The 288,358-nt window shown below is 45.3% G+C and overlaps 4 protein-coding genes and 1 non-coding gene across 16 annotated transcripts in view; 2 read left to right on the top strand and 3 right to left on the bottom strand.

Moving 5' to 3' along the window:
• Positions 1–462, bottom strand: part of LOC145535262 (claudin-34-like) — a 4,041-nt gene extending 3,579 nt beyond the window's left edge. For both annotated transcript variants that reach the window (XM_081563621.1, XM_081563622.1), the window contains exon 1: positions 247–462. In XM_081563621.1, the coding sequence (XP_081419747.1) occupies positions 247–389 (143 nt within the window). In that variant the 5' untranslated portion in view covers positions 390–462. The remainder of the gene's footprint in view (positions 1–246) is intronic.
• Positions 463–20,260: 19,798 nt separating this feature from the next.
• Positions 20,261–24,301, bottom strand: LOC145535261 (claudin-34-like). 2 transcript variants are annotated; one of them, XM_081563619.1, is made up of 3 exons: positions 24,086–24,301; positions 23,500–23,538; positions 20,261–21,128 (listed from the first exon to the last, which is right to left on the bottom strand). In XM_081563619.1, the coding sequence occupies exons 1-3, from the start codon at positions 24,226–24,228 to the stop codon at positions 20,441–20,443; spliced, it is 870 nt and encodes a 289-aa protein (XP_081419745.1). In that variant the 5' UTR covers positions 24,229–24,301; the 3' UTR covers positions 20,261–20,440. The 2 variants fall into 2 exon arrangements, with proteins under 2 accessions (XP_081419745.1, XP_081419746.1); XM_081563620.1 differs by lacking the exon at positions 23,500–23,538.
• Positions 24,302–67,735: 43,434 nt separating this feature from the next.
• On the top strand, positions 67,736–175,831 carry WWC3 (WWC family member 3). 5 transcript variants are annotated; one of them, XM_081566145.1, is made up of 25 exons: positions 67,736–67,919; positions 68,145–68,356; positions 107,964–108,073; positions 111,748–111,951; positions 112,910–112,972; positions 122,513–122,589; positions 123,684–123,763; positions 132,546–132,675; positions 135,504–135,650; positions 137,953–138,026; positions 150,206–150,448; positions 151,449–151,538; positions 152,315–152,880; positions 157,461–157,581; positions 158,348–158,422; positions 158,999–159,085; positions 160,071–160,263; positions 161,396–161,557; positions 162,510–162,661; positions 164,000–164,165; positions 168,398–168,562; positions 169,408–169,500; positions 171,392–171,619; positions 171,770–171,897; positions 173,120–175,831. In XM_081566145.1, the coding sequence occupies exons 3-25, from the start codon at positions 108,058–108,060 to the stop codon at positions 173,184–173,186; spliced, it is 3,327 nt and encodes a 1,108-aa protein (XP_081422271.1). In that variant the 5' UTR covers positions 67,736–67,919; positions 68,145–68,356; positions 107,964–108,057; the 3' UTR covers positions 173,187–175,831. The 5 variants fall into 5 exon arrangements, with proteins under 5 accessions (XP_081422271.1, XP_081422270.1, XP_081422269.1 ...); XM_081566144.1 differs by having other exon boundaries at positions 67,736–67,927; positions 68,157–68,356; XM_081566143.1 differs by lacking the exons at positions 67,736–67,919; positions 112,910–112,972 and having other exon boundaries at positions 68,064–68,356.
• Positions 175,832–187,536: 11,705 nt separating this feature from the next.
• On the top strand, positions 187,537–258,737 carry CLCN4 (Cl-/H+ antiporter 4). Of its 6 annotated transcripts, none has more exons than XM_081566138.1 (13): positions 187,537–187,648; positions 188,916–189,043; positions 218,371–218,525; positions 221,790–221,889; positions 226,331–226,518; positions 229,296–229,418; positions 234,814–235,020; positions 235,122–235,202; positions 236,290–236,835; positions 238,261–238,447; positions 239,346–239,744; positions 246,456–246,672; positions 255,516–258,737. In XM_081566138.1, the coding sequence occupies exons 3-13, from the start codon at positions 218,382–218,384 to the stop codon at positions 255,604–255,606; spliced, it is 2,283 nt and encodes a 760-aa protein (XP_081422264.1). In that variant the 5' UTR covers positions 187,537–187,648; positions 188,916–189,043; positions 218,371–218,381; the 3' UTR covers positions 255,607–258,737. The 6 variants fall into 6 exon arrangements, with proteins under 6 accessions (XP_081422264.1, XP_081422266.1, XP_081422263.1 ...); XM_081566140.1 differs by having other exon boundaries at positions 246,456–246,676; XM_081566137.1 differs by having other exon boundaries at positions 188,791–189,043.
• TRNAG-UCC (transfer RNA glycine (anticodon UCC)) lies at positions 254,352–254,424 on the bottom strand. The gene has a single exon. It is a non-coding gene; the product is annotated as a tRNA-Gly (tRNA).
• Positions 258,738–288,358: the final 29,621 nt, after the last annotated feature.

Genomic DNA, 288,358 nt, shown 5'->3' with positions numbered 1-288,358 from the left:
TAGTCCAATTCACAGACACAGAAAATAAAAGAGCGGTTACCAGGGGCTGGGTGAGGCAGGAAGGGGTAGGTAGTGCTCGACGGTGACAAAAGCTGTAGCCTGGGGAGAGGGATGGTGGTAACAGTTGCTCAACACTGTGAATATCCTTAATGCCGCTGAGCTGTACGCTTAAAAACAGTGACACCATAACCCGTGTCTGTTTAACCACAAGACGCACACAGCAAGAAAACCAGAGCATCTACTAACCGGACTCTTCCCGAAGTGTCTGGGATCGAGGACAGTGAGCTCAGAGGCACAGAACTGCCAACGGAAAACCAGTCCCACTCCACCATCTTCTGCTCAGCGTGGCAGGCTCCTTTCTCCAGGGGGAGAGGGGCTCTCGCCGCCATAGTCAGTGGGGCTGGCCCGGGAGGCCAAGGCCCTCTCCTGGGACTCGCAGTCACCGCATTCCACACCCAGTGTGCGCATCTCCAGCATTCTCAGTTGCTAGGTCACGGACGCCATGGCGGCCTCTCTGTTGCTGACGGTGGCATGCCCTCTTCACCTGCTCTCCTCTGTGTCTCCCGGCCCTATGCCAGAGGGCAGTATGTTTACTCCAAGGACCTAAGAGTGCACTTTTAAGACCTGTGTGCCTGCTTCAGGCATTGCCCCCTCATCCCTTTCTCTTGTCCCCCAGACATGGTACCTACCCCATCTCACCTGGAGTTAATGACATTTTTTCTTAAGGCGATGGCAACCTATACACACAGGCGTTAGCAGCAGTCGTGCCCACATTGGGGAGACGGAGTCGGGACAGACCAACGACAAGAAACACATTAGGAAACATACCCTTAGTTCATGGGAAACACCCCCTTCCTGTTGAGTCTTGGATCACAGATGGTCCACGGGAGTATGGCGGTACGGACTAGATAAGGTAGCTGCTAAGATAGGGGAGAGCTTCAGATGGGACTTCTGTAAGAAATGAGACATCGTGTCAGTGAGCGAGCAGTGAGGACTACATTTCACATAGAAGCCAAAACTCCTCTGGAATCCTCTGTGTACAATGTTTCTGTAACAAATTCATCCCAAGGAAATGAGCAGAGAAATTACAAACATGTCAGTGAAACACACATACCCAATGAGCTTTATAACTGAACTTACAATGGGGACAAATAGGGAGAAGAAAACCCAGGCAGAGAATATGTACAATAAACTATTTTATAACCTTACAATGGGACAAAACACAACAACTCCACCTTAGGAAGAATAAAGAAGGAAAAACTTGCTAGTACTGCTAAATAAAAAGCTGATTTCAAAAATACGTAGTTAAAAATGCTGGAGAGGATGTGGAGAAAAGGGTATCCTCCAACCCTGTTGGAGGAAGTGTAAATTTGTGCAGCCACTATGGAGAAGAGTAAAGAGGTTTCTCAAAAAACTAAATACAGAATTACTATTCGATCTAGCATCCCACTGCTGGGAATATACCCAGACAAAACTGAAATTCAGAAAGATGCATGCACCCCTATGTTCACAGCAGCGCTACACACAATAGCCAAGACATGGAAACAACCTAAAGTCCAGAGAGAGATGAATGGGCAAACATGACGTGGTGCCTATTTAATGGAATACTATCGAGCCGTAAAAAAAAGAATGAAACATTGCAGCAATGTGGATGGACCAAGAGGTTATCATGGGCTTCCCAGGTGACTCAGTGGTAAAGAATCCACCTGCAATGCAGGAGAGCCAGGTTTGATCCCTGGGTTGGGAAGATCCCCTGGAGAAGGGACTGGCTACCTACTCCAGGATTCTTGCCTGGGAAAGCCCATGGACAGAGAAGCCCAGTGGGCTACAGGGCATGGGGCTGCAAAAGAGTCGGGCATGACTCAGTGACTACGCAACAACAAAGAGACTATCATACTAAGTGAAATAAGTCAGACAGAAAAAGACAAATACCATACGCTATCGCTTCTACGTGGAAGCCAGTTCAGTTCAGTCACTAGTTGTGTCCGACTTTTTGTGACCCCATGGACTGCAGCATGCCAGGCTTCCCTTTCCATCACCACCCCCTGGAGCTTGCTCAAACGCATGTTCATTGAGTCAGTGATGCCATCCAACCATCTCATCCTCTGTCATCCCCTTCTCCTCCTGCCTTGCTCTCCTGATTTGATGTCCTTGCAAGCCAAGGGACTCTCAAGAGTCTTCTCCAACACCATAGTTTAAAAAGCATCAGTTCTTTGGCACTCAGATTTCTTTATAGTCCAACTCTCACCTCCAAACATGACTACTGGAAGAACCATAGCTTTGACTAGACCTTTGTTGGCAGAGTAACTTCTCTTTGATCTTTTTAATTTGCTGTCTAGGTTGGTCATCGCTTTTCTTTCAAGGAGCAAGTGTCTTTTGATTTCATGGCTGCAGTCACCATCTGCAGTGATTTTGGAGCCCAAGAAAATAAAGTCTCCCACTGTTTCCATTGTTTACCCAACTATTTGCCATGAAGTGATGGGACCAGATGCCATGCTCTTAGGATTTTGAATGTTTTTTCACTCTCCTCTTTCACTTTCACCAAGAGGCTCCTTAGTTCCTCTTCGCTTTTGCCATAAGAGTGGTATCATCTGCATATCTGGGGTAGGAGCCAGGATATGGCACAAATGAAGCTATCTGTAAAACATACAAGACTCATAGAGAACAGACTTGCGGTTGCCAAGGTGGAGGGAGGATGGATTGACGGCAGTAGGGGATCGGTAGATACAAACTCCTGCATTTAGAATAGATGAAAAACAAGGTACTACTGCAGAATGCAGGGAGCTATATTCAGTATCCTTTAGAACAGCAGCCTCTGCAGTTATCCCAGGCCTGCTTGTAAATGAGAGCAAAATGAGGCACAGGGAGTCACCGAAAGCTTTTGTCTCTTGAGGCTTTGAGGTTTTTCTTTAAGTGAAACTTTATTTTTAATTTAAGACTATTGACACCACTTTAGTTGTTGCAGGGAAACAGTTTCTCGTTCCCTTCCACAGATACCTGGAGGTGTTCAGCTGCAGTTATTGTCACAGCTATGTTTTTGGAATCTGTTGAGCACATGTCTCTTGATACAGGAGGTCCATGTGGATTATGAATTGCATAGGTATTTGTGGGTATCAGTTTATTCCAGCCTTCACCTTTCAGCCACTGACCCAACAATACCCTTTGCTAACCGTAATTTCCTTAGCAGGAGTGTCAGTCAATTTCACTTTTCTTTGGGTACTCATCACCATCAATATTTTTTAATCCCCTCCGGAAGGTATATGATGTGATATCTCTTTAATCTGCCCTTCTTTACTTCCTGTGATCTGCTCTAGATTTCTGTGTATCCCTGAAAATGACATTTTTTTTTTTGCATTTTCCTAATGTCGGAGTCATATTTTGTTGTGAACGTCTGTCACATTTCTGTCTCTTTTCTTCTGCACCCAACTCTTTCCTTTCATCTCTTGGGCCTTGTGAATGCTGCTGCAGTGCATGTTTGTGGGGGTGGGGGTGTTGGCGTGTGTTTTCCACGATCGGTTGGTTTCTCAAATCCTCTGGGAGTGGAACTGCCCCATGACATCATCTGTCTCATTTTGTGATTCCAAGGCCCTTTGACAGTCATGCCCATGAAGGCTCTGGCTGCTTACCTCCCACCGCTGGCACATAAGGGTCCCCTTTACTGACATCACTCTGCTTTTTCTTGTCTGTAGACTTTTGGATAGTGGCCTTTTCGGTTTCTCAGTAGTGATATCGCGTTGCAGTTTAATGTTTTGTATCACTGATAATAGAGCAAATGAAGCACATTTCCAGAGGCTTCTTTCATAGCATTGACTTGTATTAACTGTTGAAGTTACCTTCCTGATCGTGTGGTTTGTTCTTGTTTTTATTTCGGTGTGCCACCCCTGGCCATTTTGTGAGGATACCTATCATTGAGAGCCCAGCCGCCTTGTGAGTAGTCCGTGTCCGTCAGGGCAAGCTTGAAGGTTGCTGTTCCCAAAAGCGGTCACAAGGTGGCAGCATTTCTTCGTGTTCGGCTCTTGTTACTATGGTAACTGCATCTTTAGAGGCACGCGCAATTTCTGCTTGTAAATGAGAGCAGGATGAGTGTAGAGGAAGCCCCCCTCCTCCCCCCGAAAGCTTGTGTCTCCATCCTTCTCGGCTTTATTGCAGTGCATATTTCATGTTTGACGAAGCTGATGTACAGAGTTGCCTTTGTTGTGGCTGTACTGATTGTTGCTCCCTTACACCCATACACAGAGGCATTCAGCAGTGTTTATTTCCTCTGACCTGCTCTCTGAAGGTGTGTGGTACATCACTCTTGCTAATCTGGTCCCTGTGGATTATGTATTTGACAGGTATTTGTGGGAATGCGTGAATTTCAGCCGTCCTCTCACCCATCCCCTTTGCTGAGCATCATGGAGTTCCCATCCCTGGGTGCCCACTTTACCTCGGTCGGGGTGCTCACTGCCAGCAATATTGTCTGTCCCGTTTGAAAGCAAAATATTACGACACAGCTCTCATCTGCCCTTCTTCGCTGACTCTGATTATCACCACACTTATCTGTACCTCTGAGAATGATGTTCTTTCCTTGTTTCAATGCCTGAGTCATAGTCCATTGTGACCCTGTATCACATTGCTTGATCCATTCATCTCTCCGTCCCTGTGTGCTTTCTTTACTTTCATCTCTTCGATGTTCTGAATGGTGCGGCAGGACCCGGTTTGGGGTCTGTGGTGTTCGAAATCTGTGCGTTTCTGAAGTATTCCAGGAGAGGATCTGATTTATCATACTGTCTCTACTTCTTTATTTATTGATTTAGTTTTCTCTCATGGGAGTGCACTTTTCCAGTCATGCTCATAGTGGCTCTTACCAAGTCCATCCCACCAGTACCCTAAAGCGTCCACTGTACTAACGATACTCTGCCACTGATGCCATGTCCAGCTTTTGACAGTGGCCTTTTTCCATGCTCAGGCATAGGTGATAATGTCCTCGCAGCTTAGACGTTTGTATCTGTTAGAATTCACCCTAGGTACAAATTGTCATGTGCTTTTCCTTCTCTTGTTGCTATGGTAACAGCAGCCTGGGTGGTTATTCCAGGCCTGCTTGTAAGTGAGAGTAAAATGAGACACAGGAAGTCACCAAAAGCTTTTGTCTCTTGAGGCTTTGAGGTTTTTCTTTAAGTGAAACTTTGTATCTTATTTAAGACTTTTGACACCTTTGTAGTTGTTGCAGGGGAATAGTTTCTCCTTCCCTTCCACAGATACCTGGAGGTGATTAGCTGTGGTTACTGTCACAGCTATGTTTTTAGAACCTGTTGAGCACATGACTGTTGATATAGGAGGTCCATGTGGATTATGAATTGCATAAGTATTTGTTGGTATGTTTATTCCAGCCTTCACCTTTCGGCCTCTCACTGACACCCTTTGCTAACCGTGATTTTCTTTCCAGGAGTGTAAGTCCATTTCCCTTTTTTGGGGTACTCATTGCCATCAATATGTTTTTTAATCCCCTCTGGAAGGTATATGATGTGATACCTGTTTAATCAGCCCTTCTTTAATTATTCTGATTCCCTCTAGATTTCTGCGTATCCCTGAAAATGGCAATTTTTGCATTTCCATAATGTTGCCGTCATATTTTTTTGTGTATCTCTGTCACATTTCTGTCTCTTCTCATCTGCACCCAGCGATTCTCTTTCCTTTCATCTCTTGGGCCTTGTGAATGCTGCTGCAGTGCATGTTTGTGGGGCTGGGGGTGCTGGCGTGTGTTTTCCACAATCTGTCTGTTTCGCAGGTACTCTGAGAGTGGAACCGCCACATGACATCATCTGTCTCATTTTGTGATTCCAAGGCCCTTTGACAGTCATGCTCATAAAGGCTCCGATGGCTTACCTCCCACCAGTGGCATCCAGGGGTCCCCTTTACTAATTTTGCTCTACTCTTTCTTGTCTGCAGAGTTTTGGATAGTGACCTTTTTGGTTTCTCAGTAGTGATATCGCATTGCAGTTTAATGTTTCGTATCACTGATAATAGAGCAATTGAGGCACAATTCCAGAGGCTTCTTTCAAAGCATTGACTCAGTATTTACCTGTTGATGTTTCCTTCCTGATCGTGTGGTTTGTTCTTGTTTTTATTCCGGTGTGCCATCCCTGGCCATTTTGTAAGTGTAGGTGTCGTTTAGAGCCTGGCCGCCTTGTGAATAGTCTGCTCATCAGCCCAAGGTTTAAGGTTGCTGTTCCTGAACGTGGCCACAAGGCGGCAGCATTTCTTCGGGTTCTCCTCTAATGGTAACTGCACCTCTCCGTTGCTTCCCAGGATGTTTCTTGATTCGACCCTCCTTCACTCAGTGTGATGATCTCTGCATTTATCTCCATCCAAGTGAAATTGACACCCAGTGCTGGGGACACACCGATGCTTAGCAAATGGGATGGGTGAGGGGAAGGCTTTCATTGGAAGGCTGAAATTCACAGATTCCCACAAATGCCTGTCGAGTACATAATCCATAGGGACTGACACAGCAAGCGTGAGGTACTACACGTTTTCTGAGAGCAGGTCGGAGGAAATAACCACTGCTGAATGCCTCTGTGTTTCGGTGTAAGGGAGCAAGAATCGGTACAGCTAAAACAAAGGCAAGTCTGTACATCAGCTTCATCAAACATGAAACATGAACTACAATAAAACAGAGAATGAAGGAGACACAAGCTTTCCGTGGGCTTCCCCTAGCTCATTCTACTCTCATCTGCAAGCAGAAGTGGCTTATACCTCTAAAGATGCAGTTATCATAGTAAGAGCAGGAGACCCCAAAGAAATGCTGCCACCTTGTAGCCGCTTTTGGGAACAGGAACATTAAACCTTGGGCTGATGGACACTGACTATTCACAAGGCTGCAGGGCTCTAAATGATAGCTACCCTTACAAAATGGCCAGGGATGGCACACCGGAATAAAAACAAGAACAAACCACATGATCAGGAAGGAAACATCAACAGGTAAATGGAATTCAATGAAGAAAAACGCCTCTGGAAATGTGCCTCATTTGCTTTATTATCAGTGGTACGAAAAGTTAAACTGCATCACGATATCACTACTGAGAAATCAAAAAGGCCACAATTAATATCTTCTACTTCTGTTAGGTGCATACCATTTCTGTTCTTTATTGTGCCCATCTTTGCATGAAATGGTCCCTTGGTATCTCTACTTTTTTTCTTGAAGAGATCTCTAGTCTTTCCCATTCTAGTGTTTTCCTCTATTTCTTTGCATTGATCACTGAGGAAGGCTTTCTTTTCTCCCCTTGCTATTCTTTGGAATTCTGCATTCAAATGTGTGTATCTTTCCTTTTCTCCATCGCCTTTCACTTCTCGTCTTTTCACAGCTGTTTATAAGGCCTCCTCAGACAACCATTTTGCCTTTTTGCAGTTCTCTTTCTTGGGGAAGGTCTTGATCCCTGCCTCCTATACAATGTCACAAACCTCCATCCATAGTTCTTCAGGCACTCTGTCTATCAGATCTAATCCCTTGAATCTATTTCTCACTTCCACTGTATAATCGTAAGGGATTTGATTTAGGTCACATCTGAATGGTCTAGTGGTTTTCCCCACTTTCTTCCATTTCAGTCTGAAGTTGGCAATAAGCAGTTCATGATCTGAGCCACAGTCTGCTCCCGGTCTTGTTTCTGCTGACTGTATAGAGCTTCTCCATCTTTGGCTGCAAAGAATAGAATCAATCTGATTTCGGTGTTGACCATCTGGTGATGTCCACGTGTAGCGTCTTCTCTTGTGTTGTTGCAAAAGGGTGTTTGCTATGACGAGTGTGTTCTCTTGGCAAAACTATATTAGTCTTTGCTCTGCTTCATTCTGTATTCCAAGGCCAAATTTGCCTGTTACTCCAGGTATTTCTTGACTTCCTACTTTTGCATTCCAGTCCCCTATAATGAAAAGGACATCTTTTTTGGGTGTTAGTTCTAGAAGGTCTTCTAGGCCTTCATAGAACCATTCAGCTTCAGCTTCTTCAGTGTTACTGGTCAGGGCATAGACTTGGATTACCGTGGTATTGAATGGTTTGCCTTGGAAACGAACAGAGATCATTCTGTCATTTTTGAGACTGCATCCAAGTACTGCATGTCAGACTCTTTCGATGACTATGATGGCTACTCCATTTCTTCTAAAGGATTCTTACCCACAGTAGTAGATATAATGGTCATCTGATTCAAATTCACCCATTCCAGTCCATCTTAGCTCGCTGATCCCTAGAATGTCAACGTTCACTCTTGTCATCTCCTGTTTGACCACTTCCAGTTTGCCTTGATTCGTGGACCTAACATTCCAGGTTCCTATGCAGTATTGCTCTTTACGGCATCAGACTTGACTTCCATCACCAGTCACATCCACAGCTGGGTGTTGTTTTTGTTTTGGCTCCATCTCTTCATTCTTTCTGGAGTTATTTCTCCACTGATCTCCAGTAGCATATTGGGCACCTACCGACCTGGGGAGTTTCCGTGTCCTATCGTTTGGCCTTTTCATACTGTTCATGGGGTTTTCCAGGCGAGAATACTGAAGTGGTTTGCCATTCCCTTCTCCAGTGGACCACATTCTGTCAGACCTCTCCACCATGACCCGTCCGTCTTGGGCAGCCCTGCGTGGCATGGCTCATAGTTTCGTTGAGTTAGACAAGGCTGTGGTCCGTGTGATCAGATTGGCTAGTTTTCTGTGATTGTGGTTTTCAGTCTGCCTGCCCTCTCATGGAGAAGGATAAGAGGCTTGTGGAAGCTTCCTGATGGGAGAGACTGACTGAGGGGGAAAGGGGCTTGTTCTGATGGGTGGAGCCATGATCAGTAAATCTTTAATCCAATTTTCTGTTGAGGGGTGGGGCTGTGTTCCCTCCCTGTTATTTGACCTGAGGCCAAACTATGGTGGAGGTAATGAGAAAAAGGCAACCTACTTCAAAAGGTCCCATGCACTCACAGCTAAACTCAGTGCCCCCAACCCTGCACCAGGCAACCGCTGACCCATGCCTCCACCAGAGACTCCTGAACACGCACGGGCAAGTCAGGTCAGTCTCTTGTGGGGTCACTGCTCCTTTCTCCTGGGTCCTGGTGCCCACAGGTTCTGTTTGTGCCCTCCAAGAGTCTGTTTCCCAATCTTATGTAAGTTCTGGCAGCTCTATGGTGAGGTTAATGGTGACCTCCTCCAAGAGGGCTTATGCCATACTCAGGTCTGCTGCAGCCAGAGTCCCTTTCCCGCAGCAGTCCACTGCTGACCCTTACCTCAGCAGTAGACACTCAAACACAGTTGTGTCTCAGCCTCTGTGGGGTCTCTGGGTCATGATGCGCACAAGGTTTGTTTGATCCCTCTGAGAGTCTCTGGCGGGTAGGGAGTTTGATTCTAAATGTGATTCCGCCCGTCCTACACAGAAGAACTGTACAAAAAAGATCTTCACGACCCAGATAACCACGATGGTGCAATCACTCACCTAGAGCCAGACATCCTGGAATGTGAAATCAAGTGGGCCTTAGGAAGCATCACTACGAACAAAGCTAGTGGAGGTGATGGAATTCCAGTTGAGCTATTTCAAGTCCTAAAAGATGAAGCTGTGAAAGTGCTGCACTCAATATGCCAGCAGATCTGGAAAACTCAGCAGTGGCTACAGGACTGGAAAAGGTCAGTTTTCATTCCGATCCCAAAGAAAGGCAGTGCCAAAGAATGCTCAAACTACCACACAATTGCACTCATCTCACAAGCTAGTAAAGTAATGCTCAAAATTCTCCAAGCCAGGCTTCAGCAATACGTGAACCGTGAACCTCCAGATGTTCAAGCTGCATTTCGAAAAGGCAGAGGAACCAGAGATCAAATTACCAACATTCCCTGGATCATCGAAACAGCAAGAGAGTTCCAGAAAAACATCTATTTCTGCTTTATTGACTCTGCCAAAGCCTTTGACTGTGTGGATCACAATAAACTGTGGAAAATTCTTCAAGAGATGGGAATACCAGACTACCTGACCTGCCTCTTGAGAAACCTGCATGCAGGTCAGGAAGCGACAGTTAGAACTGGACATGGAACAACAGACTGGTTCCAAATAGGAAAAGGAGTACGTCAAGGCTGTATATTGTCACCCTGCTCATTTAACTTATATGCAGAGTGCGTCACGCAAAATGCCAGGCTGAATAAAGCACAAGCTGGAAGCAAGATTGCCGGGAGAAATATCGATAACCTCAGATATGCAGATGACACCACCCTTATGGCAGAAAGCGAAGAAGAACTAAAGAGCCTCTTGATGAAAGTGAAAGAGGAGAGTGAAAAAGTTGGCTTAAAGCTCAACATTCAGAAAACTAAGATCATGGCATCCAGACCCATCACTTCATGGCAAATAGATGGGGAAACAGTGGAAACAGTGGCTGACTTTATTTTTTAGGGCTTCAGAATCACTGCAGGTGGTGATTGCAGCTATGAAATTAAAAGACACTTACTCCTTGGAAGGAAAGTTATGACCAACCTAAATGGCATATTTAAAAGCAGAGACATTACTTTGTCATCAAAGGTCCGTCTAGTCAAGGCTATGGTTTTTCCAGTAGTCATGTATGGATGTGAGAGTCGGACTATAAAGAAAGCTGAGCGCCGAAGAATGGATGCTTTTGAACTGTGGTTTTGGAGAAGACTCTTGAGAGTCCCTTGGACTGCAGGGAGATCCAACCAGTCCATCCTAAAGGAGATCAGTCCTGAGTGTTCATTGGAAGGACTGATGTTGAAGCTGAAACTCCAATCCTTTGGCCATCTGATGCGAAGAGCTGACTCATTTGAAAAGACCCTGATTCTGGGAAAGATTGAGGGAAGGAAGAGAAGGGGACGACAGAGGACGAGATGGTTGGATGGCATCACTGACTCAATGGACATGAATTTGGGTAAACTCCGGGTGTTGGTGATGGACAGGGAGGCCTGGCGTGCTGCGGTTCATGCAAAGAGTCAGAGAAGACTGAGTGACTCAACTGAACTGTACAGTCTTGCTGGGGCTTCTCTGCCCTTGGAAGTGGGGTATTCAGGAATATTCAGGACAGATTTCCTTTAGGATTGACTGGTTGCATCTCCTTGCAGTCCAAGGGAATCTCCAGAGTATATGTTGGTATGAATAAATATTTATTGTGCTTATGCTGCCGTCTTGTGGAAAAACAGAAGAATGCTTATGAAAGTAATTTATAAAATCCAGATGTGTTCTCTCATATGTACATGTGTGTATGAATATTTACTGTGCTTTTGCTGCCCTCTCGTGGGGAAAGAAAAGAATGCTGATGAAGGTAATTTATAATACGCAGATATATTCTTTACATGTTGAAAAAGATACTGTATAACTCAATTAAAAATTAATACATGCTCATAACAGAAAACATAAATTTGCCTGAAAAATAGAAAGAAAAAAATCACCCATGATCTCACTGTACCTTTGGCTCAGAATTCTTACTTCCTGGGACTGGGAGATAAAACGATGAGGGTGTGCTAGTACTTTTAGTGTTAAATCATCTTTTCTGTTGTTAGAATGCTAGCATAGAACTTGATTTTGGTATTTGGTTCTTGCTTTGTTTACTTATCTTTAAGCCTCTACTTTTACACAAAGCAAGTGATTTGACCCCCCTGTTTAGAGACTGTTTGCTTCAAGGATTTTTTTGTATTTGCTTCGTTTTGGGTTTTTTTCCGTTTTTGGTGTGATTAAAAACTGTTGCATGTCTTGGCTGTGGAAAATAGTGCTGCAATGAACATTGGGGTGCATGTGTCTTTTGGAACTAAGGTTTTCTCCAGGAATATACCCAGGGGTGAGATTGCTGGGTCATATGGCAATTCTCTTTTTAGTTTTCGAAGGAGCTGCCGTACTGTTCACCATAGTGGCTGTACCAATGTACATGTCCCCCGACAGTGCGAGAGGGCTCCCGTTTCTCCACACCTTCGCCAGGAATTACTGTTTATAGAATTTTTGATCATGGCTATTCGGACTGGTGTGAAGTGATACCTCATTGTCGTTTTGATTTGCGTTTCTCTAATAATTAGTGATGTTGAGCTCCTTTTCATGTGCTTGTTGCTCATCTGTATGTCTTCTTTAGAGAAATGTCTGTTTAGATCTGCCCGTTTTTTTAATTGATTTTTCTTTTGACACTGTGATACATGAGCTGTTTATATATTTTGGAGAATAGTGCCTTGATAAGTAATGAGAACCATCTGTGTAGCACAGGGAACCGTCCTCAATGCTCTGTGGTGACCTAAATGGGAAGGAAATTCAAAAAAGTGGGTGTATGTGTAAACATACATATACATATATACACACACACACAGCCGATTTACTTTGCTGTACAGCAGAAAGTAACACACCATTGTAAAGCCACTGTACACGTACATGCTGTAGGCTCCATCTATAGGAAGTCCTAGATGAGGCAGAACTAATCTATTCTGACAGAACTGAGAACAGGCGTTGCTGGGGGAAGGGCAGTGTAGGGAAAGGGCCCAAAGAGATTTTCTAGGATGATGGGAAAAAAACATATTGCACTGAGTATCATATATATAATCTTGGCGAAATTGCATAAATATTTCTGCAATATAAATTCAAAACAGTGTCTTGCTAAATGGCTCCATACATTTATAAGTTTACTGCTGCTGCTGCTACTAAGTCGCTTCAGTCGTGTCCGACTCTGTGCGACCCCACAGACGGCAGCCCACCAGGCTCCCCCGTCCCTGGGATTCTCCAGGCAAGAACACTGGAGTGGGTTGCCATTTCCTTCTCCAATGCATGAAAGGAAAAGTGAAAGTGAAGTCGCTCAGTTGTGTCCGACTCTTAGCGACCCCATGGACTGCAGCCTACCAGGCTCCTCCGTCCATGGGATTTTCCGGGCAAGAGTACTGGAGTGGGTCGCCATAAGTTTACTGGATATTGTCAAATTGTTCTTCAGAAAGTTGCATGATTTATGCTTTCACAGCAATCCATGAGCACTCATTTTCCAATCCCTCATCCTCAATTTGGAGGAAAAATTCGGTATATTTCAACTTTCTCTTTGCAGTTTTGGCAATTTGCATGGTAAAAAATCATTTTCCATGATTGTTTTGGTTTGCATTTCTTTCATTACAAGTTAGGTTCAACATTTTCCCTGTTTTTTGAAATTTGTGTCTCTTTTCCCTTTTGCTGGGTAATTTGTGCTTCTTTGTTCCCTATACATACTTCATCTTTGTCTTCTACTGGGCTTTTCATCTTTTCTTTAAGTTTTGAATTTGAACTATGAATAAATTAGGTAAATGAACCCTTTGTCAGGTGTCTCCAAATATTTCTTAATTATCATTTTGTCACTTTTGACCTGTGTGTTTTTGCCATGTAAGAATTTTGCATTACTGCGTAGAAAATTTTGTAAATTTCCCATTTTTGACTTCTGAACAAAGATCACTTCAAATAAGAAATGTAAATTTGGAGAAAAACTCCAGGAAGCTAGAAGGTGTGGTTGAAAGAAGTGGGGGCAGTTCTCTCTGTGTTGACCTGTGTGCCTTTCCACATGTACGTTTCAATAAGCTTTTTACTTTCCCTCAAATATGTATACATATAAAGAGGAAAAAAAAAAAAAAGAAGTGGGGAGGGGTTGCACCATGATGGGCAAAGATGAAGCCAGGACAGATGGGGCTGCATCTGGGAGTCCAAACAGATGAGTCAGCCATAGGCTTGGTCAGCTCTGTGAAGCCAATGGGGACACGTCTCTAGAGCTGTGATTGCAGGAATCTGGGAGCCCCAGCAGGTGCTCAAAGCCAAGATCACAAGGTGGGGAACAAGATCACAAGCAGGGTGATGCTGCTGCTTGGCAGGTCTGTCTCCCTTGGGTCAGAGGGAAGGTGATGCTACTTTTATTATGGAAAATGTAGTCTGTGGATATTGGGAAAAGAACTTGGTCAGTGCATGGAGTATGAGAAAGTAAATAAAAGCCATGTTTTATTTCACTACAGTTCATACTCTGGAGCTTCCTTAGTGGCTCAGTGGCAAAGAGCCTGCCTGCCAATGCAGGAGACAGGAGTTAGATCCCTGGGTCGGGAAGATCCCCTGGAGAAGGAAATGGTAACCCAGTCCAGTGTTCTAGCCTGGAGTATCCCACGGACAGAGGAGCCTGGTGGGCTACAGTCTTTGTGGTTGCAAAGGAAACAGACATGACTGAGGGACTGTGAGCACACAATATTTTAGCCTCTCTCCTCTGCATCTTTTTACAGTTCATATTTGTAAAGTTGAAATTGTACTTCGTGTGCTTGTGGTTTTCATTGCTCTTTGCTCTGTACTTTCCCCAACACTTTATTGTAAAAATTTCCAAACATTCAACGAGGTTGAACATGTTTTCTAGCTCATACACAAAGACTTCCCACCTAGCTTCTACTGTAACTATTTTACATACTTCCTTTCTCATGTGTCTATCCATTTGTCCATCGCACTATCCATCCATCAATCCATCTTATTCCTTGGTGTATTTGGTGATAAATTTCAGACATCAGTATGCACCTCCATAAGTATTTCAGCAAGCCTGCCATGAAGTGGTCAGCTGTATTTGTTTACAGTACTTTTCTTTGGATATAAAATTTACAAACAATGAAATATACTAATCTTTTTATCCCAGTCATGTTAATTTTTTTTTACTGAAGTATACAATACTGTGTTAATTTCTGCTTTACAGCAAAGGGATTCAGTTATATACATATATTTGTGTATATACATTGCGTGTGTGTGTATATATATATGTACATATATATATTTTTTTTCTTTAATCTTATTGTTTTCTAATATGCTGCAGGGTATGTGGGATTAGTTCCCTGGCCAGGGATTAAACCCATACCCCCTGCAGTGGAAGTGTGGAGTCTTAACCACTGGACCACCAGGGAAGTCCCATATATATTCTTTTTTCTATTCTCTTCCAATATGGCTTATCATAGGACTCTGAATATACTTCCCTGTGCTCTACAGTAGGACCTTGTTGTTTATACATCTCATATGGAATAGTTTGCATCTGCTAACCCCACCCTCCTACTCCTCCCTCCCCACCCCCCTCCTTCTTGGAAACCGTAGGTCTGTTTGCTGTTTCCATGAGTCTGTCTCTGTTTCATAGATATGTTCATTTGTGTCATACTTAGATTCCACATATAAGTGGTATCATCTGCTATTTGTCTTTCTCTGTCTGACTTATTTCACTTTGTTTGACATTCTCTCAGTCCATCCATGTTGCTGCACAAGGCATCATTTCAGTTTTTATGGCTGAGTACTCTTCTGTTCTATATATGTACCACTTCTCTCTATCCATTCATCTGTCAGTGGACATTTAGGATGCGTTTCTGTTTTGGCTCCTGTGAATAGTGCTGCTCTGAATATCGGGGTGCATGTATCTTTGGAGGTTACAGTTTTGTCTGGGTTTATGCCCAGGAATGGAATTTCTGGATCATACGATAATTCTAGTTTTACTTTTCTGAGGAACCTCCATACTGTTTTCCATAGTGGCTGCACCAACTTACATTCCCACCAACAGTGGAGGAGTTAACCACTGGACCACCAGGAAGTCCCATATGTATTCTTTTCCATTACGATTGATCGTAGGATACTGAATATAGTTCTGTGTGCTCTACAGTAGGAACTTGCCCATCAATTTCATATACTGAAGTTTATATCTCTTAACCCCAATCTCTTACTCCATCGCTCCTCCAATTGTCTCTGCCTCTGAAGCCACAAGTCTGTCTCTACGTCTGTGAGTGTGCTTCTGTTTCATACAGATGTTCATTTGTGTCATATCTTGGATTCCACTATTTAGGTGATATCATTTCATGTTTGTCTTTCTCTGTCTGACTCACTTAGCTTAATATGATCATCTCTCAGTCCGTGCACGTTGACTCAAATGGCTGCATTGTTGTAGTTGTACAGATTCTTGTATCCTTTTAACGATACATAGAGGTATTCATCTGTGGTTATTTTCTGGATGTATTATGAAAACGTGTAGTACACCACTGTTGGCATAGTGTGTCCCTTTTGACACTGTATTAGAATTTTCTATGTATATGTCAGTCAGCTCAGTTCAGTTCCTCAGTCGAGTCTTACTCTTTGCGAGCCTGTCCATCACCAACTCCTGGAGCCTGCTCAAACTCATATTCGTAGAGTGGGTAATGCCATCCAGCCATCTCATCCTCTGTCGTCCCCTTGTCTTCCTGCCTTCAATCTTGCCCAGCACCAGAGTCTCTTCTAAAGAGTCAATTCTCCGCACTCAGGTGGCCAAAGGATTGGAGTTTCAGCTTCAGCATCAGTCTTTCCAATGAATATTCAGGACCGATTTCCTTTAGGATTGACTGGTTTGAGCACCTTGCAGTCCAAGGGACTCTCCCGAGTATATGTGGGCATGAATAAATATTTACTGTGCTTCTGCTGCCCTCTCGTGGAGAAATAGAAGAATGACTATGAATGTGACGTAAACTCTAGATGCATTCTCTCATATGTGTGTATGAATAAATATTTACTGTGCTTCTGCTGCCCTCTCGTGGAGAAATAGAAGAATGACTATGAATGTGACGTAAACTCTAGATGCATTCTCATATGTGTGTATGAATAAATATTTACTGTGCTTCTGCTGCCCTCTCGTGGAGAAATAGAAGAATGACTATGAATGTGACGTAAACTCTAGATGCATTCTCTCATATGTGTGTATGAATAAATATTTACTGTGCTTCTGCTGCCCTCTCGTGGAGAAATAGAAGAATGACTATGAATGTGACGTAAACTCTAGATGCATTCTCTCATATGTGTGTATGAATAAATATTTACTGTGCTTCTGCTGCCCTCTCGTGGAGAAATAGAAGAATGACTATGAATGTGACGTAAACTCTAGATGCATTCTCTCATATGTGTGTATGAATAAATATTTACTGTGCTTCTGCTGCCCTCTCGTGGAGAAATAGAAGAATGACTATGAATGTGACGTAAACTCTAGATGCATTCTCTCATATGTGTGTATGAATAAATATTTACTGTGCTTCTGCTGCCCTCTCGTGGAGAAATAGAAGAATGACTATGAATGTGACGTAAACTCTAGATGCATTCTCTCATATGTGTGTATGAATAAATATTTACTGTGCTTCTGCTGCCCTCTCGTGGAGAAATAGAAGAATGACTATGAATGTGACGTAAACTCTAGATGCATTCTCTCATATGTGTGTATGAATAAATATTTACTGTGCTTCTGCTGCCCTCTCGTGGTGAAATAGAAGAATGCTTATGAGTGTAATTTATAAAACGCAGAGGTCTTCTTTACATGTTGAAAAAATACTGCATAAGTTGATTAAAAATTAATGCATGCTCATAACAGAAAACATAAAGCTGTTGGAAAAATACAAAGAAAGAAAAAAATCATCCATGATCTCAGCTGACCATTGCCTCAGAATTCTGAGTTCCTGGGATGGGGAGATAAAAAAAAAAAAAGATGACAGTGTGCTACTTCTTTTATTATAAATCATTTTTTCCGCTGTTCGAATGCTATCATAGGACTTGGTCCTGATACGTGATCCTTGCTTTGTTCACTCATCTTTAAGCCTCTACTTTTACAAATACCTAGTAATTTGAACCCCTGTATAGACTGCTTGCTTTAAGTTTTTGTTTTGTTGTTTTTTTCCCATTTCTGCTATGATTAAAAAATGTTGCATGTCTTGTCTATGACAAATAGTGCGGCAGTGAACTTTAGGGTGGACGTATCTTTTGGAATTAAGGTTTTCTCCAGGGATACACACAGGAGTGGGATTTCTGGGTCACATGGTAATTCTATTTTTACTTTTTAAAGGAGCTGCCATGCTGTTCACCAGTATTGTAAAATGGTTACAAAATCAGACCCCTATATACGCTGTCTACAAGGGAGCCACCTCAAAACAAGGGACACATACAGACTGAAAGTGAAGGGCTGGAAAAAGGTATTTCGTGCAAATGAAGACCAAAAGAAAGCAGGAGGAGCAATATTCATATCAGATAAAATAGAGTTTAAAATAAAGGCCGTGAAATGAGACAAAGAAGGAGGCTTCATAAGGATCAAAGGATCAATCCAAGAAGATATAACAGTTTTAAATATATATGCACCCAACATAGGAGCACCAGAATACATAAGTCAAATGATAACAAGTATGAAAGGGGAAATTAACAATAACACAATAATAGTGGGAGACTTTAATACCCCACTCACACCTATGGACAGATCAACTAAACAGAAAATTATCAAGGAAACACAAACTTTAAATGATACAGTGGACCAGTTAGACCTAATTGATATCTATAGGAAACTTCACCCCAAAACAATGACGTTCACCTTTTTCTCAAGGGCACACGGAATATTCTCCAGGATAGATCACATCCTGGGCCATAAATCTAGCCTTGGTAAATTCAAAAACATCGAAATCACTTCAAGCATCTTTTCTGATCACAATGCAGTAAGATTAGATGTCAACTACCAGAGGAAAAAAAAAACTATTAAAAACACAAACACATGGAGGCTAAGCAACACGCTTCTGAATAATCAACAAATAACAGAAGAAATCAAAAAAGAAATGAAAATATGCATAGAAACAAATGAAAATGAAAACACGATAACCCAAAACCTGTGGGATTCAGTAAAAGCCGTGCTATGGGGAAGGTTCATAGCAATATAAGCTTACCTCAAGAAACAAGAGAAACATCAAATAAATAACCTAACTCTGCAGCTAAAGCAACTGAAAAAAGAAGAAATGAAGAACCCCAGGGTTAGTAGAAGGAAAGAAATCATAAAAATTAGGGCAGAAATAAATGAAAAAGAAACAAAGGAGACCATAGCCAAAATCAGCAAAACTAAAAGCTGGTTCTTTGAGAAGATAAATAAAATAGACAAATCATTAGCCAGACTCATCAAGAAAAAAAGGGAGAAGAATCAAATGAACTAAATCAGAAATTGAAATGGAGAAATCACAGCAGACAACACAGACATACAAAGGATCATAGGAGACTACTATCAGCAGCTATACGACAATAAAATGGACAACATGGAAGAAACGGACGAATACTAAGAAAAGTATAACCTTCCAAAACTGAACCAGGAAGAAATAGAAAATCTTAACAGACCCATCACAAGCATGGAAATCAAAACGGTAATCACAAATTCTCCAACAAACAAAAGCCCAGGACCAGACGGCTTCACAGGTGAATTCTACCACAAATTGAGAGAAGAGCTAACACCTATCCTAGTCAAACTCTTCCAGAAAATTGCAGGGGAAGGTAAATTGCCAAACTCATTCTATGAGGCCACCGTCACTCTGATACCAATACCAGACAAAGATGCCACAAGAAAGGAAAACTACAGGTCGATATCACTGATGAAAATAGATGAAACATGCTCAACAAAATTCTAGCATCCCAGCTAATAAATACAGTAAAACTGTTCATGCCTGAAACTCACCTCTTGTAATCCTTAGTGCAATAATTGATTGAAACACAGACCATCAGGAGATGACGCGGTTAGATGGAAACGAGATGAAACAGAAAAAGGAGCATACTTTCCCCTAGTGATCCACCCGTGGATCTTAGCATCCATACAAGCAGCAGTTACTGTCATCCACCACTTTTGAAATATTCTCCCTCAAAAATCTGACCCCACATCTCAGCCTTGGCAGGTCACACATTTCAGAGAAGATAATTGACCTATTTCAAGTCAAAATCATTTTCTTAAAGGGCAGAGGGCGTACAGTGGGGGAGGGCTTTAGATTAAGACCTAAGAGGCAGTGTGAGTGCCTTGGGGGGGGAGTATAGAATTATTTTCGAGGCATTTAAAATTTCTAATATTTGATACTATTAAATAATTCTTAAATGTTTTTTACAAACATGGTTATGCGAGGAAACATCCGTCTGTTAGTAATACTGGAGTAATATTGATGAGTGTCAAATATTGGGAAAGGATGAAGGGACTCGACGTCTGGGATTTGCTTTAAAATCTTTTGGAAAAAGAAAAAGAGATTGAAAGAGAGGAAGAAAGAGAGAAAGCTAGTAGGGCAGAATCTTGGTAAGTGTTGAGTCTGGAAGTGGGTGTTGGGGGATTCCTTATACGTTTCTACTTGGAAACATCTTGGAGAATTTTACATGCTAAAGAGATGTAATTATGATGTCACAGGACATAACGTTGGTTGTTTTTAGCAGAAGTTTAGGAGGGAGATTTGATCATCTCAGAAGCTTTTTTCCACACGTGACGTTTCGAGTATTATTTATTTCACAATACTTAAAATGCAGATCCAATAAGACCATCTGGCAGCTGGGTAAGATTTTTCATGCAATTTATTCAACCAAGTAGTCAATGAATCAAATTCAGGCAGAAGGTAACGGCCATTTTCTGCCCCAATCTACTTTCGTCCTGGTCTTGAGAGTCCTTGCACCTATTTGACAAAGCATCCTGGTCATATTCCCATGTAAACTCCTGGGGATGTGGGGTTTGGAAAGTCATTGCAGTGAGGGATTATAGATTTCTGCACGCGCAGGATGGATTCGGGTCTCGAAGGGGGAATTGTAAGAAAAGGAAACCAAACCACCTAAAAACATCATGCAAGCAGCGATAGATGCTACAAGGACGGCACTACCGAGCTGCTGCGTATCTGGCTTGGTGGAGATGTTGAAAGATGGTGGGAAGGAAATTCCCTCTTTGTGTACCACCACGTAGTAATTCCAGACGATGGCAATCGTGACACAAGCACTGGCCGCTGTGTTGAGAAGTCCTGCAATAACAAATGGATTGAGGGCGTTGTCCTTCCATGGAAGTCTCAGGTACACTCGCCGAAGTGCAAAGGTGAGGGAGACTTTGCCCCCAAACCCTAGAAAGCTGGCGAGCAGGAAGAGGTTTTGCGCAAAGCAGATATCGCGAGGCAGGTAAGAATCAAGGTAGCGGTAATGGTGACACTCAGTGGCTCTGTTGACGGTGTTGGTGTGTTGGAATACACAGACTCTCCACATCCCCACGGAGGCCAGGTCCCGGGGGAAGAGCGACGTGTCGTTGATGTGCCACACTCGCCACTCCACCAGGCCCATGGCCATGGTGCAGAGGATCCAGCCGATGGTGGCTACAGAGAGCCCTACCAGTTGGCGTTTGGTGTTACTGGGGATCAACGGCAGGGCGACCTCATTCTCACGGGAACTGCAAACGAATACAGGGCATCATGAGAGTGGGACCCTTGTACCTGGAATAGCCCCCCATGGTTATAGTCGAAGGGAAGACGCTATGTGTAAGAGGGAAGTGCTGTGTTTGAAAGAAGTGCTATCTTTGAGAATGGAGACTCTAGAGGCTCCACTGGTGGGAGTGCTGACCCAGCACACTTTGCCAAGGGCCATCGGGTAGCGTTTCCTGAAAGCCTTCAAATGCACAAACCTTCAAATACACAGTCCCACTGCCAGGCATTTGTTCAAGGACATAACGAAGACTGGCTGAAAAGCTTTCACCACCAAGATGGTCGACACAGCCACATTTGTAATATTGACAAATGGGAAATGAGTTCGAGTCCAACAAGAGAGCTTGGTTAAATAATGGATGCTAGCTCCATACAAGGGAGCTGTGTGCCAGCATTCGGAATAGAACTGGACTGGTATGCGGTGTGATATACCGTGTGTCTGCCTCTGTTCAAGGTTCATCCATGTTGTAGCTTGTGTGAGTACTGGGCAGCTTTGACCCCCCAGAGTAGTATTCACGTGTAGGGATGCACCACAGATTGTTGACTCACTCCTCAGTGTTTGGACATCAGGATTGGCCCCGGGTTTAGACTATTATGAATAAAGCTGCTGTAAACCCTTCTATCCAAAACCTGGGGTGAGGGTGTGTTCTCGTTTTCCTCATGTAGATACCCAGGACTGGGATTTACTTCCCTGGTGGCTTAGATGGTAAAGCGTCTTGCTTACAACGCGGAAGACCTGGGTTCGATCCCTGGGTCGGGAAGATCCTCTGGAGAAGGCGATGGCACCCCACTCCAGTACTCTTGCCTGGAAAATCCCATGGACGGAGGAGACTGGTAGGCTACAGTCCATGGGGTCGCAAAGAGTCAGACACGACTGAGCGACTTCACTTCACTTCACTTCACAGCAAATGTATGTTTCACTTTTTAGAAAGTTCTAAATTGTTTTCCCAAAGGGCTGTACCATTTTATATCCGCACCAGACATGTATGAAGTCTGCACTTTCTATCTTCTCCAACACGTTGGTACATGTAGTCATTTTGATTATGGCCATTCTAGTTGCCATTAAAACAAAATGTGACCAACCAGAGGAGGAAGATACTCACAATATATCAGACACTAAGAGCATATGACAAAACAGAATATGTAACGTAATCAGGGATGAGACTAGAACTGGAAGTCTAGATGCTCAGTGAGTAAGAGACATTTTGAACTGGGTTAGAAGGGCTAAGGAGTTTTGAAAGCTACCTGTATTGTGAAGAATCAGATAGACATTAATAGGAAAGAGCACGTAATAATCCAAGTGGAGAGCTCAATGAATTATCAACAGGCCCATACCCACACTCAGCGAAGAAAGACATACATTATCACCACTTCCTTATCTGTCCTTATATTTGCTCATCTCAGAATACATCTCCCCAAACATTCTGCCTGATTTTCAACAGGGAAATCATGCAGTAAGCATTCCTGTGTGATAGGCTTCTTTCCCTCACTGTGTTTATGACCTCAGATTGCCTCTTTTAATGATGTCTGGCTGTTCAACAGAGATGAGCCTGATTTGTTGAAAGAAAAAAATACTTCATTAACGTGAAGCAATGGAGGATTAATTCTGGCAGAAAAATGCGCTCATACCCAGTGAGCAGTAAGGTGATTCATTCACCATAAGCCTCTGCAGCTGTGAAGGTGTAAGACTATCTAATAACATGGAAAAACATTCCACCCCTAGAAAATGTTTAGAGCAGTGGTACCCCACCTTTGTGGCACCAGACGTGGTTTCATGGGGGGTGGGGGGGGATCATTCAAACGCATTGCATTTACTGTGCAGTATTGTTTCTGTTATTATGATATCAGCTCTACCTCTGATCATCAGGCATTAGATCCTAGAGGTTGAGGACCCCTGGCTTAGAGGACCGTTCTTCTTTTAGAACCAAATGCACAAAGAATGCAGAGAGGAAATGCCCTGAAAGCCCAAGCCTGGCCTAGAGAAGCTGCCTAATCAGTGTTTGTAAAATGGAAAGTTAAATAGGAGGCAAACAAAGGACTGTGTTTTACAAGTTTACTTCTAGTTACGTTGTTACCTACAGCAGATATCTTTCTATCTTCAGTATCTGTGTTAGAATCATCTGTTTTCTTTTTACTTGACCTGGCTAAAGACATCTCACACCTGATGAAATACTACTTCACACTCAACAGGATGGTTCCTAACAAAAAACACCAAAAGTAGCAAGTATTGGCCAGGATGTGGAGAAACCAGAACCTTTGTGTTTTGCTGGTGGGACTATGAACTGGTATGGCTGCTGTGGGAAACAGTACCGGGATTCCTCAAAACGAACAAAGACTTACCGTGTGATACAGGAATTTCTCTTCTGGGTAGATGCACACCTGCAGAAAAAGCAGGGACTTAAACAGACACTGGTACGCCCATGTTTGTAACAGCATTATTCACAATAGCTAAGCTGTGGCGGGGTGGGGGTGGGGGCCGATTCTCCATCCATGGAGGAACAAACATGGAGACAACATGTGGTCGATCCATATAACAGGGCATTTCTCAGTCTTCGGATGGAAGGAAATTTGGACACACGTTACATAAAGGATGAACCTTGGAGACTAATTATGCTGAGAGAAATAAGCCAGGTAGGGAGAGACAAATACTGAAAGATTTCACTTTTCGCAGGACCCAGACTAGTCCAATTCACAGACACAGAAAATAAAAGAGCGGTTACCAGGGGCTGGGTGAGGCAGGAAGGGGTAGGTAGTGCTCGACGGTGACAAAAGCTGTAGCCTGGGGAGAGGGATGGTGGTAACAGTTGCTCAACACTGTGAATATCCTTAATGCCGCTGAGCTGTACGCTTAAAAACAGTGACACCATAACCCGTGTCTGTTTAACCACAAGACGCACACAGCAAGAAAACCAGAGCATCTACTAACCGGACTCTTCCCGAAGTGTCTGGGATCGAGGACAGTGAGCTCAGAGGCACAGAACTGCCAACGGAAAACCAGTCCCACTCCACCATCTTCTGCTCAGCGTGGCAGGCTCCTTTCTCCAGGGGGAGAGGGGCTCTCGCCGCCATAGTCAGTGGGGCTGGCCCGGGAGGCCAAGGCCCTCTCCTGGGACTCGCAGTCACCGCATTCCACACCCAGTGTGCGCATCTCCAGCATTCTCAGTTGCTAGGTCACGGACGCCATGGCGGCCTCTCTGTTGCTGACGGTGGCATGCCCTCTTCACCTGCTCTCCTCTGTGTCTCCCGGCCCTATGCCAGAGGGCAGTATGTTTACTCCAAGGACCTAAGAGTGCACTTTTAAGACCTGTGTGCCTGCTTCAGGCATTGCCCCCTCATCCCTTTCTCTTGTCCCCCAGACATGGTACCTACCCCATCTCACCTGGAGTTAATGACATTTTTTCTTAAGGCGATGGCAACCTATACACACAGGCGTTAGCAGCAGTCGTGCCCACATTGGGGAGACGGAGTCGGGACAGACCAACGACAAGAAACACATTAGGAAACATACCCTTAGTTCATGGGAAACACCCCCTTCCTGTTGAGTCTTGGATCACAGATGGTCCACGGGAGTATGGCGGTACGGACTAGATAAGGTAGCTGCTAAGATAGGGGAGAGCTTCAGATGGGACTTCTGTAAGAAATGAGACATCGTGTCAGTGAGCGAGCAGTGAGGACTACATTTCACATAGAAGCCAAAACTCCTCTGGAATCCTCTGTGTACAATGTTTCTGTAACAAATTCATCCCAAGGAAATGAGCAGAGAAATTACAAACATGTCAGTGAAACACACATACCCAATGAGCTTTATAACTGAACTTACAATGGGGACAAATAGGGAGAAGAAAACCCAGGCAGAGAATATGTACAATAAACTATTTTATAACCTTACAATGGGACAAAACACAACAACTCCACCTTAGGAAGAATAAAGAAGGAAAAACTTGCTAGTACTGCTAAATAAAAAGCTGATTTCAAAAATACGTAGTTAAAAATGCTGGAGAGGATGTGGAGAAAAGGGTATCCTCCAACCCTGTTGGAGGAAGTGTAAATTTGTGCAGCCACTATGGAGAAGAGTAAAGAGGTTTCTCAAAAAACTAAATACAGAATTACTATTCGATCTAGCATCCCACTGCTGGGAATATACCCAGACAAAACTGAAATTCAGAAAGATGCATGCACCCCTATGTTCACAGCAGCGCTACACACAATAGCCAAGACATGGAAACAACCTAAAGTCCAGAGAGAGATGAATGGGCAAACATGACGTGGTGCCTATTTAATGGAATACTATCGAGCCGTAAAAAAAAGAATGAAACATTGCAGCAATGTGGATGGACCAAGAGGTTATCATGGGCTTCCCAGGTGACTCAGTGGTAAAGAATCCACCTGCAATGCAGGAGAGCCAGGTTTGATCCCTGGGTTGGGAAGATCCCCTGGAGAAGGGACTGGCTACCTACTCCAGGATTCTTGCCTGGGAAAGCCCATGGACAGAGAAGCCCAGTGGGCTACAGGGCATGGGGCTGCAAAAGAGTCGGGCATGACTCAGTGACTACGCAACAACAAAGAGACTATCATACTAAGTGAAATAAGTCAGACAGAAAAAGACAAATACCATACGCTATCGCTTCTACGTGGAAGCCAGTTCAGTTCAGTCACTAGTTGTGTCCGACTTTTTGTGACCCCATGGACTGCAGCATGCCAGGCTTCCCTTTCCATCACCACCCCCTGGAGCTTGCTCAAACGCATGTTCATTGAGTCAGTGATGCCATCCAACCATCTCATCCTCTGTCATCCCCTTCTCCTCCTGCCTTGCTCTCCTGATTTGATGTCCTTGCAAGCCAAGGGACTCTCAAGAGTCTTCTCCAACACCATAGTTTAAAAAGCATCAGTTCTTTGGCACTCAGATTTCTTTATAGTCCAACTCTCACCTCCAAACATGACTACTGGAAGAACCATAGCTTTGACTAGACCTTTGTTGGCAGAGTAACTTCTCTTTGATCTTTTTAATTTGCTGTCTAGGTTGGTCATCGCTTTTCTTTCAAGGAGCAAGTGTCTTTTGATTTCATGGCTGCAGTCACCATCTGCAGTGATTTTGGAGCCCAGGAAAATAAAGTCTCCCACTGTTTCCATTGTTTACCCAACTATTTGCCATGAAGTGATGGGACCAGATGCCATGCTCTTAGGATTTTGAATGTTTTTTCACTCTCCTCTTTCACTTTCACCAAGAGGCTCCTTAGTTCCTCTTCGCTTTTGCCATAAGAGTGGTATCATCTGCATATCTGGGGTAGGAGCCAGGATATGGCACAAATGAAGCTATCTGTAAAACATACAAGACTCATAGAGAACAGACTTGCGGTTGCCAAGGTGGAGGGAGGATGGATTGACGGCAGTAGGGGATCGGTAGATACAAACTCCTGCATTTAGAATAGATGAAAAACAAGGTACTACTGCAGAATGCAGGGAGCTATATTCAGTATCCTTTAGAACAGCAGCCTCTGCAGTTATCCCAGGCCTGCTTGTAAATGAGAGCAAAATGAGGCACAGGGAGTCACCGAAAGCTTTTGTCTCTTGAGGCTTTGAGGTTTTTCTTTAAGTGAAACTTTATTTTTAATTTAAGACTATTGACACCACTTTAGTTGTTGCAGGGAAACAGTTTCTCGTTCCCTTCCACAGATACCTGGAGGTGTTCAGCTGCAGTTATTGTCACAGCTATGTTTTTGGAATCTGTTGAGCACATGTCTCTTGATACAGGAGGTCCATGTGGATTATGAATTGCATAGGTATTTGTGGGTATCAGTTTATTCCAGCCTTCACCTTTCAGCCACTGACCCAACAATACCCTTTGCTAACCGTAATTTCCTTAGCAGGAGTGTCAGTCAATTTCACTTTTCTTTGGGTACTCATCACCATCAATATTTTTTAATCCCCTCCGGAAGGTATATGATGTGATATCTCTTTAATCTGCCCTTCTTTACTTCCTGTGATCTGCTCTAGATTTCTGTGTATCCCTGAAAATGACATTTTTTTTTTTGCATTTTCCTAATGTCGGAGTCATATTTTGTTGTGAACGTCTGTCACATTTCTGTCTCTTTTCTTCTGCACCCAACTCTTTCCTTTCATCTCTTGGGCCTTGTGAATGCTGCTGCAGTGCATGTTTGTGGGGGTGGGGGTGTTGGCGTGTGTTTTCCACGATCGGTTGGTTTCTCAAATCCTCTGGGAGTGGAACTGCCCCATGACATCATCTGTCTCATTTTGTGATTCCAAGGCCCTTTGACAGTCATGCCCATGAAGGCTCTGGCTGCTTACCTCCCACCGCTGGCACATAAGGGTCCCCTTTACTGACATCACTCTGCTTTTTCTTGTCTGTAGACTTTTGGATAGTGGCCTTTTTGGTTTCTCAGTAGTGATATCGCGTTGCAGTTTAATGTTTTGTATCACTGATAATAGAGCAAATGAAGCACATTTCCAGAGGCTTCTTTCATAGCATTGACTTGTATTAACTGTTGAAGTTACCTTCCTGATCGTGTGGTTTGTTCTTGTTTTTATTTCGGTGTGCCACCCCTGGCCATTTTGTGAGGATACCTATCATTGAGAGCCCAGCCGCCTTGTGAGTAGTCCGTGTCCGTCAGGGCAAGCTTGAAGGTTGCTGTTCCCAAAAGCGGTCACAAGGTGGCAGCATTTCTTCGTGTTCGGCTCTTGTTACTATGGTAACTGCATCTTTAGAGGCACGCGCAATTTCTGCTTGTAAATGAGAGCAGGATGAGTGTAGAGGAAGCCCCCCTCCCCCCCCCCCGAAAGCTTGTGTCTCCGTCCTTCTCGGCTTTATTGCAGTGCATATTTCATGTTTGACGAAGCTGATGTACAGAGTTGCCTTTGTTGTGGCTGTACTGATTGTTGCTCCCTTACACCCATACACAGAGGCATTCAGCAGTGTTTATTTCCTCTGACCTGCTCTCTGAAGGTGTGTGGTACATCACTCTTGCTAATCTGGTCCCTGTGGATTATGTATTTGACAGGTATTTGTGGGAATGCGTGAATTTCAGCCGTCCTCTCACCCATCCCCTTTGCTGAGCATCATGGAGTTCCCATCCCTGGGTGCCCACTTTACCTCGGTCGGGGTGCTCACTGCCAGCAATATTGTCTGTCCCGTTTGAAAGCAAAATATTACGACACAGCTCTCATCTGCCCTTCTTCGCTGACTCTGATTATCACCACACTTATCTGTACCTCTGAGAATGATGTTCTTTCCTTGTTTCAATGCCTGAGTCATAGTCCATTGTGACCCTGTATCACATTGCTTGATCCATTCATCTCTCCGTCCCTGTGTGCTTTCTTTACTTTCATCTCTTCGATGTTCTGAATGGTGCGGCAGGACCCGGTTTGGGGTCTGTGGTGTTCGAAATCTGTGCGTTTCTGAAGTATTCCAGGAGAGGATCTGATTTATCATACTGTCTCTACTTCTTTATTTATTGTTTTAGTTTTCTCTCATGGGAGTGCACTTTTCCAGTCATGCTCATAGTGGCTCTTACCAAGTCCATCCCACCAGTACCCTAAAGCGTCCACTGTACTAACGATACACTGCCACTGATGCCATGTCCAGCTTTTGACAGTGGCCTTTTTCCATGCTCAGGCATAGGTGATAATGTCCTCGCAGCTTAGACGTTTGTATCTGTTAGAATTCACCCTAGGTACAAATTGTCATGTGCTTTTCCTTCTCTTGTTGCTATGGTAACAGCAGCCTGGGTGGTTATTCCAGGCCTGCTTGTAAGTGAGAGTAAAATGAGACACAGGAAGTCACCAAAAGCTTTTGTCTCTTGAGGCTTTGAGGTTTTTCTTTAAGTGAAACTTTGTATCTTATTTAAGACTTTTGACACCTTTGTAGTTGTTGCAGGGGAATAGTTTCTCGTTCCCTTCCACAGATACCTGGAGGTGATTAGCTGTGGTTACTGTCACAGCTATGTTTTTAGAACCTGTTGAGCACATGACTGTTGATATAGGAGGTCCATGTGGATTATGAATTGCATAAGTATTTGTTGGTATGTTTATTCCAGCCTTCACCTTTCGGCCTCTCACTGACACCCTTTGCTAACCGTGATTTTCTTTCCAGGAGTGTAAGTCCATTTCCCTTTTTTGGGGTACTCATTGCCATCAATATGTTTTTTAATCCCCTCTGGAAGGTATATGATGTGATACCTGTTTAATCAGCCCTTCTTTAATTATTCTGATTCCCTCTAGATTTCTGCGTATCCCTGAAAATGGCAATTTTTGCATTTCCATAATGTTGCCGTCATATTTTTTTGTGTATCTCTGTCACATTTCTGTCTCTTCTCATCTGCACCCAGCGATTCTCTTTCCTTTCATCTCTTGGGCCTTGTGAATGCTGCTGCAGTGCATGTTTGTGGGGCTGGGGGTGCTGGCGTGTGTTTTCCACAATCTGTCTGTTTCGCAGGTACTCTGAGAGTGGAACCGCCACATGACATCATCTGTCTCATTTTGTGATTCCAAGGCCCTTTGACAGTCATGCTCATAAAGGCTCCGATGGCTTACCTCCCACCAGTGGCATCCAGGGGTCCCCTTTACTAATTTTGCTCTACTCTTTCTTGTCTGCAGAGTTTTGGATAGTGACCTTTTTGGTTTCTCAGTAGTGATATCGCATTGCAGTTTAATGTTTCGTATCACTGATAATAGAGCAATTGAGGCACAATTCCAGAGGCTTCTTTCAAAGCATTGACTCAGTATTTACCTGTTGATGTTTCCTTCCTGATCGTGTGGTTTGTTCTTGTTTTTATTCCGGTGTGCCATCCCTGGCCATTTTGTAAGTGTAGGTGTCGTTTAGAGCCTGGCCGCCTTGTGAATAGTCTGCTCATCAGCCCAAGGTTTAAGGTTGCTGTTCCTGAACGTGGCCACAAGGCGGCAGCATTTCTTCGGGTTCTCCTCTAATGGTAACTGCACCTCTCCGTTGCTTCCCAGGATGTTTCTTGATTCGACCCTCCTTCACTCAGTGTGATGATCTCTGCATTTATCTCCATCCAAGTGAAATTGACACCCAGTGCTGGGGACACACCGATGCTTAGCAAATGGGATGGGTGAGGGGAAGGCTTTCATTGGAAGGCTGAAATTCACAGATTCCCACAAATGCCTGTCGAGTACATAATCCATAGGGACTGACACAGCAAGCGTGAGGTACTACACGTTTTCTGAGAGCAGGTCGGAGGAAATAACCACTGCTGAATGCCTCTGTGTTTCGGTGTAAGGGAGCAAGAATCGGTACAGCTAAAACAAAGGCAAGTCTGTACATCAGCTTCATCAAACATGAAACATGAACTACAATAAAACAGAGAATGAAGGAGACACAAGCTTTCCGTGGGCTTCCCCTAGCTCATTCTACTCTCATCTGCAAGCAGAAGTGGCTTATACCTCTAAAGATGCAGTTATCATAGTAAGAGCAGGAGACCCCAAAGAAATGCTGCCACCTTGTAGCCGCTTTTGGGAACAGGAACATTAAACCTTGGGCTGATGGACACTGACTATTCACAAGGCTGCAGGGCTCTAAATGATAGCTACCCTTACAAAATGGCCAGGGATGGCACACCGGAATAAAAACAAGAACAAACCACATGATCAGGAAGGAAACATCAACAGGTAAATGGAATTCAATGAAGAAAAACGCCTCTGGAAATGTGCCTCATTTGCTTTATTATCAGTGGTACGAAAAGTTAAACTGCATCACGATATCACTACTGAGAAATCAAAAAGGCCACGATTAATATCTTCTACTTCTGTTAGGTGCATACCATTTCTGTTCTTTATTGTGCCCATCTTTGCATGAAATGGTCCCTTGGTATCTCTACTTTTTTTCTTGAAGAGATCTCTAGTCTTTCCCATTCTAGTGTTTTCCTCCATTTCTTTGCATTGATCACTGAGGAAGGCTTTCTTTTCTCCCCTTGCTATTCTTTGGAATTCTGCATTCAAATGTGTGTATCTTTCCTTTTCTCCATCGCCTTTCACTTCTCGTCTTTTCACAGCTGTTTATAAGGCCTCCTCAGACAACCATTTTGCCTTTTTGCAGTTCTCTTTCTTGGGGAAGGTCTTGATCCCTGCCTCCTATACAATGTCACAAACCTCCATCCATAGTTCTTCAGGCACTCTGTCTATCAGATCTAATCCCTTGAATCTATTTCTCACTTCCACTGTATAATCGTAAGGGATTTGATTTAGGTCACATCTGAATGGTCTAGTGGTTTTCCCCACTTTCTTCCATTTCAGTCTGAAGTTGGCAATAAGCAGTTCATGATCTGAGCCACAGTCTGCTCCCGGTCTTGTTTCTGCTGACTGTATAGAGCTTCTCCATCTTTGGCTGCAAAGAATAGAATCAATCTGATTTCGGTGTTGACCATCTGGTGATGTCCACGTGTAGCGTCTTCTCTTGTGTTGTTGCAAAAGGGTGTTTGCTATGACGAGTGTGTTCTCTTGGCAAAACTATATTAGTCTTTGCTCTGCTTCATTCTGTATTCCAAGGCCAAATTTGCCTGTTACTCCAGGTATTTCTTGACTTCCTACTTTTGCATTCCAGTCCCCTATAATGAAAAGGACATCTTTTTTGGGTGTTAGTTCTAGAAGGTCTTCTAGGCCTTCATAGAACCATTCAGCTTCAGCTTCTTCAGTGTTACTGGTCAGGGCATAGACTTGGATTACCGTGGTATTGAATGGTTTGCCTTGGAAACGAACAGAGATCATTCTGTCATTTTTGAGACTGCATCCAAGTACTGCATGTCAGACTCTTTCGATGACTATGATGGCTACTCCATTTCTTCTAAAGGATTCTTACCCACAGTAGTAGATATAATGGTCATCTGATTCAAATTCACCCATTCCAGTCCATCTTAGCTCGCTGATCCCTAGAATGTCAACGTTCACTCTTGTCATCTCCTGTTTGACCACTTCCAGTTTGCCTTGATTCGTGGACCTAACATTCCAGGTTCCTATGCAGTATTGCTCTTTACGGCATCAGACTTGACTTCCATCACCAGTCACATCCACAGCTGGGTGTTGTTTTTGTTTTGGCTCCATCTCTTCATTCTTTCTGGAGTTATTTCTCCACTGATCTCCAGTAGCATATTGGGCACCTACCGACCTGGGGAGTTTCCGTGTCCTATCGTTTGGCCTTTTCATACTGTTCATGGGGTTTTCCAGGCGAGAATACTGAAGTGGTTTGCCATTCCCTTCTCCAGTGGACCACATTCTGTCAGACCTCTCCACCATGACCCGTCCGTCTTGGGCAGCCCTGCGTGGCATGGCTCATAGTTTCGTTGAGTTAGACAAGGCTGTGGTCCGTGTGATCAGATTGGCTAGTTTTCTGTGATTGTGGTTTTCAGTCTGCCTGCCCTCTCATGGAGAAGGATAAGAGGCTTGTGGAAGCTTCCTGATGGGAGAGACTGACTGAGGGGGAAAGGGGCTTGTTCTGATGGGTGGAGCCATGATCAGTAAATCTTTAATCCAATTTTCTGTTGAGGGGTGGGGCTGTGTTCCCTCCCTGTTATTTGACCTGAGGCCAAACTATGGTGGAGGTAATGAGAAAAAGGCAACCTACTTCAAAAGGTCCCATGCACTCACAGCTAAACTCAGTGCCCCCAACCCTGCACCAGGCAACCGCTGACCCATGCCTCCACCAGAGACTCCTGAACATGCACGGGCAAGTCAGGTCAGTCTCTTGTGGGGTCACTGCTCCTTTCTCCTGGGTCCTGGTGCCCACAGGTTCTGTTTGTGCCCTCCAAGAGTCTGTTTCCCAATCTTATGTAAGTTCTGGCAGCTCTATGGTGAGGTTAATGGTGACCTCCTCCAAGAGGGCTTATGCCATACTCAGGTCTGCTGCAGCCAGAGTCCCTTTCCCGCAGCAGTCCACTGCTGACCCTTACCTCAGCAGTAGACACTCAAACACAGTTGTGTCTCAGCCTCTGTGGGGTCTCTGGGTCATGATGCGCACAAGGTTTGTTTGATCCCTCTGAGAGTCTCTGGCGGGTAGGGAGTTTGATTCTAAATGTGATTCCGCCCGTCCTACACAGAAGAACTGTACAAAAAAGATCTTCACGACCCAGATAACCACGATGGTGCAATCACTCACCTAGAGCCAGACATCCTGGAATGTGAAATCAAGTGGGCCTTAGGAAGCATCACTACGAACAAAGCTAGTGGAGGTGATGGAATTCCAGTTGAGCTATTTCAAGTCCTAAAAGATGAAGCTGTGAAAGTGCTGCACTCAATATGCCAGCAGATCTGGAAAACTCAGCAGTGGCTACAGGACTGGAAAAGGTCAGTTTTCATTCCGATCCCAAAGAAAGGCAGTGCCAAAGAATGCTCAAACTACCACACAATTGCACTCATCTCACAAGCTAGTAAAGTAATGCTCAAAATTCTCCAAGCCAGGCTTCAGCAATACGTGAACCGTGAACCTCCAGATGTTCAAGCTGCATTTCGAAAAGGCAGAGGAACCAGAGATCAAATTACCAACATTCCCTGGATCATCGAAACAGCAAGAGAGTTCCAGAAAAACATCTATTTCTGCTTTATTGACTCTGCCAAAGCCTTTGACTGTGTGGATCACAATAAACTGTGGAAAATTCTTCAAGAGATGGGAATACCAGACTACCTGACCTGCCTCTTGAGAAACCTGCATGCAGGTCAGGAAGCGACAGTTAGAACTGGACATGGAACAACAGACTGGTTCCAAATAGGAAAAGGAGTACGTCAAGGCTGTATATTGTCACCCTGCTCATTTAACTTATATGCAGAGTGCGTCACGCAAAATGCCAGGCTGAATAAAGCACAAGCTGGAAGCAAGATTGCCGGGAGAAATATCGATAACCTCAGATATGCAGATGACACCACCCTTATGGCAGAAAGCGAAGAAGAACTAAAGAGCCTCTTGATGAAAGTGAAAGAGGAGAGTGAAAAAGTTGGCTTAAAGCTCAACATTCAGAAAACTAAGATCATGGCATCCAGACCCATCACTTCATGGCAAATAGATGGGGAAACAGTGGAAACAGTGGCTGACTTTATTTTTTAGGGCTTCAGAATCACTGCAGGTGGTGATTGCAGCTATGAAATTAAAAGACACTTACTCCTTGGAAGGAAAGTTATGACCAACCTAAATGGCATATTTAAAAGCAGAGACATTACTTTGTCATCAAAGGTCCGTCTAGTCAAGGCTATGGTTTTTCCAGTAGTCATGTATGGATGTGAGAGTCGGACTATAAAGAAAGCTGAGCGCCGAAGAATGGATGCTTTTGAACTGTGGTTTTGGAGAAGACTCTTGAGAGTCCCTTGGACTGCAGGGAGATCCAACCAGTCCATCCTAAAGGAGATCAGTCCTGAGTGTTCATTGGAAGGACTGATGTTGAAGCTGAAACTCCAATCCTTTGGCCATCTGATGCGAAGAGCTGACTCATTTGAAAAGACCCTGATTCTGGGAAAGATTGAGGGAAGGAGGAGAAGGGGACGACAGAGGACGAGATGGTTGGATGGCATCACTGACTCAATGGACATGAATTTGGGTAAACTCCGGGTGTTGGTGATGGACAGGGAGGCCTGGCGTGCTGCGGTTCATGCAAAGAGTCAGAGAAGACTGAGTGACTCAACTGAACTGTACAGTCTTGCTGGGGCTTCTCTGCCCTTGGAAGTGGGGTATTCAGGAATATTCAGGACAGATTTCCTTTAGGATTGACTGGTTGCATCTCCTTGCAGTCCAAGGGAATCTCCAGAGTATATGTTGGTATGAATAAATATTTATTGTGCTTATGCTGCCGTCTTGTGGAAAAACAGAAGAATGCTTATGAAAGTAATTTATAAAATCCAGATGTGTTCTCTCATATGTACATGTGTGTATGAATATTTACTGTGCTTTTGCTGCCCTCTCGTGAGGAAAGAAAAGAATGCTGATGAAGGTAATTTATAATACGCAGATATATTCTTTACATGTTGAAAAAGATACTGTATAACTCAATTAAAAATTAATACATGCTCATAACAGAAAACATAAATTTGCCTGAAAAATAGAAAGAAAAAAATCACCCATGATCTCACTGTACCTTTGGCTCAGAATTCTTACTTCCTGGGACTGGGAGATAAAACGATGAGGGTGTGCTAGTACTTTTAGTGTTAAATCATCTTTTCTGTTGTTAGAATGCTAGCATAGAACTTGATTTTGGTATTTGGTTCTTGCTTTGTTTACTTATCTTTAAGCCTCTACTTTTACACAAAGCAAGTGATTTGACCCCCCTGTTTAGAGACTGTTTGCTTCAAGGATTTTTTTGTATTTGCTTCGTTTTGGGTTTTTTTCCGTTTTTGGTGTGATTAAAAACTGTTGCATGTCTTGGCTGTGGAAAATAGTGCTGCAATGAACATTGGGGTGCATGTGTCTTTTGGAACTAAGGTTTTCTCCAGGAATATACCCAGGGGTGAGATTGCTGGGTCATATGGCAATTCTCTTTTTAGTTTTCGAAGGAGCTGCCGTACTGTTCACCATAGTGGCTGTACCAATGTACATGTCCCCCGACAGTGCGAGAGGGCTCCCGTTTCTCCACACCTTCGCCAGGAATTACTGTTTATAGAATTTTTGATCATGGCTATTCGGACTGGTGTGAAGTGATACCTCATTGTCGTTTTGATTTGCGTTTCTCTAATAATTAGTGATGTTGAGCTCCTTTTCATGTGCTTGTTGCTCATCTGTATGTCTTCTTTAGAGAAATGTCTGTTTAGATCTGCCCGTTTTTTTAATTGATTTTTCTTTTGACACTGTGATACATGAGCTGTTTATATATTTTGGAGAATAGTGCCTTGATAAGTAATGAGAACCATCTGTGTAGCACAGGGAACCGTCCTCAATGCTCTGTGGTGACCTAAATGGGAAGGAAATTCAAAAAAGTGGGTGTATGTGTAAACATACATATACATATATACACACACACACAGCCGATTTACTTTGCTGTACAGCAGAAAGTAACACACCATTGTAAAGCCACTGTACACGTACATGCTGTAGGCTCCATCTATAGGAAGTCCTAGATGAGGCAGAACTAATCTATTCTGACAGAACTGAGAACAGGCGTTGCTGGGGGAAGGGCAGTGTAGGGAAAGGGCCCAAAGAGATTTTCTAGGATGATGGGAAAAAAACATATTGCACTGAGTATCATATATATAATCTTGGCGAAATTGCATAAATATTTCTGCAATATAAATTCAAAACAGTGTCTTGCTAAATGGCTCCATACATTTATAAGTTTACTGCTGCTGCTGCTACTAAGTCGCTTCAGTCGTGTCCGACTCTGTGCGACCCCACAGACGGCAGCCCACCAGGCTCCCCCGTCCCTGGGATTCTCCAGGCAAGAACACTGGAGTGGGTTGCCATTTCCTTCTCCAATGCATGAAAGGAAAAGTGAAAGTGAAGTCGCTCAGTTGTGTCCGACTCTTAGCGACCCCATGGACTGCAGCCTACCAGGCTCCTCCGTCCATGGGATTTTCCGGGCAAGAGTACTGGAGTGGGTCGCCATAAGTTTACTGGATATTGTCAAATTGTTCTTCAGAAAGTTGCATGATTTATGCTTTCACAGCAATCCATGAGCACTCATTTTCCAATCCCTCATCCTCAATTTGGAGGAAAAATTCGGTATATTTCAACTTTCTCTTTGCAGTTTTGGCAATTTGCATGGTAAAAAATCATTTTCCATGATTGTTTTGGTTTGCATTTCTTTCATTACAAGTTAGGTTCAACATTTTCCCTGTTTTTTGAAATTTGTGTCTCTTTTCCCTTTTGCTGGGTAATTTGTGCTTCTTTGTTCCCTATACATACTTCATCTTTGTCTTCTACTGGGCTTTTCATCTTTTCTTTAAGTTTTGAATTTGAACTATGAATAAATTAGGTAAATGAACCCTTTGTCAGGTGTCTCCAAATATTTCTTAATTATCATTTTGTCACTTTTGACCTGTGTGTTTTTGCCATGTAAGAATTTTGCATTACTGCGTAGAAAATTTTGTAAATTTCCCATTTTTGACTTCTGAACAAAGATCACTTCAAATAAGAAATGTAAATATGGAGAAAAACTCCAGGAAGCTAGAAGGTGTGGTTGAAAGAAGTGGGGGCAGTTCTCTCTGTGTTGACCTGTGTGCCTTTCCACATGTACGTTTCAATAAGCTTTTTACTTTCCCTCAAATATGTATACATATAAAGAGGAAAAAAAAAAAAAGAAGTGGGGAGGGGTTGCACCATGATGGGCAAAGATGAAGCCAGGACAGATGGGGCTGCATCTGGGAGTCCAAACAGATGAGTCAGCCATAGGCTTGGTCAGCTCTGTGAAGCCAATGGGGACACGTCTCTAGAGCTGTGATTGCAGGAATCTGGGAGCCCCAGCAGGTGCTCAAAGCCAAGATCACAAGGTGGGGAACAAGATCACAAGCAGGGTGATGCTGCTGCTTGGCAGGTCTGTCTCCCTTGGGTCAGAGGGAAGGTGATGCTACTTTTATTATGGAAAATGTAGTCTGTGGATATTGGGAAAAGAACTTGGTCAGTGCATGGAGTATGAGAAAGTAAATAAAAGCCATGTTTTATTTCACTACAGTTCATACTCTGGAGCTTCCTTAGTGGCTCAGTGGCAAAGAGCCTGCCTGCCAATGCAGGAGACAGGAGTTAGATCCCTGGGTCGGGAAGATCCCCTGGAGAAGGAAATGGTAACCCAGTCCAGTGTTCTAGCCTGGAGTATCCCACGGACAGAGGAGCCTGGTGGGCTACAGTCTTTGTGGTTGCAAAGGAAACAGACATGACTGAGGGACTGTGAGCACACAATATTTTAGCCTCTCTCCTCTGCATCTTTTTTCAGCTCATATTTGTAAAGTTGAAATTGTACTTCGTGTGCTTGTGGTTTTCATTGCTCTTTGCTCTGTACTTTCCCCAACACTTTATTGTAAAAATTTCCAAACATTCAACGAGGTTGAACATGTTTTCTAGCTCATACACAAAGACTTCCCACCTAGCTTCTACTGTAACTATTTTACATACTTCCTTTCTCATGTGTCTATCCATTTGTCCATCGCACTATCCATCCATCAATCCATCTTATTCCTTGGTGTATTTGGTGATAAATTTCAGACATCAGTATGCACCTCCATAAGTATTTCAGCAAGCCTGCCATGAAGTGGTCAGCTGTATTTGTTTACAGTACTTTTCTTTGGATATAAAATTTACAAACAATGAAATATACTAATCTTTTTATCCCAGTCATGTTAATTTTTTTTTACTGAAGTATACAATACTGTGTTAATTTCTGCTTTACAGCAAAGGGATTCAGTTATATACATATATTTGTGTATATACATTGCGTGTGTGTGTATATATATGTACATATATATATTTTTTTTCTTTAATCTTATTGTTTTCTAATATGCTGCAGGGTATGTGGGATTAGTTCCCTGGCCAGGGATTAAACCCATACCCCCTGCAGTGGAAGTGTGGAGTCTTAACCACTGGACCACCAGGGAAGTCCCATATATATTCTTTTTTCTATTCTCTTCCAATATGGCTTATCATAGGACTCTGAATATACTTCCCTGTGCTCTACAGTAGGACCTTGTTGTTTATACATCTCATATGGAATAGTTTGCATCTGCTAACCCCACCCTCCTACTCCTCCCTCCCCACCCCCCTCCTTCTTGGAAACCGTAGGTCTGTTTGCTGTTTCCATGAGTCTGTCTCTGTTTCATAGATATGTTCATTTGTGTCATACTTAGATTCCACATATAAGTGGTATCATCTGCTATTTGTCTTTCTCTGTCTGACTTATTTCACTTTGTTTGACATTCTCTCAGTCCATCCATGTTGCTGCACAAGGCATCATTTCAGTTTTTATGGCTGAGTACTCTTCTGTTCTATATATGTACCACTTCTCTTTATCCATTCATCTGTCAGTGGACATTTAGGATGCGTTTCTGTTTTGGCTATTGTGAATAGTGCTGCTTTGAACATCAGAGTGCATGTATATTTTGAGATTATTGTTTTGTCTGGGTTTAGGCTCAGAAGTTTGGCAATAAGGAGTTCATGAACTGAGCCACAGTCCGCTCCCAGTCTTGTTTTTGCTCACTGTATAGAGTTTCTCCATCTTTGGCTGCAAAGAATATAAGCAATCTGATTTCGGTGTTGACCATCTGGTGATGTCCATGTGTAGAGTCTTCTCTTGTGTTGTTGCAGGAGGGTGTTTGCTATGACCAGTGCATTCTCTTGGCAAAACTCTTACTAACTAGCCTTTGCCCTGCTTCATTCTGTACTCCAAGGCCAAATTTGCCTGTTACGCCAGGTGTTTCCTGACTTCCTACTTTTGCATTCCAGTCCCCTATAATGAAAAGGACATCTTTTTTGGGTGTTAGTTCTAAAAGGTCTTGTAGGTCTTCATAGAACCATTGAAGTTCAGCTTCTTCAGGGTTACTGGTCTGTGGAAAATTCTGAAAGAGATGGGAATACCAGACCATCTGACCTGTCTCTTGAGAAACCTGTATGCAGGTCAGGAAGCAACAGTTAGAACTGGATCTGGAACAACAGACTGGTTCCAAATAGGGAAAGGAGTACATCAAAGCTGTATATTGTCACCCTGCTTATTTAACTTATATGCTGAGTACATCATGAGAAACGCTGGGCTGGAAGAAACAGAAGCTGAAATCAAGATTGCCGAGAGAAATATCCATAACCTCAGATATGCAGGTGACACCACCTTTATGGCAGGAAGTAAAGAGGAACTAAAAAGCCTCTTGATGAAAGTGAGAGATGAGAGTGAAAAAGTTGGCTTAAAGCTCAATATTCAGAAAACTAAGATCATGGCATCTTGTCCCATCACTTCATGGGAAATAGATGGGGAAACAGTGGAAACAGTGTCAGACTTTATATTTTTGGGCTCCAAAATCACTGCTGATGGTAATTGCAGCCATGAAATTAAAAGACACTTACCCCTTGGAAGGAAGGTTATGCCCAACCTAGATAGCCTATTTAAAAGCGGAGACATTACTTTGCCAACAAAGGTCCGTCTAGTCAAGGCTATGGTTTTTCCAGTGGTCATGTATGGATGTGAGTGTTGGACGGTGAAGAAAGCTGAGCGCCGAAGAATTGATGCTTTGGAACTGTGGTGTTGGAGAAGACTCTTCAGAGTCCCTTGGACTGCAAGGAAATCCAACCAGTCCATCCTAAAGGATATCAGTCCTGGGTGTTCATTGGAAGGACTGATGTTGAAGCTGAAACTCCAATACTTTGGCCACCTCATGTGAAGAGTTGACTCATTGGAAAGGACTCTAGTGCTGGGAAGGATTGGGGGCAGGAGGATAAGGGAATGACAGAGGATGAGATGGTTGGATGGCATCACCAACTCGATGGACATGGGTTTGGGTAGACTCTGGGAGTTGGTGATGGACAGGAAGGCCTGGCGTGCTGCAATTCATGGGGTCGCAAAGAGTCAGACACGACTGAGTGACTGAACTGAACTGAATAAAGTGAATGGCCAGTACTACATCTGTCTTATATACTGTTGTCTGAGCTTTAAAAAGACATATTTCACACAAAATATCTTTTCTGACCACAATGAGATGAAGTCAGAAATCAATATGAGAAGAAAAACTGGAAAATTTACAAAATTATGAAAATCAAACAACACACTTTTAAACAAGCATTGGATCAAAGAAGAAATCACAAGGGAAATTAATAAATAATTGGAGACAAATGAAAATACACATATCAAAACTTAGAGGACACAGCAAAAGGGAGAAATTTATAGCTATAAATGCTTTCTTATAAAAACAAGAAAAAGTTCAAATCAACAGCCTAACTTTACAATTTAAGGAACTAGCAAGAGAAGAAAAAACTAAATCCAAAGATAGCAGAAGATAGGAAATAAAGATTAGAGCAAAGATAAAGTAGAGAATAGAAAAATAACAGAGAAAATCAATAAAACTAAATGTTGGTTCTTTAGAAAGATGAATAAAATTGACAAATCTTGGGTAGATGAACTAAGAAGGAAAAGAAGATTCAAATTATGAAAATCAGAAATGAAATTAAAGTGAGGACATTAGTACTGATTCTACAAGAATAAAAAGAGTTATGAGAGTAATACGAATAATTGTTCACCAAAAAATGGGTAACCTAGATGAAATGGACATATTCTTAGGAAACACAAAACTTACCTAGAAACAATCATGACGAAACAGAAAATATGAATAGACATATAACTTTTAAGGATATTGGATCAATAATCAAAAATCCCCCAGTTCAGTTCAGTCACTCAGTCGTGTCCGACCCTTTGTGACCCCATGGACTGCAGCACACCAGGCTTCCCTGTCCATCACCAACTCCCGGAGCCTACAAAAACTCATGTCCATCGCACTGGTGATCCCATCGAACCATCTCATCCTCTGTCATCCCCTTCGCCTCCTCCTTTCAATCTTTCCCAGAATCAGGTTCTTTTCCAATGAGTCGGTTCTTCCCATCAGGTGGCCAGAGTATTGGAGTTTAAGTTTCAACATAAATCCTTCCAATGAATATTCACTGATTTTCTTTATTGACCGGTTGGATCTCCTTGTAGTCCAAGGGACTCTCAAGAGTCTTCTCCAACACCACAGTTCAAAAGCATCAATTCTTCAGTGCTCAGCTTTCTTTATAGTCCAACTCTCACATCCACACATGACTACTGGGGAAACCGTAGCTTTGACTAGACAGACCTTTGTTGGCAAAGTAATGTCTCTGCTTTTTAATATGCTATCTAGGTTGGTCATAACATTTCTTCCAAGTAGTAAGTGTCTTTTAATTTCATGGCTGCAGTCACCATCTGCAGTGATTTTAGAGCCCCCCCAAAATAAAGTCTCTCACTGTTTCCACTGTTTCCCCATCTATTTGTCATGAAGTGATGGGACCAGATGCCATGATCTTAGTTTTCTGAATGTTGAGCTTTAAGCCAACTTTCTCACTCTCCTCTTTCACTTTCACCAAGAAGCTCTTTAGTTCCTCTTCGCTTTCTGCCATAAGGGTGGTGTCATCTGCATATCTGAGGTTATTGGTATTTCTGCCAGCAATCTTGCTTCCAGCTTGTGCTTCATCCAGCCTGACATTTCTCATGATGTACTCTGCATATAAGTTAAATAAGCAGGGTGACAATATACAGCCTTGATGTACTCCTTTCCCAATTTGGAACCAGTCTGTTCCATATCCAGTTCTAACTGTTGCTTCTTGACCTGCATACAGATTTCTCAGGGGGCAGGTCAGATGGTCTGGTATTCCCATCTCTTGAAGAATTTTCCACAGTTTGTTGTGATCCACACAGTCAAAGGCTTTGGTGTAGTCACTAAAGCAGAATTAGATGTTTTTCTAGAACTCTTTTGCTTTTTCGATGATCCAGCAGATGTTGGCAGTTTGATCTCTGGTTCCTCTGTCTTTTCTAAATCCAGCTTGAACATCTGGAAGTTCAAGGTTCATGTACTGTTGAAGCCTGGCTTGGAGAATTTTGAGCTTTACTTTACTAGCATGTGAGATGAGTGCAACTGTGCGGTAGTTTGAGCATTCTTTGGCATTGCCTTTCTTTGGGATTGGAGTGAAAACTGACCTTTTCCAGTCCTGTGGCTACTGCTGAGTTTTCCAAATTTTCTGGCATATTGAGTGCAGCACTTTCACAGCATCATCTTTTAGGATTTGAAATAGCTCAACTGGAATTCCATCACCTCCACTAGCTTTGTTCATAGTGATGCTTCCTAAGTCCCACTTGACTTCGCATTCTGGGATGACTGGAATGTCTAGGTGAGTGATCAACAACAACAATAAAGGCCTGAACCTGAGTGCTTCACAAGTGAATTCTACCAAACATATACAGAGCTGATACTGTCCTTCTTAACCTTTTCCAAAAAATCCGAAGAAGGGAAATACTTCCTACTTATTCTATGAGGCCACAATTATCCTAATAGCAAAGCCAGAAAAAAGACACAAGAACTACAGACCAAAATCCCTTATGAACACAGATGTAAGAATATCATCAGAATACTAGCAAATTGAGTTCAGCAGCATATGAAAAGGATTACACACCACGACCATGTGGTATTCATAACTGGGATGCAAGAATCACTCAATATACAAATATCTATTGATGTTGTAAACCACAGAAAGGAAATACAGAGAGAAAACATATAATGATCCCAGTTGATCCAGGAAAGGTATTGGCCAAATTCAGTAACCTTTAATGATAAAAAACAAACTAGGAAGAGGAAAAAAACACTGTCTCAATATAATAAATGTCATATACGGAAATAAAACCAAGACCTTTTTTCTTAGATCAGGAACAAGTCTACTTGCCTACTTTCACTATGTCTAGTCAGGAAAGTACTAGAAGTCCTAGCCAGAGAAATTTGGTAATAAAACCTTCTTCCAAATTTGGGATGATATGACCTTATACAGGCGTACCTTGGAGCTAGTGTGGGTTTGATTCAAGCCCACCACAAAAAAGCAAATATTGCAATAAAGCTAGTCACATGAATTTTTTGGTTTCCCAGTGCATGTAAAAGTTATGCTTGCACTATTAAGTGTGAAATAGCATTATGTCTGAAAAAGGGTTACATAGTTTAAGTAAAAAATTTTGTTGTTCAGTTACTCAGTCATGTCTGACTCTTTGCAACCCCATGGACTGCAGCACACCAGGAGTTTGCTCAAATACATGTCCATTGAGTCAGTGATACTATCCAATGTTAAGTCTCATCTGAGCCTTTAGAAAGTCATAGTAGTAACACTAAAGATCACTGAGCACCATAAGAATATGCTACTGCTGCTACTGCTAAGTCGCTTCAGTCGTGTCCGACTCTGTGCGACCCCATAGACGGCAGCCCACCAGGCTCCGCCGTCTCTAGGATTCTCCAGGCAAGAATACTGGAGTGGGTTGCCATTTCCTTCTCCAGTGTATGAAAGGGAAAAGTGAGGAGAGAGCAGAAGATGGCGGAGGAATAGGATGGGGAGACCACTCTCTCCTCCACAAATTTATCGAAAGAACATCTGAACGCTGACCAAACTTCACAAAACTACTTCTGAAGGCTGGCTGAGGACGTCAGGCTTTCACAAAAACTGCGCATTATCTTCAAAAGAGGTAGGAGAAATTATAAAAGATAAAAAGAGAGACAAAAGAGTTAGGGACGGAGACCCGTCCCGGGGAGGGAGTCGTAAAAGAGGAGGAATTTCCAAGCACCAGGAAACCCTCTCACCGGCGGGTGTGGGGGAGGATTTTTTATCTCGGAGGGCAACGTAACTGGGAGGAAAAAATAAATAAAATCGACAGATTACGTGCCTAAAGCAACTCCCAGCAAAGAACCCCAGACGCTCGCATCATCCGCCACCAGCAAGTGGGGGCTGAACGGAGAGGAGCGGGAGGCATTGCCTAGGGTAAGGACCGGGCCCGAGTGCCCCGAGGGCAATCTGAGGGAGCTAACGTGAGATAGTAACCTAAACTGTGGGACAGCGAGAGAGAGAGAGAGAGAGAGAGAGAACTATCCCGCGAAAAGCCCAACTCTAAGGCACTGCCGGCCCGCTCACAGAACAAAGGACTGAGCGATACCAGAGGAGAGCTAGCCGGCTGCGGACCGCGCCATCCCCCGCCGGACACAGCGGGCAGGCGGGGCCCGCTAGAGCCGGAAAGGGGCAAACTCGGCTCCAGAGAGGGCACCCCCTACCAAACTGCAAACAGGCTCCCAGTTTTTAAGCAAAGACTGCCTGAGATCCCGGAGGGTCGACAGCAGCCGGGAGGGTCGCAGCCAGAGACCAGCTCCCCAGAACCGACACAAAGCACACCGGAGCCGGGCGCGCCCGTAAACCGAGGCGGGGACCAGGGAGGTGATAAGCCGCACCGCCCCAACAGGGGACAGCGCCCTCGCCAAACTCCTGGCCGCCTGGGCAGCTCCGACCGGGAACGGCACAAGCCGCGGGCAAAATCGAGTCTGCGCCTTTGTGGAGTAACCGGGAGCCTGAACCTGAGCGGCTTAGTCCTGGGAAGTGCACGCAGCTCAGGGCCCGCTCCCCGGCCGAGTAACCTGAAGCCTGAGCAGGGTAGACGGGGAAAGCACACACGCCGTGAGCGGGGGCGAACCCAGTGCGGCCGAGACACTGCGAGCTTACCACACACACGCCAGAATTGCAGTGTTCCTTCCTCCCCACAGCACGATTGAACAAGCGAACCTAAAGAGATCACCTCCACCGCTTTGTTGCAGGGCGGAAATTAGATACTGAAGAGATCTCCAAACAGAAGCCAAATAAACAGAGGGAAGTGCTTTGGAAGGGACAGGCCAACAGATTAAGATCCCTGTAGCTAATACCGACTGCACTAAAAAGGACCTACAGATCTTGAAAAGTATAAGCAGGAATAAGGATCTATCTAAAACTGAGCAGATCCCACACTGCTCACAACAGCTCCAGAGAAAGTCCGGGATATATATTTTTTTTTACTATTATTTTTTTTTTAATTTTTTTTTTAATTAAAAAAATTTTTTTTTCTCTTCTTTCCTTTTTCTTCAAGTCCTCTATTACACCTTTAACTTTCATTTTCATAACACACTATTAACTTGCAAAAAAAAAAAAACCCTATTTTTGAAGCAAACTACATACATATATCTTATACCTTTTGTGTTCTTTTTTTTTTTTTTAATGTTTTTTTCCTGTTCTACATTTTTTTACTGTTTCTTTTTTTACTGTTTTACTGTTTTTTTTTCTTTTTACACTGTTCCCTTTTTTCTTTTTTTTTTTTCTTCTTTTTTTTTTTTTTTAGATTGTAAGTTTTATAAGAGTCTAACCTCTACTCTAGATTTTTAATCTGTGTTTTACATATTTGATATCAACTTTGTACATTTAAGAACCCAATCTTTAGGACCCATTTTTACTCAGGAGTGTGATCACTGGCCTGATCACTCTCTCCCCCTATTGATGCTCTTTCTTCTCCCCCAGGGAACCTCTATCTCCCACCCTCCTCCTTCTCTTCTCAACCCAATTCTGTGAATCTCTGAGGGTGTTCTGGGTACCGGAGAACACTTCAGGAACAGGATACTGCCCAGATCTCTCTCTCCCCTCTTAATTCCTCCCTTTCTACTCATGCTCACCTCTGTTACCTTCCTCCCCCCTCTCTATGTATCTCTGTGAATCACTCTGAGGGTTCCAAACTGTGGAAAGCACAGAGGGAAGTGCTTACTGGCTAGATTGCTCTCTCCACATTTGAATTCCCCTCTTCCCCTCCTGGTCACTTCAACCCACCCCCCCCACCTCATCTCTCCATGTAACTCAGTGAACCTTTCTGGGTATCCCTCACTGTGGAGAATCTTTTCACCATTAACCTAAAAGTTTTATTATTGAGGCTGTATGGAAGGAGAAGTCTTGAGGCTACTGCAAGAATAAGACTGAAAGCCAGGGGAAACATTAATTAATAAGAGACCATCCAATAGCCTCCATAAATTCACTGAAACCAAGCTCCACCCAAGAGATAATAAGTTCCAGAGCAAGACATACCACGCAAATTCTCCAGCAACGCAGGAACATAGACCTGAGCATCAATATACAGGCTGCCCAGAGGCACACCAAATCCATAGACATCTCAAAAATTAATACTGGTCACTCCATTACACTCAAGAGAGCAGAAATCCAGCTCCACCCACCAGAACACCGACACAAGCTCCCCCAACCAGGAAACCTTGACAAGCCACCTGTCCAACCCCAACCGCAGTGAGGAACCTCCACAACAAAGAGGAACTTCATACTACCAGAATACAGAAGGGCCACGCCTAACACAGCAATCTAAACAAGATGAAAAGGCAGAGAAATACTCAGCAAGTAAAGGAAAATGAGAAATGCCCACAAAGCCAAACAAAAGAGGAGGAGATAGGGAATCTATCCGAAAAAGAATTTAGAATAAGGATAATAAAAATGATCCAAAATCTTGAAAGCAAAATGGAGTTACAGATAAATAGCCTGGAGACAAAGATTGAGAAGATGCAAGAAATGTTTATCAAGGACTTAGAAGAAATAAAAAGGAATCAATATAGAATGAATAATGAAATAAAGGAGATAAAAGACACTCTGGAGGGAACCAACAGTAGAATAACGGAGGCAGAAGATAGGATAAGTGAGGTAGAAGATAGAATGATGGAAATAAACGAAGCAGAGAGGAAAAAAGAAAAAAGAATCAAAAGAAATGAGGAAAACCTCCGGGACCTCTGGGACAATATGAAACGCCCCAACATTCGAATCATAGGAGTCCCAGAAGAAGAAGATAAAAGGAAAGGCCATGAAAAAATACTCGAGGAGATAATAGTTGAGAATTTCCCTAAATTGAGGAAAGAAATAGTCACAGAAGTCCAAGAAACCCAGAGAGTTCCAAACAGGATAAACCCAAGGCGAAACACCCCAAGACACATATTAATCAAATTAACAAAGATCAAACACAAAGAACAAATATTAAAAGCAGCAAGGGAAAAACAACAAATAACACACAAGGGGATCCCCATAAGGATAACAGCTGATCTTTCAATAGAAACCCTTCAGGCTAGAAGGGAATGGCAGGACATACTTAAAGTAATGAAAGAGAATAATCTACAACCCAGATTACTGTACCCAGCAAGGATCTCATTCAGATATGAAGGAGAATTCAAAAGCTTTACAGACAAGCAAGAGCTGAGGGAATTCAGCACCACCAAACCAGCTCTCCAGCAAATGCTAAAGGATCTTCTCTAAACAGGAAACACAGAAAGGATGTTTCAACACGAACTCAAAACAACAAAGTAAATGGCAACGGGATCATACTTATCAATAATTACCTTAAATGTAAATGGGTTGAATGCCCCAACCAAAAGGCAAAGGGTTGCTGAATGGATACAAAAACAAGACCCCTATATATGCTGTCTACAAGAGACCCACCTCAAAACTAGGGACACACACAGGCTGAAAGTGAAAGGATGGAAAAACATATTCCATGCAAACGGAGACCAAAAGAAAGCAGGAGTCGCAATACTCATTTCAGATAAAATAGACTTTAAAATAAAGGATGTGAAAAGGGACAAAGAAGGACACTACATAAAGATCAAAGGATCAATTCAAGAAGAAGACGTAACAATCATAAATATATATGCACCCAACATAGGAGCACCACAATATATAAGGCAAATACTAACAAGTATGAAAGGGGAAATTAACAATAACACAATAATAGTGGGAGACTTTAATACTCCACTCACGCATATGGATAGATCAACTAAACAGAAAATTAACAAGGAAACACAAACTTTAAATGATACAATAGACAAATTAGATTTAATTGATATTTACAGGAGTTTCCACCCCAAAACAATCAATTTTACCTTTTTCTCAAGTGCACATGGAACTTTCTCCAGGATAGATCACATCCTGGGCCATAAATCTAGCCTTGGTAAATTCAAAAAAATTGAAATCATCCCAGCCATCTTCTCTGACCACAATGCAGTAAGATTAGACCTCAATTACAGGAAAAAAACTATTAAAAGTTCCAACATATGGAGGCTAAACAACACGCTTCTGAATAACCAACAAATCACAGAAGAAATCAAAAAAGAAATAAAATTATGCATAGAAACGAATGAAAATGAAAACACAACAACCCAAAACCTATGGGACACTGTAAAAGCAATACTAAGGGGAAGGTTCATAGCAATACAGGCGTACCTCAAGAAACAAGAAAAAAATCAAATAAATCAACTAACTCTACACCTAAAGCAACTAGAGAAGGAAGAAATGAAAAACCCCAGGGTCAGTAGAAGGAAAGAAATCTTAAAAATTAGGGCAGAAATAAATGCAAAAGAAACAAAAGAGACCATAGCAAAAATCAACAAAACTAAAAGCTGGTTTTTCGAGAAGATAAACAAAATTGATAAGCCATTAGCCAGACTCATCAAGAAACAAAGGGAGAAGAATCAGATCAACAAAATTAGAAATGAAAATGGAGAGATCACAACAGATTCCACAGAAATACAAAGGATCATAAGAGACTACTACCAACAGCTATATGCCAATAAAATGGACAACTTGGAAGAAATGGACAAATTCTTAGAAAAGTATAACTTTCCAAAACTGAACCAGGAAGAAATAGAAGATCTTAACAGACCCATCACAAGCACGGAAATCGAAAGTGTAATCAGAAATCTTCCAGCAAACAAAAGCCCAGGACCAGACGGCTTCACAGCGGAATTCTACCAAAAATTTAGAGAAGAGCTAACACCTATCCTGCTCAAACTCTTCCAGAAAATTGCAGAAGATGGTAAACTTCCAAACTCATTCTATGAGGCCACCATCACCCTAATTCCAAAACTAGACAAAGATGTCACAAAAAAGGAAAACTACAGGCCAATATCACTGATGAACATAGATGCAAAAATCCTTAATAAAATTCTAGCAAACAGAATCCAACATCATATTAAAAAGATCATACATCATGACCAAGTGGGCTTTATCCCAGGAATGCAAGGTTTTTTTAACATCCGCAAATCAATCAATGTAATACACCACATTAACAAATTGAAAGAAAAAAACCATATGGTTATCTCAATAGATGCAGAAAAAGCCTTTGACAAAATTCAGCATCCATTTATGATTAAAACCCTCCAGAAAGCAGGAATAGAAGGAACATATCTCAACATAATAAAAGTTATATATGACAAACCCACAGCAAACATTATCCTCAATGGTGAAAAATTGAAAGCATTTCCCCTAAAGTCAGGAACAAGGCAAGGATGCCCACTTTCACCACTACTATTCAACATAGTTTTGGAAGTTTTGGCCACAGCAATCAGAGCTGAAAAAGAAATAAAAGGAATACAGATAGGAAAAGAAGAAGTAAAACTCTCACTGTTTGCAGATGACATGATCCTCTACATAGAAAACCCTAAAGACTCTACTAGAAAATTACTAGAGTTGATCAATGAATATAGTAAAGTTGCAGGATATAAAATTAACACACAGAAATCCCTTGCATTCCTATACTCCAATAATGAGAAAACAGAAAGAGAAATTAAGGAAACAATACCATTCACCATTGCATCAAAAAGAATAAAATACTTAGGAATATATCTACCTAAAGAAACAAAAGACTTATATATAGAAAACTATAAAACACTGATGAAAGAAATCAAAGAGGACACAAACAGATGGAGAAATATACCGTGTTCATGGATTGGAAGAATTAATATAGTGAAAATGAGTATTCTACCCAAAGCAATCTACAGATTCAATGCAATCCCTATCAAGCTACCAATGGTATTTTTCACAGAACTAGAACAAATCATCTCACAATTTGTATGGAAATATAAGAAACCTCGAATAGCCAAAGCAATCTTGAGGAAGAAGAATGGAACTGGAGGAATCAACCTGCCTGACTTCAGACTCTACTACAAAGCCACAGTCATCAAGACAGTATGGTACTGGCACAAAGATAGAAATATAGATCAATGGAACAAAATAGAAAGCCCAGAGATAAACCCACGCACATATGGACACCTTATCTTCGACAAAGGAGGCAAGAATATACAATGGAGAAAAGACAACCTCTTTAACAAGTGGTGCTGGGAAAACTGGTCAACCACTTGTAAAAGAATGAAACTAGAACACTTCCTAACACCGTACACAAAAATAAACTCAAAATGGATTAAAGATCTAAACGTAAGACCAGAAACAATAAAACTCCTAGAGGAAAACATAGGCAAAACACTCTCCGACATAAATCACAGCAGGATCCTCCATGACCCACCTCCCAGAATATTGGAAATAAAAGCAAAAATAAACAAATGGGACCTAATTAAAATTAAAAGCTTTTGCACAACAAAGGAAACTATAAACAAGGTGAAAAGACAGCCTTCAGAATGGGAGAAAATAATAGCAAATGAAGCAACAGACAAACAATTAATCTCAAAAATATACAAGCAACTTCTGCAGCTGAATTCCCGAAAAATAAATGACCCAATCAAAAAATGGGCCAAAGAACTAAACAGACATTTCTCCAAAGAAGACATACAGATGGCTAACAAACACATGAAAAGATGCTCAACATCACTCATTATTAGAGAAATGCAAATCAAAACCACAATGAGGTATCATTTCACACCAGTCAGAATGGCTGCTATCCAAAAGTCTACAAGCAATAAATGCTGGAGAGGGTGTGGAGAAAAGGGAACCCTCTTACACTGTTGGTGGGAATGCAAACTAGTACAGCCACTATGGAGAACAGTGTGGAGATTCCTTAAAAAACTGGGAATAGAACTGCCATATGACCCAGCAATCCCACTGCTGGGCATATACACCGAGGAAACCAGAATTGAAAGAGACGCGTGTACCCCAATGTTCATCGCAGCACTGTTTACAATAGCCAGGACATGGAAGCAACCTAGATGTCCATCAGCAGATGAATGGATAAGGAAGCTGTGGTACATATACACAATGGAATATTACTCAGCCATTAAAAAAAATACATTTGAACCGGTTCTACTGAGATGGATGAAACTGGAGCCCATTATACAGAGTGAAGTAAGCCAGAAAGAAAAACAACAATACAGTATACTAATGCATATATATGGAATCTGAAAGATGGTAACGATAACCCTATATGCGGGACAGAATGAGAGACACAGATGCATGGAACAATTTTATGGACTCTGAGGGAGAAGGTGAGGGTGGGACGTTCTGGGAGAATGGCATTGAGACATGTGTATTGTCATATGTGAAACAGAGCACCATTCCATGTTCGATGCATGTGACAAGGGCTCGGGGCCGGGGCAGTGGGATGATCCAGAGGGATGGGAGGGGGAGGGAGGTGGGTGGGGGGTTCGGGAAGGGGAACACATGTAAACCCATGGCTGATTCTTGTCAATGTATGGCAAAAACTATTACAATATTGTAAAGTAATTAGCCCCCAAGTAAAATAAATAAATTTATTAAAAAAAAAAAAAAAAAAAAGAAAGGGAAAAGTGAAAGTGAAGTCACTCAGTCGTGTCTGACTCTTAGCGACCCCATGGACTATAGCCCACCAGGCTCCTCCATCCATGGGATTTTCCAGGCAAGAGTACTGGAGTGGGGTGCCATTGCCTTCTCCCATAAGAATATGATAATCATGGAAAAGTTTGAAATATTATAAAAATTACCAAAATATGATACAGAGACATGAAGTGAACAAATGCTGTTGGAAAAAATGGCACCAATAGACTTCAGTCAGGGTTTCCACAAACCTTCAATTATCACATTATTGTAAAAAACAAAATAAGGCAAAATGCAATAAAATGAAGTATGCCTGTATGTATAAAGCCCTGAAGATTCTACCCCAAATGTTAGAACAAATAAATGAATTTAGCAAAGTAGCAGGATATGTAGCCAAGATACAAAAATCAGTAGTATTTTTCTATACTAGTAATTAATGATCTGAAAGAAAAATGTAGGAAAGCAATTCCATTTACAATAGTATCAAAAAGAATCAAATACTTAGGAATTGATTAAAGAAGTGAGAAACTTGTGCAATAAAAACTATAAGACAGGGGACTTCCCTGGTTGTCCAGTGGCTAAGACTCCATGCTCCAAAAGCAGGGGGCCCAGATTCGATCCCTGGTCAGGGAAGAAGACCCCCATATTGCTGCAACTGAGAGTTTGCCTGCCACAACTAAATATCCCACGTGCCACAACGAAGATCAAAGATACTGAGTGCCACAACTAAGACCTAGTACAGCCAAATAAATAAAGATTAAAAAAAATACAAGATACCACTGAGAGAAATTAAAGAAGTCATAGATAAATGAGGGCTTCCCAGGTGGCGCACTGGTGAAGAATCCATCCATCCATCTCCACCTGCCACTGCAGGAGATGTGGGAGATGAGAGTTCAAGCCCAGGATCAGGAAGATCCCCTGGAGAAGGGAATGGCAACTCACTCCAGTATTCTTGCCTGGAGAATCCCATGGACAGAGAAGGCTGATGGGCTACAGTCCATGGGATCTCAAAGAGTCAGACACGACTGAGCACACGTAGATAAATGAAAACACATCCCACGTTCATGGATTGGAAGGCTTAATATTGTTAAAATATCCCACACTCTCCCTTGGACTGCCTGCAAGAAAAAACTTCCTCACTACTTCCTTGGGAGAATGAGAGATTTCCCTAGTCATCGCTTTCACAAAGGAGGTAGGCAGCTCTTGTTCCAGCTATATGCAGGGGTCTCAATTTCAGCTTCCTGTCTTGGAGCGTCAACGTCATAGCTTTTACTTCTATGCCGGTATTGTTAATAAAATCCCAGCTCCTAACTGTGAGACTCTGTATTGGGATATAATTCCCTTCTGACCCAGGAAAGTGATGCTTCTCTCTAGATAGTCAGTATATTTAATATCTGTGTTTTATTTTATACTGCATGTCTATGTGTTTGTAGAAATGTGAGGAGCATGGGACGTGGTACGTCAATCTGCCCAATGGCCAGAACTCAAAGTTGGAGTCTGTTTCCAATTTTGCAATATTATAAATAATACTATGAGGAATATCTTTGCCCATTAATCTTCATGCACATCTCTGGCTATTTTCTTTGGACAAATGCCTAGAAATGGTCAAAGAGTAGGAGTGTTTTTAAAGTATTTGATATATAATGCTCCGTTGGCAGCCCCCAAGAATGCACCACTTTACATTCCCTGAGAATTCCTGTTTTTCTGCACCCTCATCAACATCTGGAAACTTAAAAACATATATATATCATTTACTTAGACTAAACATACAGTGTGAAAACAGTGCTTGTTACATTTTTAACTGGTTAGAAAAAAATCAAAAGAAGAATAAAATCGTGGTGACATATGAAAATTCTATGAGATTCAAATTTCAGTATTAGTAAAGACAGTATTTTATTGGTACCCAACTGGATCCATTCTTTAAGTGTTATCTATGGCTGCTTTCAAAATGCAATAGCAGAGACAGAGACAAAATGCAATGGTAGCTGTGACAGAGACCCTTGATCTGCCATGCCTAAAATATGTACTGTCTGACCACACACAGAAAAGGTTGCAACCCGTGTTTTAGAGAAAATCAGCCTGTATACAAAGACACTGGGGTGCAGTTGTACAATAATACTAACCATCACAGACCGAGTGAACTACAACTACACTTAGCAACATGAATGAATCTCCCAAACATAAAGCTGAGAAAAAGAAGTCAGAAACAGAAGAATAAATATGGCCTGCATCTTCCTGGAGCCCAGTAGAACGTTGTAAAACAAGTCTATTTGACCCATACTGACAGAAGTCAGGAGAACGGCAACCTGTGAGGGTCAGTGTAGTAACTGGACGAGGCCGGAAGGGGGCATCTCAAGTGCTGATCTGATGCATGAGTTTGCTCTATAAAAATTCATGGAGGTTTACACTAATGATCTGTGTACTTACCTGTAGGTTAAGTTATGCTTCAGGCTTCCCTGGTAGCTCAGCTGGTAAAGAATCCGCCTGCAATGCAGGAGACCCCGGTTCGATTCCTGGGTCGGAAAGATCCCCTGCAGAAGGGATAGGCTACCCACGCCAGTTTTCTTGGGCTTCCCTAGTGGCTCATATGGTAAAGAATCCGCCCACAATGCGGGAGACCTGGGACCTGTCCCTGGGTGGGGAAGATCCCCTGGAGGAGGGCATGGCCACCCACTCCAGTATTCTTGCCTGAAGAATTCCATGGAGAGAGGAGCCTGGCGGGCTCCAGGGCATGGGGTCGCAAAGAGTCGGACACGACTGAGCGACTGAGTGCAGCGCAAGTTATGCTTCAACAAAAATTTACAAAAGAGAAAAGAGGGATGGAGATGGGCACAGCTTGACCCACATCTGGGAACACAGAGTTCCATCAAAGTGGCCAACGTGTCTTCTGTATTGTCTCGTTTTCTGTGTCTTAGCTCTTCCTCAATAGTTCAGTTTTCATTGCTCTCCTCATTACCTTTCTCCCCTGGCTTTCAGAGGAGGAACTTCGAGCTTGGCAGACCATTTCTGTGCTAAATAGGAAATCGACGGCTGTTAAACAGGTTTGGCACAAATATTTATTACTACGTGACAAATCACCTACAAGATTAATGGCTTAGACAACAATATTTTATTGTTGGCTCGTGATTCTGTGGGTCAGGCAGGACTCAGCAAGGGGTTTCTTTGGCTGCACGTGGCATGGGCCTCAAGTCTTGTATGGGGCTGAGCGGCAGTCCCGGGTGGACTACGCAAGAAGCCTTAACTCAGAGTCTGGTTCTGTGGTGCTCCTTTCCACACGGTTCTCATGGGCTTCTTGATAATATGGCAGGCTCAGAGTTATCAGACTTCTCACATGAGCAAGAGCAAGAATGTGGAAGTGCCTGTTGTCTTAAGCCTGGAAGTTGGGGAACTTCAATTCTATCATATTATATTTGTCAAAGGAAACCATGGGTGCTGTCATTCAAGAAGAGGGGAAATGTTGAGTGTGTATGATGATGTCGTAGTATAAAGCAAGATAAATAATCTAAATTTTTTTTTAAATTTTGGGGAGATGGGGACTTCCCTGGTGGTCCAGTGGTTAAGACTCTGGGCTCTCAATGCAGGGGGCTGGGGTTTGATCCCAGGCCAGGGAACTAGAGCCCACATTCTTCAACCAAAATTCTCACATGTTGCAATGAAGATTGAAGATCCCATGTGCTGCAACTAAGACCTAGCCTCACAAAATAAATAATTTTTTTTTAATTGGGGGAAATTGACTTCCTTCATGATGTGAGGGACAGAAATGCATTTGTGACCTTTTTTAATCCACCCAGAACTTTATCTCTCCCAAGCGCCATTTCTGAGAACTCAATAACAAATAAACACATAATTTAATTATTTGTAGTGATGGTTAGATAGACTCAATGGACATGAATTTGAGCAAACTCCAGGAGATAGTGGAAGACAGAGGAGCCTGATGTGCTGCAGTCCATGGGGTCCCAAAGAGTTGAGCACAGCTTAGTGACTGAACAACATCAACAAGAGACAATGGACAGGATTACCTGAACTGGAACTTGTCAACTTTTCATTTAAAACAAATAAATGCTACTATGTACTCTGTTGAGTATGCAACTCACAAAGCACAACATCACTGCAATAGCGATTACTGTTCCCTACACTCTGGTCTAGATCAATGCTTCCCAAATGATAGCGTGCAGAGGTCAGAGTGAGGACTGATGGTGTTGCTCTGTGAATCGCAGAGTGTGACTCCCACGGTGGTGGGACATGACTGGACCACAGTGAAATCCAACCAATCAGAGATCAGTAACTTCCAAAGCACAGACAGGCTGCAAACAGGGTTATTCACATCCAGCTTAATATTAAGCTGGAACAGAAATTATAAGGAACATAAATTAGTTGGTTAGGAGTGAAATGATTTATTCAGATGACAACTAATCACACCCATTCATGCAAATCCATAAATGGTTGAAAACATGAGAAAGGCAGAAAATTAGATTCAGAATATATATAAAAATGGAAATAAGCACCCTAGGATGAATGTGTTTTGAATCATATCAGACCTTATCAGCTCTGTGCAGGTTCTGGAGGGATGAGCAGTGTTTCTGAGTTTGAAGAGACTATATCTGGTAAACAGTATTGGTATTTGATCATGTTATTGACACAGGGATGCAAAGATGACTTGTGATTTTTTTTTAATGTACGCACAGTAGTTTGGACATTAAAGTGATTATACCCTCGAAAGTGGGGTATGTGTGTGTGTGCGCACAAAAAGATCTATTTGGTTTACAAATCTGATGAAAGTGAAGTCCCTCAGTCATGTCCGACTCTTTGCAACCCCATGGATTGTAGCCTACCAGGCTCCTCCGTCCATGGGATTCTCCAGGCAAGAGTACTGGAGTGGGGTGCCATTGCCTTCTCCAGGAGATCTTCCCGACCCAGGGACTGAACCCAGGTCTCCCACATTGTAGGTAAACGCTTTACCGTCTGAGCCACCAGAGAAGTCCTGATAGTCAATTTATTTAAGTTACAAGTTCAAATGCGAACTTTTCCTTTAACCATTGTTTAACATTTTTTATTGAAGTATAATTGTTGTACAACATTATATGCTACACATGTACAGTACGGTGATCCACAATTTTTAAAGGTTATGTTCCACTTTTAATTATTATAAAATATTGGTTATATTCTGCGTGTTGTGGAATATATCCTTGTAGCTAATTTTACACATAGTAAGTTTGTACTTCTTGATGCCATACCCCTGTATTGCTGCTTCCCCCTTCCCTCTCCACACTGGCAATCACTAGTTTGTTCTTTATATCTGTTGAGTTTGCTTCTTTTTTCTTTTCTTAGTTTTTCGAGAACCCTCCATCCTGTTTTCCACAGTGACTGCACGGATTTACATTTGCACCAACAGTGTGAGAAGGTTCCCTTTTCTCTCCATTCTCCCCAGTGTTTGTTATTTGTGGAGTTTTGTGGACGATAGCCATTTTGACAGGCATGACATTATGTCTCATTGTACCTTTTCCTTAACCTTTTTAAGTTCGACCTAGGAAATTTATTACTCTATTTTTAAAATTCTTTTTAAGTCTAGCAAATAATATCAACCAATTTTAAGAGGTCTTTGGAAAATACTGGATCCCAGTTGTGAACTTAGTTAATTAAACACCTTCATGAATTTTAAAGTACACTTAGAACTGTTAATATATTACATTCAGTTTCCTTTTTAGTCACTTCACTTGTCTCAATTAACAAATATATTTCCAGGCATGCAAATAACTTTAAAATCTAATAAATTAAACTAATAAATATAGTGAAACTTCAGTTCTCTTAAAGTATTCCAATACTATATAAGATTAGTTTTCAATTAAAATCACGTTTAGATGAATTACCCAATTACATATTTTACAGTGGTTTCCAAAACTCAGAACTTCTTTGTAACTTTAAAAATGTATAAAATACCAAATATACATAGATTATTTCTTTAACCCAAATATGAATTCCATAGCTTTGATTCTCTTAAAAGTTTCTGTACTTTTCCCAAGTCCTCCTGGAGCTGAGAAATTCATTCCAACCACAGATGGTAATTACCATCCCATGACTGAGCCTGCATACATTCCCATAATCTGGGCTGGCCGCTGGCTAAATTCTTGTCAACAACCCTAATGGGACACTTGAAGTCTATAAATGATTACTATGTCCAGGATGCTACACTTCACAGGAGGTGCTCTCAAGACCCTCACCCTTAATTTTAAGCTGTACACATGATTAAGTTTCTTCCATGTACCTACCCCGTGGACATCTCTACAGGCTGGTAGCTTGATTTTTGGTTGAATTTTGCACGTTTGTAGTTCTCAAACTATGTACTTTTCCCTCTAGCTCTAAAGACCTTTGCACTAGAGGAATCCTAAGATGTGTAAATATCCTTTTATCTGCAAATAAGATCTTTGGAATCCATGGAATCTTTCCAGAGGCTTTGATCAGATCAGGTTTGGATTTTAGGGCAAAATTGCCTCATAGGCTTGCTGTGTTTTCCTCCCCAGAGGCACGTCAGGTCTTTGGTGGCTGTCATCTGGTGATTTCAGCATACTTTTTGGATTTCCAAATTATATTCAATTTTGGATATCTCACATGGCTTTGTCTCAACTGTGGTCATCGAATTTGAAATTGTCTTATTGACAAGAAAGTATAATATTTCTGACTGGCAAGCTAATTGTTGATTCACTTAGCAAATACCTCTTGATTTCTTGCTGTTTGCAGATATACGGTGGAGAACACAACAAGCTCTTTTCCTTCTGTTGCTTCTTGCCCAGACTCCTCTGTCCCTAGAATTTTCCAGTCAAGAATACTACAGTGAGTTGCCATTTCCTACTCAAGGGGATCTTCCTGACCCAGGGATCAAATCTGCATCTCTTATGTCTCCTGCATTGGCTTCCCTGGTGACTCAGACAGTAAAGAATCTGCCTGAAATGCAGGAGACCTGAGTTTGATCAGTTCCTTCAAATGTTAGTTGATGATATTAGGGAATTATTTTTTTTTAATTTAGATCGGATAGGGACTTCTCTGGTAGTGCAGTGGCTAAGACTGTGCTCCCAATTCAAAGGGCCTGGGGTTCAATCCCTGATCAGGGAACTAGATTCTATATGTCGAAACTAAAAAAGATCCCTCATGCCGCAAATGAAGAATTGATGCTTTTGAACTGTGGTGCTGGAGAAAACTCTTGAGAGTACCCAGTTTGCATTACCAGTTGCCTCATAAACATAACAGATTTTTTTCCAGTTGGTTTGTATGAATCAGGATTCAAATACAGACCACACCATGCTACTAGTTCCTATGTCTCTTTAGTTTTATTTTTCTCCTACAGGCTCCCTTTCCATCTCTCTTCCCCTGTCCCCTCCTATCCCCTTAGAGCTTATTTTTGGAAGAAACAAGGTCATCTGTTGGACATCAACTGGGATTTTGCTGATAGTATTCCCGACTTGTTAACTGTTTTCTCTGATGTCTGTATTTCCTGAAAGCAGGTAACCAGATCTACAGGCTTTGATCCCTCAATACAGATTTGACTTTTGGGCAAGACTATGTCATAGGTGGTGTGTTTTTCTGAGGAAACACATCAAGTCTGGTCTTCTGTCTTTTTATGATCTTAGCAACAATGGGAACTCAGTGCCAGGATCTAGTCAATTCATGGGGGAGGGGTCTTCACTCTAATTCTGATTCCATCACTCCTTCAGGCTTAGCTGAAATGTTTCCATAAAGAGGTACTTCTTGAATTGCAAGAACAGCATGGAAACACATCCATTATCATATGTAAAATAGATAGCCAGTGCGAACTTGCTGTGTGTCACAGGGAGTTCAACCCAGTGCTCTGTGACAACCTAGAGGGGTGGAATAGGATGCAAGATGGGAGGGGTTTAAGGAGGGAGGGGACATATGTAAACCTATGGCTGATTCATGTTGATGTTAGCAAAAACCATATCTGTAGAGCAACTGTCCTCCAATAATTGTATTTTGTTCTATACTTCTCAGTATTGTACAATTATAATCTTTGATAATTATTAGTGACTCGAAATAGATAAATAGCAGAAAAAAAAGAGACTCTTCACACATCTTCAGGTTGGACACCTAGTGGTCCAAGGTAATCTGAACTTTGCACAGCACATGGCAAAATCAGACACTTCTGGTCTACACCAGATGTCGATGGAGTCAAGCAGGTCATACCTGGGGCTCCTGGGTTTGGTTGGATTTCTGGGGGCTGTCATGGCAGACTTCTGTTTTCTGAGATTTCCTGGCACTGGTCAGGACACTTCTATACATTCCAATCCAGACTTGAGCAACAGCAGGAGCCTAGGGACAATTTTCCAGGAGTATTAGTCTTCTGGGGCCACAGTAGACAAAGTGCCACAGACTGGGTGGATTAAAGCAAGAGAAATTTATTCTCTCACAGTTCTGGAGGCTCAAAGTCTGAAATCAAGGTGTCAGCAGGGCCACACTTCCTTTGAAGGCTCTAGGAAAGGGCCTGTTCCAGGCCTTTCTCCTAGCTCCTGGTGTTGCTTCAGCGTTCATTGACTTGTAGACACATCACTCCAGTCTCTGCCTCCTTCATCACAGGGCCTTCTTCCCATGGGTCTGTCTTTTCTTTTCTTCTAAGGACACCAGTCATGCTGGGTGAAGGGTCCATCCTACATCATTATGACCTCATCATAATTTAACTAATTACATCTGCAATGACCCTATTTCCAAATACGGTAATGCTCACAGGTCCTAGGGACAGGACTTGAACGTATTTTTCGGGGTGCATAATTCAACCCGCAACACCAGGGAACCCAGGGTGTAGAGGCAGTGGACATTCCTCCTGCCAGCAGCATCCTGCTGACCTTGGGGAAGTGGGTGGGCTGGCGGAGAAGTCCTGGGGAACAAGTGGTTGGATTTGCTGGGACAACACTTCTTTCCCCAAAACACTCTTCTGTACTGTAGCTGAAAATTGCTGTCCCTTTAGGATGTTCAAAGGACACAGTGACTAGATGTCAAAGGTATAGACAGGACCCTACGTTCCGAACGGCTTTTGCTTATTTTAATGCTGTGTGACACACGGAGCTCAACCCAGTGTTGACAACATCACCATGTTGACATTATTATTAACATTTTTTTATACAAGGGGTCTGCTGTGGTCTATTATGTTGGTGTGCCCCCGCGTTCATATATTGAAGTGCATGTGTGTGTGCTCAGTTGCTAAGTCATGTTCAGCTGTTTGCAACCCCATGGACTGTAACCCGCCAGGTTTCTCTGTCCATGGGATCCTCCAGGCAAGAATACTGGAGTGGGTTGCCATTTCCTCCTCCAGGGGATTTTCCAGACCCAGGGATTGAACCCGCATCTCTTGTGTCTCCTGCATTGCGGGTGGATTCTTTACCACTGAGCCATCTGGGAAGCCCATATGTCAAAGTCCTAACCCGTGATGTGATGGTATTAGGAGATGGAGCCTTCAAGAGCTGTTTAGGTCATGATGATGAGCTACAAGAATTCAATCAATGTTCTTTTAAAAAAAGACCTCACAAGGCATGGGAAGAATTCTCCCTCAGAGCCTCCACAAGGAACCCAACCTGGCCACACCTGGATTTTAGTTTTCTGGCTTCCAGAATGTTGAGAATAAATTTTTGTTGTTTTACACCTCAATAAAATAAAATAAAATGAAATGAAATAAAGGCAACTTCACAGCGCTCCCTAAAACCGTTCCGCTTTGTGAAGACACACCCGATCATGCTGGCACCCTGACCAAGGGCTTCCCAGCCTCCACAACTGGAAGAAATGAATGTCTCTTGTTTATAAGGCACTCTGTTTGTGGTGTTTTGTGGAAGCAGTCTGAAAAGGGTCCCGCCTTTTCATCTGGCACTGCAAAATGTACACAGCAAACTGTGTAGTCAGGCCTGGGAAGGGACATGAGGCAGAAGAGAGGCAGAGGAAACAGGCAAAAATCAAACACTGCTGACGGCGTGGTTGGCTCAGGGCTGGCTTCTTGCCCACTTCTACTTCTGTGCCAGGTAAGTCAGGCTGGACTTCACAGAGACATGGCCTCAAGTTAAATGACAAACAAATCCAGACTGTTAAATAAGCTCTCTTATCACGCACAGCTGAGTAGCCCTTGGCACCTCTTAAATGCTAAACAAAGCCCTATTGATTATGAAGTTGAGTAAGGAAAACACTAAGCAGATGGCTCTCTGAATCAGTATTGTAAAGTGTGTGTGTGTGTGTGTGTGTGTGTGTGTGTGTTAGTTGTTCAGTCGTGTCAGACTCTTTCGTGACCCCATGGGCTGTAGCCCTCCAGGCTCCTCTGTCCATGGGATTGTATCCATTTTTTCCTGTCTTTGGACCTGAAGTGACACATCAGCTCTTCTGGGGTCTTTAGCCTGCTGGCCTTGGATTGAACTCATACCACTGGCTCTCCTGGGTTTCCAGATTGCTAACTCAACTTTTCCTTACTCAGCCTCCATAATCACTTGAGCAAATTCCTTATAATGAATCTCTTGATATATGTATCCCGTTGGTTCTGTTTCTGTGGAGAACTCTGACTAATACAGAGGTCAGATAAGATAGTTGATGCTTTTTAGCAATAGCCAGATCACATTGCCCTAGTTACTTATATTCTCTGGGCCTTGATTTCTCCACTATGAAGCCTAGGTGCAACAAATGTTACCATCAATTATATGTATATTACAGGGCTTCTCTACCTCAGCACTAGAAATATTTGGGTCTTAAGAGTTTCTGTTGTGGGGCTGTCCTGAGCCCTGTAGGATGTTGAGCAGTATCCCTGGCTTCTTTCTACTCACTGGATGCCTGGAGCATCCTTCCATCCAGTTATGACAACCAAAAATGTCTCCAGATGTTGCTAAATGTCGCCTGGGGGCCACAGTCGCCCCGGTCGAGAAGCACTGGTATGTAACAAATATCTCGGGCTTGTTGTTCCAGGATCTAATGACGTTGCCTGTGTTCCAAAACTGTTCCATTCACGCTACAAAAGAGACTGATTTATAATGCTGGTGTCATCAAATGAAAAAAAAATTGTTAATAACCCAGAAAGTGCTCATTTCTGTGTTGGATAAATCTGCCCTCTTGTTTCTGTAAGCCTGAGACTTCCAAGCTGGTCTGCTTGGCTCATAAAGCAGCAGTCCGCAGTTGAAGAATCTGTTTTTCCAAATCCACAGGGGACCGGAGTCATAATCCTAAACAGGAGAGACCCAGCCAGGAGGAAGCATGTGTAGTATGCCGGCTCATGGCAGCTGTGTCTTCTGAAAATTATGCTTCGCCTGGAATACATTTCCATTTGGCTCACTAGCATTCTGTCGAACATTACCCGAGGGTTGGGAAGGAGGAGAAGTAAAAATATAGCTTTGGGAGGGGAGACTTGGAGAGGAAGGAAGTGGGTGACAGCAAACATTCTAAGTTTGGATGAGAAATTGGTCTTTTTTTTTTTCTTTAAACCTGAAGTTTAATAACCCAGGTACAAATGGGGAGTCCGCCTACAACATGACAGCCGTGAACTGATGCCAAGGACACTGCTATGCACGGAGAAGCCAACACATAGCAGCAGAAAGCACTACAATGACCAAACAGACTGCCTGCTTCATCCACACAGCGAACCCTTTTGCAATACTCTGCACCTCTCTGGAGCGGAAGATCAGGCCATGAGAAAACTTCATCTCAAAACTGCACAGATCTTCCCCAATCAAGGAAGTCCCATTTGAGGAAAGCACTCCCAGGGCCCCCGTCCACACTCAAAAGTGAAACAAGGGTTTTTCCTATCACAAGTCACATAAGTGTTTGAAGTTAAGCGACTGAAAGCCATGAAAGAAAACCTCAGGGAATAACCCCACACACCCCCTTTTCTCCTGGAACTAGTGAAGGACAGGGAAGCCTGGCCAGTCCATGGGGTCTCAGAGTTGGACATGACTGAGCGACTGAACAACAACCCCTTTTAGCTCCCAAGCCTGGGGAGAGGTCTCAGATTAGAGATGTCTGCGTTGCTCTCTGCCTTTGCAGTCTTGAAACTGGCAAGACGGGAATAAGCCAGAACTCCATCTAATCTTCCCCACAGCTTGGGGATTTGCATTATTTAAATATATGGGAAGCGCCCATCATTGAGTAACTATTCCAGCATTTAAAGAATGCCAAACAATGAGCCATTTCTTCTTCAGACCCACTCCTGCCCATTTCCGTTTTCCTCTCAGCACATTGTGTAGAATTACCCAATGTGTCACTTCCTAGAACACTCGATTGTTTATACAAGCAAGCAAGACTTCTCTGGCAGTATTTATTTCTCTCATTTTCGACATGACGATTGCAAGCTTCCCGGGGCTCCCTTTTTCCAGAAGCTTCTCAGGTATTAATATGGAGAGAGGCAGTTTCGTCCCTTCCTTGATAAGTCAAGGTTTTCCTTTGGGAAGAGAAAGAGGAATCTATGTAAAAAACCTTCCAATTCTGTATGGTTGCCTGGCATGCAAGGAGTGTGCTGGATTGACTCCTTAACAAGCATTTTAAAGAAAATATTCTGCAAGCTCCACTTGAGGGCAAATTTTCACAGTTGGGGCAAAGGGATTTCCCAGAAGGTCTGAGAGGAGAACAAGTATTCGCATCACCAGTATCCAGGGCCTAAGTGAATTTTTCCTGAGCTGTATTTCCATCAGAAATCTTGGTGAGAGGAGAGGTCACTACAATGTTTGTACTTTTGTTGTTGGCAAGGCTGTGGTTTGAATATGGAGGCAGTGAAGAATGCGTAATTGTGTTTTCGGCTCAGAAGAAAGCCTCCTCTCCCCGCACTGTTTTATGTGTGCTTGTGTTTTTTAGTCCAACATGGAAAGCCCCACTTGACTGTGAGAAAGACCAGCCTTATTCTCCCTAACACATAACACACGCACTCAGTTCTTCCCGATTTATGGCAAAGCCGGAAGGTGACAGTCCCTTTGAGACAGTCTCCATCAATTTCTCTTGCATCCCAAAGCCCCACACAGGTCTTTAGGGACCATCAGCTTCTGCCTGGGGCAAATATTACAAGTCCAAAGGGAAGATGGGGCAACACACAGGCCTCGGTCATCCCATGTTCTACTTTCTTCCTTCAGTTGCCTCATTTGAGGAAGACAAATGCGGCGGGCCTGCTTGGCTTCTCTGAGTCAGAGAGGTCCAGGGAGGCTGTGTGGGCCTGTGGATGAAGCTTTTTCAGGTAGGGGCTTCAATGTGTCTCCACTTGCATGCATGACATTTCTTCCAAATTCTCCTCGGTTGATGTGCAAATGGAATTAGGAATACCTGTAGATGTTGTCATGATGATCAAATGGTGTATATTTACTAAGTATTTCAAAGAATAAGCACAGCAGACTGTCTCTCGGCAGCTACATGTGCCAAGGGGCAAGGGCTCAGGACTTGGGAATTGAAAGACCTGAACCTCAGTTTCCTCATCCACACCATCTTCCTTTCGGTCTCCCAAGGCCTCCCCTGAGTTCTGAATCTGAAGCCGGCACCCTGGCTTGGTTTGTAGAGAAGTCACAGTCCCAGGTGCCTATTTCTGGGTTTAGTCCTTGACTCGAGGGGTAGGGGCGCACAGACTCTTTCCTGTTCTCTGCAGCATCGCAGCACCTTGTGGGTCCACCGCCAGTCCAAAGGAGTCCAGAAGAAGATCTTATCACCAGTGAAAGGCCCGTCAACACTTGCCTCTTAGCTCCTCATGGGCTGTAGCTTCCCCCACCCCTGACTCTTTATCTGATACTTTTTCATCTTGCCTTTCCTTCTGTGAGTTCTTTGATGTGTGTGGGTGTTCTCTCTCTGCAGAGGTTGGCATCACTCCAATGCACTCCAGCCCCATTCAGGATAATTTCGAGTGATAGCGCCCAGATTTGTGAAATTCTGAGATGACACGATGCCTGGGAGGGTGGGGCAGGCATGCGGCTTCAGCTTGGCCATGGTGGGTGGTGGGGTGACTGTAGCGTGGGCAGGGGGAGGGGCACAAGGCGGTGGCAGCCCCCTTGGTAATAAACCACGGCAATCAGAAGGGAAGATGTCACAGCGGGGGTGCTCAGCACTGGGCCATTCTCTGGAACACGCAAGATCACAACGTATTTGCTCTTTTGATACTCGGTGCCCCTTTCCCTTGGACATTTAATAGCTGTGCATGTTTCACTAAAAGGACTCCAGCGGTGGAATTTCCGGCATATGACATTCGGGTGGGGGCAGACTCTAGGGGAGCAAGGAAGCTTCTGTGCTCTGGTGGGAGAAGAGGCGGAAAGGCCTCCTTAGGACGTGTCCCGATTACAGTCTCCATGCCTGCACATTCCTTTTTAAAACAATTTTCCCCTTATAAAAGGAATAGAACCCTTTTAAAAACCATTTCGAAGGCAAATAACTAAAAAAGCAACCATCCCACTAAAGGAATGTAAACTGCTGTGAGCATTTGGGGAGATTTTCCTCCTGTTGCTTCCCCTATGTAGCTAGATTTGGATCGCTGTTAGGGTTTTTATTAGAACTTTTTGTATCACTGTAACAGTGTTTTAAAACCTCTCTGATACTTTCCTGCGTTTCCTGGCATTGTCTTGTGGCCAGAGAACTGGGGCACTAAATAACTGGGGAATTTGGAGCAAGAGAGAGCCAGCCCTGTCTTTGGACTTCAGTTTCCCCAGCTACGAGTTATGCATGTAACATAAAATACCAATAGCCATAGAAGTTTTATGTTTTAGGAGCTGACCTGGCTTCCTCTCAAGCAGAGGCCTACTTGGGTCTCCACTCAAACCATCGGATCTCTCAAACTGGAAGACGGAAGAGCTCAGGTTAGGTCAGGGGGACTTCGCATCAACCCTGCTGGGGCTCTCCACTTCCAGGTGTCCCCCAGGCCCCAACCCAGAGGACCGGCCTCAGGTTCCTCCTCCAGCTAGGGAGCTCGTTCAACCTCCCTGCAGGGGACGCACCCACCTCCCCGGGTCCATCCTCGGTATTTGAGAGACCTAAGGCGCTGCTCCCCTCCCCCATCAACTGGGCAGAGAGGAGGACCCCAAACATCCAAGGCCTGGGAATGGGTGCAGCGAGGGGACCGCCCTCTCCCCCGGGAATTGTTTGGGTCCCAGGAGTCAACCCTCGGCAGGCCGCGTCTGCAGCCCGGGTGGGGCCGCCAACCTCCCGGCCCTCCTTCCTCTCCGCGGTGGCCCGGGGGCGGACGGACGCGGCGGCGCCCATCCTGGCCCCCGTGCGGTTTCCCGGCGAGGCCCAAGGAGGTGGTGGAGGAGAGAAGAGGGAGGAGCGCGGGGAGCAGGAGGGGAAGACCGGGGAGCAGGAGGGGAAGACCGAGGAGCAGGAGGCGAGCGTCGGGAGGGTCGGAGCAGCCGGCAGGGGAAGAGGGGTAGAAGCAGCGGGCGGGGGTGGGGGGGTTGGGGCCAGAGGGGCCGAGAGCCAAGGAGCCCCCAGGGGAGACTGGAGGCGGAGCAGCCAAGGGAGATCGAAGGGCTTGCAGCAAGGGGGGGAGGAGCCGCCGAGGACGAAGGGGTGGAGGGAGAGCCGGAGGGAGGGCCGGGCCCACCGACAGGGCGGGGCCTGCGTAGCCCCGCCCCTAAGGCGGTGCTGTGAAACGAAGATGGCCGGGCGCGCCGCGGGAACTGAGGGGCTGCCGGCAGCGGCTGCGGCAGCTCTGGGGCTGTGACTCCACGCGCGGCGGCAACCCGAGTGATCCAGGCACTGCAGGCGGCGGCACACAGGGCCGGGTGGGCGGCAGGCGGCAGGAGGCAGGCGGGCACCGGTGCGCGGGCGCCGGGCGGAGGATGCACCGGGCGCGGCGGGCGGGTCCCCGCGGCCGCCCCCGCGCCCCGAGCGCCGGGCCTTAGTGCTGGCGGACGAGGCGGCGCGCGTGGGGCGGCCGGGCGGCGGCGGGGCCCGCGCCGTCATGCCGTGGCTGAGCGGCGGCCGGCGGCGGCGGCGGGGACAGCCCCGCGAGGCCCCGCGGGAGCCACCGCAACCGGCGCAGCCCCCGCGGGAGCCGCCGCCGGCCGCGCCCCCCGCCGCGGCCCCCGTGCCCCCGGCTCCCTCGGCGCCCTCCGTGCCGCCACCGCCTCGGGCCCGGGAGAGCGCCGAGCTGCCGCTGCCTGCCGGCTGGGAGGAGGCGCGCGACTACGATGGCCGAGTCTTCTACATCGACCACAACACGCGCCAGACGTCGTGGATCGACCCCCGCGACCGGTAAGGGAGTGGGGGCGCGGGTCAGGGTTAGGGCACCCCATACCTTGGGCCCAGGGAGAGGATCGAGGACCCGGGGGGCCTCCAGGGTCTGAGCGAAGATCGTGCGTCCTCCGGGCCCGGAGAGGACCCGGGCGCCCCCACCCCCGGGACCCTGGCCAAAGATCGAGGCTCCCCCTCTCCCGGCTTCGAGCCCCTGGTGTGAGGAACCCCGGCTTCCACCGCGGGACGGACACTCTGACTTGGTTCCCTCACGTCACCCGCTGACCGATGCCTGGGCGCTGGGCGCCTGGAATTTCCTCTCCAGGGGCTGACGGATGGCCATCTTCCTTTTTCCGCCACAGTCTCGCCCATCCCTGCCGGGCCTCTGCGGCCCACCGCCCCCGACTGTGGGCCCACAGGCGCCCCTCAGCCCCAAGGTGGCCAGATGAGCTGTCATCTTGTAGCACAACCGTGCGTCCCAGCCTCGTGGTGTGGGTTCCTTGTCTGGCGGCTTCAGCCTAGTTTCCAGCGAAGACTGTGCCAGATGGGACACTTCAGAGTCTTTGGAGTAACCATCAGACTGGGGTGGTTACTCTTCAGCGCCTTAGAAAGTGACTTCAAATTCTGGTTGAAAAAGCCTTGTGTACTGTGTCCAGAATGGATTATGATTAGACCCATATGCTTCTGGGATAAAGGGAAAACAAGAGTTGAATTTTAGTTTTCCTTTCTGTGCAAGATGAGAGGAGAGCCTTCAGTTGTCTTAATATTCATGTGAAGGAATCCCCCGAGTGAAAAACGGATGCTTCTGAAAGCAGTGCTAGATTGCCATTAAGTTTCACGTAATGACTTTTTCGGTAACTTTTTGTTCCATTGCCTGTTGGTTTCAGTGGTTCAGCTGCTTTTGGGGAGAGGCATTTTGGGATTCTGTTGAAACCCAGGGATTCCAGTGATTATCTGATATCTTGTCCTCTCTGGAGCAGCTTCTCTCCAGGTTGGGCCTGAGTACCAGAAAGGAAATACTGCAAGCTTCCCAAATGATTTTAAGACTTGAAAAGGCCCAGCGTGGTGACAAGCTCTTACATCCTCCTACCTGCACAGGAAAGGCAGTGCTACATGGCACTGGCCTTTGAAAATAAACTTTTCAGGAGGGAAGCGGCTGAATTATTGTTTGAAGATTTCTCTAGGTTCAAATAGGGAAAGACAAAGAAAGGCAAAAGGCTCGTGGTTCCCTAACATTCTCTTTGAACCTGGCCAACTTCTGGACTCAGAAACTCAGAGAAATTATAGCACAGTTTATTGGCTTAAAAAGGTGCTTCGTTATTTTGAAAATCAGGTGAGATCATATTATAATTTTAACTAAAGCCTAGAGCCACAGCTGTCTAATCAAGCCTTGGAAGGTTCTGGAGTTGGTAGAACTGCTATGAATGTGGTGCCCTTCTATGTTGCATGTCTGTTAAAAATCCAAACAACTGGAAAATGAACCAATTGAAAGTACTGTTTTGCTTAGAAAAGGTGAAGACCCATTTTATGAAGATAATATAAAACAGTTGTGGTCACATTGGAGTGTAGATTCATGAGGAAAAGTATAAATGCAAGAATTTCAATTTTATCGGCACAATTCAAGACATAGGTGAGCTGACCCCACAGAAGACAGCTGGTAGAATCTTCCTTTCTGTGTATTTCATACACATTGTCTGCGTTCCTCTTTCCAGAAAGCTGTGTTACCGAATGACATTTTCACCCTTTTCGGACATCACTCATGCTACAGATTTTTCAAAAGTCCAGTTTCTAATGCTCAGAGCGTCGATGGAGTGAACAAAAGTGCATATTTTGCATTTTTTTGTAAAGTAAAAACATGTGTACAGTTTTATGAGACATTGTTTTTATAGTGAGTGAAAATTCAGTAAGGGACAGCTTGCACTTCAGCTCCCATAATACCTTGCCCGAAATATGTATGGAATGTTCAGCAAGCCACAAACATTTAAGTGGAGTCTACAGAAGGGTGTAAATGCTGTAATAGTCATTCTCCTTCTTCTTTCAAAACAGAGCCCTGCCGATTTTTGTTAGTGACTGGTTATCCTTTAAGGTTGTGATTGATTTTTATGATACGGAAAAAATTGTGTGTTGGAGCACAGCATTTTCTCCTTGTGCATCTGACACTTAAAACCCTTTTTGAGTCGAGTTTGATTCACACGACCAGAAAACGGTATTCAAGAAATGAAGACTTTCCCCAAACAGCTTCCAAATGGAGAACTGTCAGAAGAGGCAAAGAAATAGGTTCTTAAAGACAATGAAATTACGGAGAAATAGATGAATGTAGTCGGTTATGTGAAGATTGTTGCTGACTGAAAGCATTTCATATATAATTTATGAATAAAATATGCTGCTGTAAGCAAGGTAACCGAGGGCCAAGGGTTGTGAACAAACTCTTCTAGAGTTGTACAGTAATTCCATTCAGTGTTGTGTCTAACAGCATTTGTATTGCCAGCTCAGGGCATGTTGGTGAATTATTGTAGCTGTACTTTCTTTTTCACGTTACAACAAAGAGGTTGCAAACCTAGGGAAATATCTTTACAGATGTGTAAAAAACTCAGTATTTTAAAAATAGAATTTTTTAATTTTTTAAAAATTAATTTATTTATTTTAATTGGAGACTAATTACTTTGCAATATTGTAGTGGTTTTTGCCATACATCACATAAATCAGCCATGGGTGTACATGTGTCCCCCATCCTGAACCCCCCTCCCACCTCCCTCCCCATCCCATCCCTCAGGGTCATCCCAGTGCACCAGCCCTGAGCGCCCTGTCTCATGTATCCAGCCTGGACTAGCAATCTATTTCATATATGGTAATATACATCAAAACAGAATTTTTTTAGTTGGATTATGAACTCACTGTAGGTTTAAATTCACTATTTCTGCAGATAAGTACTGCGCATATAATTTTCATAGTTTTCTGGGAGTCATACCCCAAAACTTTGTTTAAAAATAAACAGTTGGAACTTCCCTGGCAGTCCAGTGATTAAGACTCCTTGTTCCCAATGCAGGGGCATGGGTTCGATTCCTGGTCGGGGAACTAAAATTCCACATGCTACACGGTGAAGCCAAAAAAATCAAATCAGCCAGTCAATAAAGCTAATTCACCATTTCTGTGACTGGTATTTTCTGTGGGTGAATTGTGTGTGGTTTACATTAGTGGCACATATGTATTCCACATATATTAACTTGGAGGTCAATGGCCACTTTATAAAAAGGTATTTACCATTTAGATGGAAAATACGGGAAGAACTTTTTTGCCTCTCGGAAAAATTCAGTGCCTTTGATGCTTGTATATATGTCTGCTTCTTTTGAAGTTGTATTGTTGTTAACCTTTAGATGGACTGAGTGGTTGAAACTTACTGTTCTGTTTTCCATGGCTCAGTTGGGACTGTGCATTACTGGGAATGCCAACCTCAGGCACTTTAAGAGTGGTGGACATAGCGCATTTGAGATCAAAGCAAAGTATAAACGATCAGGATGATGGTGGCAGGCCCAGATTATATCATGACAAAAGCTTTTAGGGATCCATTTGTTCACTAGCTGGGATTTGACCTGCGCCACATGGAGAAATCCTGTGATATATCAAAAGTCCTTTGAACAGGCTATTGCTTTAAAGAGGAAACAATCCATGGTTCTCGAATTTTGTCAGGTCAGAGCCCCACATAACAGAGCCAGATGACACCATTGCTGTCTTCTTAGAACCTGTATTCAGTGTTAATTAATAGGAGGTTTACTGTATTTTGGGCTTTCTTGATGGCTCAGCAGTAAAGAATCCGCCTGCAATCCAGGAGACACAGGGACATGGGTTCGATCCCTGTGTCGGGAAGATCCCTTGGAGAAGGAAATGACAACCCACTCCAGTATTCTTGTCTGGGAAATCCCATGGACAGAGGAGCCTCGAAGGCTACAGTCTATGGGGTTGCAAAGAGTTGGACATGACTGAGCATGCACTCAACTCAACTTAGTATATTTATCCCCCAGGGTCTATTTTGGGATTATTATCAACTTTGTGATAAATAATGATTTTTCCATTTTTCATTCTTTTAAGATTATAGGTGTGTGTGTGTGTGTGTGTGTGTGTGTGTGTGTGTGTGTGTGTACATAGAGGAGTGTTTTGCTTTTAAAGCCATAAAGAGTGGACTTCTGTAAGAATCTTCTTCCATTTAGATTATCAACAACCATTTCTTGATTTGTTCTTGGTTTAATATCTTTCTTTTTTTTTCTTTAAGAAAAGTGAGTGGAAAAGTCATTCATTTCTAAAAATAGTTCCCGGATGTTTGGAAATCTCTAAGTTTCCTTTTCTTCCCTTTCGCTCTGATTTTGGAAGTGGAAATTGTGTTTCCCCTTCTCCTGTAGGTTCTACTGCAGAAACCTGTGGGTCAAGTGACGTGTTAAAGGTCACTTTAACACTTGAGCCCAGTGAGCTCTTCTCGCCCAGGTCCGTTTGCTATTTGGCTGCCTTTCCAGTAAATTCAGTAAAATTAATCTGATGGAATAAAAGCAGAGCTAAAATTTCCTGACTTCAGTTATTCTCATTTAAATCCAGTCAAATGAAGTAATATTTATAGGTTCTTGGCCTCCTGTGTGCTAGGATAGTGGATGGAGACCAGGTTTGTCTGGGAGATGGGAAACCCAGAAAATGTAGATAGTGATGGTTGCCAGACACCATCAGCAGAAGGTGATGGCTTCTGAGAAAAGGAGGTGGCTCACTAGAGCCTGGGGGTTCTTTATCCTTGTCCATTGTCTCGTAGGTTGAGTGTATCTCATGCTTCCTTAGCATTGGGGATGAGAAGAATGCTGTGGACAAGGAACTGCTAGGTGTTTGAAATAAGGATGGGAACCGGTTAGCTTGACTGACCCAGAGTCTTTGTGTTAGGCAGGTCAGGCTCAGGCAAGACCACATGGAGCTTGAATCCTCCAGCTTTGGGCTTAAAAGAGCCAGGATGACCTCTTTCCTCTCCTCATCTTGCATGTGAGGGCCACAGCCAAGGGGTATGTCCCACCCACTGTGGGAGGAACCGGGACTTGAGCTGAATCTTCTGACCATGATCCAATGCTCTGTCACAGACGCCACCCCACTGCCCTGTCCCTATTCAGTTTGAGGCATCCTGCCTCTCTTCATCGGAGAAGGCAATGGCACCCCACTCCAGTACTCTTGCCTGGAAAATCCCATGGATGGAGGAGCCTGGTAGGCTACAGTCCATGGGGTCGCTAAGAGTCGGACACAACTGAGCGACTTCACTTTCACTTTTCCCTTTCATGCACTGGAGAAGGAAATGGCAACCCACTCCAGTGTTCTTGCCTGGAGAATCCTAGGGACGACGGAGCCTGGTGAGCTGCCATCCATGGGGTCGCACAGAGTCGGACACGACGGAAGCGACTTAGCAGCAGCAGCAGCAGCAGCCTCTCTTCATTCGTTTGTTGGCTCATCCATCCATTCATTCAGTAACTGTTGCACAGCCTCCCCATCTCAGGCACCCTTCCGGGTCCAGGAAGCACCAGTGGCGAGCACCAGCAGACAGGTGCCTGCCTCCATGGGTCTCACACGTGCTCGTGTTCTATTTACCCTGAGGCCTCACTCTGTTCTTCCTGCCTCTTGCTTTCTCCCCGCTGGGGTCCCTTGGATCTTAGGACATATGAGGGGTGCTGCTTGTGGGCCACACTCCAAGGCACTGTCACTGAAAGCCGACAAAGGCTGCATGAGTCGTCAGTGGGACAACAATGGAACTGAAGCCCGGGGGCTTGCTTAGTAACCTTGCTTCCCAGAGCCAACGAAGAGTGGCGTCTGTCTGACTCCAGACTTGAACCGAAATCTACTGTCTATACCTTCCCCTCCCTTGGCTCAGTAACCATGTGCCCCCTGTGCTATGTTCGATTTCCCCGGTTACTTTCATTGTTGTTTGATATTTAACAAACCTCCTCCCTGCCCCTCCCACCCAGATAGAAGAATGTCCATGGCCTAGTCTCCTAAATCGATTGATAAGTTACGTTCCCACAGAAATGGCCTTAGTAGGTGGGATTAAGTTAAGAATCCTGAAATGAGGTGATCATCCTGGATTATCTGGCTGGGCTTAGGGTAAGCAGAAGAGTCCTGACCAGAGGGAAGCAGAAGGCTCAGAGTCAGAGAAGGAGATGCGACAGCAGAAGCAGATGTTGGAGTTGTGTGGCCATGAGCCAAGGAATGTAGGCGGCCTCTCGAATCCGGAAGAGCCAGGAGGTGTATTTTTCCTTAGCACTTCCAGATGGAACGCGGCCCTGCTAACACCTTGCTATTGGCCAAATGAAACTGATTTTTGACTTCTGACCTCCAGAACTGTGAGACAGTAAACGTGTGTTGTGTTAAACCGCCTGGTTTGTGGCAGTTCCTTACAGCAGCAGTAGGAAACTACCGCACCCTGTGTGTTGTTTTCCCAGAGAGAATGAAAGGGTCTGGTCAGCCTGGTGTCGTTTGATAGGAGCCGCACGGGCTGAGGTGTCCTGGGTGCTCAGGGGCTGCTGGGCCAGGCATTTTACATCCGTTTTTCTCCCAGGCTCCTCTCAACACCCCTAGGAGTCCTGTTCCTCGTGAGTGGGGCCTGGAGTTTCAGTCACGTGAGGCACCAAGTCCTGCTTGATGAGCTAGCCACGTATGAGTGATGGACAGGGTGCACTTCTGACAGAAGAGGTCAGTCGGAAATTCTTGGAGGTTTTCACAGATACTGATGGACCTGAGCTAGAGATATTCAGGGCTCTTGGACTATAAAAATTGAGGATTATGTCAGAGAAATTGTGAAGGAGACAAGCAGTGCACAGGACTTAGCCAATCCTTGAATTAAGACAGGGGAAACCAGGAGGTGGGGGGTGTCAAAGGAACCTTTTTTGCTGACACCTTAGGAGTAGTTGGGACTCAGCAGGGGCTGAGGTGGAGGCCTCCTATTAACCCCACTATCAACCATCACTATTTTTGCCACCATTGTTGATGATAGTGTTATGTTCAGTGATTTGGTTACGTAGAAAAACAAGTGGGGTCATTCAGCGTGCTGTACTGCTGATAGACAGGGGCCTAAAAGGTGTCCAAACTGAGCAGGTGTTACTTTAGACTGGGGTTTCGGAGCCCTGGCACTGTAAATGTTTCAGTTCAGTTCTAGTCATCCAGTTGTGTCCGATTCTTTGTGACCCCATGGACTGTAGCACGCCAGGCCTCCCTGTCCATCACCAACTCCCAGAGCTTGCTCAAACTCATGTCCATTGAGTCGGTGATGCCATCCAACCATCTCATCCTTTGTCATCCCCTTCTCCTCCCGCATTCAGTCTTTCCCAGCATCAGGGTCTTTTCCAATGAGTCGGTTCTTCGCATCAAGTGGCCAAAGTATTGGAGCTTCAGCTTCAGCATCAGTCCTTCCAAAGAATAGTTGGGACTGATTCCTTTAAGATTGACTGGTTTGATCTCCTTGCTGTCCAAGGGACTCTCAAGAGTCTCCTCCAACCTGTGTCTGTGAGTGTTCAGTTCAGTTCAGTTCAGTTCAGTTCAGTCGCTCAGTCGTATCCGACTCTCTGCGACCCCATGAATTGCAGCACGCCAGGCCTCTCTGTCCATCACCAACTCCCGGAGTCTCCCCAAACCCATGTTCATCGAGTCGGTGATGCCATCCAACCATCTCATCCTCTGTCGTCCCCTTCTCCTCCCGCCCCCAATCCTGTGAGTGTTCAGGGGTGGGTAATTCTTTATTGTTGGACTGTCCTGAATAGTGGAGGATAGTTAGCAGGACACCTGGACAGGTTGCAGCATCTCTGGTCTCTCTGCTGAGTGCCTGCTGATAGTGCACCCCTCCAAGTCATGGCAAAACCAAGAGTGACTTCAGACATGACCAAGTGTCTGCCAGGGAGCCAGGTGGCCTGATGAAGATGCTCAGTCATGTCCAACTCTTTGTGACCCCATGGACTGTAACCCATCAGGCTCCTCTGTCCATGGGATTCTCCAGGCCAGAATACTGGAGTGGGTTGCCATGCCCTTCTCCAGGGGATCTTCCTGACCGGGGGATCGAACCCATGTCTCCTGCATTGCAGGTGGATTCTTTACCATTTGAGGCACCAGGGAAGCCCTCACCTACTGTAGAACGTACCATTTTAAAGTGCATCATATAGTGGTTGTTCATACATTTACAAGGTGATGTGACCACCACTGCTGTGTGATTCCAGAATAGTTTCATTGCCTCAGAGAGAAAGCCTATACCCATTAATAGTCACTCCCTATCTCCCCATCTCTTGGCAACACGAGTCTGTTCTCTGTTTCTCCAGATTTGTCTGTTCTAGACATTTCGTGTACGTGGAGTCATGCAGTCTGCGGACTCCTGCGTCTGGCTTATCTCACTTGGCATCATGTTTCAAGATCTGTCCACATCGCAGCCTGGATCAGTGCTGCATTCCCTTTCCTTGCCAAATACTGTCCGTGGTGGGGCTGCTGCCTTGGAGCGACCTACCTGTCCAGGTGTCCTTACAAGATCTAGGAAGTAACTGTATCTTTAATTCCATGAATGTCAGCTCCTAGCTGTTTTACTCACAGAAAAATGACCATTCTTCTGTTTACAGTGTCAAAATATAAACATGACCTTGCGTACTCGGTGGAAAAAAAAAGAGCTCGCAGACTGGCTGTGATCAGCTGTTGTCTGTTCTCATTGGTCTTCTGCTTGTTTTGGCTCCTTGAGAATGGGGAGCGGGCTTCGCCACTGGAGACGTGCACAGTCTCGAGCTGGCTGGGAGCTTCAGGAATGCTGGCGCCTCCGCACCAGGGCCAGGTAGCCCCGAGTTTTAAGCTCTCCTGGAGATTACAATGTACAGCCAGGAGTCACGGTGTGGCCCCAGGGCTAGTGGAGAAGTGAGGCATGCAGTTAACCATGCAGTGCTGATGGTTAACAGAATTGGGGGACTGGGTGCATTTATGAATTTTTCTCTGCCAATTGGTCGAAGATGGTCATCTGTCTCATTCTGAAGGAGGAGAAGGTGCCCTCATCCTGTGCCTCATTGCTCGCACAACTGCAGGACCTTGCCTGTCATGTCAGGGACCAGGCTGTGTCACTCCAGCCAGTTTGCCAGGGCTCCAGTCTCCAAGGGGTGGGGGGAGCCTGGCATTCAGAGAGCAGCCCAGAGATGGTCTGGCTGCAGCCACCCATCCTCGGCCCCTCCCCTCCATTCCCCTGTCCAGAAATGCCCCTTGCACCCACAGGCCTTCTTTGAAGAGAAAAGGAAAGATTGTAAAGGGTGGTGGTGGGAGGGGGTGGTGCTGGCCTGACGTAGGCCCTTCTGAGGCCTGTGGTGCTCATTTCTGAAATTTAACACACTTCATGGGATGGATCAACTTCGATGCCAAAGGAGCGAAAAACTTGGTAAAAATTAATTGCTTGACATCCTAGTGACCAAAGAGCTGCCTGATGGAGTTTTTCTTTACAAGCAGCTGTGCGTGCTTCTCTCCTGCAGACCAGCCCCCCACTCCCCACCCCCAGCACCCCAAGGCTCTGCGGGCGCTGTGCTCTGATACACAGGTGTGCATGCCTGCCCTTTAATAAAATGTGCAGGCCCACAGGGACCTTGGGGTGTTTTTCTATGACATGGGGGACCCACTGAAGCATTCCTTCCTGCCTTATTGGAATGACACAATGTGGAAATATGCAAAACATGAGAAACTCCCCAGCTGCCCCCTTCCCTGGTAAAGCAGCATGATAAGAGCTTGCTGTGTGGCCTTTTCTCCACCTGTGCCTAAGTGTATGTGCAGAAGCCCAGATCTTTGTTTCAGAAGTTTACATAAATGCAATCTTGCTGTCAAAAAAAAATTTTTTTTTCTGTGACTTGCCGTTTTCATTTAACACTGTCTACGTGCTCTTTCCACCATCAGATTGTACAGGTCTACAACCATTCTCTAAAAAAACTTGTTTTTATTGAGGTAGAGTTCACAAAACAAAATAACTCATTTTAAAATAAACTACTCAGTGGCACTTGGTACATCACCAGTGTTGTATAGCCACCCTCTCTATGCAGTTGCAGAACATTTCCATCATCCCAGAAGGAAACCTTGTGGCCATGAAGCAATGGCTCCCCATCCCTCCTCCCCCATCCCTGGCGACCACCAAGCCACCAGTCTACTTCCTGACTCCGGATTTACCTGTTCTGGGCTTTTCATACAGGTGAAATCGTCTCTATTTAATTCTGTACACATGGCCTGTTATGTCAGGCTTTTCTCACCTCGCCTAATATTAGTGAGGTTTCTCCACATTGTAGGGACCTGGTTTTGTGCTTTTGCCCTTGGCTTAATGCAGAGGACACACCATCCTGTGATCCTGAGGGCTGCCAGGTGAACTTTGCCCACAGGAGCTGCTGTCATCCTTTAAGAAAAATCAGTTGAGGCTGAAAGAAAAGAGCATCTTAATTTAGGTTTTAGTTTGTTACTTTGAGAGAGTCTAAAATATTTCACATTTCTTTTTAAAATTAGGAACAAGTAGCCAGAAATGAGCATGTGGTAGGATTTTTAATAATCTAGATGTGCCCTGTGAGATGGAGAATGAAAAGTGTTAGTCGCTCAGTCGTGTTCAACTCTTTGCGACTCCATGGACGGTATCCCGCCCAGGCTCCTCTGTCCATGGAATTCTCCAGGCAAGAATACTGGAGTGGGTTGCCATTCCCTTATCAAGGGGATCTTCCCTACCTAGGCATTGACCTGGGGTCTCTTGCATTGCAGGCAGATTCTTTACTGTCTGAGCCACCAGGGAAGCCCCTGGTGATGGAAGATAACACATAATTAATATATCCTAGCCCTTTTCCTCAAGGTGATGCAAATGCAGCTGGGGAAACAAGAAGGACCTATATAAAATAATAGGCCAGCAACGCAGCGGTTACCAGCCTGCTGCCAGGGTTGGTGGCGGGTGGCAGTGAATAGGGGGAAGACGGTCAGCCTTGAAGTCAGAGAATCTCGAGGGTCCAAGTATACTCCTGTGCCTTCACCATGCCCCCACACAATCCCTGAAGTTCCTTGTGGGTGGATTCTCTTACATGTATGAGAACAACAAGGCTTGTTGTCAGTCGCTGAACTGATGCTGCCCCTGGGAGATCTTAGGACAGGGGTTGGCAAACAGCAGCCTACAAGCTGAATCCGGCCGGCCACCTGTTTTTTATACAGCCTGCCAGATAAGAATGGGATTTCCACTTTTAATTGGTCGAGAAAGAATCAAAAGAAGAGTCGTATTTCATGGAAGTGATGTGGATTTCAAGTCTGTGTCTATAGATAAAGTTTTATTGGAGCACAGCCACACTCACGTCATTAGTTATTGTCTGTGGCGGCTTTTGTCCTTTAAGGACAAAGTTGAGTCTCTGGACAGAGATCATGTGGCCTGCAGAACTGGAAATATTTACTGTCTGGCCCTTGATAGAAAACCATTTGTTGACCTCTCATCTTAGGAGAATACTGGGGTCTAATCAAGGTAACTATTAGTTACTGGGGGTTGGGTGGACAGGGGTGGGGCAGGAGACACAGGATAGGAAGACCCCAGCAGGAAGTCTAACCAACCAGAGAAAAGGTGCTCAGAATCATAAAACCCAGTGAGGGACCCTTTTGTCACAGGAACCCTCTCAGTAGAAACTTCTTTCCTCCCCCACCTGCCCCAAGGATGCTGCATGTAACTGTCATAAGACAACCAAGGCAAGTTAGATTAGATTATTTAAACATCATGCCTATTAAGACTACAGTTGACCATTAAACAACTTGGGTGTGGATTGTATCAGTCCATCAAATTTTTCTTTCAGTAGTGAACACTACAGCACAGAACTGTGGATACACAGGGCTGACTATAAGTTATATGCAGATATTCAACTTTGTGGTGGCTGAAGAAAATGAGTGAAAGTGCTAGTCATTCAGTCGTGTCTGACTCTTTGCAACCCTATATGGATTGTAGCCTGTCCATGGAATTCTGCAGGCAAGAATACTGGAGTGGGTAGCCATTCCCTTTTCCAGGAGATCTTCCTGACCCAGGGATTAAACCCTGGTTGCCTGTCATATACCCCAATGCAAAATACAAAGTTCAAAATCGTGGGGAAAAAAAAGAAACTAAGGTTTCAAGGTACAAAAAGTTTTAGTTCTTGGGAGAATTCAGATATGGGACTCTCGTTCTTTTGTGTTCCTAGGTAAGCAAGGGCCCCGTTCCCCCATCTGTGCTCTATGAACTTGCATGGCCAGTTACAGGAATTGTGAATTGTGTGTGTGCATATCTGTGCTTGCTCACAGCTGCTTTTCACCTTCCCTTACCCCTTTCACAGACCTGGAGTCACAGAAAGACCCCCTGGGACCCCACAGCTACTGATCCATGATGTCTAGAAAGGCAAATCCATCCAAGTGGATTAGTGGTTGCCTGGGGGTGGAGTTAGGAAAGAGGATTGGGAACCAAGGGTATGATTGGAGTGATGGAAATGTTCTAAAATGTCCTAAATGTTGCACATCTAAGTAAATTTACTAAAAATCATTGAAATTACACATAACATGGGATGATTTTAGGGTTCGTAGACGATACCACAATCAAGTTGTTTGTAAAATTCTTCTAAAGTGGTCTTCTTTTTAAATTCAGGTGGTTGCTTTGTCTTAGCAGTTGAACAGACCAGGCTACGTAAATTAGGCTGGCAGCCTCTAACCATGCAGAAGGCTTCTGGTTTTCTCAAAATGTTCATACAATGACTCCAGACACTTACCAAGAAGCCACATGTTAACATTGCCCATGAGTCTGACCGACTGTAAGGAAAGAGTACCACCAGCAACAGCCTGATTTTACTAGGTTAAAAATATAGTTGATTTCACGAAGGCAACTGACTCTTTCATTCAGTGGAATTTATCTTACAGAAAGACTTACTAGCACTGCTGTCCGTTTTAGAAAAGTTGATGTATGTGATTATGTGGCAGTGTTTGGGGTGAAATGAAATTTGTAGATAAAGGACCAATTGATACTTGGCTCTTTAGAGATCAGCATTTTTATCTTTCACATGTTTTTGAAAGAACATCTTAAAACTGTATTGTATGCTTCCTATTTCTTCTTGGATTTACTACAATGTAACATTTTCTTGATAGTTAAGGTTTGTATGCATGAACATGGATAATCGTATGTTCTTGGAATGTACCAGTAACCACAGAGACCACTCAGACGTGGTTAGCCTTGATTTTAGGCACGGATGGTCTTGAGTTTGACTCAAGGCTCTATTGTTTCATGTGTGCCCTAAGGCAGTATTTGGAGGCGCTGAACCTTGTGGTTTCTTCTTTCAGAAATGGGGACACTAAAGCCAATGTCTAGTGTGTAGTAGACACTCACATTTTAATTGTTCTTGTGGTCATACTGAATAAATAGTCATTCAGCTTAGTGATTCTTCGACTTTTCTTTCCTGCCCATCAAAATTTCGTCCCTCCATTATGTCACTTCTGCTTCTGAGTTGCTTGCTTCGTTTTCTTCTCCTTGTGTACCCCTGGTGACCCACCAGAGTAAGGACAAGTGCTCAAAGAGTGCATGATAGCTTTTTTCTCTCTGCTTGAAGTTGTTCTTTGCATTCCCTTGGTTTTGTGGCTGGGAACGTGAAGTTGCTAGAAATGAAATGTTACGAAGAGGTTAGTACTGAACCATCAGGCTTTGTGGGTACAGGGCTAGGTAGTATCAGGGGAGAATGGATGCACGTATATGTATGGCCAAGTTCCTTCACTGTCCACCTGAAACTATCACAGCATTGTTAATCGGCTATACCCCAATACAAAATAAAAAGGGAAAAAAGGGGCTAGGTAGTAAATATTTTTAGGCTTGGCCGGTCTTAGAGTCACTGTTGCAACTGCTCAGCTCTGCTTTTGTAGCTAAAAAGCAGTCATGTGTGCATGCTAGGTCACTTCAGTTGTGTCTGACTCTTTGTGACCCCATGGACTGTAGCCCGCCAGGTTCCTCTGTCCATGGGATTCTCCAGGCTACAATACTGGAGTGGGTTGCAATTTCCTCCTCCTGTGGATCTTCCCCACCCAGGGATCGAAGCTGTGTCTCTTACATCTCGTGCATTGGCAGGCAGGTTCTTTACTGTTTGAGCCACCTGGGGAGCCCAAAAACAGTCATAGGCAATCCCTAAATGTGGATGTGCCTGACTGTATTCAGTAAAAACTTATTTACAGAGAAAGGAGGCAGGCTGGGTTTGGCCCTGGAACCTAGTTTGCTGTCTGGTGATCAACGTCATGCTTGTTTGTATATTGTGTTAGCACCACCAAAGCTGTTACATCTTCAGCTTTCATTGTAGTTGTGTTAGCTTGGATACAGATCTGAAAACACCCCAAATATGTACAGAAATATTGATTTCCAGGTAGAAATGTCATGTTGCAGAATTTGGTCTTTGTAATATTCGGTGATGTTAGAGGTTTTACAGATTCACATCACATGATGAGATCTTGTTCCATAATTAATAGACACTTAACATTGGACAGGTATTAAGAATAGGTGAAGTTGGGCTTCCCTGGTGGTCCAGTGGTTAAGAATCCACCTGCCAATGCAGGGGACATGGGTTCGATTCCTGCTCCAGGAAGGTCCCACATGCGGTGGAGCAACTAAGCCCATGCGCCACAACTACTGAGCCTGTGCTCTAGAGCTCATGAGCTGCAATCACTGAGTTCACACACTTAGAGCCTGTGCTCCGCAACAAGAGAAGCCACTGCAGTGAGAAGCCCATAGACCGCAGTGAAGAGTAGCCCCCATCGACGACGAGTAGCTGCCAGCATCAGCACAGGGGAGCTGGGCCTTTTGCCTGGCTTGTACCAGTTTTGCCAACAGGGCTATGAGAAATGCCATGGACCAGGAACCACTGTGCAGCGGATGTGTTTCGTTCCTATTATTTTAGCAGTCAAGTGGTGCATTTTTAAAGAGTATGTCTTTAAAGAAGATTTATGTATACATTTGGAATGGCCATATAATATTGTCAATTCTTGGGTTTAGAAGTGAATTATTGTTACTTTAAAAAAAAGAGGTGGATAGTTACTTTCTAATGGCTGGGTGGTTTGAGATCTAAAATGATGAGGCTGAAGCCCCCGCGGCCAGCTCTGTGGAATTCTTTCACATTGTGACTTTCCCTCAGGAAAGGCACGTAGTCGACCTGGCGGCGCCAGGTCATGGGTGGACTGACTGCTTTGGAAGGCATCTCACATAGATCATTCTGATTGATCCGACCCAGGTCAACCACGATTGCCATCTCAGTAATCTCAGTACAAAGAGCCAAGATGCCAGAGAGCAAGCCTCCCCCCACCGCCAATATCACAAACCTCTAAAATGTCACCATGCAGATGGCATATTGACAGAAATGTCAAGGATTACCAAGAATAGCTCCCTGCATTCACATGTACTGAAGGGAAGAAAGACAGAGTACCATTTGCATTTTAAGTGCCACTGTGGTGGCCAGAACCAATACTTCCCCCGACTCTGTCTTGGGGCTTTAGATGTACTTTCCATTTTGAAATAAGACCTCATGTACTTATTTTACCTTGAAAATGATTAATAGAAATCTTTTTCTTATCCTGTGTTTTATCACCTGGCTCCTTTAAAAATACAGATCACTAATAAAGTTCTATATAAACGTGTAACTGATCAAATCCTTGTTTTTCCTGAGTCATTGTGAGCATCTCAGTTCTATTCTAAATCTAGTGCCAGGGCAGTAAATATTTGGAATCCAAAGTCTGTATTTCCTTCAGATGGGCTAACTTTTATCTGGTTATATAAAATGGAGAAACACAGACTTTCTTTCCGTCTGTTTCGAGGTGCTTAGTAGCCACTCTGTCATTGGCTGGTGTGGGCGTCATCCCTTTTTTGCACCAGTGAAAATGACACCCTCACATGTCCCTTCAGGGACAAGTGCTACTTTTGTCATTTTCAGGAAAATCCTATGGATTAACCCCAACCAGGTTGTGGAGTAGGAGGAAGAGCTAAGGTTTTTCAGGGACTTCCACCACCCTGAGCTGTGAGATGAATTTGGGACGTACTCTTCAGACTTGTGGATAGTCCAGTTGGATTCCACAGGAGCCCCTCATGGATTGCAGACCAGAAAACACTCCTGTGCGTCTTTCCTCTTTTCCCTGGCCTTTTTTATGTTTCATTGGTGTTAGGTTGCTTTACCTCTCCACCTGGAGTTAAAGAAGGTGCCTTGACCCATTCCAAACTACTGAAATAGACAAAAAGTGGGAAATTTTCTGAGAAGCAAACCAGTGACATAATGGTACCGCAGGCATACAAATTACTGGAATTAGTTTTGTGAAGCAATTGGCTGATACTGTTTGCAAAGCTGGGTTCTTTTCCTCACCAAAAAGGTAGCCCTAGATTAAAGTTGATTGTTCCCGTATTAAGTTCTTTTTTCCTCCCTTGAAAGTAAAGGTAAAACAGAAGTTTAACCTTGAGACTGTTGTTCTTTTGATCATCAAGTCTTACTATACTTCCTGGAAAGATGGATCAAAAGCAGAACTTGCCAGAAATAGGGATAGGAAGGTGCTGGAGAAAAACTGTTAATTGTAGTGCAGTTTGTTTATAAAGGAGCCAATGAATACTATGTACAATGGTCCGTCATGGAAACTACTTCCACTCTGGTGGAATTGTGCAATGAAACAAAACCTCACATCTCCAGTCAGAATTTCTCAAGCCAGATTTCTGAAACACCTCCAGGAATTGTCACAAGGAACACTGTTGGAACACCAGACGCTTGAAGCCACAGGCATCATACCTGTTTCAAGAGAGGTCTTGAGCCTCAGGCTCCCGTAGCCATCACAGCCTGTATGCGGGGCCATCGGCAGTCAGGTGGCCTAATGACGTCTCTGACCATGAGTATCAGCCATCTCAAGAGTTAGATCATTCTTTCTTTTGTTGAGCTGGCCTGGGCGGCAGCTTCTGTTTAACCTTTCCCTCTGGTCCTTGTCGGCTCTCACTAGGGTCCATTAACATTTGCCTTTATTTGGGTGTCCATAAGGAGCTAAAGCCTCTGACTATGTGAATCAAACTGTGGAAAATTCTGAAAGAGATGGGAATACCAGACAACCTGACCTGCCTACTGAGAAACCTGTATACAGGTCAAGAAGCAACAGTTAGAACCAGACATGGAACAATGGACTGGTTCCAAATTGGGAAAAGAGTATGTCGAGGCTGTATATTGTCACCCTGCTTATTTAACGTACATGCAGAGTATACTACGCGAAATGTCCTCCTCCAGGGGATCTATTCGACTCAGAGATCGAATCTGCATCTCCTGCATTAGGAGGCAGATTCTTTACCACTGAGCCACCAGGGAAGCCCACAGACCTATCAAACCTTCATTCCTTTTCAGGGCTGAATCCCGTTTCATTGTCTGGATAGAGCACATTGTGTTTACCCCTTCCTTTGTTGATGGGCATTTAGGTTGTTTCCACCTTTTGGCTGTTGTGAGTGGTGCTGCTGTGACACGCATGTACAAGTGTCTGAGTATCTGCTTTCAGTATTCTTGGGTATATACCTAAGAATGGAATTGTTGGGTCATGTGGTCATTTGATTTTGAACTTTATGAAGAACCATAGAACTGTTTTCCACCGTAGCTGTACCATGTTACATTACAGAAGCAGTGCATGAGGGTTAGATTCTGCACATCCTTACCAACACTTACTGTTTTCTGTTGTTATTTTTTGTTTGCTTTTTGAAAAAGTGACCACCCTATTGGGTGTAAAGTGGTATCTCGTTGTGGTTTTAGTGTGCGTTTCCCTAATGACTCAGGATGATAAGGCTCTTTCCATGTGCTTGTTGACATCTGTGTATCTTGGAGAGATACCTGTTCAACTCCTTCATCCATTTTTTGCCCATTGGGTTGTTTGCCTTTTTGTTGTTGAACTTTAGGAGTTATTAATATATTGTGAATGGGCTTCCCCAGTGGCTCAGTGGTAGAGAATCTGCCTGCAATGCAGGAGACACAGGAGATGCAGGTTCAATCCTTGGGTCAGGAAGATCCCCTGGAGGAGGGTGTTGCAAATCCATTCCAGTACTCTTGCCTGGAGGAGGGTGTTGCAAATCCATTCCAGTACTCTTGCCTGGAAAATCCCATGGACAGAGAATCCTGGCAGGCTACAGTCCATGGGGTCACAAAGAGTCGGACGTGACTGAAGCAACTTAGCACACAGCACGTATATTATGAATACTGAACCCTTGTCAGGTATATGATTTGCAACTGGTATCCATTTTTGAAACGTTCTCCTGCAGAGTTCAGTTAGCAACCAGGCTCAGGAACCACTGATCTGGACCAGTGATTCTTGGTGCTGCCTCCAAACACCTGGGAAACTTTCTGAAAAAAAAAAAAAAAGTGCAGCTCTTTGCCCCCTACCCATGGGGTTCTGATAACCCTTCTTTCCCCCTCAAACAGACAGCTACCTGGTGAAATAGTAGTTTAACTAAGGTTACTGACAACCTGGCTGCATGGACGGTGCGTGCGTGCATGCTCAGTTGTGTCCAACTCTTTTGCGACCCCATGGATTGTGGCCCGCCAGACTCTTCCATCCATGAATGGACTGGTGTCATCAAAGCAGAGAATCCAGCAGGTCTGTAGAAGGTCAGCTGGCATCAGCTACCTACTCCCCATTCTCCAGAATATTCTGTGCAGATAGTTTATATTCTGTGGGAAGTTGAATAGAATTTTTGTATCGTACTGTTGTGTGAAAAATTGTATAAATCTCAATTACATCAAACTGGCTCATAGTGCTTTTCAGGTCCACTATATCCTTCTACTTCTCTGTATGTTCATTTTATTAATTTTTGAGAGTTTGATATTGAAACTCCACCTAAAAATCTCAATTTATCTACTTAAAAAATAATTGTAATATTTGAGAAACTGTATATGACTTTGTTCTGTATTTTCCAAGTCTCCTGTTCCTGTAAATGTGTTATCACAGTTTCATAATTTAAGAAATAAGAAAGAGAAAAAAATTCAGTAAAAAAGAATATTCTGTGCAGAGCCACATGCTCGCTCACATTACAGGATGGCCTGGACTCCCTGAACACCAAGACTTGTCATGTTGTCAGGCCTCTCGGGAGGTGACATTTCATCTGCCTGTTTCTTCTCTGCCCATGGGAAGGGCAGCTCAGCTTGCGTGTGAGATGCTGAGCTGTACACTTATTATTTCTTTCCGGTTTCTTCTCATGCAGAGCGCACTGTTGGGGCTTGCTCGCAGCATTTCTGCTTTAATCAGGGTAATGTGGAACATTGTGGTTTTCCACTCTGAAGAAAGATATTATTGGCAGTCTGTTTTCCCTTCTACCTCATGACCCTTGCATTTTCATTGGAAGGACTGATAATGAAGCTGAAGCTCCAATATGTTGGCCACCTGATGCAAAGAGCTGAGTCACTGGAAAAGATCCTGAACTGGGAAAAATTGAGGGCAGGAGGAGAAGGGGGCGTCAGAGGATGAGATGGTTGGATGGCATCACCTGCTCAACGGACATGAGTTTGAGCAAACTCGGGAGATGGTGAAGGACAGGGAAGCCTGGCGTGCTACAGTCCATGGGGTTGCAAAGAGTCAGACACAACTGAGGGACTGAACAACGTGACCCTTAATTCTGAAGGAGGGAGAGAGCTTGGCTCAAAACTGAGAAGATGGGATGATTGTACAGTGGTTGGTGGAGCTTTTTTTTTTAATTTTTGATTTATTTTTATATATTTTTGGCTGCCCTGGGTCTTTGTTGCTGCTGGGGCTCCTCTCTAGTTGCAGTGCACGGGCTTCTCGTTGCACTGGCTTCTTCTGTTGCAGAGCACAGGCTCTAGAGTGCGCAGGCTTAGTTGTTCTGTGGCATGTGTAATCTTCACATGCTAGGGATCAAACCCATGTCCCCTGCATTTGATAAGAATTAAACCACAGATTCTTAACCGCTGGACCACCAGGGAAGTCCGGTTGGTGAAGCTTTCTAGTGGAAGTTCTCATCTGATAGGAGGCTGGGTGTGGGGGCAAGAGAGGGCGCACTCCCTGGGGTTTTCTGTGTCACAGAATCTCTTCTTCCACTCACATGGAAGTGTTTCCCACAGCATCCTTTATCACCCTGGTGGGTCCCGTCTTGCCCCTGGGTTCCTAGGGGCTGAGGCTCTGCCATGTTCTTCCTTCCTGTACCTTCTGCTCCAGTCCATCCCCTGCTGGTCAAAAGTGACTTATTTCCATACACACTTTGGGAACAGCATAGGGACTCGTAAGAACAGATTTGGATGGGCAGAAGAGAAAGGTCATCTTGAAAGGATTCAATTCCATAGAAGCACACATGTTTTATTAAATTCCAAGTTACGATACAAAGTATATTTAGCTGGGCAGTTTTTATAGGATTGTTCCGCTCAAGTGCTTCATCATGGTCACGCTTAGAAAGAAGGCAAAGGAAAGCGTTTGGAATAATCTCCTGGCCATCCTTCCATCTCATGCTTATCACTTACTCTGTGTACCAATTTTAAAGCAACCTAGACGTCCATCAGCAGATGAATTGATAAAGGAGTTGTGGTACATGTAGACAGTTATTACTGAGCCATAAAAAGGAACATATTTGAGTCAGTTCTTATGAGGTACATGAATGTAGACTCTATTCTACAGAGTGAAGTCCATCAGAAAGAGAAAAACAAATAAATGTGAACGCATATACATGGAATCTAGAAAGATGGTCCTGATGAACCTATCTACACAGCAGCAGTGGAGATGCAGATGTAGAGAACAGACTTGTGGACACAGTGGGGAAAGGAGAGGCTGGCCCCAATTGAGACAATAGCGTAGAAACATATAAATTGCCATATGTAAGATAGATAGCCAGTGGGAGTTTGCTGTTATGAAGCAGGAAACCCAAAGCTGGTGCTCTATGACAACCTGGAGGGATAGGATGGGGTGGGAGGTGGGAGGGAGGTTCAGAGGGAGGGGACATATGTAAACCCGTGACTGATTCATGTTGATATATGGCAGGAACCAACACAATATTGGAAAGCAAGAATCATCCAATGAAAAATAAATAAAGTAGAACAACTGATGCCTGTTTTGAAATCATTGTCTCCTTCTGAAAAAGGAGAAACTGACCCTGGGGTGAGCGTGGCATTTTACTGGTTACTACGTGCAATATTGTCGTGAAACGTTTTTAGTCCATGTATTTGGCTGGCGCTTTCCCTTTCTCTTGTTTTTGCCAGCCTGCCCTCATCCCTCTTGTTTCCCACGTCTGGGCAGAATAAATAACTATTAGAATGATAAAGATAGTTTAAATGTTCTAAGTGTAGGACTCTCAGTTTGAAAAGCAGATGCTGGTTAAAGTAACTGATCATGTTGCTTATTCTGCTCACCTCCCGACTTCCTTCTTCATGGAGATGCCTGCTACCTCTCCCCCCATACCAAATGGATGACTATTTACCTTTGAGAGCCACACTTATACAAGATGGCTCAAGCTGGATTTCAAGTGATAATTATCTAAAGAGTATTTCAAAGTACTACTGCTCATGCTCCCTGAAAAATCAGTGAGGTCTAACTTCTGGGGTGAATCTGGAAGTCCCCAGTGATCTCGTTGCAGCCACTGTGAACATCCACTGTCGTCTGGACTCCATCTTATTCACAATAATGAATGAATGTTTGCTGATGATTTCAACCCCATCATGAAACTTTGGCAGATAAGCCTTCACCTTAGAAACCAGAAACATTAAGTTTTCTAAAGGAGAAAGAAAAGTGGAATAGCGAGCTTTTGTATTGTTGTATACAGATGCAGATGCTATTGTATAGTTGTTTGGGAGCAGTGACTGGTGGTTAGGGTTTGCTGTTCTGCTGAACGGAAAACCACTTATGTTTTTGTTGCATTGATTTCTTCCCTGAGCATCCATCGCCCTCTTTGTGCCCCTACCATTGAGGGAGTTTGTCAGGTAGTGACGATTTGTTATTTATTTGCTCCCTGACTGAGCTGAATTCCTGGTGGAGAACTCCTGGCGCCTAGCATCTTAGATAGCTTTCCTGTAGTGAGTATTGAAACAGATGAATAGCACTGTACAGTTTTCATAGAGCTTCTCCTAGGGTGGGGTCCCCAGGCCCGCTCATCCTTAGTCAAGATTGCATGCCTGAGACCATGAGCATCATTTATCCAAGCCTTGTGCCTGGCTCTGCATGGCAGGAGCTCCCTGTGCAGCTGGGACCATGCTCCGCCAAGGGTCTTCCCACCCTTGCATCTCACCTTGGCAGGGTGACTACAGCCTCAAATACCCACCAGTCGCTGGGTCCCCAACCAAACCGCCAGATGTCAGAGACAACAGGGAGTGGTGGGCACTGTGGCATGCTAGTGGGTGGCCCCTCCTCAGGGGATGGCCCTCATTAGCTTTAGCCATTTTTGTCTTTGGAGATTATAATCCGCATGTGCCAGCTCTTCCGATTTTCAAGAAACTTAGAAATTCAGGTGTTTGGAGCCAAATCTCCTGAGATTAAATGCTGGAAATCCATTGGAGTTTCAGTAGATGACCCAAGGACTGTCACTGCGCGCCAGACAGAACATCACCTGCAGGCTGAGTTGGCCCCGGGGCAGCCTCGGAGTCATGTCCTTCCAGCTCTTGCTGCCTGGTTACCCTTCTCCTAGACAGAGAGAAGAGGAACCTGGGAAGAATTCATAAAAGAATGGAATACAATATTATAAAGCATCTATACCCCTATACTGAGCCCACCGGTATGGGACGCTGGGGCACAGATGTATACTGAAAAAAGAGGCATATTTTATTTAATTTACTTTTTATTGTTTTAATTATGAAAGTATGATAATACATCTACAGGAGACTTGAAAAATACAAAGTTACGTATAGTTCCACTATGTATTACAATTATTTTTTAAGCAGGTAAGTTAAGATGTTTAGTTGGAGTTTCAGTATCAAACTCTTGAAAAATAATAGAATGAATAGACAGAAAGGGCTTATTCTATTGGTATGGACATACCACAGTCCCATCCAGCCCTCTACCTACAGTTGCTGCTGTGTTTGGGTGTCTTCTCTAGCTCGTCTTTTTTCTTTTTGTAAATAAAGAAACTAAAATGTGGTCATATATCAAGTAATTTTATAGCCACCCTTTCTCCCTGACTAGTAGGCAAAGCACTTTCAAGTTATTACAGTGTCTTATTAAACACACTTTATTTTTTTTTAATTTGTTTATCTATTTTTTACTTTACAATATTAGTTTTGCCATACATTATCCCAGGTAGGTTTCACAAGGAGGAGAATTCTGTTTTGCTGTTTGCTCTGTTGGGCTTCCCTGGTGTCTCAGGAGTAAAGAATCCACTTTTGATGCAGGAGACGTGGGTTCAATCCCTGGGTCGGGAAGATGCCCTGTAGAAGGAAATGGCAATCCACTCCAGTATTCTTGCCTAGAGAATTCCATAGACAGAGGAGCTTGGCAGGCTGTAGTCCATAAAGTCGCACAGAGTCAGACATGACTGAAGCGACTAAACCACCACCACCACCATTATCTGCATTGTCTGAGCAGAGCCTGGCATGTGGCAGGTCCCCAGTGAGTTACTGTTGCATGATTGTTGCTGGGCACTAGTTTATTGGATCCCATCCTATTGTTGGCCATTGGGCTTGTTTCCTTTTTCCTGTTATTGTACATAGTACTGTGATGCCCCTCTGTATACATTAAGCTCTTCACCTATTTTAGATCTTGGCCTGGGTGACTCTTTGTGGGGGAGGTGCTCTGTGCATTGTAGAGGGTGTAGCAACATTCCTGGCCTCAGCTCACCAGACTCAGTAGCACGTCCCCTCTACCCCTGTAACAACCAAAAGTATCTTCAGACACTACCAAGTGTCTGCAGGAGGCACCGTGGCCCCTAGTTGAGAATCACTGTACTGGTAGGATTAGTGAACCAAAGAGTGTCAATGTATTTTAAGATTTTGAACCTTAAAATATATGCTGCTTGGGGAAAATACTTCTGTGAGCTGTTGTCTGCTGCCTCTCTCTATTCCTTTTCACCCAGTCTCCTTCCCATGAGACAGCAGTGTCCTCCCACTCCCCTGCGAGGGTGTGGAGCAGTACTGTCCAATACAACATTCTGTAATGATGGGATGGGAATGGTCCATGTCTGCCCTGTCTAGTATGGCAGCCACTAGCCGCACATATTTCTTGAATGCTTAAAACGCGACCAGTGCAACCAAAGAATGAACTTTTCATTTTAACTAATTTCAGTAGCTAGCCACTTGTGGCTAGTGGCTGCCTCCATGGATGGTGCAGGAAAGTCCCTCTCTAGGGCACCCTCAAATCACCCACCCTTTCTCAGAGTGGCCTCGCTGAGAATCAAATCAATAGCAAATTTTGAGGTGACTTCTCCTTGATTGGGGTGTGGTTTGAGTTCAGCTCCTTCTTTTGTTACCTTCCAGCATCCCAGTTAGGAAAGCAGTCTAAGGAAATAAAGCCTAATTGAGACGTGAAGGAACTGGGCTGCCCTCTGGCCCCTTAAGCCTGCCTGGAATGTGTTTGCCTATAAGTCCTAGGGGGCCTGATTTGGGAATTCTAACTTGTAGGAGAGACCCGATAGGAAGGTGGACTTTTCCCTTAACTCATTCCATTCTTTTCTTCCTTTTCTAGAAGTTTCTTCCCCACTAATCTGTATAGATGAATTCATCTCTTCATCCCTCCCTTTTTCCCCCCATCCTTCTGTTCATCATCCATCCATCCCTCTGTATATCTTTCTTTCCTTTCTTCCATTGACCTATGTACTGATCCAACTGTTGATCCATCTATCCGTCCCTTCATCAGTCCCTTTGTCCATCCTTCATTCCATCCATCCTTTCCTCCGTCCATCCTTCTCTCTGTCCATCCTTTCCTCCATCCTTCCATCTCTCCCTATCACTCCATTTCTCCCTCCATCCCTCTAAGCATAGTGCACTTCTGCTATAGGGTCAGTGTCTGTGCCAGGTACTGAAGAGGCAGGACTTCTAGGATCCTTGACTTTGTGATGTGCACATTTCTGGTGGGGGCGTCTGAAGACACTTACCCTTTGATGAAGATTCAGAACAGAGTCTCGAGAGCAGGATTGCCCCTACTTGCAGTCAGATAGCCTCTGCAGGGAAAGGGGGCTGGGGACCCTTGGAGTCAGAAGATGGGTTAAGGTCATCTCAGGGTCGAGAGCATTGGGCTGGTTTGGGGGAGGATAAGGCCTGCTCTTTGTGATTTCATTCTCTGCGACTGGATTGCTGGGCCTTGATGTCCCAGGTGACTCAGCTGGTAAAGAAGCTGCCTACAGTGCAGGAGGCCGGGGTTCGATTCCTGGGTCAGGAGGATCCCCTGGAGAAGGAAATGGCGACCCAGTCCAGAATCCTTGCCTGGAGAATCCCATGGACAGAGGAGCCTGGCAGGCTACAGTCAGACACAACTGAGCGACTAAGACTTGGGATGTCCCAGAGCCAGGCAGGCGGAGCCTATTGCTCTTCCTTGGTTTCTGGTCCTGGGAAAAACTCCTTCCTTCACTTGTGTCCCCTCTGCCATCATGAAGCAGACCCCAGGCGCATGATGAGAAGCAGCGATCCAGGGGCCAGCCCCATTGACCTTCAGGCTGGTTTGGGATGACATTTCCTAGCTCTGACCAGGTGGGTTCAGGTGCCGAGTGCTGGTGGCTTTAGGTCTAGGAGATGTGCACCAACAAGTAGTTAAAAAAAAACAATTTGTATTTCAAAACAAAGCATGAATTACTTGTCCTAGATGTTGCTTTCCGTTTTGGATGCAGGTGGGCCTTGTGTTTTTGCTCTCAGCAGCCAGCGGTCCTGCCCATCCTGACCCCAGCTCCCTAGCCAGTGTCCAGCAGAGCATTCGCAGAGCCTCTGCACTGGTGCCTGCAGTCTGGCGGGTATTTCTTCCCTAGTTCCTGGACGCCCTTCTCCAGACCGGTGGTCCCGGCCTGCCTTTCTCATGCCTGCGCTCCCCACAGGTGTCTGCCCACCAGTGAGGCTGCCCTAGAGGCAGTGATGCCCCATCCTGCCTCCTTCGGGAGTCTCAAGCCCCTGCGAGGTAGAACCTTTACAGGGAGAAGGAGTTTCCCATGGGGCAGGCCCACATTAGTGCAGAGGCGCACCTCCCTCTCCACCCCGCCGCCACCCCCGAGACCTTCAGCTCCATGTTTCCTGATGTCCCTGTGGGGGGAACCCAACAGGAACCCGGAAACAGTGGCAGTGCTGACTCCTGTTAGCCTTCCCACCTCTTCTCCCTCTTCCTGCTGTCCACTTTCCCTGTAGCCCGAGGGACTTTCCTCCCAAGAAGCAGATCGGATGTCCACGCCCCGCCTCCATTCCTCAGGCCTCCCTGAGGCTTGTGAACTGCAGCCTTGCACGCAGGCTGGGCTGTACCTTCCTTCAGAGGCTTCCTTGTGACTCACCTGTTCTCACCCCACCTGCACAAGGCCTGAGCAGGTCCCCTGTCTTCCTTGGCAGGTCAGAAGTGGCCTGGATGCTCCTCTCTCTAGAGCTGAAACTGGTCTTTACCCCAGGAGCTGGTACGAGGAGCTCTCTCACCTCTTGCCCCTGGGCGGGGTGCTTTGGGTACAGTGTTCCCAAAACTGGACTTCCCAGACAGGCAGCATTTTGTGTATATATAGGGCAGCTCTTTGGGTATATGTGTAAACACATTTTTCTAGGGAGGAGAGTGACGGCTTGTCTCAGGTTCCCAAAAAGATCGAAGACCTGAAAGAACCGAGAACTTGCCAGTCCCCGCATCCTTAGCTGCCACGTGTTCCTTCATCTGAGCTTGATGGGCGACTGAACGCTTTAGATGTTCAGGCATTTTCCCTTTTGCTTTTATTGATAGATTCAGATGCTGATATGTGCAAAGGGGCATCTATAAAGAATGGAATTCTCATTCCCCAAAGAAAACACGTTAAGTTACTGCTGAAGAATCCACCTGCCAGTGCAGGAGACACGAGTTCGATCCCTGGGTTGGAAAGATCCCCTGGAGGAGGAAATGGCAACCCACTCCAGTATTCTGGCCTGGAGAATCCCATGGACAGAGGAGCCTGGCAGGCTACAGTCCACGGGGTCACAAAGAGTCAGACAGACACAACCTAGTGACTGAGCACACATGCAAAAAGTTGTGTGTGCGTCTATTTTTTATTTATTTATTTTTGGTGGTAATTAATGCAAAAAAGGGCGGGTGATAAAATCCTTGAGCTGTTACTCTTAGAAGCCTGGTGCGGGACTTCTGCAGCTGGGGACAATGCTCAGGGGAGAGCTTGATGCCTGCAATATTTGCAAAGCTGACACAGAGATCACAGAGTCCAGAGTCGTGTGCCTTCTCTGCCGCTGTGTGCCTGGGCTGAAAGGATGGCCAGACCTTCCCGAGTCGCCTCCCTATGTGATGCCATTTCTAAAGAATGTTATTGTTGGGCCTCTTTGCTCTCCTTGGCCAGTGGGGTTTTCCTCTCCTATTTCAGTTGAATTTTCTCCTTCCGTCAATTGTTGCTATTTTTTTTTCCCAAATCCTTCCTTAAAACCTCCCCTTTTAATTTTTAAATATCCCTTCCTGTCTGTTGTACTCAGTAGTAAGCACCAAAAATTTATAATACTATATTTTGTTTTTTCAAGGAGTATTTTAAATTCCTCTTCTATCATTTTGGTCATATTAAAAATAAGATGGTCATTAACTTCCCAGACTGTAGTCTCTTTGGAGCAATCATCATTAGCAATTTGTCAGGAGAGTAAGAAGGATAAAGATTACTGAAAATCTGCATATGGTGTGTATATCCTTATCCTTGGGCTTCCCAGGTGGTACTAGTGGTAAAGAACCCACCTGATCATGCAGGAGACAAGAGACTTGGGTTCGATCCCTGGGTTGGGAAGACCTATTTTAGAAGGGCACGGCAACCCACTCCAATATTATTGCCTGGAGATTCCCACGGACAGAGGAGTCTGGCAGGCTGCAGTCTATAAGGTCGCACAGAGTTGGACACAAATGAAGTGACTTAACTACATATGCACGCATGCTTATTCTTATAGCAGTAATTCAGCATCTTAATTTCTAGTATTTTCCTCAGAGATGGTGGTTCCTGGCTGACAGGAACCCTTTATTCTTGCCTGGAATCCCTTCTTTGCACTTGATGGACATGCAGAGAGCCCCCGGTGACCCGTGCAGGCATCTCCCCCTGGTCTCGCCATTTCTTAGGTGCACATCCCTGAGCTCAGTTTCCCCCTAGGTAAAGTGGAGGTGGTGATAATGGGCCCACCTTCTTAAAAATCATTGTGCTGATTGAGGAAGGTTTCTCCCATCCCCCTGAGCACAATGTGGGCTCATAGCTGTGGCTGTACACTTTCAGCGGTGTCTGCAAAACCTGCAGGCTGGTGGGCGGCAGCCCCACGCATTGAGCACGCATTGAGCATGGTGGTCCTTGTGTGACTGGATACACTCACCTGTAGGTATATTGTGGAGCATTGCCTTTCAAAGTACTGCTGACTGCTCCAGAAAGTAGGAGAGCATTTGTGTCACATGTGCAACGGAAAGAAGTTTCATGACATAGTATGTACTGTCCTACCCTTGTATGGTGTGATATGCTCCAGTATTTTCTTTTTAAACCGAAACACTGATTGGGACTTACTCTGTCAATTTCAGAGCTCACTAATGGGCTGTGGCTATAGCACGAGCATGATGTTGAGTAATGTGACTCAAATACAGAGGATTGGGAATGATGGGTTTAGAGAATGTTTCAATATGTGTTCAACTATTTGGAGGACGTCTGGGACATTGATCAGTCACGACTTAGAATGTGTGAATCAAAATCATAAGATAACAGCTTAACATGAGTGAGATGACAGTCACCTATGTCCTTGGATTTTTTTTTCCTTCTCTCCAGAGTTTCATATGACTTGGAATCCTGAAATTGTCTCTTCCCACTGTAAATGAAGTACTTGTTAGGAATCTCAGTGCATGTGTGTATTTTTTTTTAACATACCTTTTAGTAAGGTTATAATTTACATACTAGGGCTTCTCGGGTGGCTCAGTGGTAAAGAATCCGCCTGCAACACAGGAGATGTGGATTTGATCCCTGATCCCAGAAGACCCCCTGGAGAAGGGAGTGGTAACCCACTCCAGTATTCTCTTTTTTAAAGATTTATATTTATTTTATTTATTTATTTAGCCATGCCAGGTCTTAGTTGCAGCATACAAACTTTTAATTGCAGTATATAGATCTAGTTCCCTGACCAGGAATAGAACCTCAGCCCCCTGCATTGGGAGATTGGAGTCTCAACCACTGGACCACCAGGGAAGTCCCCCACTCCAGTATTCTTGACTGGAGAATCCCATGGACAGAGAAGCCTGGCAGGCTACAATCCATGGGGTCGCAAAGAGTGCAACACGGCACAGTGACAAAACAACAACAGCAATTTACATACCACAAAAGTCACCATTTTAGTGTAGTTCAATGAGTTGTAGTAACTGACTGCAGCTGGATGACCATCACCTCAATTTGGTGTTAGAACATTTCCATCTCCCACCCCCCACTTTCCCACTCTAGGCCCTGACAACCACGGATCTGCTTTCTGCCTGTTTATTTTGGAATGCCTGCTCTCCTGGTTCCTCTTTGTAAAAGGCGGGTTCCAGAAATCAGACTCGTGGAAGTCATCATTTCTCCACGCCCCCGGCTTAGAACCCCAGGAGCTGGGCTTTTCCCCAGTGGCCAGCCAGCCTGGTTGGGAGCCCAGGGAGGAGGAGCCATTGGGGTCCATCAGGAGTGGGCTAGATTCTGAGGGCTGGTTCGGGTGGGCACCGGGGGCTTGGAGGGCAGCAGCTGTGGCATATTGGAAGGCCCCGAGCTGACTCTGGGTCTCCCAATGAGGGCCCTCCAGCCCACACTGGCTCTCTGTTGTTAGCGCTGTGCATCCAGCATGCCGTTGCCCGCCTTTCCTGGCGCTCTGGTAAACAGACCCCAAGCACCTGTCCCTCCCGACCCGGAAGAGGAAGCCGTGCATCCACCATGCAGCAGCCCTCTCCCTTGCATCCAGTCTCTCTAATCTCAGATCTGCACACCTGCTCATGAGCATATTCTGTGGACACAAAGATGTGGGAGAACAGCTCTTGAGCGGTGTGGATGTATACTGGGCGGCAGGCTGCCTTCGCCATCAATCGGGTTCGTCATCGATTGGGTTGTGTCTGACTCACCCTGTGTGTGCAGCCGAGCACCTAGTGGGTGCACCCTGGAACTCTGTGGGGGCAGATCAGAGCCAGAGGAGGTGCCAGTCTTGCCCAGAAGAAACAAATGCTCTGGGAGATGCCGTGTGAGCAGATAACCACGTTCTACTTAGAGTTTTAGGAAATGTCCCAGGAGGAGAGAGGAAGTGCTGAGGCTGGTGCGAGAAAGGACGGCTTACTTCCTGCTGCAGTGGGCTGGGGCTGGACAGGAGGAAAGTGAAAGTGAAAGTCGCTCAGTCATGTCCGACTCTTTCACACCAGGCTCCTCTGTCCATTGGATTCTCCAGGCAAGAATACTGGAGTGGGTTACCATGCCCTCCTCCAGGAGATCTTCCCCACCCCGGAATCAAACCTGCATCTCCTGCATTGCAGGCGGATTCTTTACCGTCTGATCCACCAGGGAAGACCCTGGACAGGAGGGATCTGCACCAAATCTTGGAAGACGCAACAGGATTGAGCAGCAAGAGGGCAGAAGGGACGCATGGGAAAGAGAGAGAGTGCTCCAAGTTTGAGAATAGCTGTTCAAGCAGAGCTTGCTAGGCAGGCGGATGGACAGACCGGGCTGGGGGTATGGGTGCAGTGGGTGTTGAGGGAAGGGAAGCAGTTCCCTGCCAGAGGTTTTATGCTCTTAGGAACCTGGCTCTTTCCAGATCCCCACGAGAGGCTTGTGGAAGACAGTCTCTTGCTCACCCCTCCATTCTAGCACCTCAGTCCCACGATTTTAAACTATGTTGTTCCACTTGTACAGTATTATACTGTCACATGAGAATAATGATTACATTCCCCCAGTTTTTCGAGGAAAAAAGAGCATGGAAGGAAAATGTACATTTATACAGTATGTAATAAGTGCCCCAAATCTTGGTATTGGTTACAGCCTTTCAGCTCCACCACCCCATAGTAAAGATGAGAAAACTGAGGCACAGCCAAACAGTCATTTGTCCAGGCTCGTCCTCACTAGTAAGTGCTTAAAAATATAGTTGCCTAAGTTGGACTTTTTTCTCCCATGACATCTTTACAAGTTGTGGCAGTGTCCATCCATTGTCAGTATGATTTAACAGAACATACACTGTGAAGGACCTTACACTTACTTAGTCACCAGTTCGTGGTCTTTTTCAGGTCTTGTGACTTCTGTTCACCAGTGTGTGAACCTGTGTGATTACAAAGTGGTAAGTGCTATCAATAACAGAAATATGGACAGTGGTCCTGCTTACCCCTTCCCTCTCCAGGCTCCATGGTGGGAGAAGGATAAGGCATCCAGCCCTCTCCCAGTAATGTCTGTACTTGGCTAACATGCTCTGAATCACTAAGGATGCTCATATAACCAAATAAGGTTAAATGTTCAGACTTCTTGCAGGTTCTGAGTATTTCTCTCCTTTTTCCAGATCTCCACATGTATTAGTTAGCTGACTGTTCTAACAAACAACTCAAAGTCTCAGTTGCTTATCAGAATAGAAGTTTGTTGCTCATGTCAATTTAATGTGGCCTATCGGGGTGAAGAAGGGGCTCTCCAGACTCTTTGATCCACCCAGACTCCTTCCATGGCTTGGTTCTCTCAACTTCTCAGGTTTTGCTGTTGTCTTACTCCACCCATGCTGCTATTACAGAATATCACAGTCTGGTTTGCTTGTAACCAACAGACATGTTTTTCTCACAGTTTGAGAGGCTGGAGATCAAAGATCAAGGCTCCAACATGGTCAGGTTCTGGTAAGAGCCCTCTCCATAGTTCAGAGCCAGCAACTCCTCACTGTATCCTCACAAGGTAGGAGTGTTATGGAGCTCTCTAGGGTTTTCTATAAGGACACTAATCCTATTCCCTGTGAGGCTGGAAATCAAAGATCAAGGCTCCAACATGATCAGGTTCTGGTAAGAGCCCTCTCCATAGTTCAGAGCCAGCAACTCCTCACTGTATCCTCACAAGGTAGGAGTGTTATGGAGCTCTCTAGGGCTTTCTATAAGGGCACTAATCCTATTCCCAAGGACTGCACCCTCATGACCCAGAGACTTCCCTCAGGTCCCACCTCCTAATGCCATCATGTTGGGTATTTCAACATATGAATTTGGGGGGACACATATTCAGACTGTAGCAGTCATCTCTGCTGGGTTGTTTGTTTCTGGCTGATAGGCAAAAGATGTGAGAGGGCATGGAGGGTCCTGCCAGGAGCTTATGGGACAAGCCTGGAAGGGGTGTACATTTCCTTTGCCTGCAACTCATTGGCTAGAGCCTGGTCACGGGGCTCCACTCAGCTACACGGAGGCTGGAGAATGTGATCTTTCTGTGAGCCCAAGAGGAAGATGAAGCGGAGGTTTGGTGGAAATGTTTGTCTTGTTCCTGCTCAATTGCTTTGGGTAACAAAAGTGGACTTATAGGAGGGTAGCCTTTAAATTTTGGCTCACCTGACCAAGCAGAACTGTTTTATTGTGACTAATGAAATTTGCATTTGCCATGATTCTCAGTTGGGTTTTATGACCCAATTGATACCCCCACTGGGATTTCAGTAACAGTGACTTTTGAACTTGAGTAAGTTGACTGTGGTCAGGTTCCACTTCCTTTCAGGCTAGCCAGCCCATTTCTCCACTGCAAAAAGCTGTTCCCTTCCATTCACGATGCCACTTGGCTTTGCATGCAGAAGTTCAGGAAGACAAATGCATCCCTAAATGATGTTTGGTCCCTCAGAATGACACTTAGACAAATCTCAGTGAGATGTACCTGGTTGAGGCATCAAAGATAGTGGGAACACTTGTTGTCGCTGAAGCAGTGAGTCTGCTGGTAGGCTTTTGTTTTTAAATCAAAGATGGTAGAGACTGGAGGTCTCCTGCAGTTGCAGTCTTGTGCTACTGGGGGAAAAGGTTTTACCTGCATGTGATTCTCTGTGATCATTTGTCTTGCGGATTCACTGCTATTCATGAAACCTGTGTCTGCTCTTCCCCTAAGATTTGTTTGAGGAGCTGTTTGCTCTTTAGATTAGCCTGGGAATCTGCCTGTGAACTGTAAGTGTTAGTTTTTTTGTTTGAGTCAATGAAAAGACAGATAATATGTAATTTAAAAAATTTTTAAGCAATCATTTAACAAGGAAATCACAGATGTAATTCAAGAACAATTCTAAGATTCATCACTAAAATTGGATCACTCACTGAAATGTCAATTGTAGTGTTTAGTCTGAGTTCCAAGTATGATTACTCTTTACCCTAAATTCTAGAATTAAGACTAGATACAGTTGCCAAATCAAGTATATGTATATTCTAAATAACTAATAAATGTGATTTTTTGAGCGGCTTCTTAGAACTGGTGTGGTGGGCTTGTGGTACATTCATTGCTATTCTGGACTTGACAAGGAAATGAGCTTCTCAACTTTTTGGGGGGTGACCACCATCTCACGGAATCAGCCGACAGCTCTGGACTGTGCTCATCAATGTTTTTGTGTAATTTCCGTGAGTTCAGGGACCTGCTCAGTGCTCAGTGGGAACCCTGCTCTCGGGTGTCAGTGTTACACCATTGAAGTTGGAGAAGCGCTACCACAGCAAAAAGATAAATACCTGTAAAATCCAAGTAAAAAAATGCAAGTAAATCCAATTACTACCAAGTAAATAATCACAAACAACCTGGGTCCGTGGTCTGGGTGAGCTCTGAAACTTGTGAGCCCGGTATATCAGAAAAGGTAAATTTCTTGAGGATTGGTTTGGAATGAAATGGAGATGAATAGTATCCTCTCTGAATTGCATATTTTAAAAAAACAAGCCTGAATGGAAACTGTACAGATTATCTTGGACTTCCCTGGTTGTACAATGGATGAGAGTCTGCTTGCCAATGCAGGGGACACAGGTTCAATCCCTGGTTCAGAAAGATCCCATGCACCACAACTACTCAGCCTGTGCTCTAGAGCCCAGGAGGCACAATAAGGGGAGCTGCTACAATGAGAAGCTCGTGCACTGCTACTAGACAGTAGCCCGTGCTCACCACAACTAGAGAGAGACCTAGCGCAGCAACAACAACAAAACATTATTTTGTTCCAGGTCCTGTAGGATTACCCTGGCTTCCTTTTGATAAAGAAAATCTGTTCAGAATCGGTGTTTACACATAGACACAGAGAACAGAGTACTGGTTACCAGCAGGGGAGGGAGTGGGAGAAGGACTAAATTCAAAGATGTCAACTGGATGGTGACCGATGGAAACTAAATTTTTGGTGGTGCTAAATTTTGTTGCTGGAGTGTATACAGAAGTCGCAATATAATGTACATAGGAAAGGTATTTAATGTCTTAAGCCAGTTTTGTTGTTTAGTTGTTTAGTTATGTCCGACTCTTTTGTGAACCTGTAGCCTGCCAGGTTCCTCTGTCTGTAGAATTCTCAAGGCCAAAATACTGGAGTGGGTTGCCATTTCCTCCTCCAGGGGATCTTCTTTACCGAGGAATCTAACCTGGGTATTTTTTTTAAAAAGTCACCATTAGGAAGGTTGTATATCATCCAAATGAATTCATTTGCCTTCATGGACTGAAAAAGAAAGAATCAGTGATTATACTTTGCTCGCTTCTCCCTGCTCTCACCTTCTGCTGCTCACCTTTATTTTCCTGCAATTTGAGGTAGTTAATGTCAGATATTCCAGCCCCCTGAGCCCCCCTGGGAGGGAGGAATGCATGGTTTTTGAGCCACTGGGCCACGGGCTCCGGCTCTGCTCGCTGTCATGCTGCAGTCTCATGGTGGCTATCTGCTTGGCAGAATAATGACCTCTTCAGGTGTCCACGTCCTACTCCCGGGGACCTATGAATATGTTGCCTTCCATGGCAAGACGGACTTTGCATATGTGACTAAATAAAGGATGTTGGAATTGGGGGGGGGTTGATCCTTGATGATCTGGCTGGGCCCATGTAATCTCGAGGGGCTTTATGAGTGGAATAGGGAGAAGCAGAGGGAAGGCATCCTGGGAAAGACCCTACTGGCCGTAGCTGGCTTTCAAGATGCTGGAAACCACCACAGATGCCAGTAGTCTCAAAGCTGGAAAACAAGAGAGAACAGCTTCTCCCTAGGGCCTCCAGAGAATGCAGTCTATGGATTCCTTGGTTTTAGTTCAATAAAATCAATCTGGGTTTCCAGTCTCCGGAGCTGAAAGATGACACATGTTGTTTAACATCACCTACTTTGTGGCAGTTGGTCACAACAATATAAGGAGACTAGTATGGTCTGAAGCAAGTCTGTTGGAGGGGAAGGGGGAGGCAGGAGGTGGAGTGGATGGAGCCGATCTCCGTGCTGTAACTCAGGAGGCCACACCCAGCCAGCAGGACCCCATGAGATTCATCAGATCACCTCCATTTTAAAGATTAGGAAACTGAGGCAGGCCCAGGGAGAGAAGGAATGACTTATCCAAGGTTTCTCGGCAGTTTCTCTGGGAACTGGTAGTGACTGAGATGGCCCAGTGCCACTTCTCTTTTGTTGTTATTTTATTTTTGGCTACGTTGGGTCTTTGTTGCTCCACGGGCTTTTTCTCTAGTTGTGGTGCACAGGCTTCTCACTGTGGTGGATTCTCTTTTTGCAGTGCACAGGCTCAGTAGTTGTGGCGCAGGGGCTTAGTTGTTCTGTGGTGTGTGGGATCTTCCCAGACCAGGGATCGAACCCATGTCTCCTGCATTGGCAGGCAGATTCTTTACCACTAAGCCACCAGGGAAACCCCCCAGTGCCACTTCTTAAAGAGCCCTACAGGATGCAGCAGGCAAAAGGGAACAAAAAGAAGCCCATGTCTGCGTCCTCCAGATTCTCCCCCTTCTTGTGGACCAACTCTGGTAAGAACGACCAACAAAACGTATTCATTTCCTCTGCCGAGGCCAACAAGAGCTGTTTCAGAAGTGAGGAATCTACTGTGGGAAGATCTATGCAGGGAAGTCAGCGACTCCAGGTCAGTGTTGCTCAGATAGGAGGAGACTGGGGAGAAATGACCACATGGGGGCTTCGCCTCGGGGAACGCTGAGTGCCCAGCCCTTCAGTTCATCACCCAACTACTACACATTCTGAAAATGCTGGGGGCACTTATGCTGTGCGCCATACCTGCTTGTTCCTTGATAGTGAAGCATGCTCCTGCCGTCCAGGTTTGTCCTGAGCCCTTGAACAAAGGTATTCAAGAGATCCCTGCAGGGTGATGAGAAAGGCCATTTCTTATTCCACTGCTAGAAGCATGTGCTGACGCTAAAGCATTTTGGCAGTGTGCATCAAGGGTTTGCTATAAGCTCACATCCATTATTTACAAGAAAGAACAGAATATTGGAACATGCCTAAATTGATGACTTGAGGTTCCTAGTAAAAACAGTTACGGTTCACTGCATGTGGCAGAAGATTCTCACATGATAGAAAGCGATGGTGACAGAGACTTAAAGGACATGAGGAAATACACAAATGATAAAAAATGAGCGTGTGAAATTGTATCTAGTGTGATGTCAGCTGTGGAGAAATGTAGGAAAATAAGCTAAACCAGCAATCCGGGACTTCTGGATCATAGGTGCTTTTGTTTCCTATGCTTTATATTTTACTATCTGAATATTTTACATTGGATTTACGATAAAGAGAAAAGAGCTTCATATCCTTTAACTCTGTAAGTTTATTTCTGGAATCTTTCAAAGAAAATAATTGTAAATACAGTTTACAAGCTGTATGCACAGAGATGTTCCCTTCGTCATAGTTTTTTAAATGGAGATATAATTCACGTATACCATAGAAGTCTCCCTTTAAAGCGTGCCATTCACTAGTTCTTAGTGTAATTACCCCCTAAAGGAAGCCTAACCTCTTAGTCATCACTCCCCATTCCCACTTTATCTCCAACCCCTGAAATCACTGATGTACCCTCTGTTTCTGTAAATTTGCATGTTCTGGACATTTCTTGTAGATGAATGCATACAGCATGTAGCCTCTGTGTCTGGCTTCTGTCACCCAGCACAGTAACTTCAGAGTTCATCCATATTGTAGTGTTTGCCAGTACTTCATTCTTTTTTTATGACTGAATCACATTCCATCCATAGACCACGTTTTATTTGTCCATTCATCAGTTGATGGCCCTTAGTTGTTTTCACCTTTTGGCTATGGTGAATAATGCTGCTGTGGACATTCTTTGGGGTGGATATATATTTTTGTTTCTCTTAGGTGTACACATAGGTGTAGGATTTCTGGCTTACGTGGAAACTGTTTGACTATTTGAGAAATTGTTGAAATGTTGAACTTATGAATATTTACACTAGTGGAAATTAGGAAATAATATATCTATTAGGAAATAATGTATCTATTGATTGTAGGACAGTGCTTGTGTTATGTGCTTAGTTGCTCAGTCATGTCCGACTCTTTGCAACCCCATGGACTGTAGCCCACCAGGCTCCTCTGTCCATGGGATTTTCCAGGCAAGAATCCTGGAGTGAGTTGCCACGCCCTCCTCCAGGGGATCTTCCCAGCCCAGGGATCTAACCCATGTCCCTTGTGTCTCCTGCATTGACAGGCAGATTCTTTACTGTAAAATATATTAATCCTCGTTCCCTTAATGAACAAAACATTTGTAAAAATGCAACATACTTATTCTTAGGCCAGGTGCTGGGGGTCAAAGGCAGTTGAGACAGGGTCATTGTTCTCTGAATCTGTTGTTCGGACTTATCCATCTATTTATCAGGATGACACATCCTCCAGGGGGCTTCTCTAATGGCTCAGTAGGCAAAGAATCCGCCTGCAATGCTGGAGACACAGGAGATACGGATTCGTTCCTGGGGTCAGGAAGATTCCCTGGAGGAGGAAATGGCAATCCACTCCAGTATTCTGGCCTGGAGAATTCCATGGACAGAGGAGCCTAGTGGGCTATAGTCCATGGGGGTCACGAAGAGTCGGATACAACTTAGCGACTCAACAACAGCAATGACACAAAATAAGTGAGCTGGGTTCAGCAGGGCTGGAAGAGCAGGCTTCCCACCTATGTTTGTTGACTAAATGAGGTCATATATATAAAAGATGCTTGAATGCTCCTGTGCTTGGCCATTTTCTCTAGGCTTATGCGTGGATCTAGAGTAGCAGAGATGTGCTCAGAACTCAGTTTTTATCTTCAGGTGGCAATGTGTTGTGGTTTGGTCCCTGCCGTTACTCGTTTGACTTGGAACCATGCCATCACTATCCCATTCCCTACCTGTAAAAGAACTGTGCTGTGGATGTTGGTGTTTGGGGCCGGGTCAGAGGGTATGCAGTAGGCTCATCTTGTGATGTTGTGGGGTTTTGAGCGCATCGTATTTAAGAGGATTTCCAAGGGTGTATTTTACTTTCTATATGTATATTTCTGTTTTGATATTGACTCCTAACTTCTTAAAACCGTATGTTTAAAATGAAGATGAGACCAATCAGTGTTGTTCTGATGATGTTGATCCGTTTGTAAAAGTCGCTGAGAGAGACAGAACTGTGTTGTCAAACCAGTTTGGGGAAATAACATGTTCAGAATTCATACTGGTCTTGTGGGCTTTGGCAGTGGTTGTGGTGTCTCACTTTTCTGGGGCGAGAGACTGAAACAGAGATGTGGGAAGATTGAGTTAGTGAAATTTAGGTTATCAGATTCTCATGCATACCAGTCACTGTGCATTTTTAGAGACAACTGAATAGATAGCTGCCCTGACTCAGACAATTTTAGGGGTGGCCTGTTTTATACCACAGCTGTCCTGTCAATCTCTGTGATCATGGGGTGTAGGGGAGGGGGAGGTTCTGCTTATCTGGAAAACCTTTCCTTTATCTCTCTGTGTCAAGCCAAGCTTTCCTGGATCAGATTGACTTCAAGGAGAAACGTCTGTAGACAATATGCTTTTGTTGTTTTTCTCCAGAAAACAAAGAGGATCCTTTGCAGTTTCTGACTCCTACTGAGTAAAGAATCCAGGCAGTATTTAGTAGGCATCTCCTTGTATCGTTACCATGCTTGTTTGGCTGTTTGCCTTTGGTCAGTGGCAAACATTTAAATCCTTCACTTATGCCTGGTGAGGGTGGGGGTGTAGATGAAACTTACAAATACATTTTAAGTACATTGACACTGTAATGTACAGAAACCGAAAGTTGAGACCAAGGAACATTTGTCAGAGAATGAGAACAAAACATAGGTGCTCTCGTGTTGTGGCAGAGCCACATTCCATTGTCATCAACTCATTAAGCATACAGCTTCGAAGATGCTTGTTTTACTTGTTTTGTAACTGTCAATATCTGTTTTCACTGGTATTTAAAGTTGCATTGTGGGATAGTCATGCTTTTAACCGTGAGTATACTGATACTGTTACTGATGATTGTTTAGGCAAAGTCAGTGAGTTACTTTTCCAACCAAATAGTTGGAACAAAAGCAGTCAATTTGTTAGGATGATACAGAATTTTGTATTGAAACCAAATTCTAGAGTCGGCTTAGCAAACTTAGGTGAAATTGACCTCACTTTCACATTTGCTTTCATAATTTTATTTTGCAGGATAACAAAGCCATTGACCTTTGCCGACTGTGTTGGGGATGAACTTCCTTTAGGATGGGAAACTGTATATGATAAACAGATTGGAATTTATTACATGGACCACATAAATAGTAAGTAGAGTGCCACGCTTGAGTTGTTATATATGATTGAGTTTTCATGTTGATCTCACAGATGCTAGGAACTCTTTCTGTAGAGTGAAACAATTGTTACTCTACAACACAGCATTAAACTGCATTTTATAAATGTCATCTAAAGTCTTTGTTAGCTGAGTTGTTCAAAAATTGAAGCGATTGTACGTTGGTTTGTATGTTGCCCAAGACTGCATGAAGTATGTTGAATGCAGAGTTTGAATACCTAATAGAAGGAATAAATTTTATAAATTTCCCAGGCAGTCTGGTAATAGAAACCTCTAACCAAATGAGGAGAATATTTCTTGCAGAGTGGAATTTACAAGTTCTTGGAACAATAAATGCCCAAATGATTATCTAAACTTCATTTTGTGTTATCCCTTTGATTTTTAGCTGTAATGTGCCAAACCTTTTGGAGCTTTATGAAGGGAGAAAATGATGTAAGGACCACAGCTAAAATCACAGGTCCTGGACCATGCCAGCCTTCTCTGTAGAATTGTTGGGAGCAGTGGTTCTCATCCGGGGCTGGTGTTACCTCCCAGGGACACTTGGTGGTGTCTGGGGGCACTTTCAGGCACTCAGCCTGCAGTGATTTGGCTCTTACCCAATGCCTGAGCAGAGGGGTGAGTGTGGCCCCAGCCTTGCCACCTTCCACGGTGGTTACCCCACAGGCAGGAGGACAGGATGGATGTGGTGCTTAGCAAGGCTGCATGCAGGGGCCACCCTCCCCTGGCCTGGCTGCTGAGCACCTCAGGGCTGCATGTGGCTGGAGTTTCTGGCCCTCTGGGCCACCTTCCCCTCAGGTCAGGGCTCCGCTCTCTCCGGGCCCGGGTGGCGTTACTGAACGGCACAGGCATCGGCCTTACACGACTTTTCTGAAAGCCTGCTGAGGCCCAGGACCACCTTGTGCTGGCTCGTCTCTCGTAAACCCTGCTTCTCCTCCTGCTGTGTCCCCTTCTTTGCTGTGGGTGTGCCTTGCTTGCCTGCTCACTGAGTTACAGCAAGTTTTACAAAACACCCCTCTGTGCTGGCCACTCAGGAAAGTGAGACCCAGGATCCACCCTCAAGGATTCGATATGACACACTAGACATGGCCACGAACCTGGAAACCAAGTAATCACCAAGGACTTTGTTCCAACTGCCTTGAGTGTAATTGGGGTGACCCAGCACCATGGAGGATGTGGCTGAAGACGTCAGCTCCAGGATCATGCCACCTCCTCTCTCTGACGCCTTCAGTGAACCCAAATTTTTTTTCTTCCCTGGGGACAAGAAAGATTTTTATTGTGATAATGGGCCAAAGACCCCATTCCAGAAAACTTGCTCCTGAGAATCAAGCTCTCTTTTTTTCTTTAGATTTATTAATTAGATAATTAATTTATTTTTTACTGTGGTGGGTCTTCGTTGCGGACGTGGGCTTTCTCTAGTTTCAGTGAGCAGGGGCTACTCTCTAGTCATAGTGCTCGGGCTTCTCATTGCAGTGGCTTCTCTTGTTGTGAAACACAGGCTCTAGGCACACGGGCTTCAGTAGCTGTAGTGCGTGGGCTCAGTAGCTGTGACGCACAGGCTTAATTACTGTGCAGCATGTGGAATCTGCCCGGACCAGGGATTGAACCTGTGTCCGTTGCATTGCAGGGAAAATTCTTAGCCACTGGACCACCAAGGAAGCTCCCCTGGAATCTTAACTCTTGCTAGCACAGATGTAAGGGGAAAGCTCTTTAAAGACAGAGAACCTGAGGAGTCACATGTTAAGTTGGAACTGTGCAGATTGACAGTGCAGTGAGGGACCAGAGGGGCCCTGGGCTGGTCACCTTTGGGGTTCCCAAGACCCTCGGGGGCCCTGGACAGAGTGCGAATGATGCCTGTCGACCTTGGTGAGTCTGATGCCTAAATCATCATCAGAGATATCTGGGCACTTAAAACAGCTGTGACCTCCCCCTGGCCCCCACCCAGGTCCACTGAATCTGAACTCCAGGGCTAGGTCAGGACCCTGATTTTTGTTATTTTTGTCTTATTTCTCCATGGGAGCTTTTAAGACCCAGAGAGGCTTTCCAGGAGGGGCCCTGGGATAGCAGTGTGAAAGAGGATAGGGGATGTTGCTCGAAGGAGATTTCAAAAGAAACTTACTTTAAACATCCTAGTGAGTGCTCCTGTGTATGTGTGTGTATGTGTGTGTGTGTTAGGGGGTAGAGATGACATACAATTTACATTTGCAACCATTTTGAGGTGAGATGCACAGAACGTAAGGTTCACCATTGAAAAGTGTACAGTTCAGTGGCATTGGGTGCATGGAGTGTTGTCCAGCTATTACCTCTGTCTAATTCCAGAACATTCATCATGCCCTGGTAAGACCTTGTGCTTTAAAAGAGGCTCACGTGGTATAGAATTGGAAGCAGAGTTGGGAAGGTGACTGTGGCGAGCACTCAGAGGATGGCTTTTGGTGGGATGAGGCAGGCAGGTGTTTTGGGAGAGAAGGTGTGAGAGTCTGATTGAACTAAGGGGAGAAGGAAGGACGTCCTGGCATCAGTCACTATTATACGCAGGGGCAGGAGTAGCCAGTTCTGGAGGGCCCATGAAATAGTCTGCATGAGGGATGAGGGGCAGGCGTACTCTGAGGGTGAATTCCTGGTTGCCTCAGTGGGTCGATGAAGATGAAGCCACTCATTCCAAGGGGGCAGGCGGAGAAGCAGGCACTCATCAGTGTGGCTTCCTTTGGGTTGCTGTGGTTTGGGTAGCGAAAGGGCGCTGTGTGAGACTGAGTGGTTTTAGACGAGCAACTCAGAAGTACTTTGCGTCCGTCCACGTGGTGATGCCTCTTGGAGGCAGGAGGAAAGAAAAGACAGGCACTTAGGAGAGAGGTTGAAGCCAGAGGTGGGCGTGAGCCCTTTGAGGAGCTGGTCGAATGACAGGACCAGAGCGGCAAGTGGGGGATTTATAGGAAATCCACGAAGGATGCCGAAAGTTCTGGTCTAGCATGGGAGGTAGGAGAATGGGAGCGAGCCAGTCCCAGGGACAGCAGAGGCAACAGCAGCCCAGGTTGAAAAAGGCAGGGAGAGAAAGGTTGTATGTGTCTCTTAGTTTGAGAGTGATGGGCTCCTTTGGGTTCCTGTCCACTACCATTTACTCATAGATAGCTAGTGGGAAGCTGCTGTATGATGCAGGGAGCTCAAACCAGGGCTCTGTGACAACCTAGAGAGGTGGGATTGGGTGGGAGGTGGGAGGGAGGCTCAAGAGGGAGGAGACATATGTGCACTAATGACTGGTTTATGTTGTATGGCAGAAACCAACACAGCATTGTAAAGCAGTTATCCTCCAATTAAAAATAAATTAAAGGGGCACTCTTTCTGCTCCCTTCTGATATCTGTGTGAGAAGCTTTCTCTATGTCTTTTATACTTTAATAAAACTTTTAAAAAATTAATTAAAAAAGTTGTCTGGTATCGTCTTCCCTACGCATCTACAGAGCTTTCTTCTCGACCCAGGCATGGCTGTGTTGATAGGAGATGACCCACACTCTAGGAGGGTTCATCATACAGATGCCTCCATGATGTATATCATGGTCAGTCATTAACTTTTGTATTGATTAGTCGCATAACTGCACGATTATTCAGCCTAAAGATTGGACTTGGAAGACCCTCATGTTCTTCCCTTTCCATTTCAGAGCTGACCCAGATTGAGGATCCCAGAGAGCAGTGGAGGCGGGAGCAGGAACGGATGCTAAAGGAGTATTTAATTGTAGCCCAGGAGGCTCTCAATGCCAAGAAAGAAATCTACCAGATTAAGCAGCAGCGCTTCGAGCTAGCCCAGGAGGAGTACCAGCAGCTGCACAAGATGTGTGAGGACGACAGCCGCTCGTACACCAGCTGTGAGTTGAGCATCCCCCTCCAGGAGCACGTGGGGCTTCCAGAGCCGGGTCTCTGCAGACCCCGGTCTCTGCAGATCCCGGGCGTAAGTCGAGCAAGACAGCTGCATAAAGTGTCTGATCGCCTACTGTTAGGTAGTCAGCCTCCCATGCCTGCATCCGATGGTCACTCCCTACCACTCCCATCGGCAAGTGTTTGTCAGGTGCCCACTCAACACAGTGGAGCTGAGATAGGAGAGGCCTCTGCCCTCCTGGAGTTTCCATGTAGGGAGGGAGGGCAGGGAGAAAGCAAGCAAGCACAGTTTTGGGTAGTGACAGGAAACCACCTCCTGACTCACATTTGTCAGCGTGGAAAAGGGCTTCCCCGGAGACCCCTGCTCTTCTGGGGTGATCCTGGGGAATTCCTTACAATGGTTTTATTGCTCAGGAGCCTCCACACATGTCAGGCCCCCATCTCTTTATAGCATCCTTTCTTGTGCAAGACACTGAAGGTGGAGAAACTCAGTACTAATGCGGGGAAAGCAGGGAACTCTGCCCAAGTAAGATGGATGCACACTGATGTTCTCCAAAGGGAACCCCTCTGAGTTTCAGAGCCCACTGAGCGTGGGCTCCTGTTATTAGGACTCAGGAAATGCTCAGGAACAGAAGGAATCACTCAGAAGCCAAAGCCTCTGGTTTCTGACCCATTCAGTCACTGCCTGAGGCAGTCCATTCTCGACAGTTGTCACACTTAACCACCCACTGAAGGTGTGCGTGGGTGTGACTCGCCTGGTGGCAGTGAGCTTGGGGAGAGTGTATGAAGTTGGTACTGCTAGATTTTACCTTATAAAAACGTAAATCTGATTGAGACTTGGAGGGACTTAGCTGTGACGTGAGTGCCATGTTGCCAGGCGTGTAGCTTTGGTGACACAGCTTTGAACGTTAAAGACATGCTCAAAGCTTTATTTATCCTGTGTTGCAGGTCAGAATGGAGTTGAGGCGAGGGGGCCAGACATCTTTTTTACTGCAACTGCAACTGTCGAAGGTGAATAAGCCACACGAGCTGTGGAGAAGAGAGCGGTGAGGGTGGAGTTTGCCCCCTGTAGCAGGAATTTAGGTAGCTGTGTTTCTATGTACCATGAGCGATTGCAGGCTCAGGTATGATGGTGTGTAATTTCCAGACTGCTTCATCTCTTGCCCTTCAGCTCTTGGTATGTACTAGGTTTTTTCTTGTTTGTTTGTTTGTTTTACTGTCCATCAGAATGCGATTGGTCAGCTCCGTGCTGCTGCTGCTGCTAAGTTGCTTCAGTCATGTCCAACTCTTTTAGGAGGAGCTGATTTCTTCGTAGTTTTCTTTATTTGTCATGTCTTTCTCTGATTTTGGTATCAGGATAATATTGACCTCCCAGAATGAAGTGGGATATGTTTCCTCCTCCCCAGTTTTTGGAAAGTTTGTGTGGGATTGGTATTGATACTTAATTCATTGGCAGGCAAATTCTTTACCACTGAGCCACCTGGGAAGCCCAGTGCTGATACTTTCTTAACAGTTTCATAGAATTCACCCAAAAAGCCATCTGGTTCTTTGTAGGAATGTTTGTAACTATAAATTCAGTACCTTTAATAGACATGGGCCTGTTCAGATTTTCCTGTTTCTTCTTGAGTCAGTTTTGATGTTTGTGTGCTTCAAGGAATTTGTCTCTTTCATCTAATCCAAAAATCAGTCAGCTTCTCTGTAAAGGATCAGATAGTAAGTATTTTAGGCGCCATAGGTCATATGGTCTCAGGTGCAACTACTGAACCCCGTTGTTACAGTGCAAAAGCAGCCAGACATGACACGTAAATGACGTGTGTGGTTTGTTCTGATAAAAAGTATAAAAATAAGAAACAAGCTGAATTTGCCCCACAGGGAATCTGCTGACCGCTTATCAAGCTGTCAAGTTTTTGAAGTTTTCATAGAATTCCCATGTGATTCTTTCAATGTCTAGACTCTGAGTTAGTGTCCTCTCTCTTATTTGTGATAATAATAATTTGTGCTTTATTCTCTTAATCAGTGTAGCTCAACCTTTATCAATTATGTATAGCATTACAGCAAACTGGGTTTTGGTTTTCTGTTTTCTTCCCCTATTTTTATCATTTAAAATTTTTTTTTATTGATTTGTTCTCTTTAGTTTTTCCTTCATTCTGCTTAGTTTGGCTTTAATTTCTTTTTCTAAAGTGGGAGCTTAGAGCATTGATTGCAAACCTCTCGTTTTCTCACATAGCCTCTAAAGGTATAAATCTCCTCTAAGTACTACTTTAACTGTATCCTAAAAATTTTGGTTCATGTTTTATGAACCAAACATTCATAATATTTTCTCATTTTCTTTGTGATTTCTCTTTTGACCCATGGATTGTTTTAAAAGTAAGCTATTGGAACGTTTTAAAGGTGTGATGTTGTTGATTTCTAATTTGATTGTGGTCAGAAACTAGACTATGTAAGATTTCAGTTTTTTGACATCTATTGAGATGACTTTATGGCTCAGCATATGGTCCCTTTTAAGTGATCTCATGGACTTGAGCCTCCAGGTTGCATTTGGCTGAAGCAGTGGCTTAGAACTGTTCCTGAGAGTATAGTTAGTGATTCTGAAACTTTCCGAAAGTTACTTGGTAAAAGTAGGTTGGGCCATATAAAATTGTCACTTTTGTAGCTTAAAAAGGGCCAGTTATTGGCAGTTTCATATGATTCAACCTAATAGAGTATTTCTTCCTAGGCAACTGGTCAGGTTTGGTTAGGTCTCCAAAGAGACTTGCCCGTCAGTCTTGATAAGAATTGCATGGAAAAAGAACATAATAGAAGAACCTGGTAAGAAGTTTCTTGCCAGCAATTGAACGGAAAAATTAGATGAAGAGAAGGTATGTCGGACTTCCCTGGTGGTGCAGTGGATAAGAATCCACCTGCCAATGCAGGGGACACAAGTTCCATCCCTGGTCCGAGAACATTCCATATGCTGCAGGGCAACTAGGCCCGTGCACCCTACAGCCTATGTTCCATCACAAGAGAATTCACCGCAATGAGAAGCCTGCACACCTCAAGGAAGAGTAGCCCCCACTCGCTGCAACAACAGAAAGCTGCTATGCAGCACTGAAGGCCAAGCACAACCTAAAATGAAATAAATAAATAATTTAGAGAGAGAGAGAGGAGATATGTCTATGTACTGGTTACTGTACTGGTGCAGCCAGGACTTCAGTTGCAGACCATCTGGGGACTCAGGACTGGAACCCTTGATGCAAATATAGGAAGACCTAGTTGCAGCCTATGGGGTTTCACACCCAGCTGGAGGGGAAGACTCCCGGAGCATCGCAGAGCCTAGAGCATAAAAACGTCCAGGACTTGTAGTCCGCTGGAGTTGGGACATCCTTCAGCATCAGTTTTTATATTTCCACAGGCTTTTCCCTCCCCAGACATTTGGGTAAATAGGGAGTTGCAGGTAATTTCATTCTTCCTGTGCCCTGTAAAATTTTATCAATCCCCAATAAAAAAGTAACAGTCGAGATGCTGTCTTTAAAGTTGTGTATGAAGAAACATTGAGTCAAGGAAGGTGATGACTCTGTGGTGTTGATTTGAGATCCTGAGACTCCACCTCCCAACCTGCAAGAGGTGCCTGCATAGACTCCATCTCTGCCTCTACTCATGCAGTAGAGGAGGCGAGGTGGGGCCTCCCTATTTTCATGAAGGGCTGGAAATGCCAGTGGCTCTTCCTAGAGCCTGTCTCCTCAGGGAGAAAAACTGTGAATGGAATCTAGGAATTAATCCAAGCATTTTATCAAGTAACTGCTGTTCCTGGGTTTTCACCAAGCTCCTTCAATTTGCCATTTAACCTGAACTCCATTGAGGATACTTCTGTTACATATGACTCAGACAAACTATTTCTGGCCACAGGCTAAAGTTCAAGACAGTCATTCTGGTGGCTTGTGCTGTAACAGCCGAGACCTCTGTAAGGTCTGGGCCCATGTCAGGAGCTGCTGGTGACAGGATCCGTGGCACACCTGGGCCCCTGTTGGCCACCCAACAGGTCTCACACAGCCCAGATCACTCACACTGTTAATCATCCAAAGCAGGGAGGTGTCTCTTTGCTTAGGTACTGGCAGCAGAAGGACCTTGGGACTTAGCCCCCGTAACTTCCTTCATTGGAAGTGACTCAAACTAAAGGAACCATCATTGAATGGCCTAGCGTTTTCCTGAATTGTTGTGACTGCAGCATCGTGAAGCATTGTAACACGGTGATGTTACTTTCCTTGTACACACAAGAAACAATATTCGGTAGATTGATATTTCTCGAAGGTTACACCTCTGATGAATGGTAGATCTTGGATTTGAGCCCAGATCTTTTGGTGGAGCTAGATACCAGTGCTGTGTATACTATTTCGGAGACATGGAAGAGTCAGCTTGGAAGAATGGATCACGTGATTTTGAAACAGCCTGCCCTCCCATTGTTCAAGTGACCCGGAAATAAGGACCGACTGTAAACTGACGAGTCGTCTGGCAATTTCACAGCACCTGAAGGGACACGTGATAGGCAGTGCGCTTTTTACTTCTCAATTTCCTCATGGCCCACAGTGGGATAGCCAGACTAGTTGTTTAGTTTTCAACAGAGAGTTCCTTAGCACCTGGTGTTGGGGGACACAGTTTATCTCTCATGGCTGATTATAGGGGGGAAATGAGGCAATAAAGGTAAACAGCCATTTCTAATATTGGAGCAGAAGGGCATGGGGGAGGGCAAACACAGATTTCCCCTTGAGTTATGGAAGTCCACAATAAAACTCTTGTTTGTTGGAGAGGAAAAATTTCACATCAATATTGGGCCATCTGGTGTCTGAGAATATCCAAGCCTTAACCTTCCTTGTCTCTGACCAAAGCAGAGTCTGCTTTGCTGGCTTTGAGCAGACAGGTCCCCATGAGACTAGGAGCCCAACTCGGCTGTAGTTCTTTATGCTCAGGAACTAGCTGACAGGGGCCCTGGTCCTGTGTGATGCTCTGTAGAGCCCTGCCATGGAACTTCTCTACCATAGACTCAGTTTCTGAGACACACCGAGTACTTTCTCTGCAGCTCCATCTTGTAGAGTTTTCTCTTACTTTCTTCATCGCGCTATGTTTTTCTGTATATCTTCTTTTAACACTAAATACATTCGTTATTTCAGAAACTTCTTTTTTTTCATTCTTCCCGAGAAACTGGCCTCCAGCTGCATTCCAATGAAGTATGTGACCATTGCAGGACCTTTTGGAAGGAATTCTTGCTTGGGGTAAATTATAGTCTGAACCACGGGTCAGCAAAGTTTGGCCCACAGGCTGAATCCTAGGCACTCAGGGTGTTGTGTAAATAAGCTTTTATTGGGAGCTAGCCAGGTCCATTCACTTACCCATTGTCTGTAGCAGGTATAGGGGCAGAGTTGAGGGACTGAGACAGAGTATGGCCCACAAAGCCGGAAATATTTACTATCTGGTCCTTTGCAGAAGAATCATCACACAGTGGTTCTCAACCGTGGCTGCACTGGAGGAATCTCTCGAAGTGCTTTTAAAACGTCTTACAGCCTGGTCCCTACTCCCACCCCTAGACATTTGGATTTAATTGGCCTTGACTGGGGCCAGACACTTTAAAAAAAAAAAAAAGCTTCCCAGGGGATTCCCAGAGTTGAGATCCACTGATCATGACCCTTTCTTCCAGCGGCAGGAGTATGACTTGTTTGTTCCCCAGGCTCCTGGGATCTCCCAGAATCCTCCAGCACAAGTCTCTTCAGTGCCTGGGAAAAAAGTTAGCCTTATCTCCGGTGAGAAAGCGCTGACCCGCCCTGAATTCCTGGCTCAAGCCTGGAGAGGCTTGACCTTATCAGTCCTCAGTCTGGCCTGCATTCTTTCTGAGGCTCCCAGCCTATCCCACAAAGACTATCTGGCCTTCTTTCCCTGATGAGGGTTTCTCATCTCCTGCCTAGCCTGGGATAAGGGCCACCGTCCACCCATTCAGCCCTTCATCTTCCTGCTCACGGGCATGTTGGAGCAGGCAGGGGAAAAACGGCTCACACAACATCTTCCCAGGTATTAGTTGGCAGGACTCAACCTCAAAGGCTGTCGCTGAGCTCACATGTCCATCAGATCTCCCAGTCTGCTGGAGAGAGTGAATTCTTGGTTTGGATTCGGTGGCCTCTTGTGTTAGTTGTATAAGTTGCCTGAGTGGGCTCATTTGATTTTTTTTTTTTTTTGTCCCTTTGCTTATGGTGCCTTTAAGAAAGAGGTCGTGCCCTCTTCATTTGGCCTCGCCTGATTATAGGCACGTCTTGGTCGGTGCTGGTAATTACTGCCTGTCAGCACGGCAGCTGTCCAGGCTTGCTGTCCTTTGTGCCCGAGTACTCCTGGGCTCCCTCGAGCAGGTGCCTGCAGTGCTGACTCCTGGAGGCGCACAGCTGGTCCGAAGGCGTAGTCTGCTCACAGGATGTCTTTGGACAAGGACTACCCTCTTTGAAAAGCGTAGCCTCCGCCTGGGGCGATCTTGGGTTCTCATGGTCCAGAGATGTAAGAGGAGATGGAGACAGACACAGATGGACGCATGGACGGACACATTTCCCCCTTTTAATAGCCCATGAAATCGAAATCTGAACTAATGACTGGGGTCTGCAGCATTCGGAGTGCTAAACACACAGACTGAGTTCACCTCTTGGGCACCGGGGAGCTGGAGGCCCATTTCTTCTTCCGCTGGAAAAGCTAATCTGACTCACAGGAGCCCACGCTCTAGACAGAAGTCCCTCTTTGACTGATGGCATGATGTAGATCAAATCATTACCCACTCAGCCTTCGTCTATAAAAGTAGGGAAACATACTCGTCATCTCTCACAAGAGGCAGTGCTCTGTGACAACCTGGACTGATGGGGTGGGGAGGGAGGTTCAGAAGGGAGGGGACATATGTATGCCTGTGGCCAGTTCATGCTGATGTATGGTAAAAACCATCACAATGTTGTAAATATTTTTCAATTTAAAAATATATATGTATTTAAAGAAAAGGAAGGTGCAATAGGAAAAAAAAAAAAAGAAGAAGAAAATTCTCATTCCAAAGGGGGAAAAAAAAGAATTTCTGAGAATAGATGAAATTAATATGAAAGTTACATTGTAGTAGCCAGGTATAGTAATTTACACTGCTGAGGTCCAGCTCAGCCTTAACCTTCTTATATCATCCAAAGCAGTGCAGCCTCCTGAAACTGTTTAATAGCTCTGCCCACTCAGACTCTTCAAATGAGAAGGGAGCTTCAGAGGTGAAAGTCTGGTATTTATCCTAAATCTTGAAATTGGAGACATGTCTCAGCAGAGAGACATTTCTTTTTCTCGGTGTTGTGGTATACATTGCCATTAAAGGGCTTCTCGGGTGATTCAGGAGTAAAGAACTCACCTGCCAATGCAGGAGACACAGGTTCTGTCCCTGGGTCAGAAGGATCCCCTGGGGAAGGAAATGGCAACCCATTCCAGTATTCTTGCCGAGAAATCCCATGGGCAGAGGAGCCTGGCAGGCTACAGTCCATGGAGTCACAAAGAGTTAGACATGACTTAGTGACTAAACAACACACCATTAAAAATGGGGTCCAGAGTTTAGAACTTTCCCCTGGATTCTGCAAATGGCTTCTATTAGACTTACTGGCAGACTTCAGGAACTGAGAATTTGTCTTTAGAATTTTGAGTTATATTATTAAAAGTTACACCAGTGTTTGTCACTCTCCTTAGCACATTAAGATACAATGTATTCACTGTCTTAGGTACTTGAGTTGCCTTTTCCCTCATCCCAGTCCTGGATTTGTATAGTTACAGAGAAGCTGAAACTCCAATACTTTGGCCACCTCATGCGAAGAGTTGACTCATGGGAAAAGACCCTAATGCTGGGTAGGATTGGGGTCAGGAGGAGAAGGGGATGACAGAGGATGAGATGGTTGGATGGCATCACGGACTCGATGGACATGGGTTTGTGTAAACTCCGGGAGTTGGTGATGGACAGGGAGGCCTGGCGTGCTGCAATTCATGGGGTTGCAAAGAGTCGGACACGACTGAGCGACTGAACTGAACTGAACTGAGAGACCATAGCAAAAGTAACATGAATGGTATCTATAAGTAAAACCTTTCATCATTTAGGATGGTTTCATCTATAAGTAACAGAAAAGGCTAACACCCCTGGGCCTGAACAGTAAGGCCGTCCATTGTGACCTAGCAGTGTCCAAGGAGGGGGTGGCGTCCCCATTGGTGGACTTGGCAGCTCAGTGATGTCATAGTACATCAGGATCCCCTGTAGGACTGGCCCAGGCTGAGTGTCCTGGGGGAGAGACAGATGCCCAAGAGCCTCAGGACTCTTAGCTACGTGGGAGAACTGGACGGCAGCTAGCCATGTGTCTATCCATCCATACCCGTCACTCCTGCAGTGTGTATGTACTTCAAGTCTCTTTACTAATTTACCGTATGAAATTGCAGACAGAGTTTTGGCAGTGATTTCAGATCATTGTTACTGATGTTTAACATTGCAGTTAACTTCCCTGGACTTTGGTGGTGGGGTTACTTTCAGTTTGGAATGGAAAAGATCCCAGGCAGTAACTGTTGGCATTGTCTTCCTCGCCTACAAGGTGACAAGCGGACACACATGGAAGGAGTCAGCAAGCCCTTGGCTCATTTGCTCGTTATCTGGGCCCCAGTGGAAGTCCCTTCCACTCAGGCCTGGGAAACTTACGTACGTCCCAGGAGTTAAATGTGGAGATTTTGTAGAAATAATTTCTGTCTCTTTAAGATCATTGTTTGAGGTGTTGCTTTCCTTACTGGTCTTAAATGAGACCAAAGAGTCAGGCAAAATGGAGGTTCTCAAATTTGGAAATAGACATTCTTCATCTAAGAAATAATTCTGTTTTAAAACATTTTACTCTGTGTTTTGAGGAGATTAGAATTCTAAATATAAGAACATTTGAGGTAAAGTTGACAAATACTTAGCTCCTCCAGGTATTTATTTCTAGTAGATTCTAGTAATTTGAAATTCTGACTGATGGGGGCTTCAATAGTAGACATTCCATAGAACTGTTTTTTTTGTTTTTGTTTTTTTAAAGACATCTGGAGAGCTCAGATTAACTTGGGATGTGGTTCTATTTGAGAATATTAAATAATCTTGCCATTTAAATCACTTGATGGCCTTGAGCCATCTTCTCCAGTATTAAATCAGGACATGATTATAAACTAGTTTCTAGATGTTGGCATCTAAGTTACCTGAATGACAGTCTTTTGTACCCAGATCAAAGGAGTTAAAGAATGGAGGCTGACATGGAACTGTACTCATTGTCCTGTGGCAGCCTGGATGGGAGGGGGATTTAGGGGAGAATGGATACATGCATATGTGTGGCTGAGTTGCTCTGCTGTACCCCAGAAACTATCACAACACTGTTAGTCAGCTATATCCCAATACAAAATAAAAAGTTTAAAGTTAAAAAAAAAAAAAGAATGGATGGTGGCCTTGCAGATGGCTCTTGTGAGCAGGTGAAACTAATGAAAATGACCCAGAGGCAGATTCCATCAATGTGGGGTGACTGTCAGATGAAGAAAGAGGAACCTACACAGCTCAGGGAGGGACAGGAAGCAAGTCACTGCAACTGCAAGGCCTAAGAGAAAGGAGACAGAGCATGAAGAGAAAAGGATGCAGAGAAGTGGATGGGGTGATAGAAATTAGAAGTGGCTGCGTGCTGCTCCAGTTGCTGAGACAGCAGAGAAGGCTTGATTGACTGACCATGCTCAGCATGCAACTGGGTGGTCGAGCATGTCTCGGTCACCCCCAGGTATTGGCCATCTGTAACCATGATGCTGTGTCTGTTACGAGACTTGAAATCATATGTGCTGCACTGCTGAAGAAAGCATTTAGCTATGTAACCTAATTTAGCAGAACATCTATCAAAAACAAACTGCTAGAATAAAAGTGTGGGTACTTCACTTCAGCTCTTGGGGAGCCAACACCATGAACACTCAAGCCTGCCACATACTGGCATGTGACTAAGAAGTAGTCTTTTTCATTTTACAAATCTTTAGATTTTTTCCTTTTCTATGTCAAAAATCATTCATGTGGAAGCTATAGATATGAAGAGAGTAAATATAAAATCTTTTGCAATGAGACCATTGAGAAGAACAGTCAGCTTTTGAGTTCTGTCCTTCCAGTAACTTCCATGGTGTGTACACTTTAAAAGGAAGTAAAAGTGGTTTCATACCATATGTACTGTTTTCATCATAAAGAATAGTTTTCTATACCATAACCATACCTCCCTCACCCCCACCTCCTGTGCATATGTGGTTTTTAAATCTGATAGTTTTTCAGTTGAAGTAAACAGAGTTTTGATTTACCTATAGCTATATATTTTATTATGTAGAATCAAGTGCAAAATCAAACATCAAGATTCAAGGTGGTGAGATGAACGTTTTTAGGAGAGAGGACAAACTTGGAAATCTGAGATGGGAATATAGTGATTATATATAGTGATTTAGAAGTTCCTGTTTATGTGTATTTGTTTACTTTAAAGGATTCATTATAAAATAAAATGTTTTCCTTCTGTTTAGCCTTCTCTGGATATTCAACAAATACAAAGTATGACCCATACCAAATTAAGGCAGAGATAGCAAGTCGTCGGGATAGGGTGAGTAAAATGAATATTTTCATAACTAGAAACCCTGTGTATATTTGTATGTAACATCACTTATTATGGTTCATTATATGATGGTCAGTGTGTCTCACACTCATATTTTAGTAAGATTTTCAATTTCATGAATTAGTATTACATTTGGTTATACTTTCTACTATTTTTTTCCAATAGGAGGAGAAAAGCTTCATTTTAAAGCCTCAGCCCATCTAACAAAAAAATTGCCTGTACCCCTCCGTGTTTCATGGGGCTAGATTCACCCCCAATTTGGAAAGATTTGGCAATGTCAGGGCCCAACCTCAGAGGACTGGATAACTCTCAGCAGGTTTAGCATCTGTCTGCTGTTCTTTCCTGGTGGCTGTATTCCCAGGGAAATTGTGCCTGCCATAGCGTTTGACCAGAAGGTTCCGAGGCACCTTCCCAGCGGTGCCCAGTTCTTTGGCTGCCACAATGTCCCATCCCTCCAGTCTTTGTCATGCGTGTCTGGAAGGAGGGATGGGAGACATCTTGGAGCCCAAGCCTCCGGTCCTGGTGTCTCAGTCCCTAACCCAGAGCATCTCTTTGAGTGCCATGGCTCTCATATTCTAGCACACCCTTGAAAACACTGGGGGCATCAGTTCAAAATGAAAACTCCAGGCCACCCCCCAGTTTTAGCACAGGCCCAGAGTGAGTCCTAGCACCTGCTTTAAATAAGTGCTCTCCGCCACCGAGTTCCAGGTACCCAAAGCCATGCTTTGAGCGACAGCATCTCCTAGGTGGGACTTTAAACAGAAGGGAGGATAAAAAAAAAAAAAAAGCATGACAGAGTTTGCTCGTTGCATTATGTCAATTAATACCTTGAAAAGAAAATCATTGACGATTCCAGGGTTCCCTGTGGGTAGAAAGCTGTCGGGAATCTGGGCCTTGTGTGTCTCAGCCAGCTGGCTCCTCTGCCAGGGCTGTGTGTTAGGCCTGTCGATGGAAGGTCCTGGCAAGAGGGTGACCCAGGGAATTGCAAGCTAATCAGAAACTGAGAGGACAGTGCTAACAACTGTAGAAAAACCATTTTTCACAGCATGCTTTTGGAAAACAAATATGTCATTTGTCTCTAGCTTTCCAGATTAAAACGAGAGCTGACCCAGATGAAGCAAGAACTGCAGTACAAAGAGAAGGGAGTGGAGACCCTGCAAGAGTGAGTGGCCTATGGTGATGGGGGGAGCGTTTCCCTGTGGTTTCCTGTTGTGCTGACCTCTTCCATGCCGGGACTTGTGTCTTAAAGCTTCACGGGTGTTCGCTTTTCTGCTTCGATTTATGCTCATTCTGTACCAGTCGTAAACATCAGGTCTCTTTTCCTTGAAGATACCTTGTTCTTGTTTCCTTGGGAAGCAAGATCTTTATTGTACTATTTGTGCACACTTTTGATAGCTAGCTGTCTAAAACACACAAGGCTATTTCCATTTGAATTCCTCTTTTGCTAGTTTTAGTCTCTTCGGTGTTTTCGTTTTAAAATTTAAATTAATTAAAACTAAATAAGGTTAAACTGTTAGTCCCCAGTCTCAGTAGCCACATCTGAAATGCTCAGTAGTCATGTGTGTCTAGTGCAAATCTTCTCCACCTTAGTGCTCATGACTTTTTGGGTCAGATAGCTGTTTGTGGTGGGAGTTGTCCTGTGCACTGTAGGATGTTTACCAGCATCCCTGGCTTTGACCTCCTGTGTGCCGGTAGCACCCTCTCACCCAGTTGTGACAGCCAAAAATGTCTCCAGATATTGCCAAGTATTTCCTGGAGGGCACGTGTGTCCCACATGGAGGACCACTAAGCTAGTGGCCCCTGCATTGGGCAGCACAGATAATAGGCTATTTACATTCTCACAGATGGGTGATCCCCTGGAGAAGGAAATGGCAACCCACTCCAGTATTCTTGCCTGGAGAATGCCATGGGTAGTGAGCCTGGTGGGCTACAGTCCATGGGGTCACAAAGAGTCAGACACGACAGAGCAACTTATCATATATCTACACAGAACGTTCTGTCAGGCAGCCTGATCTATAGGTCATCCTCCTGTTGACATCTTTGCAATTAGAACTCTATCCCTACTGAGAGTTCGGAGATGAAGTTCTTATTATTTGCGAATTCTATTAAGTGAGCAAATTCAGTGAACACTACTTACTAGAAAGGGTTTTGCATGCCTGTTGGCCCTAAGTCTGTTTCCTTTTGATTCAGATCCTGGTTTCACTTGCTGGACTTGGGCATGTGCTTCACACCTTCTACGCTGACTCTTCTCATGTGGTTGTCTGAGTTCGACTGCTCTGACAAAATACTTTAGACTGAGTGACTTAAAGAGCAGACATTGACTTCTCATGGTTCCACAGGCCAGAAGCCCAAGGTCAAGGCACTGGCAAATCCATTATGAGCCTTTTGACTGTGTCTTGACATGGTGCTGTTGTGTGGTGGGGGGCTCTGGTCTCTGGTGTCTCTTCTCTTTCTTTAAGGACAGTGGTCCCTTCATGGGGCCCCACCCTCATGACTTCATCTAAATCTAAAAACCCCCTAAAGTACCCATTTCCAATCAGCATTCCATTGGAGATTAGGATTCACCCTAAGAATTTGGGGGGATGTGAACATTCAGTCCATAGCAGTGACCATTGGGCTAAATTGCCCGAGGACAGCAACAATGCCTGCTGCACAGTCAGCTTTCAGCAAATGACGGGAATCCATGTGGCTCCAATTCTTGGTAAACAAGGGCAGCGTGCCACTCTCTTGGCATCCTGTGTGTAGACACAGTGACCGCGTGTCAGATGTATCATTCTTTATAAGGAGAGAACACGGAATGTGTTTGCCAAAGGTAATGACTGCAGCCTCACATAAAGGGTAATGACTGGGCACATCAAACCCTCTTGTTTAGCATGAGGTAGAGATTCACTTTCTTACTCACCCAGGATTGCTTTGGCTGATGACTTGTTTGTCCGCTTCTTTATTGAGGATGTATTATAGACACCAGGGGAGACACCATACAAAGGTGAGCTGGGTCCTGCTTGGAGGGCTTGGCTCTTCTGGCCCTGAGACACTGCCATGCCCCCTGCAGGTCCCCCATGGGGCAGGATTTGGCCACGTGCTTAGCATGAGCTGCAGGGTTTTAACCTTACAGTCAGCTTTTTGCTTTCTCTGCCACTACCTGCAGCAGTGTGTGTGTGCGCGCGCGCACGCGTGCACGCATGTGCATGTGTGTGAGAAAACCCCTTCCCTTTGGCATTGCTAGGAAGTAACTTCATCTCTTGTAGACAGTCATTCTTTAAAAAAAATATTTACTAATTTTGATTGTGCTGTCTCTTTGTTGCTGCGAGGGCTACTCTCTAGTTGCGGTGTGTGGGCTTCTCACTGTGGTGGCTTCTCTTGTTGTGGAGCATGGGCTCTCAGCACGTGAGCTTCAGAAGTTGTAGCCCCCGGACTCTGGAGCACAGGCTCAGTAGTTGTGGCACACGGACTCCACTGTTCCCATGGCCCGTGGGATATTCCTGGACCAGGGATCGAACCCGTGTCTCCTGCGTTGGCAGGCACATTCTTTACTTACCTGTGAGCCACCAGAATCATTTTAAGACTGGAAAAAGGTGGCCTCAGTTTCTCCAGGTTTATGGGACAGGAAGCAGAAGCCGGTACAGGAAGTTGTCAGTTTACACCTGCAGCCAGAGCGGATTATGAGCCTGCAGAGAAAATACCAGTGCTGTTTGATCCTCTTTCCGCTTTCCTTTGCAAGCCCCCTTGTATGGGGTCAGCAATGGTAAACATGCCCCCTGCCAAGGAGATGGTCCTCATTCCATGGCAGAGCCTATGGGAATGCCCGCCTTCCCCCTGAAGGAAAGCTCTGGGCCTGGCCTTGGTCTTGGGGTGTCCCAGCCCAGCTTTCCAGATGAAACTGCCTCTCGTAGCAGCTTCTGGTTGGCTGCTGTGTTGTCATTGCACACGATCACTCTATGCTATGACACGATGTCTCAGGAAGGAGAGAAAACAGGAGTGCTCGTGCCATGCTTCTTTGTTAATACAGTGCTGTGCCGGTGAAAAGTGGCCTCATACCTTGCTCTGAGTTACACAGGCCATGTATAAGATGAAAACGGCCTCTTTCTTTTTCTGGTATTGAAGACTGGCTCTTGTGTTTGGATCACATCATGCAGATTGGTATGCTTTACTGAGAAATTGGGAAAACCTCGATAATGTGATTACCCCACCCCTACTGCAAAATCCTGATTCTGAACACAGATAATATGTGCACTGTTGTATGTCAATGGGCTTCTCAGATATTACTACCAACCTTGACTTAAGGCAGAAACCCTAGATTTCCCTCCAGAAAAGTTTCTGCTGTTCTTGCTTCCCAGAATATCCCGTGTATTTTTTTCCAGGGCACCTCACTGAGAGTTTGGCGACTCACAACATTTTAAACTCAACTTGTTTATCTTGGTGAACTTTCCTGGCTAGCAAGGAAATCCATCATTACGCTTGGGTCCAAGTGAGGAAAAAAGAGCCTTTTGTATTTTTTTTTTTAAGTCTATGTGCGTTGTTAATTTTTGTAGATGGGAACTGGCCGTGAACACAATCTCTGGGTTAATGATAGAATGTGTGTGTTTGTGTGTGTGTGTGTACTATATATAAACTTTTAATGATGGAAAATGTCAAACGTACACAAAAGTCAAGAGAATAGTACGGGAACCTTCCCGTACCTGTCTCCCCACTTCTACAGCTAACTACACAATGGCCAGTCTTGTTTTGTCACACAGCTACACAGCCTCATTGCCTAAGCTTTTACCACATTATTGAAGCAAATCCCAGAATCGTATTTAGTCCATAAATGTCTCCTAAAGTTACGGACTCCTTTTGAAAACGTAACTAATACTTGTGCAACTTAGTAGTAATCTCTTCACGTTGTCCATTCTCCAGCAAGCTTTTCCCCACCTCCCTGGTTCAGACTAGGTCCACACGGCACGTGTGGTTAACATGTCTCTTCATCTCTACCCCCCTCTCCCTTTTTATTTTTTCCTTCATTTCTTCCTTTTGACAACTTACTTGTTAAAGAAGCTACTCTCTTTGTCCCAAAGAATTGCCCCGATCCTGGATTTTCCTACAGGAATGTGCATGGCATCATTTCACACGATCCTCTGTCCCCTGCTCTTTATTTATATAAACTGGTGTCATTAATCCCATGGGCTTGATCTGACTCAAGTTCCATTGCATTTTCTCTTCTTTTGGGGGTTAAGTATGGTTTGTAGCTGGTGGTGTTACTTTGATCAGGAGGTACACACTCTCTGGTTGCCTCGTGTGTGTCTGTGTGTGTGGTGTAAAGATTATAAGTGGGATCTGACATTGGCAGCCTGATACATCCATTTGTGTGTGTGTGTGTGTGTGTGTGTGTGTGTGTGTGTGTGTGTGTGTACTCAGTCGCTCAGTCATGTCCAACTCGTTTGTGACCCCATGAACTGAGCCCTAATTCTAGGGCACAGACTCAGTAGTTGTGGCATGTGGGATCTTCACAGACCAAGAATCGAACCTGTGTCCCTTGCGTTAGCAGGTAGATTCTTTACCACTGAGCCACCAGAGAAGCCCCCAGAGCCTTTTTATTAATTGCTCTCCAGCATTTCTTCTCTGCTCCTTACTGTACTATATTATGTTTGAAGAAATCTTATTTCTACCACTGCTGTTCAAATCATGGAAGTGGGTGCTCACTAAACATGCCAGTAACCCTTTCCTGGAGGTGTGTGCTTATCAGCCCCTGGGTCTGTGCTTCGAGCTTTTTAATTGCTTGATGACTGTCTTCCATCTTGGGATGCCATGATGGAGTTAAGCCCATGTGTCTCCTTCAGTGACTCAGAGCAACTGCCCTCTGAGGAACGTTCAGTATCACGGGGAGGCAGTGTTAGATCTTGGAATTAGCATTTTCTCTCTGAGGGGATTTACAGGTTTCAGGAGAGCATGGGCTTGTCCGCAGTCCACACAGGCTTAGAGCAGGATATCCTGTTACCATAGCTCAGAGGCTCCTCACATAACAGTAAAACCTACAGAAGTGGGGGCGGAAACAAAAAGAGTGTTGTTCCCAGTCGTGGGACAGATCTGGTGTTCCACATGGGACCAACGGCTGATAGAAGCTGCCAGAAGCTCTTCGGGATTCTGGTTCGTTCAAGGCCACCTGCCAGCACCAGTGATGTAAAAGGTAGAGTCGTAACAAGACTTCTCCTTCTTGGGGGTTGTAACATGTGCTATTAACGTGGACAACCTTTCGAGACCTGGCGGTCCTTTCCTCCAAGATGTGGGTCGAAGAATTCGTTCAGTTTGATTTTTGCCAACGCAGTTCTCTTGACATCTTAAGTTGAACAAGAAAATACGGACACTTGAGGGCAGGGGGAGGTTGATGAGAAACACCTCAAAAATGCCTTCTCGGCTGTGTGCCATCAGCGTTTGATGCCGCACCTTCTTTTCTCTGGCTTCCCTGGTGGCTCAGACAGTAAAGAATCTGCCTGCAAAGCGGGAGACCTGGGTTCGATCCCTGGGTCGGGAAAATCCCCTGGAGGAGGGCATGGCAATCCACTCCAGTATTCTTGCCTGGAGAATCCCCATGGACAGAGGAGTCTGGCAGGCTACGGTCCATGGTGTCACAAAGAGTTAGATGTGACCGAGTGACTAACACTTTTAATGTGCTTCTTTTCTAACAGTTTCTTTCAAAGGCAGGCTGTAAAGACTGCCAGTCAATGTATGGCAAAACAAATAAAATATTGTAAAGTTAAAAAAAAAAAAGAATTGCAAGCTATTCAAATAAAGATTAAGTGCACATTAAAAAAAAAAAAAGAGTGCCAGTCTGCTTTGGTCTGCCATCTGACTGTGTGGGCAGTCCTTAGATATGACATGGTGTCACTTTGGAGGCCTTGAGCTTGAGTGTATTGCTAGCCTGGTGACAGAAGAGGCTGAGTGTGTTGGGAAGGGCCTCAGTGTGGACCTCGCTATGTGACCTTGAGCAAGTCATTCAACCTTCCTGGTTGAATGTTGAGTGAAAAAGTAAAGGCTATGTTTTAGAGGGAATTTGAAAACTCCAAATAAACGAATTTTGCAGATGTGATATAAAAGAGAGTTCCTGTCCTTTGAGGTTTTTGTTAGATGAAAATTGATCACAGTTGACAGATATGGAAGAGGTTAGAGTTCTGTGGAGCCTGCTTCTTCCCCTTACCAAAGCATACAGACCCTACCCTGGCCACCCTGAGCAGGAGTGCACCAGCGGGTAGCAAGGGCCATTAGCTGCACCAAGTTTTTCCACAGAACAGCTAAAATGGAAAAACTCCAATTTGGACTTGAGAGCTGGGAGATGTAGGTTTGAGTTGTGGGTCTGCCAGATCTTAGCTTGTCCTCTTGGGCCACTTAGTCTCTCTGAGCCTCAATTTTTGCATCACAAAGTCTGGGAAGATTATGCTTATCTCATAAACCTGTTCAGGGGATTAAATGAGGTGAGACATAAAGCATGCAGCAAGACAGTCACCTAGTAGGTGTTTGATACTTGAACTATTGTAATGTGCTATTTATATACTTATCTAATTTAATCAAACACATACTTATATAATTCAATCAAATAGAAACTTGTATAATTTAATCAGGGACTTCCCAGGTAGTAAAGAAGTGGTAAAGAATTCTCCTGCCAGTGAAGGAGATGTAAGAGACATGGGTTCGATCCCTGGGTCGGGAAGATCACCTGGAGGAGGACACGGCAACCCACTCCAGTATTCTTGCCTGGAGAATGCTTTGGAAAGGGGAGCCTGGCAGGTGACAGTCCATAGAGTCGCACAGAGTCAGAGACAGCTGAAGCGACTCAGCATGCATGCATGCATAATTTAATCACATGCATATAATTTAATCAGATCAAATATAAAATGTCTCTATAAGGTTATACTTACATAATAGTATCATTTCACGTAATTGCATGTTCTATAATAATTCGTAACTTTTCAAACAGTTATATTTCAGAGATTCCTAGAACTTTGAGATCATCTTTTCTAAGAGCTTTCACACTTTTTTGTTAAAACGTGTGTAATCTTTTCCCCCATCCTTCCCCTGCAATGACGTCGTCTATGGAAGCAGACTGTCTGAGATGGAATGAAGGGAAAGGCTTGCCGAAGCAGCGGTGAGGGGCCCCAACTCGTGGGTGGGCTCTCCCGTCAGCGACCCCAGCTCACCAGGCTGGGACAGCCTTGGGACAGAGTGAAAACAGCTGCTCTTGGTCAGTCTTCATTCCTTTTTGAGGTCTCAAAGCTCCTTGGGTGGAGCTAAGGTCAGGGCTGAGGCCTGCCGCCTTGAAGTTGAACTTTTGTTCTTGGAGGAGGGGGGGCGGGGGGGCTCTGTGGCATCTGCTGGTGAGATGTATTACAGAGTTTGCTGTTCTCTCTCCCTGGTGGGAACTGGGGCCTGTTTTCCTCCAAGCCACCAGCTGATGGTGCCTTGACAGGCGGCTGGCTCTGTCCCTGGCTTTACTGATGGCTCCACTTAGGCTCTGTTGCTGCTGAAAGCCGTAAAGAAATCACAACACCCAAGTGTGAAGCCGGAGCTGACGAGGTTAGCGTCTCACATTGTGGCCTTAACAGCGGCTGTGTGTCTGTACTCTGTGACCATTCGATGAACATTGACTTCTAAGCAGTTGAGAACATTTTGTGTGTTGCAGTCGAGTTTCATTTCTCTACAGGGGTGTCGGTGTCAGGTAACGATCCCTTTGCTGTATGTAGTTTTCTTTCTAGAGGAGTCAGTAGACCTGTAGTTGCAAAGGCATTGGGCATTAACTGTTAAGGAGCAATCGCACTTTTCTGGCCTTGGGTTTTCTGTGTTGAAATGATGTCACCCTTTTCTACAGAATTCATCAGCCTATGTCTGTTGTGATTTGTGACAATAAATGAGATATATTGGAGAGCCTTTTATCAGAAGATGGATATCAGGAGACATTATTACGTACATGAGTCTAACTTCTCTCTGCAAGAAAAGTTGAGCCAGTTCCTTGGCAGATGTAGTGATGGGAGATGGATGGCCTTTGTGTCTGCCTTGCATCAGAGACTCTTGATTCTCCATAGAACAGCTAAAATGGAAAAACACGTTGCCAGGTCACATTGGGATGCAGGGATAGAATGAAGGAAGGATGAATGGATGTTTGGATGGAACGGGAGTACTAGAGCTGCTAAGCTGCTAAGTTACTTCAGTCGTGTCTGACTCTGTGCGACCCCATAGACGGCAGCCCACCAGGCTCCGCCATCCCTGGGATTCTCTAGGCAAGAATACTGGAGTGGGTTGCCATTTCCTTCTCCAGTGCCTGAAAGGGAAAAGTGAAAGTGAAGTCGCTCAGTCGTGTCCGACTCTCAGAGACCCCATGGACTGTAGCCTACCAGGCTCCTCTGTCCATGGGATTTTCCAGGCAAGAGTACTGGAGTAGGGTGCCATTGCCTTCTCCGGGAGTACTAGAGAGGGAGTGATAAATTAGAACCAGGATAAAGGAACGAAAGATAGAGGAGCCATAAGGCTTCCCAAGTTTTGTGCAGGGCATCACTATTGAAACTTCACTACTCTTTGCTGTTTCCCATATATTCGTGTACACAGATTTCATTGGTATGTTTACTTAATAGACATTTTGGACTACTAACTGAGATGCTGGGGATAAATGAATACGACATGATCCTGCTCTCAGAGAGGGAAGTTTAAAATCTCTGGAAATGATTAGGAATCTTGCCTGGCACGTCCCTGCCTACAGAAGATGCTCTTGGAGCAGAGGGAGACATCCACCACCAGTCTTATCTCCTTGTATTCACCACGAACAAGGAAGGGCTTATGGGATCTTTTTTTTCCCTTTGCCAAAACATTGCTTTTTAGCTGTTCACCACCCTTCTATGAAACTTTTAACTTCTGGATTATTACTGTTTAATGGGATGTTACACTCTTGCATAGAATGACTCTTTTATTTCTTTTTGAACCAGGATTGATCGCAAGATGTCTAGTGCTCACACCAACTACAAACTGGATGAGGCACAGGCTATAATGAGCGAGCTCAGGACCATCAAGAAAGCCATTTATACAGGCGAGAAGGAAAGGCGGGACCTGATGCAAGTAAGAGGCCGGGGAGCTCGTCAGAGCCCGCATCTGTCTCTCTGCCCTCCTGCGTGTCGTTCCTTTATTTATTTATTTCCTTTTTTTAAACATGTTCATAATGCCAGGGTTATCTAACTTTCCTTTATTTAAACATTTAAAAAATATATATGTATTTATATTTTATCATTACTGTATAATCATGCAAATTTTAAACACATACATGTTTGTACAATGTATATGTGTATTTTATATTTTCTATATATATGTGTGTACATATATATATAAAAATATTTTAAAATGTGCATGTTAGTTTCCTAGGGTTGCCATGACAAAGAACCACACACCAGGTGGCTTAGAACAACAGGAGTTTATTCTCTCCGAGTCTGGAGGACGAGAGTCTGATGTCAAGGTGCGGCCACGGTCTGTCTGAAGGCTCTGGGGGAGGTCCTTCCTTGCCTCTTCCAGCCTCTGGGGGCTGCTGGCAGTCCTTGGTGCTCCTCAGCTTATAGATGCGTCACTCTAGTCTCTGCCTTTGTGATCACATCTCTGTGTATAAATTTTTTCTTCTTATAAGGACACCAATCATTGGATCAGAACCTGTTCTCATCTTAATTCGATTTAATCTGCAGACTTTTCCTTCCAAATAAGCACGTATTCCCAGGTTCTGGGGGTTAAGACTGAAGCATCGTTTTGGAGGACACAATTCAGGCTACAGTAAGGGGTGACACATTTATATCGTTTAATAACCAAAGTAATTTTAAAAGTGTATCATAAGAGTCTTGCTGTCACCCCATTTGTTTACCTCCTATAGCTACTGTTATGACCTTCTTGTGTGTCCTGCTAGTGTTTATACAGACATGTGATGGTGTGGACACCATCCAGGTGTCCTCGCAGAAAGCTGGGCCTGTAGCTCTGTACGACTGCATAGTATTTCACCATGAGGATAGACTTTATACTGGTTTATTTTTTTGCCACTTGAACTCCTGTAGCTTCTGTTATTTTTAGAAAAAACTGAGTTTTTGCCAAGGGACACATGCCGGGCTCTTGCTCCATGCCGGAATGCATTTGATGCTCTCCATCGTGGCTTTTCTTTCCAGCTCAGTTCACTGAGTTGGCACCTGGCACTGGTAGGCGTTTGTCTCAATTCTGCAGCATGTAAAACACACAAGGACATGGGAGCAAAGCTCACCTTCTTAGGCCAAGTGCAACAGGTGTGCACATGACCGCCTTGCGTGGCTGTGCTTCCTAATGTCAAGGAGGTGAGGCTGGAGTGTCCCCAGGGTGCTTGTTCAATTGCAAATTACCAGGCCACACCCCAGATCTCCTAGGTTAGACTCTCTGGGAGTGGGATACAGAAATCTGTATTTTCAGATGTCCTGTGTTTCCAGGTCATGAGAGGTAAATGACACCCAGTTGCCTCGAGTGGGTTCCCCACCATGGAGGCTGGAGTAGAATTCCTAGAAGAAGCCTCAGACCCCAGCATCTTCTCTGAGACACTCCAGGGAGACACACAAGCAGTGTCTTCATCTAGTAAAATCAAATAAGTTGTTTCGTCTTTCTTACACAAAGAGAACAGTCTTGGCCCATCCCAAGACACCTTTGTCTAGATACAGAGGCACCTGCCTGGGGTGTACTGCACCTGGGCGTCTTGTGTCTGCAGTCTTTTAAAAATCTTAAAAAATCTGGTTTCTCTTGAACTTTCACCTGAAGGGGTTCCAGGTACCAGAATTTATACTTAACTCTAATCTTTGGCCTACTGATATCCATATAAGATGACTTTGACCCTGTAGAATTATGACTGAAAAAAATTTGCTTATAAGAATATGTGAGCATAGTCTGGGAGTTGTTTTCACCTTCTGTGTGGTTTTGAAGATCTCCAGGTAGCATTCCTCTCTGATGAAATTATTTATTGAAGGAACATTTCAGATGGGAATGCTATCTTCTCCCCTCCCCTTTGCTCTACTGAGGTACAGTTGACAAATAAAATTTTATAAATTTAAGGTGTACGTGCTGGTTTGATAGACGCATCTATTGTGAAATGATTACCACCATAAAATGAGTTCACACATCTGTCACCTCATTTGGGTACCTTGATTTTTCTGCGCTGAGGACTTCTAAGATCTACTCTTAGCAACTTTCAGACCTTCACTCCAGTATTGCTAGCTATACTCACTGTGCTGTGGACCTAAGATCTGGGAGTTATTCCTCCTGCTTTCCTGGTGGCTCAGACGGTAAAGAATCCACCTGCCAGTGCAGGAGATGTGAGTTCGATCCCTGGGTCGGGAAGATTCTCTGGAGGAGGGCATGGCAACCCACTCCAGTGTTCTCGCCTGGGAAATCCATGAACAGAGGAGCCTGGATCACAGAGGAGTCCATGGGATCACAAAGAGATGCAACTGAGCACACACGCACGCACATTCCTCTTAACATATGGGACTTTGGACCCTTTGACCAGCATCTCTTCATTGCCCTGAGCCCTCCAGCCCCTGTCAGCTGCCTTTCTACTCTCTATGTTTTTGGCTTTTTTGGAGGGAAGGCTTATTTTTTCTTTAGGAAACATAAAGGTTTCAAAAAAAACCCAGTAAAAATGGTCCCTCAGTTGTTCTCTGTATTATTCCCATGCTGCCAGGAGGACTCAGTTGCCATCTGACTTAAATCACTACGAGATTCATGAAAGGTGCATGTGCTGATCAACATTTCTTTGGAATCTCATGAGAATGGGGTTGGGGTGGGCCTGCTCTCCAGCAATGAGGCTGCCGACCTGGAACAGGAAGGAAATGGCTGCTTGGAAAAGGAAGAGATGCATCGCCATGGCTGTTCAAGTTTCTTGTTCCCTTCTGTTCTAGAGCCTGGCCAAGCTGACTGATGGCTTCAGGAATAGCTGTTCTCTTACCGACCCTCTGCAGGAGTTCCCTCCCGGTGCAGGCGCACTGGGCGAGTCTTTATCTCACCAGTTTTGCGACGCTGGCTCTCAGACTGACATCATAGGCGAGGTATGCTGACCAGGCAGTGGGGGGCGGGGGGGAGGGCGGAGAACCGAGTGTGCCCAGAGAGACAACAAAACGGCTGCTTTCATATGGCCATCGCCCATTTGTTTAAATTTTCCACTTTCCCTTCAAAAGGGTTTTGGATTTTGTGCCATTAAGTTTGAAGAAAGAATATGATTTTTTTACATCCAGGCATCTTGAAGGTTCAGAGGGGCCTGGGAGGGAATCGAATGGCTTATTACCTCTCTCTTCATAAATTAGATTTTTTTAAAAGGCAGAATCCTTTTGAGAGTTGAGTTCAGCTGTTTTTTGACCAATGTAGGACTCTTTAGAGCATCGATCAGCAAACTTTTTCTGCCAAGGTCCAGATAGTAAGTGTTTTACGCTTTGCCGGCTGTGCAGTCTCTGCCGTAGTCATCTGTGAATGGGTGGGTGGGGCTTGTTCCAGTAAAACTCTATTTACATAAAGAGGTGGTGGGCCACATTCATCCTTTGGGCCGTAGTTCTCTGAGCTCTGGCTTAGACCAGTGATTTCAGCAGCTTTGTGGCTATGTCACCCTTGGGTTATACTTTGATGCTATTTCTTATTCTTCTAAGAGAACATCAGGAAATTGAATTGAAATTAATTTTCTTTGGGACTTGGAAGAATTTCATAATGCCCCTTTTGATAATTAGTGAAGCCTTGAGTTAGCCACCAAAGCCGAATTGGCAGCCATCTTGTGAAGGAGGAGAGTGAATACTTAAAGACACTACTATTGTACTGTCATTGACTGAAGTTTTACATTCATTTGTTACAAATGGAAAACCAATTTGTATGGCTTCTTTTTCTTAGGGCTCACTAAGCAAAGTTGAAATATCAGTGAAACGCAGAATGCCCTCCTAAAAGTAAATAAATAAAAAGAAACAAAAAGAAGGGAAAACCATTGACTAATAAAAAACTGTGGGTTTTAAATAATTAACTGATATTTTCAAATGTCAACAAATAGTGCCTCTTTGAGGGGACTATCATATAGGAAATAATGCCTCTGTGTCCTGGATGTCCTGAACTGCCTATTTGCAGTGTTCCCCTCATTGTTCTCAAAAGTACACTTGGACATTTTTTGACCAGGTTTAAGACAGAGAAGAATCTGCAAGTCAAAACTGTCTGGCATTTTTGCCTAAAGATTTTGGCATGAGAAAAGGAAAGAAGTACGATATGTATTAAATTCCATGAATAACTCATTGCTGCTTAAGATAAGGTTAGAATTAGAAATTTTAGAGGCTCTTACCTTGTTTGACAGAAACGGGTAAGATGGAAGGTTCTGTAATGATTTAGGTAAGACTTTCTAAAAAATGTTGGATGGGGAGTGGCTGGTTATACTACCATAATAACTTTAGCAGTAAATTGTCATTATTTATGAGTTTACTGGGGCTGGCCCTGAGTTGGCAGCTTCATGACTGTTACTTCGATTTAAGTAGTTGTTTCCATCCTCTTTTGTCAGCTGAGGGGGTCCAGGTGCCAGGTTACCTAAGGTTATGTAGCCAGGGAGAGGCAGATCTGGGTTTGAATCAGCAACTGTGATCCCTAAACCCCTGTGCTTTCTACTACATCTTGTTATTGAAAAATATATCAAAAGACTTTAACTGTATTAGTTAGCTGTTGCTGCATAACAAAACACCCCTGAAACCTAGCATTTGAAAATAGCACACATTTATTATCTCACACTTGTACTGTGGATCAGGAAACTGTGCTGCATCTTCTGCTTCAGGGGCTCTCAGGAAGCTGTAATCAAGGTATTAGCTAGGGTTGCATTCTCATCAGAAAGCTTGATTGGGGAGGGTTCACTTCCAGGCTTACATGGTTGTTGGCAGGATTCAGTTCCTTGCAGATTGTTGGACTGAGAGCTTCTATTCCTTACTCTATGAACCTCTCCAGAACGGCAGCTTGCTTCGTCACAGCGTGCATGTACTACACAAGTTGGGGTGAATTTTTTTGCTTTTGTATCAACTTTGAGGAATTCTCTATTTCTTTTCAAACTTAATTTGCTGTTGGGAATTACCAAATAGACAAGTGTACTTCCACTATTTAAAAAAAAAATCCGCCAGTGTTGGAACAACCAAAGTGTTACCAGTCCCATTCCCAACCCCCCATGACCAGAGGTGGCAGCTGTTATTGGTGTGTTTCCTTCCAGACCTTTGAAAAATGGAAATTCGAAGGTGAATTAAAATATTCTTCATTGCTGCTGGAAGTTTAAGTGAATTTTCTCTTTTGAAAATTTGTTTTTAACATGTCTCCCCCCCTTGTTTATGTTCCTTTTGTTCCAAAAAGTTCGTCTTTGATGATAAAACAAGGCTTGTGGATCGAGTCAGGCTTAACTGGCAGTATGAGGAAGCCAGAAAGAGGTAAGAAGCTCCTTTTTCAAACCTTGCCTTCTTATTTCCTTTCTCCTGTGAGAAGAGGTTTTATGGAGTTTCAATGTGTGATTTATCCACATCTTACCAGAAAGCAATGTCTGATAGAGTATAGAATTAAGATTCTTTGGTTTACGTGTAGCTTATGAACACATGTGACCAAATTTCACATGCATTTAAAATGGGAACTTCTCAATATTGCAAACGGTTATAAAGATGGGATTTAATAAAAATAGAGATTTTGGGGGCTCTCTTTATCCTCTCAGGGAATTCAGAACTCCCTCCTTCCCTGCCTTCTAACTGAGCATCAGTCCCTCAGACCAGCTTAAGCATAACTGTTTTTTTTATATATATATGTGGCGTCCCATTCCATAGATTAACAGCAAAAGCCATGTATCTTGGTTTTAAAGATAGTTTAATAAGGATTAGGTCAATGAGTGACAGCAGTACCTAATCTATGTCATTCTGACGGAGAGAACTGAAACACAATCGTGTCTGTTAACCTGTGTTGTAGGTTACTTGCCTTCTGAAAATTGAGATTTGACCTTGTTTGTGTGTTTCAAAATGTATCTCTCCCTCCTTCTTCCCTCTGTCCCTCCCCCCCTCCTGGACTCAGCCAGGGTTCACAGGCAGCACCACCAGGTGGGCTGTTATCCTCGCAGGCAGTGTTTTGTTTAAATTTCTTTTATTGGGCTGTGTTGGGTCTTAGTGGCAGTGCGCAGGCTTCTCTCTAGTTGTGGCACATGGACTCAGTAGTTACGGTGCATGGGCTTAGTGACTCTCTCTCTCGTGCCTTCTGAAAAGAGTCTTAAATTCAAGCTCTTCCAAAATCTGGGCTTCGGAAAGCTGTGGTCCCTATCTTTTTCAAGAAGTTTCTTTAGTCACATATGAATTGCTGTCCCGGGGGGTGGAGGAAGAGGAGCAAATGCCAAGCAGGTCGAGGACGTCCGTTCTAGAAGCTAAATAGTTAGGTTTGCTCGGTATACTATATCATTCAGGGATGTCTGGAAATCTGCTTCGTGGCCTTTTTAGCAAATGTAAAAATAGCATCCAAAGCAGATCACCTGACTCCCCGCTGGAGGGCCGGCTGGAGATGACCCAGCCTCTGCTCAGAGCCCCTCTGCCCGATCCTCCTGGCTCTTGCTCTGCAGGATGCAGTGATATGCTCAAAGGAGGGCACTGCACTTCCCCAGCCTCAGGCATCTGCTTTCTGGAGCTCACTGGTGGCGTTTGTCAGATGCTGTTGTCTCAATATTGAGAATATTGTCTCAATAGTCCTCTGCTCCTTGCGTGTTTCTGCTGCACCGTGTGGGTGTTGGAATTCGCTGCATTGTATTAAACTGCAGAAACTTGATGGGTGCTGCACTTAACGTAATTGTTACTGTTTGGCTGTGACATTTACCAGCCATAGCAAGGGATATTTTGGTTTTCGAGAGATGATGTTGGTACAGAGTGAGTAATCTTTTAAATATCGAGATAATAACATTTGGGCGGAAAGTCCAGGATTTAAGAGCATTCTTCAGGGGAGGACACTGTACTTCATCAGTATCTTTTAAAGGGGAGGAGTGTCTCAGGGTCACCAGAACCTTGTTAGGAAAGGCACTGCAGTTGCAGAGGAGGGTCCTGTCCCTAGCGCCTCGACCTTTGTGGGAAAGTAGGGGCTTCTCCAAAATGCCTTTCTGAGCTGCCTTGGCCACATTTAGAGATCTGAGATCCGTTGTAAGGACATGCCAGGTTGACTCACAATTGTTCTTTCCCTACTAGGACAAGTGGTTCCCACTGGGGCAGGGAGTGAGGGAGGGGCACAATGGTGGGACCTTACCACCCCCTACCCCTGGTGGGCTTCTGGCCACATTTACAGATGTCAGTAGTTGTCATAGCTCTAGGGGAGGCACCAATGGCATCAAGTGGGGAGAGACCAGAGAACCCTCCGGCCCCCATGTCACTAGTGCTGGAGGATTGTGCTGTCTCAGCAGGTCCACATCTGCCTCATTTCCATATGGGGGACCCCAGCAGCTTCCTCTGCACCCGGCAGCCATGGGCAGAGAAGCTGCCAGGGGCTGGGGGGCTGGGAGACTGTACTTCTGACCATCATCCGCCCTGTTCACAGACATGGCATGGTTTATGTGAGGCCATAAGGACATATAAACTCCCCCACAGCTAGCAGACATTGTGAGGACCTCAGTGAGTCTGCCTGGGAGGTGGAGATAACCCCAGATAGTACCTGTGGGGTGTGTGCCTGCATGGACGCACACTGCATATATGTATAGACACACAGGGTGCAGAAGCATGTACAAATCTGCTTGTATGTCTATGTACACATGTAACACATGTATGCTTGCATTTATTTGTGCATATATATAGGGCTTCCCTGGTGACTCAGACAGTAAAGAACCCGCCTGCAATGCAGGAGACCTGGGTTTGATCCCTGGGTCAGGAAGATCCCCTGTAGGAGAGCATGGCAGCCCACTCCAGTATTCTTGCCTGTAAAATCTCATGGACAGAGGAGCCTGGCAGGCTACAGTCCATGGGGTCACAGAGTCAGACACGATTTAGCATATACATACCTGTGTGTTTCCCTGCTTGTTTTTATTACATAAATAATACATGAATGCATTGTTTTTGTCAAAGATGCAAGCAATAGAGACATCCCATCTTAACTTCCTCTCTAACCCTACCTCCCACCATTAATGATTTGGTGTGAAACCTTCCAGGTTTTATGTAAACATTTAAGTAAATGAAGCTCAATGTAGTTAAATCTAATATATGATGCATAGCTTTTCTAATGATTATAACCATCCTCTCTGGATGGACATCTCGATGATTCCAGTTTTTTTCTTTTCACAAATAGCACACATCTATGTATAGGCCCCAGGAATGCCTGTTTCCTTGGACAGATACTTAGCAAGGAAACATATGGGTCTAAAGACCTTTATGTTGGAAGTTCTGATCGGTCCCACCGAATTGTCTTCCAAAATGACCTATACGCTTTACACTGCCACCAGTAGCAATGGAGAGCCCTGATTTCTGTGTCTCCTCATCCTGGTTAAATACCAGCATTCTTTGTACATTGTTTTTGGAGTCGTGGACAAAGACGTTCTGTGAGTTGTCACGTCCTTCCCTGGTGAAGGATGCAGGGAATGGTGTACTGATGGTGCAGATCAGCATACTTTCAGTTATTTAAATTGCCAGGTCTGAATTGTTTTTGCAGACAAGCACTCCTTTCAAAACATGTTAGATTCCATCAGCCCCTAAGGGATGGGGGTGGCCCCCCAGGGGATGTTTTTGGTTCTCGTGACTGGAGAGAGGGCACTGCTGGCATCCCGTGTGGGGAGCCCAAGGATATTGCTCAACAACCCACAATTCCCAGGACATTCCCCCCAGCAAAGACTCAGATGGCCCAGAGTTTCTTGCCTTCAAGAAATCTGACTCTTGGGCTTCTTATCTTGCTCCGAAATCCCTACTGTGTGTGGCAAGACCCGAGGGCAAGTCTTTCACTGACTCAAGGGATTATCCTGTTCCAGCCATGCTGGCCCCTTCGGTGCTCCTCACACATATTGGGCCTAACACCTGTCAGGCACACTCCTGATTTAGTGCTGGAGGTTGGCACAGTAATGGCCCCCTGAGAAGTCCACATCCAAATCCCCAGAACCCGTGACTCTGTTCCCTTCCTTGGCAGAAGGAGCTTTGCAGGTGGCCTCAAGTTAGAGACCTGAGGGTGGGGAGATGACGCTGGATCACCTCCATTATGGCCATTTAGTCGCCCAGTCGTATCTGACTCTTTGTGACCCCATGGACTGTAACTCACCAGGCTTCTCTGTTCATGGGATTCTCCAGGCAAGAATACTGGAGTGGGTTGCCATGCCCTTCTTCAGGGGATCTTCCCAACCCAGGGTTTGAACCCGGGTCTCCTACACTGCAGGCAGACTCTTTACCATCTGAGCCACCAGGGATTACCTCGATAGGCTCAGTGTAATCCCAAGGGTCCTTAGAAGAGAGAGAAGCAGAGAAGGAGATGTGAGGATGGATGCAGAGATCAGAGTGATGCAGGCCCGTGAGCCAAGGAAAGTGAGCAGCCCCTAGAAACTGCTGCAAAATAGATTCTTCCCTTGAGCCCCCAGAAGAATCACAACCCTGTCACTCATTGTTGACTTCTGTCATATGGAATTGTAAGGTCTACGGCCATACCGCCCCGAATGTGCCCGATCTCATCTGATCTCGGAAGCTAAGCAGAGTCGGGCCTGGTTAGTACTTGGATGGGACTGTAAGGTAATGATGTGTGTTGCTGTAAGCCTCCCAAGCTTGTGGTCATTTGTTACAGAAATGAAAGGCAACTAACAGAGTGCCCTTGTCCCTCACTGTTTCCTCTGCCTGCAGTGGGATGCTTGGCCTCAAAGGGTCACATGGCCTCTGCTCTCCTTCCGCTCACTGTCAGAGACACTTTTCTCATCATTCTGAATAAAAGTCCACTCCATCCACCACCCCATCACCCTGATTCTCCCAGCAAATGTAACCAGCTAACCTAACCTGCTCTATATTTTATGCATGTGCATGTTAAGTCTCTTCAGTCATGTCCAACTCTTTGGGATCCCATGGTCTGCAGCCCGCCAGGCTCCTCTGTCCATGGGATTTTCCAGGCAAGAAGACTGGAGTGGGTTGCCATGGCCTCCTCCCCAGGATCTTCCCAACCCAGTGGTCGAACCTGCATCTCTTGTGTCTCCTGCATTATTGGCAGGTGGGTTCTTTACCACTAACACCACCTGGGGAGCCCATACTTTATGTCTTTGCTTTTTTTATTGTTTGTTTTTCCCTGCAAGAATGGAAACCTCATGAGGGCAGAAATTTTTGTCCAGTTAGCTCATGACTATAATTCCAGCAACTAGATGTCTGGTGAATATTTACTGAAAGAGTAAACAGGGGTCCTTAGATCTCGTGTGTTCTTTGACCTCTTCACCCCTATGAACAGGCGGGTGGAAGGAATTCTTGGACCCAGGTCAGCACCAGGTCAGCTGCTCTGCTCCTGGCTCCTGCCCCCAAAACCCTCATCCTGGTATGAGCCTTGGGCTAATTCCTCTGGATTTACAAGAAGAAAGGGCCTTTAGACATGCATGCCCTCCAGGATCTCATGGAGGCAGGTCATGGTCTCTTCATTTCAGAAACTGTGTTCACATGACACGTCATCACTCCCAGCTCAGCTTGTGGTTCCTGGGCTTTCGTGGTCATTCAGAAGGGCTTGTGGTCATGGACCACCCCGTCATGAATCCTCCTCTTGGGTGTTGGAAAAAACAGCTTTGGAGCTGGGCCCTGAGGGATGTTGGAATTCCAGCTGCCCATGTGTTGAGGAAGAGCTTTCTCAATCAAGGGGGCTCAGGGATCAGGGCGGAGAGTTGCATAATTTCAAGTTTCTTAGAGGGCAGGGGAGAACGACCCCAGAGAGAGTGCTCTGAGGCTCACTTTGTGGTCAAGGATCACTTAGACCGTGGATCTTGATATTTGATAGTTAGTTCGGTGCTTTCATTGGCGCTTCACCTGCTTAAAAACATCATTGAGGCATTCTTCTTGTTGCCAGGCTGTACCCCACAAAGATTAGCTTCCTTCCCCTCTGTAAAACCTCCTGGGCTTTGCCACTTCTAAATGGGGAAAAGCTGATGCCTTGATGTATTTCCTTGTATATCTAGATTCGAGATTCTTTCTCAGAGCTGGGAAACCATCAAAAGACAATAAATGTTCTGGACAATGAGAGGTTTCATGTCTCTTCAGATTTAAAGGAAGTTTATTAGAAGCGGAACTCATAATTCCAAACGATGGTATGATTTCTAGAGAATTCTCTAGACCAGACCACCACTGTCATGGTGACTAGTTTTGTTTTCAACTCTGGGTTATGTGTGCTCAGTCACTCAACTGTGTCTGACTCTTTGCGACCCCATGGACTGTAGCCCACCAGGCTCCTCTGTTCATGAGATTCTCCAGGCAAGGATACTGGAGTGGGGTGCCATTTCCTCCTTCAAGGGAATCTTCCCAGCCCAGGGATCGATTCTGTGTCTCTTGCGTCTCCTGCATTGGCAGGTGGATTCTTTACCACTTGGGAAGCCCTCTAGGTCATGTGAAATATATCCCAACAACTGTTTCTTCCTTTTCCTTCAGGAACATCACTTTGGTTCCCAAGGCGGATCTTATGATAGGGATATTTTCACACTATTGGTTAAAAACTTGAGAGAATTTTTCAAAGCCAGTTTGGAGGAACAGGCCTTCTTGAAGCAATCCTGATGACGCAGATGGCTCCTTATTTTTAACCTAAGAGTGCTTGTTCCAGAACTGTGCACAAACTGTAGCTGTTTCCATAGAAACACTTGCTGTCCTGATAGGAACAAAACATTCGGCCCGGCCTGTGTCTCCGTGTCTCAGTGTTTGTTGCCAGGACGGGTCCTGTGCCGTCGCTGATGGAGCGTTAGGATTCCAGCTGAATTCGATCAGTCCCTTGGATTTTCCCTTCAGTTCTCCAGTGGCTGTGTATCTGGGTTTGGGAGTGGGGCACGGCCGTGAGAGACAAAGGAAACAGGCCAAGAGAAAGAAACCTGGAGACCATCTGCTTTCCATTTAAAGAAGTCATTCTGAAGCTCTGTTTGTTCAGAGGGGACAAGATGTGAGGGCAGGGAGGGGTGTTGGGGTATTTATTTGTAGGACCGTCTTTTTTTTTCTTTCGATAAATTTTTAAAAGCTTATTTATTTTTGGCTGAGCTGGGTCTTCATTGCTGCATGGACTTTTTCTCTTTCTCTCTTTGTTGTGGTGCATGGGCTTCTCATGGTGGCTTCTCCTGTTGTAGAGCACGGGCTCTAGGTACACGGGCTCAGTAGCTGTAGCACACAGCCTTAGTTGCTCTGCAGCGTGTGGGATCTTCCCGGACCAGGGATGAAACTCATGACCCCTGGCTTGAAAGGCAGATTCCCAACCACGAGCCCACCAGGGAACGTAGGCCCTTCTTATGCCACACGATCTAGATTGAGACTCCATGAGTTTCCAGTATAAAGCGTTGAGCTGAATGGACACTAGTTGACCAATATTTAACGCATTGAGGTAAAGTGATTTCACTGTCCATATGACTCAGATCTCAGATGAGACTGTGGTGGACTTTTGCTTTCCATTTAAATAGATATTTGCAGAAAGAAAACTAAAGAGAGAAAACATAAGAAGAATCAAGTCTATAGCTATAATTGACATCTGAAGGCGTGAGACTCTAACCTGGCACCATGTCCTAGAATGTGGCATTGGGTCCATCATGTCCCCTCACCCTGAGTCAGGGCTGTGGCTGGCCTGGAGTTCCATTTCTGTTCCAGAAAGTAGCAGTATTTTAGGAACGTGCAAAATTATATCGTAGATGCCAGAATTGAGCTATAAATTCAAGAACTGGGGATTACTCTGAATATGTAAAATATGCCTCAAAACTGTACAATACTAAAAGTGCATTTTCTTCTTTGAAAAATGCAAGTCATATTTAAGATTTCCACATGAATCGTAAGGGTCCAAGCAGTTTCTGCCACATAAATGCAGGTTTCCGTTCATGGTTTAATGGTGCCTGGGTTGTAACAGAAAAGGTGTTTGGGCAAAAATAGTAAGGGAAAAATGATTCATATTTGACTTCTGTCTACATTAGGCCTGTTCAGGGGGTGAAATTTAGAAATCACACGATAAACATGAGACCGGAATGCTTGACTGAGGACTTGCTTTCATTTCTTGATTATTCTGTGCACAGGGACATGTATCTTAAAGCCTTTAAAAGGCATTTGTGAGAGGATATATATAGGCTATAGAAGGTAATCTATAGGTAGATTTTTGATAGGTAATCCTATCAAAAATAAAAATCAGTAAACTCAGCTGACTCTCAAGGAAAAAACAAACCCTCGCCAGTTTTAAGTTGATCTTGATTCTCTTTGAAAATGAACTTGGGCAGTGAGAGCACATAATGCCGTGGTCCCATGTTCAATCCCTGGTTGGGGAATTAAGATCCCACAAGCCACACGGTACAGCCAAAAAAAATAAAAAGGAACTTGGAAAAGTTTCTTTTTTTGCTAATTTTAATCGTGACCTCGCTTTGTTTCCTTATATTTCATTTCACTGAGAAAATATGGTAGAAAACATCCTTTCTGGAAATGGTTTTACCTTTATTTTCTGGAATTGGAATGATGGTGCTTGCAAGAGTGGGGTTCCAATTCTGCACTGCATATCAGCTACTGGGTGTGGATATAGAAGGGACATCAGAACTGTACATTTGTTATTTAGCCTGAGGTAGGAGGTCTCTTGGATCCATTAACCCTAATACAGGAAGGATCCTCCTTGCAGATGCTCCTTTCTGGGCTAGCAGCACGGTAGACAAGGCTTATCGTTTTAAAGGTAAAGCCATCCTGCCTCTTCCATGGCAAATATTCAAGACACCACTTGTACAAGAAATGTACAAGGAGGAATTCTTCTAGCATTCTTGGTTCCCGGTACAGACAGACACATGCTTCTCTCAGCCTGGCTAAGAGCAGACCCTAAATATCTAACTCCAGATTATGGATCTAGAGAAATAAATTACACTTTCTAGTGTATTCCAGTCAGCTTCCCTTGTGGTTCAGACAGTAAAGAATCTGCCTGCAATGCAGGAAACCTGGGTTTGATCCCTGGTTCGGGAATATACCCTGGAGAAGGGAATGGCAACCCACTCCAGTGTTCTTGCCTGGAGAATTCCATGGACAGAGGAGCCTGGTGGGCTACAGTCCATGGGGTCGCAAAGAGTCAAACACCACTGAGCGACTAACACACACAATATATGCCAGTATTCCTCTAGATTCATAGGGAGCTCTACAGTGATTTGCAGTGCTATGAAATTTCATTATTTTTTTAAAAAAAGCAATAAACGTCTGTTCTTAAGCACAGTGTGCTCATCTAGTGCTCAGTACAGCCCAAACAACCTTTCCAGGTGAGTTACATTAAGTCAGCTTCACCCAAATTGTTTCTGCTACAGGAGTCACCCCTCACCATTATGTCCATACACCTTTTTCTTGCGAGCTCTGGAAGGTTACAGTACACTGTTTAATCCTGGCCACTGTACTATTTCTTTTATGCTCACAGCGGGCAGACCTTTTGAAATCTGCCCTTTTCCTCTCGTAATTCAGTTTTTTCCTTATCTTTGTTCTGATAGTGGATATTACTTGGGGGCTTCCCTGGTGACTCAGATGGTAAAGAATCTGCCTGCAATGCAAGAGACATGGATTCTATCCCTGTGTTGGGAAGATCCCCTGGAGAAGGAAGTGGCAACTCATTCCAGTATTCTTGCCTGGAGAATCCCATGGACAGAGGAGTCTGGCGGGCTACAGTCCGTGGGGCCGCAAAGAGTCGGACACGACTGAGTCACTTGAGATTTTCCTGGAAAAAGCAGGATTATCTAGGATTGGATCTCCACCCACCCTCAGCAACTTGAATCCCAGTGCAGTGGTGGCTAACCTGGAGCTGGCCAGTGCAAATGGAACCTTGATCTCCTCACATGTTAACTTCAAAAAACTCAAAAGGAGTGCTTTTAAAAATATGTGTGCTTGTAGTATGAGAATTATTAGTATATATGACCAGGTAATACTGCTAACTTTACTTGGGCTCAAATAGGCTTTCCTGTGTACACTGAAATGAAAAGTTATGAGGACCCAATGGATTTGCTCTTTGTACATCTCTTTTATATTTATTCCTTACCTTTGAGTTGGCTTGATCTATAGTAGAATGTTCCAAAAATTTCGCTGGGTCTAATGTCTGATTTGGTGCTAATTTATGGGTCTGCTTGGAGTGCTTCCTTGGGCTTCAGTTATATGACTGCCATAAATTTTAATTACACTAATTAGAGAGAGGTAGATGCTTAAGCCCAGTTGGATTCCTAACCCTGTTGAGCTGTATCTGTCATTAGTTTTTTCAGTGACATGGTTTGGCACCATTTTCCAACACATTTGCAGGAAATTGGTCTTAGAAAAGAATTTGCCTAATAAAGCTACTGACATTCAGCTATTTTCTTTACCTTCTTGGGGAACGGGGCTTGAGTAAAATGTGCGCATTTAAACTATAACTTGTATACTCTTTTCTTTTCATGACTGTGGATTTTCTAATTGGTTTGGTGCTTGAAGAAGGTTGTTGTTGTTGTTCAGTTTGCAGCCATGTCTGACTCTTTGTGACCCCATGGACTGTAGCACACCAGGCTTCCCTTCACCATCTCCTGGAGCTTGCTCAAACTCACATCCATTGAATCAATGAGCCCATCCAACCATCTCACCCTCTGTCTGTCGTCCCCTTCTCCTCCTGCCCTCAATCTTTCCCAGCATCAGGGTCTTTTCCAGTGAGTTGGCTTTTCGCATCAGGTGGCCAAAGTGTTGGAGCTTCAGCTTCTTCACTTGAAGAAGGCGCCTTGGCCAATCCTTTTGTCAGATTGACTAGTCCCATGCTCATGTCTAGTTCAGGAGCAGCTCAGACTGGTACAGGGATATCCCACAGACCTTAACACATGGGCCAATGCCAGTTGACTGTCAGTATCTGCAAGGAAGCACAGTGTTGAGATGGATTCTGAAGTCTGGACCCAGCAAGGACACCAGCTTTGATTCATGACATGTGTCCTGAGCACCAAACAGGACAGTCTCAGAAGCACTCTTGCCTTTCTCATTTTAGTGAGGATCATCCTACCCCTGCCTGATGGAAGCCCTAAGAGCTCCAAGGACAGTTTGCATTCTCCAGACCAGGCTGGGGTGTCTGAAAAGCAGCAGGTGTCACACTTTGGCAAGAAGCACCTAGGAGGGCTTGTCAAAACCTGGGTTGCCCCACTCCATCCGCAGAGCATAGTGTTCAGCAGATCTGGGGTGGGACCTGAAGTTTGCATTTGTAACGAGCTCCCAGGTGATGCTGCGGCTGACTCGGGGACCCCACTTTGAGAACCACTGTCTTAAGGCTAGAGGACTGAGTGCACCTGCCACTTAGCTGCCCTCACAGCTCTCTGTGACCTCAGAGAAGTCATTGGATTTAGTTTGGGGCCTGTGTGCCAACCTCTGTCCGGCACAGGGCTGGCTTCTGGTCAGGTCTGCAAATCCTTCTTTCTGCCCAGAAGCCACCCTCATCTTGAGCCACATATAAACGTAAAGGGCATAAAACATCGTGCTCCTGCTTTTAGGGATGCTCTAAAAACACGAGCCACGTCTCTTTCACTTCCTGTGCCTTCAGCACAACCTCAGGACACTAGTTTGTCTGCCCAGTGGGCCTGCGGGCCATTTGGGTGCACGCGGTGGGGGTGATGAGAGCTGTATTTCTGAAGCTTGAGGGTTACCCTGCACCACATCCAGGCTCACCGCGACTTGACTCCCATTCTTTCATATACTTGCTGGTGTGTTCATTCTCCGTTTCATGCGTTTAGCTTTGGTTGAGTACCTGCTCTCTGCCAGGCATTTTGAACGTCCTGCATGGTTGAGGCCTCCGGCACTCGAGGATCCCATGAGGGGTGTGATTCTCTCCTGGGTTTTCTCAAGGCGGGCTCCGCAGCTAGGCACACAGAGAAGGCAGGTGGCCGGAAGCGTCTCTCGTGCGTCTAGCACGGTGTTCAGCTACTGATGAGGGAGGGGGCACGGAGAGAAATGAGCCAGCTCTGTCTTGTTCCAAAACAGCACACAACGCCAGGCATGTGGGTGAATCAGGGTCTTCTTTGAAACAAACATGCGTGCGTGCTCAGTCGCTTCAGTCGTGTCCAACTCTGCGACCCCATGGACTGTAGCCCGCCAGGCTCCTCTGTCCATGAAACTCTCCAGGCAAAAATACTGCAGTGGGTTGCCATGCACTCCTCCAGAGAATCTTCCCAACCCAGGGATCAAACCCAGGTCTCCCGCAATGGCAGGTGATTCTTTACCACTGAGCCACCTGGGAAGCCCTGCAACAAACATCCTTACTGCCATCCCGAATCTCGTAGGCCAGGGCAGATGATGCAAAGGGCTTCCACATCATGTTCATTCCACCTCACTTCCAGATCCCTTATTTGTGCCGTGTGAGGTTGACTGAGTGCAGTCATTCCGCTGTTGGTCAGAGTGAGTTTCTAGAATCTGCTTGACGGTGCTCAGACTGTGTGAAGATGCATGTGTTTCATCAAGTTCGTGGATCTTCCCGTGTCCCTCTCCTGCAGAGTCTCGAACATCCAGCAGCAGCTGGCCCAGCTGGAGAGCGAGTCGTGGCCGGGCCTGGCTGAGGCCGACAGGGACCGGCTGCAGCTCGTCAAGGAGAAGGAGGCCCTGCTTCAGGAGCTACAGCTCATCATCCAGCAGAGGCGGCCGGCGGAGGACGTGGTGAGACTGGAGGAGGAGCGGCGGCGCCTGGAGGAGGAGATCCAGCGTGCCCGGGCCACGTCCATGCAGGGCGCCACCGAAAGGTGGGCAGGTAGCGCCGGAGGAGCAGCTGGCAAAGCCAGATTGCACAGCTGCATGTGGCCACTGATTCCTCTGGCAGCTACTGCCTGGTGGAAGATGGATGGAGCATGCACCTGCCCGTCCTCCAGGGGTGCCAGCTCTGCTCAGGGCTCCAAGACTCCTGGTCCCTGTTCACAAGTGGGAGATGGTTGAGAAGGGGATGGAGGAGGGAAGAAGACCGGGGAACCCATGACTTAGACCCTGCCTGCTCCCGCTGCAGGTGCCAGGTGCTCCGCCCTTGTATTTTCAGGACGTCGTTCTGACCCTCCCCATAGGAAAAAGTAGAGAGAAAACTATCTCCCACACTCAGGCAGTGGCTTTTTTATTTTGTGCTTGATCTTTGAATTCTGTAGATGTTAGAATTTCATGTGGTTTTGCCTGGAAGAGGGCTTAAAAATGAGGGACTCTGATTTGTTCCAGGGAATTCCAGTAGATTACGGTGTACTGGGCATTTGTATCCATCTTCTAGTCTAGTCTCCATCTATCTGTTCGTCCACCCACACCCATCCTCCCATCTTTATGCCCATCTTCTTGTCGACTGTTGTCCATCCAAACTGCCTGTTCACTCATCCATCTATCTATCAGCCTGTCCATCCTCCCACCCCCGTATCCATCAGTCCATGCAGCTACCCACCCATTGATTTATCCATCCTTCTATCCACCCATCCATCCATCCATCCATCCTTCCATCCATCCACCCACCCACCCATCTATCCATCCACCTACCCACCCATGTGCTGCACTTCCCCAGTGTATCAGGCGCTGTTCAGGGGGCTGGTGGTACATTTTCAAGCAAGACAACACACATCTCTGTTATCTTGGTGTTTATGACCTGGATATGCTTTTTAGAATTTAGTCATTCAAACCTCAGTCAGTTTGGGGGAATTAATAGTTGCATTTCTTGTTAGGAAAATATACTTGCTATCTTTGAAATCCACCAGTGGACTGTTTTCATACCTACAGGATTCTGCTTCAGGAAAAAAGAAACTGTCTCCTGATGCAGCTAGAAGAAGCCACCCGGCTCACGTCCTATCTCCAGTCCCAGTTACAAAGGTGAGTAACTTGATTATCATCTTGTAATGATGGGAGCTTCATTATGAGCTTCACAATGCCCTTCACCTTGGTTTTCTCTCCCAGAACTAAGAACCTGAAGTGGTTGTAAACACAGGACAGAAAAGTGGACACATGATATTTTTAAGAGGAGCTTCTCATATCATATATGATCCAAGGACTCTGAGGAGAACCAAGTGGGACTTCAGAATAACGAATCTGAACTCAGATTTGCCCAAGAATTTTGTAGCTCACAGCATCAGAAAGTGTATATATTCATGTACATATATGCACACATACATTTTTATTTCTTTAAGGCACAAATATCTTTATGATGTGGATGCTCAGTAATAGGTCTGGTTTTCAAGTACTTAACTGTATTGGAAAGCAGAGTGTCAAGGGCTTTCTGTGTATTATTTTCTCAGTTCCCCTCCTAAGAGTGCCTTGAGGCAGGAACTATTCTCATCACAGCACTCCCCACCCAAGAAAGTGGGTGGCTCAGAAAGGGCAAAAAGCCCTTGACCAAAAAAGACCTTCAGCTAGTCTGAGTTTGAGCTGGAACTTAAACTGGGGCAAGAGTCCTGGATGTTAACTTGTGTTCTCTGCTGACACGCACAGAAACAAAGGAAATAGTCACGAACTCAAGGGTGGGGAGTGGGTGTCTTAAACAGCTCACAGGTGGGGTTGATGAGCAGGAGGCGGGGTTTTGCTCCTGGAGCATCCCAGAGGTGGGCCTTGGGTGGGGTCGAATGGGCTCCAGGCTGCTCTTCTCTTTTCAGCCTGTCTGCCAGCACCCTGACCGTGTCCTCGGGGAGCAGCCGTGGCTCCCTGGCCTCCAGCCGGGGCTCCTTGGCTTCCAGCCGGGGCTCGCTGAGCTCCGTCAGTTTCACCGACATCTACGGGCTCCCACAGTACGACAAGCCTGACGCCGAGGGCGGCCCACTCCTGCGCTTCGACCTCGTGCCCTTCGACTCCCTGGGCCGGGATGTGGGCCTGGTGGACACCGCGGGGCCCCCGGGCCTGCACAAGCCGAGGCGCTCCCTGGACACGCCTCAGTCGCTGGCCTCCCTGTCCTCGCGTTCCTCCCTATCCTCGCTGTCCCCTCCCAGCTCGCCCCTGGACACGCCCTTCCTCCCAGCCTCGCGAGACTCGCCACTGGCCCAGCTCGGTGATGGCTTCGAGGTGGCAGGCCTGGGTGCCCTGGACAGGCTGCGGGCTCAGGCCGCCGCCCTGGGGGACGAAGACCTGCCAGGAGCTGTGGCCCTGCCGCCGCATGGGTGCCCCGGGGATGGGGAAGGATCTCATGAGCGAGGACCCCAAGTGGCCACTACTCCCACAGCTGCAGGTACCTACCGATGAGTCCCATGGGTGCCCCGGGCCGGGAGGCAAGGGTCCAGGCTCATTGAGGAAGTCATGTGCAGGGAGGCCAGTTGCTCTGCTGTGGCCTCAGGGGCGCTCAGCTTAGTACGACCCTCAATGGATGGTCCTCGATGACAGATGAGGAAGCCCGCACACCCGCTCTGCCTGCGTGCTTTTGCTTTTGTCTTGTCCCTGGTCCTTGAAATGTCATGGAAACTGACAAAGTAGTCTTTCCCGGTATTTCGCTAGTTTTCAGAATGTTAGTTGTTATAAATAAACATAAGAACCACATGTTCCTCCACATTGGGAGCCTGATAAACAAGTACTTGGGCCATATTGAAGTTCCCAGGGAGTGTGCCCAGATGGAGCATTTCTGTGCGTGCCCACCTCAGACCAGCACGGGGGCGGCTGTCGGGCTACGGCCCCTCCGGAAATCTCTCCTTCCTTTGGCCCTGTGACTTCACTCTTTATCCTTTGTTCTTGTACTTGTCTATCATGGGGGAAGTGAAAAGGCATACCTGTGAGCATCAGTCCTTGCTATGAAATTGATTTCTCTGATGCTGTTCAGATCAAGAAACATAGCCATGAGAATTTCATCTGTCTCAGTTCAGGTCAGTTCAGTCACTCAGTCATGTCAAACTCTTTGCAACCCCATGAATCACAGCACGCCAGGCCTCCCTGTCCATCACCAACTCCTGGAGTTTACCCAAACCCATGCTTTTTGGCATCTCTTATTTCAGTATCTTCCCCTCTGTGTTTGCAAACACACCTTGCATATCCCCATATATGTTGTTTCTGTAATTCACATGTCCAGAGGAACTTTATTCACTTTGTTCTTCATTATAATCACAGGTTCAGTGTTCCATGTTTATTCCTGTGATTCAAAAAAGAAAATACAAAATAAGGACTGAATTGTGCATCTGTTGTTGCTTGAGCTTACTTTTCTCACTGTTCCTCACCCACTTTTGACAGCACAGTGATCCCTGGGTTGGGAAGATCTGCTGGAATAGGAAATGGCAACCCCCTCTAGTATTCTTGCCTGGATAATTCCATGGACGGAGGAGCCTTTTAGAATGCAGTTCATGGGGTTTGCATGTTTCCAAAGAGTTGGACATGACTGAGTACCACACACCCATACCAACTTGTCTTAAGAGGTTGAGATACAAGAGTGTCAGTCTGTGTATGCAGAAAGTCCACATAAGGCCAAACACCTCTTTTGGTCCAGGATAAAGATAGGGTGGGAAAGAGAAGAGCTAACTTAATTTCTGATCCTGACTTCCTTTTCTTTTCCGCTTTGTGATGGATGTTATGATGTTTCAGAATTCTTAGACCAAGGGCTTTGCTTCTGGCATGGTCAGATACTGCCATCTGGTGGTGTATTTGTATATGACACTGAGTAAAATTATTCAGATTACAAATTAATTACTTAAATTACAAGCACTTTACAGGTGGTGCTAGTGGTAAAGACCCTGCCTGCCAATGCAGGAGATTAGAGACACGGGTTCGATCCCTGGGTTGGGAAGATCCCCTGGAGGAGGGCATGGCAACCCACTCCAGTATTCTTGCCTGGAGAATCCCATGGACAGAGGAGCCTGGCGGGCTACAGTCCATGGGGTCACACAGAGCCAGACATGACTGAAGCAATTTAGCACACACTCAAATTACAAATACCCCTTACAAACTAGAAGTATTAGACTCCGTGAATGGGTCCTGATGGGTGCTCCATGAGGGCTGGGTTGGGTAAGCAGCTTGAGGCATGGACAATGGATGACTCCTGGCCTCCCTTGATCTTTGGGAATGCCCAAGCCTAGAGTCATCGCAGCTTCATAAAGTTGCAGAGGATGTCAATACTCATTATATTAACACCCTCCCCCCATTTATGATGCCCGAGGTCACGTAGTTCCCTGCAGTCTCCAGTCTAATAACAGTACCTGTTTAAGTTTGACTCAAGCAACCTTTAACAAGATAAAATTTTAGTAACACAAAATTCACAATCACCCATTGTGTTTTAAATTAGTGTGAGGAGACTGAAGGTGGGGCAGGGGAGGGGAAAAAGAAACGGTTATCTTCAACAGTTTTTACATGTTTACTACAGTTTTATCTTCTGCAGATTTTAAAAGTCAGATGTGTCATGATTTTGAAATCCATTACTATTTTCATTCCCACTGGTACTTGCTAATATAAATCCATAAATATTTTGACTTTATTCATCTGTTTATTGATGTTTTTATTACATTCTTTATCCTGTTTAAAATTGTTGGCTTAACTTCTACAGTGCTTTCATTTTCTGCTTTTTTATCTCTTTTTTCATGCGGCTCGACAGAAACATTCACTGTAAGTGACCTTGGACTTGCCTTTGCCTTGCTGGTCAGGCTGTGTCACATCCTTGTTCAGTGAATCAGTGTATTTAGGATGGTCAAGGCGTGGTCAGGAAGGGCATAGCTCATAGCTGTCCTTTAAAGTAGCTCAACAGTTACTCTTGTTATTGTCATTTCAGTGGTATTCATCTAGGTATGAAAGTGGTGTAAGAACTTTCTTAAAAGCTTGGAGTATTTTTTCCTTCTTTCATTTCCCTCTAGACTTTAATGCTTCCATTATTTTAGTATGTCAACTGGCAGCTTTGCCCACAATGTGATTTTCCTTATACTTTCTTATTTTTTGTCAAATGGTGGTGTTGTCCTTAGGTCTCAGTGTCTGTCAGTCTGTATTTCATGATGAAAAGTTCAGGGCCTTTAAAAAAAATAATGTGAAGAAGATTGTTTATTCCTTACTTCATTGGCTGCTCCCCACTGTCCCATCATTGCCTTGAAGCCCGAGAGCAGACAGTTGGGGTGTGTAGTGGGGGGTCTTCCATGTGCTTTTTTCTCACCCAGGGCTACAGATGACCATGCTTCCTTCTGTCAACTCCTGTATCCGGTTGCTCCATGAATGCACTAGGCTTGTGATCACTGAGGATTAAGCCTTTCATTTCCTTTTTCTATTCGTCCATCTTCATCTCAATGAGAGAGAAATTTTGTCAGAGTCACGTTACTGGGTTGCCTGCAATTTGACTGGATTGTTGCATGGTGTTACTTCCTTAAAGATGTGTAAGGCCGAGTGGCAGAACTGGGAATAGAAGTAGTGAGCAGTTGTGTTTTCTGGGGTTCCACGCAGCAACCTGAGGGCTTCCATTTGCAGTTCAGACCTGGAGACTTCGGTTTCTTCCGTGGGGCAGGGATGATAAGCAGAGCTGGACTTGGGATTGGTGATCAATGATGTGTGAGTCGGTACCTCCAGCCACCCTGGGACCGAGTCAGTTTCTGCCTCTGACTGAGGTGGAGCCGGCGGCCCCTAAGATGGGTGCTGCACACCTTTGGAAGGTCAGCTTTTGTCTGCAGTTAACATCGTGAGACCAAAGCCACAGACACCCCCATCTGTTTTGTACCCCACTGAATGTGTTTGGGTTTAACTGTTCCGTGAATTAATAATTTGGTTGAAAAGAGAGTTGGTCATTGGTGGACTGAGGGAATGCACTAAGCTTGCGATCACTGAGGATTAAGCCTTTCATTTCCTTTCTCTCTTCATCCATCTTCATCGCAGTGAGAGAGAAATTCCAAATTTTGTTGCGAAATTCCCTCAACTTAGGGATGCATGGATGTCTAAATTTTCGATTTCTAGAGCTTCGATGCCTGAAGAAAAGTAGAGAGACCAGAGGGCCCTGCATGATTAACAGGAGGCATTGTGATGCCAGAGTGAGGCTCAGTTGGGGCTTCACGGTTTAAGCCTGTATTCTAACCAGGTGTGCCTCTCCTGACAGTGTGGAGGCTCCTGTGTCCACTGTCACATTCAGCAGAGGGCACTTGGTGCTGTGAGGGAAAGAGTAGAAGGGCTTGATGAAACAGTAAAGGGGAGAATGTCAGTGGCTCTTGGTTAAAGTAGGTCTGAGACAAAAGTAAAGCTGCTCAGTAATGAGACTGTCTAATCCTGGGAGAACCTTCTGGAAGCCAGTCTGTCCCCAGGACTGCTGAGGAGGATGCTGTAGTCAGAAAAAAGGGCCACAGAGACATTGACAAAGGCCGAGTCTGGGTTGCATCTGTATATCCTCTGACTTGAAAGTCACTACGTTTTGTTAGCGGTGGTTTTGATGATTTATTTCTTAATTCTGTTTTCCGATTGTGAAGCAGTATAGTCCACATTTCTTGTATGAAGCGTGGAGAATACCAGGCAGCATCAAAGAGGAAACACTGACCCTCTGAGCTCTCAGAGAACTCGCTGTCCGTGCCTGAGTGATCTCTTTCTCCCTGACACTCTCAGAGTGCCACCATGCCCAGGGCCTTCCCACCACCTTCTGTCCTGTGTGCTCATTAAGGAGGTGAAAGGAGATTTATGGTCATTTAAAAAGCTTTTAAAGAAGTAGCCGGAAGCCCATATCTTCCAGTTTTCATTATCAGAAGGTTCTCGAGCAGAGTGTGGTTAGGCACACATCTGTGCGCATGCTGGCCTGTCTCTGCCGCTTTGTGCCTTTGTCTGTGCTGTGACCTGGCCTCCTGCACTGTCACCTCCTGAGGCCATGTCTCTTGCTTACAGCAGTGACCCTTCGAGAAGACAGCGCCCAGAGGCTGGAGCAGAGACCGTGCCACATGTCCACCTGCCTGTCTGATTACTCCCTGGCCAGCGACAGCGGCGTGTTTGAACCTCCCAACAAAAGGTTAGAAGCTGACCTTCTCCCCTCCCTGGGCTGACTTCCCAAAAGACAGCCCTGCCCATACCTGTCTGGCTTGACACTGTGTGTGTCTGTGGGGTGCAGCTCTTCGACTTTCTCTCCACCCAGGAGGGGGCTCTTAGCATTCCCAGGGAACCCTTCTGCTTCCGGGTGGTGTCTGGGGACTGGCCTGCCTCCCTGTTTCTAGGACGACTGCTCTCTCTCCAGCCCTGGGCGGGGGGGGGCAGTGAAAGGCACAAGCCCAGTAGAGCTGGAAAAGGAGAATTAGTGTGCAAGAGACACCTGCTTTTTTTCTAGAAAGGATGTTTACTTGAAATGGATGTCCATGCCTCTCCATCCCTCCCACTTTCCTCAGCTCAAGGAATCACTTTGCAAGGGCAGAACGATTCTGGGCTTTATTTTGTTTGAGACCTTTGATGTCATTTATTTCGCCTCGGGCATCTGTACACATCTCATTTATTGTGTAGCGTTTTAAAGGACATGTTTTTGAACTTTGTCCTAAACATCACATATGGTCTTCAGAGGTATGCAGTTATTTTCTCAGAAATACCACTTGGTCGGCAGGCACCCTGTGCGATGGCGTCATGGATCCTGGGGACCTGCCGTGCCCTTTCATTTACTTTAGAGCATTTATTTCAGTCCCCACTTAATAAAGCCCTTCTCACCAAGAAGCACCCCTAGCGGGAGTTTCTGCTGAGCCCGCAGTAACCACGTCCCCTGGAGTAATGGGTCCTTTTCTGATTGTGTTCAGGAGTGAGGATGCTGACGAGCCTGTTCGTGGAGATGCTTGCAGTAACGAGGGGCCCCAGATCCATGTCGGATTTCTGTAAGTACAGAAGACTCTTTCCCTGTGGATCATGAAGATGATGGGTAGATTGGGGCCCGCCCACCAACTCAGAGCTCTGCCCACAGGCTGGGAGGGACGAAGGGACCTGTGTAAGCAGCTCCATCGCTGTCCCCCGACACCAAGTCACAGGTGGGGACTGTCAACCCTGTGGAGTCCAGGAGCTGGGTGCTTTGCAACACAAAGCATTTGAGATTCTAGTTACAGTTTCTATCCAGGCGATAACCAGCAGTGCTCAGAGGAGCAAGGCAGGATGTTCACATCCCAGCAGCTTTCTTTTGCTCACTCTTGTCATCCTAGCCGAGTGTTTCTCAGTGTTGGCGCTCATGACCTTGGGGCTGGGTCATTCTTGGTTGGGGGCCATCCTGTGTACTCTGGAGTGTTCAGCGGCAGCAAGATCCAGTAGCCACCCCCGCACTTGGTGTGACAATAAGAAATGTTCCCAGACTTCACACCGGTCTCCTGGGAGTGGGGTGAGGGCCACTGCGATAGTTGCACCACAAGGATTTGTCCACCTCAGGGAGTTTGCAGTCTGTGAACTCGTGTTTTATTTTCCAGGCTTGACAGGGCCAATGAGTGTCTCCTTGTGAACGTGCTCCAACTGAAGAACTTTGCTGGGCTGATGGTAAAGGAAGACTGCAGAATGTAAGCTCCCCCAGGCCCTCCTCCACACTGCACCGCTGGCTGACCTGTGCTGCTTGGCCGTTTGGGCAGGGGAAAAGGCTGTTTTAGAACCTGAATTCAGAATAAAACACCAGGGCATGTCTGTCTTAAATATAAAAGATTGTAAGTTTTAAGAAGAGGCTGGTTTATTATTGGAAGCAGGTGGCATTCATGAAGCCAGTCTGGTTATGTGTGTGGCCATGATGAGGAAGGGCTGTGTGCCCTTCGTCGGAAGCCTTTGAGCTTAAGATGTCCCTCCTGGTCACAAGGCTTGGTGGTGACACGGCTGCACTCGTCTCTTGAGACCAGATGAGGTGCCTGAACTGGGAGAAGGGAATTCAAGTTGTCCCCAGCAGGAAGATGGGTGCCCGATGGGTGGGAGGGGGAGTCCCACTTACCCAGGTGGGTGAGCCCCCCCTGTGATGGGCGTTCACGCAAGATGGTGCCCCCCCCTTCCGTGAGTCATCTTTGCAGACTGGCCTAGCAAAGCCCTTGGAAGCAGCCTGGTTTTTGGTGGCTGAGGGTTTGCGGCATCCACTGACGCTTGAGCGTCTCCTCGGTGCTGGCTTCCACGCTGGGGGTGAACAGGGCAGGGAGCACACCCTGATGCGGCAGGCAGAGCTTGGGGAGGGAGCCAAGGGGCCGTGGAGAGATCGTCCAGATTTTTTCCCACAAAGATGGTGAAAGCAGAATGTCCACTTGAGTCCCTCTCAAGTCCTAACCACTGACCTTGAAGTCTCCCCTTTGTGAGTGGGTTTTCTCCCCCTGATCTCCAGGGGCATGCAAGTTCTTTGGCCTTACTCTTAGTTGACAAAAAGAATCTTCTCCAAAAGACAGTAAAATTCTGGGTATGGGCAGTGAAACAAGGTGGCGTATCTGCCCGCTTCTGTGGTCCACGCGTGTCCCATGCAGCTGTGTCAGTAAATGTTGCCTCCATCTGCTTTTTTCCTCCCTCTCTCGGTTGCAGACACATCCGTGTCTATCTGCCCCCGCTTGACTCCAGCACGCCAAACACTTACTGCTCGAAGGCTCTGGAATTGCAAGCCCCCCTGGTATTTAATGAAGTGTTCAGAATCCCTGTGCATTCAAGCATGGTGATGTTGAAGTCTCTTCAGTTATACGTGTGCTCCGTGAACCCGCAACTGCAGGAGGAACTGCTGGTACGGCCCCTCCCTGCCCCGTCCTCCTCCCTCCCTGCCTGCCTGAGTCCCGCGGTGGGGCGCTGATAAATTGTGCCGCTGTCAAAGGATCTCTGTCGCAGGGAGGAGAAAAAGGGGTGATAAAACCCCTTATCTTGTCAAGTGTTTTATACTTGTATATTATCTCAACGAATACTTGTAAAACATCTGCGTGACCACTTCTGCAGTATCCCCATCTTCAGTCACAGGAACTAATAAATAGGTCTGATAAACTTGGCAGATAGAACTATAGGATGGTCAGTTACATTTGAATTTCAAATAAACTATGGATCCCTTTTAGTATAAGTATGTCCCGTGTAATATTTGGGACAGAATTGATATTTTTTAAAAAATCTGCTGTTTATTTGAAATGACATTTCACCCAGATGCACACTATTTTATCTGGCAACCTTGGAGCCGGGTGGGTCAGCTATCCATCTTTACCTAGGCAGCCAGGGCGGGGCTTGGAAACCAGGCTGCTTTCTTCCCAAGGTTGGAATTTTCCCCTTTAGTCCCACTCCCTCAGTGTCAGAATTAGAGTAGAGTTCCACCAACCTTTTTTCAAAAATTCCTGTGAGAATCACCAGCTCTTCTAAGTGGCATACCCTGAGCCTGACCCACCACTTCACGTTGTCCGTTCTCTGCCCTACTTCCCCTTCTAGCACTTTCTGATTGAGCTGAACCTGCAAGCAAGGAGCTGCCCCCATTAGATCCTTTGTGATGACTTTCATTTCACTGCAGCCTTTTTAGGCTTCCCTGGTGGCGCCAGTGGTAAAGAATCTGCCTGCTAAATCAGGAGACTTAAAGAAACATGGGTTCGATGCCTGGGTCAGAAAGATCCCCTGGAGAAGGAAATGACAACCCACTCCAGTATTGTTGCCTGAAAACTCTCATGGACAGAGGAGCCTGGAGGGCTGCAGTCCATAGGGTCACCAAGGGTCGGACACAACTGAAGTGACGTAGCATGCATGCATGCAGCCTTTGAAGAGCAGTGAAATATTGTGTGGCCTTTGTGGTTAACATTAAAGTGTGACTTTATTTGATGCTCATCGGTTGTTAAGATGCAGTCATTCAGGACCTGTTGTGCTTTTTTTTTTTCTTAAACATCTTGCAGGGCATTGCTCAGATTAACCTGACCGATTACGATTCGAGCGAGATGCAGCTGCGATGGTACTCAGTCCAGGTGTTCACTGGCCCCGAGCCGCCCCGGCGGGCGGAGGAGCGGCCGGGAGACTGTGCCGCCCGGGACCTGACACTGGCTGCTTGCGGGAAGACAGTAGGTGGCCCGGCTTTGAGACAGGCTCTTCCTGGGGACACTGTTTCTAAGAAACAGCTTATGTAAACATGGACTTCCCTGGTGGCTCAGACAGTAAAGAATCTGCCAGCGATGCAGGAGACCTGAGTTCAATCCCTGGGTCAGGAAGCTCCCCTAGAGGAGAGCATGCCAACCCACTCCAGTATTCTTACCTAGAGAATCCCACAGACAGAGGAGCCTGGGGGGCTCTCCAGTCCATGAAGTCGCAAACAGTCGTACATGACTGAGGGACTAGCACTTTAATAACAGAGTTTGGGGTGATAGGAATAGAAGTGGTTTTAGAACACAGTGGCTGTGAAGAAGCAGGGTTTCAAGAGAAGTAATAAAAATGGTTTCAAGAGAAGTAATAGTGATGCTTGGGCTTCCCCGATGGCTTGGTGGTAAAGAATTCGTCTGCAATCCAAGAGACGTGGATTCAATCTCTGGGTTGGGAAGATCCCCTGGAGAAGGAAATGGCAACCCACTCTAGTATTCTTGCCTGGAGAATCCCATGGACAGGGAAGCCTGGTGGGCTACAGTCCATGAGGTCTGAAAGAGTTGGACACAACTGAAGTGACCTAGCACACACACGTTTGTTTCAGAGAAGACCCTGCTGACTCACCCACCAAGCAACTGAGCACATAGTGATGCATGTGGCCGTTCAGGATAATATTTTTTAATGTAGCATGTTCTTGATCATAAGTGATGCGTTGGTTGCTTTAAAATTTGAATCTTCAGAGATCCCTAAAAAGGCCAAATTACTGACTTGCTGTCAACCAGAGCTGAGCTGCTTCCCACTGGAGGGCAGCTGGGGATGGCCACTGGACGGCCGCCAGCCGGCCAGGGCAGGAGGGTGCTCCCGCAGGCTTTCTGTTTCGCCACCGCACACCGCTGGCCTCAGCTGCTTCTCAGCATCATCCCTTTCGTCCTGCAGGACGCAGTGACGGTGCTGTTGGCGAGAACCACAGCGCAGCTGCAGGCAGTAGAGAGAGAGCTGGCCGAGGAGCGCGTGAAGCTGGAGTACACAGAGGAGGAGATCCTGGAGATGGAGCGCAAGGAGGAGCAGGCCGAGGCCGTGTCTGAGAGGTGAGCGCAGCTGGCAGCCCCTGAGAAAGATGCAGCTCGTCTTCCTGGAGTGAAGCAGCTACAGTGTTAGTTTCTGTAGAATGTGCTGGGCGACTGTTGGATACCTTTGTGCAGAAGTCTGGGTTCTCATGAGGGGGTCATATGGTTGTCTTCAGGAAGGCCATACTTTGACTCCAGCTATAGGCACAGGCTTTTCACCTTTCCTCCTGTTCCTGAATTTTCTTAAAGTGGGGGGACTGTTGAGGGCTCCCTCTGCCCAGATTGGATATAATAGGCCTTTAAAATTCGGGTTTTTTTTTTTATTAACTGCTTTATTGGGATACAATCTCCCTACCAGGGCTTCCCTGGTGGCTCAGACGGTAAAGAATCTGCCAGCAATGCAAGGGGCCCTGGTTCATTCCCTACGTCAGGAAGATTCCCTGGAGAAGAGAATGGCTACCCACTCCAGTATTCTTGCTTGGAGAATCCCCATGGACAGAGGAGCCTGGCAGGCTACAGTCCATAGGGTCAAACATGACTAAGCGACTTTGAGTTTCACATTTCAATCTCCCTACCATACAGTTCACCCCTTTAAGTGCACGGTTCAGTGGATTTTAATACAGGCACACAGTTACGCCCCCAAAGCCACAGGCAAGTTTAGAGCATTTTCATCCTGCCAAAAGGAAACCCCATCCCCATTAGCAGTCCACCCAGTCCTCTCAGCCCCTGACCACCGCCCATCTCCATGCTATCTCCAAGGATTTGCTCGTTCTGAGCATATCGTGTAAACAGAATCATGTGATGCCCCTTTATGTCTTACCCAGAGCTGCCTGTGGGCGAATGCTTGACTAGGGCAGGTGTGTCTGCAGTAGAGGAATCGCTCAGAGGAGTGGCACCACGAATGTATCGCTTTCTGGCAGATCCTTTCCGGAGGCACTTTCATGTTGCTTTACTTCCACATTTTTCCATAAAGAGCATCATATTTCCAAAGCTTGCTACTTCCTCCTAATAGCTTTCTCAGGGTTTATTTTCAAAAGGAGTTTATTTTCGGAAGGGAAAGTGCACAGCAGAGGGGTGGGTTCAGGGATGGGGAGGAAGCTGAGAGGACTCAGAGAGGTGGTCCCAGGGTCCTGGCATCTTCAGTGACTGCAATTGGGCGAGACAGAAAGACAGACCCTCTGATGAAAGGTCTCATAGCACTCACTCTCTTCCATAAAGAACCTAAATGCCTTTCACTTTATGAGAAAAGTGCCCATCTTCAGTCATCAGAAGCAAATACTGAGCATCTCTGCTCTAAGTGCAGCAGTGAACTCAGTCCTTGATGAACATTTTGGGAGCTTTTGCCATGTCCATCTGCAGGAGTTGGCAGGCAGACTCGGTGGACAGTGGCTGTAGCAGCTGCGCCCAGACCAGCCCCCCGCACCCAGAGCCCTGCTGCATTGGTGTTGACTCTATCCATGGACACACATTTGCTGGCCAGGCAGATCCTTACAGCCCCGAGAAAGTTCAGCCCCCAGCTCTTAAGGTAAGTAGAAAAGGTCAAAGGGTATGATGGATTCCCTAATGTTTTGCCTGACAGTACCAGGCACTGCCCTGGAAGGGGGAGTGTGTACCCTGCATGAGGGAAGCCAAGCGAATGCCCTTGCATCTGTAAACAGCAAGTACCATGGAAATGTTTGTCTCCTTTAAACTAAAAAGGCTGGATTTTTACTCATTCATGAGCCATCTAATGATGACCCATTCCCATCTTCAGGGTCGCGTGTGGCTTGGGATATTTCATGGGTCCCTAAGGTTTTGGACACTTGTAGGTATTTTCCGTTTGTGACATTAAGAACAGCGTGTCAGGAGGAGATGCTTTGGGCATGGCTACCAGTCATTGCCAGCATCCAGCTTTCTCAGACCTTTACAAGCGTTGGTCCAAGGCAGGGGAGTGGCTTGCTTAGTGTGTCTTCCTCCCACAACTTTTCATTTTGAAGCACTTTGAATCTATAGAGAAGTTGCTAGAATAGTACAATAGATACTTGTAACCCCTTCACCTGGATTCCTCAGTCGCTAGTTCTTCACCACATTTGCATTCACTCTCAGCCTGTGCTCGTGGTAGCTGCTAGGCATTGCAGATGCAGCAGCAAAGAAACAAATGGCAAGTCCTGCCCTGTGGGCAACAGACAGGGTAAATCAGTACAACTCAGCAGCAATGGAGGTAGTCAAAGGGGATACTGAAGGATGAAATGACTGGGAAGCAGGGCTTGTATTTTTAGAAAGATTTCTCATTTTAGAAAGGGGTACATTTAGAAATGTAAATTGGTATCTACAAAGATCAGGACTGTAAAATGGTGCAGCCACTATAGAAAACAGTGTAGAGGTTCCTCAGAAAATTAAAGATAGAATTATCATCTGATCCAGCAATTCCACTTCTGGATGTACATCCTAAAGAATTGAAAGAAAGTCTCCAAGAGATACATGTACATCCATGTTCATAGCAGTATTATTCACAGTAGCCAGGAGGTGGAAGCAACCTACATGTCCATCCGCAGATGAATGGATAAGGAAAATGTGACATATATGTACAATGGAATATCACCTTTAAAAAGGAAGGTAGTCATGTCACATGCTACCACATGAATGAAACTCGAAGACATTGTGCTGAGTAAAATAAGCCAGTCACAAAAGAATGAGTACTGTATGATTACACTTATATAAGATTCCTAAATTGAATAATTAAATTCATAGAGACAGAAAGTAGAATGGTGGTTACCATGGGCTAGAAATGGGGAAATAGTTGTTTGATGGTGGCAGAGTTCAGTTTGGGAAGATGAAAAAGATCTGGAGGTCTGTTTCACAACAATATAAATACATTTAATACTATTGAGCTGTGCACTAAAAAAATGTAAATTTTATGTTTTTTTTACAAACCATGAGAAGAATAGAGCCGGAGGTACCATGTTCTCTGATTTCAAACTATACTACAAAGCTATAGAAAGCAAAACAGTACAGTACTGGCACAAAAAAATACACACAGATGAATGGAACAGATTAGAAAGCCCAGAAATAAACCCACGCTTATATGGTTAACTAATCTATGAGGAAGGAAGCAAGAATATACACTGGAGAAAAGAGACAGCGTCTTCAGTAAATGGTGTTGGGGAAACTGGACTCCTTTCTCATTCCATTTTAAAATGGATTAAAGACTTAAATGTAAGGTCTGAAACTATAAAATTCCTGGAGGAAAACATAGGTAGTATTCTTTTGGACTTTAATCTTAGCAATGCGTTATATTTTAGGATTTCTCTCCTCAGGCAAGATAAATAAAACAACAGTAAACAAATGAGACTTTATCAAACTAAAAACTTTTGCCCAGTGAAGGAGCCTATCAGGAAAACAGACAGCCTACTGAGTGGGAGAAGATAATTGCAAACATTATATCTGACAAGGGGTTAATATCGAAAATACACAAAGAACTCAAAGACAACTCAACATCAAAAAAACAACCAACCGATTAAAAACTGGGCAGAGGACTTGAATTGACATTTTTCCAGAGAAGATGTTCAGATGGCCAACAGACATATGAAAAGATGCTCAACATCACTAATCATTAGGAAAATGTAAATCAGAGCCACAATGAGGTATCACCGTGTACCTGTCAGAAGGACTGTCATCAAAAAGATAGCAGATAAACGTTGGAGAGGATGCAGAAAAAAGGGAACCCATGTGCATTGTTGGTGGGGATGTAAGTTGGTGTCAACACTGTGGAAAACAGTATGGAGATTATTCAAAAAATTAAAAATAGAACTGCCATACACCTAGCTGTTCCACTTCTGGATATTTTTCTGAAGAAAACAAAAATGCTAATAGAAAAGATAAATGCACCCATATGTTTATTGCAGGATGATTTATAATAACCAAGATACAGAAACAACCTAAATGTCCATCGATAAATGGGTAAAGAAAATGTGGTGTGTGTGTGTGTGAAATTAAATACTAGCCGTAAAGAAGAAGGGAATCTTGCCATTTGCAATAGCACAGATGGACCTAGATATTATTATGCTAAATGGAGCAAGTCAGACAGAGAAAGACATATACTGCATGATTTCACTTGTTCAGTCACTAAGTCGTGTCCAACTCTTTGCAACCCCATGGACTGCAGCACACCAGGCTCTCCTGTCCTTCTCTTTCTCCCGGAGTTTGCTCAAATACATGTCCATTGAGTCAGTGGTGCCATCCAACCATCTCATCCTCTGTCGTCCCCTTCTCCTCCTGCACTCAATCTTCCCCAGCATCAGGGTCTTTTCATATGAGTCAGTTCTTCTCATCAGGTGTCCAAAGTATTGAAGCTTCAGCTTTAGCATCAGTCCTTCCAATGAATATTCAGGGGTGATTTTCTATAGAATTGACTGGTTGGATCTCCTTCCAGTCCAAGGGACTCTCAAGAGTCTTCTCCAACACCACAGTTTGAAAACATCAGTTCTTCAGCACTCAGCGTTCTTTATGGTCCAGCTCTCACATCCATACATGACTACTGGAAAAACCACAGCTTTGACTATATGGACCTTTGTCAGCAAAGTGATGTCTCTGCTTTTCAATACATTGTCTAGGTTTGTCATAGCTTTTCTTCCAAGGAGCAAGCGTCTTTTAATTTCATGTCTACAGTCACCATCCACAGTGATTTTGGAGCCCAAGAATATAAAATCTGTTACTGCTTCCACTTTTTCCCCTTCTATGGGCCACTTATATGTGGCATCTAAAAAAACCGAACAAATGAACAACCATAACAAAACCGCAACAGATTCATAGATACAGAGAATAAACTAGTGGTTGCCAGGGTGGAGAATAGGGGGAGGTGCAGAGATGAGGGAAATAAGGGAGATTATAAAATAAGGAAATCATATGGTCAGTAATATTGTATCAACTGTAACATGGCAGGTGGTAACTAGACGTATCATGGTGATCATTTTGTAATGTATAAAAATACAAAATCACTATCTTGAACACCTGAAGCTAATATAACAATGTAAGCCAGTTATACTTCAGTAAAAATGAATGAATGAATGAATGGCATCGTACAGTACATGGCCTCTTGTGACTGGCTTCTTTCACTCAGCCTGATGTTTTCAAGGCCCAGTACACTGTCTTTGTCAGCACTTCCCTCCTTCTCATCCCTGTGTGAGTACAAGGCGTTTTGTTTATCTACTCATCCGTCCATAGGGGTTTGGACTCCTTCCATCTTTCAGCTGTTTGAATAAGGCTGCTGTGAACCCGTTTGTGCGCAAGTATTTGAACACCTGTTCTCAGGTCTTTAGGGTATTCACCTAGGAGTGGAATCACAGGGTCCTACTTCAATTTTATCAGGATGTCTCTGGCACTGTGTTGAGAAGCATTTGAAGGGAGGAGGGAGGTGTGGAATCAGGGAGCCAGGTGAGAAGCCTCCTGCACTGAGCAGGCAGAACGTGATGGTGACCCACATGGAGAGTCAATGACAAGAGGTCACAACATGCTTAATCTTGAACACAGAGCCAACAGGACTTGATCTTGGACAAGATGCAGGGTGTATGAAAGAGAGCTGAGTCCAGAATGACACGAAAAATTGTTTTGCTTCAACAAACTAGTTAAGTCGAGATGCTTGGCAGAGGGAATATCAGAAATTCTGGACGTGTTAAGTGTGAAATGCCACCTAGAGTCCATGTGGAGGACGGAAGAGTGGGTCACATGGAGTTGATTGCTTATTTCGTAGCAAAAGTCATGGTAATAAATTGTATCTAGGTTGATAAGGAGACCAACACAGAAGATCTCTTCCCCGAAGAGGTAGCGAGTCTTCGGAAGGAGAGGCCCAGCCGCAGGGCCCGCGGCTCGCCCTTTGTTCGGAGCAGCACCATCGTCCGTTCTCAGACTTTCTCGCCTGGAGCACGAAGCCAGTACGTTTGCAGAGTAAGTTGGGATTCCTTGCCATCTGTCTAGAAGTTTTCTTTATATCCCCTTTATTATTATTTTTTTACTTATTTATGCTAAAAGACATATATGTTCTCACAGATGATGCCACTAAAGGAACACCATGCATGGGTGGGTAGGAAATCAGTGTTGGTCTCATCTCCCCACCTTGCTCCAAGCAAATCTAACTCTGTGCGGAAAATAAGGCCATGAAGGCAAGGACTTTGCTTTCACGCAGATATACATTGATCCCAAAACAAGAACCCGCAGCCAAATGAAATACAGGCTGTCTTGGCTCCCATGAAGTCGGCATTATTTATTTTTCTTTTTAAAAGCGGGGCCTTTTCCCTTGGTGAGCAGAGTGGGCGTTAGTGGTGTGCACTTGTTCTCCTGCCAGGAACGGGGCTCTTTCCTGGAACACTGTTCTTTCCAGCTCTTGCCAAAGCTAGAAACACAGCAGACAAGAACGATTGATAAAAAAGTGAAAAACGCTGAGGACAGCACAGGCTTTCATGGGCGTCCCACCGTATCAAGTGGCAGTTGGCACTGATAAGATGGAAATTGTGTTGCTCGATCAGCCTGGAAACCTCAGCTGGTTTGGCTGATGGACGCAAGGGAGGAATAAGGGTGGGGGTTGGTCTGCTTATTCGCTCTGCCTTTGTTTTGCTTGAAACTCTTGCGTAGGTTTTGTTTTAAGTGATACCCAGAGTCCTGGTAAAAACTCTAAAAGCCTTAAGGGTGTGTGAGTACCTGCAGGAGAAACAGAGGAATCCAATTCAGAGTACACAGAGGATGCATGTAAATTCTTAAGGAAGTGTTTCTAAACCTTCGTCTTTTTCACGTAGCTTTATCGTAGTGACAGTGACAGTTCCACACTGCCTCGGAAGTCCCCCTTTGTGCGAAACACTCTGGAAAGACGAACCCTTCGCTATAAGCAGGTATGTGCCCACGTAGACTAATGTGTAGTCTCTATGTACCCTGGGAGCTATTTCTACAAGCCTGACAAGGTAATATTTTAGCTATATTATTTAAAAGGTAATATATTTATTTCCTTCTTTACTTAGATGTAATTTCTTAAAACTGGGACGTTCTGGGAGAATGGCATTGAGACATGTGTATTGTCATATGTGAAACAGAGCACCATTCCATGTTCGATGCATGTGACAAGGGCTCAGGGCCGGGGCAATGGGATGATCCAGAAGGATGGGATGGGGAGGGAGGTGGGTGGGGGGTCCGGGAAGGGGAACACATGTAAACCCATGGCTGATTCATGTCAATGTATGGCAAAAACTATTACAATATTGTAAAGTAATTAGCCCCCAACTAAAATAAATAAATTTATAAAAAAAAAAAAAAAAAAGAAAAGAAAAAAAAAAAAACTGTATACAAAGTCAACATGTTACCAATATTTATGTTTCCCAAGATAATGTCATAATCAAAGATAATACATGATCCTTACATTTTAAAATATAGCAAATTAATAAACAATCAGCCATCCTATATCAGATTTTTTTCTTTTTTGACAAGCAAGTATATACAGTTTAGAAAATTTGAGGCTTTCAACGTGGAGCATTCTTCTACATAAGACTGTTTCTTTCATGTCCTTTATATAACCAAGATTTCTTCCCTACATCACACCAGTGTACAAAGTTTTGGTACTTTTAGTTTGTAAGTTAGTGGTTCCCTTACTTTCTTGTGGAAGGATTCTTTTAAAGAAGAATAAATTCCCATATCTCCTTGTGGTGGTTTGTTTAGAGTAGCCGCTGGCTGAGAATGATAAGGAAATACATAATTCAGCTACAGACATATTTGTCAACAGCAATGCTGTTAAACATTAACAGCAGACTTGCTTATTACTTCAGGCTTATACAGGGAAGAACGTTTTTTGTTGTTTGGCCACACCACGTGGCTTGCAGTCTTAGGTTCTCCAGCAGGAATTGAACCCGAGGGAGGGGGGGTGCCCTAACCACTGGACCATCTGGGAATTCCCTGGGAAGGAACTTTTTTTGACATTGTGTGTGTGTTTAAACAGAAAGCCCTCACATGGTTTATATCATGCTTTTTTTCCTCCCTTACACAGTAGATCATTAAGATTTTGCCATGTTGGTATAGGTTTCATCTTTTTCAATGGCTGTGTTCTCTGCTGGCCTCATAATGTATTTGATCACTTTTCTCTTGTTAAGTGAAAGTGTTAGTCGCTTAGTGGTCGTCACCTCTTTGCACCCTCATGGACTATAGCCCGCCAGGCTCCTCTCCATGGAATTTCCCAGGCAAGAAGACTGGAGTGGGTCTATTCCCTTCTCCGGGGGATATTCCCGACCCAGGGATCAAACCAGAGTCTCCCCTCTTGCAGGCAGATTCTTTACCGTCTGAGCCACCAGGAAAGCCCTTTCTCTTGTTAGCTATTTAGAATTTTTTCTCTCATAAACCTTTTTGCACAACATCACCTGTGCCTTTCAAATGCAAGTCAAAATCAAATGTCAGAACCAAAGAAAGCTCACGTCAAGTTAACTTTCGCTTATATTGTCAAATAGCACTTGAGAAAGATGACTCCCGCCTGCCCCCTGTGAGAGGGTATATTTCTGTGCACTTGGGCCAAAACCTAAGGTGGTCCTTCCAGCGGACAGTTGGCTGTCACTGGCTTGTTCTTGGACATGGGTTTGAACCCCGGTCGCCCACATGGATGTTGTGCTGAGAAATCCCCCTCCAGCGGCCCCTTCCCTGGAGTAGGGGACGGGAGATGGGGATCGGCCAGGGGAAGAAGCTGCTGGCAGGGCGCGGTGGGGTAGGGGTGGGGTGGGGTGGGGTGCTCACCGCCCTGGACTGCAGCCCTGCAGGTCCTCCCTGGCGGCGCTGGCAGCGCGCACATCGCTAGACCTGGAGCTGGACCTCCAGGCGTCGCGGACGCGGCAGCGGCAGCTGAACGAGGAGCTGTGCACCCTGCGCGAGCTGCGCCAGCGCCTGGAGGACGCCCAGCTCCGTGGCCACACCGACCCGCCGGCCTGGCTGCTGCGCGACGAGCGCTTCCGGAGCCTGCTGCGGGAGGCCGAGCGGCAGGTGAACGGGCGCCCGGGGCGGGTCGACGGGCGGGCCTTTCTCCCCCTCCCGGTGCCCCTCCCTCGCCGGAGCTGGTGGGGGCTTCCGGCCTTCTTCCTTAAAATGGGAAGCGAAACCTTCTCGTCCCCGCGTTGCTGGTTGTTGTTCCAGACGAGACAGACCAAACTTGACTTCCATCAAGAACAGGCAGCCGAGAAGATGCTGAAGAAGGCCTCTAAGGGGGTGTGCCAGCTGCGTGGGCAGAACCTCAAAGAGCCCATCCAAGTGCAGACGTTCAGGTGAGGAGAAGACCGGGCCTCACTTTCCCGCAAGGCTTTTTACTGTCAGCCCTTTGTCGTCACAAAAAGTCAAGTTAAGTACTGAAAAAGACCCGCAGGAGGTCGAGAACAAACCCGGAATCTTCACTGCTGTTAGCATTGTGCAGTTCTCTTCTGATCTTCTCCCCCCGCCCCAAGCACTGTTTTTTTCAGCTACTTGTAATCATACTGTGCATTGGAGTTTGCATTTAGCTCTTTTTTAAAGTAAAGTATCCCCTATTGCTACATCATCTGTTACCTTTTTTGGTAGTAATCTCTCAATCTAATAGATAAAATTTACTTCTAACCAATTTATCCCCTGCTTCTTTCCAGATGTTCGCTGTTGTAAACAACACAATGATTCACATATAGATACATACGCATATCACCTTTGCCTTTTTAGTTTTTGATTGAATCATAATAGACATACAAGGAAGCCTGCATATCCTACATATGAAATGTATCAGTGAATTGTCATAAACACTACACAGCAACAATCAAATGTCATCAGCATTTCCAGATTTCCTACACCAGAATAACCACTATCTTGAATTTGAATAGCATAGACTAGCTTTCCCTGTTTTTATTTTTTTATGTGAGGAAAATTACCTGGTTATATCCATTTTCTTCTGTGTTTGACTTTTTACAAAACCGAGGTGAAATTCACATACCATAAAATTAACTGCTTTAAAGTGAACAGTTCCATGGCATTTAGTACAGTCACAATCTGTCCAGTTTGAAAGCATTTCCATCATCCTGGAAGGAAACTCCTGACCCATTAAGCAGTCATTCCCCATCCCAGCCTCCCATCAGCTCCTGACCACCACCATTCTCCTTTCTACCTCTGTGGGTTTGCCTGTTCTAGACCTTTCATGTGAGAGTAGTCAATTATGATTTAGAACTTGTATAGTTTTTCATTTATTCATACAGAAAAAATTTACTGAGCATCTCCATATACCAGGCACCATTCTAGGCACTGAAGAAAAACCCTTGCCCTCATGGGGCTTTGTAACCTCTATTAAAATTGGGACGGGGGAGGGGGGTGCAAAAAGATTTAGAGAATCTATATACAAACAGATGTGCTCCTGGGAATTGAAATTCAATGTATTCTCTCAGTAAGAAAAGCTCTCGTTGATAGCAGATGCTCTTGCCAGATTTTATTGGATTTCCGTCAACCTCTAACCGTTATTCTTTCCAATCCCAGGGAGAAGATAGCATTTTTTACAAGACCAAGGATTAACGTACCTCCTCTGCCTGCCGACGATGTTTGATGTAGTGCTTTGTACACATGAAGTATTTATCTGCCTGTTTTATTTTAATGAAGTTCTTAGGCTAGCTAAATTTGTCTTTAAAATATTTGTGCAAAGCTATTAATATACACATTTTGTAAAAAAACAAAACACATATATCTATACATATATATTTTATAATTGTGACGGCAACAGGGCTTGGTTTTTCCTTGTTGTGAAATTGACATCTCTGAAGACAGGTTATTTTATAAGAGATCAATTATCATGTTAAGAGTGTACAGTTTTTAACGCTGTTTTATTTGACTTAAAGGCTGGAAGACAGAAACGAAGTGAGTTCAGGCAAATTCACTGTATTGTAATTTATTTATAGTACTTTTTTTTTCCTTGAAGGAAAATACTGACTTTAAGATGTATTTTAAGGCTGAAATTTTGTTCTTCAGTATTTGTCATGCGGTAGAATGGAACTTTGGGGCCGGTTTTGTGTCTGACACCCGAAATGCAAACACTATGTGCTGAATTCTCCTCCTCCATGCATTTATCATGTATATCATACACTTTGGCACCCTTTCTGTTCCCTTAAGATGCCACCTCAGGGGCTCAGTCAGGTGCCACCGCAGGGGCTCAATCGTAAGTCAGTGCCCGGTGCCCTGCGGGCACCTAGTGTCCCTGTGGCCCCAGGTCTGAAGGTGGTCCTAGAGCCCCTGGCGGCAGCCACACAGCCCGCCCTCCCCCGGCCTCTGCCTTTCTAGTCCGCCCTATCCAGTCGAGACCGAGACCCAACAAAGAGGGCAGTGGTGGAGCTTCTGCTCTGCTTGCAGGAAAGTGAAAAGAGAAGGAAGGTGCATTTTCAGTGAGTCAGTGGATCTGCTGATGGATGGAGCCGTCACAGCACGGACACGAGAACCTTCCAAGGCGCTTTTTTGAGGAAGCAGGCTTCTGTGGGAGCCATATCTAGCCAGCAAGTGGCTCACAGGAGAGCATTTGCTTTCAATCAAATGGCCCCCGCCCCATACTGGAGTCGTCCCAATATTTCTTAAGAAATCTTAGAACTAGCTCACGAGGAAAAAAATTCTTTACGTAATACAACTATACCATCCTCATAAAATGCCAAATGGTATAGTTTGTCTACTACGTATTTATTATCTATGGAATGCACTCTCCTTCATGAGGCCTCGGAGAAGTAAACGAGGTGAATCACACAAAATGTAAGAGAAAACGCCCCCGTCCCCACACCACCGTCTTTCTGCCCTTCCCTTGAAAGTGTCCCCCTTCCCCCTTAATCAGCAGCATCTCTCTTCTCATTAGTCTGTAACCACTCCCTTGTATAATCTGCCTTCATTTTCACATTTATTAAAAATGAATTTTGTAAAAGCATTTCATTGACCTATCACAGACAGTGAAGTTGTCAGTGGTGGTAAAGCTGAAAACTTTGTGCTTTTTCACACTTGCCACTTATTGCTATGAATCTCTGCCTCTAGTCTCGATTTTTTTTTTCTTTTTTTCCTTTGCTCATTTCCTTGTATACATACCCACAACAGAGGTAGAGACACATAAAACATCAGTGCCTGCCAAAAATGCCAGGAGACAGTGTTAGTGAATGGATCAGGATGGTGGCAGGCCCTCTCTGTCCCCAGCTGTTGAGACTGATGAATTGGCTGGCGCTGGGCTCTGGGGTGTGTGGAAAGCAAATCATGTACATTTCAGGTGCATGGCTGCCTGGAAGTGGGGCAGTCCCAGCCGCCTTGCCTAGCGGCTCTGTAGCCACGTTGCCATGTGAAGTGCTAAGTGGGTTGAAGGGTTGAAGCAGCTTTTACTTTCAAGCCCTGCAACGTAGGGAAACCCACTGTGCCTGTACAGAAAGTCTGCAAGGATTTGCAGGTAAATGTCACCGCCCAGTCGAGACTGATGATTTGTGTTTGGAGTGCTTCCCCACCCCAGAGTTTAATGAAAAGAGAAAGAAATCCCTGCTTTGCCTCACTAGAAACAGATACAACCTGTGCGTTGACACCAGTTCCAGGAGGGCTGCTGGCACCTTTCTGTGTGCTCCTCCCTCCTCCCTCCTGAGTCTGTCTGCTTTTGCACCTGAATGGGACCATAGTAAGAAAGCAAAGAAAAGCCAGGCAGATGAAGGAGGGGAGGTGATGGGTTTCCCGCTGCGCTGCTCGGCAGTCTGTGGCCAGAAGGGGCAGGTGGACAGCGATAGAGGCCAGCTGAGGAGGCAGGAGGACGCAATGTCCCCTAATTGGCTTCTCTTTCCTGACTTGATTTTGCAGCTTCTGACTAGTTAAAACTGCCACCCCCTGGAAAATATCCCACATGTCTAAAAAGTGAAGTCCTATCGTCTTAAGGGGTATTTTCTTAGGTTTAAGCTTGTCCGTAACTGTGCCTTGTGGTAAGAAACCTCTGCCTTGTTTTATCAACAGTTTAGTCCAGAAACAATCCAAAGTCTGCCACCAGGGTCCTTTAGGAACAGTACAGCAAATAAAAGGGAATTTGGTCTTCCATTAATCTGGTAACTTAACTGTCACCACCGAAATATGTAACCTTCTGTTGTGGGAATAAGTTATAATCAGTATTCATCTCTATTTTTGTCTCTGTTCTAATTGTGTCATTTGTATCTTTTGAAAGTATTTCTTCTATAAAATTAAACTAACCTGCCTTAAAAACAGAATGGAAATTGTGTGATTTTTTAAAAATGTAATTATGACTTAAATATATAAAAATGTATGTAAGAGATGACATGGTTGGATGGCATCATTGATTAAATGAACATGAACTTAGGTGAACTCCAGAAGATGGTGAGGGACAGGGAGGCCTGGTGTGCTGCAGTCCATGGGGTCGCAAAGAGTCAGACGTGACTTTGTCACTGAAAACAACAGCTTTTTCAACTTAAAAAATAGAAGTGTGAAGATAGAATAGTACAATGAACACACATAAAGCCCTCGCCCCGACCCCTTCAACATAAATCATTCTTGGCCCATCTTGTTTGGTCTACACCGAACTTGCCCCTGTCCTCGGTTCCATCTTCTGACGCAAATCCCATCCACCTTCTTGGTTCAGCTGGAAACATTTCAGTATGTATGGCTAAGAGAGAAAGACATGCACAGTAGCCTTATCACATCATAACGTTTCATAACTCCTCAATGGCTTTCATCATCTATGGTTCACCTGTTCACTTGTCTCAAGGTCATTCATTTTTTAATTGAGTAGAATCCAAATATCTGTTTTGGGGATTTTTTTAAAAGCCCATGTGTTTTTTTTGGTGTGTGTGGGGGGGTGGACTTTATTTTGATAGAATTCACATACCATATAATTCACCTGTTTAAAGCACGTAATATGTAATTCATCAGTTTTTAGTATATTAAGAGGTAAGTTTATTCATAGCACAAATGCTAGAATCAATTGTAGAACTTTTTCCTCACCCTAGAAAGAAACCTTGTGCCCATTAACTGTCACCACCATTTCTCCTCCCCCACCCCCTGGCAACCACTGATCTTTGTGGATTTGCCTATTTTGGATGTTTCCTAGTAATGGAATCCCTTGGTATGTGGACTTTGTGTTGGCTTTGTTCTCTCAGCATCATGTTTTCCAGACTCATCTACGTTGTAGCCTGTGTCAGGACTTCACTCCTTTTTATTGCTGAGTAATATTCCCTTGTGTAGATAGACCACATTGCGTTTATCTGTTCAGCAGTGGATGGAGATTTGGATTTCCACTTTTTGCTTAATAGGGATAATGCTGCTATGAACATTTGTGTACAAGTGGTTTTTTTAATTTATTTTTAATTGGAGGATAATTGCTTTACAATATTGTATTAGTTTCTACCATACATCAACTTGAACCAGCCATAGGCATAGTGTTTGTCCCATCCCTCCTGAACCTCCTTCCCACCTCCCACACCATGTTACAATTTTTTGTGTGGACATAGGCCTTTATTTCTCTTGGGTCTATACCTAAAAGTGGAATAGCTAGATCATACGATAACTCTTTGTTTAATCATTTGAAAAAGTGCCAAACTTTTCCAAAGCAGCTGCCAATTTTATATTCCTACCAGGGAGAGGAATATACAGGAGCTTCAATTTCTCCAATTTCTGGCCAACACTTGTCATTTTGATCCTAGCCATCTTAATAGGTGTACAGTGATACCTCACTGCAGCTGTGTCTGTTTTTAATTCACAGAACCTATCCCCCGCACACACATACACACACATTTGTAATTTGTTGAAGAAACAAAGTTTTGCATTCTCTAATCTCCCACGATCTGGACTTGACTCATTGTATCTCATTGTAGGTATGGTTTTAACATGTTCTTCTGAATTTTATTTCCTAAAATTAAGTGCAGAGAAGAGCTGTTGTTGAATCTAAAAGCTTGATCAGAGTCCAGTTTCTTTTTTTTCCCTTTCTTTTGGGGGGCTGGGATGGGGGGCAAGACATACCTTCATCTATCAGGTGAATTATAATTTTTCTTTTTATAGGGTTTGCAACTATTGATAATACTTCAGTTCAGTCGCTCAGTCATGTCCGACTCTTTGCGACCCCATGGACTGCAGCACGCCAGGCCTCCCTGTTCATCACCAACTCCCGGAGTTTATTCAAACTCATATCCATCGAGTCGGTGATGCCATCCAACCATCTCAACCTCTGTCATCCCCTTCTCCTCCCGCCTTCAATCTTTCCCAGCATCAGGGTCTTTTCAAATGAGTCAGCTCTTTGCATCAGGTGGCCAAAGGATTGGAGTTTCAGCTTCAGCATCAATCCTTCCAATGAATATTCAGGACTGATTTCCTTTAGGATGGACTGGTTGGATCTCCTTGCAGTCCAAGGAAGTCAATAGCTAGATCCATTAATTCACTAAAGGTTGCAAAATGATGATATTCTCTCAATTTTTAAGACATTATTATTTACCTCGAAATACTTAGGCTACAGTCCATGGTGTCGCAAGAGTTAGACACGACTTAATGACTAAACCACCACAACTTTTATAAAGAGAAATTTACCTATTTGGTTATTCCGTGGTACAGTTTGTCTGGAAAAAGCAAGATAAATGCTTGATGTTTTTCTTTATTGACCAGTTTTGAAAATGATTCCCAGCACTGTTACAGTGGTGACCAATTTTTTTTTTTTTTTTGGTTTTTGGAATTTTTTTCAGTATGATTTTTGTTGTTCAGTTGCTCAGTCGTGTCTGACTTTGTGACCCCATGGACTGCAGCACACCAGGCTTCCCTGTCCTTCACTATCTCCTGGATATTATTAATAATAATTATTACTAACATAAATTTAAACACGTTTGATGTGCTTTAATCCATTGGAGTTGTTATCCTTACTGATGCTCAAATTCTCCCCTCTGTGGCTGGGGCAGCCTCTACTGGTTGACTCCTAGGTCCTTTTTATATGTCCCCAGGAGTCTGAGATGGCTTCATTGTTACTGAAATGGAACAGGACCCTGCAAAGCCTTCTCAGGGACAGACACTCCCCAGGCCCCATGTCTTCTACCCACCTCGTTTGTAGAAAAGCGTTAGCATCCTAGACCTTCCCTGAGTTCCAAAAAGAAAAATTTAATAAGAAAAAAACTACAGGAACAAAAGAAAATATTCAAGCAACACTAGTAATAGTTTAGCCATAAAACAAAGCCAAGAGTCTTCGATTCCTCCTCAAGGGCTATACATAATACCCTGGGCCATATCCTTCAGTTATTGGGCAGACACGAGGTGGACGGAGTTAACTGCATGCTGATCACCAGCATGTATGTAGACCCAAGACGGGTTGGAACCAGAAGGTTGATAATTGAGATTCCTGAAACATCACCCTATTAGCTCACCATCAGCCAATCAGAGAATTGTGCATGAGCTGATTAACACACCCTGCCACCCTATCCCTCACACCGTCTTTAAAAATCCTTTCCTGAAAGCTATTGGGGAGTTTGGGTCTTTTGAGCTGAGCCACCCATTCTTATTTGGCCTTACAGTAAATGCTGTGCTTTACTTCACCGCAACCCGGTAGCAGTAGATTTGCTTTGCTTTGCAATGGGCAAGCAGACCATTTGATTTTGGTAGCACCACCCTGTGTGCCTAGATGTTTCTGACTTGGACACGGTCATTTCTCCAAGGAGACTTGGTTTCTTGGTGCCGGGATGTTATAGGAATGGAGACCCCTTTCAGGGCCTGCGAATGGGCTGTTGTCTAACACTCAGAAATAAATTGTCCGAGGGAACACAGCTGCTGACAGAGCAGGAGACTTTATTGGGAAGGGGCGCCTGGGCAGAGAGCAACAGGGTAAGGGAACCCAGGAGAACTGCTTCTGACACGTGACTCAAAGTCTCAGGTTTTATGGTAATGGGATTAGCTTCCGGGTTGTCTCTGGCCAATCAGTCTGATGCAGGGTCCTTCCTGATGCGCACGCATGCATTGTTCAGCCAAGATGGACGCCAGCAAGGAGGATTCTGGGAGGTGGTAGGACTTATGGGCTGGCATCTCCTCTCTCCTTTGGAGTTTTCCTCAAATTCTTCTGGTTGGTGGTAGGTTGTTAGTTCCTTGTTCCTTATCAGGACCCTCTGTTGTTAAAATAACTCATGCAAGTGCTTACTATCATGCCTGACCAGGGTGGGTGGTGTCCGTCAGTGTTTCCCGAACTGGGTTACTCATTGCTTCGGTCATTGTTTTTATGGTTTTAAGTAGATAGACAATATTGTCTTGTCATGCGTCTCATTTTTTTTGCTTTGACAAAAGTAATCACACATGCCCTCTCGTTTTTAAAAAAACATTTAATTAATTAGTTTGGCCACATCAGGTCTTAGTTGTGTCATAAGGGATTTTTGTTACAGAGTGCCAGCTCTCTAGTTGTGAAGAGAGGGCTTAGCTGTCCTGAGGCACGTGGGATATTAGTTACTGACTAGGGATTGAACCCACGTCCCCTGCATTGCAAGGCGGATTCTTAACCACTGGACCACCAGGGAAGTCCCTCACTCCTGTTATTTTGGATCAAGATTTGCAGGCCCCTGGTTAGATCCAAAAGCAGAGGCTACACATTTTGTGGTGTTAGGAAACATCTTGCCTGGGACCTGCAGCCAGAGGCATGCAGCCTTCTGGAATCTGTGCTTTTCTGTCTTTCCCACCAACAGACACTCACCAGATTGCTTTCCCTGCTCTGTAATTACAGGCAGAATTCCCTGAACAATAATCACAAATTGTTTTATTGCAGTGAAATTAGTTTAAAAGAAATGCTTCACAGCACTGTCCAACAGAACGATCTATAATAATGGAGTTATTTTATATCTGCACTAAAATATGGTTGCCACCAGCCGTGTGGGCTATCAAGCACCTGACATGTAGCTAGTGTGACTGAGGAACTGAATTTTAAATTTTATTAATTTAAATTAACTTAAATGTAAGTAGCAGCTTGCGGTGGTGGTTGTTCAGTTGCTCAGTTGTGTCCAACTCTTTGTGACCCCATAGACTGCATCAAGCCAGGCTCCTTGGTCCTCCACTATCCCTGGAAATAAACTCTTTTCTCGCACCTAGACAAGGAGCAGATTTTCTTACTCAAGACCTGGCTGCCGGAGTCCAGCTCCAGCAGGTCCAGGGGTTCCCTCAGGATGGACGGCGTCGGCGATATGAATGAGAAGACACAGCGAGTCTTAGCATTTTCCAAGTGTCTTCCAACTTTATTATTTTTAAGACAGCTTTTATATTTTTAGTGGTACATAGAAACAAATGTAAAGTATAGAGTCATACCAATTCAGCTTAGTGGGCATACCAATTTAGCTTAATGGGCATATGAATTCAGCTTAATGGGCCTATCAATTCAGCTTAATAGGCCAGCAGTTTTGACTTGCATCGAAACCGTTTGCATGTTTTTAGTTACAAAAAGCTTCATTTTGTTTACATCATCTTCCGGCCTGGGGGCCTGCTAACATCTTGTGACTCTCCATTGATAAGGGTTGATCAATCAGAATACTTTTGTATCAGGCACAGCAGGAAAGAATTCATCAATAGAAAGTTTCAAGGTAAAACTTGTTTTCGGTAATTTACTCTACGCCTTGAGCTTAACAGAAAAGAATGTTGTCCCATAAAGTCATAGAACAGCAAGCTGAAGGTCAGCTCCAAGTAAGAATCATCAGTTAAATCAACAATTGTCTTATTATTTGTATTAAAGCTAAACTTTTATTTATATAAATTTTTAACTATTATGCTTTCATTATATAGGCTAAATATGTTAAGAGTAAAAACATAGTGAGTAAATATAGATTAAGTAACAGTTCCACAAAGCACTATTTTTTGTATTTCCTAACAAGCCTTTTTTCCTGTGAAGGGTTTTGTGCCCATAGGGGCCTGTGCAGAGGCTCTCAATGCTGTTTTATTACTAGGGAGCAGTTATGCACATTAGCTCCAAAGGCGCAGGTACCTTTATTAAACAAACCAATATGTTAGCAAAAGGAATTTAGATCAGCATACTCTATATCCCAGATAATTTTATTTAGGGTGCTACCATTCAGGGGCCTTGTTGATTTGAGGTTTCAGAATGATCTGTTTTAGAAGGGAATCAGGAAAGGCCTTTTGCCTAAGTCACAGAAAATAAGAAGAGGTTTATTATAGCAAGCGTCAGAAAGAGAGATCTCATTTTTAAGGTGAGCGCTGAGGCAGCCCCTCGAGAATCCCTGAGGCCTGAGTTGCTCTGCTCGTCAGTCCTTCTCCTCATGACTCTGTCATGAGTGGGGATCTCGTGAGCTGGCTCCCAGCACCTGGCTTTTTGAGAAAAGCCATTCCTTGTCCAGGTGCTTCGGATTAGAAATAGGATTTTTGTAAAATTGCGCTGCTTCAATATAGTAGCCACTAACCACATGCTGAGAAGACTCTTGAGAGTCCCTTGGACTACCAGGAGATCCAACCAGTCAAATGCATGTTGACTGAGTCAGTGATGCCATCCAACCATCTCATCTTCTGCCACCCTCTTCTGCTTTTGCCTTCAATCTTTCTCAGCATCAGGGTCTTTTCCAATGAGTCAGTTCTTCACATCAGGTGGCCACAGTACTGAAGCTTCAGCTTCAGCATCAGTCCTTCTAATGAATATTCAGCATTGATTTCCTTTAGGATTGACTGATTGGATCTCCTTGTAGTCCAAGGGACTCTCAAGAGTCTTCTCTAGCATGTGGTTAGTGGCTACTATATTGAAGCAGCGCAGTTTTACAAAAGTCATATTTCCAATCCGAAGCACCTGGACAAGGAACGGCTTTTCTCAAAAGCCAGTTCTCGGGTAAGAAAAGTTGCCCCTTGTCTAGGTGTGAGAAAATAGTTTACTTTTGGAACTTCCCGGTTGGTCCAGTGGTTAAGACTCTGCATTTCCAATGCAGGGGACACTATTTCGATCCCTGGTCAGGGAACTAAGATCCACATAAAAGAAATGTACTTCAATTGCCTGCATACCGTGGAGATATATAATGCCACTGTCCAACTACAGGCTCAGTAGTTTGAAGCTGGCTGTGGTGGAAGAGTTTACACCTTTGCCATCTGCAACTGCTACAAATCAAGCCTTCCAACCCCTCTCATCCCCTCCCTTGGAGAGCTGGGTTACTGAACTTTGACCAGCATACCACTTTGCTTATTCTAATTTGAGGAGCCAAGCCTACTGAATTGCCTTGGAACAATCTGAGTCTATTGGCACCCAAAGAGAAAAAGGAAAGGCTATCAACTAACAGTTCTTTTCAGAGAGGGCAAGGATTTGCTTAGCCCTCAGGGGTGGCTCAGATGGTAAAGAATCCGCCTGCCAGTGCAGGAGACATAGATTCAATCCCTGTGTCGAGAAGATCCCCTGGAGGACGACATGTCAACCAACTCCACTATTCTTGCCTGGGAAATCCCATGGACAGAGGAGCCTGGCAGGCTACAGTCCATGGAGTTGCAAAGAGTCAGACACGAATGAGCAACCAACACTTTCTTTCAGTGCTACCCAGGATCTTCTCTCAGGCTTCCTGGAATGACAACATCTTTGACAACGATGCTGCTGTAGAAGTCCAGAGGGCTTTCAAGGCTGATGTTTGTCACCACAAACAGGGTAATGTGGTCCACATTTGTAGCTTTCAGGTGTGCATCACGATCTGTGACCACAGCTCAGAGTGTCTGGGGAAGGTTGGATGGCATCTTCTTATCATCTACCTCTTTCACTTATTTCCCAAATTTTTTGTGAGTTGGCCATGTGCACAGCACCTAACTAGCTAAGGGGGATAGCATGCACTTGCTTACTTGGACAGTGTGATTAGAGGCACATGAGCTCAGGACAAAGAGATGGAACAGGTCTTCACCTCCAGGTTTTATCAGACACCCCGCTTACAGTACAATGTACCAGCTACACAGGGCTAGAATTTGCAGGAGGTGAGAAAGGCACTAGCCTTGGAGGCAAAATTTAAGTGGGCATCAAAAGATTTTGTCATCAAGATGATAGATTATTCATGAAAATCAAAATTAATGCCCACATTCACCATGAGCAAAATGTCACCTTTCACAATAAAAACAAGTTGTGTGTTTGATGACCCTGTATTACTGTGCCAGGGGCACAGTCATTTCCAACTGGCTGGGAGTTCTAAATGTTCTCTTGCACATGCCCTGCTTGCACCTGTGGGTGTGTTTATGTGAGTTGAGAATGGTGTGCAAATGAATTGGGCTATGTGGGGCTTTATATATAGGTGTGTGTGTGTGTTTGTCTTTTTAAAATTTATTTATTTATTTATATTTTGGGCTGTGCTGGCTCTTCATTGCTGTGCAGGCTTTTCTCTCTAGTTGTGGCTAGCAGGGGCTACTCTCCAGTTGCGGTGTGAAGACTTTTCATTGCAGTGGCTTCTCGTGCCATGGAGCACGGGCTCTAGGGCACGTGGGCTCAGTCGCTGTGGCTCGTGGGCTCTAAAGTGCAGGCTCAATAGTTGTAGTGCATGGGCTTAGTTGCTCTGCGGCGGCAAGTGGGATCTTCCCGGGCCAGGGATCGAACCTGAGTCTTTTGTGTCTCCTGCATTGGCAGGTGGATTCTTAACCACCAAACCACAAGGGAAGCCCTGGTTGTGAGTCGGTATAACTTTTTCTACTCATATGCAAGGATATTTTGATAAGCATACATAGGGGTACACATTTTTCCTTGTGTCTCAGACTTTAGTAAAGCTCTACCAACACTGCTTACTCTTACCAGATCTCTCACGTAAGCCTCGAAACTGCGGCAGGTGGTGGCTACTGTTACTACCCCTACTGCTCCCCACTTTCCAGAAGGAAAAATCCAGGCTTGCAGAAGCTTGGTAAACAGCACAGACAGTAACATGTAACACAGTCATGTATTACTTTAAGGTAGTGTCTGAGAACATTTAGAGACTGTGTTGGTTCTGGTGTAACACAGTATCTCAGAGACAGTTGTTTAAAATTTTAAACCATGTTATGTGTTTCCATGTCTACGAAAACATCCCTCTCCTCTCGGTGCCCCGTTCACAGCTTCCTGTGTACTGATTCTGAAATAGTTTATGAATATACGGGCAATTAGGGCTTCCCAGGTGGCACAGTGGTAGAGAATCTGCCTGCCAATGGAGGAGACACAAGAGATCAAGGGTATGATCCCTGAGTTGGGAAGATCCCCTGGAGTAGGAATTGGCAAACTCCTCTAGTATTTTCTTGCCTGGAAAATTCCATGGACAGAGGAACCTGGATGGTTACAGCCCAGGGGAGTGTCACAAGGAGTTGGACAGAACTGAGTGACTGAGCACAGACACACACATACAGGCAATTAGCCTTACCCTGTGCCAGAAGTACCACATTTAAGGGATTATCATGAAACAGAGCTTCCAACATGTTATATGGTGGTGAACAGGAAGGGGAACTTCCCTAGTGGTTCAGTGGTGAAGGATCTACCTGCCAATACAGGAGACATGGGTTCGATCCCTGGTTGGGGAAGATCCCACATGCCACAGAGCAATTAAGCCAGTGTGTCACAACTACTGAGCCTGTGTGCCTAGAGCCTGTGCTCCATAACAAGAGAAGCCACCACTCTCCACAACTAGAGAAAAGCCTGCAAAGAAAGAAGACCCAGCATAGTCACAAGTGAATAAAGAAATAAAATTGTTTGTTTTTAAAAAGAAAATGAAGATAACAACATTATAAAAAAAATGACTGGAAGGGCCTTCCCTGATGGTCCAGTGGTTAAAATTCAGAATTTCCAATGCAGGGGGCCTGGGTTTGATCCCTGGTAAGGGAACTAAGATCCCACAAGCCTTGTGGCCATAAATAAATAAGCTGGGAAATGGAAGATTCGGGGCATCAAATTATACTTTATAGCAGGGTTTCTTGGCACCCCCCCCCGAGTTGTGACAACCCCAAATGTCCCCAGGCATTACTAAATGTCCCAGCAGCAGATAAGAGGGGGGAAATGTAAAAGATTCAAAGGGATTAACAAGTAGAAATGTGTGAAGAAAATAGAAGGCACCAATATGGAGAAATTAACACTCAAAGGTTATTACATAAGTGTTTGAAGAATCTTTTCAGGAAGGATCTTAATGGCTAACTTTGAATCTTCACAGAGAGCAGAATAAGGAGTGACTTTAAATGGATGAGAAATTAAGGCTGGACCTACAGAGAATGAAAAGGTAATTCCAGTTCCGAGTTGCCACCTTCTTTCCTAAACATTTTTATGGGCAGAATAAACTCAGATGACCAGGAATTGTTCTCTCCTGAGGTTAAAATCGATAATCTTCAAGTAATGAAATCTGCACCAAAAAGTAACAAAATACACATATTCCATGATCATGTCTCCTATGGTGCTTAAAAAAAAACAAGCAATAGCAATTTCTTGTTACAAACGCATTGCAGGTTAATCGTAGGAAAATTAGAAAACCAGATAAGCTAAAAAGAGGAAAAGGAGAAATACCCTTAATCTCACTAATGAGTGAAATACTAAGGGTGATACTTTAATGAACGTGCTTCCCAGTTGTTTTCTATGTTCATATATAAAACATATGTAAAACTTTTCCCTTTTTCCAAGTTTTTTGACTGGTCTAATAATTAAATTGATACAAAATAGATTAACAGGAGAAAAATAAATTTAATTTCCTATTGTAGGGGACTCCAAGAAGTCGTTAAAGCAGGCAGCTTTTATACCTTCTAGACAGGGAAACAATGTGGCAAAATGGAGAAACAAGAGGTTCCCAGTAGGCTAGCAAATTAGTGAAGTTAACAAGGCTTGTTTATACAGCCTTCCAGGAGGTGAACTCCTTTTATCCACTGGTACAGGGAGGGTAATTTCACATGCTTTTAGGGGGACCAAGGAAGGTCAGTGTCTATTTTGCACAGACTGTTTAAAAATCTAAATGCCAAGTGACATATTTGAGGTGGCATATTTTGCTTCCCTTCAACACGTACAGACATACATTCGTTCCATAATTCAGCACATAACACGTTGGAAGTTGTTTTTTTTCATTTAATAAACCGTGGATGCCTTTCCAGGCCAAAAAATATCTACTACCGGATATTTTAGTTATTCCATTGTACCTGTGTCTTACAACTGAACCCACCCTCTGGTTTTGGCCACTAAACTTGCTTCTGGTGCTTTGAGGTCATAAATAATATTGCAGCAGTTTTTCCTTTCACAATTCTTTCCATTCCTTCCGCTTTTTTCCCCTGGAGCAAGTTCCTGGCCCATTGTATGGGCCTATACTTATTTGCAAGGCTTTTGGTAGGAATTGCTAAACAGCCCACCAGGAAGGTTGATCAATTTACATTTTTATGGGTGGTATCTGGTTTTTTGTTTTGCTTTAGTTGTGCTGTTTTCTGTTTTTGTTTTTTTGGTAAACCTCTGCCTAAAGGACAATTTCACAGGTGGGGGTGGAGGATGTCGGAAGTGACCTCATTCTGTTGAAAATTACTGCGCCCTGAATCGCCTGTTTGCTGTAATGTTTTTTTATACTTGAGCAATCACCTGGAGAAGAGAAGGTGAAACCTACTGGCAAAAAAAAAAAAAAAAAAAAATCGCCCCACGCCGAGGAAGGTGCTTCTACTTTTAGTCATTTCCGTTAAGCCGGAGCACAGAGCAAGTCATTTCAGACCTCGGAGGGCATAATATAGATCATCCCCGGCCCCACCTCCATTGATTCTTGGAACGCCCATCACTGTCGTCCACGGAACCCAGTCCCAGCGGGTAGCGCGTCCCGTGTCGGGGACGCGGAGTTCTTTCTGGACCCGAAGGCACCGGCCGTACGAGGCGAACGAGATGGGCAGGGCCAGCGTGCGAGGTGACCGAGCCGGCTGGGTAGGGTTGAGTGGCTGGGCGGAGCACGTGACACTCCCAGCCTGGTTCTCGGCTGGGGGTAGTTGGGGGTGTTGGGGGTTGGGGGTGGGGCCAGCCCGGGGCGCCTGAGGCTGAAATCGACATTTGCCTCTGGCAGGAAAATGAATTTGTCAGACCCTCAACCCACTGGAGCAGGGGATTACGGTAGCTTTTATATCCCACGAAGCTGAAAGCAGAAGGTAAGTTACTTATCCCTCAGAAAAACAGATGAGTGGAGGGTTCGAGAATACCATGCGGCCACTTTGTTGATTTTTAAAATAGAGTTGAAAATAATCGATAGCTGTGAGAGGCAAGGGCCAAATTACACCCTGACCTTCTTAACAGAAATTCGGTTAATCCGGAGGGAATGGTGGTAAAAGAGTCCAGGGTTAAATATAGAAAGACACGAAAGCTGCTGGAATAAATAGCAAGTAACCTTGGCCTGCTCGTGAAACAATCTATTTCACATCTCTTTCAGGGGCGCCAGCGAAGGGAATATTAAAATTGCCATTTAAACTCAAACGAAAAGAAACTAATCTATATGAAGCTGGAAATCAAATAAAAACAGTTCCTGCTTTTGCCCTTTCACATTTCGAAAACGTTTATGCGGTTTGGCAAGAAAGTGTATATTTTCACAGTTTAAGTTTGAAATATGCCATTTCAAATTTACGAAATGGTCACAGAATTTTCTAAGTCTTTCTAGGCAAGGCTGTTTTAGTTGTGAATGAGAAATATTGACATTGTACATATTTTCTTAAATAGTGAGATGATTCACTTCTGCAGGATGTGATAAAAATTAGAAAACGTGCAATAATGAGTTACTGTGAATTAACTTTCATGTCTGAGAGATTAAATTCTTTGCCAGAAGATTTCCGAAAACAGACACGAGTACAACAACGTTCATGCAATAGCACTTTATTTTAAATCATCAAATGTTTAAGAAGTATAAATATGCGATGGCACAGTTGGTTTTTCAAAACCACATTAATATTGGCATGCATTATTTGTTATGGAGTAATAAAAAGCATTATTTATTAGTGCAATTAGTATTATATGCCACAATGAATATACTTCAGATTAATGCTTTTGATATACGATTTGAAACATGGACCTTCTGTGCAAAGTATGTGTATGTACTCCATATTTTAACTGTCATTTTGATTTGCACAAAATAGATTTGTTTAGTTCTCCATTGCATTTGATGAAGACTGAAAAATAAAAGACTAAATCATTTCCTTTCATTACTAATCCCTTTATTGCTAGCTCTTTTGAAATCCTATTACCTGCTTGGAGCCTGGAATCATTTGGGTCTTCCCTTCTGTGTGCTATTTGTTTCCCACAGTTCGTGCAAGTCTAGGCCAGCTGCCCACATCAAACAAACCGCCCAGAACCGAGGCCAGAGCGGGGCTTCCTGGCCACTCCCTCCTCACTTCCAGGGTCTTCCCACCCGCCCCTCTTTGCCCCTAGGGCGTCACGTGGCGGTGTGGGCACCGCCTCCCGGTGACGTCAGCGCGCTCGCAGCCGTCGCGCTGAAGAAAGGATGCTCTAGGATGCGGTGCAGGTGGGCGACGGGCCTGCGCCATGCGGCACTGCAGGTAAGAGACTGCGGGCGGATCCCCTGCAGCCTGTTGGCGCCCCAGAAAACGAAAGTGGGGTCTCTGGCTGTTGGGGCTGCTGCAGGCATCAGGCGTCGGGGGGCGCGGGGGCGGGAGTGGGAGGCGACTGTTGTAGGCTCACGGGTGACTTGGGTCTTGTCATGCCCATCCATCCCGGGAAAGTGGCCTGAGGCCAGACAGAAAGACCCTGGCCTCCTGCACAGGAGGGGAAAAAAATCAGAAATGATCACAATACATGCATTGTAAGAGAGAGAGGGGCTTGCCCGAGAGAACTGTCAACTGTTTACCGACTGTCAGAGTGATTCTTAAATAATGACACATTTATTAATTCTTCTTACAGGGGTTTGTTTTGTTCTCAGTATTTAGCCTGATTTCTTTCAAAGCCAAAGCTGCTTTGCTTGAAATGGAACGGAAACTTACTGGTTAGCAATTGACCAGCTAGATGTGCGATCTAAATTGTTTTGCATTATTTTGCAAGGTTGTAGCGTTTAAAGGGGACATGTCAGAAATGTTTGTTTCGTCCTGGTGTTTTAAATAGATTAAAAAAATTAACAGTATCCAATAAAATAAAACTTCCAATAGGCGTGTAAGAGAACGCAAATCAGTTACATCTCTTAAGAACAAAATGGTCTTTAGAAGGGGGTGGAGCTGAACACCAAACCCTATGATTTTTCAGTGTTCTTTTTAATTCCCTTGCTAAATAATTTGCTTGCTGGAAGAAGGGGCTTGATGATGCAGCAACAGATCAAGGGGGAATCAGGTGACTTCAATTTTAACAGGACAGGGCATGGGATTTTAATGAACACTTGAGATTTCCCACCTGTGTTTGCATTCCTCTCTCTCCTTCACATATGAGGCCAGGATATATGTAGTACCCTTAGGAAGAGAATGTGGTCAATCTTACCTGTAAAACGTGACCCCCTGGGAAGCCGTGGGGGTCATTGTACTGGAACTCACACTATGTATCCTTTGACCCATCCAGCAGTTGTTGGAGGACCAGTAAAGCGATGCTGTTTTAGTTGATAGTTGAAGAAGGCATTTCTTTCAGCGATTGGACACCCTGATGTTTTGCTACAGTAATTTAGTAATTAATTTACTGCAGTTTTCTTCATTTGGCTCAGGTTGACTACAAGACTTTTAGGATCCTCTTGTTTCCATGCTCCTTTCTCCCTCAGCCCAACCCTAGACAGAGCAGAGCAGATGATAGATAGCAGAGACCTAGCTCCACCTCTGCCTTTGGGACTGCAACTTGGGACAAGTCACTTTGTGCCTTTGGGCCTCAATTTTCTTGTCCTCAAAGTAACCAAGGAGTATTATATCAGGGTTTCTCAGTCGTGACACTATTGACATTTTGTCATTGTATAGTTGCTCAGTCATGCCGGAGTCCAGCTCCAGCAGGTCCAGGGGTTCCCTCAGGATGGACTGGCGTCGGTGATGCAAATGAGAAGACACAGCGAGTCTCAGCGTTTCCAAGTGTCTCCCCACTTTATTGTTTTTAAGACAGCTTTTATATTTTTAGTGGTATATAGAAACAAATGTTAAAAGTATAGAGTCATACCAATTCAGCTTAAGGGACATACCAATTCAGCTTAATGGGTATATCTTAATGGGCCTATCAAGTTAGCTCAATGGGCCAGCAGCTTCGACCCTCATCGAAGCCATTTGCATGTCTTTAGTTACAAAAAAGCCTCTTTGTTTACATCATCTTCTGGCCTGGGGGCCTGCTAACACCTTGTGACTCTCTTTTCATAAAGGTTGATCAATTAGAACACTTTTGTATAGGGCACATCAGGAAAGAATTCATCAACAGGAAGTTTTAAGGTAAAACCTGTTTTTGGTAATTTACTCTATGCCTTGAGCTTAACAGAAAAGAATGTAGTTCCATAAAGTCAAAGAATAGCAAGCTGAAGTTCAGCTTTAAGTAAGAATCATCAGTTAAATCAACAATTGTCTTATTATTTGTATTAAAGCTAAACTTCTATTTATATAAATCTCTATTATGCTTTCATTATATAGGCTAAATACGTTAAGAGTAAAAACATAGTGAGTAAATATAGATTAAGTAACAGTTCCACAAAGCACTATTTTTTGTATTTCCTAACAAGCCTTTTTTCCTGCGAAGGGTTTTGTGCCCATAGGGGCTTTCTGTGCAGAGGCTCTCAATGCTGTTTTATTATTAAGGAATAGTCATACATATTAGCTCCAAAGGCACAGGTACATTTATTAAACAAACCAATATGTTAGCAAAAGGAATTTAAATCAGCATACTCTTTATCCCAGATAATTTTATTTAGGGTGCTACCATTCAGGGGCCTTGTTGATTTGAGGTTTCAGAATGATCTGTTTTAGAGAATCAGGAAAGGCCTTTCACCTAAGTCATAGAAAATAAGAAGAGGTTTATTATAGTAAACATCAGAAAGACAGGTATCTTTAAGGTGAGCGCTGAGGCAGCCTTCCGAGAATCCCTGAGGCCTGAGAAGCCGTGCTCAATCATTCCTCTTTCCCATGGCTCTGTCATGGGTGGGATCTCGTGGGCTGGCTCCCGGCACAGTCATGTCCGACTCTTTGCGACTCCATGGACTGTTGTAGCCCTCCAGGCTCCTCTGTCCATGGGATTCTCCAGGCAAGAATACTGGAGTGGGTTGCCATTTCCTTCTCCAGGGGATCTTCCGACCCAGAGATCGAACCCCCGTCTCCTGCCTTGGCAGGCGGATTCTTTACTGCTGAGCCACCCGGGAAGCCCCCTGTTGACATTTGGGGCTGGAGAAATCTGTTGTGGGGGTGTTCAGCTGTACTTCTGGCCTCTACCTACTAGATGCCCCTAGTTGTGACAACCAAAAATGTCTTCAGACCCTGCCATTGTCCTATCGTGGGGCTCCATTGCTCCTGCTTGAGAATCGTTGATTCAGATGACCTCTCAATGTTCTTCGGGCCCCAGTATTCTAGAATTCATTTTCCTGTAAGTTGTTTCATGCTGAGCCCTCGGTTGGAGATCTGATTCCCTTTCATGATGTTGTATATATTGGGAAACACAGTGTGAAGGCTTTTTTTCTGCTGTGGGGTTCCAGAAATAGCTTTTGTCAAAAAGGGGAGGCCTGTGTGTGTGCCAGTTGTAGCCGGAAAGCTGGCTTGGCAGAAGGGAGAGTGTCAGGGAGAGGAAAAAAACACAAGCACTAGATCATCATGTCTGGAACTGGAGTCACCATCCTTATCTGCAGAAGTGGGACTAGCAGGACCGGGTGGAGGTGTCACAAACAGAGAGGGAGATTATGGGGGTGCTGGCGCCCGTTGTGGCGGGGAGATGCTGGCAGCATGTGTGGCTGGAGGAGGGCAGCGCCAGCTGCCCCCAGAGCCCCCATCTGGACTCCAAAGGTGGTGGTGGTCACGGTCTTGCCCTTTAAGCTTCAGTGCAGGACTGACCACTAAAGCTCTGGCTCTGACACTTTGGAGAGGCGGCTTTGCCACCTCACTTCCGCTCCCAGAGCTGTTGCTGAATCCATAAAATAGGGCTACTGTTAGTGCTGGTCCTGCTGCTTTGAGTTTTCGGGGGGTCAGATTGATGGTAAAGGGTCAGCACACTGGGAACTCCTGGGAGACAGGAAGCGAGGGTGGCAGTGGCATTGCAGGATGATGGCCATGTGCAGTGGGTTTGGGGGAGGAGGCTTGGAATGACTAGAAAAATCGTCCTTGTTCCTCCGAGGGCCTGGCACTGCAGTGTGTCCCTCCTCCAATTTCCTTGCTCTCAGCTCGCTCGCTCTGCCTCTTTGCGGCCCCATAAAAATGGCTCTCCTGGGAAGAGGGTTGGTCTTTAGTGAGAAAGACCCAGTGTGCAGAGGCCAGGGCCCAGACAGCCTCCTTTGTCTGCTTCCAGCCATTTTCTTTGCAGGTGGCACCCACAGCTGGCCAGGAACCTCGTCCCCAGAATGGCTTGGCACCCTGGGTGGGCTATTGGGTGCTGTCTTTTCACTCAGGCAATACTGAGAAAGAAAATGAAAAAGGAGGAGGATTCTCCATCAAATGAGAAGTAAGACATAGAATCACCATACTTGGCAGCTCTGATGCTGTACAGAGTACCACACACTAGGTGGCTTATCAACAGCAGACATTTATTTCTCATAGTTCCAGAGGCTGAAAGTCTGAGATCACGGTGCTAGCATGGTTGGGTTCTGGTGAGGGCTCTCTTCTGGACGCAGAGGGCCATCTTCTCCCTGTGTCCTCGTATGGTGGGAAGAGAGCACGCTAGCTTTCTGGTCTTGTCTTGTTGTCGTTGTTCAGTCGCTAAGTCGTGTCTGACTCATTGCAACCCCATGGATTGCAGCACACCAGGCTTCCTTGTCCTTTACCATGTCCTGAAGTTTGCTTAAAGTCATGTCCATTGAGTCGGTGATGCCATCCAACCATCTCATCCTCTGTCACCCCCTTCTCCTCTTGCCCTCAATCTTTCCCAGCATCAGGGTCTTTTCCAGTGAGTTGGCTCTTTGCCTCAGGTGGCCAAATATTGGAGCTTCAACTTTAGCATCATTCCTTCCCGTGAATATTCAGGACTGATCTCCTTTAGGATTGACTGGTTTGACCTCCTTGCAGTCCAAGGGACTCTCAAGAGTCTTCTCCAACACCGCGGTTCAAAAGCATCAATTCTTCAGCACTCAGCCTTCTGTATGGTTTGACTCTCAGATCCGCACATGAGGTCTCTTATAAAGGCACTAGTCCCATCATGAGGGCTCCACCTTCATGACCTCATCACCTCCCAAAGGCCTCACCCCCTAATATCATCACATTGGGGTTTAGGATTTCAGTATATGAATTCTGAAAAGATACTTTCAGTCTATGACAATAACCAATGTAACTTGTGCCCTTGACTAGATCCTGGCCTGAGCAAGCATCTATAATAGGTGTTGGGGATACCTGGGTTATTTTTATGTGACTGCCTAGTAGATGATATGAGGAAACTACTGTAAATTTGATTAGATGTGATAATCTTACGGTGCAGTTAGGCACCCAGCTCAGTCACTCCTGATTTCCTGATACAGAAACAGTGAGATGAGACATAGTTGTTTCCTGCTGTCCTGTGTTGGGGTAATTTGTTACACAGCAGAAGATAACTGACACGTGTGTATGTAGAAGAGTCTTATTTTTCAGTGGTGGGTAAAGTGTCATGAGAGCTCTAAGGTACTATTAAAGTTGTGTTTTTTTTTTTTTAAACCCCTTGGAGCTCTCTTTTATGTAATTCTGAATAGAAGACAGATGAATTCTCAAACCTGCTTTTGCATTCAGTGCTGCAATATCACATGTCATGTTGCCTCTGGAAAATTCCACTGTATACTCCTGAGAGAATGAGACTGGAAAAAGGCAAATAATGTAAGGTTATTATAAAAATATTTTTGACAACACAGACCCCTTTAAAGGTCTTGGAAATCTCAGTGTATCCCTAGACACACTTTGAGAACCACAGTAATTTATTTTTTCTTTTGAAGTTTTTGTTTTGTATTGAAGTATAGTTGATTACTTTGGCCAATACTTTGGCCACCTGATGTGAAGAACTGACTCATTGGAAAAGACTCTGATGCTGGGAAAGATTGAAGGCAAAAGGAGAAGGGGATGACAGAGGATAAGATGGTTGGGACGGCATCACTGACTCAATGGACGTGAGTTTGAGCAAGCTCCAGGAGCTGGTGATGGACAGGGAAGCCTGATGTGCTGCAGTCCATGGGTTCGCAGAGTCAGACACGACTGAGTGACTGAACTGACTGACTGAACTGACTGACTGATAGCCGATTACCGATGTTGTGATAGTTTCAGGTGGAAAGTGAAGAAAGGGACTCAACCATACATGTACATGTATCCATTCTCCCACAAACTCCACTCCCATCCAGGCTACCACATGACATTGAGCAGAGTTCCCTGTGCTGTCCAGCAGGTCCTTGTGGGTTCTCCATGTTAAATACAGCAGTGTGTATACGTGTCCATCCCAAACCCCCTGACTATCCCTTCTCCCCACCCTTGCCCCCTGGGAACCATAAGGTCATTACAGAGTATTGAGCAGAGTTCCCTGTGCTGTCCAGCAGGTCCTTGTGGGTTCTCCATGTTAAATACAGCAGTGTGTATACGTGTCCATCCCAAACTCCCTGACTATCCCTTCCCCCATCCTTCCCCCCCAGGAACCATAAGGTCATTACAGAGTATTGAACAGAGTTCCCTGTGCTGGACAGTAGGTCCTCGGTTATCCATGTTAACTATAGCAGTGTGTACATGTCCATCCCAAACTCCCTGATTATCCCTTCCCCCTGGCAAGTAGAAGTTCATTTTATAAGTCTGTGAGTCTCTGCTTTGTAAGTTCATATGTATCATTTATTTTTAGATTCCACATATAATGCACCTATGGTAACAGTAGTTTACTTTTATTTATTTATTTATTTTTTAATTTTTTAGATTTTTTTTCAGTAGTTTACTTTTAAATGGTTCAGTTGAATGGAGAGACAGTGCGAAGAGGCCAATACGGTCAAATAGGAACACTGATTGAGTCTGATTGGTGTTTTTCATTGGACTCTTCTTCATAATTTGCTGTGTATTTGAAAATGTGGCCAATAAAAAGTTAAAAAGAAGCTAGAAAAGAAACACTGCTCTTGGGCTTGTGGGGGATTCTGATTGAGGCGATCTGGGAGTGAAGCCCAGAGGGAACATTTTTAACCTGAGCTCTAGATGCCCTTGACTGCAGGGACCTGAGGCCCCAGCTGAGACCTGCTGGCTTGGAAGTTCGCAGCTCACCCAGAAGCCCTCCTGAACCAGACCTAGGAGGGCGAGTTAGCGGCGAGGAGGGGATGTGTGTGAGCACTCTGCAAACTCTGGCAAGTGGGCAGTGGGAAAGGCCTTATTATCAAACCCTTGCTTGACTGTATTTGCAAGGGGTGACCGGAAATGAGTTTTCCTTTCTAAGAGCAGGGGGGTGATTTTATTTCCAGAATGTGGTGGTTTTTGAATGACTTGTTTTCTATTGAAATAGTAATACATGCTGGTTGTGCGAACTTCCCACAGGATCAAGGTTATGAAAACAAAACGAAGTCTCTTTCTCATTCCCAGTCCCTCATCCCCCTTCCAAAGGCAACCACTAATAACTGTCTTATATATTGTTTCTGAAAATGTCTGTGCAAAGACACCCATGTGTAGAATGTGTATAGCACTTTCCTTTCTCTTTTTTCTTCATTGGGATGTAATTTGCATGGAGGGAAATGCATGGATCTTAATTCAGCTGACGTTGACAAATCAGGATTCTTGGTACTCCCAGAGGGCTCCATCTTGTCCTCTTTTAGCCAAATCCTCCAGCAACCACCATACTGATTTCTGTCAGCACAGTTTACTTTTGCCTGTTCTGAAACTTCATATACCTCAAGTCCTGTGATCTTTATACTTTTATATCCAGCTTCTGTCACTGGGCATGATTGTGAGATTCATCCATGTTGTTTCATGTAGCAGTGATTCATTCATTCCATTTTATCGTGAAAGTACTTTTAGAGAGAGAATGGAGGCAGTTGGTATACGTTGCTTCTCTTCATTGTTTGGACGCTGTTTTACATCATCTCGCTTCCAGTTGAGTTCCAGAGTGTGGACGGTATGGAAGTTTACTTAACCAGTGTCATTTTGATGGGCATGTGGATTCTTCAAGCTTTTGTAATCTGTGCTTCAAGCTTTTGTAATTTGTGCTCATGGTATGGAGAAGGAACTGGCAACCCACTCCAGTATTCTTGCCTGGAGAATCCCAGGGACGCTGGAGCCTGGTGGGCTGCCGTCTGTGGGTTGCACAGAGTCGGACACGACTGAAACGACTTAGCAGCAGCAGCAGCAGCTCATGGTATTATGCTCATGTACAAATGCCAAAGAGGAAAAGACCTCTCTAGGAGTAATTAAATGCACAGAGCATAGATGTTGGAACTTAGCTTCAAGATCAAAGCAACTCTTATATTTTACATGTGACCAAGAGGTGTCCAGAAAAGTCAGGTGACTTGCCCAAGGTCACATGACCGATAGTAACTCAGTTGGGGAACCCTCTAGGTCCCCAGATGCCTCTAACAGAGTGTTTTCTTTGGCCATGTCATGTAGCATGTGGGATTTTAGTTTCCTGACCAGGGACTGAACCTGAGCCCCTTGCAGTGGGAGCACAGAATCTTAACCACTGGACATCTGGGGAAGTCCCCAGAATGTTCTTTCCTGTACTCTGAGCTCTGTGAGCACAGGAACTGTGTGTTTTGCTCACCAATGTAAACCTAGCACATAACTCATGGCAGAGTAAGTACTCATTAAATATAAATTAGATGAAAAATTAAGGGAACTATTAGTCCCCTGAGAAAAGACCACTGATATCCCTGAGAACTGCAGGGACATTCGCATGAGACTTGAGCCTCCAAGTTCTTTTGTTCATTCACTCCCTCATTTACTTCTTTGTTCTGCCGGTGTTTGTTGGGTCCCTGCTGTGTGTCCAGGACAGGGCTCCTCACCCTGGACTCGATGGGCTTTGGGGCTGGAGGACTCTTTGGGGGGGGGGGCTGTCCTGTGCCCTGGAGGATGTTGAGCAGCATCTTCTGGCCTCCACCCACTTGATGGGGGTTGCAACCACGTCCCCAACCCCCACTTGTGACAGCTGAATTTGAGACATTGCCAGATGTTCCGGGGTGGGTGAAATTGCCCCTAGACTGGTTGAGACCAACGAGTCTAGACACTGGGGTTTACTGTGGAACCAAATGGACAAGATTCATGCCTGGGTGGGAGTGACCTTCAAGCAGAGGAAAGAGAAGATAACTGGATTTGATAGGTTGTGCGATCACGTGAAATACAGTGAGAGGCAGAGGGTGGGCAGCAGTGGATTCAGCCTGGTTAGACGGGGCGGTTACCCAGGCCCCTCTGAGGGCTCACATGTGACCAGGGACTGAGGGGGAGCCACGTGAACACTGAGAAGATGGAGAGCTCAGGGCTGAGGGAACGGCTGTGAGGTGGGCATGTCCAGAGAAGAGCCACCCAGAGAAGCATGCTGGGGCAAGTGCTCGGAGGGATAGCCAGGGCGGACCATGCAGGGTCTTAGCGGGAGTGGAACCAACCCTGGGTGACTAAGTGTGGTGACAAGCCACGGAGTGCTTTTGGGTGGGGAGAGGAACACATCAGGACTTGTGTTCGAAGGCCTGGCTCTGGCTGCTGTAAGAACAGTCAGAGGTGGGCGAAAGAGGAAGCCGGGTGGCCGGCGAGGAGGCTGGGTGGCCACGTGAGCTGTAGCTTAGAGGACTCTCTGCGCGCGCATGCTTAGTCATGTCTGACTCTTTGTGACCCCATGGACTGGAATCCCTCAGGCTCCTCCATCCATGGGATTCTCCAGGCAAGCATACTGGAGTGGGTTGCCGTTTCCTTCTCCAGGGGATCTTCCCTGATCAGGGATCGACCCCGGGTCTCCTGCATTGCAGGCAGGTTCCTTACTGCTGCGCCACCTGGGAAGCCCTTGGAGGGCCGTGCCCCTGACTAATTGAGCAGCCGTGTCGTGCTCGGCAGCAGGCAGGCCTTGGCTATCACAGGAGCGCGTGGGTCGGGTCACACTGTAACCCTGTAACTAAGGTGCCTCGAGGTGGAGGCCACCTGCACAGCCTCTCAGGATAGTGTCACCGGGGCTGGGCGGCGGTGCACAGGGACAGCAGAGGCAGCAGCTCTTGCATTCCACATGTGACACCAGCAAGGCTCACCTTTAGGCTTCCTGTTGTGGATGAAGCTGCCCAAGCTTCCTCGAGGCCCCTTGAGCCCACCACCTGCCCTGTGCCTGATGAGGTGGCTCTTCTCTGCCTGGAGTGCTGTCCCCCACCCCCCATTCTGGCCAGCCCAGGTCACCCATGGTCCCCTCTCAGCAAGGGCTCTTGTGCGGGTCCTTGTGTGGCCCTGAGAGCTGGGAGGTGGCCATCAGTTGAACTGATGGAAGTTGGAGACCAGAGCCTTCCCCATTGGTGGTGACTGTTCCTGCTCCTGGGGTCCTTCAGCCTCCCCCCCCCCCCGAGGATGCTGTCAGGCTGCTCCCGCCAGTGGCAGCGCCGATGCTGGGATGGCTGTGGGGTTTGGCTAGAGGGAGCCTCACCAAGATACCATGTTCCGTTTGTCCCCTCGGGAAGTCGGCTCCTCGCCCTGGTGGTCGGGGACCTGCCGACTCATTTCTTGTGGTGGCCGTTGCTTCCCTTGTGCTTGCCTAGCACTTTTTAACCACATCCCAGCGGATGAATGGAGGTTACCTCCTTCTGGGATCTTAGCCTCCCTTCTGGGTTGTGATATAGCTCAGGGTGAAATTTTCTTTTGCTGTCCACCGGAACCCTTGGAGGCACTGATTGGGTTAGGAGGAGAGGGGCCACCCGAATGATTACAGACATGTTCTTTTTCCTCTTCACTCAGTCCTGCCTCCCACCAGCACGCCCTGTGCCCAAAACATGGGAATCGACCGACGTTTTAGTCCTCCCTGGGGTCAACTCCCCTGGGATCCACTTAAGTCACCCAGTGGCTGTGATCCTGCTGTGGCCTTGCTCTGAGGACACGGGGCAGGACAGCTCAAGGCTGCGCTGGAGGACTCCCTGCATTTAACCTTCATGGAGGTGCTGGTTGTGAGTGTCTGTTTCACTGTTTTCATCCACCAGGGGGTGTAGCCCACATAAGCAGAAAGTTAGATTGTTGTGGTAGAAGATGGTTTGCAGAGCCCTTGGGAGAGGGAACCGTGCTGTGCGAGATTTCTCACCAGCATTGTCTTCAGCTGCTGTTATGGGCTGAAACCGTGTGTCTTAAAGTGCATCTGAATTCCTAACACCTATTACCTAAGAATCCGACCTGATTTGGAGATTTTGTTCTTGTTGTTCAGTTGCTAAGTCATGTCTGATTCTTTGAGACCCCATGGACTGCAGCACGCTGGGCTTCCCTGTCCTTCACTATCTCCCGGAGTTTACTCAAACTCATGTCCATTGAGTTGGTGATGCTATCTATCCATCTCATTGTCTGTCGCCCCCTTCTCCTCCTGCCCTCAATCTTTCCCAAGATCTGAGTCTCTTGCAATGAGTTGGTTTTTTGCATCAGGCAGCCAAAATATTGATAGAGTCTTTAAAATTTCTAAAAAATAATTTTTATTGATTAATTTTTGGCTGTGCTGGGTCTTCATTGCTACTTGGGCTTTTCTCTAGTTGTGGAGAATGGGGGCTGCTCTCTAGCTGTGCCTTCTCTTGAGGTGGAACAGAGGCTCTAGTCTGTGCAGGCTTCAGTAGTTGCAGCTCCTGGGCTCTAGAGCACAGACTCAGTAGTTGTAGCACGTGAGCTTAGTTGCTCCGCAGCATGTGGGATCTTCCTGGACCAGGGATCGAACCTGTATCTCCTGCATTGGCAGGTGCACTCTTTACCACTGAGTCACCAGAGAAAGCCAAGATAGGGTCTTTATAGAGGTAATCAAGTTAGACTGTGGCCATGAGGGTGGCCTCAGTCCAGCCTGACTGGGGTTTTTATAAGAGGAACTTTCTGCACAGGCAGGCGAGGATGAGAGATGTACCGGGAGAAGATGGCTGTCAACACTCTAAGCAGACAGGCTGGGGCTGGATGCAGCCCCCAGGAAACCAATCCCACTGTCACTTTGATCTCAAGCTTCTGGCCTCCGGAACTGGGAGACAAGTTTCAACCAGTCTGTGGGGCTCGTCAGGGTAGCCCTGATGAACCAGTCCAGCAGTGTTTCCCAGGGCATGCTTGCCTTTGTCCACCCGGGAGAATGGAGGAGAGCCTGGCAGGCCTTTGGTTTGGTGCTTTCTGCACAGTTTAGGAGAAGCTGGATGAACAGGACCTTCTCTGTGGAAACAGGTAGCTCTTGCTTCCTGAGAGGAACGAGACTTCTTCGGTCTTCCCACGACCCAAGAGGAAGGGCCCTTGGGCCCCTGGTGGGAATCTGGCTCCCCACTCACTGTCTGGGGAACTTGGGCCAGGGACCTCACCCCCTCGTCTGCCTCAGTTTGCTAATCTGTCATATGGGCCTGAGGCCGACGGTACTTAATTCAGAGAGTGTCAGGAGCCCTGGTGATTGATGTGTGTGAAGTGCCGGGAGCTCTACTGTATTGTTAATTATCGTGAGGATGATAAATTAATTGAGAACTTCACAGGTGGCGCTAGAGGTAAACAATCCGCATATCAGTGCAGGAGATGAAAGAGACATGGGTTTGATCCCGGGGTCTGGAAGATCCCTGGGGGAGGAAATGGCACATTACTTGAGTATTCTTGCCTGGGGAATTCTATGGATAGAGGATCCTGTCGGACTACAGTCCATGGGGTCGCAGAGAGCTGGACACGACTGAGTGACTGAGCACATGAGGATGAGGCCCTGGGGATGTTCTTCATCCTTGATCCTGGGCACCGGAAACGCCAAGACCTCAGGGCCCTCTCCCTGCCCTCTGGAGTGGGGGTGTGAGAACACTGAGTTCATTGTGTCACCCGGAGGAGGCCGTTTGCAGTTGGCCTCATCCCCTTCCCACACGCAGGCTGTGTTCTGAAAGGGGACAAAGAGCTCTGGGGCCACAGGAACTGTGCCATGGCAGAGGGGGCTGCTGGGCCCCTGGACGGGGGCCGAGGGGGAAGCAGGAGCTGGAGGCCGAAGTCACCCTGCTTGACTCTGCCAGTTCCAGGCAACAGTTTGAAATTGACAAAGGTTAATACTTGTGTCTCTGGGTGTCCTGTGGCTTTGAGCTTTTTTTCTCCTGGGCCACCAGGGGGCTACTGTCACTGTTGGTGCCTCTTTGTGTAATCCCCCCTCCCCGCTCCCTGCCCAGGGAAAGGACTGGGCAGGGGCTGGAGGATTGGATAGAAGGGCGGACAAAGCATGGCCCCTCACTGTCCTAAAGGTGTCTACATTTTAGAAGTGAGACTCTATCGTCTCAAATGGATTTGAAGTTGGTGGGGTTTCAGGTCAGATGGAGAGGGGAGGGAAAACGCTTTGACTGGTTGGGGAAGTGACCAAGACATTGCTTTACAAAAAGGCTGAGGACTCTGCCTCCTGCATTCATACCTGAGTGCAGTCTTAATCCACACTGAATCCATCAGGAGTGACTCTGCCACCAGTGGGGCATGCTGGAAGGGACAGCATGTCTTGAAGCATGAAGAGTAGTCTGGCTTATTGGGCGGCTACAGGAACTGTCAGCTTGCAGTCCACCCCCACCCCCGGCTACAGGAACTGTCAGCTTGCAGTCCACCCCCCTCCCCACTGTGATAGGTCCAAAGTCTGCTCCTTTGGGCCCCTGCGATTCTGGGTCACAAGCCTGTGGTCGGGTGTCAGCCAGAATGCTGGCTGGCTGCTCAGAGGTGGAGATGTGTCTTTATATTTGTCAACCCAGTTTTTTTCCAGGGTTTAAAGCAATAAAGGAAAAATCGAGATGAATTGAGCACTTAAGGAAACCCCCAGACCCTAGAAGGGGAAGGCAAGCCATGCCTTCCAAACTCACATTGCACCAAAGGATAGAACTGGCGTGGGAAAGGCATGCAGTCAAAGAAGCGTGTCCCAACCTCTCTCGTTTTCATCTAGTGACTTGAGTATGGTTTACATATTCATTTTATCCTGTGTATATGCACAGATAAGCTGTTTTTCTTGTATTTTTGAGTTTGCCTCTGCAGTGATGTCCAAAGCCTTGAGCTCACTGCTTGATAGAGTTTTCTGTCTTTTGATGGATGTAAATTTTTTGTTTTTTTTGAAAAAGTGTTTATTGAAATGTAGTTGATTTCCAGTGTTGTGTTAGTTTCAGGTATATAGCAAAGTGATTGTTTCATATATATATAAATATACTTTTTTCTGCATTCTTTTCCATTATAGGTTATTGCAAGATATTGCATAGAGTTCCTTGTGGTATAGAGTAGATCCTTGTTATTGATCTATTTTGTATATAGTAGTGTGTGTATTTTAATCCCAAACTCCCTCTCTAGCCTTTTCCCCTTTTGTAACCATAAGTTTGTGTTCTGTGTCTGTGGGTCTATTTCTTTTTTTATAATTAAATTTATTTATTTTTAAATTGAAGGATAATTGCTTTACAGTATTGGGTTGTTTTCTGCCAGACATCAACATGAATCAGCCATATGTCCCCTCCCTCTTGAACCTCCCTCCCACCCCATCCCATCCTTCTAGGTTATTACAGAGCCCTGGTTTGAGTTCCCTGAGTCATACAGCAAATCTGTGGATATATTTCTGTTTTATAAATAAGTTCAAGTGGATCATTTTTTAAGATTACACATAAAAGTCATATCACATGATATTTGTCCTTCTCTAACTTTCTTCACTTAGTGTGATCATCTCTAGGTCTAGATGGATATAGTTTTTTTCTAATTTACTTTGAATTGGAGGATAATTGCCTTACAATGTTGTGTAGGTTTCTGCCATACATCAGCATGAATCAGACACAAGTATACATATGTCTCCTCCCTCTTAAACCTCCTTCCCACCTCCCACCCCATCCCACCCCTCTAGGTTGTTACTGAGCCCCAGTTTCAGCTCGTTGGGTCTTACAGCAAATTCCCCCTGGCTATATATTTTACATATGGTACTGTATATGTTTCCATGCTACTCTGTCAGTTGGTCCCACCCTCTCCTTCCCTCACTGTGTCCACAAGTCTGTTCTCTATGTCTGCGTCTCCATTGCTGCCCTGCAAATAGGTTCATCAGTACCATTTTTCTATATTCCATATATATACATTAATATATGATATTTGTTTCTCTCTTTCTGACTTAACTTCACTCTGTATAACAGGCTCTCAGTTTATCTAACTCATTAGAACTGACTCAAATTCGTTCCTTTCTGTGGCTGATTCATGCTCGGTTGCTCAGTCATGTCTGACTCTTTGCAACCCCATGGACTGTAGCCCGCCAGGCCCCTTCGTCCATGGAATTTTCCAGGCAAGAATACCAGAGTGGGTTGCCATTTCCTTCTCCAGGGGATCTTCCCAACCCAGGGATCAAACCTGGGTCTCCTGCATTGTAGACAGATTTTTTTACCCCCACAGGGAAGTGTCTAAAAGGCTCCTTTGATCCACTTTTGGATTAAGGCAAAGAATTTCTCCACTTCAGTGCTGTTGGCATTGGGGGCTGTCCTATGCATTGTAGGATATTGAGCAGCATCTTACACTAGATGCCAGCAGCATACCTCGTCAGATGTGACAAAATGTGCCCAGTGTCCCCTGGGGACAGGAGCCACTGGTCTGTCCATCTTTGGTGTCTGCTGCCCGGCCTCATTCCTTCCCACAACCCTAAACCTGCCCTAAGGGTGGTGGCTCCCATGTTAGCCACTCCCTTTGAAGGAGGGACCTGGTTTTCCCCATCATCTGCACGTAGCTTTGTGTGGGTCCTTTGCTCACCCCCAGTCAGTGGCTATGCGTGGTGGTTGGAGACTGTCGTTGGCCAGCCTGGGTCATGTGCCCACATAGCGGGGAGTGGGGGAAGCTTTGGTACCAAATGGGCGGAGGGACAATTTTAGAGGGTGAGAATGGCCCACTTTTGCACCCCTGTGTGGAGCTAAATGCTCGGCTGGGCTGTCATCCACTCAGTAACAAGCTCATCTGGCAAACGCCAGGTGCCATGCTTTCCTGACCCATCCCCAGGCCACCCTCGGAGGGCGCTCAGCCCTTTTTCAGGTGAGCAACCTGGACTCTGCCAGGCTGAAGATGTGCCCACGTTGGCCTGCAGAGCCCCGGGGTCCTAACTCCCTAGTCCCCCTTCAGTTTCCTCCCCCTGGGTCGCTGTCACAGAGCTGTTTCGGAGCATCCTGTTCTTCTCCAGACACTTCTGCGCTTCGAAAGAAAGTGAGCAGGACCTCCCTGGCGGTCCAGTGGTTAAGACTTCACCTTCCAGTGCAGGAAGTATGGGTTCCATCCCTGGTGGGGAGCTAAGATCCCAGATGCCTCAAAGCTAAAAAATAAACCCTGAACATAACGTGGAAACAATATTGTAACAAACTCAGTAAAGACTTTAAAAATGATCCACATCAAAAAAATCTAAAAAAAATAAACCCCAGAACATTATACAGAAACAACACTGTAACAAATTCAATACCGACTAAAAGATTGTCTGCATTGGGAAAAAAAAAAAAAACCAAAACTTTTTTTAAAAGGCGAGCGTTTTTTAGACAGCCCCAGAGTACCTGCCCATCGAACGGGAGCTTCCCTTCCTACCATAGTCCCTTTCGACCCAAACCTCCATGACCATGAAGAGTGGGGAAGGGCTTGTGCTCTAAGGAAAAATGACACTACCATCGCCGAAAGAAGGAATAGATGCCCTGGGCAAAAGCCACAGATGAGAATCTGCATTTACTGATGGGCAGGTCACTTTTTCAAATTGCAAACTATAGCAAACACTCCGCAAAGTGCGTGATACCTAAGTATATGTCTTAGTGGATTGTACAAGAAGCATCCATGCCTCCACCCCACTTACAATGTATATGATTCCTTGTAGATGGGATCACTGGAGAGGAAATGGCAACTCACTCCAGCATTCTTGCTGGGAAAATCCCATGGACAGGGAAATCTGGCGGGCTACAGTTCGTGGGGTCTCAAAGAATTGTACCCGACTGAGCGACTGAGTACTCACAGATGAGATCACAGTGCAGATTCTAATGGGTCCCAACTCTGATCAGCAGGCTTGTGAGAGCTGCTCATTGCAAGTATATTTACGGAAGCACTGGAGTCAGAGGGTGATTACTGAGTCAATGGACATGAGTTTGAGCCAACTCTGGGAGTTGGTGAAGGACAGGAAAGCCTGGCATACTGCAGTCCATGGGGTTGCAGAGAGTCGGACACGACTGAGTGACTGAACAACAGCAACAACAGAAGCCGAGAAGCCACTGAAGGTGACAGAGGAGTGACCACAGGTCGCAGTGGAAATTGCTCTTGATTTGGCTCAGGGCACAGAGCCCAAGCCATGGGCTGCAGAGACAGGAGTTCCCGTAACCTCAGGCAGGAGTTAGGGCTAAAGGAAGCTGAGGGAAGGATGGCAGGGGAGGCAGGGAAGGGTACTGGTTGCAGCAGATGGAGAAAGGAGGAGGCAGGCCCCGCCCAGCAGACTCATCTGCCGGTGGCAGCAGGGCTGCTGGCAGAGCACCCTCTGGTGGCTCAGTGTTGCAATGACACTCTTAGAGCCCAGGGGTTCTCAGGCTGGTGGCCTTCAGAGGAGTGGCTGGCAGGCATCGGCCCCGCCCCGAGGTTAGTGCCTGGTGTAATCCACGCAGGTTGCAAGAAAAGCGACTTTGTAAAGGCTGCTTGTGGTTGGTTGGTGGAGCCTCTGGAAAATCTGTAAGACTTGCAGTGTTTTTGCAATTTTTGTTTTTTTTAGTTGCCGTCCAAGGTCTGGCTCTGAACTCAGTGTTCTTCCCTTTCCACCCTGTCCTGTGAATATGGGTGACCTCTAGCCCTGATGACCTTGACCGCTTTGTCAGAGAGATGCTATGACCTTATTTTTATTGACATGCCAGGCGCATCTGCAGTCGTGAAGCATTAGGATAGCTAATTAGTTGGAGAAACTTTTCTGATTGTAGGATGTCATAGAAATGTGTGTGTGTGTGAAGAACTACCTTTTGTTTCACTGAAGCTTTCAGGTTGAAATGTTGCTAGTGAGGACCTGTGGTTGCATTTGCGGGGTCTCATCCTTCCCTTCCAGAATCCTGTGTGAGACGGCTGCGCCTCTTTATCTTTGTGCATTCCCTGTGGATTTGGATGCTTCTTTGGCTGCTTCTGTTGGTAGGTGAGGCTTTCAGGCCTGCCAGTGACTCTGACAGCTTGGATAGGGGTCGGGCCGGTAGCAGATGCCCCATGAGTGCTTGTGTGAAGCAGGGCTGGCAGCCCCCAGCCACCAGCTTGCTGCTTGTTTCTGGAAGTCACATGTCAGGGCACCCGGGCACACTCCTTTCCGCTCTGTCTGAGCTGCTTTGAGCTTCAGTGACCAAAGGGCCTACTGGAGCAATTGTGACCAAGATTGTATGGCCCCTTGAGCTGGAAAGAGTCCCCATCTGGCCCTTTGTAGGAAACATTAGCCAACCCTAGAAGGGCAGTTACATTACTGTGAGGGGACAGGAAGGAGAAAGGTGGCGAAGCTGGACTGCTAGAAGGGCTTATAAGGCTGGGAGGAGAATTTGGTAGCAATTTCTATCGTGTCCACACTGCCGAAGGACCTGTTGGAACTCCCCCTCAAGTGACCAGCCTTCCTTGTTGATTGGAGACTTTTAATCTGAGTTATGACTTTGCATTCCACCTGCTCAAGTCATCTGGGGATTAACTAGTAGAGCCAGTAGGCAAATAAGTTGTCACGGTCTGACTCTGGAGAGGAACTGGCATGAACGTTGTCAGGGTCTCATGGTACCCGGCCCTACTGGGCCGAGAGAGGAGGGGATGAGTGGAAGGGCTTTATGCAACTTCTTGGAGGGGGTGTGCATGGAAAATGATGGTGGCACCATGTGTAATTGATGGAGGCACCACGTGTAATGGTTCCAAGTGGAAAATCAGCCCAATGTCCATCCACAGGACAGTGGATAAACTCATTGGGGTTTGTTTCCAGCATCGAATACCATAGAACAGAAAGAGGCAAAGTACGTCATCCCGTGGACCAAATCCAGCTCATCCCCTGAGCCAAGAATGAGCTCAGAATGGTTTTTACATTTTTAATGATCAAAAGAAACTGAAAGAAGAATAATTTTTTGTGACAGGTGAAGATTATATGAAATTCAAACTTCAATGTCCGTGAATCAAGGTTTATTGACACACAGTCCCAGTCATTCATTTGTGTATTGTCTCTGGCTGCTTCTATGTGACAGAGGCAGAGTTGAGTAGTCCTTGTCAGAAGCCACGTGGCCCACAAACCTCTAAACCTTTGCTATCTGGCCCTTAATGGAGAAAATTTGCTGTTGAAGAGCACAGAGAATGAACAAGTGATAATTAGATAAACTCAACAACATGGATAGATCTTATAGAACAAAAGAAACTGGAAACAAAAGAATCCATTTGTATAAACTTCAAAAACAGGCCAAATTAATCTGTGGTATGAGGATAGTGAATACCTTTAGGGGTGGAGGAGGGCCTGGAAGGGGCCATGAGAGAGCTTCTGGAAGCTGGTCATGTTCTGTTCTTGATCTGGATGCCAGTTATGTGGGGAATTTGAGTTTGTGAAGATTTGTGGAGGTGTATACTTAGGATTTTTGCCTTTTTATAAACAGATGTTTATTTCAATAAAAAAAAACTTCACTAAGAAAAGTGGTTTCAGTCTGGCAGCTCCTCAAAGAGTTAAGCATAGACTTTCCATATCACCCAGTAATTCTACTCCTAGGTGTCTACCCAAGAGAACTGAAAATACATGTCTGCATGAACACTTGAATGATGATAGCAGCATAAGTCACAATAGCCCCCAAGTGCAAACAGCCCAGATGTCCATCAGCTGATGAATGGATAAGCACAATGTGGTCTGGCCACATAATGGAATATTACTCAGCCTTAAAAAGGAGTGAAGCCTTGACGGTCCAACATGGATGAACCTTGAATATATTATGATAAGAGAAAGAAGCCCAGCACAAAAGACACATATGACATGATTCTGTTTCTATGAAGTGTCCAGATGAGTGCTTACCAGGGGCTGGGCCAAGAGAGTGACTATACTGGGCATGAGCTTACTTTTAGAGAATAAAAGTTCTGGAGTTAGATAGTAATGATGGTTGTATGACCTGGTGAATGTGTTAAATCCCACTGTAAAAGGGTGACTATTATGGTATGTAAATTATATCTAAAAATGTGTAGGAAGAAAACAGTTGCTGTCACCTCCGGTGCATCTCTGTAAGCCAGAAGGAAAAGGTTCCAAGATGGCTGCCACCTTACCTGCTCTTCTGTGCTCCTCTTCCAAACACAGGTGACGCAAAGGTTGACCAGGGGAAGGTCTGACTTTTCCACAGGGTAATCCAGACCTGCCCCTAGGCCAGCCGAGTAGTGCAGAGCAGTTTCCAGAATGTAGCTAAAATGAAGACATTAGATTTGCTGCTTCTCTTTACTAAAACTGCAGTTCTATGAAAACCAGGGCATATCAGAAGATTGTAAATAACTTGTTTCCTGGACTTCCTCGGGGATTATGCCCAGCCCCACACCCCACCTTCCTGATCGCTCTTTCTGTCTGGTCTGATTAGAGAGAAATTAGATTGCGGCAGCTACTGGTGTGCATGCATTTCCATTGAAGAGGGGAACATGGCCTCTCAACTTCTTGCAGGTTACAAGATCCCCCTACTTACCTGGGGCTCACTTTTTCTGTGTGTTTAGTAATCTCTTATGCGTTACACTTCTGGATTCCCATTTGTAAGTGTGAAGGGCAATAATGCTCACATATATCACTATAATTTTTGAGGATGTGAGATTATCACTCAGATGATCTCATTTTAACTTTGCCAACAGGGAAGAGTATGTTTTTTTAAAATATGCTTTTCTGCTCTGTAATAACTGATATAAACAGTTGGCAGTGAAGATAGCTCTGAAATTTCTGGAAAGTCCCCTAGGCTTAACCAATATCTGTACAGAGACAAAAGGTTTTGAGAAATTAAAAAATGTTTGCTTGTCCCCATGCATGTGAAAGGGGCTAGTAGTAAGTTTCAGGCCCTGTGTCATGTGCGTGCACTCTGGACTGGAAAGCACCTGAGAAACGGTCCAGCCCAGGACTCTGGTTTTTGAGAGGAGGGCAGTGAGGGTCAGCGGAGATCAGTGGAGGTCACACAGCCAGATGGGATTAATGCAGATTTCTCGGTTAGCAAAAATAGATGTCTTTCATTTGAAAGAAAATAGTCTCTGATAAATGTAAAGACTTTGAAGAGCTTTCAGGAAAAGATATTTAAAATGCCAGGCATGGGTTCATGCTTTAATGGCCTTATGGTTTCTTGGTAAACAGAAATTACCAAGGGTCCCCCAGAAGTTCGGTGTGACTTTGCTTAATCTCCTTGAGCAGAAATGGGATCCATCAAGTTGCTTCTGTCAGCTGCAGACATCAAAGGGCGGATTAGATAAACTGGGGGAACCAAGAAGCGTGCAGGGTGGTAGGGAAATGTGTTTTCATGAAACACTTCAGGTTTTTCATTTGTCAAACAGTTGTGAAGCCCCAGCAATCCTGTATCAGGAGTAAAGTGCTTCACAAATGTCTGCTGTTTAAGGGTGCTAATAAAATTCAGAGGTAGATGCTGTTAGACCACTCCTACCCCTTCCCCCCAAGTTCAGAGATGGGTAGACTGAGGCACAGGTTAAGCAACTAGCCTAAGGTCACAGAGCTACTCAGTGGAAGAGCTGAGATTTGAACCAAGGCAGTGCTGTTTCAAAGCCTGTGTTTTTAACCACTATGCCATGGTGCCTTTCCAGTGGTAATTATTCAAAATGTAGAGGGGGAAAAGCATGAAATTAAAGAGCCAGATACGTGATACTTTGAATTCTTTTAAAATATATCTGTGAAGGAAATATACCAGCATGTTACAGCAATTCTCTCTCTAAAGTGTAGAGAAAGGTTGCTGCTAGGAGCCGTGAACAACGCTGGGATTCTTGGCCTCCAGAGGAGAGGCATTAGATCCAGGACCAGTGATGAGGCTTGATTGCTCAGAGCTTTTTGTGTAATAAAGTTTTATTAAAGTATAAAAAAACACAGATTTTGAACTGTGGTGCTGGAGAAGACTCTTGGGAGTCCCTTGAACAGCCAGGAGATCAATCCAGTCAATCCTAGAGGAAACCAGTTCTGAATATTCATTGGAAGGACTGATGCTAAAGCTCCAATACTTTGGCCACCTGATGTGAAGAGATGACTCACTGGAAAAGACCCTGATGCTGGGAAAGAGTGAAGGCAGGAGGAGAAGGGGACGACAGAGGATGAGATGGTTGGATGGCATCACCGACTCGATGGACATGAGTTTGAGCAAGCTCTGGGAGTTGGTGATGGACAGGGAAGCCTAGCATGCTGCAGTCCATGGGGTCGCAAACAGTCGGACATGACTGAGCGACTGAACTGAAAGTATAAAAGAGATAGAGAAAGCTTCTGACAGACATTAGGAGGGGACAGAAAGAGTGCCCCCTTGCTGGTTTTAGCAAGGAGTTAGATACCTATTAGTCAGTCAGTTCAGTCGCTCAGTCATGTCCGACCGTTTTCGACCCCATGAACTGCAGCACGCCAGGCCTCCATGTCCATCACCAGCTCCTGGAGTTTACCCAAACCCATGTCCGTCGAGTCGGTGATGCCATCCAGCCATCTCATCCTCTGTCGTCCCCTTCTCCTCCTGCCCTCAGTCTTTCCCAGCATCAGGGTCTTTTCCAATGAGTTAGCTCTTCGCATCAGGTGGCCAAAGTATTGGAGTTTCAGCTTCAACATCAGCTTTCCAGTGAACACCCAGAATTGACCTCATTTAGGATGGACTGGTTGGATCTCCTTGCAGTCCAAGGGACTCTCAAAAGTCTTCTCCGACACCACAGTTCAAAAGCATCAATTCTTGGGTGCTCAGCCTTCTTTATAGTCCAACTCTCACATCCATATATGACTACTGGAAGAACCATAGCCTTGACTAGATGAACCTTTGTTGACAAAGGAATGTCCCAGCTTTTTAATATGCTGTCTAGGTTGGTCATAACTTTTCTTCCAAGGAGTAAGTGTCTTTTAATTTCATGGCTGCAATCACCATCTGTAGTGATTTTGGAGCCCCCCAAAATAAAGTCAGCCACTGTTTCCACTGTTTCCCCATCTATTTACCATGAAGTGATGGGACTGGATGCCATAATCTTCGTTTTCTCAATGTTGAGCTTTAAGCCATTTTTTTCACTCTCCTCTTTCACGTTCATCAAGAGGCTCTTTAGTTCCTCTTCACTTTCTCCCATAAGGGTGGTGTCACCTGCATATCTGAGGTTATTGATATTTCTCCTGGCAATCTTGATTCCAGCTTGTGTTTCTTCCAGCCCAGCATTTCTCATGATGTACTCTGCATATAAGTTAAATAAGCAGGGTGACAATATAAAGCCTTGACGTACTCCTTTTCCTATTTGGAACCAGTCTGTTGTTCCATGTCCAGTTCTAACTGTTGCTTCCTGACCTGCATACAGGTTTCTCAAGAGACAGGTCAGGTGGTCTGGTATTCCCATCTCTTTCAGAATTTTCCACAGTTTATTGTGATCCACACAGTCCAAGGCTTTGGCATAGTCAATAAAGCAGAAATAGATGTTTTTCTGGAATTCTCTTGCTTTTTGGATGATCCATCGGATGTTGGCAATTTGATCTCTGGTTCCTCTGTCTTTTCTAAAACCAGCTTGAACATCTGGAAGTTCACGGTTCATGTATTGCTGAAGCCTGGCTTGGAGAATTTTGAGCTTTACTTTACTAGCGTGTGAGATGAGTGCAATTGTGTGGTAGTTTGAGCTTTCTTTGGCATTGCCTTTCTTTGGGAAAGAAATATACCTATTAGCAAGCTGCTAATTAGAGAAAGGAAACGCCTCAAAACTGAGAGAGCTGCACCAGACCCCTTACCCACAACATGCATTTTGGCATCAGCACAAGATGAGTCATCCCAGGCCATAAAACAATTGACATGAATCTTGAAGAAAGGCAGATTTCCAAGCAAATGCATAGTTCATTAACATAGCTTAAGAAGACATTTCCATAAGAAAAAGTGCTGCACTCAATATGCCAGCTAATTTGGAAAACTCAGCAGCAGCCATAGGACTGGAAAAAGTCCCTTTTCATTCCAGTCCCAAAGAAAATTAGTGCCAAAGATTATTCAAACTACCGCACAATTGCACTCATCTCACACACTAGCAAAGTAATGCTCGAAATTCTCCAAGCCAGGCTTCAACAGTACATGAACTGTAAACTCCCAGATGCTCAAGCTGGATTTAGAAAAGGCAGGGGAACCAAAGATCAAATTGCCAACATCCGTTGGATCATTGAAAAAGCAAGAGAATTCCAGAAAAACATCTATTTCTGCTTTATTGATTACACCAAAGCTTTTGACTGTGTAGATCACAACAAACTGTGGAAAATAAGGAGATTGGAATACCAGACCACTGTACCTGCCTCGTGAGAAATCTATATGCAGGTCAAGAAGCAACAGTTAGAACTGGACATGGAACAACAGACTGGTCCCAAATTGGGAAAGGAGTACGTCAAGGCTGTATATTGTCACCCTGCTTATTTAACTTATATGCAGAGTACATCATGAGAAATGTCAGGCTGGATGAAGCACAAGCTGGAAGCAAGATTGCTGGCAGAAATATCAATAACCTCAGATATGCAGATGACACCACCCTTATGGCAGAAGATGAAAAAGAACTAAAGAGCCTCTTGATGAAAGTGAAAGAGGAGAGTGAAAAAGCTGGCCTAAAACTCAACATTCCGAAAACGAAGATCATGGCATATGGTCCTATCACTTCATGGGGAAACAATGGAAACAGAGACTTTATTTTCTTGGGTTCCAAAATCACTGCAGATGGTGATTGCAGCCATGAAATGAAAAGATGCTTGCTCCTTGTAAGAAAAGCTATGACCAACCTAGACAGAGTATTAAAAAGCAGAGACATTACTTTGCTGACAAAGGTCCGTCTAGTCAAAGCTCTGGCTTTTCCAGTAGTTGTGTATAGATGTGAGAGTTGGACTGTAAAGAAAGCTGAGTGTCGATGAATTGATGCTTTTGAACTGTGGTGTTGGAGAAGACTCTTGAGAGTCCTTGGACTGCAAGGAGATCCAACCAGTCCATCCTAAAGGAAATCAGTCCTGAATATTCATTGGAAGGAGTGATGCTGAAGCTGAAATTCCAGTACTTTGGCCACCTGATGGGAAGAACTGACTCACTGGAAAAGACCCTGATGCTGCGAAAGAGGGAAGGCAGGAGGAGAAGGGGACAACAGAGGATGAGATGGTTGGATGGTATCACCGACTCAATGGACATGAGTTTGAGCAAGCTCCAGGAGTTTGTGATGGACAGGGAGGCCTGGAGTGCTGCAGTCCATGGGGTCGCAAAGAGTCAGACATGACTGAGTGACTGAACTGAAGTGAGCTCAAGATTTGAGATGTTAAGTTCAGGTGGAACTAGGTGTTGCCATGACAACACAGGATTGGAAGAGAAAAGAAAAAAAAAAGGTCTGCCACTTGCAGTTTTAGTTCCTCCTCCTCTGGCCCCCCACCGAGGCTATTAACAGTCTCAGTATGATGACAGATAATTGCTGTTTTCTTTTTGCTACTTTTCCGAATTTTCCATGATTTTTTTGGTAAGTTGGGTGGTAAGTTGTATTTTTGAAAAAAGGTACAATATTTCTGATTTTGAGTGCTCTTCTAGAGCCTTGCCATTCCCTTAAAAAGGAATGGAATTTCCTTCCCTCCCCTTGAACTCGAGTGGTGTTTTTGTGACTTCCTCAATGAAAGGAATGTGGCCAGGGGAATTCCCTGAAGGTCCAGTGGTTAGGGGGGCTTTGCAGGTGGCTCGGTGGTAAAGAATCCGCCTCCCAATGCAGGAGACGGGGGTTCCATCTCTAGATGGTGAAGATCCCATGGAGAAGGAAATGGCAATCCATTCCAGTATTCTTGCCTGGAAAAACCCCATGGACAGAGGAGCCTGGTGAGCTACAGTCCATGGGGTTGCAAAAGAATCGGATATGACTTAGTGACTGAACAACAGCAACAACCAGTGGTTAGGACTTGGTGCTTTCACTGCTGGGGCCTGGGTTCAGTTCCTGGCCAGGGAACTATGCAAAGTCACCACCTCCTTCTGAGTCCCCTAAAAGGCCCCCAGTTAGATCTACAGATTAGATCATATTTATTTTCCTTTACCAATTATGTCTGATTGTCATGACCATGTCATGCTCTATCACAAAGTTTAAAGTTGCAGTTGTTCTCCAGAGTGACTTTTTGTTTCAACTGTTATTGCCCAGAGTTGTTGCTTGTTTAGAGATTTGGTTAAGGTAACATGAAATTCTTTATAATAGAACATCCAAGTGTCTGCAGCTCTTTGCTCTACTGCTGGTTAGGTTTTTCTTACAGGGGTTCCCTGTGGTGAGTTAACAGCCTGCCACCTTCTTTTTCCCATTAGAGATTTTCTTTATTGTGTATAATACAAGGCTATTACCATCTTATTTTTGTAAAAGTGAGAATGAAATCTTTGCTTTCCAACTTTATGCCTTCCCTTTTCTTATTGGTTGCTACTGACTTCTGCAATATACTTCTTCCCTGGGCGCTCATTGGTGGGTATAGTTTTCAGCTTGGCATGGCTCAAACCTCAAACTTTTAAAGTTTTAAAAGCAGCTAAGTTGCACAGTCAATAAATCCGTTACTGTAGCCACTTTACTGTGTATAGGGTGATTACTCCACTTTGCCCATAGCGACTTCTCAATTTGATCAAAATGCAGTTTTGTCAGGTCATGGGTGAGTCCTCCAGATGTAAAAATACATAAAACAGTGAGAGAAGCCTGTGCGCAAATATTTTAACAACCACCCTTCCCTTCTTTAACCATCTTTATTCTGGCACTTTTGTGGTCTCCGCCTTATAATTCACATTGCCGTGCTCTTTGCCAAAGTAATTTTAATTTAGTGCTTATTCCAACCTCTTGTCTTTGTAAGAGTATATGATTTTTCTCGCTAACTGGGGGTGAGCATTGGTCCTGCTGCAGAGCGTTTTCTCTGGGTCAGATGAGTTCCTACGTGATCTGTAAATCAGGTTCTAATGGCAGTGTAACTGCGAGAGATGTCTTGGTTTATTTGCGATTGTTTTCCAGATGAGGGGAGCCAGGGTAATGGGAGTGGAATTGTTATCTTAGGCAGGAAAAGAAGAAACACGCAGCTTTGCTACTGCCCTGGCAGCAGGCGCCCTTTTGACTGGATTTTAAGGAAAATTAGAAGTGAGTGTCTGCACTCAGGGCAGCTTGCCCAGGGCAGCGTGCCCCCAGCCTGGCATGGCTCTTGGCTTGTCTTAGTCTGTTCGGGCAGCTATAACAAAATACCACAGGCTGGGTGGCTTATAAACAATAGATATTTATTCCTCACAGTGCTGGAGGCTGGAAGTCTGAGATCAGGCTGCCTGCATGGTTGACTGAGGGCTCTTCTCCCAGTCACAGATTTCTTGTGTCCTTATGCCGTGGAAGGGGCCAGCATGCTCCCTGGGGTCTCTTTTATATCAGCACTAATCCCACTCATGAGGACTCTGCCCTTAGCATCCAGTCGCTTCCCAAAGATCCCACCTTCTAATACCATCCATTGGGGATTAGGGTTTCAACATATGAATTTGGGATGGGGGCACAAACATTAAGACCATAGAATGACCCTCCCACCAGTTAAGTCTTGCCAGCATATTCACTCTCCCATTGCTGCTACTGGTGGTGGTGTTCAGTCACTCAGTCATGTCGCACTCTTCATGGCCCCATGGACTCCAGCATGCCAGGCTTCCCTGTCCTTTACCATCTCCCAAAGTTTGCTTAAAGTCATGTCCATCGAGTCGGTGATGCCATCCAACCATCTCATCCTCTCTCGTCCCCTTCTCCTGCCCTCAATCTGTCCCAGCATCATGATCTTTTTCCAGTGAGTCAGTTCTTTGCATCAGGTGGCCAAAGGATTGGAGATTCAGCTTCAGCATCAGTCCTTCCAATGAACACCCAGGGCTGATCTCCTTTAGGATGGACTGGTTGGATCTCCTTGCAGTCCAAGGGACTCCCAAGAGTCTTCTCCAACACCACAGTTCAGAAGCATCAATTCTTCAGCACTCAGCCTTCTTTATGTTGCATCTCACATCCGTACATGACTATTGGAAAAACCATAGCTTTGACTCGACAGACCTTTGTAGGTCTTGGCTATCCACACTACAGCCCCAGAGGCTGCCTGCCTGCATGGTCCACTTTATCTCCTAGGTGAGCTGGTTACTGGTTTGATTACAGTGATTTGGTTTTGAGTGGTAGGCCTCAACCCTATTCCCCTCCCCTGCACCAGCTCTCTCATTTTGATGTCCTGCTTTTGCAGAAGGTGAGGTTTTCCAGAAATGTGTGTAGTCGACCGTCAGTATGACTGGCTCCATATTTGTGAATTTGCCTTCTCAATAAAATGTATTTGTAAGCCCCAGAGCAATCAGTACTTGTGGTGCTTGCAGAGTGCACGTGGTGAGCTGCCAGAAATGCATGATCCTTGCTGAGGTTGGAGAAGGTGCTATTCCGCCATCTTGTTTTAGTTTCCAGACCAGAAACAAGTGTCCTTTTCACAGTTTCTTTAGTGCCATATTTTTCACATTTTTGTTCCTTTTTTTTTTTTTTACTGGTAATTTCATTGTTTCCAACGGCCCTGAGATACAGGGTGGGAGGGCCTGTAGTGTTTCTGAGCCTGAGAAGGCTGTGCTATACCTTATGGAAAAAATACGTGTGTTAGACAAGCTTCCTGCAGCTTGAGTGACAGTGCTGTTGGCTGTGAGTTCAATGTGAATGAGTCAACAATATATATTTGATATTTTTGCTGTCGTTGTTTACTTTCTATGTTGTGTGTGACTCTTTTGCAACCCCATGGACTGTAGCTCATCAGGCTCCTCTGTCCATGGGATTTCCCAGGCAAGAAGACTGCAGTGGTTTGTCATTTCCTTCTTTAGGGTATCTTCTCAACTTAGAGATTGAACCCGCATCTCCTGTATTGGTGGGTGGATTCTTTACTGCTGAGCCATCTGGGAAGTCCATATGTATCTGATAAGGTGTCTTTAAATGGAAACACAAAATAAAGTTATATATTGATGTTGTGACTAATTCTCTTATGGACAGTGCTTCAATACTCACTAATTCAGTGGCCACGGTGACTTTATAGCACATAACTGCCTCAAATAATAAGTAATTAATGTTTGGGTTTCCCCAAAATTCATATGTTGAAACCTAATCCCCAGTACAATAATATTAGGAGGAGGGACCTTTGGAAGGCGTTGAGGTCATGAAGGTGGGCCCCTCCTGGATGGGATTAGTGCCCTTATGAAAGAGACCCAGAGACCTCCATCACATGAAGACACAGTGAGTAGATGGCCACATGAACTAGGAAGTGGACTCTCAGCAGGCACCAAATCTGTTAGTGCCTTGATCTTGGACTTGCCATCCTCTGAAACTGGGAGAAATGAATGTATTTTGTTCATAAGCCAACCAGTCTGTGGTATTTTTGTTATAGCAGTTGATGCTAACTAAGACAGACTGTTTTCATCACAGCAGAACCACTTATACTGAAATCAGTCTTTCTGGTACCAGAAAATAGAGCACATAGATTGTCCTTCCAGGACTCTGCAGATGCCCTGCTTTCATTTCTAATCACAGATTTTCTCTTCCAGATGTAAATAGCATGGTCAATACAGGAGTGATCAGTGGTTCTGGAAACCTGATGGATTTCCTCGACGAGCCATTCCCTGATGTGGGGACATATGAGGACTTCCACACCATCGACTGGCTGAGGGAAAAATCACGGGACACCGACAGACACAGGAAGGTCTGTGCTATTCATAAAGCTACATTGAGGGGAATCCCTTCAGAGGGCTTAGTCATGCTTTCACCAGATAGTTACCGAGCTAGTACTTGGATTCATGCATCACGTTGTAAGGCAGGTTCTAGAGAAGAGAAGGAAGTGATGTGAACACATAATTATAGTACCAGGTGCTTTGGGTAGGAGGCTATGTCATACCAAGGTGTGGTATGGAGGGCGAGAAGGGAGCTCTGGAACCAGATAGATCGGGTACATCCTGACTAGGCCACCTTCAGGCTGGGTCACTTTTGGAGTGCTATTTCTGTACCTTGTCTTCTCATTTGCAAGGATGAAGTTAATTATACCTATAGATAAATGAGGCTGTGTGTGTATGAAAGCACATATTACAGCACCTGACATCTCGCTGGCATCAAGATGCGTTTTAATGGACTCCAATAAAGCTGTGTATCAAGTGCTGTGGGATCATTGAGGAGGGGCCGTGAAGGAGGGACTTTTTAGTGAGGGTGGCATTTCGGTGGGGTGTTGATGGATGAGTAAGAGTGTGATAGGCAGAGGAAGGGGAAAGGGTCCTAATCAGGAGCTGCCCTTTTATAGGTCACAGGAACATGAAAGACTGCACATTTACGCAGTTTAAGGAGCTCTGAGGTCTGGTGGCAGATTCAAGGAAGGAGAGGACCAGAGATGAGTTTGGGTGCATGGGCAATGGGGCCACATTGGGAATGACTGAGTAGAAGAGTTGACATTTCCTTTTGATGGCCACAAGAGAGATGCTCCACCAGGGGGTAAACAGGAAGCTTGGAAAAGAGTTCAGGAGAAAGAGGAAGAAGATCTGACAAGAGTGCCAACGAACAGAGGCTTGGGGTCACGATCCTTCACAGGAGCCATTGGCAGGATGGGGGGCAGTACTGGGGTCAGGATGATGGCCTGGCTGTGGTCAGAAGGGGGTGAGGCCTTGTATGACGAGATGGGAGAAAAGCAGAGCAGCAGATTTTAGGGGGAAGCCACCGAGTTATGTTTCAGCCGCTGTGAGTTTGAGCTGTTTGTCCAGCCTGCAGCCCTGTGCCGTTCAAGGGCATAGTCAGGATTGTGGTGGAGAAGGAGGGGTCCTTGGCGTGTGAGTGGGTGCTGAAGCTTTAAAAGTGGTCCAGGTGGCCTGGGTCTAGAGAAGGAGAGATCAGGAGTGTTGCCAGGATTTCGTGGGTTCCGTGGGAGGGACTGGGGACTAGGGATGGATGCTTAGAAGATTCAGAGGTGAAGGAGGGCAACCAGCAGAGTGTCCGCAAGTGAAAGGGGGAGAGAGTGGCAAGGATGGCGTGCCCTCCACCGAGAGGTCAGGTCAGAGATGCAGCAGCCACAAAGGCAAGAACAGCTTCAGAGAGTCTGAATGAGCTGTCATATCCAAAGTGAGACTGAGTCACATCGCGTTACACAATGGCAGGGAAGGGAGGCTGAGAGATGTGTAGGGAGTGAGGTCTTGCGGACACTGATGCAGGCGATTGGCTCTGACCTGGAGGAAGGGAGGCGAGGGGGCAGCCTTCCGTCCGGAACAGGGGTTGCAGACTGTGGCCCTTGGGCAAATCCAGTGCATCGCCTGTTACCAGAAGTCCCACTGCTTTGGCACAGCCCCGCCTGCGCATGCGCGCACTCTTCATGGTTCTTTTTGTGCGACAACCACAGACTCCAGTAGTTGCCACGGAGACCATCTGACCTTCCGAGCTGAAAATATTGACTTTCTGTCTCTTTATAGGAAATGTTTGCCAGCCCTTGCTCTTAAGGGTGTAGGGGAATGATGATCTCAGGGATGTAGGATTTTGTTAACACAGGGAGGGAAAAGGGGGCTCCTACAGTGTGTGTAGACGTAGGCATCTGCCTGGGAAACGTGGTCCATGCGGCCTCATTCAGCGTTCTTGCTGTTGATCAAAACCACAATAAGTTGTCACCTCATACAGGTCAGAATGGCCATCATCGAAAAGTCCACAAATAATAAATGCTGGAGAGAGAGAGTCTACAAATAATAAATTCAGAGAAGAAGGAATCTTCCTAGACCGTTAGTGGAAAGGTCAGTTGGTACAGCACTATGGAGAACAATATGGAGGTTCCTTAAAAACTAAAAATAGAGTTATCATATGATCCAACAATCCCACTCCTGGGCATATTAGTGAAAACTCTTAACTGTTTACATGTAAGACATGGAAGCAACCTAAGTGTCCATCAGCCAAGGAATGGATAAAGAAGATGTTGTATATACGTACAGTAGAGTACTATCCAGCCATAAAAAATGAATGAAAGAATGCCTTTTGCAGCAACATGGATTCAACTAGAGATTATCATACTAAGTGAAGTCAGACAGAGAAAGACAAATATTGATGTCGCTTATATGTGGAGTCTAAAATGTACAAATGAACTTATTTAATACAAATGAGCTTATTTACAAAACAAAAACATTCCCAGACATAGAAAAAAAACTTATGGTTATCATAGGGGAAAGTAGGGAGGAGATAAATTAGAAGTTTGGGATTGACAGATACACAGTACTACATATAAAATAGATAACAACAAGGTCGTACTGTATAGTGCAAGGAACTATATTTAATATCTTGTAATAACCTATAATGGAAAAGAATCTGAAAAAGAACATATCTATTAAATTGACTCACTTTGCTGTACACCTGAAATTAACGCACCATTGTAAATCAACTATACTCCAATAAAAAAGAAGTTAAACACTTTATAAAAAAGATGTCCAAAAGTCCATAGCTGTAAACACACACATACACACACATGTTCTTATGCTTGGAATGTACCAGTTAAATAAAATGTATTTGACCAAGATGTTCTTGCTGTTAACACGTAGCCTGGAAAACCAAAGAATGAAATGAAATCTTTGTTGAAGAGGGTCTTTTGTGAACAGGCATTACGATATAAGCTAAAATAGTGATTTGTATTGAAAATGCTGACACCGAAGTGACGTCTCCCTTCAGAATGACTTTGGAATAATCAGGGATCCAGTCATGCTTAGTAAGGTTTTTTTACTTAAGTGATTTTTTGGGGATTCTGATTCTTTGGAGATTGTCATCCTCATAGCTCTGTGAACGAGAAAGCCCATCTGACCATCATGCTCCGTAACTGAAAGAATCAGCTAAGTGGCCATCTAGCTGCATAATTACATTTGTTTTCTCAGTCACCCTGTTTCCTGAGGAAACTGTTGCAGAAACGAAGTTTGAATTGGAATGTGTATCCACATCAGCTCTGATGTCTTTTTATTTCTAGATAACCAGCAAAAGCAAGGAGTCCATATGGGAGTTCATCAAGAGCTTGCTGGATGCCTGGTCGGGATGGGCAGTCATGCTGCTCATCGGCCTGCTGGCAGGTACGTGCTGTTTCTCTTGTACTTCATGCCAAGAGTTTGTGGCTGAAATATCTAAGGGCAAAATACATGACTTGCCAATATATTATCAGTGAAGCAAGGAGACCCCAAGGCATGGGTGGACCAGATACAGTCATTGGAAAGCAGTACCAAGAGAGCTGTGCTTCCCTGGTAGCTCAGCGGTAAAGAATCCAGTGGCCAGTGCAAGACACACGGGTTTGATCCCTGGATCGGGAAGATCCCCTGGAGAAGGGCATGGCAACCCATTCCAGTATTCTTGCCTGGAGAATCCCATGGACAGAGGAGCCTGGCAGGCTACAGTCCATGGGGTCGCAAAGAGTAAGACATGACTGAGCAACCAAAAGCACACACTTCACGTTCTGTAGGACTCGGCTGTGGAGCAGGCTAGAAAGGATGGGAACGTTTTGCTGTCTGAAACATCCTGTGAAAATGAACTTGACTAACAGTGGCAGGCCCTGGGATGAACATCAAGAGATGCTCCCAGTAACACGAGACGCTGCAGGGTCTGAGAGAGGCCTGGGAGAGGTACCTCCAGACCTTGGGTTGTTCTGACCCTCAGGGACTCCTTCATTTTTATAATCCCAACACCATGTTTGTGACCCATAGGTGTTTTCAGAGCAAATGAACGTGTATCTGGAGGGGACGACTCCCCTTTTAATAGCAAACGCTCCAGCCCTCCATGGAAATCGTTTCCTGAAATTTCCTTCCTCTTAGGAGGCTGTGAAGGTTAATGTCAAAGAGGAAAAAACTGATCAAGTTAAAGAGATTTCCTTAAGAAAACCCTCTGCCTATAGTAACATCATAGTTATGGTTATAGGGCTGATCAGAGAATGACTGTGATATGGGTCCAGTGTAGTACATGCTATCTGACAGCACTCCCATGGGGCACAGAGTGAAATTTTGTGATTGGAGGACTCTGATTTCTGGCCGCCTGTCATTTGTTACATCTACAATGGTGGGAGGGGCTCGGTTGCCAGGGAAAGGCTCTGTGTGCCTGGCGGGTAATAGAGGGCCCAGAAAAGTGCTGAAGTGGCAGTCCTCTCCCTCCAGTCACAGCAGCTGCCCATCTGCCCCATCCTGCCCTTCCACTCCCCGTGGTGCTCCCTGTGGATACTGGTAGCAGTTCGTAGATATATGACATTTTGCCACCCCTTTGTTTGACTGCTAATGTGAAGACCTTGAAAGGAAGGCGGAGAAGTAGTTTGCTGTGAATTTTGATGTCTTTGTTTAGAATAGATTTATAAAACTCTACCCAGTGTTATTTTTGGCTCCTGGAAAGGAGAGATGGACGTGGGAAATGAAGGAATCTGAGTAGATGTTCTGGCCTAGATTTATCAACTGATCCAAGAGCCCAGTTGGGCTGTCTTTAACACATCAGATACCAACAACCTGGCTTCTCTGGTAATCCAATTTCCCTCACTTCTTTTAGGTGGGATCACCTGGGGATTTAAAAATACTGCTGCCCAAATTTCAATTAAATAGTACTCCAGAAATGACGCCCTAGCATTATGAGTAAAGCCCCTTCCACCTGTGATGCTGATGTGCAGCCGGGGGTGAGGACCGCTGGTGAAGGGCGATCCCATTGTCACATCAGGAGATAGAGGAGGGAGGCAAGAAATGGATGATCTTGAGGATGAAGGTGGCAAAAGTGTTCCTTTGATCTGATGTACTGGGAAGGGAAATCCAGAAAACAGTGCCCCATTCACCTTCCCATTCCCCAGCTGTCTAATGGTGGTGAGACCCAGGAGTCCCACTGCCTGGCCTGTCACCTCCTTAGTGGCAGCCTGGGTATTGTATTCTGACTCCTAAGACGGAGAGACCCAACCTGCAGCTCCTATGAGGGGCCTTAACCCAGAGCCGTCGCTGGGGGTCGCTGTTGTTCCACACAACGTTTTTATTCGAAGGTCATCTTTCTTGCTACCTTTTCTAAAAGTACCATTCTCTCTCTTGGAGCTTCATCTCCCTCGCCCACCGTTATGTATGTATTGTGTATGTATATAACAGCTTTATTGAGCTATAACTCACACACCATACAATTCACCTTGTTAAAGTGGTTTTTAGTGTATGCACAGAGTTTTGCAGCCAACACTAAGATCGATTTTAGAACATTTTCACCAGCTCCCAAAGAACCTCCCTACCCTTTAGCTATCAGCTGCAGTGCCCCCAGCCTCTTTTTAGTCTTAGACCACCACTGATCTACTTTCTATCTCTGTAGATTTGCCTATTCTGGACATATCATAAAATGGAATCATATAATATTTGATCCTTTCTGACTTGCTTGCTTCATTTAAGCATAATGTTGCCAAGGCTCATCCACACTGCTGCATGTGTCCATACTACATTCCTTTTTATTGCCATCCTAGGTGGACCACATTTTGTTCTTCCATTCAGCAGTTGATGGGCATACGGGTTGTTTCCACTTTTTGGCTTTTGTGAATATGCTGCTGTGAACATCAGTGTCCACATCTTTGTGAGGATATATGTTTTCATTTCTCGTGGGCAGACACCGAGGGGAGAATTCCTTGGTCAGATGGTGACTCTTGGTTTACCTTTTTGAGGATCTGCCCACCTGTTCTCCGGCACCATTGTGGGAGATGGCCGCCACTGGAGCACACTGTATTCTTCTCTCCGTCACTTACACCTTTTGTCAGAGCCCCTCACTTGGTGGTGGTTTAGTCACTAAGTCATGTCTGACTCTTGCGACCCATGGACTGTAGCCCTCCAGGCTTCTCTATTCATGGGATTTTCCAGGCAAGAATGCTGGAGTGGGTTGTCATTTCCTTCTCCAGGGAATCTTCCCAACCCAGGAATCGAACCTGGCTCTCCTGCATTGCAGGCAGATTCTTTACCAACTAAGCTACAAGGGAAACCCCCTTACTTAGTTACTTATTTAGTCTAGTGTCTTTCTCCCTGCGTGAGGTGGGATTCCGTGAAGGCAGGGACCTGAGTTTGCTTTGTTCAGTGCTATACCCAGGGTGTAGAGCTTACTTGTATAGTAAGCAGGTGCTCAGTAAGTAGCCCTTGAGTGAATGGATGGACCTGAGTTTTCTGATTTTCATTCATTTGTTGCTCTCATTCATTCAACCTGATATATAGTTCCAGCTGTACACCTGACATGCATACAACAGTGGACAAGGCAGGGGGCCCTTGCCCACTTAAAGGGGACACAGGGTCTGAATGCCTGGCCTGATCCCTATGGTGGCACACGAACCAGACAGACTCTCTCCCTGCCCCACTTATAGACTAGTCGGAGTATGTGTGTGTATGTATGTATACACACACATATATAAATATAATCCTATCAGGATGTGGTAAGTATGGGGATGGAGGAATGCCTGGGAAATATACTTAGCCCAGACTTAGGAAATCAGGGAGGGCTTCCTGAAGGAGGTGATGGAAATGCCAGCATCTGGAAGATAAATAGGAGCTTGCCCGGTTGGGGGAGGACAGCGCTGTCTGAGGCGGTGCAGAGAGGAGGGCCTGGTGTGCTCAGGAACGTGACGTGGGCAGCGTGTGTGGGGTTAGTGGTGGAGAGAGAGGAGCCTGGAGAGAAACTCAGAGACTGAGGAAAGAGCTTGTGTGCTGCTGAGGATTTGGGCAGTTCTGGAAAGAACAATGGGTGACCACTGATGAAACAGGAGACTGACAGGGCCAGGTGGCCTTTTGTTGGTGTATGGCTGCCTTTGGTGTTGATGCTGACAGGGAAATAATATTGTAGTAAAGACTAGTAAAAGTTTGAAAACTTTGGTAGCTTGAGAGTATTCTCTGCCTTCGCAAAGGACTGGAATGGATTACTCTAGTAAGATGGCCTTCTGTGACCCAGTGTACACTCTATTTTATCCCACTTCTATTGGCCTTTAGAGTAGTTATTTACTTAAATCGCTCCTCAGTCCTTCAACCAAAATGTAAAAATTCAGAAGATTCTAATAAGTGACATTTTTCAACTTGGGTTCCATTTGGATATAAAACTTGATTGAAATGATAAGGCTGTCATAGTTGATTTCTCTCCATTTTGTCTGAATTGTCTTTTCTGGAGAGAGAAGTTTGTGATTCCAGCATTCTGCCCCGGAAGTCGCTGAGGGGGTTCCATCTTTTACTGGGTGTTGGTACCCTAGTTCTAAAACTTAGCAGGGCTGGGTTCTGAAAGCCCCAGGGGGTTGCAGTGAGCTCTGCCCTGCGGGTCTCTCCCTCCTGTGTGATTGAAGCCCCCCGAGGACTGTATATCGTTGGCCTTTGTGTCTTAGTGGGCTGGGTGCCACCTTTGCCACACCATGAGCCCTGCCACATGCTCAGGTGACCTCAAGACTGATGAAAGAAGCTTCTGGGGCATGCGGCAGCCCGGGGCACAGGCATCTCTGCCTGCCCTCCATGCTGCCCCGGCCTAGCCGGCTTCTATCTCAGTGGCTCTTGCTGCTTCTTCCAGGCACTCTGGCTGGGGTCATCGATCTTGCTGTCGACTGGATGACCGACCTGAAAGAGGGCATCTGCCTGTCCGCCTTCTGGTATAGCCATGAGCAGTGCTGCTGGACTTCCAATGAGACCACGTTTGAGGACAGGGACAAGTGTCCCCTGTGGCAGAAGTGGTCGGAGCTGCTGGTGAATCAGTCGGAGGTGAGTGCGTGGGTGTGTCCCGTCTGGGAGCCCCCTGGCTGGTGTTGGGGAATGTCCATGCACTCACCTTCTGCTCTGACCTTCATCTGTGGCTAATATGAGTGCCACGTCCCACTTGGCTTTTTTTCTAGCTCTAGGGTTCAAACTTCAATTGGAAAGTCCTTCCCCACTATTTCATGTATGTAGTTTTTAAAACCTGGTATTTGGTTTTATTTTTCTTACCAAGAGCGGTCTTTTGATCATGCTAAAGAAATAGGGTTGGTTTTTATTACTTCTAACTGAGGAGAAAAGATATTGTTTTAGAAAAATGGCTTTAGTGAATGTAATTCATATTCCAGAGGGTATTCTATGTGTATACATTAGTCTGTGTAATTAATATTAATATGAATTAATGAATTAATATTCATTAAGGTGAATATTCTAATTTTTAGAATATTCACACATTTGTGCCACCATCACCCTGATCTAATTTTAGAACATTTTTATCACCCCCAAAGAAACCTTGTGCCTGTCAGCAGTCACCCCCCATTTCCCCCCAAATCTGCCAGCCCTGGGCAACCACTAATCTGCTTTCTATCTCTGCAGATTTGCCTATTCTGGACATTTCTTATAAATGGAATATACAGTCCATGGACATTTGTGTCTGGCTTTATTCACTTAGCATGATGTTTTCCAAGTTCCTTTGTGTCATACCATCAATTGGAACTTCATCCCTTTTCATGGCCAAATAACATGCCGTTGTCTGCGTACAGCGCATGTCATTTCTCCACTCAATAGCTAAGGAACATGCGTTGCTCCCACTTTTGTGCTTTTATGAATGACTTTGCTTTAAAAGCTTATCTCCAGGTTTTTGTGTGGACATAGTTTTTCATTGCTTTGGGGTCCATACCTAGAGGGGAATTCCTGGGTCACATGGCAACCCTATATTTAACCTTTTGAGGAGCTGCCAGTCTTCCAAAGTGGCTGCACCTTTTTACGTTCCAGCAGCAGTGTATGTGGGTTCCAGCTTTCCCACATCCTCACTGACCCCAGTTGTTACCTGGTTTGGATCATAGCCCTCCTAGCAGATGAGAAGTGCTGTCTCCCTGTGGAGACAGTTATCATCTTCCAGTGCATCTTAGGAACACATCAGAGAGGATGTTTGTGGGCCTTCTGCAACAGGAATATCCCAGCCTAGGGGCTGTAGCGGTGAAGCACAGACCAGGCGCTTGCCTTCATGGTACTCTGACTTTCAGATCAGCACAAATCTTTGTCCAGGAAAAGGGTTAATTTCTAACTGAGTTCAGTGGTTACTACAATGACTAAGGGTCATCAGCAGATCAGAAACCCAGGTGATAGGGAGCTAGGTTGCCAGGATTCACATTAGGTTACTGTGAGGACCATTCAACATAGAACTGTTCTTGGAAGATACATATTCTCCGCCTCGCTCCCCCATTCTCCTTTGTCTGATTGATTTACCTCTGCTGAAGACTTCTGGAATGCACTTTGCCATTTTGCTCAACCTTTCTCAGTGGAGTTGAAAATGAATTCTGTCAAATCTCAGAAGTTGATGGGCTCTTGAAATCTCACACATCCTCAGTGCTCTCCATCACTTCCAAAAATAGATTCTCGCTTGGATGGATGGAGGTAGGCAGGCTGAATTGGCTGGCTGCCATGTTTGGTTTCTTCTCTCCCACTTTGGGGGGAATTATGGCCGTCCAGCTTCTCAACCATCTCCAAGATTTATACTTGGATTCAAAGAATTACTGTTAGCCAGGGTGAGATGTTATTTTTAGTCTCAGAAAAGTCCATTTTTCTCCGGGTGAAATGTATTCCTGATTTCTCACCACATCAGGTGTGAATATCTCTGATTGTTAAGGCTAGAGCTATCTTCTGGAGCATGTTTTTGTGTTTTATAGGTACAGGTGTGGCCGTGTCAGTGGCCTGGCTTATAAGCACCCTGGCTTTTCCTGCTCATCGTATAAGAGATCCAGATGGTGGCAAGAAGCTGAGGCCTAGAGAATCGTAGTCTCTGCACAGCACACCAGGTCCTCAGCCTCAAAGACCCCAGACTGTGTTGTTAGTTCAGAAGGTGTTCCCCACACATCAGATTATTTGGAATATTGGAGCAGGGCCTGAGACTGCATTTCCAGTCCACGCCAGGTGATGCTGCCAGTCCAGGGGCCACATCTGAGTAGCAGTATTCTAAAATGCAGTTCCCCGTGGACGAGACAGGAGTTTAGGGGAGAATGGATACATGTATATGTATGGCTGAGTCCCTTCTCTGCCCACCCGAAACTGTCACAACGTTGTTAATAGGCTTTACCCCAATACAAAATAAAAAGTTTAAAAAATGCAGTTCACACACTTCCTCTTTGGTTTTAATCGCAGCATGGGTTTGGCCTTCACCAAAGCAAAGAGGCTGATCCACTGCAGACGAGACCAAACAAACCTTCCGGGGGCTCGAAGGCAGAATTTTCTGTTACATGCCTTTTATTAACTCGAGTGCACAGAGCATTTCAAACCAAGCCTCATTCACAGTTTCCAGGACTGCTGAGGTGTCACCTGGTGGAAGATGTGTGTACACAGCTCCCGGAAAAGCAGCTGGTGCTGTGTCTGTGTGAACTGCTGTAGCAATAGCAACAGCTGATAAAACTAACCTGCCTCTTTGTTGACACAGGACCAGGCGAGAAACTGCCCAGTCGGTTCAGAGAGTCCTCTCTTGTTCTAGAGGGGTATGTGTGTTGCTTGGGTCTGCAATGGCTCACGTGTCTTTTCTTGTTCTGTGTCTTGTCTAGGGTGCCAGTGCTTACATTCTGAATTACCTAATGTATATCCTGTGGGCATTGCTGTTTGCATTTCTGGCCGTCTCCCTGGTACGAGTATTTGCGCCATATGCCTGTGGCTCTGGTATACCCGAGGTGAGTGTGGGCTGGCTTTTTGTGCCAACTATTAGAAGAGTAAGCACTTACATGGCACTTAGGTGCTAAGCATGGTTCCCAGCATTGGACATCTGTTCACTCATTCGTTCTCATAGAGAGCCTGAGAGGTTGGTACTGTTATTCTTCATTTGATGGTTGGGGAAAGTGAAGTACAGAGAGGTTAAGTAACTTGCCCAAGGTCAGTAAGCTGGTCAGCTGGGAGTCGAATCCAGCTGTCTGGCTTCAGGATTTGTGTTCTGTTTATACTCAGATGCTTCAATTCTTGTCTTTGCAGACCAGGCAGAAGTCTTAAAGCCCGTGGAATCAGAGTTCATTAACCACACACGCAGACATGGTCCTATAGTAACCCTTAAGTACGTTTAGGGCTTCCTAGGTGGTGCAGTGGTGAAGGATCTGCCTGCCAATGCAGGAGACTCAGGTCCGATCCCTGGGTCTGGAAGATCCCCTGGAGGAGGGCATGGCAACCCACTCCAGTATTCTTGCCTGGAGAATCCCAAGGGCAGAGTCCACGGGGTCACAAAGAGTCAGACGCAACTGAGCAACTGAGCATGCACGTATGCAAGTACGTCGATGATAAGATGTGAAAAAGGACAACAGTGGAAGTTTGATGTTCAGAAAGTTGATTGATTAAACTCCCTTGCCACATTTTTGCTCTGCTTGTGAGAGGATAATAGCAGTCTTTAAAAAGTAAATTCCATGTGCACTACATGCGCTGTGAATGCACCCGTGTGAGTTTAGAGTTCTTATAAATATTTTTCAGCTCTTTCTGGTAACCAGAGCATGAGGAAAGTGACCTCATCGATCAGGAAGAATGCCCAGAACCAAACTTCAAACCACGGAGGATCTGCTCCGTTTGAAAAACCATAATTGAGCCAATTCCCGAAAAGCCCAGACAGTGCAGCTTTGAGCCAGAAATCATTTTAAAAGTTCTTACATGATCACTCTGATCACTGCTGTTGCATTCTCCTTCAAGGCAGTGCTTCACCAGCTCCCATAGACAGTGGAGATGCTGAGTTTATAGAGATGTGAGCGGTCATGGCAGCGGACCCACACTCTTTGGCAGCACTGCCAACAGCACCACTGGTCCGGGCGGTTCACGGGAAGGGTTGGGGTAATTAAAGGATTGTTAAAAGGAAAGCTCAGCATTGTCTTGTTCCAGGAAAAGATGTTTTAAGAAGGCGATTTCATGCTGAATTTTGGATAGTTTATATTAACACGTTGCTGGAGGAACCTAATGAATAAGCTGCAGTACCATCATATTTCCTCCGTACAGCCAGTGCTGCTGTAATGCACTATGCGTGCGCGCTCAGTTGTGTCTGACTCTTTGTGACCCCATGAACTGTAGCCCGCCAGGCTTGCCTGTCCATGGAATGCTCCAGACAAGAATACTGGAGTGGGTTTGCCTTTTCCTTCTCCAGGGGATCTTCCCCATCCAGGGATTGAACTGGTGTCTCCACTGAGCCACCTGGGAAGTTCCTAATGTACCATATGCATGCCAAGTCATAGGGCGATGCAAAACTGCATCACCAAAACCACAGAGCTTGTTGGGAAGATGGAGTTAGGGGCACAGTGCCCAGAAACCTCATTGGTGGCACATAAAAAAGATGGGAACCACATAGAACCAGTAGCACAGTTTGACACATGTTAAATAGTTAAGGAATGTATGAATACTGCCCTAGTGCGCGTGCAAGCTGGGAGTTGTCCGAGACGTGTGCTTGTGTGTTGGCTCAGTTTGGCAGCTGCAGTTTTCCGCCTTGTGTTTCTCTCAGAGGAAATCGTGCAGAAACAGACACGAAATCGGCATGATGCTCAAGTTCTGCCCCAACACATGAATCACATTGGAACAAATTTGTGTTTTCCAAACAAGTGTCTGGGCAGAACTGACTGCGTTTTATTGGATATTGAGACAAAGAGAACAGATGATTGTTGGCATCTAAGTTTTTGATCCCAGTGCCCAGCAACAGGCACTTTTGGATTCAAGCTGCCTGTCAAAATAAGGAGATGGGTAGTGGGGAATTGGTGGTAAATTGAAGGCAGCAATAAAAGGTGTTGCGAGGGGGGGATACCATCTTTCTCTTCCAAGAACCAAAGATGCATGGCCCAGCTCATAGACAGGGAACTCTGTCTGGAAGGGGGTCTGGTGGACCTGGTGCTCATCCACAGATGGCGTCTTCATTTATGACGCCAAAATGAGTCAAATACCAAGTTCAGCGTTGTTTCCTGTGTGGCAAAGTGCAAGGAACACATTGATGTGAATCAAGATCAAAAAAGTGATATCAAGTGGAAAAAGTAAGTTAGAGAAAAATATGTGAAGTGTGGTTCCATTTTTGTAGAGTCTCTAAAACAGCCCAAATGAAACAAGCATACTGTTTAGTCATACCCAGATGTGCTAAAGCTATCAGTAAAGGCAAGGGAATGATTGGAAGAGTCCACTGATAAAGCAAACACAGGGTGTTCACAGGTTCCTGCTCTTCTGTCCTAAACTTGGGAGTGGGTACATGATAGTAGGTACATGAATATGCTTTCAGCTGTATATAATATGTAACAGATTCATGTCTCTATTTATAAAAGAGTTCACAGTAATCTTTTCAAGTGTCAGGAACCCAATGGAGATTTTATAATTGAAGTTTAGTTATTATGACTCAGTAGTAGCAGATTTTCATTGTTATAGTAGAGCTGGAAATTCCTAACACTTACCCCAGTTCTTGGAGCAGAGTAAAAACTGAATGCAAAGAAGTCATTCATGGGTACAAATAACATCCTTCCAGTCAAAAGCCAACTAACCACACAAATCAGCTCCACTCAGTTTGAGATACCGGGCCGATCTTCATTTCGGCAAAGACACTAAATGAGCTTTTTAGAAAATATACTTCCTATCGTAGGAGGTGATCTGGGGTGCAGTGGTCCAGTGGTTAAGAATCCACCTTGCAATGCAGCAGGTGCAGGTCCCGATCCCTGGGTCGGGAAGATCTCCTGGAGGAGGAAATGGCAACTCACTCCAGTATTCTTGCCTGGAGAATCCCATGGACAGAGGAGCCTGGCGGGCTACAGTCTGTGGAGTCCCAGAGTCAGACACGACTGAGCAACTAAGCACAGCACACAGCACAGAGGTTTTAAAGTTACCATCATCAAGTCACAAATGTGCTGCAATACATCGCCTTGAAGCCCTGCTTGATTCAGTCTCTATTAATTCAAATTAAAGCCGAGTGATTAGATTCTGGCATCTACTGGGAACGAATTTGCCTTCTTTAATCCCTAATTTGTTCATGACAATTTTATTCAGTCGTTTTCAAGAATTATGAAATACCTCTCACATTGTTCGGTTCACCACATGTCATGGCTGGCAATGGCTCGGGTAATTTAGATGCTTGTAATTTTCTAAATGGTATCATGCTCTTCAAGTGTACCCTTGGGTCCAAATCCACATTAACTAACTGACAAAAAATTATAGATAATTTTATTCTAGGCAATACAAAAGGGCAGGATTGTGGCAGGCATAATAAAACATCCCTTAAATAAAGGGATCTGGGCTTCCCAGGGCACAGGTTCAAATAGGCCCACTACCACTAGTTAAAGACCAGTTTAACCACTGCTACTGTGTGTGCCTTTAGTTAAAGGCTAGTTTGTCTGATTAGAGAGCTGGAAGACCTCTCTTGTGTTTTCTAGGAAGGAGCTTGGTGAGTTCTTTCAAACAGATGCCCACATGCTTGCTCACTGTTGGTCTTTCTCTTTGAATTAAGAAAAACAGATCTCTGTCAGTAATTCCTTATATGAAATGGTCTGTTCAAACCCATGTAAAATTTCCAGTATTAGCATTACAGGTGATGAAAAGCCAAAGAGTGTTTCAGGACTGCCCTTAAATAGTGAGAAATTAGGAATACTTGTATTGCTCTTCTCAGGATGGGAACAGTGCTTCTCTACCTGGACTGCCTTTTAGAATCACCTGTGGAGTCTGTAAACCCCCTGTGCCCATGATACACCTCAGATCAATTACATCAGATTTCTGGGTGAGGGGATTAACTAGTCCTCCTTGGTTTCTAATTCCCCAGAGGATGCCGTTGAGCACCAAGCTCGAGAAGGACTGGGATAGCTATTCGAGAAGCTGATTTCTTGGCAGAGCAATGCCCACTAGGAGGCACTTTGATGTTATATAAACGTCCTGATGGTGACAAGAGCTGAGATTGTCCCATTATGCGTTATACAATGGGAAAATGGATACTGACCACGAATTTCATTGGCTGGCTCACTCTGTGTCTAATGAATCTCTGATTATAGGCTTGTGAATTGCTAGCTAGGCAGTAAACATTCACTTCATTTTAGCCAATTGTGGGAGAAGTTGAAGATAAAATGTTATTTATTCGTTGGTGACTCTTCTATATCCAGTGCATATGTGTATGTTCAGTCATGTCTGACTCTTTGTGACTCCATGGACTGTAGCCCGGCAGGCTCCTCTGTCCATGGGATTTTTCAGGCAAGAGTACTGGAGTGGGGTGCCATTTCCTCCTCCAGGGGATCTTCCCGACCCAGGGATCGAACGCACATCTCCTAAATTGCAGGCAGGTTCTTTACCACTAGTGCCACCTGGGAAGCCCAGGCTTTGTGAGTCAAGAGGCAAAATTGAGGAACTATTCTCACTAACAGCTAAGTCGTGTTCGACTCTGCAATCCCATGGACTGTAGCGCCAGGCTTTCCTGTCCTTCACTGTCTCCCAGAGTTTACTCAAATTCATGTCCATTGAATCAGTGATGTCATCTAACCATCACATCCTCTGCTACCCTCTTCTTTTACCTTGTTTACATATTACATTTAAAAAGATTAAAAGCTTAGGTTTTAAAGATCTTAGCTTGTGGATCATACAAAAATAGGCTGTGGTCTGGATTTGGCCCACCAGCCATAGTTTGCCAACCCCTATCTAAAGTTCCATTGATATTTTGTTGTATTTGCTTTGCAACAAAGCTAGCCAGATGTCTCTTTATCTTGGCCATCTTTCAGTAGTCAAAAATTAACAGTTAAAAGCAATAGATACACATATCTTTTCAATACAACAGAGGGTAACCTGCATAGGATAAAATGCCATACATAAAATTAGACTGGTAATTACTTACTCATTCCTTGAATGATCTCATTACTCTTGGAATTATTAAGATTTACTATGCAGTGAATTGTCTCGTGGGTTCCATTAATGTATAAAAGTAGGCATTAATATAAATTCTAATATAAAATTATAGCTAAATTACCAACAAAAGCAGCCTCTGTTACATACAATTTAGTGAATCTCAGCTTGAAAGACGCTTCTCGGGGGAGGTAGGTATTATTTTCCTGGCAGAGGCACTGAGGCGGCTCACTCCCCCACCTTCTCCGTCCTATGTTTCAGATAAAGACCATCTTGAGTGGCTTCATCATCAGGGGCTACTTGGGCAAGTGGACCCTGCTGATCAAGACTGTCACGCTGGTGCTGGTGGTGTCCTCCGGCCTGAGCCTGGGTAAGGAAGGGCCGCTGGTGCACGTGGCCTGTTGCTGCGGCAACTTCTTCAGCAGCCTTTTCTCCAAGTACAGCAAGAATGAGGGCAAAAGACGTGAGGTGAGCATGCGCAGGGTGAAGCCCTGCCCTCTCCGGGCTTACCTGCACCTGCTGATTTTCCTGAAAGACCTGGAACTGACGGGGAGCTCTTTGCCTCACAGGTGCTGTCAGCCGCGGCCGCTGCCGGGGTCTCCGTGGCCTTTGGTGCTCCGATTGGGGGTGTGCTTTTCAGTCTGGAAGAGGTGAGCATGGGCCCCATGGTTCTGAGCACCGAGGAACACATTGCAGGGAGGAACACATGGGGGGTCAGCAAGGCAGGAGGCTTTCTTCTTCAACCCTCTTGAGGACTGGATCCAAAGGAAGACTGAGAAATTCCTGCAACTCATGAAGGAGCCACAGTGTTCTCCATGAAATACCTTTATTTTTTTAAGTCTTGTTTTAAAAATTGCCAGTGTGATTTTGAGTTGGGGGTGTGTGATGATTTGCAGTCTCCTGTCTCTTCTATAAACAACGTAATGAATAAACAATTTTTATTTTTTTGCCACCGGAATGGATCTAGTCCAGTGCTCAGCCTACGTTGTATGTCAAGAACCAGGTAGTAAATACTTGAGGCTTTGCGTGTCTCAGCGCCTGGTCCCAACCACTGAGCTTGGCCCTTGTAGCTTGGTGGGTGCAGCAGGCCAGATGCACGTATGCCACCTGGCTGTCTTCCAAAAAGACCTTCCTTGTGAATGCTGCAGTTTGAATTTTCTATCATTGTCACAAGATATTGTCCTCCTTTTGAATATTTCACATCTCAAAATATTCTTTTCTCCCCGAAAACTGTAGCTGATTTACAATGTTGTGTTAATGTCTGCTGTATAGCACCATGATTCAGTTACACATATATAGATTCTTTTTTCCCCTGAACCATTTAAAAGTGTAAAAACCATTCTTAACTCATGCACCCTCCAGATACATGTGCTGAGCCAGGAGTTTCAACCCAGGATCTGTTGTCTGGAGAATCAAATCAGAGGTTGATTTTCTTTTAGGAGGCTCTCTCTGCCATAAAAAGAATTATGATACAGTGTTCTCATTTCTCTTAAAAAATAGCTCAAATGCACCTTAAATGGTATCTGTTCCAATTTTAGACAGAGTCCTTTAAAATATCTTTGTTCGTGTGTTTGGGCCTTATTTACACCACTGATTGAGGAAGTAAGTTCCTCCCATCTTTGATTTGAGTGTGACTTTCATGGCAAATGCCGGTAGGGGGCTGCTGATCAGTGGGTCTGGGGCCCTGGGGCAGCTCTTTTGTCTACCAATCTCTTACTTTTCACTCGTTGGTCGCAGGTCAGCTACTACTTTCCCTTAAAGACCCTGTGGCGGTCCTTTTTTGCGGCCCTGGTGGCAGCCTTCACGCTGCGATCCATCAATCCATTCGGGAACAGCCGCCTTGTCCTCTTCTACGTGGAGTATCACACGCCCTGGTACATGGCTGAGCTCTTCCCCTTCATCCTGCTTGGGGTCTTCGGGGGCTTGTGGGGGACCCTCTTCATCCGCTGCAACATCGCCTGGTGCCGGAGGCGTAAGACCACCAAGCTGGGGAAGTACCCAGTGTTGGAGGTCATCGCGGTGACTGCCATCACCGCCATCGTTGCCTACCCCAACCCCTACACACGCCGCAGCACCAGTGAGCTCATTTCCGAGCTCTTCAATGATTGCGGGGCCCTAGAATCCTCCCAGCTGTGTGACTACATCAACGACCCCAACATGACGCGGCCCGTGGATGACATCCCCGACCGCCCAGCCGGGGTTGGGGTTTACACGGCCATCTGGCAGCTGGCCCTGGCGCTGATCTTCAAGATCATCATTACCATATTCACCTTTGGCATGAAGGTCAGTGAAGGGGAGGGAAGGTGCCAGGGGTGGGGGGCAACCCTGTCCTTCTGGAGATGGGACCCCAGAATCCGATCATGCCAGGAGAAAGGGGGAGCTGAGCTTTGCTGAATGGTCTCAGGTGCCGGACACTTGACATTCTTTTAACCAACAAAAAACAATGCTTTTGATAAACAGTAAGCCTGTGGAGTAGAGATTTTTAACCCCATTTTACGAGTGAAGAAGCTAAGGCTCAGAGTATATCATTCATACAGAGATGTGTACAGCTTGGTGAATATTCACAAGATACACTTGTGTGACCAGCACATCAGACCAGGAGCAGAACACTGGGAACCTTCCAGAACCCAACTGTGTTCCACCACAGTTGTTTTTGTGGTATTTCTCTGAATTGTTTCTTTTTTAAAAAATCTTGGAAAGCTGTATACTTGGATGCAGTGGATAAACAAACCTGAATTTTTGCCTTGAGAACAAGGAAGGATGGAGGTTATTAAACAGGTGACTGTCTGTGATGCAGAGGGATTTATTTTCATTCTGGTGCCTGCTGGGAGAAGTCTGCTTTGAAGTCACAGGGGATTAGATGAAGGGAGGTGGGGATAAGAGATGTTCAAGGAATAATTTCCTCAGGAATGTCACACACTCTTGAAATTACACCAGAGGATCCAAACTTAACTTGAGTTTGGTTAAAGACCCACTTCCATCCTCAGATTCATGACAATCGGCCAGGAAGGGGTTGTGGTTCATAAATGCAGCTGCCAGTCACAATTGGCAGCCACGTGCAATCTCTGTGAACATAGTCAAGTCTGTTCTTTACTATGTGTCTGATGACTAGAGAGATGAACATGTATTCTCACACAGCAAAATACAAAACACGCTATTACTGAGGCCTTTCGGTTTATATAGTCTCTCTGACAGGTGTTTTGCTGCTGTATATTCAAGAGGGCAGTAAGACCGTGACAAGGTTTTTGGAAGAAGCAAGGCAGGTCCACTGATGTTTTTAGCTTCTTTATTTGACCTGTGAACAGTTGAAGGCCTTGCTTTTCCATTGTCATGCTGTGGCATGACATTTAATTTTAAAAGCTGATCTGAATGATGGGCAAGGGGGGAGAGAGTGGTGAGAATCTCAAGTGACAGATGCGCACTTTGAATGTTATTTGCAGTGGGGCTTATCATCCTTTAATCCGCAGCAGGCAAACCAGGCTAGCTTTTGAAGGCGAGGAAATGAAAGTGTAAAATTGCATTCTCTCCAAGTCACAGTAGATCACTGGTCCACGGTTTCCCAGTTGACCCATATTTTGAAGCGTTGCCTCGCCTTTGAAGATGGAAGGAAGATACCAGCTTGTCGAGGGAGGCTGAGTTTCCTGGGGGGTGTGGCGGCGGGAATGGGGACCCCTTCCCTCATGCATGTTTCTCCTGTGCTCCCTGCAGATCCCATCTGGCCTCTTCATCCCCAGCATGGCTGTAGGGGCCATGGCAGGCAGGATGGTGGGAATCGGTGTGGAGCAGCTGGCTTACCATCACCACGACTGGATCATCTTCAGGAACTGGTGCAGGCCCGGTGCAGACTGTGTCACCCCAGGGCTCTATGCCATGGTGGGGGCTGCAGCTTGCCTAGGTACTGTGTGTGTGTGTGTGAGTGAGTGAGAGAGAGAGAGAGAGAGAGAGATGTGAGTAGCCCAGGGCTTTTCTCTGCTCAGTCATCCAGGGACCCAGGCTGATGGGATCTCTGCCATCTTGCCACTGTACCATCTAAAATAGTGGGTAGGCAGCAGGGGCGCTGCTCAACATCCTAGGATCTATAGGACAGCCCTCCCCCACCCCCACCCCAGTGAAGGAAGAATGACCCGGCTCCAACTGTTGCTCATTGCAAGGTCGGGAGTTAGTTTGGATTCTTCCTTTGACTACCAAGGGACACAAGGGTGAGTCCATCTCCTGTCTGTTGTTTGTCATCATTTAACCACTCAGCTGTGCTTGACTCTTTGGGACCCCATGGACTCCTGCCAGGCTCCTCTGTCCATGATATTTTCCAGGCAAGAATACTGGAGTGGGTTGCCCTTTTCTCCTCCAGGCTATCTTCCTGACTGAGGGATTGAACCCACGTCCCCTGCATTGGCAGATGGTTTCTCTACCACTGAGCCACTTGGGACGTGGCTGTCTATAGCCCTTAAAAATCTATACCATTTCCAGCTTGAGGGGTTCGGAAAAAGAGCCACACGTGCTGAGATGGAAACCTGCAGAGCCCATATAGGATCCACTCACCAAAATGCAGAGGATGTGGTCCTGGGTGAATAGACAGCTCGCTGTCACTCACAGGAGAAGAGACCCAGACAGATGTGACTTATGGTGCTCATGCGAGGCTGTGTTTACTGAGGTCCAAGCATGGGTACCGTGTAGGACCATCCCTGTAGAACAAGGGCCAGGAGGACGAAGCTGACTTGTCGGTCTCCACAGTTTGTGTCCTCTTGCAGGTGTGGGGTGGAGTCCTGCGATGCCCTTCCTCTCTTGTGTTGCAGGTGGCGTTACCAGGATGACGGTGTCGTTGGTAGTCATCATGTTCGAATTGACGGGAGGCCTCGAGTACATCGTGCCCCTGATGGCAGCAGCCGTGACCAGCAAGTGGGTGGCCGATGCCTTTGGGAAGGAAGGCATCTACGAGGCCCACATCCACTTGAACGGGTACCCATTCCTCGATGTGAAGGACGAGTTCACCCACCGCACACTGGCCACTGATGTCATGCGGCCGCGGCGGGGGGAACCGCCCCTGTCCGTGCTCACCCAGGACAGCATGACTGTCGAGGACGTGGAGACCCTCATCAAGGAGACTGACTACAACGGCTTCCCCGTGGTCGTCTCCAGGGACTCAGAGCGCCTCATCGGCTTTGCCCAGAGGAGAGAGCTGATTCTTGCCATAAGTGAGTAAAGCAGGGAGTCTCCAGGGACAAATGTGCCCCCAAATTCTCCAAAAGGTTGGAGAGGGTGAGTGAGGGTCAGAGGGCTTCAGGCCAAGCTGAAGGCTTGTTCGTTTCACCTGGGGATCTGGCCAGACTGCAGGAGGTCTGGGGTGGTACCTGCCTGCTAAGTCGCTTCAGTCGTGTCCAACTCTTTGCGACCCCGTGAACTGTAGCTTTCCAGGTTCCTCTGTCCATGGGATTCTCCAGGCCAGAATACTGGAGTGGGTAGCCTTTCTCTTCTCCAGGGGATTTTCCCAACCCAGGGATCAAACCCACGTCTCTTACATCTCCTGCATTGGCAGGTGGGTTCTTGACCACTAGTGCCACCTGAGACCCTGCATTTCTCCCAAGCTGCCTCTTTTTTTCAATCAAACTTTTAATGAAAAGATCATAAAATAACAATATTTCGTCACTGTACATTAAGAGTGCACGCTCTGAATGGAGCGATCAGTGAGCAGCTTTACTGTGACACTTGGGGCTGTGCGCCTGCAGCTCTGACCTGAATTTATTCAGACTCTTGAGGGAGGCCAGTGGGGTAGGGTGGCTGCCAGCAGCAGTGGCCAGCAAGGAGTGCGATCACAGCATGCCCCTTCCTGGGAAGGGCACCTAGCAGGATTCACTCCCTCATCCAGCTCCCATTTAGTGAAGCAGCGAAACCCCATCCCCCCTCCCTGGTGAGGTTTTTGTGAATGGGCCGGTGCCCATGGACTTCCGGGGGGCTCGCCAACTTAGATGCTGAGTTCTTTGCCTCAGAAACCTCCCTCGGCACTGCTCAAGCCCTTCAGGTCACTTCATGACTTCACGTCTGGTTCCAGCAGGTCAAATCATGTGGGTTCCACGTGGGTCAAGTCAGTTCTGTGGGATGGTTTTCCTCCTCACAGGCTAACTGGGCGAGCTGTGCCAAGGGGCAGGCTATTCGATTGGGAGAAGAGAGAGGAAATGGTGCCCAGCTGTTATGTCCCAGAGACGGGTGGCTCAAGCCTGGGGTCCCCTGTCGACCTATGGATGGGCACCTTGAAGGGGGGTCAGGAGGCAGAAGGATTACAAATACAGGCCTGGGTGTGAGTCTGTGAAGGCCCTGGCAGGGAGGAGCGCTCCCCTCATCCCGGCGGTGGTCCTGCCAGACCTCCTGATGCAGCCGGGGCAGGGAGCCAGAGAACGCATCCTTGGTATGTGGTCAACACGAATGCCCTCCCGCTCAGCATGCCCCTCTGTCTCGCAGTATGCTGGGGGCCCATGGCCTAGCTCCCATGTGCCCTTGATAACTGAACTTCCAGGACGTTTGTGAAGTTTGCCTCAGGGACTTTTCCAGGTATGATGGCAGAGCGCCTCACCGGGAACACACCTTTGCTTGTCCCTGCCCTTTGTTAACTATTTCTCAGGCTCTCCATTTGAATTTCTAGAACCTTTTCATGATGTTAAATAGCTTTTAAAATATTTTTAAAGTATCTTCATCAAAGGCTTTATAAAAATAAGTTTAAGCAGGCTATAGTGTCTAATTTTAGCATGATGCTGAAACATATTTACCTCTTGCCAAAGCAACGATTGATTTTATGTTTTAGACACACAAGCACATTTGCTTTCTCTTTATTATAGGTCCTGTCACTTAGTAGGTAGATGCCTTTAGACGTGACTATAGCCTTAGAAATAGTGAAATTTACAAAAAGTTGTATAGTGGGTTCGGTTTGTTTTAAATTAATGTAATCAGCAGCCTTTAAAAAAAATTTATTCAATCCCTAAAATCTTTTAAGCAAAGGTTGAAATTTAAAAACTCAAGTAATAAATGTCACAGAATCCACTACCTATTGTGTAGCTGCAGGCACACCTGCTAAGAGACAGCTTACTAATTTTGCTGAAACCCATTACTGTAATCAAGTGGGAAGCAGTAATTGTCATCAACCAGGTCGAGAAGAAATTTCAGCTTGCCAACTGAGTGCTCTCCTAGAAGCTATGTTGGAAGTATTTGGAGAGGCAACACGCAGTATAAATAGTACCTATATGCTTTCCATGAGACGGAAAATAGTATGAAAGCTGCTATTTATATGGTTTCTGGGAAGGTAAGGTGTCTTTGGGTGTGAGCAGTCAGAAAAGCTGTTTTCCTTCCAGAAGAGTCCAGTACCTTGGTGGAGTGTTGGTGGAACGAAATGCCCTTTTGTGGATATAGAAATAGGACCTGAGCATTGAGCTAGTATGGGCTTCCCAGGTAGCTCAGTGATAAAGAATCTTCCTGCCGGTGCAGGAGATGAGGGTTCAATCCCTGGGTTGGGAAGATCCCCTGGAAGAGGATATGGTAACCCACTCCAGTATTCTTGCCTGGAGAATCCCCCTGGACTGAGGAGCCTGGTGGCCTACAGTCCACGGGGTCTCAGAGAGTCTGACTTCACTGAGCTTGAGCACAATTGAGCTAGTAACGATCCCAAGCCAGTTTCCCTTCCAGGGAACTCAGGAGCAGAGATTTTAGATAGATCCAAGATAAGAAAAAACTGGTGCATGTGTGCTAAGTCACTTTAGTTGTGTCCGATTCTTTGTGACCCCATGGACTGTAGCCTGCCAGGCTCCTCTGTCCGTGGTGTTCTGCAGGCATGAATACTGGAGTGAGCGCCATGCCCTTCTCCAGGGGATCTTTCCGTCCCAGGGATCAAACCCAAGTCTCTTATGCCTCTTCATTGACAGGTGGGTTCTTTATCACTGAGGCACCAAGGAAGCCCAGTAGATGAGGCAAAGAGCAATTTTTTTTCTTATCTGTGATGTTTAAAATGTATATTAGTTGCTCCTATGAAGCTGGGAGTGTTGTATTTCCAGTCTGTCTCTGGTATGCCAAACCATAGCTGCTGTCTTGGTTGGAGAGCAGCTAGTACACGTGGCCCCCTTCACCATCACATACGGGGCAGTATATGGCCCTGTGCAGGGTCCTGGGACGTGGGACTTTACTTCTTGGCACTCTTTGCAACGATGAGGCTCTTGCTGCATTCAGCAGGCTCAGGCTCTTCTAGTCTTGAATTCTGCAATTAAGTGAGGACAGACCCAGAGAGGACTCCATGGGAAGCCACAGAGATGATTAAAGGGATGGAAAGTTAGAGTCACAGGCCAGAGTTAAGGGAACTCACTTTTTTTTTTTTTTTTTGCCTGGTGGATGATTTGATGATGATTCTCGAGCGTATGGAAGAGGCTTGCTTACAAGGGCTCTCTGTTCAGAACTGAGCACCAAGAAACATGTCTGATTTGTTAGGTGAGCTCTTTGTCCCTGAAGAGATTTCTTCCTGGGAGCGCTGTTAATGATGGGAGAGGCCATGGGGAACAGTGGTGTCATCTGCTTCTTTCTGCTGGGGATGAAAACATACGTGCAGAGGGACTTCTCCATGCCTTATAAGCTATATGCATGCTAAGTCCTTCAGTTCTGTCCAACTCTTTGCGACCCCATGGACTATTGCCTGCCAGGCTCCTCTGTCCTTGGGATTCTCCAGGCAAGAATACTGGAGTGGGTTGTCATTTCCTTCTCCAGGGGATCTTCTGACCCAGGGATCGAACCAGTGTCTCTTATGTCTCCTGCATTGAGGTGACAGGTTTTTGTTTTTTTTTTTGTTTTGTTTTACTACTGATGCAACCTGGGGAGCCCTTATAAGCTATACCTTGTTACAAAATAATCTACTTTTTCTTCTAAATAGTTTTTCTTTCTTTTTTTTTTTTAACCACAACACCTTTGTACTGACCACCACTATAGTTGCTTCTAGTTTTCCATTTTAACCTTTCTTGTTAGTTATGTGTGTTTTATGGAAGCTTTTATTTTTTTAACCTTCAATATCTGGTATCTGCCTAAGCTTTTTTAAAATTAAGATTGTTTTAAATTTTGATTTTTTATTGAAGTAGAGTTGATTTACCATCTTGTGTTACTTTCTCCTATACAGCAAGGTGATTCAGTTATACATATACATTCATTCTTTTTCATATTCTTTTCCATTATAGTTTATCATAGGATATTGAATATAGTTCTCTGTGCTCTACAGTAGGACCTCGTTTATCTGTGGAAGCATTTTTAATGAACAGGATGATAGAGTATTACCTCCCTAAAAATATGATTAGAGTTTCTCAACCATTGACATTGGGGCTGGATAATTCTTTGTTGAGAGGTGCTTATCTTTGCGCTGTAGTATTATCCTTGCTCTCTACCCTCGAGGTACCAGTAGCAATTCCATCCCCCCAGCTTTGAGACCCTAGAATGTCTCCAGATATTGCCAGATGTCCCCTGAGGGTGGAGGCAGAATTACTCCCATTTGAGAACCATTGCTCTGAAGCCATTGTAGTAACTTACTTGTTGAGTTGCTAAGTCATGTCCAACTCTGCAACCCCATGGACTGTAGCACACCAGGCTCCTCTGTCCTCCACTATTTCCTGGAGTTTACTCACATTCATGTCCATTGAGTCAGTGATGCTATCTAACCATCTCAGTCTTTTAAAATTTCTTGGCCTGTGACAGTTTGTGAAATTCACTTCATCAACACTTCCTTGTTACCCTCCATGAACCTGGCATGATGATCATACTGCTGCTAGCAAGTGCCTTTTTGTTGACCGCAGCTGGTGCTTTTTTGTTCAGCAGCAGAGAGCTCAAGGCGTTCCTTCTAATGCCTCCTTTGTGAGATAGACTGTGTTGTGTATGGGAGGCAGAGCCAAGGGCACTGATGGTCAGTAGACCTACTCACTCATTCACTCACTTTGAATGATTGACGCCAGCATGCATTTGGCAAATATCTGTTTTGTGTCTGCTGTATTCCAGGCATTGTCCAGGCATTGGGAACACAGCACTGAGCAAGAAATCACAGAGCTCGATGCTGTTAGAATCAGGGCTTCTAACTCAATTAGTATATTCAGAGGCAATAGAAGCTTGTTATTTGTTTCAACAAGTGGATCCACAGTTGGCTAAGTTGTATTTGGTTTTAGGAGGGGTTCAAAAAATCCATGTGATCAGTTCCTGATTGGGGTTTGTGGCTTGATCCAAACCTGATGTTCAACTGGACTATTGAAATAGGTGAAATTCCTGTTATGTGGGACTTTGAGAAAATCAATCTGTCTATGAAAATGAGTGGGCTTGCCCGGTGGCTTAGATGATAAAGAATCTACCTGCAATGCGGGAAATCCAGGTTTGATCCATGGGTCAGGAAGATTCCCTGGAGAAGGAAATGACAACCCACTCCAGTATTCTGGCCTGGGAAGTCCCATGGACAGAGGAGCCTGGGGGGCTGCATTCCATGGGGTCGCAAAGAGTTGGACACGACTGAGCGACTAATGCTTTCACTTTCATGAAAATGAGTAGTAACTGTGTGTGTTGACTGTTGCTTCTCACCCTAGTGTTTTAGGATAGAACTGTCTTGATTTAGGAGAGAAATGTACAGTGTGTATTGTGTGGCATCTACATCTGCAAACACGTTGTGCACCAGTGTCCTCTGGTATTTGGGGTTGAATCCTACTCCATTTGATGTAACTCGATTGAATCTGATGCACATACTGTGCAAGCATTTGCCCAGCAGGCCCTCTGTTCCCCTTTTAAACAGAGACCCCTTTTCAAACTCAGTCTGACCCCGAATGCTGCCAGTTTTCCATTAGAGTACTCTGTGGCAGTAAATGGCTTTAGAGCCAGCAGTTAGAATTTTTATTTTTCAAAGAACAATATAGGTGAATAGTCGTCTTTGAAAAAGCAAAAAAAGTGTATTATAGAAACCAGGATCCATTTTAAGGCAAGCCTTGCTGTACCTCTTCCCTAACCTTTTCCCATGAACCAAAAGAAAGATTAAAATTCCAACAGAAGGAAAATCGCCTTGGAGAAATATCTGGAGACCGATGGATTTATTTCATGTGTGACTTAAAATAGCCTGGGTTTCTAGTACCACATAAAGCTGTATTTCTAATGAGTTCCTGTTACCCTACTTTTTCTGCAGCTTTTTTTCACATGGGCCTGTCTACAGATAGAAATAGGCTAATTGTTACCATAACAGTTTTACTATCTTTCTTTGAGAAATCCACAAAATGGCCCATTTTTTTTAAGAGACAATCCAAAGGATTGGCGGTGGGGGAGGAGTGGGGAATGCATCTTTTCTAGGGCTATTTTTTTGGTCCCAAGGCTTATATTTGGAATTAGGCTGTATTTCTGGGCTGTAAGCCTGGGATGGTCTTCTTGGTTTCTTGTTCCTTTCAGGATTTATAAATGCCATTCGGACTAATTATAAGTTAGTTTGTGAAAACACAACAAAACAATGTATTAAGGTCATTGGGCAGCTCATTAGGTTTTTTTTTTCATGTCAGAGTTCACCCCCTGATGAGGTGTGTTAGGAAAGCAGGGGTGCCCTGGCGTCCAGGCAAAGGCAGTGCATTCCCAGGAAGGAGCCATCCTGCTCAGGCCCATCATGCAAGTCTTTGCGTTGGATGATCAGGTCACACACAGCAGGGGAGTCTTGCACAGCATTAGCTTAAGAGAAAGAGATGCCAATTCCACTGCTTGTCGGCTCAAGCCCCTCATTAGGAGTGTACAGTTTGCCCTCTGCTCCCCTTCTCTGTGGGATTCGAGGTTGTTGGGATGGGGGAGTCATGTATAGCTGTGGGTGGGGTGGGTTGGGCTGGGATGGGGAGAGGGATTCCACATGGAAGTCTTGTGCAGCTGATCATCCTGCTGGCCCATTCCAGAGAATGCCAGACAGAGGCAGGAGGGCATCGTAAGCGACTCGGTAATGTACTTCACCGAGGAGCCCCCGGAGCTGCCAGCCAACAGCCCACAGCCCCTGAAGCTGCGGCGTGTCCTGAACCTCAGCCCTTTCACGGTCACTGACCACACCCCGATGGAGACGGTGGTGGACATCTTCCGGAAGCTGGGGCTCCGCCAGTGCCTGGTGACCCGGAGCGGGTGAGTGGCCGGACCCTGGGGGGAGCAAGATGAAGAGCCCATGGGGGGCTGATGGGGACTGGGGACCAGTCCTCCAAAGAGATGTCAGTAGGCTGTGGCGAGTGCAGGAGGAGATGCCAGCAGGCTTGGAGGCAGGCTTCCAAGTGGGGCTGCTGTCTCTGCCCTGAAGCTGAAGTTTGAGTCTGAAGGGGAGGAACCCGTGGGGAGGGGCTGGGGCTCCCTACCCCAGCCCCCACAGTGGTCCAGGTTCCTGGAAAAGATTCACCCTGTTCTGCTAAAACGAGCAAGGAAAATCTCAGGGCTGATGAGAAAAATAGCTTGAGGCGCACGATGCTCCAACAGTCCATCAGTGACACACTAAGAAAGAGAGATGGGGATCGCATAAAACTGCCACACATTTTTCACACATTCAGTGATTGAGAAGAAGAATATCAGTCCCTTCACCTTGAGAAAGCTGTGCAGTTGGCTTGTGGAAACAGGCATGGCGAGGGCTGCAGCTGGGTTTTCTGATGCCACTGGGTGCTCCATTCTGGACTTTTCTCATCGACAAATCACCATACACAAACGTGAGGTGCACATTGTGCTCAAGTTCCCTAATGGCGCCAGCCTGTTGAAAATGACTTGACATTTTCAGGTGTGATCGCAGTGCCGTGAGCTTTGGTAGCTTGTGGCTCAGTCTCCACCACAGCAGTATTGCTTTTGCACCATGTTATCAGGAAGCAGAAAACCAGTGCTGTAGAGATCAAAGGTTCATGATGGTGTGACAGGTGCAGTGCCTTGTGGGCCATGCCTTGGGCTCAGGGGCTCTCCCTAAATGCCAGGGGCCTCAGAAGCTTGGGTGGAGGAAGGGATTGGTTTGGTTCGTGTAGCTTGGAACCTGGGATCCTCTGCCTAGTTGATTGCTTTATGGGCTGGGGTTGGGAGGTAGGGTATGGGTATGGAGACATTGGTACCTGAAATAACAGTTTGGGCCTTTATAGAATCCTGAGGCTTAACTGTCTGACCCAGTTTCCAGGGCTGCCTCGCTCCTGGTTAACCCAGCAGTTCTCAAGCAGGGTGATTGGCCCTGTGGAGATTTGCAGGTGTCATAAGTGGAGGGGGCAGATGCTACTACTGGTATCCAGTGGGTAGAGGCCAGGGATGCTGTTTAACACGCTCCAGTTCACAGCACAGCCCTCATCAAAGCAAAGACTCGTCCGGCCCAAGTGATACTCCTGTTCCAGCTGAGCGCCCCTGGGCTGTCTGCCCGGGGTAGCCACAGAGCACACCTCACTTGGGCTTCCCAGGTGGTCAGGGGTAAAGAATCTGCCTGCAACACAGGAGACGCAGGCAGATGCAGGTTCAGTCCCTGGTTTGGGAAGATCCCCTGGAGGCGGACATGGCAACACACTCCAGTATCTTGCCTGGAGAATCCCCATGGACAGAGGAGCCTCTGTCAGCAGGCTACAGTCCATGGGGTTGCAAAGAGTCGGGCACGACTGAGCGACTGAACACGCAGCAGGCAGCCCTCACTTGCAGAGATTTCTTCCTGCCGCCTTGCTCATGGCGGGCAGCACGGGTCTCTGCAAGGGGCTGAATTTGCACTTGACCCAGAGAACTCCTAGCCAGCAGAATGAGTGTCGTCCTTAGCTCTCACTGCAGCTGGTGGGTGTCTTGTGCTTGAGGAGCAGTCAATAATGAACAGATGAATAGGAATTTGAGGCTAGAGGTCATTTTTCCTGGTGGATTTTGTTTTTTGTTTTTTGGTCCAGCTGTGAAGCTTGCAGAATCTTAGTTCCTAGATCAGGGATTGTACCTGGGCCCCCTGCAGTGGAAGCTCAGAGTCTTAACCACTGGACTGCCTGGGACTTCCCCTACTGGTGGTTTTTAAAGGCACTCAGTGGTTCTCAAACTTGAGTGGGCATCAGAATCTGAGAGGAGTAAACCTTCAGGTTAAACTCCGAGTGCCAGGCCCTCCTGCAGTTACTGATCTTTCTGATCTGGGAGTGGCCCCGAGGACTGTACTTGTAACCAGCTCCCAGGGGCTACCACTGGTCAAGGTCCACACTTTATAAACGACTGAAGCCCACTGATGTGCTTGAATTTCCAGTGCTCAACAGAAATACCACCACGATCACCCGTGTCGTCTCAAGTGTATAGCAGTTTCTCTTTCCCTTTAAAATAATAATCCCATGTCAGTTATCATTGGAATTTTCAGTTCTGGCAGGAAATTCTGCCCTTGACGCCCGCTCACACCTCACGGAGCCCCATGAGGTTTTCCTGTGAAGATCTGGGTGCCGAAATTGGCTCCGAATGTTCTGTGAGAACACAAAATCGCTCTCACTCTCTCTCGCTGTACATATTTTAAACAAACACAGATGCTGATACGTTAGCGCTGGCAGGAGATCCTTGTTTGCGGGGCCTTTCATCTCCTCGGGCTTTGAGCCAGGGCAGGCCCGGCTCAAGCCAGCTCGTGTTTTTGATCTGTTCCATCACCATGTACCGTCCCAGCTCTTGGCCGAGCCCCACAGCTCGTACCCTTGACTAGTGTAGTCTGAAGGACTTCTCAGGGCCTGGGCTCTACGGTGGTCACGAAACCAGACCAGGAGCCAGAGAAGTCTTTGTCCTCATAAAGTTGAAGTCTTGGAAGCGTCCAGTGGCCAAGAGTGAATTTGGGATTTTCCCCATAGAGGATCTAGAAAGAAAAAGGGAGCAGAGGAGATGCTAGGTGGGCCTTGAGGTCCTGACCAGGGTGGTCTTCTCACAAGAGCCCCGCTGCTCTAATCTGAATTATGTTCATGGTCATAGATGGACTGTTTATCATTCCACAGATTCACTTGAACTGCTCCCCAAAGAGGCTGGACGTTGAAACACTTGATTAGATCAAGTAGGACATTTCATACCACTTACAAACCCCCTTGGATTGAACGCTGCCTCCTTCTGGGAGGTTGCTCATCTTTCTTCTTTTTTGATATTTGAATGGCATCACTGACTCGATGGACATGAGTTTGAGCAAAGTCTGGGGGTTGGTGATGGATAGGGAAGCCTGGCGTGCTGCAGTCCATGGAGTCGCAAAGAGTCGGACCTGACTGAGCGACTGAACCGGACTGAACTGAATTACTTTCACAGGCCAGGGCACAATTTATGCCTGAACCCAAGGCAGCTCCTGAATCCGTATTACCCTAAAACCATTACAACTAGCTTGACTTTCAGACATTATAGTTACCAAGCTTTAAGACAGGGCTGTCAGGACTGCAGATACCTAGTGTTTTGATACTGTGTTAAGGATGGACAGAAGGAAACAAAACCCAGGCTTTATAGATATGGGAAGGGTGCCTGTGTGTGTTACAGTTAAGTTCTTGTCACTTTGCAGATGCTACCAAGTCTTTTTTTTGAAAGCAGTATTGGTTTCCTCAGCATCTTACTGAGCTTCTATGTGAGGGAGAACTGGAGGAGGCTCAAAAATTGTTACAAAAAGAAAATCAAAGAGCTTGTCATCCACCAAGGAACATGGATATCATCCAGTTTGAGTTATGTTCTCCAAGTGTTCTGGAGGGTAGTGTCCTGAGCCAGGCTTTCAAATACAAATGTCCAAAAGTACCGAAGAGACTTTTAAGCTGAACAGCTGTCTGCTGATTGGTGGCCACCAGCCTCAGAACTCTTCCCACCTCAGATGAAAAGGTTCTTCCTCCTTTCACGTGCTGCTACTTCTCTGATGGTTGCACCTTTCTTAGTGGTGTATTATAGGCATAAGCTGCTTGCCTTCTAACTATTCATCTTTTATTTTAAAGGGAGTTGAAGGGCTGTTACGGACTAAATTTTGTGCCCCCAGTCCCCAAATTCATACACTGAAGCTCCAGCCTCCAATATGGCTGTCTTTGGAGACAGTGTCTTTAAGGAAGTGTGTGTATACATGCTGAGTCACTCAGTCGTGTCTGACTCTTTGTGACCTCATGGACTGTAGCCCACCAGGCTCCTCTGTCCGTGGCATTTCCCAGGTAAGAATACAGGAGTGGGTTGCTATTTCCTCCTCCAGGGGCTCTTCCCGACACAGGGATTGAACCTGTATCTCAGGCATTGGCAGGTGGATTCTTTACCACTGAGCCACCGGGGAAGCCCATGTTAAGGAGGGAGTTAAGGTTAAATGAGGTCATAAAAGTCCCATCACTAATCAGATGGGACTTATGTCCTTAGAAGGAGAGGAGACACTGGCAATGCCTGCATAGAGAAACAGGCCATGTGAGGACACAGCAAAAAGGTGGCCGTCTACACACCCAGGAGAAACCAAACTGGCCAGCACCTTGACCTTGGCCTTCCCAGCCTCCAGAACCAGGAGAACATACATTTCTGTTGTTAAGTCACCTAGTCTGTGGTACTTTCTTATGGCAGCACAAGCTGACTCCATCAGAACTCAGACTCACCTTGGCAGATTTAGGATAATAGCATCTTGTTTTATGGGGCATCTTCGATTTTACTGTATTTTTATAAATTTTAGAAATGTGTTTTAGTCACTGATCTATAAAAATGGTTAAAGTCAAGTAGCTCCAAATAGCTGGAAGAAAGAAAGAGTTAGTCGCTTGGTTGTGTCCAACTCTTTGCAACCCCATGGACTGTAGCCCACCAGGCTCCTCTGTCCATGGGATTCTCCAGGCAATAATACTGGAGTGGATTGCTATTGCCTTCTCCAGGGTGTCTTCCTGACCCAGGGATTGAACCTGGGTCTCTTGTGTTGTAGGCAGATTTTTTAATGTCTGAGCCGTCAGGGAAGCTCAAGAATACTGAAGTGGGTAGCCATTCCTTTATTCAGGGGATCTTCCCAACCCAGGGATGAAACCTGGGTCTCCCACGTTGGAGGCAGATTCTTTACCGTCTGAGCCACTAGGGAAGCCCTACACAGCTGGAAGGAACAATGGTTCTTAGCTCTGTCCTCCTTCACCACCCCTGACCCTTCCATTCAGACAACCACTTTCTTCCCTCCTAAGAATTTTGTCTTCTTGAATTAATAGACTGTATTTTCCGAGCCATTCAGAGTTACAAAATAATTGAGCAGAAAGTACAGAGAGTTCCCTCTCTGGTCCTCTCTGATTCCCTTCCTGTTAACATCTTACATTTATGGGTTATATTTGTTGCCCTCAATGAGCCAGTATTGAGATGTTATTATTAACTATGATCCATCTCCCTGGTGGCTCAGTGGTAAAGAATCCACCTGCAAATGTAGGAGATGTAGCTTCAATCCCAGGGTTGGGAAGATCCCCTGGAGGAGGAAATGGCAACCTACTCCAGTATTCTTGCCTGGGAAATGCCATGAACAGAGGAGCCTGGTGGGCTACCATTCACGGGGTCGCAAAAAACATGACTGAGTAACTAAACAACAGTAATTATTTACTTTAGGGTTCACTCTCGGTGTTGTGCATCCTGTGTGTTTGGATAAATTCATAATGACATGTATCCACCATTGTAGTATCATCAGGAATAGTTTCACAACCCTAAACATCCTCTGTGCTCTGTCTGTCCATCCCTCCCTCCCCTCAACCCCTGGTAACCACTGATCCTTTTACTGTCTCCATCGTTTTGCCTTTTCCAGAACATCATAGAGTTGGAGTCACACAGTGTGTAGGGCGGGGAGGGGTGTGCATTTCAGGTTCCTCCCTGTCTTTTCCTGGCTTGATGGCTTGTTTTTCTTTCTAGTGCTGAGTAATATCCATTGTCTGGATGGACCAGTTTGTTGATTCACTAACCTACTGAAGGACGTCTTTGGTGTTTCCAAGTTTGGGCAGTTATATTTGAAGCATACATTTTCTAAGACGAAGGACATTGTTTTTCATAACCACGGAGCTGTATGCAAAATTAACAGTAATTAAGTATATCATTCACTATCTAGTTCATATCATTTTCAGTCCAGAATTCCTTCAGCGTGCATACATTGCATTGGTTTGTTTTGCTTCTTCCGTCTCTATCTAGAAGAGCTTCCTGTCTTGTTTCCTTGGTATTTATGACCTAGATTTGTTTTTAAGAGTTCAGACCAGTAGTCCCACGTTGTGAATTTGTTTGATTGCTTCCTCATGGTTTGATTTTATTTAAGTAGCTTCGGGCAATGTTCCAATGTCGATGATGTCATAATGTCAGCTTTCCTGACTTGACTAGTGATAAGCTCCATCACTGGGATGAAGTGGTGATGGCCAGAGCCCTCTGTTATAAGGGGACATTTTTCTCTTTGTACGTAATCTGTGGAGGGATACTTTGAGACCATGTGAATTTTCTGTTTTCCAGCAACCATTTACCCAGTGGTTTTGGAATCCATTGATAAATGATTGACTAAACTGATTATTGCATTGGGGGTTGCAAAATGTTGATTTTCTAATTCTGTTGTGTTTGCTACATTTTTTCTCCAGTTTTTGAGACGGTTGCTTTAGTTGTGGTGCTTTCGTTCAGTTTTGTCACCTGTGTTGCCATTATTCTTTTTGTTCAGCATGTTTTTTTAAAAAACACTTTCAGCATTTTACCTGTAATATTTCTAAAGTTTCATAGTCAATTATTTACTTTCTCTATTGACAATGTATAAATATTAAACATTAACTAAAATTTAATGTGGCTTGTTCTTTTAAACACTTCAAACAATTTAACATAAATATGTTATAAATGTGATTATTATAAAACTTATTACTGTCTTGTTTAGAGGTAAACTGCTGGCTAATTTCCAGTTATCTTCATTTTTGCAGTTAATAGAAAACTAGGAAAAGCAAATTTGACTCAGTCACACAGAAGTTACTGTCATATCTGCTCTTTTTCTCTTTACCTTGTATTCCGTATGGATGTTACTGAGAAGAAGGAAGAGAGTTACTACTATTTCTTTTCACATATGAAAACTATATTAGATCCTCTGGACGTTCTATTTGTAATTAGTTTAGTATGCTTTTTTAAAAAACTAATTTATTTAGTTTTTGGCTGTGCTGGGTCTTTGTTGCTACACAGGCTTTTCTCTAGTTGCTACGAGTGGGGGCTACTCTTCCTTGCTGTGTGTGGGCTTCTCATTGCAGTGGCGTCTCTTGTTGTGGAGCATGGGCTTTCGGTGTGCAGGCTTCACTGGTTGTGGCACCTGGGCTCAGCAGTTGTGATTCTTTGGCTCCAGAGCACAGGCTCAGTAGTTGTGGCACATGTGGGAACCTCCCGGGCCAGGGATCGAACCCATGTCTTTTGCATTGGCAGGCAGATTCTCTACCACTGAGCCACCAGGGAAGCCTCTGTTTATCATGCTTTTAAGGGCCCTTCTTGGCTCTTTCCCTCTCTCTTGAAGATGTTCCAGTAAGATGGAGGGAAAGAAGTATAGTATCTGCTCTCTGCCTCGGGGTGTGATAGACGGGGAAACCAACACAAGAAATCAGTCTCTTTTTCAAGGTTAAGGTCCAGCGTGGTCATGGACAAAGAAGTCAGAATTCTGACCTTACAGTTTCACTGACCACTGTCCATCTCACCAGCTATGCCGCTATGAGTACTTGCACCCCCGTCTTCATGTTCACTTCCTGTTAGTAAGAGATGAGTTTGATACTTTGGCTTTAATTAAATAAATGACAGTGTAGTACAGTTTTGTTTTCATATTTTTTGGTATATCATCATTTTACACAGACAGGAGAAACCTGCCATTTTTTTTTGCAATCTTTTCTTTTTTTTGGCTGCACCTTGTGTGGTTTATGGGATCTTAGTTCCCCAGCCAGGGATTGAACCTGCACCCCCTGCATTGGAAGCACAGAGTCTTAACCACTGGACCACCGGGGAAGCCCCAGAAACCTTTCATTTTAATAGCCATACGATATTCCAGGGTGAGACTGCCATCCTTCTCTGCTCTCCTCTTCTTGGGGATGATGGAGATGAGGAGGTGAGCAGCATTTTTCAAATTAAGTTGGCAGTGGAACTTCTTTTCCCTGGAGAACTTGTATGCATCCCCTTCTTTCACTCCGTTCACTTTCCCCAGGGGGCGTGATTTGACCCCAGCAGATGTTCATTTAAATATTTAAGAAAATGGAGAATGAGGCAAGGGCTGCCATGAACAGTTGTGCAAGTGTGTGTTCATGATCCAGGGACACTGTTTACATTGTGTTTGTAAAAAGTAGAAGTTGGACAGTTTGTGGTATAGGTGCCCCTGTACCAGGGGCTCTGGGAAGTGGCATTGTTTTTGTAAGGAGACAGCCATGGAATTTTGGAAGAGGAGGTAATTTATATAAATGGTCAGACATGAATGTCAAACTTGACGCTTCCAGTAAGATAGATTTAAAATTGAACCAATTGTTTTATCATACTTAAAACTTCTTACACTTAAAATGCCTTACACTTGGGATTTCTGCAGTGTGATCAAGTTTTGACATTGGCTTTTGTAAGCCCTTTTTAACTGATTTATTCTTAAAAATTAGGTGAGTATATTAGTCATCATAGGCTTACCACAGTAATAAGCAAGCCTGTAATATCAGTGGCCAAACACAGTAAAGGTTAATTTTTCTCCCATGTCACTCACATCCAGTATGAGTTGCAACAGGTGTGAGCTCTGCACCACACAGTCATCCCAGGGCCCAGGTCTTTGAATCTAATGGCTCCCAATTCATCCTCTGTGACCTCAGAGTCCTTTCCTGGCTCCTCTGTCTGGAACCTGCAGATGAGAGAGGAAATGTGCAGGTGACTTGGGAGGGGCATTGCTCACCTCTGCCCACACGCCATTGGCCAGAGCTCTCTCAGTTGGCCCCATCCATCTGCAAGGATAGCTGGGAAATGTGGTCTCTCCGTGCGCCTGGGTGGGAAGGGCGCTGGGGATCAGAGAGAGGTGTGAATCAATATTGCAAGGCTGACCTTTTTTCTCTATTTTGTTTCTTCTCCAGGAGACTTCTTGGCATCATCACGAAAAAGGATGTTCTGAGACATATGGCCCAGATGGCAAACCAGGACCCTGAATCCATCATGTTTAATTAGAAACAAGATGGTAGTTTCTTTGAGAAAAATATAACTGTATCATTGGAAAGAAATAAACAAATGATAGTTATCCTAATGAATGGTCATGCACTGGGAGCAGCAGAAACAAAAGCTTTGTTTGAAAGGAAGGGGAAAAGAATGAAACTTAAAAAAATATACATCTATGAGTAGGCATTTTATAGCTTTAACCCCTTATGAGTTTCATGCTGTGTTGTGAGTTTAGTAACTGCTGTGGGGGCATGTGGGTGGGGGTAAACAATGTGGTTTGTACAAGGATCTGGAACACAATTGCTGAGTCAAGAAACATTTGCCCCTTCTGTTGCAGGCTGGTGTTGGTAAAGCTTTGAATCTGAAAGGCCAAGGGGTATTGGCCTGTCAGTGTCCTTATTTATTGGTTCCTGAGGTTTGGCTGCTGTGTTACTGAATCAGACTAAAGATATTTGCACTTACTTTGTTGCAAAAGAAAAAGAAATTAAATGTGAACATAGCGAAAGCTGCAAGTATGCTAGTGGGTTCACTTGTGACCAGCCATTGCTGGCTCCTGTTCTCAACCTGTTTTGTTGCTTATCCCTCTGTTTCTGAACCAAGATTGGGTCTTCTGCCATGTTGAGTATGAAGGAAACATTTCTCTATGCAAGACCAGCATCTGGGGACTGCACAATGAACTGTTGGAGCATTTAGTGCTGTGCTGTTTCCTGCCACAGAAAGAGATTTGTCCTTATTTTGAGGGTATACATACTCATCATTGATTTGCATCTCCGTTGCATCTGCTTCATTTATTGCTGTTGCCTGTGCATTCTTAAATATTGATCAGTCTAGCGCTTTCCAAGGGCCATGTCCTATATTCTGCCAGCTTGCCATAGTGACTTGAATTTCCAAATAGCATATACAAGTGTCAGAACAGACTACCCAGTGTTAGTGCTTATTTTTCCTCTCAGATATTAAATACGGCTGCCGAGAGGGTGAGGCAGATGAGTTCTCAGTGGGAAGTCCTCCAAATGGATTGCAAGAGAAATACTAAATTGATTCTAAATCTGTTCCATTCTCCTCTCTGTAGGATGCAAAACATCCAGCTTTAATGTATAAGCATGCACTTTCATATTAGCAATCAGAGCGCAGAAGGACAGAGTTAAATTTGAGACAGCCAATTTGAGCATTGAGCATCTTTGAATTGAACGTAATGATACATTTATTCTTTTAGTCAGGACTTCGGTCGTGTCTGTGGGAAGGAATTAAGCTGTGTTTCTGAGGCCCACTGGGCGATCTCAGTAAGACAGATGCCCCTGTCCTCTCCCTTTTGTCTTTGTTCTTTCCTTTTCCCTGAGTCGTCCTTATCCTTTTCAGCCTCATCATTGGCTCTTGATGTATCAGGTGTGCATTTGGCTGCAAATAATAGAAAACACACAGTGAAGAGTGGATTAAGAAACCTGGAGGTGGGCTCTCAGGACTGTTGCCACGGTATCCTTGATGACTTATGGCCTTTGGTACTTTTTCTCCACCATCCTTACCTCTTACCCATTGGCTTCCTGCCTCGTAGTCACAAGATGGTCACTGACCTGCCAGGTCTGATAACTGCTCTCTAAGCTGAAAGAGGAACGAAGAGGCAGGTGACAAGTTGTGGTGTGTGCGGGGGGAACACAGAGCTTTCCTAGAGATGATTGGCTTAGCTCCATTGGCTGAAATTCTGGTGCCCCCCCACCACCACACATGAGTCTGGGAAAGACAGTATTTAGCTATGTAGGCATGTTGCACTCAGTGAGATTGAAATTCTCTGAATAAGGAAGGGGGATTGACCCTTGGGAGGGGGATGGTGTCTACTCTGTTGGATGCTGTCATTGTGTTTGTCATTGTTCTTCCTGCCACCTTCCCCCTCTGTCTTGCTGACCCAGTCAGACACTCTCCTGTGATCTTACAGCCCCCTCCCCTCTTGGAGTTGACCTGGCACTCCCAATCATAAGCCATCCTTTCTTAGCCCTAATAAAAATGTTTATTCTGGAGAGAAGCCCATCTATAAGAGGGTTTTGGTGAAACTTCTAGTAGATACAAGAAAATATGCTGATGGGTTTAACCTGATTGAAAACTTAAAGGAGTTGAAGTCAGATCCCGCTGACAAAAGTATGGAAAATGTGTCTGTAATTCACTGGCCTCCTTCCAAATAATAGCAGATAGCCACTTCAGTGTGGAACGGTCAGTCTGTGGTAGGGAATATAATCTTAGGTCCTATAAGAGAATGACATTTGTGGTCGCACTCACAGCACCTACATACTGAGTGACGGATCATGTTTTGTTGCTGTTGAGATTTCCATGGAACAGTGCGAGTAAAGCTGGATTCTCCTGGACTTTTGAGTCCTCAAAAGTCTTAATGTAGTTCTCCTCTTACTCCCATATAGGCTCTCCAAAGAGTTTTAGTCATAGCCTGGATTTATATAATCCAGGACACCCTGTTAGCTGAAACGTGGAGCTTCAGAAGGGAACACAAAACAGTGAACATACAACCAAAGGTCAGTAAAACCACAGAATTCCTCCTCCTCCAGCTGAGGCCTGGAAAGAGGAGAGGAGAGGGGAGCTGACTCTGGGCTGAGGTCAACCATGGGGCTCATGTCCTCTCCCCCAGTGCTTAGCTTAGAGATGTCCGTGGGGCTCAGAGGGTCAGCATCGGACAGCTGGGTCGGGGCTAGGATGGGGGGCTTGTAGGGCCACTGCCAGAGCCAATTGCCTGCCTCTCCTGGAGCCCTGACTAGCCACTGACCCTGGCCTCAGACTCACAGGGAACATACCGCTGGGCCCTTTGTTGCACGTGGATGGGGATTCTGAAGGTGTGCACTGTGTATCTGCATGTAGAACTTAGTCCACTTTACCTGGTGATCTGGTGAACGAGATGAGTAAATCTGGAACTCCGACTTGAGTTGAATACTGTTTTTGTTTCTTTTTCCAGAACCAAAGTTTGTAGACGTTTGTAGAACTTTCTGGGTTCTCTCTGAAGAGATTTTTTATGTGAATAAAAAAATATATATAATGGAAAAGGAGTTCCATAATGAGGCACATTGACCTACTTCTTTCTGTCTTTTTCTATCACTGAGGGAATGTGTTGTAGAAGGACAGATGGCAAATAAAGAGCATCCTGAGTGTGACATGTGGATTTCTTGTGTTTTTCAGCACATCCCCTGGGAATGCCCATGTGCATGTGGCTTTTATGGAAAGGCAAGTGTGCTAGAAGCAAATCCATATTCAGTGTTTGCTGTGGCAATCTCATAGTTCTCTATTTGATATTTCTCGATGACTTGATAAAGGAGAGGACATGTCAATAGGTATTTTTTTTTTTTTTTGGCCCTAATAAGTCACAGAAACTGAAAAAAATTCCAGCAGTTTGTTTCACTTAGGTGAGAACCGGTTCCTTTAAATTATCAACACATGCGAAATCTGTTCAGCATTCATTGTATTCATTATTCCGATGCTGAGCTGGAAAAGGTGAGAAACTCAAGGAAGGAGAACTATTGAATTTCAAGTAATTTTAATATTATGTCTTCATTTTCATTTCACGTGGGCAGTGTTTATCGGACTCTGCTTCTGACCTTTGAAATGGTTGACATGAGGGGGGAACTTGTCCCTGTCTGCATTGGGGAACATGAACCAGACTCCATTTTCACTGACGTGGGTCTAGCTATATATTTGCTGTCCTAGTTGTGCTGGGAAAGAAATATAGTCACATTTGGTGTTGGAATGATGACATAGCAATGTGGGTTTTTTAAAAAAATTTATTGTAACACTCTGTGTAAACAGTGGCAAATTACTAAACGTTGTATGTTTGAACTCTGTATTTTTAAGGGAAAGTGAAGTCACTCAGTCATGTCCAACTCTTTGCGACCCCATGGACTGTAGCCTACCAGGTTCCTCCATCCATGGGATTTTCCAGGCAAGAATACTGGAGTGGGTTGCCATTTCCTTCTCCAAAGGAACTTTTTATTTTATTTTTTAAAATTATTAGAGTATAATTGATTGACAGTGTTGTGTTAGTTTCAGGTATACAGCAAAGTGATTCAGTTATACATATGTTCATTCTTTTTTAGATTCTTTGCCCATGTAGATTATGACAGAGTGTTGAGTAGATGAGTTCCCTGTGCTAAAAAGAAGGTCCTTGTTGGTTATCTACTTTATATATATTAGTGTGTGTGTATAGCTTAATCCCAAACTTCTAATTTATCCCTTCCCTCACCTTTCCCCTTTGGTAACTATAAATTTGTTTTCAAAATCTGAGTCTGTTTTATAAGTATGTTTATTTGTATCTTGTTTTAAATTATATTCCAGGTATGCGTGATACCATATATTTCTCTTCTGTCTCACTGACTTCAGTCAGTACAACAATGTTTAGGTCTATCCGTTTTGTTGCAAATGGCATTATTCCATTCTTTTTTTATAGCTGAGTAATATTCCATTGTATTATTTCTTTATCCATTCCATCTTCTTTATCCATTCCTCTGTCAGTGGGCATTTAGGTTGCTTCCACGTCCTGGCTATTATAAATAGTGTTGCAATGAACATTGAGGTGCATGTATCTTTTCGAAGTATGTTTTTCTCTGGATATATGCCCAGGAGTGGGATTGCTAGATCCTATCAGTTCAGTTCAGTTCAATCGCTCAGTCATGTCCGACTCTTTGGAACCCATGAATCGCAGCATGCCAGGCCTCCCTGTCCATCACCAACTCCCGGAGTTTACTCAAACCCATGTCCATCGAGTCGGTGATGGCATCCAGCCATCTCATCCTCTGTCATCCCCTTCTCCTCCTGCCCCCAATCCTTCCCAGCATTAGGGTCTTTTCCAATGAGTCAACTCTTTGCATGAGGTGGCCAAAGTATTGGAGTTTCAGCTTCAACATCAGTCCTTCCAATGAACACCCAGGATTGATCTCCTTTAGGATGGATTGATTGGCTCTCCTTGCAGTCCAAGGGACTCTCAAGAGTCTTCTCCAACACCACAGTTCAAAAGCATCAATTCTTCGGCGCTCAGCTTTCTTCACCATCCAACTCTCACATCCATACATGACTACTGGAAAAACCATAGCCTTGACTAGATGGACCTTTGTTGGCAAAGTAATGTCTCTGCTTTTAAATATGCTATCTAGGTTGGTCATAACCGTCCTTCCCAGGGGTAAGCATCTTTTAATTTCATGGATGCAACCACCATCAGCAGTGATTTTGGAGCCCCAAAAATAAAGTCTGACACTGTTTCCACTCTTTCCCCATCTATTTCCCATGAAGTGATGGGACCAGATGCTTAGTTTTCTGAATGTTGAGCTTTAAGCCAACTTTTTCACTGTCCTCTTTCACTTTCATCAAGAGGCTCTTTAGTTCTTCCTCAGTTTCTGCCATAAGGGTGGTGTCATCTGCATATCTGAGGTTATTGATATTTCTCCTGGCAATCTTGATTCCAGCTTGTGTTTCTTCCAGCCCAGCGTTTCTCATGATGTACTTTGCATACGAGTTAAATAAGCAGGGTGACAATATACAGCCTTGATGTACTCCTTTCCTATTTGGAACCAATCTGTTGTTCCATGTCCAGTTCTAACAGTTGCTTCCTGACCTGCATACAGGTTTCTCAAGAGGCAGATCAGGTGGTCTGGTATTCCCATCTCTTTCAGAATTTTCCAGTTTATTGTGATCCACACAGTCCAAGGCTTTGGCATAGTCAATAGAGCAGAAATAGATGTTTTTCTGGAACTCTCTTGCTTTTTCGACGATCCAGCGGATGTTGGCAATTTGATCTCTGGTTCCTCTGCCTTTTCTAAAACCAGCTTGAACATCTGGAAGTTCACGGTTCACGTATTGCTGAAGCCTGGCTTGGAGAATTTTAAGCATTACTTTACTAGTGTGTGAGATGAGTGCAATTGTGTGGTAATTTGAGCATTCTTTGGCATTGCCTTTCTTTGGGATTGGAATGAAAACTGACCTTTTCCAGTCCTGTGGCCACTGCTGAGTTTTCCAGATTTGCTGGCATATCGAGTGCAGCACTTTCACACATCATCTTTTAGGATTTGAAATAGCTCAACTGGAATTCCATCACCTCCACTAACTTTGTTCATAGTGATGCTTTCTAAGGCCCACTTGACTTCACCTTCCAGGATGTCTGGCTCTAGGTGAGTGATCACACCATCGTGATTATCTGGGTCATGAAAATCTTTTTTGTACAGTTCTTCTGTGTATTCTTGCCACCTCTTCTTAATATCTTCTGCTTCTGTTAGGTCCATACCATTTCTGTCCTTTATTGAGCCCATCTTTGCATGAAATGTTCCCTTGCTATCTCTTAATTTTCTTGAAGAGATCTCTAGTCTTTCCCATTTAGTTGTTTTCCTCTGTTTCTTTGCACTGATCGCTGAGGAAGGCTTTCTTATCTCTCTTTGCTATTCTTTGGAACTCTGCATTCAGATGGGACTATCTTTCCTTTTCTCCTTTGCTTTTCACATGTCTTCTTTTTCCAGTTATATCCTATGTGTTAGTTCAATTTTTAGTTTTTTAAGGTACCTCAATACTGTTCTCCATAGTGGTTGTATCAGTTTACATTACCACGAACAGTGTAGGAGGGTTTTTAGAAATGAAATGAGCATGGAGTCCTCAAGCAGCATGTTGTAAATTGGAAGAGAGACCATGATATCCCAGCCTGTTGCTACCCCGGGGAACCTTCGAAACCTGATTCTGGTGACTGCGGAAGTTCCTGGCAAGGTTAAAGATCCACTCTTAAGATTATCATGTGAGATTGGGACTTGAGCTTGGCTCAGCTTTTAAGTCCCTTGTTCTTAGCCTGGTGGGTTTGAATTCCATCCTTCCTGACCAGTTTTGTAGTTTGAAATGGTCAACTTTACAGAAAATTTGAAAAGAAAAAAAAAAAGCACCAAGAATGCTCATGTATCTTTGACCTGGAAGAGGCAGTGAGGGGAGCCCCCTCCAACAGGGACAGCTTAGTAGGATCACCCTCAGCATGGTGGCCCACACGAGCAACTGTCCTTCGTTAATGCAGGCCTAGGGTGATGTCGAGGGCCACCAACGGTGAGTAGCTGCAGGGTATGCTGCCTGGGGAGGCAGTGGAGGTTTTAAAGTTGGTTTTGTTTTTCCTGTGGGGGAGGAGGAGACCAAGGAGATGCTTCTCCATCATGGAAGGCCAAGGAAGATACAGAATTCAGAGGAAGGATGTGATTGAATTTGCCTGGTACACAAACCATTCTGGCTGTTCTATAGCAAGACCAGAAGCTGTCGCAAATAGGTGAGCTGGGATGGAGGCTTGCCCCAGAGAGGTTCTTGAATTCTGGATGTACTTCCAAGGCTGAACCAACAGATGTGTGGTGGGATGGATATGAAATGGTACAGTTAAGTCGCCATCTATTGAGGTGGGCTAGTGGAGGTGAAGAGCTCCATTTTGGAAGTGCTACACTGGAGATACCTGTTGGACATTCCAGTTCAGAGTTCAGGGGAATCGTTAGAGTTAGAGATGAAAATCAAGCCATTGGCATATCTGTGGTATTAAAGCCATGCCTGGAAATTTCTGTGGTTTAGTGGTGTCCGAAGAGCAAAAAGAACCAACGTTCTAACAGAATTTCAACATTGAGTTGTTAGGGAGTCATGCTGACTTAGATGCCTGTAGAACTGCCCTTGAATTCCAGCTCTGCAGCTTCTTGGGTGTGTGACATTGTTAAAGAATCATACCTCTCTGAGCCTGGGTTTCCCCATTACTGTAAAGTGGGCCAATGCTCTTCACTAGAGATGTGGTTGTGAGAGTTAATCAGTGTAAAGCACTTGGCTTGGAATAGACCATGCAAATAGTAGATGTTATAGCCTTTTGGTGGCTCAGACGGTAAAGTGTCTGTCTGCAACTCAGGAGACCCGGGTTTGATCCCCAGGTCGAGAAGATCTGCTGGAGAAGGAAATGGCAACCCCACTCCAGTATCCTTGCCTGGCAAATCCCATGGAGCCTGGTGGGCTATAGTCAATGGGGTTGCAAAGAGTTGGACACGACTGAGTGACTTCACTTCACATAGCCTTTTCATGTTATGCAGTCCTCCCAGTAACTTTAACTGGAAGTTACTTTAATTTTGTGTGGTTAAAGAACATAATGACATTTTAATTGTAAGACTGCTAAAAGTAAATGAAGGTTGAACTAACCAATTGCCTTTCCCGCCAACTCTTCTTTCAGTCATTCCCCCTACCCCCAAAACAAAAATGAAACAAAGCAAACGAAAGAACCAAAATCTCAGATCTCTTAAGGGATGTTAAAAAAAAAAAAAACCCTCACTGACTCGAGATTAATGGGAAATTATTAGGAAAGAAACCACTTGATGGGAAATTCCATTTCTCTATGGCTTTATATTGACTTTTGATTTGTAGTATAGTTGGTTTACAATGTTGTGTTAGTTTCATGTGTACAGCAAAGTGATTCAGTTATACATATGTATACTTTATTTTGTAATGACTTTTGAGCAGAAAAGCATAAATTCACATGGATGCTGAACTATTAATTAGCCTCAGATTTGGAGCAAGAGTTCTTGAAACACAAGACTGTTTAACTTACTTGTTTTCAGACAATATAAAACCCTATACCCACTACACTTGCAGACAGAAACCTGACTGTGGCTTGGTATTAATGTAGAAAGAAGTCTCATTAGTAAAACTCATGAAGAGCAGCCTTTTATAGATTCTGGCTATTTCCCTTCAACGTGCGTGCTCAGTTGCGTCCAACTCTTGGTGATCCTTGGGACTATAGCCCGCCAGGCTCCTCTGTCCATGGGATTTCCCAGGCAAGAACACTGGAGTGGGTTGCCATTTCCTCCTCCATGGCATCTTCCCGACCCAGGGATTGAACCTGCATCTCCTGCATTAGCAGGTGTGTTCTTTACCATTGAGCCACCTGGGAAGCACTTCCTTCAACATTAAGTAGTTAGAAGCCAGAGGGGGGAGAATGAACTAACAGGAGTTGTCTGAAAGGTGGCAACCCACCAGTTTTAATTCTAGCTCGAGTTAACCAGAATGGCCTTGCAAATAAAGTGTCCGGGTCAGGCAGTCTTCTTTCTGGGCTTTCATGAGTCAAGACGAGCAGAAAGTTTCACGTCCTCCCAGGACTCCACGCTCTGGCTGAGCGCAGGGGAGCCCGGTGTGCCTGTTGTCACAGTGCTTCCCCAGTTCATTGGTAGTTAATTGGCTAGAAAGAAGCTACCATCTGGGAAAGCAGGTAGGGAGCATCTATTTCTGGCAGTTCCTCAGCACTGCATTTCATTAGAGAAACGGCTTTTTCTTTCTGAATGAGCAATAACCAAAGAGCACCTTGTGGGGATTTCCAAACCCCTTTGGTCAGGGTTTGGCTCGCAGAACGAAGGGAGCAATTTCTATGTGATTCCAGCATTTGTGATGGAACACATATTTCAAAGATTAAACAGCCATCCTCAATCCAAACAGATTCTGTCAGAGAAATTGAAAACACACACGTAAATTTTCAGTCCGTAGGCTGCCTGACAGGTTGAGTCCCAGGGATGCTGCTGCAAGTAGAACATCTTCCCTCCCTCCCTTCCTTCTGTGTGGCTCCATGTTCATTTCATGCCTCAGGCTCGCTCCCAGGGCTCCCCCACTTGTGTCCTGCCAGGGATGCTGAACCAAGTGGAAATTGGTGCTAGCTCCCTTCTGATTATTTATTTTTCTGACACTTCTCAAACTTCTGTCAGTCCCCAGAAAGACCTGAGCCTTGCTAGGACTGGCTGTGGATGGTTTACATGATTACCGAGGAACTCTCTCCAGGGAGTTGCCCAGCGCCGACTTTTTGCTCCATGGGAGTGCTAAGTCATTTCAGTCGTGTCCGACTCTATGACCCCGTGAACTGTAGCCCAGTGATTTGTATATATAATATTGAAAAACAAGGCATTTGAAGTTTTAAGAGGAAAAGTAAAAATGTTAGTCACTCAGTCACGTCTGACTCACTGTGACCCCATGGACTGTAGCCCGCCAGGTTCCTCTGTCCATGGGATTCTCCAGGCAAGAATACTGGAGTGGGTTGCCATGCCTTCCTTCAGGGGATCTTCCTGACCCAGGGATCGAACCCGCACTTTACATATCTTTAGCATCGGCAAGCAGGTTCTTTCCAACTAGCGCCACCTGGGAAGCCCTGATCCATGGAGTACGGAGTCTCAAAGAGCAGGTCTGCATGTGGTGGGGTTGCCCTTCCCCAGGTGTTTCCAAGATTCAGCATTTCTGCCGGCTGCCCAAGGGAAAGAGTGGATTCTGTGCTTAACTAGACTGGAAAGTTCCGTCTCATGGGGTTCCAAAGACTAGTCTTGGAGAGGCGCAACTATGGCATCAAGAGTGTCTGTTTTTTAGTGTCTTTTCAGAATTTCTGTGTGAGTGACTTGGAAGATGCAAGGCCCCTTTAATGAACTTTAAGCACATTTTTTGTGAGGCAGGGACATTTCCTTATGCTTCATAACCTGTAAGATACCTGAGGATTAGCTGAGTGTGGATCCCCACAGCTGGTTAGAAATGAGTTCCAAGTCCCGCCCAGGTCTACTGAGTCAGATCAGCATTTGAACAAGGTCCTCAGGGATTTGTGTGCAGAGTCAAGTTTGAGAAGTGCTTCCCACTCCAGTGTTCTTGCCTGGGAAATCCCATGGACAGAGGAGTCTGGTGGGCTACGGTCCCTGGGGTCACAAAGAGTGGGACACAACTTAGCGACTAAACAACAACAGCCCTAGGTGACAGGTCTCCTGAGTTCACTTCCAGCTCTGAGATCCACAGTTCTCCAAGATTCTCTCACTTCCAGAGGAAGAAACGTCGGTGGCTGCAGTGACTGAGGCACTGAAGGAGCCTGTCCAGAGAAACGTGGTGGAGAGAAACTTGGTGTGAGGTCCCTGAATCCCATTTCTCAGTCCCCAGACTTGCCTAGTCACCACCGCCCTGAGGGTTTCTCAGCCGCGATGCTAGTGACCTTGGGGGCGCCGTCGTTCTTGGGGCCGGCCCACGTCTGCCTGCATCCCTGGCCTCTACCCACTAGGTGTCAGGAGCAGCCGTCCCCGGGTTGCAACCGCAAACGTCTCTGACACCGCCAAGGTGTATGTGTTGGGGGTGGGGGGAACAAATCCCACCCCCCGCCTCCCTGAAGTTGAATTCTTCAGAAGTGAGCATTGACATTTATGAAGCCCAGACAAAGGGACCATGTTTGGTGGTGTTTTGGTGGGTTTTTCATAAAGCTGGGATGGGGGGAGTAGGGGGGAGTGCCTTGTGTCAGGCAAGGACGGGATGGGGAGTCCAAGGTCTGGGGACAGGCGTTTCTGTGCCTGGTGGCTTGGGAAGTGTGCCTCCCCCCCTTTAAGCAGAAAACACAGGTGAATGGGAGAGGGACTTTGGCTTTTTTTAAGTTTTTAAAAGTTTTTTATTGAAGTATAGTTGAATTAACAATGTTGTGTTACTTTCAGTCGTACAGCAAAGTGATTCGGTTATATATATGCATATATCTGTTCTTTTTCAGATTCTTTTCTCATATGGTTATCACAGAATATTGAGCTTTCTGTGCTGTACAGTAAGTCTTGGTTGGTTTCAAAGAACCTAACATGGGCCACCGGCGAAGGCTATAGTCACCTTACCTGGGCACACAGCTCACACCAGGTGGCGATTTTGAAGCAAGTGACTTGACTTTCAGCCAGTTCTATCCTTTTCCCTGTCCTGCTTTCCCAGATATCTCCCACTTTCTACACACACACACACACACACACACACACACACACACACACACACACACACACGTGTGCATGGATAGAAAACAGCTTTTTGCTCATGACATTTTGTTAGAAAGATACCGAGCTGCTAACTTGAACTTTTTTGTGACTTTATTGGAAGTTTAGAGAGACGGTTGGCAAACTGCAGCCCACAGGCCAGCTCCAGCCTGCCACCTGTCTTTGTAAATAAAGTTTTATTGGCTCACAGCCATGCCCATTCATTGCGAATTGTCTGTGGCTGCTCTCAAGCCACAAAGGCAGAGTTCAGTAGTTGTAGCAGAGACTGCATAGCCTGAAAAGCCTCAAAGATTTACTATTTGGCCCTTTACAGAAAAAGCTGGCCAACTCCTGGCTTAGAGCTAATTAGGGTCACCAAACCACTGGAGAACCACCAAGAGTAATTGAACTTTCTTCCTTGCACTGGGTGGAAAACACAAAGACATGTTTTCAAAACGGAAGCAAGGAGAAGGCCTGTGTGTTGGTGGAGCAACATGAATGTGTTGAAAAGCTTGTCTCTCCTCCAAGTTTCTCCAAGAGATTAACTTGTGCCAGAGATATCTGTTCTGACTTAGATATTAATAGAGGTATTGGTGAGCTCAGTTAAAATTGAAATGTTTTCTGAGAGGGAAACTTAGCAGCTAGCATTTGACTGGTGCTTTGTCACTTATGAAGGTATAAATTTTTTTTTAATTTTTAAGAGTTAATTTTATTGAAATATAGTTGATTTGGTGGTGGTTTAGTCGCTAAGTCGTGTCTGACTCCATGGACTGTAGCCTGCCAGTCTCCTCTGTCCATGGATCCTCCAGGCAAGAATACTGGAGTAGGTTGCTATTTCTTTCTCCAAGGGATTTTCATGACCCAGGAATCGAACCCAGGTCTCCTGCATTGCAGGCGGATTCTTTACTGACTGAGCTACGAGGGAAGCCCATAGTTGTTTTACAATATTGCATTAATTTCTGCTGTACAGCAGTGATTCAGTTATACATATATACATTCTTTTTCAGATTCTTTTCCATTATGATTTATCACAGGATATTGAATGTAGCTCCCCATGCTATACAGTAGGACCTTATTGTTTATCCATGCTATACATAATAGTTTGCACCCACCAATTCCAAACTCCCAATCCATCCCTCCTGTACCCCCCCCCCGCCTTATCCTTTGCAATCACAAGTCTGTTCTCTAGTTCTGTGAGTATGTTTCTGTTTTATACATAAGTTCATTTTTGTGTGTTTGTGTTTATTTTAGAGTGCATATACAAATGATATCATACAATATTTGTCTTTCTGACTTCACTTAGTATGATCATCTCTAGGTTTATCCATGTTGCTGCAAATGGCTATATTTCATTTTTTATGACTGACTAATATTCTGTTGTGTATACGTACCACATCTTCTTTATCCATTGTTCTGTTGATGGACATTTAGGTTGTTTCCATGTCTCCGCTGTTGCAAATTATGCTTCTATGAACATAGGGGTGCATGTACCCCTTTTGGGTTAGAGTTTTGTGTGGGTTTATGTTCAGGAATGGGATTGCTGGATCATATGGTAATTCTGCTTTTGGTTTTCTGAGAAGCTTCCGTACTGTTCTCCATAGTGATGGCACCAACTTACATTCCCACCAACAATGCAGAAGGGTTCTCTTTTCTCTACATCCTCTCCAGCATTTATTGTTTGTAGATTTTTTTGATGATGGCCATTCTGACTCGTGTGAGGTGGTACCTCATGGTAGTTTTGATTTACATTTCTCTAATAATTGGTGATGTTGAGCATCTTTTCATGTGCCTTTGGGCCATCTGTATATCTACGAAGAGGTTTTAATATTTGTGTTTTTCCCCTCAGTGGCTCTATGGGGTAAAAATTACTATCCCTATTGTTTAGAAGACAGAGCTGAGGCCTGGAGAGGTTAAAGCACACTGAGTTTCTGATTCAGCCCATCTTGGGTGGGCCTGGCATTAACTTCATAAATGGCTGCCAGGTGTTCTGTAGTGCGGTCAAGATTGCAGAGTCCTGCCCAAGTTGGCCGAGCTTGTTGGTGGTCTGACTAGAGCTCAGACTTGGTTCTTCTTGTTGACTTTCAGCCCAGGAACTTTTCCCTCAATATGACGACTCACTTTAACTCAGTCTCTGAGTTGAACTGGTTGGTCTAACCCAGTGATTCTCAGAGTGTGGTCCCTGGACCAACAGCATCACGATCCTCCAGCAGTTTGTTAGAAATGCGAATTTTCTGCCCAAGACTGGACCTAGAGAATTGGAAAGTCTGGGGACAGAACCCAGCCATCTGAGTTTTAACACCTGATTCAGATGCAGGTCAAATTTGACATCCTCTGGTCAAAGTGATGGGCAAGTTGTGATGGAGGTAAGATGTTAAAACCAGAACACACACGCCCCCTTATCCCCCACTCCCACACACCCACTCCCCCATCCCCCAAACAGGCACTGCGTGTGTGCGTGCTAAGTTGCTTCAGTTGTGTCTGACTCTTCACGACCCTATGGACTGTAGAATGCCCAGCTACTGTGTCCATGGGATTCTCCAGCCAAGAATACTGAAGTGGGTTGCCACGTCCTCCTCCAGGGGATCTTCCTAATCCAGGGATCAAACCAGTGTCTCTTTTGTCTCCTGCATTGGCAGACGGGTTCTTTACCACTAGCGCCACCTGGGAACAGGCATACCTCTGGGAAATTAGCCGAGGGTGTAGCCAGGCAAAATGAGTGTGAGAAGGGATGTAAAAAGTAAGACTCTATGGGTGTTTGGGGAACTAGGAAAACACCAGGACGGTGAAAAGCAAAGAAAGGTCTCACCATTGTCCTGGGTGGAGCCTCTGCTAAGTTAATGTTACTGTGAGCGACCCTGAAGGAGTCTGCAAGAATCCCTGCATTCCTTTAACGTCCTGGCAAGTCAGAGGGTGTTTTGCTTTGTTTCCTTTTTTTTTTTTTAAGTTTTGGGGTTTTTCTGAATCGAGCATTTTGTGGAGATGAGCATTCTTATGTGATTACAATGAGCCCACTTCTCCTTGGAGCCAAAGTCACATTCCTTGCTTCGATTTCAGCCCAGGTGCTCCTTTTTAATTGCATTTTGTATTCAAGTGTGCAGCTACCCCCTTCCTGGAGAGGGCTGGCCCCCTAATCACTCCAGTTCTTTGGCTCCTGCAGCTGGGACTTCAAAGGCTCCAGAAGTCATATTGTAACACGAGCTCCAAAATGGAGATTTGGAGAGGCATCGTCAGTCAAGGTTTATCAAGGGGAAGGGACACCTTTGTGTGGCATGGGGCGGGGGGTGAAGAGTCCAGCGTCACCCTGTCCCTCTCGGAGCCTCTCCCTCTCCAAAGCATCACCATTCCCGATCTGAAGAACCTCACCAAGACGTACGGAATTCAGGGCTATGCGCTGATGCCCCAGATCAAGGAGACAGACATTCATGCCCTGGGAAAGAATGTTTGTTTCAATCAAACGTTCACAGAACCAGCTGCCAACAGGAGAAGAAAAGCAGAGAGAGGGGGACTCCCGCAGACTGACATGGGAAAGTATAAACAGTGATTACAGACTCCGAGAAAGGGCTGCTGTTGGGTGAAATCACATCATCTGATTTGGGTTTTGCTTTTGCAATTACTGGACCTAGAGAATGAAACTGCAGTGCATATGCTGTTTCCAGGATGGGTGGGACCGTGTGAGCTCATGATGGTTTCAAGTCTGCGCTTTGACATTCAAGTTGGACCCTAAAAGTTAACAAGAGCAGGCCTCGCTTTATGGGGTACCTTAATTTTAAGTTCCAAAGTACAGTGTCTAGAAGCAGACGCGATCTCTTGTGATTTTGTTTGATTTTTCAGCCCAGAACTAACATACATAGAGTATTGATTCTGAAAGTGGGAGTTCTGAAGGTGAAAACCTGAGATTAGCTTTCTTGGTCAAATCTGTGTTTCTCAAGGTCAAGGAGTGATGTCTCCAAGATCTTTCTTCAGTGTCACTTCTAGTATTTTGTATATTGATGATAACCATTACGTGTTTTTGAAGAACAGATAAATGCTGAAAACCTGTTCCTTACTTGTGACCTTTTAGAATAAATCAAGAAAATAATCCTGGCAGAGTTTTCTAAAGACATAGAGCATTTCCCCAGAAGAGACCCATCTGTCATTGTGTAAAATGTCACATAAAACACTCCATGTCAAAAGAAAATGGTAATTGGCTTGGTGTTTCATGGCCTGAGAAGGGCTGCTGGGTTGAGAGATTGTGAACTTGAATGATTCTGAAAGTGCAGTCTGAAGAATCTGTGCCCTGGTGTATCTTTGATCAAACTCAACCTACAAAGAAGCGTAGCAAGTTCTAAATTCCGCAGAGACCAACAGCTCAGGAAATCCATGCCCATGGCTTTACTGAACATGTCACATCAAAGGGAAAAATTCCCTAGTGACTGGAAAGTTCTTTTGGTGTTCAGTGTTGAGAGAGAATAAAAAAGAGATTAAATTTCAGTATTTCTGGATTTGGTTAATAGATCTCTCTTTTATAAGAACTTGAAGTAATTCTCTTTACTTAGTAGAAAAATTGGGCTTCCCTGGTAGCTCAGTGAAGAATCTGCCTGCAATGCAGGGGACCTGGGTTCGATCGCTGGATTGCGAAGATCCCCTGGAGGAGGGGATGGCTACCCACTCCAGTAGTCTTGCCTTGAGAATTCCATGGATAAAGGAGCCTGGCAGGCTACAGTCCATGGGGTCACAGAGTTGGACATGACTGAACAACTAAACAGCAGTAGAAAAATTATCCAAAAGACATGTCTCATAACCGTGTCTGAAGAGTAATAAAAATAGACCTGTAAATAGAGCATTGTCATCTTTAGATAAATGGTTCCCGAAGTGGTTTTCAGCTGTGACATTCAGCATGGCTGAAATTCACCAGCACACATGCTCCCACAGGGAGACTGTTGAGTTTGTGGGCAAATCCTGACACTGTTTGCACCCTGGCTGTTTTTTTAGGGATTCAAGGAGGCTGAGGCAAAATGTTGGGGAATGATATTGAAGGAATAAGTATACTAATTTATAGTTTTTAAAAAGAGATGCTGTGCATAGATGAATACTTCATATTATTAACAAACTGCTTGGACCCTATGTCATAGCTGTCAACACACAGCTGTGTTGGTGGATATTTGCATGCCCCTCCTGGCATGACCACAAAGGTTGCTCATGGGGCCCCATCTTGTCCCTGGAAGAATCCATTCCTACTTAAGGCAAAAGCCAGTGTCTGAAAGTTTCAGTTCTCAACTGTAAAAGATGTTAGTCCATTTCTATCCATATAAACTTGTTGAGCATGGTGTCTGACACATGAATGCTAAAAATATGATTGTGGCAGAGACAGCTGATGCCCATCAAATCCATATTCTCTTCTGGGCACACAGCTTAGACTACATTTCCCAGCATCCTTTGCAGTTAGATGTGACCATGTGCTAGTTATAGCCAATGGGATGTGGGCAGAAGAGAGGTCCAGAAAAATGTCCCATGTGCGATCCTCTGTAGGTTTCAACTCTGCTGGGGTGGAATGGAGATGACCTGGGATGGCCTTGGAAGCTACTGAATGACCATGGAAGCAAACTCCCAGCTCCCTGTTTACTGGCCCAGCACTGGCACATGACTAAGAAACAAAGCTCTGTTGTATTCAGTCATTTTCCACTTTGGGGTCACTCTGATAAGGCAAATAGCCCACCTGAACTATGCAGTTATTACAGTTATAAATTCCTAGAAGAGTGGGCAGTGATGTGATAAAGTCAGCTTGTACCGCTCACAGGGTTAAATTTATGGGAGTTTTGCCAGCAGGTTGATGTAACATTCCTAGCTTGAAATCAGCCATGGTGGGAAAATTACACCCCAGAGATCGGCGGGTGCCACAGGCTAGCCATTTTTTTGGGGGGAGGGGCTCCTTTGGAGAACATTTATCAGAACACGACTGACTAGGGATATATCTTTTTTCCTCTTTAGCTCATTCAGAAACTCATAACATAGTGCATTGTTTATGTGTATGCCTTAGAAAGTGTGTGTGGTTGTGAATCTAGGTCACCTTTGAATAACTCAACAGAGGACACCTCCTGAGAGGATGGAAGCTGAGCCCAGTTGTTTAGTTGCTCAGTTGTGTCCAATTCTTTGTGACCCCATGGACTGTAGCCCACCAGTCTCCTCTGTCCATGGAATTCTCCAGGCAAGAATACTGGAGTGGGTTGCCATTTCCTCCTCCAGGGGGATCTTCGTGACCCAGAGATCGAAGCCAGGCCTCCTGCATTGCAGGCAGATTCTTTACCTCCTGAGCCACCAGGGAAACCTTTTTGAAATAGGGATATTTGAGATAAGGGCTACATTTTTATGTCTTGGGTATCTTTAGAACTTTCGGGTCTTCTTTTGTTGCACCCTCCCTCCCCACCTTATCTGGTTGTCACTGGTCCACCTGGCCCGGGGCTGTCTTCTGAAGCAGGATGATTCTGCTGCCACTCAAACACTGGGTAATGACAGGCACCAGGGAAAGTGCCATTTGCCTTGCGCTCCTGTGAGGGAGGCTGACACCAGGACAGAGGGGGCTCAGTCTGGATTCTCCTACCAGCAGATCCCAAGATAAGGATTCAAGGACAAGTCATTTATTGGATGGTGATGCTGGGAAACAGCATAAAAAAGCAGGAAGAGGTGAGGCAGAGAGGGAGAGGTGGCCAGCTAAGGGTGTGTTATCCAGCAAGTCGCCTCTGTGGGCAGCTGGAGACGTGGGTGACAATGCAGACCACACACCCCAGGGGTCTCGCTGCAAAGGGACAAGGACTGGGGTATCTGTCAGCTCTCTCTGGTCATCGACATGTCTAGGATGCCCGTAACCTGTCCGGATAGCCAGCTTGCCTCTGTTCTTTCCCCAGCTGGCCCCTGAGAATCTCTGTACTCGTTGCTTTACCAGAGGTGAGCCAACTCACTTATTCTGACCTCTCTGTCTAGACTTCCTGTGTTTTCTCTTGGCTGCCCTTGACCATGACTTTGATCATATATGCACCCTGACCTCTGTATGCATTCAGTCCCTTCAGTGCCTTTATGTATAACAAGAATGATCAAAAGAATGATTTGAATCACACTCTTAAAAATGACAGAACTGGAGAGTTCTCTTACAATCTACCATAATTATAGTCATCTCAGATTAGATGTGTATGTCATTAGAATTTCTGCACTCCGGTAGATGCAAAAATTGTCCCCCAAATATGTCCACATTGTAGTCCCTAGAAACTATGAATATTTTTTACTCTCTATGGGAGAAAGGACTTTAAAGGTGTGATGCATTTAAGGACCTTGAGATGCAGAGATGATTCTGGATTTTCTGAGTGGGCTCGTAAAGGCTCTTATAAGAGGGAGACAGGACTATCACAGTCAGAGAGGATGATATATGATGGAAGCAGATTAGTTATGTATGACCAGGAGCCAAGGAATGTGGGCAGCCCTTGAGTCAGTTCAGTCGCTCAGTCGTGTCCAACTCTTTGCGACCCCATGAATCGCAGCACACCAGGCCTCCCTATCCATCACCAACTCCCGGAGTTTACCCAAACTCATGTCCATCGAGTCAGTGATGCCATCCAGCCATCTCATCCTCTGTCGTCCCCTTCTCCTCCTGCCCCCAATCCTTCCCAGCATCAGAGTTTTTTCCAATGAGTCAACTCTTCGCATGAGGTGGCCAAAGTATTGGAGTTCAGCTTCAACATCAGTCCTTCCAATGAACACCCAGAACTGACCTCATTTAGGATAGACTGGTTGGATCTCCTTGCAGTCCAAGGGACTCTCAAGAGTCCTTTCCAACACCACAGTTCAAAAGCATCAGTTCTTTGGTGCTCAGCTTTCTTTATAGTCCAACTCTCACATCCATACATGACTACTGGAAAAACCATAGCCTTGACTAGATGGACCTTTATCGACAAAGTAATGTCCCTGCTTTTTAATATGCTGTCTAGGTTGGTCATAACTTTCCTTCCAAGGAGCAAGCGTCTTTTAATTTCATGGCTGCAGTCACCATCTGCAGTGATTTTGGAGCCCAAGAAAATAAAGTCTGACACTGTTTGCACTGTTTCCCCATCTATTTGCCATGAAGTGATGGGACCAGATGCTATGATCTTAGTTTTCTGAATGTTGAGCTTTAAGCCAACTTTTTCACTCTTCTCTTTCACTTTTATCAAGAGGCTCTTTAATTCTTCTTCACTTTCTGCCATAAGGGTGGTGTCACCTGCATATCTGAGGTTATTGATATTTCTCCTGGCAATCTTGATTCCAGCTTGTGCTTCTTCCAGCCCAGCATTTCTCATGATGTACTCTGCATATAAGTTAAATAAGCAGGGTGACAATATACAGCCTTGACGTACTCCTTTTCCTATTTGGAACCAGTCTGTTGTTCCATGTCTAGTTCTAACAGTTGCTTCCTGACCTGCATACAGGTTTCTCAAGAGACAGGTGAGGTGGTCTGGTATTGCCATCTCTTTCAGAATTTTCCACAGTTTATTGTGATCCACACAGTCCAAGGCTTTGGCATAGTCAATAAAGCAGAAATAGATGTTTTTCTGGAACTCTCTTGCTTTTTCGATGATCCATCGGATGTTGGCAATTTGATCTCTGGTTCCTTTGAAGGTAGAAAATACAAGGAATACCATAAGACCCATGTGGACTTCTGCTGTATAGAACTATAGGACAACACACTTATGTTGCTCTGTTTGTGATAATTTGTTACAACACCAAGAGGAAACTAATATACCCACATGTGCTCAATTGCTCAGTCATGTCTGACCCTTTGCGACCCCATGGACTGTAGCCCATAAGGCTCCTCTGTCCATGGGATTTCCCAGGCAAGAATACTGGAGTGGGTTGCCATTTCGTTATTCCAGGGATCTTCTTGATGCAGAGATCGAACCTGTGCCTCCTGCATTGACAGGCAGACTCTTTACCACTGAGCCACCTGTGAAGCCAATATACCCACATAGTCAAGTTTTAAAAATTTGTATTCTTAAATCGCTTTTGGGAATCCAACATAATTGTGGTGTTGGGCCATCTATCTTCAGTTATTTTTCAGAATCTGCTTTGTGGGTTAACTGTGATGAAATCAAGGTCAGGGTTGGCTATCACTCATCGGCTGGGGCGTCTCAGAGCAGAGCCCCTGACCTTGCACGCAGGTAAGTTAGCCATTGCCAGGAGGGAAATTGCCTGGTGATGGTGGCTGCTGATTGCCATCCAGGTGTTTCTGGATTAACTGCTGCTTTTGATTGAAAATTCTCTGCCCAAGTGCTCTGGCTGCTTGTAATCCAGTGTTTTTGCAGCTCTGAGCGTCTTGTACGGTCTTCCAAGCAACAGTAACTTTTATGTTCTCACCAAACTGGTTGGCTAATTCAGGAATGGGCTTCATTCTAATTAATAATCTCAAGTATTTCCTTAACACTTGACCTATCAAGCTTCAGGTTGAGCACTTTTTAAGATCATTACATTTTTGACAACTCACTCTGAGCTGAATCCCCTATGGCTGCCCCCGCTTGCACAGACTGTACAGACGAGGATGCGGGGCTCTGGGTAACTCATTTAACTAGCGTGTGGCAGAACCCACCTTCGAAAGCAGGCGGCTTGATCTCAAGCCCACACTTCTACCCAGCACTGATACTGTATGTCACCCTCTTTTTGGAAACGGCTCAAGTTTGTTCTTGAGAACAAACAGAGAAGTCAGCATCTCGCCTTAGCTATAGAGGTGGAACAGGCCACGAGTCAGTCAAGGCAGCCCTTTGGGAACTGTTTCACTGGCTCCCGGAGATGTGTTTTTGTGAAAGCAGGGGGCTCCTGGGGTTTGATGGATGCTGAATTTCACCTTCCACCTGGCCAAGAAGTGAAGGTTCCAGGTCTCTTAATGTTTTGTGGTCAAAACGGGTTAAAATTGTACAGCGCATAGAATTCTACCCAATTCTCTGTAATGATCTATATGGGGAAAGAATCTAAAAAAGAGTGGATATATGTATAACTGATTTATTTTTCTGTATACCTGAAATGAACACAACGTTGTAAAACCAACTACACTCCAATGAAAATTTAAAAAGAGACAAAAAGAAGTATTCTTGCTCGAGTCCAGTGGCGATTCACAGAGAATGTCTGAGCAACAAAAGCTGCTCATTCTGCATCTCCAGTCCCTCCATCCAGGTGTTGTCTGCATTTGCCTGGCATGTTGGTGGTCTCTACCTGGGCACTGTTTCTACGATGCCTGAGTAGCATTTATGGACCCGGGAATCCCTTCCTTTTAGATGGCACGATCCCTTCCCTTTCAGTTCTAGAATGTGTCATGCTAACACAGTGAGTCTCAACCAGGGGCGGTTTTGTTCCCCAGGAGACACCTGACTATGTTGGGAAGTATTTTTTTTTTTCCCGTTTCATTTTTTTAGTCTTTACTGAATTTGTTAAAAATATTGCTTCTACTTTTTATGTTTTGTTTTTCTTTGGTCATGAGGTGTGTGGGATCTTAGCTCCCTGACCAGGGATCGAACCTGCACCCCTGGCATTGTAGGTGAAGTCTTAACTGCCGGACCACCAAGAGAAGTTCCGGGACGTAGTTTTGATTGTCACAACCGAAGGACACTGCTACTGGCCTCTAGTAAGTTATATTCATTTCCTGATGCTGCTGTATCAAACTCCCACAAACCAGGTGGCTTAAAAGAATAGAAATGTCCTGTCTCACATTTCTGGAGGCCAGGAGTCCAAAAGATGTCTGCAGCATTGATCCCTTCTGGAGACTGAGGGAGACTTCTGTTCAGGCCTCTGTCCCAGGCTCGGGTGGCCACATCACTGCAGTCCCTGCCTCCAGCTTCCTGAGGCCTTCCCCTCTATATCTCTGTGCCTCAAATCCTCCTTTCCTTTCTCTCATAAGGACACTCGTCATTGGATTTAAGGCCCACCCTAAATCCAGGATGATCTTATCTCAAGAGCCTTAACTTAACATCTGTGAAGACCCTATTGCCCAGCACAGTCCCAGTCACAGGTGCTGGGGCTGTGGACTTGGACATATCTTTTAAGGGGGCATGGTTCAACCCATGACAGGAGTAGAGGCTGGGGAAGCTGAGAACCAGGCTACGATGCACAGGACAGCCCCCACCACAGAGAGGCTGAGAAGCCTTGCTCTGTCATGAGCGAGAAGTTTGCTTGTGGCAGAGAATACCTTTCAGCATGTACCCCATCCTTTGACAGCTGTCATGTGTGGTGTGACTCAGCTGGGCTATGCGATCAGATGCCAGCTGTCACCGCCCAGTTCATTTTCAATGAGTGGAGGCCACTCGTGCTCAGCAGATGGCTATCAAATACCCACGAGAACCAAGAGTTGCTTGCTCAGTCGTGTCCGATTCTTTGTGGCCCCATGGACTGTAGCCTGCCAGGCTCCTCTGTCCATGGGATTTTGCAGGCAAGAATACTGGAGTGGCTTGCCATTTTAGTATGCAAATGACAGGAAAGGTAAGAAAGTAATGCATTGCTCAGAAGTGTGTATATTCTGGTGTAGACATAATCTGGTTTGTGCCTCTCTGCTGAACACCTATGAAGAACCTCTGATTTCCCAGTGTAGGCACCCAAGGCTTCCCCCTCTCCAGCCCCCTCCTCACTGTCATGATTTATCTTTCGGAGAAGACATTTTATGGAAATTTGTGTCAGTGGTCTCAACCTTTTTCTGTAAGGGGATAATAAATCTTCCTGATTTGCAGGTCAGGGGGCAAAGCGGAGCCTCTTCTGGAAGTTTTCATAGAACAAGAGAGAATTCTGCCATGCCCCCCTCCATCGGCCCAGGTGGCTGGTCTTGGGTGCTGGGCAAGTTCATGTCCAGTTGCCATCTGCTGGAGCCCTCCAGTGGCTGAGTGGTCTGCCCTTGCTTTGGGGCCTGAGGCTGGAGGGAGCAGGAGCTGGGTGTGGGGAGAGGGGCATGCCCTCTAATCAGTTTCATTCTCTGCCTCAGGGACCCCCAGGTCCCAGCACACTCCTCTCTCCTGGACATCTGAGTCATCTTAACCCAGACTCCTGGCTGGAGGCCTGGGCTGCTCACCGCCCAGTAGTTGCCCATAGCTGTGGCCCCAGTGTGTAAGTGGTGACCAGCATGGACTCAGAGTCAGGTTCTGGGTGCAGAGGAGGGAGTAGGGGTGGAGGGTGACACCCAGGCTGGTCTCTAGGTTCTCAGCTGTCAGCCTGCTCCAGCCACACCTGCAGCCCACACAACACAGGCAGAGTAGATGAGTGTGTGTGTGTCTGGGGGTGGGGCGGGGGGTGGATTGGGTCCGCAGGCCATCCTTGGCCAGTCTCTGGTTTGACCTTATGGCGGATACTTTTCTGCCAGATGGCAGGACTCTTCTTTGGCTTGACCAACTGCTTACCTCATTTGCAAGTCCATGATGTTGAGAGCAGTGGGGACCATCTGACATGCCTGCGCTAAGCCGGTCCTCAGGTTTTTAAAGATAATGCGAGGAGGCTCAGGAAGACAGGAGATGCAAAGCCTCCCTTTGCAAATGAGTGTGCGACCCAGGAGACCCCCAGTATCAGGGCGGTGAATGGAATGTTTTTGCCTTTTGACGTTTAACCTCTCTTCTCCTTCTAATCCCCCAGTTATCTCATTGGAGTACATATTCCTGGAAAAATGCAAGCGCTAGGGGTCAGGTTCTATTTCATCTTGTGATAGGTATTGGGTTGGCCAAAAAGTTCGCTAAGGTTTTTCCATAAGCTGTTACGGGAAAACCCAAATGAACTTTTGGGGAAACCCAATAGTTTAGTTTGGGCAACTAATATTTGAGGAATGGTGACTGATAAATTTATCTTGTTTTTTTTACTGGATAGTCCTCAAAGGCACAAGTTAGAAGCAGTATGTTTGGAAGGAAAGAGCAGAAAATTCTGCCATCTGAGGTTGTAAATGTCATTATGAAGCGTGTGTTGCGTGCACTAGCCATCTGGCATTTGCAATATGGGTGCATTGGTTAAGACAAAACGCCTTCCTACTCAACGCCCCAGAAAATTGTCTGCTATCATAGTAGCAACTACTGTCTGTCAGCAAGTATCCTTTCCTCCCTTAGAAACTTCAGTAAGATGCCTTCTCAACAATCAGTTGTCACCTCCCATTTTACTCAGCTAACCTCATACTGTATTGTCATTCTGACAAACACTTCCCAAGCCTCTCTAAGCCAAGTTCAGTCAGGTTTCTGGAATGTCAGCTCTCTCCCCAGCCCCTCTTCAATTCCCCTTTGATGTAGTTTGAGCATGATTGCAAAGCCCGGGTACCTTGCTGGGTCCTTAATTGTGCACAAATTCAGAACTAAGTAAATTTCAGGCCTGCTGCTCAGCCATGGAAGTGATCAGCCACCACCAGAAATGGAGAGGTTTTTTAATGGAAAAATGAGAAATCAAAGATCACGAGAGATTTGTGCCTAGAAAAGAGGGCATAAATTGGTTCTCTGCCCTCCAAACTGCACCTCTGCCCCAGTCAGTCGTCTTCTGTGATCTCATCTGTGCTGACAAGGGAGCTGTCTTGGAGCCTCGATACTCAGAGATGCGGCTGAAGATGGAGACTTGTTTTCATCTCCTCATCCTTGTGATGCCCCAGATGAACGGAGTCCATCTGAGAGGAAGGGGGCCCTTAGTGAGGGTTCTGCTGCCTCCTGGGTCATTCTTTATCTTCTTCAGCACCTGAAATTCTGCTGCTGAGCTTTCCTCTGGGCCTGTGTAACATACCTGTAATGTTGGGGAGACCAACAGTGAACACTGTCCTCCTCCAGTCTGTAAATATGGGCTTGTAGGCTCCAGCCTCGATCCTCCCGTCGGTCAAGATGTTTCAGCAACCTCATCCAGGCTCTTGGTTTTGATCATCCCTCACTAGTGTCTGGCCTTGACCTTCTCAGGTACTCCAGATTGGCTTCTCTACCTTCCCGATCAGGTGCAGCTGAGGTCTCCCAGGCACTTCAGGCTCAAGGTGCTGTCTATAAGAGACACACTTTAGATGCAGAACACTGAAAGCTTGCAAGGTTTGACATCTGCTCTTATTTGGGAGGAGATGGATGAGGAGTCAGCGATGATGCTTTGTCTTCCTGGAGCTGACTGGGGATATGGAGAGTACTGGGAAGATGGACGTGGTAGTGCTATAACGGGGGTGATAAGCGACTTAGAAGAAGAGAAGAGGGTTGTGGGACTGAGTTCTTTTTTATTGCAAATCACAGACTCAACTCAAACTAGCTTAAACACACACACACAACAAAGAAAGAAAAAGAAAAAAGAAACTATAATTTTATTGACTCAAGGAATTGAGAAGTCCAAGGAAGTGGTTTCAGGAATAGCTGGATCCAGGTGCTCCCATACTGTTATCTGTCATAAGCTAGGTTCCTCCATAAAAGAACCTAAGACAAAGGCTTGTGTCCCAGTGGTCTATTTGGGAGCAGCATTGGAAAGAGAAGGCATCAAAAGATGCCTGGCAGGATGGGAAACTGGAGCTTGAGTTGTAGGATCTTCAGGAGAGCCTTCCGGGGCATCTCAGGACTGTCCTTCCCGGAGACAGAAGAGGGAGGCATGGATTCATTGGCTCTCTCCTGAATTCATCAAGCATGGCCCATGGGTGTTGACTTCTCTCACATTGATGGGTGGTGCATGGGAGTGCTGAGCAGCTCCCACAGGTGTCCCACCAGAAAGAAGCCTCTGGGAAGAAAGTGAACTCAGTGCAGCCACAGGGAAGTCTGAGGGTGGCACATATCACCGATTCTGTCTTCATACGCTGGGCGAACCCTGCACAAAACTGATCTCAGTAGCAGTGGCTGGAGTAGGGGCAGAGGCCAAGAGGATTGGAAGTGGCTCAGACAGGTGTCTCCCTCACATCAGTGTGTCTCCATCTCCCTGTCTCTTGTGCCATCTCTTGATTGTGTTTGCTTCTGCCTGATCCTCTGATAGGCTTATCCACATGGTGACAAGATGCCCCCCAGAAGCAGTAAGCTGCCATGGTCCTTAGAGTTCATCCCTGCAGAGAAAAAGAGGGAGACCCTCGCTGCCTTCTGCCTAATGTTCAAAAACTGATTCTGATCGTCCTTCCGTGGGGCATGTGCTCATCCTTGTGATCAAGAAAGCAAAGGGTCTCAACTTGTTGCCTTGCTAGAATGACATGGAGTTGGGCGTGGGGCTGGGTCCCAGGGGAGGGGTAGCTGGCTCTGGCAGACATGGAGTTGTGCTGCCCAGATCTTTCTTCCAGCTTCAGGAAAAAGCTGGTGATGAGTTGCAGAGTCTGTTTGGCTGACTGGCTCCACTTTGGAGCCAGGGTCATCCTCTTCCATGGGCAGTCCCTGGCCAAGGCCTGAACAAGGCAGTGCTACAAAGACCCTAGCCATTTCTTCCCAATGCTGGCTCCTCTAAGGGTGGTTTTTGCCTTGGAGCTCGCTGTCAGATTGATGGAGACATTGTCTGGTCAGTATCATAGCATCTTCTTCTGCCCCATCCCTTCTCCTCCCTATTTTCCTTCAGACATTCCTCTCCAATACATCTTTTGCATTTCTAAATCCGTCTTGGTGCCTGCTTCCTGGAGAACTCAGCTGGCACATGGGCAGATGAAGAAGCAATCAATGTTCTTTAAAGGGATGAAAGACCTTGAAGGATAGGGAGGGAGGAGGGAGGTGAGAACGTTAAACTTTGAGTGGGTACAACAAAAGACTTCTGATTATCACCTTGTTGGTGCTTCTTTTCAAAACCACTTCCAAGGACTTCCCTGGTGATCCAGTGGTTAGGAGTCGACCTGCCAATGCAGGGGACACAGGTTCAATCCCTGGTCTGGAAAGATCCCGCGTACTGAGGGGCAGCTAAGCCCGTACACCGTATCTACTGAGCCCATGCTGTGTAACGAGAAGCCACCACTGGAAGCATGCGCACTGCAGTTATAAAGTAGTTCCTGCTTGCCGCAACTAGAGAAAGCATGCACAAAGCAGTGAAGACTCAACACAGCCAAAAAAAAAAAAGATACCGCCCTCCACCACCAAAGCAAATAAAAATAATACTGTTAAAAAATATACAAGCAAAACCACTTCCAAGGTGACCTATGTCCCTCCCTGACACTTGCCCTGGAAATACAAGGCAGACCTGGATTTGAAAGCTATGCCTATAGCTTTGGGTGGGCCACCAACTGCAGGGTGTAGACTTTACTTCGATGAGGCCACGGCCTCCATCAAGGCGGGGTGATGAACATAGAGAGCAAAGACATGGCCTGCCCACCCACATTCTTTGGGGCAGCCTGAGTAGCCACGGCCACTTCTCATGGAGACACTGACCCTAGGTAGAACCTGAGGTGAGACCACACGAATTCCATAGAGAATCTTCCATGTGAATTGCCTTCTGCCAGCAGGCACAGTGTGGAAAGCATTGGGTTCTTTTGTTTGGGGTTGACTTTAGTCTTGCTAAACTGGAAATCCAAGGTCAAAGGAAGAGTCAGGAAACAGGGTATTACCCTAGAGTTGATTGTCATCTGTTCTCTAAGACCACTCTGTCTAATGTGTCTCCAGATACCTAGTTTGCACATCACTGGCCTTGGGATTAAAAAACAGGAGTGAATTTTATGGGAAGGTGGCACGTAACATTATGGGTCTATAAATGGCCATCGGAAGCCAGCCAACTAAAAGGCATGAATTCCAAGTCATGTGGTCTGAAAAAAATGCAGCTGCAGTCGCTGCTATTTTCACTGGCAGGCAAACAAAAATGATCAAAATCCTTACTTTTCTGAGTGACTGAGAATCATAATACATTCCCATAGTGACTTCTCGTGACCTGCATTCGAGGGAACAGAACAGAAGCTCTGCTTCACCCGTCTGACTTCTAATTATTGAGATTTGATGTGAATACAAATAATAGTGGTTTTCTGTGGAACCTTCAGCATGGAAACCCAGTGCGAGTCAGTGGCGGTATCCTGAAACTTCCCATGGCCTCAAGGGGCAAATTGAAGGCAAATGCTATTACAGGCATGTCTGTAGCTGGGTAAATTTAACAAGCAAAGGGCTGTATAATTGCTACTTTGTAGTTGAGAATTGAGCTCTTTTTGTGTCCATTCCTGTTAAATCCTAAACTATAACCGAGGTGAGCGACTTCATTGTACCGAGTGTCTGTGTGTACATCCAGGAAGGTGCTGTGACTGGTGTTGCCAGAGCCAGGAGAGAGATGCCATGAGCTGATGGACTGACAGCTTAGGCAATGCAGGGGCTCACCATGTTCTGGGTTTTCAAGGACAGAAAGTCTATGTTATCAACGTCATCAACGATATTGAGCTCTTGAGAATTGAGAATCAAGCTAGCCAATCACCTGAGAGACTGAGATAACACAGAACACAAATGCCAGCTCTAACGGGTGCTGGGCTGGGGTATCTGTGCCAGCCTTCCTGATGCCTTCTGTCCTGGTATCCAGACATGTGGGGAGTTGGCTTAGAAATCAGAAGACTGGGTGGATGACAAGAAATTAGGATCAAGGCTAGTGGATTGTCAAGGTTACTCTATCCAGGTCGTGGTGATTCTGTTAAACCACTCAACTCTCTCCCTAGTATTTATCTCTAAGAATAAGAGCATTTGCACTTGTCAGATTCAGTGCCCTCTTCTCTCGTGGATAAACATTACTGTATTTTGCTTCTGTTAGGTGGTGCTAGTGGTAAAGAACCCACCTGCCAATGCAGGAGATGTAAGAGGCATGGATTTGATCCCTGGGTTGGGAAGATCCCCTGGAGGAGGGCATAGCAACCCACTCCAGTATTCTTGCCTGGAGAATCCTGTGGACAGAGGAGCCTGACAGGCTACAGTCCATAGGGTCCCAAAGAGTTGGACACGACTGAAGCAACTTAGCACACATGTAAACATACACATTTTTCTAGTCTACAGGTAGACTAGTACCATCTAACCTTAAAAAAATAGCCTTTCTTTAAAAAGAATATCAGTACAATTCAGTTCAGTTGCTTAGTCGTGTCTGATTCTTTGCGACCCCATGAACTGCAGCATGCCAGGCTTCCCTGTCCATCACCAACTTCTGGAGCTTGCTCAAACTCACGCCTATCGAGTTGGTGATGCCGTCCAACCATCTCATCCTCTGTGGTCCCCTTCTCCTGCCTTCAATCTTTCCCAGCATCAGGGTCTTTTCCAATGAGTCAGCTCTTCACATCAGATGGCCAAAGTATTGGAGTTTCAGCTTCAGCATCAGTCCTTCCAATGAATATTCAGGACTGATTTCCTTCAGGAAGGACTGGTTGGATCTCCTTGCAGTCCAAGGGACTCTCAAGAGTCTTCTCCAACACCACAGTTCAAAAGCATCAATTCTTCAGTTCTCAGCCTTCTTTATGGTCCATCTTTCACATCCATACATGACTACTGGAAAAACCATAGCTTTGATTATACAGACCTTTGTTGGCAAAGTAATGTCTCTGCTTTTTAATATTCTGTCTAGGTTAGTCATAGCTTTCCTTCCAAGGAGCAAGTGTCTTTTAATTTCATGGCTGCAGTCACCATCTGCAGTGATTTTGGAGCCCAAGTGAATAAAGTCTCTCACTGTTTCCATTGTTTCTCCATCTATTTGCCATGAAATGATGGCATCAGATGCCGTGATTTTAGCTTTTTGAATGTTGAGTTTTAAGCCAGCTTTTTCACTCTCCTCTTTCACTTTCATCAAGAGGCTCTTTAGTTCTTCTTCACTTTCTGCCATAAAGGTGGTGTCATCTGCGTGCTTGAGGTTATTGATATTTCTCCGGGCAATCTTGATTCCAGCTTGTGCTTCATCCAGCCCGGCATTTCACATGATGTACTCTGTATATAAGTTAAATAAGCTAGGCGGCAATATACAGTCTTGACGTACTCCTTTCCCAATTTGGAACCATTCTGTTGTTCCATGTCCAGTTCTAACTGTTGCTTCCTGACCTGCATGCAGATTTCTCAGGAGGCAGGTCAGGTGGTCTGGTATTCCCATCTCTTTCAGAATTTTCCACAGTTTGTTGTGATCTACACAGTCAAAGGCTTTGGTGTAGTCAATGAAGCAGAAGTAGATGTTTTTCTGGAATTCTCTTGCTTTTTCTGTAATCCAACTGATGTAAAAAGAATATAACACAGTGGAATAGTTTACAAGTACCTTCTAGACCTGCGTCTCTAAGTTGAGGGTGGTATAATTCTGATCTTAACTGGGATTGGGGCAAACTCTTACTAGTCCTAGTCAATGGTTTTTGAAAGTGTTGGGATGGACATTTCAAAACAGAGAGAGGTAAGCAAAGAAAAAGAAGTGTTTTTCTCTCATTTCTTTTTTCCATGACAGTATCAAGTAATAATCATATATTAACCACATGTGGTGTTTTAGCCTCATATCAGTGCGAGTTTCTTTATCTTTCAAATGTTGGAGCTGGGTATGCTAATCCCAAGATTGTGGATGGGGCAAATGGAGCCATGCCCAGTGACTTTATTTCATCTTGGGGCAGAAATGATGAGAACTGATGTTTTCTGCTTACAATTTACTCTTCTCGTTGGAAGGTTTTCTCTCACAGGATCATTAAGTTAAGTCCTAACTTTGGAAGAGGAAGTTCTAGCTTAGGAGTTTATACTTGCATCTGCAATTCTCTTCCCTTTTTGCAGCATGTCTAAATTATATTTGGGGTTGAAACAAGAGTCTGGCAGTATCTTGCCTTATTGACAAAAGCATCAATTTTAGGTATCCTTTCTTTTCCCAGGTGAAGGAAAATTGACATATTGCCAGTGACCAGAAGCACCCATGCCTTTTAATCTCCAGATTAGCCAGTGATTTTCCAGGGCCTCAGGGTCTTCATGGAGCTCTGGATATCTCCCAGACTCTTCAGTTACCCATTTATACACATGTTGCTGATTCTTAATTGCATCCAAAATATGTTTAACTTTTCAGAACTAATTTTATTCCTCTTATATGGCAAAGATGGTTAGTCATCAAAGTTACAATGTGCTCCCCAATATTTCTCAGGCTTTTGTGAAAAGGGGGCCATCTGACAACTTCTAGTGAGCGAACTGGATGTGAAAAAGCCATGTGTCACTTATGGGCCAAGGAAATGAAGAGTTGGCCTGTAAGTGCCACATCCCTATGTTTCCCAAGCATGGCAATGTTGGAATTCACAGATTATGATTGGCAGCATGGAGGAAACTTGGATACCTGTGTCACCACATGGAAGTGAGCTCTGGCCAACTTGCTCTGGACTTCTCATTAAGTGAGAAGTAAACTTACATTGTGCTAAGCACAGTGTTCACTGTATGCAGCCCTTTAGTTTCCCTAAGGTCCTCTGCTAAAGTGCAAAGGTTAGAGGAGTACCACGTAGGGTTTCTACCTTTGTGAAGAATTTCCAGATGCATCCTTCCAAATCACCGTTGATTATTTCCTCTGTCCTGACAACATAATAACAAAATTTACCTCTCTGATGTCACCTGTCACATAGTACTGAAATTTACTGTCAGTGGTGTAACTTGACAGCCTTAGACAAAGGGTGGATTTATTTCCTCTGAATAAGTGGGGAACAAACTCTCCAAAGATGGGCACCATCAATTCCAATCCTCCCTATACACACATGCTGCTCCACCCATCAAGGGTGGAGTCTATTTCCCTTCCCTGGTATCTGAACTATGGCACTGTGACTTGTTTTGCCTAATGGAATGTCAAGGATATAACATTCTAGGAGTTCTGAGCCCCAGCCTTAAAAGGAATGGCAGCTTTAATGTACACCCTTTGGGAAACCAGCTGCCATTTGAGAAATTTGACTATCCTGAGACCCCCATGCTGTGAGCAAGCCCAAGGCAACCATGTGGAGAGCCAGCTAAGGCACCAAATATGAGTATAAGCTTTGTGACCCAGCTAACTCAGATCCTGATGAATACAGCTGAGTGAGAGACTCCAGCCAAGGCCAGAAGAACCACCAGCTGAGCCCAATCAGCTGACAGATCTTGCAAAAATTGTTAGTTTAAGCCATGAAGTTTGGAGTGGACTGTTACACAGCGGCAGATAACTGGAACAGGAGGGACTCTACATGTAAGGTTCTG

Source organism: Giraffa tippelskirchi, chromosome X (genome assembly GCF_054371585.1).
Source record: "Giraffa tippelskirchi isolate mGirTip1 chromosome X, T2T-mGirTip1v1.2.pri, whole genome shotgun sequence".
NCBI classification, from domain to species: domain Eukaryota; kingdom Metazoa; phylum Chordata; class Mammalia; order Artiodactyla; family Giraffidae; genus Giraffa; species Giraffa tippelskirchi.
This window is presented reverse-complemented; position numbering and strand designations above follow the sequence as displayed.

Coding starts and splice junctions, on each gene's coding strand:
- CLCN4 (XM_081566138.1), top strand. CDS start 218,382: ATGGTCAATACAGGAGTGATCAGTGGTTCTGGAAACCTGATGGATTTC. Junction 218,526..221,789: donor ACACCGACAGACACAGGAAG/GTCTGTGCTATT, acceptor TTTTATTTCTAG/ATAACCAGCAAAAGCAAGGA. Junction 239,745..246,455: donor AGAGCTGATTCTTGCCATAA/GTGAGTAAAGCA, acceptor GGCCCATTCCAG/AGAATGCCAGACAGAGGCAG.
- LOC145535261 (XM_081563619.1), bottom strand. CDS start 24,228: ATGGCGGCGAGAGCCCCTCTCCCCCTGGAGAAAGGAGCCTGCCACGCT. Junction 23,539..24,085: donor GACACTTCGGGAAGAGTCCG/GTTAGTAGATGC, acceptor CTTTTTCTGCAG/GTGTGCATCTACCCAGAAGA. Junction 21,129..23,499: donor AGAAATTCCTGTATCACACG/GTAAGTCTTTGT, acceptor ATTCGTTTGCAG/TTCCCGTGAGAATGAGGTCG.
- WWC3 (XM_081566143.1), top strand. CDS start 68,064: ATGCCGTGGCTGAGCGGCGGCCGGCGGCGGCGGCGGGGACAGCCCCGC. Junction 123,764..132,545: donor GGAGTGGAGACCCTGCAAGA/GTGAGTGGCCTA, acceptor TTTTTGAACCAG/GATTGATCGCAAGATGTCTA. Junction 171,898..173,119: donor ATCCAAGTGCAGACGTTCAG/GTGAGGAGAAGA, acceptor TTCCAATCCCAG/GGAGAAGATAGCATTTTTTA.